Source organism: Schistocerca americana, chromosome 2 (genome assembly GCF_021461395.2).
Source record: "Schistocerca americana isolate TAMUIC-IGC-003095 chromosome 2, iqSchAmer2.1, whole genome shotgun sequence".
In the NCBI taxonomy this organism is placed as follows: domain Eukaryota; kingdom Metazoa; phylum Arthropoda; class Insecta; order Orthoptera; family Acrididae; genus Schistocerca; species Schistocerca americana.
In genome coordinates this window covers 980,139,840-980,428,197 of record NC_060120.1, presented here as the reverse complement: position 1 = coordinate 980,428,197, position 288,358 = coordinate 980,139,840, and the positions used below count along the sequence as shown (strand labels likewise).

General features: G+C 42.5%; 1 protein-coding gene across 1 annotated transcript; it reads right to left on the bottom strand.

Annotated features, from left to right (window-relative positions):
• Positions 1 to 133,576: 133,576 nt before the first annotated feature.
• On the bottom strand, positions 133,577 to 288,135 carry LOC124596454 (carbonic anhydrase 1-like). The gene is made up of 8 exons (XM_047135587.1): positions 288,084 to 288,135; positions 271,471 to 271,494; positions 233,369 to 233,404; positions 211,023 to 211,223; positions 180,161 to 180,299; positions 154,152 to 154,257; positions 149,213 to 149,440; positions 133,577 to 134,026 (listed from the first exon to the last, which is right to left on the bottom strand). The coding sequence occupies exons 1-8, from the start codon at positions 288,130 to 288,132 to the stop codon at positions 133,793 to 133,795; spliced, it is 1,017 nt and encodes a 338-aa protein (XP_046991543.1). The 5' UTR covers positions 288,133 to 288,135; the 3' UTR covers positions 133,577 to 133,792.
• Positions 288,136 to 288,358: the final 223 nt, after the last annotated feature.

Genomic DNA, 288,358 nt, shown 5'->3' with positions numbered 1-288,358 from the left:
TGAAAAGGAGAATGATAGATTAAGGAGGCAACCGCCAAAGACGTGGGCAGCCGTGGCCGCGCAAGCGCCCACTACGCGCCCACAAAGTACGACTAGAGACACTATTGATAAACTGACCAAAAGAACAGATACAGCTGTCTTCCTCAGGACACTGCCTGGGCAGGACACAAGCGTCAAGAAAATTCAGGAACTATTTACAAAAAATATACATCTACATCTACATTGATACTCCGCAAGCCACCCAACGGTGTGTGGCGGAGGGCACTTTACGTGCCACTGTCATTACCTCCCTTTCCTGTTCCAGTCGCGTATGGTTCGCGGGAAGAACGACTGTCTGAAAGCCTCCGTGCGCGCTCTAATCTCTCTAATTTTACATTCGTGATCTCCTCGGGAAGTATAAGTAGGGGGAAGCAATATATTCGATACCTCATCCAGAAACGCACCCTCTCGAAACCTGGCGAGCAAGCTACACCGCGATGCAGAGCGCCTCTCTTGCAGAGTCTGCCACTTGAGTTTATTAAACATCTCCGTAACGCTATCACGGTTACCAAATAACCCTGTGACGAAACGCGCCGCTCTTCTTTGGATCTTCTCTATCTCCTCCGTCAACCCGACCTGGTACGGATCCCACACTGATGAGCAATACTCAAGTATAGGTCGAACGAGTGTTTTGTAAGCCACCTCCTTTGTTGATGGACTACATTTTCTAAGCACTCTCCCAATGAATCTCAACCTGGTACCCGCCTTACCAACAATTAATTTTATATGATCATTCCACTTCAAATCGTTCCGTACGCATACTCCCATATATTTTACAGAAGTAACTGCTACCAGTGTTTGTTCCGCTATCATATAATCATACAATAAAGGATCCTTCTTTCTATGTATTCGCAATACATTACATTTGTCTATGTCAAGGGTCAATTGCCACTAACTGCACCAAGTGCCTATCCGCTGCAGATCTTCCTGTATTTCGCTACAATTTTCTAATGCAGCAACTTCTCTGTATACTACAGCATCATCCGCGAAAAGCCGAATGGAACTTCCGACACTATCTACTAAGTCACTTATATATATATTGTGAAAAGCAATGGTCCCATAACACTCCCCTGTGGCACGCCAGAGGTTACTTTAACGTCTGTAGACGTCTCTCCATTGATAACAACATGCTGTGTTCTGTTTGCTAAAACCTCTTCAATCCAGCCACACAGCTGGTCTGATATTCCGTAGGCTCTTACTTTGTTTATCAGGCGACAGTGCGGAACTGTATCGAACGCCTTCCGGAAGTCAAGAAAAATAGCATCTACCTGGGAGCCTGTATCTATTATTTTCTGGGTCTCATGAACAAATAAGGCGAGTTGGGCCTCACACGATCGCTGTTTCCGGAATCCATGTTGATTCCTACATAGTAGATTCTGGGTTTCCAGAAATGACATGATACGCGAGCAAACAACATGTTCTAAAATTCTACAAGAGATCGACGTAAGAGATATAGGTCTATAGTTTTGCGCATCTGCTCGACGACCCTTCTTGAAGACTGGGACTATCTGTGCTCTTTTCCAATCATTTGGAACCCTCCGTTCCTCTAGAGACTTGCGGTACACGGCTGTTAGAAGGGGGGCAAGTTCTTTCGCGTACTCTGTGTAGAATCGAATTGGTATCCCGTCAGGTCCAGTGGACTTTCCTCTATTGAGTGATTCCAGTTGCTTTTCTATTCCTTGGACATTTATTTCGATGTCAGCCATTTTTTCGTTTGTGCGAGGATTTAGAGAAGGAACTGCAGTGCGGTCTTCCTCTGTGAAACAGCTTTGGAAAAAGGTGTTTAGTATTTCAACTTTACGCGTGTCATCCTCTGTTTCAATGCCATCATCATCCCGTAGTGTCTGGATATGCTGTTTCGAGCCACTTACTGATTTAACGTAAGACCAGAACTTCCTAGGATTTTCTGTCAAGTCGGTACATAGAATTTTACTTTCGAATTCAATGAACGCTTCACGCATAGCCCTCCTTATGCTAACTTTGACATCGTTTAGCTTCTGTTTGTCTGAGAGGTTTTGGCTGCGTTTAAACTTGGAATGGAGCTCTCTTTACTTTCGCAGTAGTTTCCTAACTTTGTTGTTGTACCACGGTGGGTTTTTCCCGTCCCTCACAGTTTTACTCGGCACGTACCTGTCTAAAACGCATTTTACGATTGCCTTGAACTTTTTCCATAAACACTCAACATTGTCAGTGTCGGAACAGAAATTTTCGTTTTGATCTGTTAGGTAGTCTGAAATCTGCCTTCTATTACTCTTGCTAAACAGATAAACCTTCCTCCCTTTTTTTTATATTCCTATTAACTTCCATATTCAGGGATGCTGCAACGGCCTTATGATCACTGATTCCCTGTTCTGTACATACAGATTCGAAAAGTTCGGGTCTGTTTGTTATCAGTAGGTCCAATATGTTATCTCCACGAGTCGGTTCTCTGTTTAATTGCTCGAGGTAATTTTCGGATAGTGCACTCAGTATAATGTCACTCGATGCTCTGTCCCTACCACCCGTCCTAAACATCTGAGTGTCCCAGTCTATATCTGGTAAATTGAAATCTCCACCTAAGACTATAACATGCTGAGAAAATTTATGTGAAATGTATTCCAAATTTTCTCTCAGTTGTTCTGCCACTAATGCTGCTGAGTCGGGAGGTCGGTAAAAGGAGCCAATTATTAACCTAGTTCGGTTGTTTAGTGTAACCTCTACCCATAATAATTCACAGGAACTATCCACTTCTACTTCACTACAGGATAAACTACTACTAACAGCGATGAACACTCCACCACCGGTTGCATGCAATCTATCCTTTCTAAACACCGTCTGTACCTTTGTAAAAATTTCGGCAGAATTTATCTCTGGCTTAAGCCAGCTTTCTGTACCTATAACGATTTCAGTTTCGTTGCTTTCTATCAGCGCTTGAAGTTCCGGTACTTTACCAACGCAGCTTCGACAGTTGACAATTACAATACCGATTGCTGCTTGGTCCCCGCATGTCCTGACTTTGCCCCGCACCCGTTGAGGCTGTTGCCCTTTCTGTACTTGCCCAAGGCCATCTAACCTAAAAAACCGCCCAGCCCACGCCACACAACCCCTGCTACCCGTGTAGCCGCTTGTTGCGTGTAGTGGACTCCTGACCTATCCAGCGGAACCCGAAACCCCACCACCCTATGGCGCAAGTCGAGGAATCTGCAGCCCACACGGTCGCAGAACCGTCTCAGCCTCTGATTCAGACCCTCCACTCGGCTCTGTACCAAAGGTCCACAGTCAGTCCTGTCGACGATGCTGCAGATGGTGAGCTCTGCTTTCATCCCGCTAGCGAGACTGGCAGTCTTCACCAAATCAGATAGCCGCCGGAAGCCAGAGAGGATTTCCTCCGATCCATAGCGACACACATCATTGGTGCCGACATGAGCGACCACCTGCAGATGGGTGCACCCTGTACCCTTCATGGCATCCGGAAGGACCCTTTCCACATCTGGAATGACTCCCCCCGGTATGCACACGGAGTGCACATTGGTTTTCTTCCCCTCTCTTGCTGCCATTTCCCTAACGGGCCCCATTACGCGCCTGACGTTGGAGCTCCCAACTACCAGTAAGCCCACCCTCTGCGACTGCCCGGATCTTGCAGACTGAGGGGCAACCTCTGGAACAGGACAAGCAGCCATGTCAGGCCGAAGATCAGTATCAGCCTGAGACAGAGCCTGAAACCGGTTCGTCAGACAAACTGGAGAGGCTTTCCGTTCAGCCCTCCGGAATGTCTTTCGCCCCCTGCCACACCTTGAAACGACCTCCCACTCTACCACAGGTGAGGGATCAGCCTCAATGCGGGCAGTATCCCGGGCAACCACAGTCCTAGTCCGATCAGGGGATGCGTGGGACGAGCTGGCCGTCCCCGACAAACCCCCATCCCGACCCCCACAGTGATGCCCATTGGCAACAGCCTCAAGCTGTGTGACCGAAGCCAACACTGCCTGAAGCTGGGAGCGAAGGGATGCCAACTCAGCCTGCATCCGAACACAGCAGTTGCAGGCCCTATCCATGCTAAAAACTGTTTTGCAAAGAACGTCTGAACTAATCTACAGAGAGCGCAAACAAATCGACAAAATTTAAACGGTTATTAAAATACAAGATTGCCTAGTAAATGCAGTAATGCTGCTACTTGCGCACTGCTGACACTGCTCGGCGGCGGAAGGAGACTAAGCGAAATTACAGTATTCAGGTACTAAAACACGATGCTACACTCTCAAATACTATAATACGCCCGAAATTTATGAATTAAACAATGCAAGAACCAAAAACACGCAAAGAAATTAAGAATTAAACTATGTAACAAATGAGTGAGCTAGGAGTATACGACTTGCTGCTCAGCTGCTTATCCAACGGCGGCAGGGAGCACACTGACTGCGACCAAACGACACTGGCCGTTCAAAACAAAACAGTAGACAAACGACTACGCGAATTTACACTATTCAGGTACTAAAACGCGATGCTACAACTCTCAAATACTATAATACGCCCGAAATTTATGAATTAAACAATGCAAGTACCAAAAACACGCAAAGAAATTAAGAATTAAACTATGTAACAAATGAGTGAGCTAGGAGTATACGACTTGCTGCTGCAGCTGCTTATCCAACGGCGGCCGGGAGCACACTGACTGCGACCAACCGACACTGGCCGTTCAAAACAAAACAGTAGACAAACGACTACGCGAATTTACACTATTCAGGTACTAAAACGCGATGCTACAACTCTCAAATACTATAATACGCCCGAAATTTATGAATTACACAATGCAAGTACCAAAAACACGCAAAGAAATTAAGAATTAAACTATGTAACAAATTAGTGAGCTAGGGGTATACGACTTGCTGCTGCAGCTGCTTATCCAAAGGCGGCAGGGAGCACACTGTTAAAGACAAAATTAGAATTAAAAAGGTTAAACCGAGTAGAAATTCTGTTATAGTCGAAGTTGCCTCCGAGGAAGACAAAAACAAATTGTTGAACAACCAAAAACTGAACTCGGTGGTAAAATGTGAACCACCGAGAAAAATAAATCCTGTCATACCATATGACGTTCCCACAATCATGACGAATGAAGAACTCTTAGAGACAATTAGAAAACAAAACTTTGATGATATAAATGAGGAAGAATGTAAGAGCTGCTTTCAGCTAAAATTTAAGACTGGGCCACGGGGTCGTGATGTTGTTCATCACGTCGCCGAGGTGTCAGCGCCAATGTGGAAAAACATAACAACAATGGGCAGACTATATGTTGGCTTTTACGCCATAAATACAAGAGATTATGTCGTGGTACCTCGTTGCCACAACTGTGGTGACTTGGACCACATCTTAAGGCTCTGCACCAGGGAGCCGGCGTGCACTAGGTGCGGGGAAAAAGGTCATAGCCGAAAAGACTGCAAGGCGGCGGCAGTTTGTATACCATGCAAGAATCGCGGGAAGAAGTCTTGCGGAACCACAGGCAGGAATTGCCCGACATACAAAATGTTGGAGCAGAGATTAATCTCCAGAACTGACTATGGTTGAGCCCGGCATACCGAACAGGATGCCAAAGCGAAAGTCCCCGAGCAAAAGGAGGAGGGATGCTATGAGGGCAAACAGATTTAAGAATTTTTTGAGGTCACTTTCGGGCGCCTCTAAAATTGAAGTAAAAGACAAAGCCATACAGACTGAATTTCCAACAATGGACATTGGCATACAAACCAATCCCCCCTCACTGCTGAAACTCTCTCCTCTGCAAGCCGGGGAAGAAAGCCGGAACTACACCAACAACGGCAAGGGCATCCTGTGGCTGTGGCAACACCTAAAGACAATCATACAAATAAACAACCCATTCAAGAAAATACAGTGACAAGCTCATGCACGAGCCCCACTGTACAAAGCTCACCAATAGTCAAACTGCCACCAGTTGATCCGGTTAGGGTGTACCCCAACTTGGAGTACACCATGCAACTACCCAGACTAGAGCAGCCGGCTACCCTGACAACTGCCTTATGACATGTGGTCCGTGTAGGACATGAAGACGGAAGGAAGATAACCTTCTCGGTTATGGAGGCTGTTGACAGAATCCAGCTAAAATCAGTGAATCTCCCCACTGACTTCGGAGCCTTGCGAGATCTGCTTAAAAAAGTGTTCGAAAGACGAGGTGAAAAGTTTGATCTTGACGACATTTACACACAATCAGTAATAGCACATGGATGAATTGCTTTCGACTGCAGTAAGACCTGGCCACATGACCGAATACATACGTACTTCCCCTAATGAAAAAATGGTTCAAATGGCTCTGAGCACTATGGGACTCAACTGCTGAGGTCATTAGTCCCCTAGAACTTAGAACTAGTTAAACCTAACTAACCTAAGGACATCACAAACATCCATGCCCGAGGCAGGATTCGAACCTGCGACCGTAGCGGTCTTGCAGTTCCAGACTGCAGCGCCTTTAACCGCACGGCCACTTCGGCCGGCTTCCCCTAATGACAAAAATAACTATTGGAAGCTCAACACTCATAAAAGCAGACTCGTGATGCAGGAGCTCCGAAGGGAGGTGGAGGAGAGGAGACTTGATGTACTCTGTCTACAGGAGCCATACTCCCTGGCAGGAAAAATAGCTTTTGCTGCCGCGAGCTGGCAAATAGTCAGCAGAGGGGATGACCCGAAGGCGGCGATCATAATCATAAATAAACTCCTGAGAGTCACCACACTCTCACAGTTCACAACTAGCCACTGTAACGTCGTGGAGCTCCAAACCCCAATGAGAACCATAATCCTCATAAACATGTATTTTCAGTATGGGGACAACATAGAACACTACATAGATCACCTAGCGAGAGTTACCACGGCGTTGCAGGGAAGAAAAGTCGTAATAACAGCTGACATTAATGCCAAATCCCCCCTGTGGTACAGTGGCACAAGAGATGCTAACGGGGAAAAAGTCGAGGAACTTATAATGGCATCACAACTTGTGGTGGCAAACAGGCCTGGCAATCCTCCTACCTACGCTGCAGGAGGAGGACAGGGCACAAATATTGGTATCACCCTTGTAACTCCAAATACAGCTAACATTATTCAAAACTGGAGAGACACAGAGAATGCCACCACAAGCGACCACAATTTGATATCTTTCACCTTGGGAGAAAGAGAGTGCCGCTGGGCCACGGGGTGGGAGGTGCAACTAAATTACAGAAGAGCTGACTGGGAACGCCTAGCGAGGGAGAGTGACATTCCTCCATCACCAGAAAGTGACATGCATCTGGACATGGACGTAGACCAGAGAGCAGAGGAACTGGTGAATGCAGTGACAAGAGCGGTGAAGGCAGCCGTACCTACAAGGAGGAAGGCCATGGCGGCCTCTCCGTCACTATGGTCTGCTGAACTAGGAGAACTGCGTCAATCTGTCAGAAGGCTGAGGAGGCACTACCAGCGCAGTGTCGTCTGGCAGGAAAGACAAAGGTGGCAGATGCTATATAGAGAGGAAAAGCGGAAGTTCCAAAAGGAACTGCGCAAAGTTAGGATGAGAAGCTGGGAAAACTTTGTGCTCAACCAGCTAGTCACGGATCCATGGGGGCTTTCGTATAAGTTAGAGAGAGAAAAAATCCGCTCTCCTCTGGAGCTATCAACAGTCAGGTGCGGGGACAGGATGACGGAGTCCTGGCAGGAGACTGCGGGGGTCCTCCTCTGGTCCCTGTTGCCTGACGACAATGCGGATGGGGAGACATAGGGGCAGAAGCAACTCAGAGATGAAGTCCAAGAACTATACGTTAATGAGACGGCTGTCTACCCCTTCTCAGAGGATGAGGTGGCAACCCACATAAGATCATTGAAAAAAGGAAAAGCACCTGGGCCAGACGGCATTGTGGCGGAGGTGGTGCAGTTTCTGGCGCCTCAGCTGACTGCGCCACTAACACATCTATATAACGAATGCCTCAGACAGGGAAAATTCCCTAAGAGATGGAAAATGGCAAATGTAATAATTATAAAGAAAGGACCAGACAAGGACCCAGCAGAAGTGAAATCTTACAGGCCGATTTGCCTGCTGGATGTATTTGGTAAAATACTGGAGAAACTGCTGGCTGACAGATTGACAGCACACCGAGTGTTGTGTGGGGTGAGTGACAGGCAGTTCGGGTTCAGGCCGGGGCGGTCGGCATCTGATGCAATCGCCCTAGCGGCCGAGGTCTGTGGCTCGACCCCGCACAAATACGTAGTTGGCATCGTGGTTGATATCAGTGGCGCCTTCGACAACCTGTGGTGGCCTTCGCTCTTCTCCTGCTTGCGGGAGAAAGAGTGTCCAGGGCCGCTATACGGTTGCCTGAGGAGCTATTGCAAGGATCGGGAGGTCTGGTTATCATCATCTAGCGAAAGAGTTGGAAAGATAATTACCAAAGGATGTCCCCAAGGTTCCGTCTTAGGACCCCTCTTCTAGGACATCCATATGGAGCCTTTATTAGATAGATTACAACAAAGTGATGAGGTGCTAGAGGTTATAGCCTACGCGGATGACCTCCTCCTGTTGGTTGGTGGCCGTAGCCGCGAAGACATTGAACCGAAAATAGAGACAGCATTAGACAAACTCCAACAGTGGTGCCACACAACTAAAATGACGATATCGCCCAGTAAATCCACCTACCTGTAACCTCCCCACAAAAATTTTATAAGACAATATTATATAGAAATGGAGCCAAGAAGCAATATCGTCCCCACAGAAATATTTAAATAAAAAATATAATAATAAATGGGAGCCAAGTGTAACCTCCCGCAATGAAATCTACTGACAATGACAATTAAACAAAAATTAGCAATCTGACCCACGTATAAGTTCCTCACAAAAATGAAAGTCAATTCAGTGATAAGAAAATCTCAATGATAATGATAATTCAATTAAACCGAAATATCGGTCTTTGGCCCTGTGCAAAAAAATCAGAATTAATTTCTTACCTCAGTATAACTGCATGTCAAATTTCTGCTCTTATTGTTGGCCACGGCTTGGAGGAAATGCATTGCAAATAATATATATATATATATTTTTTAATTTAACTGAAACTTTACTTTAAAGGAAATGGAAGGAAATCGTTGGTTCAAATAAATGGTTTGTTTTTTGTAAAAAAAATTGCTTTGAAATCAAAATTATTATTGGGGCACTTGTTGAAAATTAATTACAATAAATAAACTTTACATTATCTGATGATTACCTTAATTAACAATATACCTCATTCAGCCTCTTGACCAGAATGCCATGTCGACGCTCGCCGACTCCTCACACACACAACTGCACTCGACTGCTACTACCGACATACTGCTGGCGCAACTGAACTGAGCTACTGCTATCGACAGACTGTACTGCATGACGACTACTAGTGTACTGCTCGCAACACTCGCGCGGTCAAGCGCAGACTAACCACGATAAAAGGCTCTCTGGTCAAAGATTTTATCATGCCTCACCATCGCTGCTACGTTACATACGTGTTTCATAACCCTCCACTGGGGGGGGGGGGGGCAAAAATTTGGCGGCGATGGTGAGTCATTAGGACTTGCCATCGCAAGAAATTTTTACAATTTACAGAATATTCAAATGTAGTACATAAATTAAATGTGGTGCACACGCACCGAGTACAAAATATATCAGACAAAGACAAAATGTGAGTACAAAACATAGTAGCAAATCAGAAAACTGTATATACAAATTATTTGACAGATAACAGAGCGCACACGCACTGAAAAAATTCTTTAGCATATTCAGAACAAATAAACAGAATGGCAGAAAATCATGTTGATAAGTGACATGAGTGTACTCGCACTGGAGTTGAGAACATATCAGCAAATGACGAAATGTATATACAATGAGTCACAAATGACATAAGTGCATACGCACTGAAGTATTGAACATACAGAATGAGTACAAATCATATTGAAAAATGAGGAAAGTGCACAGGCACTGAAGTTCAGTAGAAAACATATTAACACCTAACATAAGTGCACATGCACTGTAGTTCAAAACATATCATTAAAATAAAAATGTATATACAATATGAAAGACAAGAGTGCACATATACTGTACTTCAGAACAAATCGAAAAAATGTCTTTAGCATTTTCGCAATAAATAAACATAATGGCAAAAAATCACGTCGACAAGTGCCATAAGTGTACTCGCACTGGAGTTCAGCGAATCGAAAAAAATGTATAGCCATGAACATAAATGATGTTAGCAAAAAATGATTTTCATTATTAGGATAGGAAAGGGAAGGATTGCATCATGGTTGTAGCACTTTAGATTGCACACAGCTGTTCTGAAAGTCCATATCTTTCCACAGAAGTACAACACCAAGTGACACAATTTGAAGTTCTTTTCCCATCAGAATTTATCAGTGTAGCCAAGACACTGAACTGTCGTAGTAATGTTCCATGTTCTCATTTTGGCAGTACACTAGGTACACCAAACAGTGGGACCATAATAACGTCTTCATCGCTCACGATGGTGGACAGCATGTCGTGTCAACACCACGCTCTTACAAGGCACACCAACGTAGAATTAGTGCAAAACCAAATATAGTGCTCCATGATCACTAGGATAGACAGGACAAATGGACATTGCAGTAATTCAGGGTAGTTAGCTCATAAGGTGAAGGACATTAAGTCACATACCAGTCTTCATTAGTAGTTTGCGGCATTCATAGCCCAGTTATTGAACATTTCTGTACCATGTATGTAGTATTACAGAAAAATGTTCATTAATTGTTTTACATAGAATCAGTAGCCTTCTTTTCCTAGTTACAAAGCATTATTAAATAATCGCATTCTTTTCCAGTTACAAAGTATAGCATAGTTAATTAATCATTTGTCATTCCAATATAGTATTAATCATTAGCCTTATCCTAATTACAAAGCATTATTAAACAATCACATTCTTTTCCAGTTACAAAGCATAATTAATCATTTGTCATTTCAATATAGTAAGAATCATTAGCTTTTTCCTAATTACAAAGCATTATTAAACAATCACATTCTTTTCCAGTTACAAAGCATAATTAATCATTTGTCATTTCAATATAGTAAGAATCATTAGCCTTCTTCTAATTACAAAGCATTATTAAAAAATCGCATTCATTTCCAATTACAAAGCATAGCATACTTAATTAATCATTTGTCATTCCAATAGTAATAATCATTAGCTGGCATCATGGGTAATTGTATTACAATAAACAGTGGCAGTCCTTGGCCAGTTACAAAGCATATTTAGTATGACAGAATAATGTTCATCAGAAGTCTTAATTGAAAAGGAGAGTCAATTATTGGCCTAGCATTAACATAATACATTGAGTGATACAAATTATTGGCACTCATTGGTCATTTACCAAAATATGAAAACTCAACATTGAAAACAAGAGCTAATTAATGGCATAATTAATAACATAATTCATTGAGTGACATTAATTATTGGCACTCAGTGGCCAGCAAGTATTGAATAGAATAAAACATTGTTCATCATTCAGTATTATTCAGATCATTATGAAGTCATTATTAAAAATCAGTTAATTACAGTCATAGCATTAATAATTATGGCCATTATAAGTAGTCTCATTACAATAAAACATTGTTCCTCATTCAGTATAATTCAGATCATTATGAAGTCATCATTAAAAATCAGTTAATTACAGTCATAGCATTAATAATCACGGGCATTATAAGTAGTCTCATTACAATAAACAGTGGCAGTCCTTGGCCAGTTACAAAGCATTTTTTTATATATATATATTTTTTTGTCTCATTAAGAAGTCATTACTCAAGTGACATACTATTCAGAGCTAATTTTTTTTTTTGTTAGCAATGTATTGCGTTGGGATCGATAAATAATTGCTGAGGCATAACACTATTTGCTTTTGACCTATTGCTGCAAATGAGGATAGGTAACGTCATTCGTCATGAGTCAGCTGTAGCAAGGTTATGTAACAAGGCAGTATATGTGATCACATTTATAAATGATAGACACAAATGGGTAAAAAAATAAAAATGCAAGTACTAGAACAGGTATAATAGGTAACAGGTTTAGTAAGTATCATGAAAAGCTTCTCCTGGAAAAAATACAAAATGGATTATTGACCTGAAAGAAGAAACGCACACTATGCTGAAAAGTTGTGAACTTCGAATTAACAGGTAGTGAAATGTGTATAAAAATGTGTTCCATAGCTGTCCTTTCCAAAACTTTCCGTCATCCTACTATGCAATATAACACCAGCTGTCAAAACAAACTGCAACAAATACTTAAATAACTACATAGCATAAATACATAACTTCAACATTATCCTCATCTGTAAAGAAAAAAACTTCATTATCAATCACTTCATTATCCATATTATCATAACTTCATTATCATCACCTGTAAAGAAAAACTTCATTATTCATAATAGCATATTCTTCATCATTATTCATCAGCATTCATTATCATCTGCAAAAATCACTTCATTACTCATTATACAACTATTCCTTATCTCTAGCATATTTCATCACTAAAACTAAGATGTGTAGTTCTGTCTGACAGCCTGCATCAATCACCTTGTATTCTGAAAGAAAAAATTAGTTAAGACTGCTATTCTACGATGAGTATAGTATATTCTTGTTAATGCTTGTTAATCCTGATCCATTTACTCTTCCTCATAAAGTTATTGCATCTTCTATCGTTTATTCCGTAGGTGAAATTCCCATTTCTGTTGAATTTATTTCTTACACGCATCATTTCTTTCTGAAATTGATGAACAAAGATTAATGTCTTGCATTTAAATCATATACTCACTATATAATGACTGGTTTATGGTAACATAATTAACCATACAGCATAACATGACAGAAAACGTAATATGTCAAAGACATTGACAGTGTTCAGATGCAAAAATGTACACAGAATAATACAATGCAGCAGCAAAAAAAAAAAAAAAAAAAAAAAAAAAAAATGTAAAACAGTCAGGATGTTGAGATATCATAGGGCAAAAAAATGTCAAAGTCAACTGGTGTGTTATATCTTAACTATTTCACAGTGCATACAAACAAAACTGGAATACAATCATACACACAAAAAAAATGGAAAATGTGCACGGTCTGATGTGTAACGACAAGAAAAGCGACCTGCTAACCTTACCTTGCCGGGCACTTGCCAAGAAAAATACGATAATCATCAATAATTAGTCATGTGAATATAATTGCATAAGTGGTCATAAAAAATTAGTAAATGGCATCATAGTGTGTTGAATCATAAAGTGTCTTCATTCAATAAAGGGTTTAATATTTGACCAATGGTGGTTGCCTTTCGATTTTCTGTTTCTCAAAGTTTCGACGTGTACCACATTGGGATGAGGAATGCTGCGAATCCGATATGGACCTGCGTATAGAAGTTCAAATTTACTGCACTTACCTTTTAATTTACTGGTTAAATAGTGTGTACGTACTAATATTTTCTGTCCAACGTGAAAGTCGCGGCGTGTACAAACCTGTTTTTGCTGTCTTCTCCGGCGCTCTGCGGCACGTTTGATGTTGTTCAGCGCAATGTCAATTATTTCATGGTGTCTTAGTCGACGACATTTAGGGAAGTTTACTAATTCTTTAATTTTGTTTGGTGGTTCAACGTTTTTCAATATAATAGACGGATTCATTTGGAATGGAATTAATTACATCTTGGAATGAGAGTATGTGTGTATCCCAATCAATATGTCTTTTGTGGCAGTATATTCGGCACAGCTTACCAATTTCTTTCATTAACCGTTCACAAGGGTTCGAAGAAGCATGGTACTTGGATATATAAATCGGAGAAATGTTTCTAGCTCGTAACATGCGTGTCCATGTGCCAGAACGAAATTGTGATCCATTGTCAGAAATTACTTTCATCACATGCCCTACATGAAATAGAAAATGTTTTACAAATGCTTTCGAAACAGTTTTAGCAGTAGCTTTGCGTAACGGAGTGAAAGTAACAAATTTTGAAGTGAGCTCAACAGCGACAAATATGTAGCAAAAACCTCTGTTAGTTCTTGGAATCGGACCAAAAATGTCTACTGCGGCCATATGTCTTAATTTAACAGGTACAATGGGATATAAAGGAGGAATATGTGAAGTGGTGTTTGATTTAGCTTTCTGGCAAATTTTACAAGACGCTAAAACTCGTCGTATACGTTTCTCCATGTTGGTAAAATAACAGTTCTGTCTCAGTATAAGAAAACATTTTCTTGCTCCGTAATGTGCGTAACTTAAATGAGTGTACCAGATTAATTTGTTAACCAGTTCGTCAGGAATGCATAATAACCAATTGTTGCTGTCAGGATGAGAGCGGCGAAACACAATGTCATTGCGTACAGTGTAATGGTTTCTAATCGTAACATTATTCCTATCTTGCCAAAGGTGTTTAATTTCTTTCCACACATTGTCTTTATTTTGCTCTTGTGCTATGTCCTGTAATGACGATGAAATAAAGTTTTCAAATGCAACTTGCTGAATGTACATGACACTGAAATTTGTTTTGCAGAAGTTGGTTGCTACGTCTTGCTGATTGTTGCTGAGAGAACGCGAGAGTGCGTCTGCTATAACATTTTGCGTGCCGGGAATGTGAACAATCGTAAAATTAAATTCCTGTAAATAAAGTTTCCATCTGCTTAATCTGTCGTGAGTGAATTTAGCCGAAAGTAAAAATTGTATCGCTCTGTGGTCTGTGTAAACGGTGGTATGTCTGCCATAAAGAAAGTGCCGAAATCTCGTAAAAGCCCATACAACACATAATGTTTCAAGTTCTGTAACAGAATAATTTCGTTCAGCAGGTGACAGAATGCGACTTGCAAATGCGATGTTTTTAATTACTATTGAACCATCTTCTTCTATTTCCTGAAAAATGTGTACGCCTAAATCGGTATTGGAACTGTCGGTGGCAATGGAAAAATTTCTAGTAAGATCTGGGTGCCATAAAAGTGGTGCATTCAACAAAGCATGTTTCAGGTTCATGAATTCAGAATGAGCTTGCTTATCCCAGGACCAAATACTGTTTTTACCTGTTAATTGGCATAATCTGGGTGTGTCTAAAGCAGAGTGATGAATAAATTTACGAAAAAAGTTAATTAAGCCCAAAAAACTGCGTAATTGTTTTTTCGTCGTAGGAATAGTAATGTCACGTAGTGCTTGAAGTTTTTCCGGATCAGGCGCAATGCCTTCTGCTGAAATTACGTGTCCAAGAAATTTTATAGAAGTTTTGCCAAAGTGCGATTTACCAAGATTAACTGTGAGTCCTTGAGCATGAAAAGTTTGCAACAGTTGTTCAAGAATCAGATTGTGTTCAGACCAGTTAGCTTCTGCGATAAGAATGTCGTCTACATACGTCGTAATTCTGTCCTTAAGTTCTGTCGGAAGTATTGTGTTCAAACCGCGAATAAAGGCTGCAGAAGAAATAGTTAAGCCGAATGGTAATTTGCAAAATTGATAACAGTCGCCAAAACAGAGAAAAGCTGTATATTTTCTACAATTCGGATGAAGTTGAATTTGCCAAAATCCCGATTTCAAATCTAGTGTAGAATAAATAGCAGTACCATGAAATTTCTGTAAAAGTTCCTCTAAAGTCTGTGGTCGATCTGTTTCATTAATAATAATGTCATTAATGTGACGTGAATCAAGTACGAGGCGAAGTGAGCCATCTTTTTTTCTCAACAATATGTAGCGGGTTTATGTACGGACTAACTGCCGGTTCTATAATTCCTTGATCAAGCATATCCTGCAATTCTTTTTTTAACTTGTTCTCTGTGAATATATGGAATGGGATAATGCTTTGCTTTAAATGTGTCGTGCTGTTTGACTTGAAATTCATACATAAAACCGGACATAGTACCAGGAATGTTGTCAAAAACTGGAGCTTGCTGTAAAAGAATTTTGTGTAATTGCGTTCGTTCGTCGTCTGTAGTTGCACTGCTCTCTTTAACCTTATCAGAAATCAATTGCATTACGTCGTAGTCAGCTTCGTCTGGAGTATTATAGTTGTGTACGTACGTATCCGTGAACAATGTGGGATTACAGTCTATGTTACGTGTTGCGGAAATGACCTCTGTGCGGTTAATTGTTTGTTCTTCCGCAGATAAAGAGTGCTGAAATTCTAAAGCCAATTGTACATTTTCATCCTTTAACATTAAATAAGAATTTTGAAAATCGATAACTGCGTCGTGTTGTACCAGAAAATTCGTACCTAAAATTACGTCTGTTGTCAATAAAGGAACAATCCAAAAATTTGAGTGAAATGTGTGACCTGCGATACAAAATGATAAATGCGTCTGTAATTTGACGTCTACTCCTTTAGTCGACACTGCTCCCTTCACTTTTGTTTTGCCTAAAGGTAATGTCGGATAGGTATTCTCTTTGTTACACTCGTTGAAAGTCTCCTCATTTATTACTGATATAGGTGATCCGGAATCAATTACTGCTGAAAATTTCGATGAACCAATTTTAATTTCGATAACAGGATGTGAAATAGTTTTGTGAACAAATGGTCTTTCCTGCAAGAGAGTGTCTCTGATATCGTCAAAAGTAATTACATTTTCATGAATAACATTCTGTGTGTCTAAAGTAGTACTTGTATTATTGGAAGATGCGACCTGTACAGTATCTAGTCAGATTCTATCTGATGTGTTACTATTTTCAGCTGGATGTTGTGGCATTTCTACTATTTGAACTGTTCTATTACTTCTTCCAGACGTATTACGTTCTGGATGGTACCTACTGTCGGGTTCATTCATGAGAATATGTTCTTGTTGATTACTTTGTTGCTGGTAAGACCGACTGTTATTAAACGTATGTTGGTAATTATGCTCATTGTTTTTACGTCTGTCGTGAAAGTCATTCCTATACGGTGTATTGCGATAGGAATTGAAATACTGTCTTCTCTGTACGTAGTTGTTTCCTTGCTGCCGTGCGTTACTATTTGTTGGATCTGGTACTATACGTGCACGCGGCGAAACATTAAAGTTTGGTTGACCTTGTGCACTACATTGTTGGTTATATATGCTAACCGGCTGACTTTCACGCTGTTGCGGTGGAAAACGTCTATTGTTACCAAAATGTGGTTCCTGTTGCTGAAAATTTTGACGATATTGATAATCTGAATTTTGTCTGTGATTTAAGTTCTGGTAGTTGTCGTTCCTAAAGCGTCTGTTACTTTTCCTATTGAAATTACGTGTCTGATCATAATTGCTGTACTTTTGTTGACGTTGGTTATTATAAGAAAAATTTTTGTTTGCAAATGAATAATCAGATTGCTGTACTTCTAAAAGCTGCAACAGATCCCTGAATGCTGAAATGTTTTCTTTTTGCTGGCCCGTTAGAAGTGATACTCGTAATGACCGAGGTAATTTGGAAATGCATAATTCTATAAGTGCGGATTCACTGTACGGTTCACTTAGGTACTGGTTCTGTTGCACCATGTGCTCAAAAAATTGCGTCACACTGGGAAAATTGGAGTTCTCATAATTAGGTAAGCTAATTAACTGATCTTTAATTCCGCGCTGTGTCGTCTTCGACCAATACGCAGACAGAAAAGCATTCTGAAATTCCTCTACTGAGTAGCATTGCCTCGCTATCGGTCTCATACGAGTTGCCGGTTCGCCTTCCAAAAAGCTGCAAATAAATTCAAGTTTATGCGTAACAGGCCAAGTCGGTGGAAAAGCAAAGCTAAACTGTTGTATCCAATCCAGTGGGTGAATCTGCGTTCTATCGTTTTTAAAAACTTTAAACTTTCTCACTGACAGAAAATGTTTGTAATCAAAATTATCGTCTCTGAGTGATGGAACAGGTTCAGGATTGTAAGAGAATCTGTTGAACTGTGGTTGTTCGGAATCAAAGTCCCGTACTCTCTGTAGATTACCCAAATTATACGCGTTGCGCGAGTCTGACAGATGTTCGCAAAGTGGCGTCTGCTGTGATGTGTTATTAACTGAAATACTTTTCATCTCTGTTACTTCTTGTTGTAAACTCGACAATTTTCTACGCAACGTGTTATTAGACGAATCGATCTCATTAATTGTCTGCTGTAAATTTTGAAATTCAGGTGTTTGGTTAAATGAAATCGGTGCAGTATCGTCTGATTTATTATCATTATTACTTTCAATAGCATCAACACGACTGGCTAATTCATCATATTTTTCAGTCAGTATTTTTGCCTGATCATCGGTTTTAGAATCGGACGCATTAATCTGTTTTTGCAACTTACGCGTAGTTTCGCTCAGTTTTTTAACATCAGCTTTGATGACATCGCAAACTTGTGTTAGTTCTAATTGTTCGAATCTGTCTGTCACTGTTTGAATATTTACTGTGTGTGTATCTGTTTTTGATTTAAGATCAGAAATTTCATCACGTAATTCCGCATTCAACTGTTCTATGGTATTAATTTTGTCAGACACTGTAGTAATATTATTGTCTACATACGTCTTCGCTTTCGCGAACATTTTACGTTTGTATTCTTGTCTTTGTGCAGTGATTGTTTCCATGACTTGTCGTTTTACTTTGTTTTGATCTTGAATAAATTTGCGGAAACGCGTATCACTGTTTTGTATGTGAAGATTAAAGCGTTCGTCAATCTGAGTATTCTGTTGTTCGAATTTCGCGTCTATCTTTGCGTCCATTGTGCGCGAAAGTTCTACCGTCATTGCTTTAAACTCGTCGCGTAATTGTGTAGCTTTTTCAGAGCATTGTTTAGCGACTCCGCTAATTTCGTCTCTGAGTGTTTCTGTTGCAGCTGTTTGCAATTCCCTTAATTCCTGAGCAACAGACTTAATTTCTTCGCTACTTTTTTTTGAACAAGCCTCTATTTCCACGCGCAACTGTTCCTTAGTGTCGTGGCACTGCGCGGCAACGGCTCTAATTTGTTCACTAAGCTGTCTGGAATTGTTATCCAATTTTTCATTCTGTTGTTTGACCTGTTCACTAAGTTGTTTGAGATCTTTACTACTGTTGTCTTGTTTTTCCATAATTTGGTTAACTCGTTGCAGCAATAGTGTCATAATTTGATCCGAACCAAAATTAGCATTTCTATTCTCAGTGCTGTTTAATGGTGTACCTGCAATTGTCGCGCTTTGTGTGACCATTTGGTCATTCTGCAATTTACAAAAAGGATTATCAGTCGGATGTACACTGTCAGACACTATTTCGGAATTAAATAAATCCGTCGTACTTTGTGTATCCTGTTCATTTTCATTAGACAAATTTGTATGTTCATCACGTAAATTTAGTAAACCGGTTGTGTTAGGCTGGGCAGCGCTCATTACAATAGAGCGTCCCGCGTCATCGATTGTCGTCAAATCAACAGAGGACATAACCGAGTTCGTTCGCTCATCATTAAGACAAAAGTCATCATTAGTGGTTGGAATACACTGATTGTCAGTGAACGCAGGATTGTCATCATGACACTGCGTGTCACAAGTCCTATCGGTAAAGTTGTTTGAGCCGGTAATTTCGTTCGTAATACCTCGCGATACACTATTCACAGTCTTTCGCGGCATTTTTACAATAGTCACAAATATTCACAAAACAAATAAGCACAAATGCAAAAACAACACACAAATACAACAGAGCAACGAATTGCCGTTGACCTGTAGAAAGAAAGTCACAATATTAGTAAAAGCGTTGCGCCAAATTCTAATTATATCTAAGCAAATAAGAGCAGATATCTGACTGTTGTTCAAAAGATTCTCAACGAAATACGATCCTGGACTGGGTGTCGCCAAGTGTAACCTCTCCACAAAAATTTTAAAATGACAATATTATTTAGAAATGGAGCCAAGAAGCAATATCGCCCCACAGAAATATTTAAATAAAAAATATAATAATAAATGGGAGCCAAGTGTAACCTCCCGCAATGAAATCTACTGACAATGACAATTAAACAAAAATTAGCAATCTGACCCAAGTATAAGTTCCTCACAAAAAATGAAAGTCCATTCAGTGATAAGAAAATCTCAATGATAATGATAATTCAATTAAACCGAAATATCGGTCTTTGGCCCTGTGCAAAAAAATCAGAATTAATTTCTTACCTCAGTATAACTGCATGTCAAATTTCTGCTCTTATTGTTGGCCACGGCTTGGAGGAAATGCATTGCAAATAATATATTTTTTTTTAAATTTAACTGAAACTTTACTTTAAAGGAAATGGAAGGAAATCGTTGGTTCAAATAAATGGTTTTTTTTGTAAAAAAATTGCTTTGAAATCAAAATTATTATTGGGGCACTTGTTGAAAATTAATTACAATAAATAAACTTTACATTATCTGATGATTACCTTAATTAACAATATACCTCATTCAGCTTCTTGACCAGAATGCCATGTCGACGCTCGCCGACTCCTCACACACACAACTGCACTCGACTGCTACTACCGACATACTGCTGGACGCAACTGAACTGAGCTACTGCTATCGACAGACTGTACTGCATGACGACTACTAGCGTACTGCTCGCAACACTCGCGCGGTCAAGCGCAGACTAACCACGATAAAAGGCTCTCTGGTCAAAGATTTTATCATGCCTCACCATCGCTGCTACGTTACATACGTGTTTCATACCTATTACTAAAAGGACATCTTATTAGAAATCCGACTGTCAGAATAGATGGTTCACCAGTTCTCTCACGACCTGAGACACGCTACTTGGGAGTTATCATTGATGAGAGGTGGAGTTTCGGAAAACACATTGATACTGTCACCCAGAGAGCCCTTCAGATATTAAATAACCTTATTTCAATAGGCCACAAAAGATTCCATCTTCCTCCACACCTAATTAGACTATATCACAACAGTATTCTAACCTCAGTTGTGGGCTATGCCTCGGGGGTCCAGGCGCACAGGCTCACGAGGGTTGTGCCCGCCATGGCAGTGAGAAGGGTCCAGAGAAGCATGGTATTAAGAGCTGTAGGAGCCTATAGAACATCTCCAGGGGGGGCCCTATTAGTCATAATGGGGCTCTGCCCTCTGGACATAAAGATAAGAGAACAGGCGGCTTGGTATTGGGTCAAGAAGGGAAATTATGAGAAATTTGTGGATATTATGGGTATTAGGGTGGGGGATAAAAGAGAGATAAGGAAAAGAGGGGAGGAGCTCTGGCAGGAGACTTCGGAGGCAGAAGAGGCTGGACGAAGAACCTTCCAGCTTCTACCTGATGTGAGGGAACGACTCGGACTGAAGTATTTTGAGCCTACAAGAGGTCTGATCCACTTTCTCACTGGCCATGGACCCTACCCGACTTATTTATGTCGATTTGGGAAGAGGGCAACACCAGCGTGCGACTGTGGCGATACGGAGGGTACACCCGAGCATGTTGTTTACGAATGTCCCCTCTTCAATGATATCGCAAACACACTACGAGACAGACTACCCAACCGAGACACATACCAACTACTCAGACGAGAGGAGACCTTTCAGACTTTAAACACCTTGGCAAACGAGGTATCTCGAAAAGTTCTATTTGACTACTTAGGCGAGATACACTAAATAATGACAGTAACCACCGATTGCGTCTAAAAGCCCTATTCCCATGCCGCCTGTGCGTGGACTTGCCGACTACATCTAAGTTGGAATCCGCCGCGTGCAGGACTAGGGGGAGTAGGGAACAACCACCGATTGCGACACACCGAACATGACGTAGGTTAAGTTAGTTCGGGGTTAGCTCGAAGAGCAAGGCATATGAAAGTAGGTTTATATCCTCACTGGCACACATGTGACGCTGCAGGATACATACATAGATTAAATTAGTTATAGGAAGTAGGTATAAACAGTATATGTAGATAATAGATGCCCATTGTTATACTAATAAGCAGCTCACATACTAAAACTAAACTAGCTGCAAAATTTATATAAATGTATAACTGCTAGGATCCACTAGTGAATTAAGGAAGTGGGTTGATTGTATAATTATAATGGTTTGATAATAAAGATTTTTTTTTTTTTTTTTTTTTTTTTTTTTTACAGCGATACACTCTCGATACGCGAGGACAGCATCATAAATAGTCCGCCCAGGTACGGCACACGATTGATAAGGACTAACGACGGACTTCAACGCCTGCCGCAAACGGTGCGAAAAGCAGCGTGCTATGATTTTATAATCGGCGTTTAATAGAGTAATTGGCCGTAAAGTCACTGCACTTGGGGTGCCAGTTGTTTTCGGGATGAGGACGATTAGACCCTCTGAAAATTCTTCCGGCACATCGAGACCATTATGTATTTCATTAACCATGCCAACGAAAGTGTTAGTTAAAAGACCGGAAAACTTCACATAAAATTCCACGGGGATTCCGTCATTGCCAGGGGCTTTTCCCTTCGGGCTAGCCTTAACGGCGGCAGAAACAGCAGCAGCTGTAAAACGCTCATTTAAAAGAAGCCTATCCTGACGCGTTAAAATGGAAGGAATGTCGTTTAAAAACGTCTGCAAGGAGGCGTCATTCAAAGGTTGAAATTGAAAGAGGTGAGAGTAGTGATCGTAAATTTCTTCCTGAATCACCCGTCGATCTGAAGTCTTAAGACAGTCACGCGTAATCCAGTTCTTGAATAAAAGTTTTTCACGTCGCAGTCGGGCTCGTTGTAAATGGTACAATGAAAGTGGTTCCTTCAACGTGGGATCAAATGGCCTGCTACGGAAAACAGAGCCCTGTGCCTTCCGATGCAGATGGTTTAAAATCTTCGTCTTAATTTTCCGTAACGTGGGAAGGCGTTCAGGGCGGTCGGTAACCCGAGTAATTAAATCCTGTAAACAATCGCGATAGAAAGCGACCGTCATCTTTTCCCAATGGGCCTTGTCACGACAATAATTAATGAGCAAAGTACGAATAGCCGGTTTAGCGTAACGGAGCCACCAATCGACAGTAGAACGCGCCTGTGGGCGGCTGATGATGATGCCACAACAAATGCATCTGTTCGACAAGACTGACGTCATTCAAAACACTAACATTGAATTTCCAATGGGAGCGCGTACGTTCCGGGCGAACATACGGGACATTAAAAGCACACAAGTAGCCACAATGATCCGAAAAAGCGACAGGAGCAACTTCCGCCTGCAAGATTTGAGCAGTGAGGTCCTGCGAGATATAAATTCTGTCCAATCTACTATGCCCAGTGTGATAAAAATAAGTAAAACCCTTAGCAGTCGGACTAAAACGAAGCCACGTGTCCTCAAGTTTGTAAGTGTCAACTAAAGTTTGCAGTGCAAGACACTTATTCGCCGTCGGCTCCTGGTCGGCATCACGAAAAACACAATTAAAATCACCACCTAATATTATCCGTCGGTGGTTCCGATGGAAAAGCTGACATAAATCATGATTGAAAAAAGTACTCCTCAGTCGTTTATTGTCAGTTCCAGAGGGAGCGTACACGTTAACAAAAAAGATGTCACAGATAACACATGCCAGCCCTCGTCCATTTGGTAAGATTTCTAAGCTTTTATACTCTAACCCGGGCGTGATTAAAATAGCCGTACCAAAAGTCGCTTCCGGATCAATATTAAGAATAACATTATAGGCAGTAAGATGCGGGACAACGTCAGCTGTAAGTTCTTGGAGGAAAACCACATCGCAACGAGCCGATTGCAAAAATTGTAAGAGGGCGTTAATTTTACGGTCACTGCGGATTTTATTGACATTAAGTGTGAGGACGCGTAACTGGTGGAATGCACGCGTCAGGGTGGACTCTTTAAATTAAGCGTAACTAGAAGAATTGATCCTCCTCCACATCCTCAGACCACTGCATGGTGTCCGAAAGGGCAGGTGCGGTGGTCGGGACGGCCTGGGAAGCGGGGGCGGCGGGCACTGACACAGGTGGACCGTGTACGAAAGGCGCGTCGCGACGCTCGTGAACCAAAGTATCCGTCAGTCCCTCAATCGCCTGTTCGAAGGTGACGTCGACGCCCTCAGTGGGCGCCGTTTTCGAATGCTTCTTTGACCTCCTACGCTTCGGTTTTGGATCGGCAGGGGCGGACTGAGTGGAAACTTGGGACACCTCACTTTCGGCACTGCTAGCATCTGCCCCGCCGGCATTGGACAGGCCCGGCTGTGACGGCAATTTCCGCTTGTCTGTCGGTGGGGCGGGGACCGAAATCGGCTGCGGTGACTCGACCAACATTTCAGAAGTCTCCGCAACGTGCACGTCCGGAACACTGACAGCTGGCAAATCAGCAATACGGACCTCGCGGGGGGTGCGTTCGGCAGGTAAACTTTGTTCTGACACAACCGGGGGCACGACAACTATCGGCGGAGTCACATTATCGGACACAGGAGCCACAGCCGCAGGAGCGGCAGAAGCCTGTCGGTCGGTCGGGGCGACTGAGGGGGGTCCAACCAACGCGCCTGCATACGTAGTGTTGTCAACAGCTTCGCGCGGCAGCTGTGCCGGCCTGCGTAAAGTGCAGGTTTGTCGCAAATGATCTGTTTTGCCACACACGGAGCACGTCTGCGGCTGCCCACTATAGCTGAGGAAAGCTCGCGTGCCAGCAATGATCAGATACGACGGTATATGTTTCTTTAAATCTACACGTACTGTCCGAACACCACTCAAAACCCGGTACCTAAAACCTGCAGGCCACACATCATTCTCCACACTAAGAACGGTGCCAAATTCGCCAAGTTTACGAGCAATGGCCTCATTGGGGCATTCGAACGGAACATTATAAACTTTCACATTTCGAATGCCGAAGCCTGCCGGCAGAATCAAACCATCAGACAACGAACCGTCCACGTGCTTAAACTTCTTAACGCCACCACTTTCGGCAAGGAGCTTGTCTACAAAATCCGCGGTCGGAAGTTTCAAAAATACAGAGTTTTGAATGAAGTCAAGCTGGATGCCGACCAAATCAGTTTCGGGAATAGGCAATTCGGAAAAAACCCATTCGTGAACATCAAACGGCGACGGCCTAGCCGCGTTCCTATCAAAAATGCACTGTACTGAGTTATCACGGTTCATAATAATGCGGCAATAAACTTACAGTAATTAGTACATGAAGAGAACGCCGCGAGGCGCAGCACCAATCACGCGGCTGAGACACCGCCCGCAGCACACGAAGCTGTTGACAGGCACGAGCCTAACACACGTCCGGGCTGGCGCGCGGCCGACCGGCGTATGGCCTGTGCGGGGTGTGTCAGTGTCGTGCTGGAGGGCGCCACTGGTAGTGGTGTGAGCTTCCTCGCCTCGCCTCACACCAGGTGTTTGCGTAGTTTGCAGTGGATTCGCACCATTCCTATCCTTGTCCCGACTTTGCTCGACTGCTGCTCGCTGCCGCTCGTGCCGTGGCCCATATAACAGCGCAAGCACAAGAAACGTCTGCAAGAGATGAAGAGACGAGACGACTACAGAATAAATTTATGATTACATATCAAATTAGGAATTGTACACCGCTACAGAACAACAGGCGCTGACGTATTTCAGAACATATCTGCCGATTCGTACTGTTCGGTCGTTTTCAAAGACTTCCTGGCGAACTTGGTTAGCTCATTCTCCCTCAAACTGAGATATTTACTGCAATTTCGTACCTTGTGGTCATTACAGTAGTTTAAAATGCTTAAGGAAGTATCTTTGTCACTTCAGAAAGGTGGTTGGAAACAGGGCTGGCAAGGGTGGCGGGCCTCCCATCTCCCCTTATAGCCCGTCCTTCCTCTCACCAAAAAATGCCTTCTTCGGCGAGCTTCTAATGCTATAAGAACGGTGGTGGTGGCTCCTCCATCTACGATGAAGGAAATAAAAAATAAAAAATAATATATTCCGTGGCTAAATCAAAGCACTTGGTGTTGCAAAAATAATCCACAAAATGAGGTAAATAGAAGATAAACAAATGCCGCTTCTGCAATATCAGCACCATCCACCCGTATGCGGGACATCTTCCGAGAAAATAAAAATAAAACGTGCTCTATACGTAGGGGAAAAAAAAGGTGACACGCATCTGGCAGTGCACCAGCGATGAGGAATGATGTATGATGTCCTGCAGAATTGAATATAGACCAGAGAAAACAAAGAAACTCCAAACAACCGAAGCGCAAGAAAGATTCTTCTCAAAGGAAGTTCACTGGCCAATCCTCTTCTGCGATAACGCCAAGAATTCTCCATTAGCATGACTTCCACAAAATGTCCAAATAAACAAAATGTCTTCCATATAGTATCCCATGTATACCTGAAATCACTAGGTATGAATCTTGACGCCATGCACAAAACTTCAATAACAATCTAAAAATTGAAGACGGCCAATAACAATGATGTAAAAGGTAAAGATTGGCCGTTACATTACTGTAGACCCTTGAAGAAGTGAATGAAGCAGGCGCAGCAAGCTGAAGAGACAGTCACTGTGCCATCTGCCACAAAACACGTTCAACACTGTCTGCAACAGGTTGTCAATTAATACGTCCAAAAAACAAAAAAGAAAAGAAAAGAAACGTGCCTTCTGCACAGCGTCGCTTCGGAGAAATATACACCGGCGCAGCGTCGTGGAGAAACAGCACTCCAGCAAAGAATAGTTGCACCGTACATCCTCAATCAAGCAGTCGCATCCGGGGTCGTCCACACATTTAAAACCATGAGTAATAGCAGAGCTAAAAGTGAAGCGTCGAAGTCGGGAGAAACAGAACAGAACAGAACAGGAACAGAAGTGATTATATCACAATCGGAACACTGAGTTTGTGAAACGCAGTCCGAAGCGGGATTTCCAGAAATCTGGCATAGCGTTCACGACACTTCGGGTGCAATTGTTCACGCCGGTAAGCATCCCAGAGATAAGTACAGGGTGTTTCAAAAATGACCGGTATACTTGAAACGGCAATAAAAACTAAACGAGCAGCGATAGAAATACACCGTTTGTTGCAATATGCTTGGGACAACAGTACATTTTCAGGCGGACAAACTTTCGAAATTACAGTAGTTACAATTTTCAACAACAGATGGCGCTGCAAGTGATGTGAAAGATATAGAAGACAACGCAGTCTGTGGGTGCGCCATTCTGTACGTCGTCTTTCTGCTGTAAGCGTGTGCTGTTCACAACGTGCAAGTGTGCTGTAGGCAACATGGTTTATTCCTTAGAACAGAGGATTTTTCTGGTATTGGAATTCCACCGCCTAGAACACAGTGTTGTTGCAAAAAGACGAAGTTTTCAACGGAGGTTTAATGTAACCAAAGGACCGAAAAGCGATACAATAAAGGATCTGTTTGAAAAATTTCAACGGACTGGGAACGTGACGGATGAACGTGCTGGAAAGGTAGGGCGACCGCGTACGGCAACCACAGAGGGCAATGCGCAGCTAGTGCAGCAGGTGATCCAACAGCGGCCTCGGGTTTCCGTTCGCCGTGTTGCAGCTGCGGTCCAAATGACACCAACGTCCACGTATCGTCTCATGCGCCAGAGTTTACACCTCTATCTATACAAAATTCAAACGCGGCAACCCCTCAGCGCCGCTACCATTGCTGCACGAGAGGCATTCGCTAACGATATAGTGCACAGGATTGATGACGGCGATATGCATGTGGGCAGCATTTGGTTTACTGACGAAGCTTATTTTTACCTGGACAGCTTCGCCAATAAACAGAACTGGCGCATATGGGGAACCGAAAAGCCCCATGTTGCAGTCCCATCGTCCCTGCATCCTCAAAAAGTACTGGTCTGGGCCGCCATTTCTTCCAAAGGAATCATTGGCCCATTTTTCAGATCCGAAACGATTAGTGCATCACGCTATCTGGACATTCTTCGTGAATTTGTGGCGGTACAAACTGCCTTAGACGACACTGCGAACACCTCGTGGTTCATGCCATACGCGGCATGAACCTTGCTCGCCAGGTTTCGAGAGGGTGCGTTTCTGGATGAGGTATCGAATATATTGCTTCCCCCTACTTATACTTCCCGAGGAGATCACGAATGTAAAATTAGAGAGATTAGAGCGCGCACGGAGGCTTTCAGACAGTCGTTCTTCCCGCGAACCATACGCGACTGGAACAGGAAAGGGAGGTAATGACAGTGGCACGTAAAGTGCCCTCCGCCACACACCGTTGGGTGGCTTGCGGAGTATCAATGTAGATGTAGATGTAGATGTCATGCAAGATGGTGCCCGGCCACATCGCACGGCCGACGTCTTTAATTTCCTGAATGAATATTTCGATGATCGTGTGATTGCTTTGGGCTATCCGAAACATACAGGAGGCGGCGTGGATTGGCCTCCCTATTCGCCAGACATGAACCCCTGTGACTTCTTTCTGTGGGGACACTTGAAAGACCAGGTGTACCGCCAGAATCCAGAAACAATTGAACAGCTGAAGCAGTACATCTCATCTGCATGTGAAGCCATTCCGCCAGACACGTTGTCAAAGGTTTCGGGTAATTTCATTCAGAGACTACGCCATATTATTGCTACGCATGGTGGATATGTGGAAAATATCGTACTATAGAGTTTCCCAGACCGCAGCGCCATCTGTTGTTGAAAATTGTAACTACTGTAATTTCGAAAGTTTGTCTGCCTGAAAATGTACTGTTGTACCCAAGCATATTGCAACAAACGGTGTATTTATATCGCTGCTCGTTTAGTTTTTATTGCCGTTTCAAATATACCGGTCATTTTTGAAACACCCTGTAAGATATTTGAGTCGGTCCGTGAGATGAAGAGAAAAAATTCCATGGGCAAAATGCGCGGCAAGCCATGCATGTGCATTCCATTTCGTCGTTGGGTAAAGCCGCCAATCAGGAACTAGGAGGTACAAAGGCTGTATGTCCCGTGAAGGCATTCTGTTCATCAACACCAACATCTCCCTGGCAGTGTTACAAACCTCCGTAATCCGAGGACGATCAAAGCGATGCTCTATAGTGACATCCGCACCGCAGTCAGCACAACGGCTGTGGGGGACGAGATTGATGGCACGAAGCTTCGCGTTCGTGGCAATCGTACGATTGACTACCTTGTACCACGTAGACTTGACAGCCGGCGATAACAAGTTGTTGGAAACGTTCCGCCACACCGCCTGCCAATCACGTCGCGGCAGCCGCAGCTCCCATTTGTTCCTGGGCAGAGTGCCACGCAGTGCCGCAGCGATGGCGCCAACTGTGTCGCGATGCCAGTCGGCATTCACCAAATAGCTGCAGTGGAGATAATATTGGAGAACAAAATTCAGTCTATAAGGTATATCCAGGATAAAAACAGGAGCACGCAAGGAGGCAGGCCCATAAAATTCAAATAACGCCGACGTGGGGCTCGTAGCATCCTTTTCCATAGTACGGGCAGGTCGGTGTAACAACAGGGCGGCACATTTAGCGTGAAAATCGACCAAACCAATTCCGCCTTCGTCTGGAGGAAGCGTACAAGTCTGAGAGGCCACTTTAAAAATTTCACCCCGCCAAACCATCCAGTAAACGGCGTGTTTAACAGCGCGTTCCAATTGTGTAGGGACGGGCAGAACTTGCACCAAAAACCAGGCTTTCGCAAGAATCTGAGCATTTGGGACCGAGACCCGTTCCGTTAACGCTAAATTGCGTTTGGCATTTCCCTGCGTCATCGCCCGAATGGAGTACAACACTGCTCGCCAATTCAAGGCCTCCACCTGTTGAATGTTGGACGTCATTACAATTCCAAGAATTTTGTGTTGTTCCTCGATAGTATACCAGTTGCGCCGTAAATTCCTCATATTCGGAGTGAGCGGGATCAAAACAGATTTACTCGGGTTCACAACAGCCCCAGAAGCTTGTTCAAAGTTAGAAAGAGCATCAATATCTTCCTGTCTTTCGATAAACACGCCTATGCCATCGGCATATGCTTTGCAAATGAGTGAACCCGTGAAAATAGTCACCCCGTGACAAACGGTGGATATCTTCCGCAACAGGGGGTCCACTGCGATTGCAAAAAGACTCATAGAGAGTGGACATCCTTGCCGGACAGACCGACGAAGCTTGAATCCATCGCCGGGCAGTCCATTAAAGAGAATCCGAGAAGTAGCCGCTGTCACAAGATTGTGAATCACAGTACTGAATTTGTTACGAAGCCCCATCCGGATCATAACTTTCCGTAAATATTCGTGACTTATCCTGTCAAAGGCGTTTTTGAAGTCAATCGACAGTATTGCAGCCTTATTCCCACGTCGTGTCGTCGCATAGGCAATACAGTCACGATACGCTAGAAGGACATCATAAATATTGCGACCAGGGACAGCACAAGATTGATATGGACTGATAATAGACGGTAAGACAGATTTCAACCGGTTTTAAAAGCAACGGGCAACAATTTTGTAGTCAGCGTTTAAAACGGTTATCGGCCGCAAGGTAGCCGTGGTAGGGGTGGCCCTCGTTTTAGGAACGAGGACGATGAGCCCTTCTAAAAGCTCTTCCGGTACAGCAAGGCCATTATGAATCTCATTGGTCATTTTAACAATACTGTCTTTTAATAAATCTAAAAATTTGACATAAAATTCTACAGGGAGAGCGTCATGGCTGGGCGCCTTTCCTTCGGTCCCGCTGCAACCGCATCAGAAATGTCATCATCTGTAAAACGGGCATTTAAATGGTCTCGATCAGTTCTAGTTAAAACCTGAGGTACGTCTTGTAACAGTGACTGCAAGGCAACATTGTCCACTGGATGACATTGAAAAAGATTAAAAAAGTGTTCGTATATTTCGGCTCGAATGACCTTCGAACTTGTAGTCTTGAGGCCGCCAGTTGTAATCCAATCCTTAATACAAAGTTTATCACGACGGAGGCGATCCAGTTTCAGTTGATAGATGGAAAGAGGTTCTTGCAGCGTCGCATCATAAGGCCGGCTACGGACTATGGAACCTTGTGCTTTCCGGTACAGCTGATTTAAAATCTTGCTTTTAACCTTCCGTAAAGTTGGTAGTAAGTCCGGACGGTCGGGAACTCTGGAGACTAGGTCTTGTAAAACATCTCGATAAAAATCCAGCGTCACCTTATTCCAGTAGGCTTTGTCTAGACAATAATTAATAAGCAGGTTGCGGATAGCGGGCTTGGCGAAATGAAGCCACCAATCAATTTCGGAACGCGCCTGCGGACGAAACTGAAGAACCTGCTGCCAGAGTGACTGTACTTGATCAACAAGGAACACGTTATCCAACACACTGATATTCAACTTCCAATACGAACGCATGCGAGCGGGACGGACATACGGAAGATAAAGCGTGCAGAAATAGCCACAATGGTCTGAAGAAACAGTAGGAAAAATATCCGCCTGGAGAATTTGTGCAGAAAGTGCAGTCGAAATATAAACTCTGTCCAGCCGACAGCATCCAGTGTTGTAAAAATAAGTAAAACCTTTAACACCGGGACGAAAACTTGTCCACGTACCTATAAGATCATAAGTCGCAACCAGCGTTTGCAATTCAAAGCACTTATTTGCCCGTGGCTCCTGATCTTCCTCGCGAAGTACACAGTTAAAATCTCCACCGAGGACCAGTCTCCGGCGATTGCGATAAAAAAGGTGACACAGATCGTGGCTAAAAAAGGAACTCCTCAAACGCTTGCTGTCCGTGCCGGAAGGGACGTAAATGTTTACAAAGAAAATGTCGTGGATGACACACGCTATCCCCCTGCCATTCGGTAAAATATCCACTTCCGTAACATCAAAACCAGGCGCTGTTAAAATGGCCGTGCCACAGTTCGTCTCAGGATCAATGTTCACAATCACGTGATAAAATGAAAGATGGTCGATAAGTTCACCGGTAACCTCTTGAAGAAAGGCGACATCACATTTACAGTCTTGTAAGTACTGAAGGAAGGCAGCAACTTTACGAACACTACAAATCTTGTTGAGATTCACAGTTAAAATGCGCAACTGGTGGTGCGGACTCATCCGTGGAGGCCTCGATGAAGATTAATTAGAAAAAATGGTCTCTGTCCACATCCGCCGATCATTCCATGCCGTCGGAAGGTTTTTGCTCGACGTCGCTAGCGGTCCGGGTGGAGCGCGGCGGGGGGGGGGGGGGGGGCCTTCGAGGCAGCAGCGGACGCCGTCGCGGGGGCGGCGCGCGGTGACGGCGAATCGTGTCGCTCGTGGGCGAGACTTGACGTGAGATCGTGAACGGCCTGTTCAAATTCCGCATCCTGTGCAGCAGACGCTTCCGCTTTCGAACGGTGATTCCTGCGGCGCTTCGGTTTTTGTTCGACGGGAGCAGACTGAGTGGACGCCTGCGACGTCTCACTCTCTGCACTGCTAGCGCCACCTTCACCCGCATTCTGTGAACTCTGTTTCGTCGCCTTTTTCGTTTCTCTGCCGACGATCCGGAAGCAGAGATCGGATTCGGAGTGACAACGAAAGTGGCAGAATCGGTCGGTTGTACGACAGCTGACGTCAAGTCGGGCCTGAGAGCCGCAAGTGAAGTGGCCGTCGCCGGTAAACTTTGTGCCATGTTAGCTGGCGGAGCAGATGTATCCGTTAAATCGACCGTATCGGACCAACACCAACTCCAAGGAAGGGCTCGGCGCTTGTTCGTGACGTCACGTCAGCTAGGCACGGCGAACGCCAGGTCTGTTTCAGGCATGCTCATAATGGTGGTGTCTCCCTCTCTGACACAGGAAAATGTGAAACTATTGGCGGTAGTTGACCAACACACATTGTTCTGAGAGATTTCTGCAATCAATTAATTGGACAACACATTACTCTTTTTAACAAATAGTGCACTCCTGAACTTAAATTTCCACCTGTTTTAAGAACTGACATACAAAAACAACTTCATGGTCCAGCAGCAACAAAAAAATGGTTCAAATGGCTCTGACCACTATGGGACTTAACTGCTATGGTCATCAGTCCCCTAGACTTAGAACTTAGATCTACTTAAACCTAACCAACCTAAGGACTTCACACACATCCATGCCCGAGGCAGGATTCGAACCTGCAGGAAAACTTAAAGGGCACAGTAGAAACACACATGGAGGAAATTAGTTCATTATCAGAGAAAGTAGTTGAACTTTCGGATCAGCTAAATAATTTATATACAAAGGTAGATGATAATCAGAATGACACAAAACCGGTAGTCTTTAATGACACAGAAGAGTGCGAACAAATTAGGAAATTCAAACAAAATCAGAATCAAATTAATACGCAACACCAAAGAGAAATCCGGGAAGTACAAGATCAGCTGACTCAGGTAATACAAGAATTACGTATTTCAGAGGCCACTCGCGCTCCAATACGGGAAGAGGGGCATAGAAATACCGAACAGCCACAAAATAATAACTCAGGGCACTTCGGAAATTATAAAATAAATTGGCACGGTACACCGAATTTTGAGATGGAGCCGCCGAAACGACGTAACAATGACCGACATGCGACTCGCCGACATGATGATTTTGACTATAAGCTGTTCATTACTACACGTAAATTTAAAACATTTAAGAATTCTGGCAACGACATTCATCCACAAGCGTGGCTCCATCAGTTCTCTCATTGTTTTCCTCCCAACTGGTCATTAGAGCACACATTAGAATTTATGTGTGGCTACTTAGAGAATGAACCAGCTGTAAGAATGCGACCGGTCATTCACGATTGCCGCAGTGAAGGAGAATTTTACCATGCCTTCCTCTCAGCATATTGGTCTCAAGCTACACAAGACCGTGTAAAACATAGCATCATAATGATGAAACATTTCGATCAATCTGAATTTTCCAGTCTTGTGAAATATTTTGAAGACATGTTGCAGAAGAATCAGTACCTGCAAACCCATACAGCCCCTCAGAACTCATCCGCATTTGCTTAATCAAATTATCTGAACATTTACGACATATCATTTTGGCAGGACGTTGCAAAGACGACATTGAAGCTTTTCAGGGACTCTTACAAGAATTATAAATTGACACTGACAATCGCGGAACGCGAAAACAGGAGCACAAGAATTACAGGTCACATTCGTCGCAATTCCGCGATGAATGAAATAATAACTGGACACGACAAGGCTATTCTCACAACACAAATCGTGACCAAAACAGACACCACCTGTATGCCAACCGTTGGCAGAATAGTAGTTACAGAGAAAGATCGCATTTCTTTAGTAACGAATATGACAGAGGTAAACATAGAAACAGACAATATGGGAACCAAAATAAATATTATCAAGGGATACAGAATAACTTTAGACGCAATGGTCCAGCGCGCAGTTACGATTCAGGGAGAAATTCTCCACCACGTAACCAACAAGAAAGAAATTACGGGAACTACCGACATGACGACAGACAATATAATCGTAACGACAGACTTGAATTGCATCAGAACTGGCGAGATTCAAAGAGAGCAGGGCACTCTCGACAAGGTGAATTTGTAGAAATTAGGTCTCCTAATCCCAGTAACGACGCGCGCCAACTAAGAAACAGACAATGACTTGCACCACAGGCAGCCACGTGCGCCCGCTGGCTCAGGGAAAAATAACATAGACGCTAACCTTGAGAAAAATTCCAGTATTCTTTACCGACGTATATCACATGATAATTGCGTTGAAGTTGAAACTCTGCATAGTAGGAAGAGTAAAGGTTTACACCATATTTCACATGTAAAACCGTTTATTGAAAGGTAATCTGCTTTTTAACTTTGTCTTTGCCATAAAACTTTTCACTTCACATTTCTAGTATGCTTTGTCAGACTTAAGAAACTGTTAACATGCAACAATGTTTGAAGTTAAATATCCAGTCTAGAACCTAGGGAACATTTTTAAACAGAAATTACGAATGCATTGTTATAGTGAACAGACGACACAGTGTTGTATTTGTACATTCTTGCTTGTTAGTTGCTCGATTACGTAACGACTATCAGGCTTACATACTTAGGACATATACTGGTACTGCTAATGAGATTTTAATGCAACATTTTGGTTTACTTGAAAACACATTCTGGATTTAAGGTACTTTCAGTGAGATACCAGATGACATAGTGGTTAGTTTATGTGACAGCTACACGATTTTATCACGACGCTACTAATGAGTGACAATTTACAATGTTGCTTTTGCAGTGTTTCTGTTTTATATCTGCACAGTTTTCTGTTTTATTCTGGAAAGTAAAACATGTTTTAGTAGTAACTTTTGTGGTATAGCTACAATGAGACAGCCTTTTCCGTAGCACAACAATACGTTACAGCACAGTACTTTCTTTATCATGGCAATAAGCGTAATAACTAAGATATCTATACGCAAAGCATTTCACTTTTGTTTATCATGATCTGCAGAACTTAGCTTTCGGAGGACAATAACTATGACACTTCCACACAGATTATCTTACAGCAAGACGCACATTTAGCGCTACAGGACACGTATTTGAGTGATTAATTTTGTATTTAAATCATCTATTTTTAAAGATATTTGAAGTCCAATGATACAAAGGTTTTCCGTGTTACATTTCTTTCCATTGCTGTAATCTGTAACACCTGAGGGTATAATTACATTAATCCTCAGGGGGGTACACGTTTACTTTGTGTACCATGTGTTTGGCAAGCACAAGGAGCCCTAGCTAATATGGTATTTGGTTATACAACTTTACACATCGGTACCATATTTCTCTAACACACAAATTACACAGCTATCTGATCATTTAACTGAGAGATAAAATGTTTTTTTACTACATCAGTGACACATGCTTACGCAATTACACAGTTGGATAATTTCACACTTATGAAATTGTATTTTGTCTGTACTTTGTGAACTGTTCATATTTTTTTGGAACCATTGTGATACTATGAGAGCTTTGAATGATGTATTTGGTATGGGATCGTGATTTTAAAGTACGTTTGAGGCAGATGACACTATTGAAATGAGCAGAGAATTTTTTTTAGGTGTTGAAATTATTGGAGGAAGCTACGACGATTTTGAGAGTTGACTGAGGTGTTATGATGTTATTATTACAATGACTATGTGTATTATGCTGTTGCGGTATGTTTATGATCAGTAAGCTGATGCTATATGAGTTATTTGAGTATCTGTTATGATGAAATATTGAAGAAGTGTCGACGAATAAGGTAAGGAGTAATGAGTAGTGGTTAGGGACTCTGGTTTGTGAAAAAGGTTGTTGGAAACCAAGAATCGTACTTTAAGAGTTATGAAATGTATGTAAATGCGTGAATGTATTACAATGCCGACGAAAATTTTTGGACTCTGTTATATCAATAGGATTTTGTTTCTACAGATTTGTAACGCAAATTCTTGGCCTGTGAAATATTTTTATATGAGACTGTCACTGTAGCGAAAACTGCTGTCATAAATATTTTCGTAAGAAAGTTAAGTGACCACCTGCACGTAATGCGTCGTGGGCACCCAGCTGTGTCAGACGCCTGGAGAAAAAGCCATTAGTGTGTGCCTTTTCAGAGGCACAGGTAGAAAAAAAAGGGAGGCCATTATCCTCGCTATTGACATTCCTTTCTAGAAAGCATCGCAAATATGACACGCTCAAACTTGAAAACATATGATTATACTGTGGAGCTCTTAATTTACGATATTTACTAAAATGCCTAATGAAACGATGAGAAACATTTCACGGCTATTGTCTTGCTAGTTGAGAGAAATGCCATATGGCTTGCTTTATGTATTTATTTACTCATTTTGTTTAATATCTAGTTTCTAGCTGCACTGCAGCATTGGTTAAAATAAAATTTAATAGATGTACTAATATAAATATTTTATGCCTACAGATCCAGTAAATAATTTTATGATCTATTCAAAAAAAAAGAAGGAGCACAAAAAGACATTTCCCTTCACAGGAATTGCATACGGAATTTTCTTTTCAACTACTTGGTAATTTTTTTGGTAGAATAACTTCTTGTGGTGCACCACTTTAATTACATAGCCATTAAGATGTGAATATACATTTCCCTTGTCTGCACTGTTGTCTTTAATGTAATATTTTTTCTGCTTGAGCTATGTCATGTTTAGATATAAGTTATTTCAGTTGCTGCTGCTGTTTGCCAGGCATAGTGTTACTGAATTTGACTTTGTGTTACTCTGCTAAGCCAGTTTACTACTGATTTATTTTTCTTGTTTGCTGCTCATTGCCTTATATTAGTTGTAATATTGTTGCTTACTTTGCCAATTTGAATTTTTTGTCATTGCTGTTTGTGTTAATTTGTCATGTGGTGCTGCATTGCCTCGTCCCTTGGTATATTTATCTGAGCTCGGTAGATTTAAGTTAGCTTAAGATGGGGTAGGCTATATAAGAGAACGAGTTAGGATGAATTGGAAGAAATGCATTGAGAAGCTATAAGAAAATGGTTTGGCCAAAGAAGGATTTTGAAAGAGAATGAATAGAATACAGAAAGCAGGCTTAGATACGACTTTTTGGGAATAATGATGAACGAAGGGAGATCTCCATGCAAAATACTGCAGTAAAACAAACCCTGTCCTTTCCTTTTATGTTATTCCTCTATGTGTTTTTGTACCCTTGTGTATTTGTGTTCTTCCTGTCTTTATGCGTTTAGCTAATAAGATTTATGTTGTAGAATTTTTCAAATGCTATGTTATTTACTTTATAAAGATGTTTAGACATAATTTATTCTGTTTTGTTTTAATGCTCATGTGTGAAGTTGATGTTTCGAAAGTTATTCTGATCTTTTAGGTATGTACTTATGTCATAATTCGTGTAACACTGATGTACATGTTTATTTCCATTCTTTTGTAAAGCCTGTTTTACTACAAATGTTATCTGTATTGTTATGTTCTTGAATGATGTATTTTGTACCTTTGTAATTGTATTCTTATGTTGTAAATTTATAATTCTAATTGACACCAGTTCATCAAATTAAGTAACTAGTAAGTTACATTTCACTGCACATGTTTTTGTTGGTCATAGTATATGCACAATATGTGAAAAAAGAGGACTGTTAGTGTTTTGAAGCTTTTTAATAATTCAGCAAGGGACTGATTAACAGCATTGCTGGTTCTAAGGACAATTCCAAAAACTTTGTGAGTGCACAGGTGGTGGTTTATGGACTTGCTATATTGTCCGCAAGATTCTTCGATGGTGATTGTGCACCTGCACAGCCGCAACAGATGGCTGCTGGCCGTCTCTACAAGGACTACAGTGGGTTTGCATCTTTGATGGCCCACTAATACTATTATTTCTACAAGGACTACAGTGTGTCTGCATCTTTGATGGCCCACCAATACCATTATTTCTACAAGGACTGCAGTGGGTCTGCACCTCTGGTGGCCCACCAATACCACAATCTCTACAGGACTACAGTGGGTCTGCTCTGTGATGACCTACCTACCAATATTCTTCAAAATTTCGACTGACTCTGCTGCGGGTTTGCTCTGTTGTGGCCCATTACCTGTCTGCATGTCAAGAGTCAGCACTGTCTTTCCGTTGGAAGGACAACACTACTTCTTCAAGACTGCATGGAAATCCACTACTTCCGTGTGCATTTTCTTTTACTGCTCAGACTTTGATAAAAACACTGCTATTTTACTGTGATGAACGATCAGGACTGTCTTTATGGACTGTGAGAAAATTTCAGCTTTTGACCAACATTGTATCAATAAGGGTGTGCATTTGATTTCTTTGTTATTGTAATTATGAACAATTTTTTCAAATCTGTATTGGCCACTACCCAAAACAATTTGTAAAATTTTTTGTGAGGAGCATGGGGGCTATGTAAGTAGGCTGTCTAGATTTTTATGTTGGTTACAGCACGTAGCGCTCTGTATGAAAATCACTGGCTGTGCTGTGTGCAGTCTGTGGCTGGGTGGCATTGTTGTAATATTCACTATTGTAGTGTTGGGCAGCTGGATGTTAACAGCGCATAGCGTTGGGCAGTTGGAGGTGAGCCGCCAGCAGTGGTGGATGTGGGGAGAGAAATGGCGGAGTTTTGAAATTTGTAAGACTGGATGTCATGAACTGCTATGTATAATATGATTTTTCAACACTATTAAGGTTAATACATTGTTTGTTCTCTATTAAAATCTTTCATTTGCTACCTATGCCTATCAGTAGTTAGTGCCTTCCGTAGTTTGAATCTTTTATTTAGCTGGCAGTAGTGGCGCTCGCTGTATTGCAGTAGTTCGAGTAACGAAGATTTTTGTGAGGTAAGTGATTTGTGGAAGGTATAGGTTAATGTTAGTCAGGGCCACTCTTTTGTAGGGATTATTGAAAGTCAGATTGCGTTTCGCTAAAAATATTGTGTGTCAGTTTAAGGACAGTCATGTATAATTGTTCTAAGGGGACGTTTCACTAACTAACCTAAGGACATCACACACATCCATGCCCGAGGCAGGATTCGAACCTGCGACCGTAGCAGCAGCGCGGCTCCGGACTGGAGCGCCTAGAACCGCTCGGCCACCGCGGCCGGCTCCAGCGGCAACAGAATTCGTGCTTCTTTACCTTATTTGTAAATCTGAGTAAGTTACGTTTGTACTGGGTTGCTTTTACAAGAAATTGTGAACATATTGGTGCTCTTCTTTAGGTATCTTGGTTGACTATGGGGTGAGGAGCACTGAATGTTAATGAAATATCTTGCGATTGTACACGTTGGGGGAGGGGGTGGGAGACAGAAGAAGAGGCAAAAGAGAGGTACTTGTTTTATCAAATAAATTTTGTTTTATCTTATAAAGTTTCTCCTTTCAGTTGCAAGAGGGGAATATCTATCTTTTCTAATGTGCATGTTGAAAAAAGTTTAAGCTCAGCAGCATTTTCGATGTATGAAGCTATTTTGTTTCCTGTTTAGAATTCCTTTCGTTGAAAACGACTGGAATCTAATGACTGGCAAAAGTTGGACATTAACAGATGTAAATTAGTTCACATTTCCAGTGACGATGTCAAACGAAAATAAATAAATAAATAAATAAGAGAAACGAGTTAATCGTAAGGGGGTTGGGGTAAGTTTCAATAACAAAATGGATCAAGTAAATATAGTTACTTGAATGTAAAATTTCCGAAGCTTGCAACGGGGCAAAGCATATTGTAATATTGATCTACGTTTGTTTCGACAGGATTCAGTAATACAGAAGTGTGATCTTCATTTGTAGCTTTACGACAGTAAGATAGTCTTTCATCTAAATAAAACTGCAGAATCCAAAACAATACCAAACATTTTGTCCAAAAATAAGAGATTTATACTGATAAGCACGCCAAGGCCTTTCTGCCTGCAACAGATCTGGCGTTCGCCGTGCCTAGCTGACGTGACGTCACCAACAAGCGCCGAGGCCTTCCTTTGAGTCAGTGTTGATCGGTCACGGGAGTCGGTGCAGCGGTGACAGCAGGAGTTGGTCGTGGGTCGGCAGCGACGCCACTATCCGCGACCAACACGCCAGCATAGCTAGTCGGATCTACAGCCTCACGCGGGAGTTGTAACGGTCGACGCTGTCGACAATTTTGTTTCAAATGATCTGTGCCACCACAAACCGAGCACGTTTGCGTTTGTCCACTATAGCTAATAAAAGCACGGCTCCCCGCAATCGTGAGGTAAGAAGGTATGTGCCTTTTCAGATCAATCCGAGCAATCCTGACCCCACTAAGAACTTTGTAACGAAAACCATTCGGCCACACATCGTCGTCGACCCGAAGGACAATTCCGTATTCACTAAGCTTCCGTGCAATGGCCTCATTTGGGCATTCAAAAGGCACATTAAAAACTTTTACTAATCGTACACCAAAGCCTACCGGCAACAGTACCACATCCGACACAGAACCATCGACATGCTTATATTTCTTAATGCCACCACATTCGGCAAGAACCTTGTTCACATAGTCCGCATTCGGTAATTTCAAAAAGGCAGACCGAGCGAGGTGGCGCAGTGGTTAGCACACTGGGCTCGCATTCGGGAGGACGACGGTTCAATCCCGTGTCCGGCCATCCTGATTTAGGTTTTCCATGATTTCCCTAAATTGCTCCAGGCAAATGCTGGGATGGTTCCTTTGAAAGTGCACGGCCGAATTCCTCTTGATGGGCGATGCTCAAAGATTACATTTTGCTTACGGGTTTTGCTATGGTCAGATAAACCCAGAGCAATCGGAAATTAGTGCCTCAAAAACGATGGCGATATGCGCTGGGTTCGAATGCTACCAAGGGAAATATTTTTTTCGTTTTTTCTACTATTTTATTACTATTGATAATATACTTACATTCTTGCCATGTTGCCCACATGACCCCGCCCCCCAGCCTTTATTGCTCCTTCACCTTCATACTCCTCTGCCACCCCGTTTCCCAGACCTCCATCGTATCGTCCCCCCCCCCCCCCCCCGCACCCCCCCCCACCCACCAAATACACACAACTCCGCTTTCACTCTACACGCCCATGGGTGTGGTTGTGCCATGTCTTCCTCAGGATGGTAAGTACATTTTTGGTGCTTTGTGAAAGACAACTTCGTGGTTTAATGTCTGTTTTTACCTGGGACACGTCAGAAAAGTTGTTTTATCTTCATGTAATTTGTAAAGTTTATAAGCTTGAAAAATCGGAAGTGACAAAGATTTTTAGTCTGCAATTGTTTTGGTTCTTTTAAATCTAATAGTGTGTTCACACTTGATAAATTAAACTGGCCCTGGGACTATGACAGCTGGTAGTGAGTTACGATGTAAACCAACTGCCCAGTCGCGCCGTTCCTCACACCTTAAACTGGTTCTGGAACTAAATGTGATTGATAGTTACAATGAATCCATCTGTCCAGTAATGCCATTCCTCACACTTTAAACTGGAGCTGGTACAAGGTGTGACTGACAGCAAGGTACAGTGAATCCAATTGCCCAGTCATGATGTATCTCCACCTTAGCCTGGCCCTGAGGGAGGGTGTGATTGGTAGGGAGATACAGCGAAATGAGCTAGCAATTTGTGGTACAACTCACACCTTAAACTACTCCTTCGACAAAGAGTGACTGACAGTGAGGTACAGTATATCCATCTGCCCAGTCATAACCTTACACCTTAAAATGGTCCTGGGAAAAAATTGACTGGTAGTGAGGTACAATACAGCGAGTTCTTCTGTCATGCCATACCCCTTAGTTTAAACTAGTCCTGGGGCAAGCACTGAGTGGTGGTGAGGCACTGTGAAACCAACTATCACTTCATGGCATAAGTCATACCTTAAACTAGTCTAGGGACAACGAGTAACTGGTAATGAAGTACAATAAAGCAAACGTCCAGTTCTATCTACATCTACATGGTTACTCTGCAAATCACATTTAAGTGCCTGGCAGAGGTTTCACTGAACACCTTCACAATTCTCTATTATTCCAATCTCGTATAGAGAGCGGAAAGAATGAACACCTATATCTTTCCGTGCGAGCTCTGATTTCCCTTATTTTATCGTGCTGATCGTTCCTCCCTATGTAGGTCGGCGTCAACAAAATATTTTCGTATTCGGAGGAGAAAGTTGGTGATTGGAATTTCGTGAGAAGATTCCGTCTCAACGAAAAATGCCTTTCTTTTAATGATTTCCAGCCCAAATCGTGTATCATTTCTGTGACACTCTCTCCCGTATTTCACGATAATACAAAAAGTGCTGCCTTTCTTTGAACTTTTCCGATATACTCCGTCAGTCCTATCTGGTAAGGGTACCACACCGCGCAGCAGTAATCAAAAAGAGGACGGACAAGCGTATGTGTAGGCAGTCTCCTTAGTAGGTCTGTTACATTTTCTAAGGGTCCTGCGAATAAAACGCAGCCTCTGGTTAGCCTTCCCCAAAACATTTTCTATGTGTTCTTTGCAATTTAAGTTGTTCGTAATTGTAATACCTAGGTATTTCGTTGAATTTACGGCTTTTAGATTAGACTGATTTATCGTGTAACCGAAGTTTAACGAGTTCCTTTTACCAATCATTTGGATGACCTCGCACTTTTCGTTATTTAGGGTCAACTGCCACTTTTCGCACCATTCAGATATTTTTTCTAAATCGTTTTGTAGTTTGTTTTGATCTTTTGATGACTTTAGTAGTCGATAAACGACAGCGTCATCTGCAAACCACCGAAGACGGCTGCTCAGATTGTCTACCAAATCGTTTATATAGACAAGGAACAGCAAAGGGCCTATAACACTACCTTGGGGAACGCCTGAAATCACTCGATGAATTTCCGTCAATTACTGCGAACTGTGACCTCTCGGACAGGAAATCGCGAATCCACTCACGATATTCCATAAGAAAGCAATTTCACTACGAGCCGCTTGTGTGGTACAGTGTCAAAAGCCTTCCGGAAATCCAGGAATACGGAATCGATCTGAAATCCCTTGTCAATAGCACTCAGCACTTCATGTGAATAAAGAGCTAGTTGTGTTTCATAGGAACGGTCTTTTCTAAACCCATGTTGACTGTGTGTCAATAGACCATTTCCTTCGAGGTAATTCATAATGTTCGAACATAATATATGTTCTAAAATCCTGTTGCATATTGACGTTAATGATATGGGGCTGTAGTTTAGTGGATTACTCCTACTACCTTTCTTGAATATTGGTGCGACCTGTGCAACTTTTCAGTCTTTGGGCACGGATCTTTCGTCGAGCGAACGGTTGTATATGATTGTTAAGTATGGAGCTAATGCATCAGCATAATCCGAAAGGAACGTAATTGGTATACAGCCTGGACCAGAAGACGCTTTTATTAAGTGATTTGAGTTGCTTCACGAATCCGAGGATATTTGCTTCTACGTTACTCATGTCGGCAGCTGTTCACGATTAGAATTCTGGAATATTTACTTCGTCTTCTTTTGTGAAGGCATTTCGGAAGGCTGTGTTTAGAAACTCTGCTTTGGCAGCACTGTCTTCGATAGTATCTCCATTGTTATCGCGCAGAGAAGGCATTGATTGTTACGCCCTATCTCACACCTTAACATGATCCTGGGACAAGGTGTGACTGGTGGTGAGGTGTAATGAAACCAAATGTCGATCCATGCCATACTTCACACAGCAAAGGGGCACAATCACAAGGAGTGTCCGATTGTTAGGTACAGTACAACGAAACCAAGAGGCCAATCATGCCATAATTCACATTTTAAACTGGCTCTAGGACAAGGAGCAGCTGCTAGTGAGGCCCAATGAAATCAGATGAACAGCCATAACTCACACAAGTGACTGTTTTGGAATGAAGTTGGTGTAATGAATTTCTCAACAGCAAACTGTTAACTAACACATGTATTTACATTTTGGTGGGAGGAAAACGGCAGCGCTCGAGAACTACTAAGTAAAAATCATGGCACGCAAACTGCAACAGTGTCCATTTTATATTTTAATCAGAGAACAGAAGTAATCTTAAGAGATTGGCTACCTGCCTTTTCACTTTATGACTATGCAGGCGGGAAAAGTCTTTTAAATTTTTGAGTATTTACTATATTAAAGCCTAAGCTTTTATGTTGGTCATTTGTATGACCTGCATACTTGTTCAGTTCTGTGATATTCCCACTGTCCTGTTTTACGTCTTCCTTGAGTAAATTTCTCGTGTTGTGGCAGGTTTTTAAAAATTACAGCTCATAGCTTAGTGTAAGTGTTAGTTTTAGTTTCCATTTTTTTTTCTAAACGCAGTTATCTCCCAGCATTTTAACACAGTTACTGAACAGTTCGACGTCCTGCGCCCAAAGATAGCTACCCATTTCACGTTCATGCTTTTCGCATGTGCAGCTTCCTTTCCGTTTGTGTTGGTCTTACCTCTCTGTGATTACTGTACGATTGGTTTCAGAAGGATTAATGGAATGTAAATGTGAGATGTGTGGATTCACAGAAAAATTCGTTTGTTGAATGTTCATAATGGGACAGGCACTGATAATCATCACCATATTCTATGGTTTTGTAGACATCACAGCGTGTGTTAATCAGCAGTTCACAGATGGTTGCAAGTATTTACGTCGTTTAACGCAGTGAGAACGTTTACGGTGGAAAAGGAAGATAGCACCCGTGAAAAGAGACCAGCTAATTAATGTAGGGAGCTGATGCGGTGTTGGAATGAACTTACTCTTACTGTAACGACGCCAGTGCAGCGTTCAAGTGAGAATGTTTACGATGAAAAAGGAAGATATCACCCGTGAAAAGCGGCTGGCTAATTAATGTGGGGAGCTGATGAGGCGTTTTTAATGAACCAGCGCAGCGTTAACGATCGCGAAGACACAAAGCGTCAGTTATTCGTTAATATCACAGACGCCAAAGGAGATACTTACGTAAAATACTGAAACTGTTTCAGGGCGTTAACGGTCGTTAGGAGGCAATTACGTAAAATACTGAAACTGTTTCATCGATCTAACATAGCTGTATTTCTCGGCACCTGTGCATTCGTTCAGAGAAACTAAATGTTTTCTTTACTGATTCTGCGATTCCGAGTCCGCGACCACATTCATTCTAGATTCGATATATTAAGTTCTAATCAACCAGCTAAAGGTATTGTTGCTGGTAGCTCATAGTTCTTGTAATCTGCTGTGAAGCGCTGAATCTTTCATATATATATACCCAATGAAAAATATCGCAGTCTAAGTCAAATGACGATGATGATCGTGATAAGAATTTTTGTCAGTATCCTCACCACAAGAAATCCATCGGTTTTGCGGTATCATTTTAAAGAATTCATCAATATGGAGAAGTAAGAGGACATCATCGCCTAGCGAAAAAATAAGCAAAACCATCACGAAGGGGTGTCCCCAGGGCTCTGTTCTGGGGCCACTCTTTTGGGACGTTAATGTAGAGCCGTTATTGGAGAAACTACAACTCAACGAGGAAGTGCTAGACGTGATAGCCTACGCTGACGGCCTCCTCCTGTTGGTTGGCGGCCGTAGCCGAGAAGATCAAGAACCAAAAGTAGAAAGAGCGATAATAATACTCACTGGTGCCAAGAAGCCGAAATGAAGGTTGCACCGCATAAGTCAACATATCTTCTTCTAAAAGCCAGTCTGATCAGGGATGCCACAGTCCGAATAGGTGGAACACCAGTTCTCTGGCGCTTCGAAGCACGATACCTGAAATGGAGCTACACATCCCACATAGAAACCACAACACAACGAGCCCTAGAAGCTGTAAATAATCTTATCAACATAGGACATAAAAGATTTCACCTGCCACCCGCACTAATCAAGCTTTATCATAACATCATCTTGTCATCAATAGTAGGATATGCGTGTGGGGTTCGGCACACAGGCTCACGAGGGTGATATGCTAGCCATGGCTGTGAGAAAGGTGCAGCGAATCTGTTGGGGCATACAGAACAACTCGTGGGGGGGGGGGGGCTCTATTGGTGCTGATGGGATTATATCCACTAGATATAAAATTAAGAGAACAGGCAGTATGGTACTGGGTTTCCAAAGGAAAGATAGATAGGACTAGAGACATCTTGGGGGTGCAGGTAGGAGACAAGTTTGCTGCTACAAGAAGGGGGGAGGAGTTGTGGCAAAAATCTTGGGAAAACGAAGATACTGGCAGAAGGGTATTCTAACTGCTGCCTAACATCAATGAACGACTTGGGGTGACTTACTTCGAGCCAAGCAGAGGATTATTGCACTTTCTCACAGGACATGGGCCATACCCAACATATCTATGTCGGTTTGGAAAAAGAGCTACACCATCGTGTGGCTGTGGCGCTCAAGGCAGTACGCCTGAGCACATCATCTATGACTGCTTGTTATACGATGATGTGGCGCATGACTTAAGAACACAATTACCGAATAACGACACCTATACCCTAATACGACGTGCTGATACCTTTAATGTCCTTAACATTCTAGCAAAAGAGGTATCACAAAAGATCTTGAGGGAATTTATAAGGAACCAAAATGGATAACAGAAAACCCGAAATAGACTGAGATGCACCCGCCCATACCGCCGGGTGCGGAACTGGCCAATCGATTCACGACTGGAATAACTGCACTCTTACCTTAAGTACTAGAAGTTAGTAGTAGTAGCAGTAGTAGGTAGAACAGAACACTAACCACACTAACAAAGTAGGGACTGCAGCGATAAAACCTACTTGGCCAGCCCAGTGCCAGGGGCAGGCTCACTGGGTTTAGCTCGGTGAGCAGGCCACAACGGTAGATTTATACATAAACTGGCACAACTGTAACCGCTGCAGAGTAGATTAGATTAGCTTAGAAATAGAACAGATTAACCTTGCCCATAGATATGCCAGTGGTAGAAAATCTAATGTAATAATGCTGCAGAACTATGTTGTATCATATGTAGACCCACTAATTATTTAAGGTTGTGGGTTGTATGTATCTTCATATTGTATTGTATTGTGTTAATAAACAATTTTAAAAAAATATACAGAAAGTAAACTGCTGGCAGATGAAGTATACACTGTTTGTCTCCTGCTCCTCGCACCAGCCATCCCTACTGTGTTTTCGGATGCATGTGTGCCCTAGCGGCCAGTTACATTATTAACAAAAATCCGAGCATACAGGTAAGGTCCTCGTATATGTGGCTGGTTCGAAGACGTTTCGAGTAACAAAACCAGATTCGAGTGTAATATGAAGTGATTAATTAAAATTTGCGCCACAGCCAGGACTTGAACCCGGGTCTACTGCTTACTAGCAGACGTACTAAGCACTACAGCACCATAGCATTATGGGTACCACAGCTGCATGGTCTACCCTACTCCAACGCTCTGCCTTCAGTTTAATGCAGTGTTAGGCAGGGAATTACACAAGAGTAGTCATGTAGGTGTGGTGGTCACAAATTATAGTGGCGTAGTGGTTGGCGCATCTGCCTACTAAGCCAGTCTGGCTTTAGAAGCAGAGCAGTGCTGATGCGCGCTGTTTTTCCACCTGCGATGCACACAGTCTGAATTCTTTACCTTGTGGGCTTTGGTAGATATTCTAATGCGTTAATGCACAACCGATGTACGCTGGAAAAAATAGGTTCCATTTCGGCCACCAGGTGCAAATCTTGCGCAGTGACTGCAAGAAATGTTCCCATATACAATTTATTAGGAACGGGACTTAGATAGAAAAAGTCAAGCAAGTGAGAAAGACAAAAAAAGATTACGATTCATCGGGAGAACACTTAGAAGGTGCAACAGGTCTACTAAAGTGACTACTTACGCTACGCTTGTCCGCCCCATTCTGGAGTATTGCTGCGTGGTGTGGGGTCCGCATCAGGTGGGACAGACGGATAACTTCGATAAAGTAAAAAGAAGGGAAGCTCGTTTAGTATTATCGCGAAATAGGGGAGATAGTGACACAGACGTGATACGTGAATTGGAGTTAAATTGGAATTAAAACAAAGTCGTTTTCCCTTGGAACGGGATCTTCTCATGAAATTTCAATCACCAGTTTTATCTTCCGATTGTGAAAACATTCTGTTGGCACCCACCTACTTAGGGAGAAATGATCATCAGGATAAAATAAGAGAAAACAGGGCTTGCAAAGAAAAATTTAAGTGCTCGTTTTTCCCGCGCGTCGTTCCTGAGTGGAACGGTAGAGACGGCTAGAAGGTGGTTCATTGAACCCTTTGCCAGGCACTTTATTGTGAATAGCAGAGTAATCACGTAGACGTAGATGTAGACATGCTTTATACTAATTTTACATACTTTAATATTATGCTGACTTATTATACATTTTCGTAAGTCGAATATATTTTCGTTAAATACCTAGCAAGAAAGAAAAAAATCATTTTAAGTTTTGTTACTCTGATTCTCATACTATCGTGAGTCCCGTTACTGAAAGCTAAATTCCACAAGTTCGATGAGTACAACAATGACTTGTGTTAAACGCTTTCGTTTCTTTTTCTCATAGGTTACAGTGTGTAACGATCAGTTGCATTTAAGTTAACCACGGCACCGGTTGCGTCGTCGTTGTCATAAAAATTGAATACGTGGATTTTCCTTGACAGTGTTTTAATCACTAATGGTAAAATAATACTGTGCGAAACGTGTGGTAAACATATAGGATGTACAATGAAATGTCAAACTGAACAACATTTACGAAGCAATCTACATATCAGGAATAAGCAACGGATTTGTTCAAAGAAACAGGTTCTAGCTACACAGTTGCAAGGACAGCTTATATCATCCCGTAGTTAATTTTACGAAAAACTGAGATTTGTATTGGTTGCAGGGAACATAACCTGGAACAAACTTCAAATACCTGAATTTAGACATTTCTTACAGGAATACTGCAACCGCAACATTCCTCAGGAAGAAATACCTGGATTTGTGCTATGTTGACGTATCAGAAAAAAGTCAGTACTGACATTGGCAAATCACCTATATGAATTTCCGCTGTTGAGACGACAGATGCTATACGTCGTTTCATCGCTAATCTAGTTACAGGCAAGTATGACTCTGAGGTTGCAACTAAACTCTATTTAATTTACTGGAAATCTATGGAGGAAAAAATAGTTCAACAGTTGCTAGATTCATGAATGATGGGCTTAAGGTAGTGGAGCTAGATGCCGTAAAAGAATGGAGGGTTCTATTGACGCACGCAGATGCAGCTCCATAAATGATGAAAGCAATGAAATCTCTTAATGTATTTTTATCCAAACTTAGTGCATGTTACACGTACGGCTCATGCACTGCAACAAGACAGTTTTAAATCAGCTCCTAAGGAGGAAATACACTAATAACCATGAAACGTCCCCTTAGAAAAATTAGTGAATTACTGTGCTCGTAAATCCCTTACGTTATTTGATTTTCAAACAGCTGAGCAGAAGTGAACGTACTCAGACATTTCGCTCTTTACCTATTCTGATCAACACTAAACTGATACACAATATTTTTAGCGCAAAGCAATATGACTTTCAAAAATCCCTACAAAAGAATGGCCCTGACAACATTAACCTAAACCTTTCACAATCACTTACCTCACAAAATCTTCGTTACTCGAACTACTGCAATACAGCGAGCGCCACTACTGCCAGCTAAATAAAAGATTCAAAATTACTGAAGACACTAACTGCTGATAGGCATTGTTAGCAAATGAAAGATTTTGATAGAGAACAAACAATTTATTTACCTTAATAGTGTTCAAAAGTCATAATATATATAGCAGTTCATGACATCCATTCTTACAAATGTACTGTTTCTAATGGACACACGTCCAGATCATCCGCTCTCAAAAATCCGCCATCTCACTTCCCCACATCCACCACTGCTGCCGGCTCACCTCCAACTGCGCAACGCTACGCGCTGTTAACAGCCAACAGCCCAACACTACAATAGCAGACAACAATGCAAACTAGCCAAAGACTGCACACAGCACAGCCAGTGATTTTCATACAGAGCGCTACGTGGCGTTACCAATAAGAAAACCTAAACAGCCTACTTACACCCAGCAAAGATGAAGGTTTCCTTGAAATGTCCTTACCGTGGACAACGTTGCAAGCAGCAGCTACCTGATGTACTTCTGTTTCCGGAGCCAGTGCCAAAACGGTAGGAAACATGGACTGAAGCTGTGATATACTATGGTTAGCACTCTGAATTTGTGAAATCAGTAACAGACAACTTTTCTGCTGATCTTTCAGTGGCTGTGAGTGAATCTTGGTCAACATTCAACAGTTACTTACTACACAGTTCAGTTTCAACAGTCGCAAGTCACTTCAGATGGATTCCTGACAGTATCAAGGAACAGAGGCTTCAAGTATGCCACTCCAAGAGACTGCGGGAACGATGGAAGATGCAATTCGAAAGGTCAGCGTTGTGTTAGGCGAAGTAGGACTCGTAGTTTCCGTTTAATTGCAGTCTGTGGTGAGTAAGAACCCTGAATAGACAAATCTTGTTCTCTTGTCTCGCTTATTTAATGGTGAAAGTGTAGAACACCCTGAAAATAGTATTCCTGCCAGAGTCCCTTGTATGAATATACACTGCAGACTTCTTCCGAATTTGGTCGATCTTTCTCTGATTGAAAAATGTAATGTCAGACAGAACACTGTGCATGCCAACAGAACATTTAGAAAACTACATTATAATTAACTGTGTATCCCATTCCAGTGTATCTTAAGTGCTTGAATAGGAAACACTCGTACTTCAATACTTGTAGCAGAGGTGAACTGATTAGGAATTAACATGATTGACCAGCCTACGTATGAACTTAAATCTTCCAGAAAAAATGGATTTTATGTGTAATTGACTCATTACACGTTTATTTACTCATTTCACCAATGTTGGTTAGGTATTTATGTGCGTATTTCTTAAACTGATATTACATCAAATCTGGGCTCTGGTAGTTAGTGTTATTTTTAATTATTAGACTAGTTGGAGATCTTAATTGAATTCACTTTATGATCAAAATAGCGAAACAGGCAACCGTGGATCCCGCTACTGAGATTGGTGGGGTCGAATTGAACCCTGCCCTGGAAGAATTTCCTGCTTAGAGAATTCAGTCGACCGATCTGCTAATTGAACTTTTCACCGAATTACAGTTAATGTAGACAACATTGTCAGTTGAGTTGAACCATGTAAGTGAAACTTCGGAACCACAAGTAGCTATGTCCGAACTGCACGCTGAAATTTCAAAAAAAGAAGACGCTTTCTTATGGCATATTGATAATTTTTACTTTCGGACTGTTTAACTACAACTGAATGAAACATAATTTTCGTGCCATTCGCGTTTCTCCTTTTTTCTCTGGAAGGCATCTTCAGTGGCCTGGAATATGTACATATTTTTGCTATTTAGTTTACATTTTAGGTCAATATATCTATAGGTTACAAATAGTTGTAGAGGTTGGTTTTTATATGACATAGTAATATAGTAATATTTTAAGTTATATATACAGGATGCATGGACGTTTTTACGTGTTATGCATTGGTTCCATTTTTGGCGCTGTTCCTCTTCTTATAATTTCCATTTGTTTTTCTTTCACATTTCACAGCACTAGGAACTGAACACTTGTTTTGATGCAATGTTTTCGACTGTGTTGCCGACTGTCGGATGTTACTGCCAAAGATCGAATGTTATTGCCAATTTTCGAGTGTAATATTTGAGATATCTGTGATATGTTTGTGTATACCTGTGTGTGTGAAACGGTATTTGTTTTGGTGAATATATATAATATTTTTATTAAGTTTTGTGTGTGTGTATGTGTGATTGTGTGGCTGCATGTGTAAGAGGGATGATTTTTATCTGATCAAAATGGTTCAAATGGCTCTGAGTACTATGGGACTTAACTTCTGAGGTCATCAGTCCCCTAGAACTTAGAACATCTTAAACCTAAATAACCTAAGGACATCACACACATCCATGCCCGAGGCAGGATTCGAACCTGTGACCGTAGCTGTCACGCGGTTCCAGACTGAAGCGCCTAGAACCGCACGGCCACACCGGCCGGCTTTATGTGATCATTTCTCTTATTAAGTGCAGTAGTGAGTCTGTACTGATGTGTGTTTGATTTATTACATTCTTGCCCGCATGTTGTGGTCGTGCGGTAGCGTTCTCGCTTCCCACGCCCGGGTTCCCGGGTTCGATTCCCGGCGGGGTCAGGGATTTTCTCTGCCTCGTGATGGCTGGGTGTTGTGTGCTGTCCTTAGGTTAGTTAGGTTTAAGTAGTTCTAGGTTCTAGGGGACTTATGACCACAGCAGTTGAGTCCCATAGTGCTCAGAGCCATTTGAACCATTTTTTACATTCTTGTTTTCATAAATGGCTTTATGAATGTGGAAGTTTTCTTGTGTTTGTATAAGGTGTTTATCATGGTTGTTTGTTCTCGTTATTTTAATTTTTTTGTTCCATGTTTGTAGGATGATGGTTATGGTGTTACTTTTCAGATGTAGAATGGTTTTTTTTCGTACTTCCAACACCTGATGTTTTCTTTGCACGGTGTTTTAAAATTCCTGCATGTCATGCTTACGTATACTGCATCACAACTTTGATATTCAAGTGTATATATCCCTGATCCCTCGAATTTGCGCATCTTAGTAGTTGGTTGGCTTCAGTGTGATTGTAGGGTTTACACACTATTTGGAAGCCCTGTCTCTTTAGTATGTTAGCCACTCTGTGTGTTAACATACGTGCGTAAGACATAGTGGACTGTTTGCTTCCTTTCAGTGTGATTTGTATTGTGAGTGTTTTTTGAGTGTGTTTGTGAGTCTAACTTGTCCGTGAACTGAATCCAGTGAAATTCTGAGTTGTTTCTGCCATTAACTGTTCAGTACTGACTTGAAGAACCTTGGAGCTGTGAGAGATATTATATGCAGACAATGAACGTCAATGAAGCGTTCTGTGACGCGTTAGTGAACAACATTAAGTTATGGGAGTTGTGCATTAAATGTTACAATGAATAAAGTCTGAATACGCATGAACAGAGGGTTATTCCTGATTAAATGTGAATCATCACAGAAATTTCTGAATGTTCATTGAGGCATATTACCTTCAGGAGTGACTAATAGATGCGTCTGTCAGCTTATCAACGACAATGAAAGACTGTTGCACAAGGTATCCACATTTCACAGTGACGAGTGACTACGATGTCAGAGTTCTTTTCTACCACTCCTGGAGTTGAATTCAGAGTCATGCATCTTTGGAGCTACTGCTTCCAAATCTTGCCATTTGGGTCTGACATGAGCTGGGTGTGCTAACTCTATGCTTTTGCTGAAATTTCATGAGTAAATAGTAGTTATATACATATGTGCTCTTTCATGTTCAGAAGTCACTGCTAAAATCATAGCACCTTGATGCCTGATCCCAGCCTGTTCTATCTGAATATTAATTACATGACTGTCCCGTCCCGTCATCCACTTCTGTTTCAATCTCAAGGAGGACATCCCTCGTCATCACACCTAGAACTTGACTCTTCAGATCCCCAACTGACGTCACGGCGAAGACGTCAGTTTTATGTTTCATAACAAGGCAAGTTGTTTCGTGTATTAATGTAATTTATCCAGTTCAACGCAAGACCTTTGTAAACTATATATGCGAGTTCAGCACAAGCCTTTTTTGTAATTTAGTGAGGAAATGAATTTAATTTCATGCGTGTTAACATAAGATAATCTTATATTCCAGTCTGTCACTCAGCATTAATATGATTTGAAACGTTTCCTAAATATCGCACCAATTCACACAGGTTGAACAGGCCTTCTGTAAACTATATGGTAGAAGAATTGAGTGGTAGACTTTGCTTTGGGTTTCGCTTAGACCCCTTGCAAGAAAGGGAAAGTCATCCTTAATAAATAGGTCAAGACCACTCTAATATCTTCACAAGTAACTAAGGCAGTTAGTACTTATAATTTCCAACTTGTTGCCGGTAGTCAGCCATTACTACTTGATACCCATTGGGTTGCAATTACTATCCTAAGCAGCCAATTTAAATACCATTCACTAATCGCTACAAACGCAATCATACGCCTACACAAGTCATCATCTTTTACGGTTGCAAAAAGATGATCAGCAAATTTTCACACCCACGAGGGATCATATAGCATAACATAGCGTGTTTCTGTGTCAAGTTTAATTGTTTAAGATTCACGCATAAAAATGAGAAGTGAAAAACCTTTTCTTTGTTTAATGGACTCTATAAAATGTATCAAGAAAAGTTTTCTCTGACTGTGAGAGTGCACTAGACATGTGACCGTAGTACTTCTCCTTGGAAAGCAAATCTTGTAATGAATGTATTCAAGAATTTTGACTTTACTTTGTTTTGGAGACTTAATGAGTATAGATGTGAATATTTATTAGTAGCGATTTGTATAACTGTTGGCTGGCATTTGTGGTGGGACGCGAAATTGAAACGTCACCCATCCACCAGTGTCAGCCCAGTTTGCAGGTGAATAAAAGTTTAATTTAGTTTTTGTTGATGTATTTTTGTAATATTTGTAATGGTTGTGAATTGACTAAAGTTTGTATTTACTTTTTATGTTTCATGTACGGAGAGGGCGGCGTAAGGAACGGAGAGAGCATCTTCGCTGCCAGGACCAGAGAGAAAATTGCTGGTCACTATACGTCGCGGGTCGACAGCCAAAGAGCAACAGAAGATCCTGAAACCGAGTTGTTGCGTCGTGCTTCTAAAAATCGAAAAATAGGAATTTGTAATGTTTTGTACAACAATGATGTCATAGAAAGTTTCAGTTTGGTCCCTTTCATCCTTAAACCCACCACCACCACCACCATAGAAAGTTTAATCTTGTTGTAAATGTTCAGTTCTGTCTTGTCAAGGCTCAGGTTCACGTCTATATGTAGGAAGATAATAAACTAGTGGATGCTACAAAAGTTTAAATACGTGTTCCGAGAATTTATTTATGAAGAATTATGTTAAGTAATTTATTTGACAAGATCATTAATTTTTGACAGCGTTCATCGCGAGTTTGAGTCTTGAAAGTTTATTCAATGTGGCTGTAATGTCTATTAAAGCAGATAACCTGCATTAATATAATTTCTGAGGAGAAACAAACGACATTTAAATTGAAAAAGTTTACGCAAACCAACTGGAATGAATCCTCACCAGTTTGGATTTCGGAAAGGAAAAAGCATCGATGATGCAATAAACAGAGCTTTAGAAATTACACAAAACACAGATAAAACATACTCTTTGGCAAACATGATAGACATCGCAGGAGCATTTGACAACCTGTGGTGGCCAGCACTGTTTCTGAGGTTACGCCAGATGGAAGTACCCGCAGCCCTATACAACAGTCTATTAGACTACTGCAGAGACAGAATAGTGGAATGGAGTGTGGGCAACCGGAAGGTAATAAGGAAAATTACCAAGGGATGTCCGCAGGGATCGATCTGTGGACCCATCTTCTGGGACATAATTTTTGAACCTCTCCTGCAACTGCTGGATGAGGATATGAGGACAGACGGAGCTGTCGCCTATGCGGATGACCTACTGGTGGTTATCTCAGCAAATACAAGAGCCCAGCTAGAGGAGAAGGCGAGTGGCACACTGCAAACAATAACACAATGGTGCAACACAAACAAGCTCAAGATAGCGGGCAACAAAACAACATACACACTGCTGAAAGGACAACTCAGACGCAATCCATCAATTAAAGTACAGAACAACAACATAAAGAGAATGACGGTAACCCGCTGCTTGGGCGTATACATAGATGAGAAACTGAACTTCCATGAACACATCAGAATAACAACAGACAAGGCAGAAAAATTACTACATAAACTGGCAAGGATTAATTCAGGACAATACAGACTTCCTCTGTCAGTCACACGAACTTAGCACTGCGCACTCTTCGAATCAGTGCTAAGCTTTGCGGCCAGTACATGGGCGCACAGACTCAACCTCGCCACAAACAGAACAGCGGTTAGGCGAGGGCAGAGAAGCGTCCTTCTGCGACTATCCGGAGCCTTTGGCACTACATCAGTCGAAGCACTGTGTGTCGTGCTAGGAATCTTCCCGATAGATATCACAATCAAATATCGGGCCGCTCTGTACTGGTTAAAGATGGGTAGACTAGACCAGGTCAACATAATGACTGGTTCCCCGCTGAACAATAAAAAATGGAAAATCGACACATGGCAACAGGAATGGGGTACAAGCGATAAGGGACGGAGAGTCTATACATTTTTTCCGAACATAACGGTAAGGTTAAGAATGAAACATGCCGATCCTAGCCGCGGCATGGTGCATTTCTTGACTGGCCACGGACCTTATCCCACGCACTTAAATCGCGAGAGTCTTAGAGACACGTCAACGTGTACATGTGGAGGTATGGGAACTCCCGAACACACGATCCTATTCTGCGGGAAATACAGACAGCACAGGAACACACCAGGGATACAACACCTACAGACAGAGGAACACATATACGATGCGATCAGAACACATGAACTTTGGGACATATTGAACGCACTAACAGACAAAATTTCTGATGAATGCCACAAAGAGTACAGGAACGGAAGACCACACAGACAATAAACCCATATGCAGCACCCAGACGGACACCATAGTGTGGAAAAAGGTAAACTAAGACTCAATATAAAACAACTGACATGCAATAGACTTACATAAGTAGTCCTGCAACGAACAATAGATTAATGTATGAAATTAGGTATAAACAGTGTCGGCGCACCGTCGCAATTGCCATCAGCTACCACGGCACTCTAAACCTGTATATAAATAACCAGCTAGAATATAAATAGAGATATCAATTGCTATAAATAGAATAGAACTTCCTAGGCTAAGGTTAGGAGACTGAGGATCAGAGGCTTGAAGATAAATCCCAAGGCGCTCATCCTCAGTACCCTACGGTGGTGGGACTATCATCTCTTCCTTTCCTATCGTCTTTTCTCCTCTTCAGTCTAAACTATTCTTTGTATTTCCTTCTTCTAATCCAAAATTTAATTTTTGTTACATCGGTTTTGGGAAAGCTGCCAAAAAAAAAAAAAAAAAAAAAAAAAAAAAAAAAAAAAAAAAAAAAAAAAAGAACAGACCCGCCTCCACGTGGCGGGACACGGGCAACGGTGCGGCCGGATGCGGGAACTGGTGTGAGTTTCATCAACTACATCAGCACCCGTACACCGGACGTAGCGGCCAAGTGGTCAAAATAGATCCACCTTAAGCACTTAGGTGGTGGGTCGTAAAATCAGGGCGGCAAGTGAAAAACAAAAAAAACAAAAAACAAAAAAAAACAACTGGACTGAGTGACGTAATTCTGCGCATACGACTCAAATGATGTTGTTTTATTTACAGTTTCGTTCAAGAACCATTTAGAGGCAATTTAAAAAGAACTTAAATAATTTTGAAGTGTGTTGTAACTGACGTAGGTGACGAAGTCTGCACATGATCATATATCAAAAGAAAACCATTTATACGAAACTTACGTCGTTACGCTACACATTATGGCCTGTATTCACTTTAAGTTTTGACACAATTAAGAAACATAACTTTTTTTTTACTTATCTTTAAGTGACTGGTCTGAGATGCACACATTGAGCATTGTCATAGCAGTTTTGGACACTGATCTGTAGATGTTTCCCACCAAGTCCGCAAACACAGTCACTTCATTGGGAGAATTTATAACACATTGTTGTTTTGTAGAAATCTGCGTATCCAGATAGGTTATCCATGAGTTGCAGCTAATCAGCGAGATTTTTGCAGCCCAGCACAATGACTTCTTGGGAATTCTCTGAACTTCTGTGAGCTATTCACAAGTACTGAACCTAAGGCATTACCAGTTAATTAGATGAACGACAGCTAAATAACAGTAGAAGTAAGTAAATTTGTACTTGTCAGTGAAGAACTAAAATCATAATAATAGTAACATTATCCAAGTAAATCATTTTAATAATAAACTTACAATCAATTTCATAAATAGAACTCACGTCGGTGATGTGATATAATTTATATATTTTATGTCAAACTGTTTAAATAAGATCTTGGCAATGGTAAATATTACCCAGGTCCACAAATAAAGCTGTTAACTGGTTAGACTAACTGCACAATAACACAGCAACTTGAGATAACTACTGTTACCTGTGCTAAGGAACAAGTCATTAACAAAATAAATGAGAGTTTGTTTCAAAGCAATGAACAGCGCTCTGACATAACTAGTATTTTGTCAAGGCATTCAGAAGTCTTTCAACAGACACGTGATATAAAGCAACTTACACTGCTGGCCACCGTAAGTGCAACACCCTGAAGGAAGCATCCGAATCAACTGAAATTTACACCATGGGTTTGCAGCGATGAGATATGCAACTGGTTAGAATTTCAGCGCAGACGCACATCACGCGCGCCTGTGGCGCCACCTCATAGCGCCATTTAAGGCTTGGCGATTTCGACGAGTGTACGTTCGGCACGTGTGTTTACCTTGTGGTTGTTTCACAAGACGATCAGTTATGCCTCGTAGACAACAGCGAACATCGTTTGATCAAGTATCCGAGTTCGACAGAGGAAGGCTAGTGGCTGACCGAGATTGTGGATTATCATACAGAGAAATCGCTAGTCGTGTTGGACGAAACCAAACAACTGTAATGCGGATATGTGACCGTTGGATGCAGGAGGGTACGACGGACCGACGTGGTCGATCGCATTCACCTCGGTGCACCACTGCACGTGCTGATAGGCAAATTGTGCGCATGGCAGTGACGGATCGCTCAGTGACATCCCGAACCATAGCACAGCACATTGCGTCTGTAACGCTCATCCAGTGTCTGCGCGTACCATTCGACGCCGTTTACAGCAGAGTGGTCCGTCCGCAAGACGTCCATTGCTTCGTCTACCATTGACGCAGAACCACAGACGTCTCCGTCGCCAATGGTGTGATGACAGACGGATGTGGACGGCAGAATGGAATGACGTTGTCTTTACTGACGAGGCACGCTTCTGTCTGCAGCACCACGATGGTCGGATTCGAGTGTGGAGACACCGTGGAGAGAGGATGCAGGACAGCTGCATTATGCACCGCCACACTGGTCTTGCACCGGGTATTATGGTATGGGGCGGTACTGGATACTCTCGCACGCCTCTAGTACGCATTGCCGGTACTTTAAATAGCCGGCGCTACATATCCGAGGTGCTGGAGCCAGTTGTCCTTCCTTACCTTCAGGACTCGGCCACAGCCATATTTCAACAGGATAATGCGCGACCACACGTGGCACGCATTGTCCAAAGGTTCTTCGTCAATAACCAGATTGAAGTGCTTCCCTGGCCGGCTCGCTCTCCGGATCTTTCGCCGATAGAAAACATGTGGTCCATGGTTGCTCAACGAGTGACCCAGATTACATCCCCAGCTGCCACACCAGATGATCTTTGGCAACGTGTGGAAGCTGCTTGGGCTGCTGTACCCCAGGAACACATCCAACGTCTCTTTGACTCAATGCCGAGACGTGTGGCAGCGGTGATCTCCAACAATGGCGGCTACTCTGGCTACTGATTCTGGCAGGAACCACATGTCACAGACGTCTGTCGACGCAATCATTTGATACTTGGTCAACATGTTATCTACAAAATAAATTTTGTTGTGCTACCTCTTGTCTTTCTTGGTGTTGCATTTACGGTGGCCAGCAGTGTACATGTGTCAACACTTTTGAAATCTTCTGTCCCATTTCATAAGCGAGAAGATTTTTCATCACTAGGGAAATATAAAGGATGTTTGATTGGAATATAATTGGAGAATCTGAGTCCATACTCTAGCCTACTACCAGCAGTAGCAAAACGGAGATCGATCATTAAAGCCAAAGCTAGTAATAAAATCGTTGTACTTGTCCAGACCTAAGCAGAAACCATCAAGGAACAAATACAGAATTTTTAAATGTCTGACTAGTATAGACCCCAGTACCTTCTACTGGCGATTTCCTTTATCTGATGTGTCATGGAAACACAATTTTGTATCTATACTGGTAGAAGCTACCAGTTTAAGGTATTTGAGCCGTTTTGGCTCGTTCTATGTTTTTACAGCCCCTCCCAATGGCGAGATCTGTCACTGTATAGTCGCCAGGTGGCGCTTTGTCGGGTGTTAGTAGAGTGTTTGTTTGTAGTTCCTAGGGCTGCTTGTTGACCACATTCGCTGTCGGTCAGTCGCAGTCAGGGCGAGAGAGAGAGACAAGGGGTACCTGTGACGTATGGCGGGCTGTGCACGGGGCTTACAGGTGTACGATTATCTAAGTGGCCAGTCTTCGCTAAAGTCGTGTTGGTCGGCAATACTTGGTACAATGTCGACGCAGCCGATTTATCCTGCATTAAGGAGGCATAGTTGCTGATATGGGTGTTGGAATGCTGTTCACTTTCTAAAGCCGTCTGTTCTGCGCTTACTTGATTGCCGCATTTGATCCCGTGTTGAAATTTCTCCTGCTTTGCTGGATTGCCTCTAGTTCTCAATCACTCTGTTTCAAGAATGGAATTTACCCTTTGATGCCTCCGTTTGATATTATTTGGGTGCCACATTTGTGTGTTCCAAAACTGTTTTTAATTACAACTTTGTCAGTATGTTCTAGGCCGCCTCGTGTGTTAGTGACCACTGAGGTCGAAACTGAGTCTGATTTGTGTTTGAAGTTGTTGCTTCCCTGACTGTTGTAGCGACTATAAAATAGCCTACAACTGTGATAAATATGCACTAGTGACTCTTGGTTCTTTTGCATAATTGAGTTCTGTAACTCTGGTGAGATTTCGCCCTTTCAGGGAAATTAATATTTATTGTTTCAAATGTGATTACGATTGTTGTTTGAGTGTTAGCCCTCAAGATCTGCCTGTTACCTTCTAAGCAACCTAAGATCACGTTGAGCTTTTGTCTTGATGTGAGCATTGTCGTATGTTCCATGGTTATTATGTATGATTTATGTATTTTCTTGTTTTCTGTCGGCCTTCTGAGCTGTTCGTAGCGCTTGGCGGCACTGCTGCTGGGTGTTCTTTGTCACCCGCCGGTCCACCGGGCGTAGCCTGTCGGCGTCGGCTGTGTACGTTTGCGTGGGCCGCGCGCCGCTCCCGTCTTACCGTAGACTCTGAGACGTTACGAGCTCCTAGTTTGCTACTACACCATTTATAAGTTGAGTTTGGATCTCATAGCGATCGGGCGTTATTTACGCAGTAGTGCCCGTTATTCGTCCATCTCCTAGCCTGCAGTATCTGCACCTTTCGTGGTTCCCCTTACCTGAAGTTCGGTTTTCAGCGTAATAGTTTTAACATTGATGTAATGCTCAATTGTTAATTGGCATTCTATTTTTCCACGGCATTACCTTGAATATACCAAACAGCCTTCTCTCAGTGACCAAATAAGTTTTCAGAATTATGTGATTCATGCTGGCCATTTGGGTTTTCAGCGCAATAGTTTTAACATTGATGTAATGCTCAATTGTTAATTGGCATTTTATTTTTCCACGGCATTACCTTGAATATACCAAAAAGCCTTCTCTCAGTGACCAAATAAGTTTTCACAATTATGTGATTCATGCTGGCCATTTGGGTTTTCAGCGTAATACTTTTAACATTGATGTAATGCTCAATTGTTAATTGGCATTTTATTTTTCCACGGCATTACCTTGAATATACCAAAGAGCCTTCTCTCAGTGACCAAATAAGTTTTCAGAATTATGTGATTCATGCTGGCCAGTTGGGTTTTCAGCGTAATAGTTTCAACACTGATGTAATGCTCAATTGTTAATTGGCATTTTATTTTTCCACGGCATTACCTTGAATATACCAAAGACCCTTCTCTCAGTGACCAAATAAGTGTTCACAATTATGTGATTCATGCTGGCCATTACCTTGAATAAACCAAAGAACCTTCTCGCAGTGACCAAATAAGTTTTCACGATTATGTGATTCATGCTGGCCAGTTGGGTTTTCAGCGCAATAGTTTTAACATTGATGTAATGCTCAATTGTTAATTGGCATTTTATTTTTCCATGGCATTAACTTGAATATACCAAAGAGCCTTCTCTCAGTGACCAAATAAGTTTTCACAATTATGTGATTCATGCTGGCCAGTTGGGTTTTCAGCATAATAGTTTTAACACTGATGTAATGCTCAACTGGTAATTGGCATTTTATTTTTCCATGGCATTACCTTGAATATACCAAAGAGCCTTCTCTCAGTGACCAAATAAGTTTTCACAATCATGTGATTCATGCTGGCCATTTGGGTTTTCAGCGTAATAGTTTTAACATTGACGTAATGCTCCATTGTTAATAGGCATTTTATTTTTCCACGGCATTACCTTGAATATACCAAAGAGCCTTCTCTCAGTGACCAAATAAGTTTTCACAACTATGTGATTCATTCTGGGCAGTTGGGTTTTCAGCGTAATAGTTTTAACATTGATGTAATGCTCAATTGTTAATTGGCATTTTATTTTTCCACGGCATTACCTTGAGTATACCAAAGAGCCCTCCCTCAGTAACCAACTAAGTTTTCACAATTATGTGATTCATGCTGGCCAGTTGGGTTTTCAGCGTAATAGTTTTAACATTGATGTAATGCTCAATTGTTTATTGGCATTTTATTTTTCCACGGCATTACCTTGAATATACCAAAGAGCCTTCTCTCAGTGACCAAATAAGTTTTCAGAATTATGTGATTCATGCTGACCAGTTGGGTTTTCAGCGTAATAGTTTTAACATTGATGTAATGCTCAATTGTTAATTGGCATTTTATTTTTCCACGGCATTACCTTGAATATACCAAAGAGCCTTCTCTCAGTGACCAAATAAGTTTTCAGAATTATGTGATTCATACTGGCCAGTTGGGTTTTCAGCGTAATAGTTTTAACATTGATGTAATGCTCAATTGTTAATTGGCATTTTATTTTTCCACAGCATTACCTTGAATATACCAAAGAGCCTTCTCTCAGTGACCAAATAAGTTTTCAGAATTATGTGATTCATGCTGGCCAGTTGGGTTTTCAGTGTAATAGCTTTAACATTGATGTAATGCTCAATTGTTAATTGGCATTTTATTTTTCCACGGCGTTACCTTGAATATACCGAAGAGCCTTCTCTCAGTGACCAAATAAGTTTTCACAATTATGTGATTCATGCTGGCCAGTTGGGTTTTCAGTGTAATAGTTTTAACATTCATGTAATGCACAATTGTTAATTGGCATTTTATTTTTTCACAGCATTACCTTGAATATACCAAAGAGCATTCTCTCAGTGACCAAATAAGTTTTCAGAATTATGTGATTCATGCTGGCCAGTTGGGTTTTCAGTGTAATCGTTTTAACATTCATGTAATGCACAATTGTTAATTGGCATTTTATTTTTCCACGGCATTACCTTGAATATACCAAAGAGCATTCTCTCAGTGACCAAATAAGTTTTCACAATTATGTGATTCATGCTGGCCAGTTGGGTTTTCAGCGTAATAGTTGTAATATTGATGTAATGCTCAATTGTTAATTGTCATTTTATTTTTCCATGGCATTACCTTGAATATACCAAAGAGCCTTCTCTCAGTGACCAAATAAGTTTTCACAATCATGTGATTCATGCTGGCCATTTGGGTTTTCAGCGTAATAGTTTTAACATTGACGTAATGCTCAATTGTTAATAGGCATTTTATTTTTCCACGGCATTACCTTGAATATACCAAAGATCCTTCTCTCAGTGACCAAATAAGTTTTCACAATTATGTGATTCATTCTGGGCAGTTGGGTTTTCAGCGTAATAGTTTTAACATTGATGTAATGCTCAATTGTTAATTGGCATTTTATTTTTCCACGGCATTACCTTGAATATACCAAAGAGCCCTCCCTCAGTAACCAAATAAGTTTTCACAATTATGTGATTCATGCTGGCCAGTTGGGTTTTCAGCGTAATAGTTTTAACATTGATGTAATGCTCAATTGTTAATTGGCATTTTATGTTTCCACGGCATTACCTTGAATATACCAAAGAGCCTTCTCTCAGTGACCAAATAAGTTTTCACAATTATGTGATTCATGCTGGCCAGTTGGGTTTTCAGCATAATAGTTTTAACATTGATGTAATGCTCAATTGTTAATTGGCATTTTATTTTTCCACGGCATTACCTTGAATATACCAAAGAGCCTTCTCTCAGTGACCAAATAAGTTTTCAGAATTATGTGATTCATGCTGGCCAGTTGGGTTTTCAGTGTAATAGTTTTAACATTCATGTAATGCTCAATTGTTAATTGGCATTTTATTTTTCCACGGCATTACCTTGAATATACCGAAGAGCCTTCTCTCAGTGACCAAATAAGTTTTCAGAATTATGTGATTCATGCTGGCCATTGTTACAAGAAATTTTCTATCTATTTATTTAGTTCTGTTTATCTGTAAATCTGAGTTGCTCTGTATTTGTGATGGCTAGATTGAATAAGGGAATTAAGTAGAAATGTGTTTACGTTTTTGCCCTTCATTTTAAATATATTCGACTTTATACTGGGATCATAATTTCTAAATATGTTAACCCTGTTTGTGGAAGACCTATTAACAGAAGCACAAATGTGGCTGTATCACACTGATCTCATCAAGAGAAAATTACACAAATGTGTGGAGGAGGGCGAAACTGACATTCTGAAGTAGCAAAATTTGTCATAAAATGCTCATGTTCTTAGGACATCTGATCACACAGCATGGAATATTTCCAGAGAGTGCCAAAAGAAACGCACTCAAGATTTTCCAATTCCACGAACCAAGAAAAAATAAAAAACCTTCACAGTACTAGTCAATTTTATAAGAGATTTGTGCCAAACCAATTATTAAACAGTGAAGCACTGTTGAGTTTGTCACTTCCGGCTGGTGAAAACAATGCCTTCTGGACTTTTATGAAATCGAACAAGGTTTAGTAAACTTCAGCATGCTGTTTCATCTAGGCATGTCATTTAAATTTTGTCATGCAGATGATGCCTGTTCATTTGGTGCCAGTGATGGCGTGCTCAAAAGAGAGATATGGAATATGAATGTACAGTTGGCACTGTAGCGTTTCCAAGTGGCATATTGTCTGACTGCAAGAGAGGCTACTGAACTACCTTGTTACAAGCCCTCAGAATAGTGTGGGAATTCAATAAAATTCATTACTATGTTGCAGGGTATCAAACCAAACTGTGTTGTGACCAACAAGGGTTGATTTTTCTCTTTAGCTATAAACTATTACACGCTCACTTGGTCAGATGGTCATTGGCCCTTCAAGAGTATGATTTCGAGATTATCCAGGTAAAAGGTAAAATCAATGTGGTAGCCTATGCTCTGTCTCGAGTACTAGAAGGATTGCAGGATGTATTGGATTGTGATGAGAAATGTTCAGATTACCAAATTTTGAAAATGTAAGATGGGGCGTATTGTGGTGAGCAATTGAGCTATCTTCAGGCTTCCGAGTTTTGATAACGTAAGACGCGATATTTAGATTGTATTTTTTTGGCTTGTGCAGAAATATTGGTAAACTTCAAAACTAAAATCAGATGTAGAATAAAGTGAAATAACAGTTAATAGCGAACCCTTTTGGAAACCTTAGAAACATGTATGTGATTTGCGATGTATGATTGTGTTATTTTAGCGCCAAAAGCCTAAAAACTGGTGAGCGTACATTCCATCAGAAACAATAATATGGTACACAGATAACGTATGGGAGCACTTTGGCGTCATAACATATGCCAGTAAAATCAATTGTACCGCTACTTTCCGAACAGAGAATGTAAGTGCAGAGGGTCTTAAGGATATGTTTGCTCTGTTGAAAGGTGTAAGCATCCATTAAGGTTGTGAGGGCGAGTTAGACGCTGCCATACCTAACAATCCCTCAAAAATTGTTGCATTTTGAGCAATTCTAAGCTGTGAAGCGTGCTATAAGCTAGGTGTAGATTTTCATTCAGAGCTGAATAAATGTTTACAATTTCTCTGCTTCTCTTAATGTTGCTGTTAATTGCATCTCTTGTTAAGTTTGGTGCAACTAAGCGCAGTATAGATTCGAATGTAATAATGTGTACAGCAGTCTGTATTATCTAACTGTATACACAAAAACCACCTGTGCGCTAACGAACTAGGCAAGTGCGTAATTAAGACATTTGAGAAGCAGAGATGCCATGTCTTTTATGTGTATTTGTGAGTCATACAAGTTACACGTCTATCTCTGTTAACTGATTGAGGAATACGATAGTTATCCACCGATAAAGCAATTAAGCACAGACCTCAGGAAACAATTTCTGTCCATCTGCTGAATTAAAATGTAAAGAGTTATTTATGTTAGCATATTAGTTTTGCCAGATCGCATCTGAAGTCGTGTATGGTCTGGAATGGCGACCTTATGTATTGTGAGGATGCGATACTAATACGTTTGTGTTATATCTGTAAACTGGTAATACGAACATTCAACATTAATTGATTAGATTTCTCAGTGCGCACTGACATTACAGTGCGAGCAACGAACTATAAACTACAGCTGCACGTAATAAAAACTGCGAGTAACATTTAATTGCAAGTTTGATGCGGCTAGTCAAGATGAGAAGCCTTACTGTGTGTGACGAAAGCATAATCATTAATCAACACTAATTCCAATGTGTCATGAAGGACAAGTTTAATATTACACACGTAAAAACTAGCACAGGTGTGCTGCTACTGGACAACAGTCGATAGGGCTACAACTAGACTTGCCAGCAGCACTATTGATAGAAACTACGAGCATCAGGCACCTTCGAGATATACGAAATAGTTTATTAAGTCTGCAGTAAACTAACTACAAAGATGTTATGCGAGTGCACTTGTACTTGCTATGGTCAGCGGTTAATATAGACTAAATAAGGCACTGAGAGCACAAGTGGACTAACCCTGGGGAAGTTAATATGGAGGAAACATGCCTAATAATAAGGGATCACAAAGAATGTTTTTGGGTGATGCATTGCTGCCCTTTTAACGTGCATACGATGTAACTGTGGTTTTGTTAAACAATATTCTTACATAGATACAGTACAAACATTAATTATATAGTACAATATTAGCAGTTTTGTTGTGGATTAGTCCATTTTTGCTCCCAGTAGTTGAACATTCTCGATGACAGGTCCATTGTTGTTGTTGTCTTCAGTCCTGAGACTGGTTTGATGCAGCTCTCCATGCTACTCTATCCTGTGCAAGCTTCTTCATCTCCCAGTACCTAATGCAGCCTACATCCTTCTGAATCTGCTTAGTGTATTCATTTCTTGGTCTCCCTCTACGATTTTTACCCTCCACGCTGCCCTCCAACGCTAAATTTGTGATCCCCTGATGCCTCAGAACATGTCCTACCAACCGGTCCCTTCTTCTTGTCAAGTTGTGCCACAAACTCCTCTTGTCCCCAATTCTATTCAATACCTCTTCATTAGTTACGTGATCTACCCACCTAATCTTCAGCATTCTTCTGTAACACCACATTTCAAAAGCTTCTATTCTCTTCTTGTCCAAACTATTTATCGTTCATGTTTCACTTCCATACATGGCTACACTCCATACAAATACTTTTAGTACGCTGATATTCATGCTGTTCATTGCACAAGGTCCACCATAGATTGCATGTGATAATAGTATTCATTATTATTATACGCTGTACGGATAACATGTAACATTTTACATTGGTTTCTATAATTTTAAGCACTATGTTGCATTTCAAAATCATCCATGGAAATGTTTCTACAGCATTTGAAGAGACTTTTAAATTTTTGTAGAAATCACAATGAAGGGCGAGGGGGGGGGGGTTACACAGGGAAGCAAACTGAGCAAATCCTTCTTTTTTTCCTCTGTAATTAATTACATATCCATTACGATAAATCAGTTCGAGATTCCTGATGCATTTGGATGTTCGTTTGGCCACATGTATTTCCTGAAATGGCTGTTGGCTTTGGTTCGAGTATTTATACCATATTTTGAATCCGTTGGTTGCTTCAAACCGCAGCCACTGTATGTTCCACCATTGTACATTACAACTGCCAGAAGACATTTTTCGATTCGTGATGTTTCTTTCGAGTTATTTTGTTGAAAAGAAACATTCCACATTCATATCGACTAACTTGAACGAATTCTTTTTTTTTCCACTCACTACCACATAATTCCAGTGTGCAGGAAGGTTAACGTAAGGAAAATTCCTTTTTTGTTTCTGAACCAAGCCAAAACCAAAATCCTGATCACAGGACAGGTACGAGTGTCCGCTAACTAAAAATTTATGGAATATTTCCTTCACAGAGAACTCTGAGCTGCTTACATTGTATTGGCACAGTACAGCAACTATTATGTTTCTATTCTAGCCTCCACACTGATCAGAGTACGTAATTAGTTTTTCAGTCCTGAAAAAGTTGCGTATGAAATACAGCAAACAAGAACCAATTTCTTGTGGCACTCTCGACGCAATGTATTCATTCCACAGAAACGTGTATGCTTCATCATTGTGCATATTGTGGATGCCAAAGCAATATGTCCACAACTGGCGTTTGTAATAGCAAATTCCAGTTGAGATGACCTGTGTAGACAAAGTATCACTCTGTAAAACTTCCCATGCATACTCAGCTTTTTGCTGATGGAATTCACGTTCTGCAGTTATCTCCGTTCTCTCCTTATCATTATCGGCAGCTATTATTTTTACCTGCAAAGCATCGCATGTTCGACGAGAGACGCACGCTGGTGGATGAAATGACAAATTGCAGTTTCCGTAAAAATTTTGCGGAAAATACTATGAAAGACGGGCATTCGCTCCTCTGCACAGTACAGTGAATACATGATAGATAAATTTAAATCTGGTCCTGTTATTTTTGTGACACGCATAATGGCTTTCATAAGCCGGAAATGTTTCTATGAAACGTTTTACTACGTAAACTTTGTGGGGAGATGTTTCATTACCGGGTTCACCTTACCATTACGAAGACGGGCTGCTTTTCCCCTTTATTCTTGACTACCCTGTCTATTCTTCCACCAGATATGGCTAAATATTCTGAAAGAATCTTTTCACTCCTAGTTCAGGACCCATTTGAATTGAGCAAGTAATACAATTTTGTCTTCTCCCTGCGTGAATGTTGCTGAACTACGTAAGACCTTGCTTTATCAACAGCTTTAATCATGGTAAACAGGAAAGCTGACTACAGATCATGGCTGCCTAAATTATAAAACTCATTGAACACTTGTTCATCCCGTTCTTCGTTGATGTTTTTGTGGCACTCATATCGGCACGAACATTCGCTGATTGTCCGCAATTCCTTCCGAGGTACAAGGACACCCTTACGGATGGCACACTCTTGACTTAGACCTCTCCGTTCTTTCCTAACGTTACGAAGCCATTTATCCTCGTTACTAACACGCTTCTTTCCTGAGCTTCGTATCACGGCATCGTCGTTTGTCTCTGGCACGACCTCTGGAAAAGTTGTTGCTGCAGCCGTGCTCGCCTTCGTTTCTCCCGGCGCTTCCCCGTCGGACGCAAGCATCTCTATAATAAAAATATCCATGGCTCAACGTAATATTAACTACACGACAGTAATGGTCAACGTGGACCTTGGTACCCACAGACAGACTCGGCGGGCTGTAATACATTGTTGTACACATAACATTAAAAGTGATCATCACTCGATTACACAATATCGCAATAAATAAAGTATTGTTCGTATTTCATTGTGTTTTCGTATGGAAAACAGATTTTGTGAACAAAGTCACCGTTCGCGATACCTCTGGACGTTTTTGAATATGAACACGTTAGTGTGCATTCGACAATGTTATCCGAAAACAAAAGAAAGGAACACAACAACAACCAGTGCTGTTTTTTGTGGGGAACGCTGGGGGATGCGTACCCCTAAACTTTTTCGTCGACAAAGTAATTTTTTTTACGATGTTGAGAACTTGGAACAGTGCCAAAGATTTATTTCACGGACGTAAATTTTTTATTTCATTTTTTCGTGTTGGTGATTGCAATACGAACGTACCAGTGCAGTTTTTGGTGGGAAAAGCGATGCCATTGACTCTTTCAAGCATTTCGAAGCTGCGGCAACCGTTTTCGGCAACTGAATCGCTGGCAGCCAGTTCCACAAGCATGTAGTGCCCTCGCCCCCTAATTGTGGGCGATGGTAGTGCTAAACGGATATGCGTTCGTTCAAATGCCGAGCTACCGATAGATGTCTCTACGGTCCCGCTACCATGATCCTTCGCGATTTATTGCCGTCTTTGTTTTGTTATTCTTCATTCGTTTGTGTTTGCTGTTCCATTGTTGTCGGGTGGGCGAAGTTTTAGAGTGTGTCCCGTCTTTCGTTGCAACTTGTAAGTTAAGATGGAGGTGAGAGATGAGCACAAAACTAAGGGTTAATGGGTATCGCACGCTTCGTTTGAGGTGATTCAACTGAAGTGTTGGATACCACATTCTCTTGGATGTTTCTCGGTATCGCCTGCTTCATTTGAACAGCATTTCAACTGAAGAGTCCGATACCATATTTTTTTGTATTTCGTCATGTTGATGACGTTATGGCTAAAGGCAGATGGATGGTATCCCATGCTTCAGTTATAAGTAATTTTCGCTGCATTATATCCAATGTCGGCGTACCCTCAAATGTTTTTAGAAAAAAAGCCCTGACAACTAACCTTGCAGTTGCTCCTCCACGCTGTTCGCAGGGGCTTCCATGCTGAACAACCGACATGCACTTCCACGTGGTCACTGGTCCAATACGTTGTACGACGCTGAATACACAAGTCCTTCGTTCGCCGGCGTCACACGCAGTGACAGTGGACGGAGAGCACAGAGAACAAATGGACTATGACGCATAGTCCACTCCCCATCTCAATGGTGTCTATCGGCGGTTGAGTGCAACAGCAGTGTGTACGTTGCTAAATGAGACAAACCTTCAGATAAACGAACAGATCAACAGGCATTGCATAATAATCATATACTGTTATCACATCATGTTAATGCCCCAAAAGCACAAAAAGTGCGGGTTAGCCTGCTTCTGCTCTCAGTGCCCCAAATAAGTGTAGATTGTGTTACGAATGGACTGTGCGGCTGGTCCCGGCGGAGGTTCGAGTCCGCCCTCGGGCATGGGTGTGTGTGTTTGTCCTTAGGATAATTTAGGTTAAGTAGTGTGTAAGCTTAGGGACTGATGACCTTAGCAATTAAGTCCCATAGGATTTTACACACATTTGAACATTTTTTGTTACGAATCATGAGATGACAAACAGCGACGAGATTCTGCTTGCCATTGACAAGTTAATTGTATTGGAGGCTGCCTCTCCTTAACCTTTACCTTTACAGTTTTCGTTAGGTTACGACCTTTTTTTTCATGTGAGAGCATACCTCTACCTCCTGTGTATGAATTTATTACTGTTGTGTGCTTTTGACAGTTGTGCAATTTTTCATGTGTTCCTGCCATCTGACACTGGACTGCACTTCTGTGAGCTGTAGTTCTCATCATCTAGGGGGCCTTAAGATATACCAATGCACTGTACTCTTGGATGGAGCAATGAGTCGACTTTCCACTCACTACAAATTATGCCATTACAACGAATGATCTCAACCCAGTAACCATTATTAAGAAAGAAACTGCAACGAAAAGACCGTTTTGAAAATCGAACTTTTACGTTTTACGAAAGAAAAAAAATAGTAAGACAAAAATGTATGCCAAAGTCTTTTTATAACACGCTGTTCTCTTCTCAACAGATAATAAACTATTCTAAGTTATGAGTCATCTGGCCTATTATTTCTTTCTAAGCTGATTCAGCGCTCAGATAACTGTAAATAACCTTACGAAAAACATGTAGCCCAATGAGAAGCCTTATTTCTGTAAAATATGTCTTATCTGAACATTCTAACTTACTATAAAACAAGAATATCATAATCAAAAGTGTAGTGTGTAATATGATTAAAAGTCTTAAGGAGCTGAAGACTTCTCACGGCTTTCTCCTTCTTTCCGTGGGGCATAGATCGAATAGTGGGACAAAATAAAAAAGGTAATCCAGAGTCAATGATAAAATCCAACCTGACGAGTTGCAAAACCAACAGCAGCAATAATTAATGTTCTATACTATTTAAAAGACAAACAACACATAATTAATTTATATAATCACCACATGAAGACAAAGCCATCTTTATTGTTTGCTGTCATAACATTCTCACCACTATTCAGTATCTACGATAGTGATCGAAGCAGATGAAATGAATTAAAATTTGTGCTGTGGCCGGGATTCGAACCCGGATCTTCTTACATGCTTGCAAGCATTATCATAGATAATAAAAAGAGACTTAAATGTCTCAGGGAAACACTTAAGAACTATTAAATATGTATGTACATATGAGTAAATGAGAAAAAAATTTATACTCTCCAGTATTCCAATCGTCACCCGTTTTGCTAAGAAAAAGAAATAAATACAAAAATTATGTAAAATAAAATATAAGAAATGAAATTTGGTCCTCATACATCAAGAAAAAATATTAAAAACTGACTGATTATTGTAGCAAGTGAAATGAGAATGGCGACAGACCTGTTTACATAGTAAATAAAGTCTGTCCCCATTAGATACATTGTAGGATATTGTGTCTAGATTTTATAATTTGTGTTCTTTGCCCATGTCACATAAGAATCCAAAGTGGTATGTGTGAAAAGTTTAAAATCTTTGTTGCCCTTGTATTTTGCCTGCGGTGTTATAAATAATTTTATTCAAAGTGAACAGTCATTTTACTGTCCCCACTAGTCTTCTGTGGTTCGTTGGTTAAGCAGTTCTACAAAGTGCATCTATGCTCTCCAGATGAATAAATTATCATAGCTAGATTTCATAAATACTTCGAATGTTCACTTCTAATGATACATGAAACTTTGTTGTGAATAGTCATCACACAACAATATTATTAATAAACCTGAAAGGATTATTAGCGTCCAGGGGGTATTTAATGTGTGATGTTTTTATCTAGCAATCTTGTGTGCAATTAACTGAGATCCTCATTTCCTTTTGTCGAAATTTCGAACCTGCAACTTTGTGATCTGTTTCCAAGACAATTTCATTACAACTTTCAACTTGAATGACATGTTTTATTCCCAAATGCCATGAGATGGGAAAAGCAAACGTTCAATCAACTATTCTGCTGTTAAATACTTTGCACCATATAAAAAAGTATGCTGGATTTTTCGTTACAGAAAAGGCAGTAGGTCTTAAAAAGTTTCACTGCACATTCATTGAAATTGGAAAGACATGCACTGGGAAGTGGGAGATTCGATTAGATTAGATTAGATTAGATTAGATTAGATTAATACTAGTTCCATGGATCATGAATACGATATTTCGTAATGATGTGGAACGAGTTGAATTTTCTAATACATGACATAATTAGGTTAATTTAACAACATACTTAAGTTAATATAACAACTTTATTTTTTTTGTGTTTTTTTTCTTAATTTATATCTACAAATTCCTCTATGGAGTAGGAGGAGTTGTCATTCAGAAATTCTTTTAATTTCTTCTTAAATACTTGTTGGTTATCTGTCAGACTTTTGATACTATTTGGTAAGTGACCAAAGACTTTAGTGCCAGTATAATTCACCCCTTTCTGTGCCAAAGTTAGATTTAATCTTGAATAGTGAAGATCATCCTTTCTCCTAGTATTGTAGTTATGCACACTGCTATTACTTTTGAATTGGGTTTGGTTGTTAATAACAAATTTCATAAGAGATTATATATACTGAGAAGCTACTGTGAATATCCCTAGACCCTTAAATAAATGTCTGCAGGATGATCTTGGGTGGACTCCAGCTATTATTCTGATTACACGCTTTTGTGCAATAAATACTTTATTCCTCAGTGATGAATTCCCCCAAAATATGATGCCATATGACAGCAATGAGTGAAAATAGGCGTAGTAAGCTAATTTACTAAGATGTTTATCACCAAAATTTGCAATGACCCTTATTGCATTAGTAGCTGAACTCAAACGTTTCAGCAGATCATCAATGTGTTTCTTCCAATTTAATCTCTCATCAATGGACACACCTAAAAATTTGGAATATTCTACCTTAGCTATATGCTTCTGATTAAGGTCTATATTTATTAATGGCGTCATACCATTCACTGTAGGGAACTGTATGTACTGTGTCTTATCAAAATTCAGTGAGAGTCCGTTTACAAGGAACCACTTAGTAATTTTCTGAAAGACAGTATTGACAATTTCATCAGTTAATTCTTGTTTGTCAGGTGTGATTACTATACTTGTATCATCAGCAAAGAGAACTAACTTTGCCTCTTCATGAATATAGAATGGCAAGTCATTAATATATAGTAAGAACAACAAAGGACCCAAGACTGACCCTTGTGGAACCCCATTCTTGATAGTTCCCCAGTTTGAGGAATGTGATGATGTTTGCATGTTACGAGAACTACTTATTTCAACTTTCTGCACTCTTCCAGTTAGGTACGAATTAAACCATTTGTGCACTGTCCCACTCATGCCACAATACTTGAGCTTGTCTAGCAGAATTTCATGATTTACACAATCAAAAGCCTTTGAGAGATCACAAAAAATCCCAATGGGTGGTGTTCGGTTATTCAGATCATTCAAAATTTGACTGGTGAAAGCATATATGGCATTTTCTGTTGAAGAACCTTTCTGGAAACCAAACTGACATTTTGTTAGTACTTCATTTTTACAGATATGTGAAGCTACTCTTGAATACATTACTTTCTCAAAAATTTTGGATAAAGATGTTAGAAGGGAGATTGGACGGTAATTGTTGACATCAGCTCTATCCCCCTTTTTATGCAAAGGTATAACAATAGCATATTTCAGTCTATCAGGGAAAATGCCCTGTTCCAGAGAGCTATTACACAGGTGGCTGAGAATCTTACTTATCTGTTGAGAACAAGCTTTTAGTAGTTTGCTGGAAATGCCATCAATTACATGTGAGTTTTTGCTTTTAAGCAAGTTTATTATTTTCCTAATTTCAGAGGGAGAAGTGGGTGAGATTTCAATTGTATCAAATTGCATAGGTATGGCCTCTTCCATTAACAGCCTAGCATCTTCTAATGAACACCTGGATCCTACTATATCCACAACATTTAGAAAATGACTATTAAAAATATTTTCAACTTCTGACTTTTTGTTCGTAAAGTTTTCATTCAATTTGATGGTAATACTGTCTTCCTCTGCTCTTGGTTGACCTGTTTCTCTTTTAATAGTATTCCAAATTGTTTTAATTTTATTATCAGAGTTGCTGATTTCAGACATGATACACATACTCCTGGATTTTTTAATAACTTTTCTTAATATAACACAGAAGTTTTTATAATTTTTTATAGTTTCTGGGTCACTACTCTTTCTTGCTGTCAGATACATTTCCCTTTTCCGGTTACAAGATATTTTTATACCCTTAGTAAGCCATGGATTGTTACAAGGTTTCTTACGAGTATATTTAACTATTTTCTTGGGGAAGCAGTTTTCAAATGCATTTACAAAAATGTCATGAAATAAATTATATTTTAAATTGGCATCAGGTTCACGGTACACCTCATCCCAGTCTAACAGCTGTAGGCTTTCCCTGAAATTTGCAATTGTTAAATCATTGACTGAACGTACTACTTTGGAGGACTGTTTAGTATTGCTGAATGGAGGTATGTCATATATTGTAACTAGCTGTGCACCATGATCAGAAAGACCATTCTCAACAGGCTGAGCATTTATCTGGTTAAACTTATCTTGGTCTATAAAGAAGTTATCTATCAGTGAGCTGCTATCCTTTACCACCCGAGTAGGAAAATCAATAACGGGTGTCAAATTGAAAGAACCGAGTAATACTTCAAGGTCATTTTTCCTATTACCCTCTTTCAGAGAATTTACATTGAATTCCCCAGAAATAATAATTTGCTTCCCCCTGTCTGACAGATAGCACAACAAGGAGTCCAAATTTTTCAGAAATAGATGAAAATTTCCTGATGGGGACCTATATACAGTTACAATTATAAATGTGCCTTTATTTAATTTAAGGTCACAGGCACATGCTTCTATATGTTTCTCTACACAAAACTTTTTTGTTTCTATACTTTTTGCACAATGATAACTTTTGACATATATGGCAACTCCTCCTTTCTCCATATTTTCTCTCATTACATGTGCAGAGAGCTTATATCCACTTACATTTACCTTATCCATATCAGTAACAATGTGATGCTCAGACAGGCATAGTATATCTATTTCATTCTCAGCTTCTAAATCTTCTAAACACACCAGAAGCTCATCTACTTTATTCTTTAAACTCCCAATATTTTGATGAAATATACTTACATTATTTTTAATTATACTTTTATGAGAACCTTTCCTTATTCTAACATTTACAGTACTCTCCTGTCTCAGTTTCTCATTGTGCTTAGGCCTAGTTCCTATACCAGTGGTCACATGGTGTTCAGAGAGACAGATTATGTCAACTGGGTTGGGTGACTTTAATTCATCAATGCAATTACCTAGGACTGAGATACAACTTGGTGGAGATAAAATTTCTGGTGATTGGTGAAAATTTATAATTGATAGCTGTGATTGGTGATCAAATGTGCTAGAATTGTGCTGTTTAATTTCTTTCCTAAACTGAAGATTTGTTTCAATCCTGACCTCTTGTAGAACTTGACATCTTTCTGTCTTACCTATCCTAAAAAAGCTGCTGCTCCAACACCTGTAACCACTGGTATTTTACCATTCATGACAGTGCCTCCCCCCCTTAAATTTCCTGCTATTACCCCAGCCAGTTTCCCCTTCCCTTTCCTGTTGAGATGTAGGCCGTGCCTGGTATAGTCCCAATAGTCCCACCTATTGAGATAATCAACAGGAACCACACCAATATGAGTCCCCGCACCCGACCCAAGCAGCTGTTCCAACTCCAAATTAACTCTCCCAACAGAAGAGTTCAAATGAGGCCGGTCATGGCGTCTCAGGACAGATACAAATTCAACATTGGTGTGTCTCGATGCCGACGCAATCTTTACCAGGTCACACTCTATACTGTACCCAGGACCTCTGTCGATGCCGTTCCCTGGCCCTCACACAATAACCACGGTGTCTTCCCTGGTAAATCCTTTACAGAGTGAACCTAAATCCTCTGTCACCTGATCCAGACTAGCACTTGGTTTGAAAAAATTTGTGACCTGGTATTCTGGTCCTAATTCCTCCTGCAGAAGTTGGCCTACACCTCTGGCATGAGAACTCTCTAACAACAAAACTTTCTTCCTTTTCGATGACTTTCCTACATTATTTTTCAATTTCCCATTGAAAGTTTGTTGTGTCCTGTCTACACCTACCTCTGCTTGAGGATCATCAGTTTCTAACTGAAGCAACAGGTCAAACTTATTTTTGACACTCACCACAAAACTGTCAGACTTAGTTCTAGACCTGTTCCTTCTGCTACCTGTTGCCACTTCCCACCTCTCTTTGCCCTTCTCCCTCCTTAACCTGTCCAGATCTTCCCTAGCCTGATCTAGCTCAGCCTGAAGGGCAGCAATTTTCCCCTCCTGTTCCACTAAGTTCCTATCTCTGTTGAAAATCCTACATAACCACTGATGAGCCTGATCCACTTTCCCAACACTCACGCCACTGCAGTCCCCCCAGTGAAAAAAACTACTAGGAGAGGGAAACCTAGGCTTCTTTAAGGTCACAAGGAGTGGGTTTTAACAAGAAACTGTCTATATTTTGTTTACTTATGCGTAGTTTAAACATAGAGCCACAGATAAAGCCTCTCCAAACGTATTTATGTGCAAAAAATATATTGACTCTGAGTGCATAAAAATATTTTCTAGGTTGTATTGTCGCTTCTATAGATCTAGTGTAGGGAGGCCATTCTAAACGTCATAAAATGTATTTTTGTAGATATTTTAAGTATGTCTAAAATACATATTCACTCAAGAAAATCTTACTACAGTGGTCTTCAGAACTTTCGAAGAAATACTACTAAAATTAAAACCTATTGCATTTATGGTGTAGTTATTAAGTAAAATACCCAAATAAGTTGAGGTCTATCTTGCAATGTATCCTCAAATAAAATACTTTCTGGTGATCATTGCTAATTATCATATTAATGAAATTTACACACACACACACTAATAATTAAAGCAATTTCTACAAATCATAATAATTGCTTCTCTAAAACAATTATTCATGGAGTAGAAACTGGCTGTCGGTAAGTCTTTAGATTGACCTTAAACTGTACTATTTTGGTAGATAAATATTTTTATGGTTGCTGAAGAGTTATTGAACAACCAAGGACCGTTAATTATTTTGCACATTATTCTTATTCCTAGTAATAAATGACCTGATTTATCTTGTGGATAATGTGGTATATTATTTATATTAAATTTTATTAATGAGTATGTATACTGCATAGCAGTATTAAATCGAACCAGTGCTTAGAACAAGTTTTTTGGGGAGTATGCTTCAGTTTAGACCACACATTATCACTATTACTTCCTCCTTCGTTATTATTTTTTGAAGTACATGATTATTACACATGAAGCAATGTTGACTTAAAATAATTGATCTTAGTCTTTCACATAATATGGATTTTACTTCCACTTCATTCGTTGTATAGTCCCGTGGTTTCACACTATCACTTTCCAATACACTTTCTCTTTCATTTACATTCATTATGTATCCACATATGACATTATTAAAATTTAAACAATTATTTTAGCTGCAAAAAACTCCACAGCCACCTCAAATTGTCTGGCTTTTATTGGCTGTGTTAAAATTTCTTTTTTGCTGTTAGAAAGTGCAACATTATTTGAAAATAGATGTATAGCATAAACAATCAAAATGACATACTTCAATTAGTCTCCTAGCAATTGTCAACTTTATTAAGCAGCAGTGGAAGGAACCATTACTGTGAATCACACAGAGCTAAAAATATAGGGAAACTGCCACATTTTTTTAGTTAAAGACATAATGCCATGTTCACTATTAACACCAATGGAACAACATATGGCCTGAGAGCGTGAATATACAACTGCACTTTTAGCTGTTACATCAGTGCTGTTCAAGAAGCACTTCTTATCATACCTTTAACTATGTTTTTCCAACCCTCTATATTTCATCACTCTGATTGGATGAGTCGTTGGAAACTAATGCAACTATGTCTAGTTGTATGAGTTACATGATACAATCAGTTGAAAATCTTTCACAGCCAAACTATTCACAAATAAAAGCAAAATGTGGGATATTTTAATCTATCTATTAAAAACCAGTGTATTATCATTCAGGCAGTATAAACATATAACTGCACTATTATTTAAAGCTATTTGTTGAATCAGCTTCAGCAGCTGTAGTAGTATCATTCTCAATGCAAGGTTCTTAGCAAAAAATATTTTAAAGATTTCATTTTGATAATGACTAACATGTTCTGAATTCTAAATATTTTAAGGAACAGAATGAATATTATGTTTTATATTTCAAGTTCTAGCCTTTCCATATTAACAGATATATTTAATCATAGATATTCAATTTTATTATATACATTGCAAATTTGAGACATAAAAAAATATGTTCCTCCATCAATAAATACAAGGTATTATTATTCTGCTTGTGATATTTAATTTTCCTCAAATGTAAAGTTTATGTTTATAGCCAAGTATAAGCAAAGTCATGTGTTTTTTCGATTGCACACAATTTGTTTCTATCTGATATCTCCAACTGAGTGGCATCCTGAGGTAGTTGTAGACATTTGTTACTGTACACTGAAATCCAGCAGTATGGTGGCATACGTGACAACAGCTGCTACAAAGCCAGTAAACAGCCCACCATTCACAGTGAACAGTGAGCATGCACTGAAAGTGACAGGGTTGCCTTGTACCTGTTGTGACAGCTGACGCAGTTGCTGTGACACATCATCCAGGCCACCTGCTGCATGAGAGACCATTCTCATTTATTGCTCCAATTTTAGAGTTTAACGGTATGAATATGAAACAAATGTAATACAAATATTTTAAATGGGAAAACAACGTGAACCATCATTTTAGGATAGTACCTTACTTTCTAAAGTTCGTTTCAAGTCCTAAACTACACTACCAAGCGACAATATCTTTCGCATCCCTTTTGTGCTCTCTGTATGTTTTGCTAAAGAAAAGTGGGATTTGATAAGCCAGTCAAGATGTTATCTAAAATCAGCACCAGCAGAAGCATATGACAATCCTATAAAATTATACAAGATGGTATCTAAAATCAGCACCAACATGCATACAAAAAACTTTGACCTTCATCACACAGGGAATAAGTTAGATTCGAAACAGGATATATGAAATTGATAATTTGTATGTTGCAAGTTACAGAATAGAGCAGTGAGAATGAAGCATCATTTCACTTGTTGTTCATATATTTTGAGAAAGCTTTTAATTAATTATATATATATATATATATATATATATATATATATATATATGTGTGTGTGTGTGTGTGTGTGTGTGTGTGTGTGTGTGTGTGTGTCTGTGTCTGTGTCTGTGTGTAACAGAAACAGCAATGACTTGTAAAATGGTTTACAGAATGTGTGAGAACGAAAATAGTACCCTAAGCCAGGAGCAGTATTGTAACTGCTTTATGTCAGAATAAAGGTGACAGGTATACACCCACACACATAAGGTACACTCAGCAAGAAAATTGTTCTCAAACTATCTGCCCACTAAACCATGGCAAATGCTTTGTATCACATTACTTGAGTGCACTGTAGCTGTTATTATCTGGACCAAACTAGTGATGTGGTTTCTTATAATTTTTAAAGGGTCTAAGGGTTAAAGAATCAGTGTTCACTACACATCTCTGTATCAAAAGCCCTGAAGCATAAGATGTTCATAAAGCTCCCATTGTACTGCAAAAATGTTATAACATATTACTTCAATCATTTAATAAATTTACATAATTGTCAGTTGAGAACTCAAAAATTCCCAGTATATAATACATTAGAAACTTAAGAATGATGGCCAGAAGTTTAACTGACGTACCTATCATAAGAGCACAAATATGGGTTTGCCAACATAGATATTATAAAGATTGCAGTTTGTGGAGTTGATAAATGTTTAGAACCACATATGCCCATAACTGATTATTTAACAATTCTCTGTAACAATAAACTGCATTTGTAATAAATAAATGGAAGTGTTGACTGAGAATTAGAATTAAAATAATTTATATTTTGCAGTCACTGCAGCAACCAAAACATACTAGAATTATCTTTGAAGTAAAATTGAAATTGGTGATCATTTAGAATAACTGAACATCACCTTTGTGAGTGAACTGCAGCAAAGAATGTAGCATTGGAATCCTTCATGGAGAACGTGTGGACAACACTAACTCTCGTTGGCACAACAAGGCGAGATGCTACATCATTGCTAGCATTTCTCTCTCGTGCTTCTCAACATTGATTGCAGTTTTGTATTTTTATTTTAATTCGTGCTTTAACTAGACACTGAAGACTTGTACACTCTTTCTTCCAAAATCCAGTGTTTAATATTCGTTTCCTATTGCTTTGCAAATATTGAATGCAGAATATCTAGCAATTAACAAGTCGAATATGGACTCTTCCATTTATTATTGACATGATACTGCCCTTCCCATTCACCTACATCGTCATGATTAGCTTCGATCAGACTATACTCAAACCAACTGCTTGACTCACAAATGCAAGTAGGATAGAGTCAGATGCTTCCCAAGCACACGAGCGGTCCAGGTGTGACACCAGAGACCATCTCATTGTAATGTTTTATAATTAATCAGACTAATAAAAATGGTTTTGTTCAAATTGACACTGGCCCTGGAAGACTACCAACTTATAACTGTTATCTGTCTTGAATACACATGTGTACATTGTGAATGTTTTGTAAGTATTATGCACTTGGGAACTACCGATCTTTAAGCTTGTAAAATAGAGTTTATTGCAAACACATGACAGTTAAGGAAATATATTTTGTCCACAAACCTGTGTCATTCCATAAAAGTAGTTCATCAATGGGCCCTAGTATCCTCTTTGCCTCCAAATGTGTAGAATGACATGCAAAAATTAACGATACCAGAATAATTAGAGGAAAGATGAGTAAACCTACTGTTATTGCTATTCCTTCTGGTGTGCTATCATGTAAACCCACTAAAAGTATAATGAGATAGAACAAGAACTGAATAGTTAGCATGAGAGTCTGAATTACAGTTACAAGAATGGTTTCAGCATAGATTTCATTAATAAATGTTGCGAGCTTTGTTAGAGACTTGTGAAAAACCCTGTACTCCAGCATTCGCTTCTGTGATGGAGGTAACAGCCCCCGTCTGGCATTTGATTGCATGAATGCTGAAACAGAAGTAATAGCTCGTTCCTGTAAAACATTCAATATGTCTGGAGGGCTACCATGTGGAAAGTGGTCACAGAATCCCGCCAACATGTTTTCATTAAGCATTTTGAACCTCTGGCAGAGAATCAAAGTTCCCGTTACAAACTGGAGCAACAGCACTGTCGTGATGGAAATGTCTAGTGTGACAGCTAGAAGAAATCGAGCTGTACAAATAATTGAATACGATGTGTTCACGACAAAGAAAACGATTATGATAGTCAACAAAACATAGAGAAAACGGCCGATTGTCTTGTTACTCTGCTTTATGTCCCACTTCATCAAAGTATCGACATGGTGAATATCACTAATAAATTCAAGGAAACCTTTGTTCATTCGCATTCTACAAGTTAAGACGCATGCGATTGTCATGACAGTAGTGAGTGAGGAAGTCAGCAGGCCTGAGAGAATCCACCTGTAGGAAACAAAGCCGTCGTCATTTCTAAGTAGTTGAGCCAGGGCGAGGTAGCCAGCGTACAACACTAGCATTAACACAGCTAATGTGTAGATCCGAGAGCAGGCTCTAAGCAGGGGGTGACAGGGGAGAGAGATCGGCACTCCAGAAATGGTTGAAACGATCAACAAAGGCCGAAGCACTGTATCCAGGCCTGAACAACGTACACTTTGCTGAGGTGGTGCCATCTGTGGGCATGTGGAGCTGCGAACTGAGGTCATGAGCGGAGTTTCCATACTCACAAACTGACTAATTGAACTAATACTCACCTCCAGTGTGCAATTAAGAAAATAAATTTCGCTGCTCGCTTAATGTAAGACTCGGCCATAAAGGTAAAAGCAGTCCCTGCAGATACATTTTCTACAGGGCCCTAAACGATTCTCTACGACTGATGTTATCGGATAATTGCTGTTCTTACCAATTTGATTACCTCGAGTGTTTAGTTCCCTTGTCCTTTTTTTTCTCGAGCTATCGATACACGCTTTCACTTATATTGCAGCGCCTGTTAATAATGGACTAGAGTGCTCTGTAAAATATGTATTTTGGGTGAAAGGAAAGCGATTCATTACGCTGTTCCCTGTGCTCAGAAGTCACATCCAGAATGTTGTTGAGAATATTAAAACCAATCGGTCTGTCGCTAGAAGCAGAGTGATATCAAGTTGCTAGGTAATTACCATCGGTATCCCATGCCACCACAGCCCTTTTCAAACAGTTTTGCCCACTTTACAGAACAACCTTCAATTATACTTCGAAAAATAGGGAAGCATTTCGGCTTCATCTTGTCAAGTGTATGCACTGGCTTATCCCAGGCATACAGCATGTTTAGATCCATACATCCTTCTTTCACATAAGAAATCTTAAATTATCATATGTTGATTGATAATTCAAATTTCTTACTCTTTTCGGTCCTATCTACAATTTTACACCATTTTTTTATGTTTATTTTCCTTTTCCTCCCAAATGGCTTTTATATATCAGGATTAAACTAAATTATTCTCAATTTCAGAAAAAAGACTCTCAAAATATACAGAATATTCACGATGATCATTCTTAACTGAAATTTTGACGTTATAGCATGTAAAAATGACGTTACGATGTTTAATTATCAAACCAAATTGACGATCTGTATTGCAAATGCATCATAAATTCACCAATTATTATCCAAATAACCAACTCAGCATTGTATGCAACCTCACACTAAAGAAGTCTGGTAATAAATATGTTAGTAGATCTTGATGTACTACCCAAACCTGCTTGTATTTTATAATCCATTATGGTAACACACACCTCCAATTTGTTGTACTGAAACCATAATTACCGGGGGTTAAGTGAGAGTTACACAAAAGTTTAAAAATGACTAATGGTTCAAATTCAATCAGTGTAAAACTATTCCAATTATTTAGAGAGAATTACTTGCACTTTTGATTCGAGAAACCACAGTTTCTTGCCATTATCACTAACCAATCTTACAGCAGAATGATTGGAGAGTAAGTTTTAAAGTGTCACTAGAACCATTTTAGTTATCAGTAAACACTTCCGGGCTAAGTTGCCGTGGTCGATCTGTAGAACTTCTTCTCCCTGACGTTTCGTTCTCAACTACGGAGAACATCTTCCGAGGTGAAAGCCTACGTGGGATGACCAGTTTAGTTAATTCATCAGCTTTTATTTCTAAATGTAATACCTTTTTAGATACATTTCTCATGATGTGTAATTGCTGTTAATGGAGAGTGTAAAATATTCTATTTATGTAACATCAAAGAAATCTGTCATTTGTTTTAAACAAAATATCTGGACTATAGATGACACCACACATATAAAGATTCATGATAAGTACTTCTAAGAGAATGTTTGTACAGGCAGCTCAGTCAGAAAAATAGTAACTACAGAGACATCAGTGCTAGTTCTTTTAAGTGCATAGACTCAGTAACATTAGAAGTATGTGATTAAGAAGTTGTTCCACTTGCAAAGCTGTCACTGTCAGCGAATCTTGTGTGCATAACTTGCATAATGTATTCTTTTTAGACAGAATGACATATATTATTGATAGATCCTCTCTTTGAGCAATCTACTTGCGAACATATAAGAATCTCTGCAAACAAAATAACAAATGTGAAGCATACTTGTCAATATCGTTGCTAGAAAGTTTTGACATGCATAATAAAATATTTTAATGAAAAGATATTACCAACTGAAGTTTTGTGAGATTCATTATGGCAACACACATTGAAAACAAACTTACTAACATACTGAGCATAATATTAGCTAAAGACAAATAAATGAATTCTCAGAATTTATCACTAACCTAAAATCACAAGGCATCAAAAGTTTGTCTCCTCCTGTTACTATTTTATCATCTCCTACCTTAGGGGTTGAATTTCCAAAAACAGTCACCTGCATATGTTTTACTTTTAATAGACAAGCAAATACAAATTTTCATTGATATAGTTCCAAAAAGGCTTGCACAGTGAAATATTTCCATAAAAACGTTCACCTCCCATGTAATCCTCAGATGCGTTGAATATCCACAAGCGATGAAACACGTATTTTTTTATTTCTAACTGAGAACCTAAATTTAAATATCGTAGATTTACCTTTACAAATTCTTCCATAATAAAATATTTTCCTTAAAAATCTCATCCCCTATTTCACCCCCTAAGGGATTCAGTTTCCAAAAACAGTGAAACACATACTTTTTTAGTTTGTAAGCGAGAAGTCAAGTACCATTGTTCACAGATGTAGCTTTAAAAATACTTCAGTAGTTATTTAATAAAGATAGATCCTCAAAGCAAGTTTTCACCTATTGTTTCATCCCCGTAGGGTTAAATTTCCAAAAACGCTGAAACATGTATTTCTTACAGAGACAACAAATACCGATTTTCGTAGGTCTAGCTTCAACATTGCCTTAATAGCGACGTTTTTCAAAAAAATACTTCATCCCCTATTTCACCCCTTCAGGATTGGATATTCAAAAAAATCCCATCTTAAACCATGCTTCCAGTATCAGATCTACACCTTTTTCAAACCATAAGTTTCTGTCCTTAGTGGTTTGGGCTGGGCAACGATGAGTCAGAGCATCAGTCAGGACATTGCCTCTTATATATATAGATTAATTATTAACCTACTTCTACTTTCCTAGCTGTTGTTATTATTCAGTACTGCCTCTACTTTTACGATATGAATTATAAACTAATCGGCTAAATTTTCCGATTTTTCTGCACTGAATACGCATTCCGGCCTACATATCCAAAATGTTAATGTTCATTACAATTTTGGTTTGGTCATGTGATAGGTCTCTGCGAGAACTATCCATTGACACATCGTATATGAAAATCAGTATAGTTGTCACCGAGCTACACTTTTTTAACGTTTTTACAGTTTATAAGTTATTTAACACAGAATATGTTAAAAAAATTCATCGCGTAGGGGGCGTACTTACACTCTCTTACTCGCTATAATTTTCCCTTTATTTCTGTGGTACTAGCTTTCCAGTATCTTACCAGGTTTACATTTTAGTAGAACACATCTGACTGTTCAGTGTTTAACAAGATCCCTTAGTGTTTCACGGCGGCCCTTTCCGCCATTTTTCTCCCAAGCGGCTTTCGAACACAGTAAATACGGGCCGTGTGCTTTCAGAGTGAGTTAGTCGTCTGCTAGCATCAGAATTTATCGTACACGGTGCCAATTCCAAGAGCAGTGCTCAAAGGGCACCCACATCCAGGAGACGAACTACCGAGCTGTTGCCACTGTGGGCAGCTACCCTCTGCCACCACGTGGCCTCCTACCATCCCCTCTTATCTGTCAGACGTGACCTTCCCCGCCGTCAACTGTCACACATGGTATAAAAAACTATGCGCTCTCAGCCGCGACCGCTCCCCAAGTTTATAACGTACCTCCTGGGAGTTCTGTACGGTCACAACGTCCATTAACGCGTATAACTTCTAGTTATTCCTAGTTTTGGGATCTAGGAACTTTCTCTAGGGCATCTCTGAATAGTTTAGGGGGTATGGCATCTCCTTGACTGCAACTCATTCCTGTTTTGAATTTCCCATTATTCTGATAAATATCTCGATACAGAATCATTTACATCAATAGCAAAATTTTTAATCAGTCAATAATAAAGTTGAATTAAGAGAGTACTATCACATTGTAGCAAAAATTCTTGTTATGGTGAATTATTAATCAAATTTAATTTTATGTTCATTTTAAATTATTGTGCTGAACTCATTATTGGATGAGTATGCCGATACGATTGTAATCGTATCTGCGTAAATTTATTTGAGCCTTATTTTGGATGCTGACTAGCACACAGTTCATCAGCGTTGCTACCAAAAACGTCATTTTCTTATTTATCTTTTCTTGTCTTATGTGGAGTTTTAATATTGGCACTAAAACTGTAATTACATTAGGGCTGTTGGATCTTCATTAAAATTACAGTCAGTAGAATTTTCTTCATGGATTTTCTATTAGTACAACTGTAGCGCTTGAAGAGTCCCATCATTCCACAAATAATTTGATACAAAGAGATGGATACCAGTCGTATTTTATGTTCAGTATAAAAGATTTTTGTAGACACTTCATGTGGCCTAGACAGCAATATAATATTTGAATTTACCAGGACGTTTCTTGTCATATGCCACAAGTATTTTAGACGAATTTAGTAATAAAATTCCTGCTTAGAGTTGCAAACCAAATTTCTATATGTACCATCATACCATGTAGGTTCATCTACATCTAGATGATTACTCTTCAATTCACAGTTAAGCGCCTGGCAGAGGGAGTTTTTTTTAGCATATATGGGACTCTCCCTCGTGAGTCAAACAGATATGTGATCATTCGTCCTACTCTTGTTTGAATTCTTTCAGTATCATATGTTAGTACTATTTGGTAGTGGTTGACACACTTATGTTTTCAGTATCAAATGTTAGTACTGTTTGATAGTGGTTCACAACCTTATGTTTTGTAAGAAATCTCCTTTGCAGACTCACAGCACAGTCGTATATCCTATAAATGGTCCAACTTCTGTCATCTAATATACCTAAGGCTGAGCCAAAGTGATCATTCCATTTCATACTTGAAGGTCTCTCGGGTATGCAGCCGGGTTGACTGGTCGTTGTTGAACGAATTTTCGACGGCGTAACGTGCCATCATCATCAGGTTACTCCTGTTGACTGACGTCCTAGGCCGGCGGGTGGTGTGGTATATATATCTGTCGCCTCTCCCCTCCACTGACTCCGCGTATGGACCGAGGGATGTGCAGGCCGCGGTGGTGGGGGTAGCTTGCGCTGACGAGATGACTGATGGGCGTCAGTACGCATACCGTCTTCGGCGGGTGTGGTGCCCCGTTTCCACTGCTCCTGCAGAACTTTTATTGCTGGATTCCATGCTTGGATGAGTTGAAATCCGTTGTACTTGTTAATAAGGTTCTCGTGCAGCCGGATTTCAATTGCTTCCTTGTATACGCAGTCCCAAAAGCGGGATGTGTTGTGCAGGACTTCTGTGTTCTCGTATTCCATAAGATGATTTGTCTCGAGGCAATGTTCTGCGATTGCAAATTTTGTAGGTTGTTGGAGATCGGTGTGGCGTTTGTGTTCAGTACATCTTTCCTCGATGGTGTGAATGGTTTGCCCCACATATGCTTTCCCACACTCGCACGGTATGAAATAAACTCTAGATTTCCGGAGTCCTAAATCGTCCTTCACTGTCCCTACAAGGGACTTGATCTTTGGCGGCGGGCGGTAGACGCATTTGATGTTATGACGTCCTAGAATCCTGCCTATTTTTCCAGATACGTTGCCCGCATATGATATGTAGGCTGTCGCTTTCGGTGGATCATCATCAGGTGTCGGCTGTGGTGTGGTCTTCTGCTTGAAGGTGCGTCGAATTTGGCGGTCACTATAGCCGTTCTTCTGGAACACATCCTTGAGGTGGTCTAGTTCCGGTTTTAATCTTTCTTCGTCGGAGATCACACGGGCTCTGTGAACCAACGTATTTAGTACTCCTTCTCTTTGTGACGGGTGATGACAGCTGGAGGCGTGAAGGTACAGATCCGTGTGGGTTGTCTTCCGGTAGACGCTGTGTCCCAGTGTTCCATCAGGCTTTTTCCGTACCAGAACATCCAAGAATGGTAGCTGCCCGTTTTTCTCCACCCCCATGGTGAACTGAATTTGGGGGTGGATAGAGTTCAGATTTTGTAAGAACAGTTGGAGCATCTCTTCCCCGTGAGGCCAATGGACGAAAGTTTCGTCAACATATCTGTAGAAGACTGTTGGTTTTAGTGGTGCTGATTCTAACGCTTTCTCCTCAAATTCTTCCATGTACATGTTGGCCACCACAGGTGACAGAGGGCTACCCATAGGTACGCCGTCTGTCTGTTCGTAGTAATGTCCGTCAAAAAGAAAATATGTTGACGTGAGCACAAAGTTAAATACTTTCGTGAATGTTGGCCCAAATTTCATCTCAATAAAATGGCTCTGAGCACTATGGGACTTAACATCTATGGTCATCTGTCCCCTAGAACTTAGAACTACTTAAACCTAACTAACCTAAGGACATCACACAACACCCAATCATCACGATATTCTCAAGCTGGGGTAGCTCCGTTGGTAGAGCACCTGCCCCGAAAGGCAAAGGTTCCGATTTGCTTGGGTAGCTCCGTTGGTAGAGCACCTGCCCCGAAAGGTAAAGGTCCCGAGTTCGAGTCTCGGTCCGGCACACAGTTTTAATCTGCCAGGAAGTTTCACTTTACTGTATTCCCCACACGTTAACACTGACGATGCAGCATAAAAGTTACACTGTGTTTGCACACTGAAGACTCCTGCCAAGGCATATCCAAGGGATTAATATCTCCCTCAGGTCTCTAGTAGCTTGTAAATGATGCAGTGTTGCCACTTTACTGTGGTCTCGCACCCCCACACTGACGTGCGTCACAGAAGTTGCTTCACGATTACAGGCTACAGTCTCACTGCCGACCTATCGCCAAGACACTAATGCTGTCTGCAAATCTCTAGTAGCTAGTAACAGATGCACCGCTGCGACATTACTGTAGTCGAAGCACCTGCAGACTTCGACGCGTAGCAGAAATTGCTTCGCGACTGTATACTACATGCTCCCTGCAGAAGTATCTGCATGAAATTAATACCACCCCCAGGTCTCTAGTAGCTTATATCTGATGCAATGCTGTCACTTTACTGAAGTCCGTGCACCCTCACACAGATGATGCCACACAGAAATTGGTTCACGATTGCGTACTACTGGCTCCCTTCTGACATATCTCCAAGAGACCAATATTGCCTTCGTATCTCTAGTACCATGTGACTAATGAACCACTGCCACTTTACTGTAGTCCCTGCACCCACACACGGACGGTGTAACACAGAAATTGCTTCGCGATTGCATACTACAGACTCCCTACCGACGTATCTCCAAGACACTAATACCACCCTCAGGTGTCTTGTATCTTGAAACTGATGCATCACTAACACTTCATTGTAGTCCCCTTACCCAAAATTTGATTATGCGACATAGAAATTTCTAAGCGAATACAGACTACAGGCACCCCCGTTGATCTATCTCCAAGAAAGTAATACTGCCCGCAGGTCTCTAGTAGGTTTCAGCTCATGCACCGATGCAACTTTACTGTGTTACCCACACCATCACTCAGACGATGCCACACAGAAATTGCTTTGCGTTTGCATACTTCAGACTCCCAGCTGATGTATCGCCAAGAGACTGCTACCGCTCTCAGGTCTCTAGTAGCATGTAACTGATGCATCGCTGCTACTTTACTATAAGTCCCGCACCATCACAATGACGATGACACAAAGAAATTTTTTGCGTTTCCATGTGACAGGCTTCCTGCCAACATTCCTTTAAGAGACAGGTCTGTATTAGCTAATGAAGTAATAAATAACTACCATTTTACTAGAGCCCATTACCATCACACTGACGATGCAACACAGAAATTGCTCCGCGATTGCTTACTAAAGGCTCCCTGCAACAGCTCTACAAGAGCATAATCCCACCATCAGGTCTCTAGTAGCTTGTAACCAATCCACCGCTGCCACTTCACAGTAGTCACGACAATCTCACTGTGACGATGTGACACAGAAATTTCTTCACTATTGCAAACTACAGGTTCCTTGCTGACGTGTCTCCAAGAGAGTAATACCACACCCAGGTCTCCAGGAGTTTGATGCACCGCTGCCACTTTACTGTGGTCGCCGCACCCGCACACTGATGATGCCACACAGAAATAGAAATTGCACGCCACAGGCTTCCTGCCGACGTATCTATAATAGTTCAAATGGTTCAAATGGCTCTGAGCACTATGGGTCTTAACTTCTGAGGTCATCAGTCCCCTAGAATTTAGAACTACTTAAACCTAACTAACCTTAGGACATCACACACATCTCTGCCCGAGGCAGGATTCGAACCTGCGACCGTAGCGGTGCGCGGTTCCAGACTGTAGCGCCTAGAACCGCTCGTTCACCCCGACCGGGTCTCTACTAGCTTGTATATGATGCCCCACTACCCTTTAGTGTAGTCTCCCCAACCTCACACCAACGATGAGATACTGAATTTGCTCCGCGATTGCATACTACTGGTTACCTGCCAACGTATCTCCAAGACACTAATGCTAACCTCAGGCCTCTAGTAGCATTTAACTGATGAACCGCTGCCACTTTACAGTAGTGCCCGCGCCCTTACAATGACGATGCAACACAGAAACTGCTTTGCAATTGCATACTAAATTCTCCCTGGCGACGATAGCCAAGCGGCTACTACTGCTTTCAGGTCTCTAAAGTGCGCGTCATATATGTTGGCGGCCGAGTTTAGGTTCGTTCTGCGCATCTGACGTCACAAAACACAGTCAGCCAATGAACAGAGAACGACGTTGCCACATCTCGACTGCAGTGCAGAGCATGGACGAGTGTCTTCAGTTTTAGAAACGTTCAGTCATAAATAAAGTAATAGAACAAAAGCAATGTCTTGATAGCAGACATTCTTTTGTAGAAACTTTGGAAAAAGCATTCTTTATACCAATTGCTTCATATTCTCTTAATTAATTAAACCAAACAAGCAATAAGACTCCTAACTCAGGCGAGAGCAAGGAAAGGTGTTTGTATCACTCTCACGAACCGCTTTTTCGCAATAAAGAACAGCGGTAATTGTTTATTTCCTATTGTACTTCGACGAAGCGTGAGTAATTCATAGTCATAACAACAGTGTTTGTCAGTATTTTGCGTGACGTGTTATAGTCCTCATGGCGTTATGTACTCACTCATTGCAGAATGTACTCAGACGAGGTGCGTTAGCATAATGGTTAAGGTGTTTGGCTGCTACGTGAAAGGTTAAGAGTTCAAACCTTGTGCGGTGCTTAATACTTTCATTATTTAAAAACAATATCGAAGTGCCTTACTTCACGAATTATATTCGTTAGAATGCAATTTTTTGAAATTTCTAGTGCTTTGTGTCTTCATTAACCCTTTCGCTGCTGCAGACACGTGCTCGCCGCATTCCGCGCTGTGCGCGATTTTGTCATCACTACACTGCCCGCCTGTGCAGACACATGGTGTTCCCACTGCTTTGACACACTTATCATTCGATTTCACAAAAACTATTTGGCCCAAAAATTTGATTTTTACACGTCTTCTTGACTGATACCTTCCCTCCCATAAATTACTTAATTTTGTTTCGATGTTCAACGCAGTTATTATGCAGCATTAAATATAGTAAACCATTGCACGACATTTTGAAGAGTTTGCAGAGGTAGAAGTCCATAGCGTATACTTTCCGTATGGTCGATTTTAGTTGCCACAATGTTGAGAATACTGTATAACAATATCTCATTTAATTTAAGCACGACATTGGTGTCGTATGTAATATTGAGAAATATTCCGTCTTTCGCGACTGTAATAAAAGTATTATTTACACCGGACGCGTTTGGCCTTATTTTAAAGCACTTCAGTCAAGGAAAGGTATGGCACATACACAATGGTACTCATCTTCTCTTTCTTGTTTTTGTTCCACAGTCGCAGTTTTACCAATGGTACTGAAATACGAGGGCAGTTCAATAAGTAATGCAACACATTTTTTTTTCTCGGCCAATTTTGGTTGAAAAAACCGGAAATTTCTTGTGGAATGTTTTCAAACATTCCCGCTTCGTCTCGTATAGTTTCATTGACTTCTGACAGGTGGCAGCGCTGTACGGAGCTGTTAAAATGGCGTCTGTAACGGATGTGCGTTGCAAACAATGGGCAGTGATCGACTTTCTTTTGGCGGAAAACCAGGGCATCTCAGATATTCATAGGCGCTTGCAGAATGTCTACGGTGATCTGGCAGTGGACAAAAGCACGGTGAGTCGTTGGGCAAAGCGTGTGTCATCATCGCCGCAAGGTCAAGCAAGACTGTCTGATCTCCCGCGTGCGGGCCGGCCGTGCACAGCTGTGACTCCTGCAATGGCGGAGCGTGCGAACACACTCGTTCGAGATGATCGACGGATCACCATCAAACAGCTCAGTGCTCAACTTGACATCTCTGTTGGTAGTGCTGTCACAATTGTTTGTTCCCGCTGGGTCCCTCGTTGTGTAACCGAACACCATAAAGAGCAAAGGAGAACCATCTGTGCGGAATTGCTTGATCGTCATGTGACTGAGGGTGACAATTTCTTGTCAAAGATTGTTACAGGCGATGAAACATGGGTTCATCACTTCGAACCTGAAACAAAACGGCAATCAATGGAGTGGCGACACACCCACTCCCCTACCAAGAAAAAGTTTAAATCCATACCCTCAGCCGGTAAAGTCATGGTTACAGTCTTCTGGGACGCTGAAGGGATTATTCTGTTCGATGTCCTTCCCCATGGTCAAACGATCAACTCTGAAGTGTATTGTGCTACTCTTCAGAAATTGAAGAAACGACTTCAGCGTGTTCGTAGGCACAAAAATCTGAACGAACTTCTCCTTCTTCATGACAACTCAAGACCTCACACAAGTCTTCGCACCCGAGAGGAGCTCACAAAACTTCAGTGGACTGTTCTTCCTCATGCACCCTACAGCCCCGATCTCGCACCGTCGGATTTCCATATGTTTGGCCCAATGAAGGACGCAATCCGTCGGAGGCACTACGCGGATGATGAAGAAGTTATTGATGCAGTACGACGTTGGCTCCGACATCGACCAGTGGAATGGTACCGTGCAGGCATACAGGCCCTCATTTCAAGGTGGCGTAAGGCCGTAGCATTGAATGGAGATTACGTTGAAAAATAGTGTTGTGTAGCTAAAAGATTGGGGAATAACCTGGTGTATTTCAATGCTGAATAAAACAACCCCTGTTTCAGAAAAAAAAAGTGTTGCATTACTTATTGAACTGCCCTCGTATATTCCTCTTCTGCAACTGTAATAAGGGACTTATTTAGACCAGACGCGTTTCTCTCTTTTGAAGCATCTTCAGTGGACAGTATTTTGTCTCCTCCATTGCCAAGTCACCTTTCGTAGTTTTGTGCTGCGGTAACACAATATTCAACGTCTGTGTTGGCAGATCAGTGTTTTAGCAAATAAATGATGTTTGTGTGTGCCACACACAAAAATTATGTTTGACATTGCTCAGAGCACTTCACTGATAGACGGTATATTCAAGTCCTAATGTTTTTGTAAGTCCACAGTTTTGTTTAATGTATTCTGTCTACTTCCTTTTGATTAATTGAAGTGCTTTAAAATAAAGCCAAACGTGCTCAGTGTAAATAAAACTTTTGTTACAGTCGCGAAAGACGGAATACTTCTCAATATTACATACGACACCTATGTGGTACTTAAATGAGCTATTGTTATACAGTAAATTTTATATGAAATTTAGGTATCTTGTCCACATTTCATTCTCAACGTTGTGCCAACCAAAATCGACCACATGGAAAGTATACTCTATGGACTTTTACCTCTGCAAACTCTTCAAAATTTCGTGCAATGGTTTACTATATTTAATACTGCATAATAACTGCGTTGAACATTGAAATCAAATTAAGTCATTTATGGGGGGAAGGTGCAGTCAAGAAGATGTGTAAAAATCAAATTTTCCAGCCAAATAGTTTTTGTGAAATCGAATGATAAGTGTGTCAAAGCAGTCGGAACACGAAGTGTCGGCACAGGCGAGCAGTGCAGTGACAAAATCGCGCACAGCGCGGAATGCAGGGAGCACGTATCTGTAGCAGCGAAAGGGTTAATGCGGCCGTGGTGGCTTTACTTCATGAACTGCGCGCTCCCCCCTAAACGTAAGCTTTCGAACTATGCTATACTATGGCGCTGCTTCTATTGGCGCGTGCGTCGTGTGCAACTGGCAACGCAGCAATCTCCCGCGTCTGGGCGGGCATGCGCGAGCCGCCAAGATAAAAGAATTGAACTATAGTAACTGATGTACCGCAGACACTTTATTCTAGTCCCTGCACCCTCACACTAATGATGCGACACAGAAATTGCTTCACGATTGCATGCTCCCTGTCGGTGTACCTCCACGCGACTAGTACCACCATCATCTCTCTAGTACCTTGTGAGTGGTGTACTGCTGGCACATTACTGTAGTCTCGCACACTCACTCTGACGATGACACACAGAAATTGTTTAGCGATTGCAAGCTACAGGCTCCCTGCCTATGTATGTTTAATGGACTAATACCGTCTACACGTCTCTAGTAGCTTGTATTTGATGCACCGCTTCCACTTTACTGTAGTCACCGCACAGTCACACTGGCAAGGTGACAGAGAAATTGCTTCACGATTGCGTATTCCACGCTCCCTCCCTACGTATCACCAAGAGATTAATACTGCCCTCAGGTCTCTAGTAGCTTATAACTGATGCAACGTTGACACTTTACTTTAGTCCCCGCACTGCCGTGTCACACAGAAAATGCTTCATGGTTGCATATTACAGGCTTCTTACCGACGTATCTACAGGGTGTTACAAAAAGGTACGGCCAAACTTTCAGGAAACATTCCTCACACACAAATAAAGAAAAGATGTTATGTGGACATGTGTCCGGAAACGCTTAATTTCCATGTTAGAGCTCATTTTAGTTTCGTCAGTATGTACACCTACGCTCAATGGAGCACGTTATCATGATTTCATACGGGATACTCTACCTGTGCTGCTAGAACATGTGCCTTTACAAGTACGACACAACACGTGGTTCATGCACGATGGAGCTCCTGCACATTTCAGTCGAGGTGTTCGTACGCTTCTCAACAACAGATTCGGTGACCGATGGATTGGTAGAGGCGGACCAATTCCATGGCCTCCACGCTCTCCTGACCTCAATCTTCTTGACTTTCATTTATGGGGGCATTTGAAAGCTCTTGTCTACGCAACCCCGGTACCAAATGTACAGACTCTTCGTGCTCGTATTGTGGACGGCTGTGATACAATACGCCATTCTCCAGGGCTGCATCAGCGCATCAGGGATTCCATGCGACGGAGGGCGGATGCATGCATCCTCGCTAACGGAGGACATTTTGAACATTTCCTGTAACAAAGTGTTTGAAGTCACGCTGGTACGTTCTGTTGCTGTATGTTTCCATTCCATGATTAATGTGATTTGAAGAGAAGTAATAAAATAATCTCTAACATGGAAAGTAAGCGTTTCCGGACACATGTCCACATAACATATTTTCTTTCTTTGTGTGTGAGGAATGTTTCCTGAAAGTTTGGCCGTACCTTTTTGTAAAACCCTGTATATGAGACTAATGCAGCCCTCTCGTCTCTAGAAGCTTGTATTTATGCACCACTTAAAATTTACTGTACTCCCCGCAAACTCACACTGACGATGCGACACAAAAGTTACTTTGTGTTTGCATACTGCGGACTCCCAGCCGACGTATCTCCAAGAGAATAATATCGCCCTCAGGTCTCTAGTTACTTATAGCTGATCAACAGCTGCAACTTTACACAGAAATTGCTTCGCGATTGCATGCTATAGGCATTCTGCCGACGTACCTTTAAGAGACTAATGCCACCGTCATGTATCTAGCAGCTTGTATTTGATGCACCACTGACACTTTACTGTAGTTCCCGCACCCTCACACTGACGATACAAAAGAGAAATTGCTTCGCGATTGTGTATTACAGGCTCCCTGCCGATTTATCTCCAACAGACCAATAGCACCCTCAGGTGCCGAGCTGATGGTCAGATGCCTCATTACTGTAGTTCCCGTACCCTCACTCTGACGATGCGACGTAGAAATTGCGTCGCAATTTCGTACTCCAGGCCCCCTGCCAATGTATCTCCAAGAGACTAACACCACCCTCAGGTCACTAGTAGATTGTAACTAATGCTACTCTCCACTACTTTACTGTAGTCCTCACACCATCACCCTGACGAGGCGACACAGAAGTTGCTTCACGATTGCATACTACATTCTCTCTGCCTATGTATCTCCAAGAGACTAATACTTTTTTTTTTGGTCGTCAGTCTACTGACTGGTTTGATGCGGCCCGCCACGAATTCCTTTCCTGTGCTAACCTCTTCATCTCAGAGTAGCACTTGCAACCTACGTCCTCAATTATTTGCTTGACGTATTCCAATCTATGTCTTCCTCTACAGTTTGTTCCCTCTACAGCTCCCTCTAGTACCATGGAGGTCATTCCCTCATGTCTTAGCAGATGTCCTATCATCCTGTCCCTTCTCCTTATCAGTGTTTTCCACATATTCCTTTCCTCTCCGATTCTGCGTAGAACCTCCTCATTCCTGACCGAGCGATGTGGCGCAGTGGTTAGACACTGGACTCGCATTCGGAAGGACAACGGTTCAATCCCGCGTCCGGCCATCCTGATTTAGGTTTTCCGTGATTTCCCTAAATCACTCCAGGCAAATGCCGGGATGGTTCCTCTGAAAGGGCACGGCCGACTTCCTTCCCCATCCTTCCCTAATTCGATGAGACCGATGACCACGCTGTCTGGTCTCCTTCCCCAAACAACCAACCAATCAATCCTCATTCCTTACCTTATCAGTCCACCTAATTTTCAACATTCGTCTATAGCACCACATCTCAAATGCTTCGATTCTCTTCTGTTCCGGTTCTCCCACAGTCCATGTTTCACTACCATACAATGCTGTACTCCAGACGCACATCCTCAGAAATTTCTTCCTCAAATTAAGGCCGGTATTTGATATTAGTAGACTTCTCTTGGCCAGAAATGCCTTTTTTGCCATAGCGAGTCTGCTTTTGATGTCCTCCTTGCTCCGTCCGTCATTGGTTATTTTACTGCCTAGGTAGCAGAATTCCTTAACTTCATTGACTTCGTCACCATAAATCCTGATGTTAAGTTTCTCGCTGTTCCCATTTCTACTACTCATTACCTTCGTCTTTCTCCGATTTACTCTCAAACCATGCTGTGTACTCATTAGACTGTTCATTCCGTTCAGCAGATCATTTAATTCTTCTTCACTTTCACTCAGGATAGCAATGTCATCAGCGAATCGTATCGTTGATATCCTTTCACCTTGTATTTTAATTCCACTCCTGAACCTTTCTTTTATTTCCATCATTGCTTCCTCGATGTACAGATTGAAGAGTAGGGGCGAAAGGCTACAGCCTTGTCTTACACGCTTCTTAATACGAGCACTTCGTTCTTAATCGTCCACTCTTATTATTCCCTCTTGGCTGTTGTACATATTGTATATGACCCGTCTCTCCCTATAGCTTACCCCAACTTTTTTCAGAATCTCGAACAGCTTGCACCATTTTATATTGTCGAACGCTTTTTCCAGGTCGACAAATCCTATGAAAGTGTCTTGATTTTTCTTTAGCCTTGCTTCCATTATTAGCCGTAACATCAGAATTGCCTCTCTCGTCCCTTTACTTTTCCGAAAGCCAAACTGATCGTCACCTAGCGCATTCTCAATTTTCTTTTCCATTCTTCTGTATATTATTCTTGTAAGCAGCCTCGACGCATGAGCTGTTAAACTGATTGTGCGATAATCCTCGCACTTGTCAGCTCTTGCCGTCTTCGGAATTGCGTGGATGATGCTTTTCCGAAAGTCAGATGGTATGTCGCCAGACTCATATATTCTACACACCAACGTGAATAGTCGTTTTGTTGCCACTTCCCCCAATGATTTTAGAAATTCTGATGGAATGTTATCTATCCCTTCTTCCTTATTTGAGCGTAAGTCCTCCAAAGCTCTTTTAAATTCCGATTCTAATACTGGATCCCCTATCTCTTCTAAATCGACTCCTGTTTCTTCTTCTATCACACCAGACAAATCTTCACCCTCATAGAGACTTTCAATGTATTCTTTCCACCTATCTGCTCTCTCCTCTGCATTTAACTGTGGAATTCCCGTTGCACTCTTAATGTTACCACCGTTGCTTTTAATGTCACCAAAGGTTGTTTTGACTTTCCTGTATGCTGAGTCTGTCCTTCCGACAATCATATCTTTTTCGATGTCTTCACATTTTTCCTGCAGCCATTTCGTCTTAGCTTCCCTGCACTTCCTATTTATTTCATTCCTCAGCGACTTGTATTTCTATATTCCTGATTTTGCCGGAACATGTTTGTACTTCCTCTTTTCATCAATCAGCTGAAGTATTTCTTCTGTTACCCATGGTTTCTTGGCAGCTACCTTCTTTGTACCTATGTTTTCCTTCCCAGCTTCTGTGATGGCCCTTTTTAGAGATGTCCATTCCTCTTCAACTGTACTGCCTACTGCGCTATTCCTTATTGCTGTATCTGTAGCGTTAGAGAACTTCAAACGTATCTCGTCATTCCTTAGTACTTCCGTATCCCACTTCTTTGCGTATTGATTCTTCCTGACTAATGTCTTGAACTTCAGCCTACTCTTCATCACTACTTTTGTGGCGGCGTTCGTAGCGACAAGCAATTCGCTGTAGAAACAGCTTACGAAGTCACCGCCACACTTTTAATAGCGGGCCGACCGGTCCGCTGGAACAGTGAACAGAAAGATGAAAACCCATACACTCTGATTAAATAAAAGTCGGTACTTATCTTTATTAACGAAGATACAGAAACACAGTAGTGAACTCCGTGTCTACAGAAATCTGTCTAGTTCGAGTCGGAGCGGCTAGGTCAGCGTCGGCTGACGACAAACAACAACTCTGCTGCGATGAACACACAACTGACTAGCAAGTACACAATTCGGTGGCGAGTATACAACTGAGCGGCGAAAACAGAACTGTCCTAACGCTCGCGACTCCAGCGCTTAAGAAACCAGAAGCCAGCAGTGGCGCGCGCAGACTTGCGGCGATTTCCTGTCTCGCTGGTGCTGCTTATGCGGACGGCGTCCGGACTTTGATGCTGCCAACCTTTTGGCAGCGGGCTCGGGTGGCATTCCTGGCTAGGATATAACACTCCTCCCCCCCCCCCCCCAAATCGCCGCACCGTTGTTGAATAATGACGTGGCGAGCGTCGACGGCGGGGGAGGGGTCTGGCCGCAGGCGTAGCAGAAGAGACCAGGGCGGAGACTGTTGTCGGTGGCAGTCCCCGGTCCGCACCCCAGCATTGGCTGCGCGGGGCCTCGGGAAACACCGACTGAAAACCGAGGTCAGGGTGCACGCCTGTGACCACGGGCGCAGCTTCTGGTACTGGACGCGACGGGGCGTCGGGACCCACGAAGAGAGGCAGCGTCTCCTGACGCTGCAGCGACGGCTGCTGAGTGGGCGCCGGACAAGGCGCTGCGGGGTCAGACTCCTTGGGGGTGCCCAAGGAAAGCGGCTGCAGGACAGGCTGCACAGCCACCGCTTGGGAAGGCGGCCCGGCTGAGGGGTCGACGTCCATCAACTCCGAAGGCGGTGGCGACTGAAGAGGGACCGCAGGCGCCGGAGCGACCACCTGGGGCGCTCCCGGATGAAGCTGCGCGGGAGGCGTCAACGGGACGGGCTGTCGGCGTGGTAGCGGCGACGGCTGCTGCTGCTGCCCTGGGGGCGGCAGCGAAGTCGGAAGGCGCGGCTGGAACCCGCCGCGGACCAAATCTGTGGACAAAGAACGAGCGGCAGAATCAGGGCGGCCAGCGCGGCGCAACTGGTTCTGATGCCTCCTGTGCACCCCAGTAGCACCTTGAACAGTACAAAAACCGCGACCCCGGACACTTATCACGGTACCACGTTCCCAACGACGGCGACCGTGATAAACTCTGAAAAAAACGGTGTCATTGCGCTGAAAACGCGTGCGATGCTCAGAAGCGGCGGGTCGATCCGGGGGGTGCAACAACCGTAGTAGGGTGCGATGACGACGGCCGTGGAGAAGCTCCGCAGGCGAAGGGCCGTCGCGTGGCGTGGTCCGGTACGACGACAGGAACGTGATGAGGGCCTGCTGACGAGAGTGCGTAGCACGAAGGCGGTCCATATGATCCTTGAATGTACGTACAAAACGTTCCGCTGCACCATTCGATTGAGGGGGGAACGGCGGAGTAAGAACATGGCGAATGCCATTGGCAGAACAAAAACTTTCAAATTCAGCAGAGGTAAATTGTGGACCATTGTCAGACACTAAAACTTCTGGAAGACCCTCAATACAAAAATTGAAATCAACGCCTGTATAGTTTGTGCAGACGTTGTAGACTGCATGGGCACAACAAACGGAAAATTACTAAATGCATCTATCACGATGAGCCAACGAGAATACCAATATGGACCAGCGAAATCAATATGTACCCGCTGCCAGGGACCGGCAGGGCGTGCCCACTCAAAATAGCGTTGAGGCGGAGCAGCTTGGTGTTCGGCACACGTCGAACAATCTGTAGACATCTGCGTAATCTGCTTATCAATGCCGATCCATGTACAACGACGGCGGGCAAGCTGCTTGGTGCGGATCACTCCCCAATGACCTTGATGCAACAAGTCGAGGACCTTGGATTGGAGCACTTAGGGAACCACTACACGAAGCTGGTCATTCTCGGTGCGTAACAGCAAAACTCCGTGCGAAACAGACTACAGATGACGTTGCGGATAATAGCGACGAACCACAGGATCCGATATGTCCTTTGCCTTGGACGGCCAACCACGTTGAACAAAACGTAATAGTAAACTCAGATGAGGATCCGTAGCTGTCTCACGTGCCACCTGACGATAATCAATCGGAAAATCCCGGAGGGATTGATGCTCATCGGCGTCAATCTGATGGCAAGAGTCGTCAGAGGAATCGAAGACATCATCCACAGCAATCGGCAATCTAGAAAGCGCGTCAGCGTTTGCATGCTGAGCTGAAGGGCGATACAGTATCTCATACTGGTATTGTGATAACAAAAGAGCCCAACGCTGTAGTCTCTGAGCTGTCCGCTGAGGAACTGGTTTAGACGGATGAAACAGTGACGTCAGGGGCTTGTGATCTGTTACTAAATAGAATGGTCTACCATAGAGGTAGTGATGGAATTTTGTGACACCGAACACAATAGCCAACGCTTCCTTGTCCAATGGGCTATAATTACACTGAGCTTTGTTTAGCAATTTAGATGCGAACGCAATAGGACGTTCGGTGTTACCGACTCGGTGAGACAACACAGCACCGAGGCCGAAAGAAGAGGCATCACAAGCTAACACCAGAGGCTTGTTAGGGTCGTAATGGACCAGACAACGATCATTCAATAAAGCCTCTTTAAGCTGCTGAAAGGCTGATTGGCAATCAGCTGACCACACAAACGGAACATTCTTACGGCGGAGACGATGCAACGGTGCAGCAATCTGTGATGCATTAGGTATAAACCTAATATAATATGTCAATTTGCCAAGAACTGCTTGCAATTCATGCAGATTGCGAGGGGGGCGGGCAAATCACGAATAGCTGCTAAACGTGACTGGGAGGGATGAATGCCTTGAGCATTAATAACATGTCCCAGATACTCCATCTCCGTAAGGAAAAATGAACATTTATCGATGTTGCAACGTAGGCCTGCCTGAGACAACACTGTAAACAAACACTCCAAATTGCGGAAATGTTCAGCAGGCGTCCGACCGGACACAACAATATCGTCTAAATAGTTGCAACACGATGGCACATTAGCCAGAAGTTGTGACAAAAAACGCTGAAAAACAGCTTGAGCTGACGCACAACCAAAAGGCAAACGCAGAAAACGGAACAACCCCAACGACGTGTTTATGACAAAATACTGTTGTGATTGCTCGTCGAGGGGCAATTGCAAATATGCTTCACGGAGATCAATTTTGGAAAAGAAACGAGCTTCCCCTAACTTATCCATCAGCTCGTCCGGTCTAGGCAAAGGAAAAGAATCAATGACAGTCTGAGGATTAACTGTCGACTTAAAATCAGCACACAAACGTAACTTGCCAGACGGTTTCTTTATAATAACTAAGGGAGAAGCCCACTGGCTCGCTGACACGGGTTGAATAACACCGTTGTTTTGCCAACGACGAAGTTCATCTGCTACAGGTGCCCGGAGGGCGTGAGGCACTGGACGAGCACGAAAAAATCGAGGCTGAGCATTATCTTTTAACGTAATATGAGCGGCAAAGTTCGCAGCACAACCTAGTTCGTCTTTAAATATGTCACTGTATTGTTTACACAGATCGGTTATGCTGTCTTGAGGAACAACAACAGAATTAATTTGCAACACATTGTCTTGGATAGACAGGCCAAACAAGTCAAAACAGTCTAATCCGAAAATGTTTACACTGTCTGTAGCGCGGAGCATTGTGAATGAAACTGTTTTTGTATTGCCACGGAATGTGGCTGGCACGCTATATACACCTAACACAGGAATTTGTTCTCCACTATAAGTAGCCAAAGAATGTTTTGCCGCTGAAAGTTTAGGGCGGCCGATAGCCGCATACGTAGCACTATTAATGAGAGTCACAGACGCACCAGTGTCTAATTGAAAATTGAAGGTCTTATCCTGGATGCGTAGCTTCACAAACAGTTTATTACACTGCCTCTGGATCGGTGCAGTGGAGGCGGAAGACACAAAATCAGCGCGTTTAGCGCGTGTTCGCTGCTTACGACAACTCGTGGGTTGGGCGGGTGGAACAACAACTCCCGCTTCACTTGCAGTCTGTACATTACGTTTTACAGCGTTTGAATTACGCTTGGGTCGCATAGCAGAGGGCTGGGTGGGTGGCTTATTGCGAACAAGGTCATTACCCACACGAACCGTGGAAGAGTCTTTAAACGCGACCTTCTGGGCGGGCTGGCTTTGAAGAACATGAATATCCATGGGCTGGGCAGCACTAGAATTGTTCTTGCGTTTACGCAAACAAACAGTCTGGATGTGTCCTTTCCTTTGACAAAAGTGACAAACCGCGTTTCTTAACGGGCAACGTTCACGAGGATGAGCAAGAACACACTTAGGGCAAGACTTAACTCTATCATTTTGCACACGCGGCTGACGAATGTGTTTAACATGACGCGGCCGGCTAGTGTTTACAGTCTGACTCTGCCGGTGGGGCCGCGGGCGTGACATAACTTGCTTAGCACAGGCAATTTGAGAAATACATGGCTGATCTAACGCACACTCAGCATAGTCAAAAGTATTTTGGGCTTCAATGATGTTCATCACAGTCTCTAATGACGGGTCAGGCAACTTTAAGATAGCAGCACGAATACGAGAATCTGCAATGTTTTGAGTAATAGCGTCTCGTAACATGACATCACTGTAGGAAGCTCCACACACACAATTAAATCGGCACTGACGGGTGAGGCCCCGTAAATCTGTTAACCACTGTTTATTAGATTGATGTGGCAGTTTCTTTAATCTGAAGAACTTGAATCTGGCTGCTGCCACATGAACTAGCGACTCGAAATACTCAGCAAGCTTGTTAACAACAACGTCATAGTCTAAAGCTTCTGGCTGGGATTCCGGGAACAACTTACAAAGTAGTCGATAGACTTCCACGCCTGCAGTGGAAATTAAATAAAGCTCCCGCTCAGTACCTGTGAGTTTGTAGACTGTCATGTGCGCCTGCAACTGCGCGAAATATTCTCGCCATTCTTCTCGTGATGCATCAAAAGCACGGAAAGGTGGTGCTGCCTGTGCTTGTTCCTTTAGTGTTGGAGGATTAGCCGCTTGTTTGGCGATCGCTTCCACCAGACTTTGTATTTGCTGACTCTGTAACAAGATCAACTGTTGTAATTCGGCAGACATAGTGAACACAAATTAAACCAGCCCCAAAATTTTATCTCTATAATAAGTATAACAAGAAACAAGTTGAACCAGCCCTGCACACGAGTTCGGAAGTCCTCGTCGCCAGTTTTGTGGCGGCGTTCGTAGCGACAAGCAATTCGCTGTAGAAACGGCTTACGAAGTCACCGCCACACTTTTAATAGCGGGCCGACCGGTCCGCTGGAACAGTGAACAGAAAGATGAAAACCCATACACTCTGATTAAATAAAAGTCGGTACTTATCTTTATTAACGAAGATACAGAAACACAGTAGTGAACTCCGTGTCTACAGAGATCTGTCTAGTTCGAGTCGGAGCGGCTAGGTCAGCGTCGGCTGACGACAAACAACAACTCTGCTGCGATGAACACACAACTGACTAGCAAGTACACAATTCGGTGGCGAGTATACAACTGAGCGGCGAAAACAGAACTGTCCTAGCGCTCGCGACTCCAGCGCTTAAGAAACCAGAAGCCAGCGGTGGCGCGCGCAGACTTGCGGCGATTTCCTGTCTCGCTGGTGCTGCTTATGCGGACGGCGTCCAGACTTTGATGCTGCCAACCTTTTGGCAGCGGGCTCGGTTGGCATTACTGGCTAGGATATAACAACTACTATACTACAGGATTATATTTTTTGTATACATGCGAAAAATCCACAAGCTTGGGTAGCTCCGTTGGTAGAGCACTTGCTCCGAAAGGCAAAGGTCCCTAGTTCGAGTCTCGGTCGGGCACACAGTTTTAATCTGCCAGGAAGTTTCATACAAAATCTTGTTCGTATTCGAATTCAATGTTTTATCAAAATAAATTTGAAAGCATCTTATGATTAACCCTCAGAGATATACGATTTTACTTATGTAGATGGTTTAGCGTGGAGGCTCAGATAAGGACATCATTAGAACTCGGCGACTTAGCCCTCCATGACAGTTGTATGGAGGTCAAAATTTTCTGTGTTTCTGTCTTTCCTCAAACAGCTGAACAGAACTGTAGGATCTGATAAACACGTGTTTAGAGTCATACAAATGCTGCGAATGTAGATGTGGAGAAGGGTAACTACTTACGTTAGATTTATTTACCCACACTTACTAACGTTCCTGATAGCTACCAGATTTTTCAGTCTTTTTATTTAAAAATATGTTTAACAATTACTGTTAACTGATGCAGATTTCAGTTCATCCCACAAGTCTTAATGTTGGCTTTAATAATTTCATATTTAATTTAATTTGTTACAGTCTTAAAGTCATCATATTTATTATTTCCACCAGACTTCCTGGTGTATTACATCTTTCAGCTTTACGCTTTCAGTGTGACTCCGTGTCTTATAATGCTGTCTACGCACCTTCCTTTAGACCAGTGGTAGTCAAGCTGGTGCCTATCGCCCACCTGTTGGCGTCGCTGCATTCATTGTGGGCGGCACGTGGTGTGGATTTTAAAAACATGTGCAATACGTATTTATAAAATATTAATGTTAAGCATTTGGTAAGTAACTATTATTATATGATTTAAAATGCTGTAATTCAGCGTGATAAATTTCATAGTTGTAGCCTACTTTATAAATCACTATAAATGTAGAAGCAGCCGACAGTTAGTAAGTATAGCTGCTAACAGATATACAAAAGTGTCCGGTAGCTAAAAATGTCTGACTTCTCCTGTTTTAGACAACTGCCTCCGTATTAGCGTATCTATTCCAGACCATTAAAGTAGGAGATGGTCATAATTAAAATGCAGGTACTCAGAGACGCGCAGCTGCCAGTTTACTGTGGTCTCTCACCTTCACACTGACGATGCGACACAGAAATTGCTTTGCGAATGAATACTACAGGTTCCCTGCAAATGTATCTCCAAAAGACTAATTGCACCCACAGGTCACTAGCAGACTGAAACTGATTCTCTGCTTCCACTTTACTGTAGTACCCCGCATCCTCACACGGACGATGCGACACAGAAATTACTCCGCACATACATACTACAGGCTCTCTACGGTCGTACCTCCAAGAGACTAATACCACCCTCCAGTCTCTAGTAGCTTGTAACTGATGCATCGCTGCTACTTTACTATATGCACCGTAACCCCACGCTGACGAAGCAACACAGAAATTGCATTGTGATTGCATACTAAAGGCCCCCTGCAGATGTATCTCCACGAGACTAATGCTTACCTCAGGTCTCTAGAAGCTTGTGACTAGTTGAAACGTCCCCTTAGAAAAATTTGTGAATGACTGTGTTGATAAACTTCTTACATTATTTGCTTTTCAAACAGCTGAGCAAAACTGAACGTACTCAGAGATCACTCACTTAACTTACTCTGATCAACACTAAACTGACACACAATATTTTTAGCGCAACGCAATCTGACTTTTAATAATCCCTAAAAAACAATGGCCCTGAGTAACAATAACCTTGCCTTTCATGAATCACTTACCTCGCAAAAATCTTCGTTACTCAAACTACTGCAATACAGCGAGCGCCAATACTGTCAACTAAATAAAAGAGCCTAACTACTGAAGTCACTAACTACTTATAGGCATAGTTAGCAAATGAAAGATTTTGATAAAGAACAAACAATGTATTTACCTTAATAGTGTTCAAAAGTCATTATACATATATACAGTGTTATTACAAATGATTGAAGCGATTTCACAGCTCTACAATAACTTTATTAGTTGAGATATTTTCAAAATGCTTTGCACACACATACAAAAACTCAAAAAGTTTTTTTAGGCATTCACAAATGTTCGATATGTGCCCCTTTAGTGATTTGGCAGACATCAAGCCGATAATCAAGTTCCTCCCACACTCGGCGCAGAATGTCCCCATCAATGAGTTCGAAAGCATCGCTGATGCGAGCTCGCAGTTCTGACACATTTCTTGGTAGAGGAGGTTTAAACACTGAATCTTTCACATAACCCCACAGAAAGAAATCGCATGGGGTTAAGTCGGGAGAGCGTGGAGGCCATGACATGAATTGCTGATCATGATCTCCACCACGACCGATCCATCGGTTTTCCAATCTCCTGTTTAAGAAATGCCGAACATCATGATGGAAGTGCGGTGGAGCACCATCCTGTTGAAAGATGAAGTCGGCGCTGTCGGTCTCCAGTTGTGGCACGAGCCAATTTTCCGCGGGCTACGCGTGAATCTTGCCCGCACGCGTTCAACCGTTTCTTCGTTCACTGCAGGCCGACCCGTTGATTTCCCCTTACAGAGGCATCCAGAAGCTTTAAACTGCGCATACCATCGCCGAATGGAGTTAGCAGTTCGTGGATCTTTGTTGAACTTCGTCCTGAAGTGTCGTTGCACTGTTATGACTGACTGATGTGAGTGCATTTCAAGCACGACATACGCTTTCTCGGCTCCTGTCGCCATTTTGTCTCACTGCGCTCTCGAGCGCTCTGACGGCAGAAACCTGAAGTGCGGCTTCAGCCGAACAAAACTTATGAGTTTTCCTACGTATCTGTAATGTGTTGTGACCATATGTCAATGAATGGAGCTACTGTGAATTTATGAAATCGCTTCAATCATTTGTAATAGCCCTGTATATATATATATAGCGCCGAGAACTGGAACAAAATGGAGCGAAGAAAGAAAAGCTGAATTCTCGCAAAGAATGAAGACCTGGTGGGCAAACAATAAGAATAAGAAGCCCCAGAAGTGACCCATCTTTACTTAGCGTCTTCCATGTTGGGAGCTTTACAACTAATATATATATATATATATATATATAAGTTCATGACATCCAGTCTTACAAATGTACTGTCTCTGATGGACACACCTCCAGATCATCCGTTCTCAAAACTCCGCCATCTCTCTCCCCACATCTAGCACTGCTGGCGGCTCACCTCCAACTGCGCAATGCTACGCGCTGTTAACAGCCAACTGCCCAACACTACAATAGCGACTATTTCAACAATGCTAACCAGCCACAGACTGCACACAGCACAGCCAGTGATTTTCATACAGAGCGCTAGGTGACGTTACCAACATTAAAACCTAAACAGCCTAGTTACAGCTTGTAACTGATCCACCGCTTCCACTTCACTGTAGTCACAACAACCTCACTGTGACACAGAAATTGCTTCACTATTGCAAACTACAGGCTCCCTGCTGACGTATCTCCAAAAGAGTAATACAGCCCTCAGGCCTCTAGTAGCTTGTAACTGATGCACCGCTACAACTTTACTGTAGTCGCTGCACCCGAACCCTGACGATGTGACACAGAAATTGCGTCGCGACTGTATACTACATGCTACCCGCTTACGTATCTCCATGAGATTAATACCGCCCTCAGGTCTCTAGTAGCTTATAACTTATGTAATGTTGTCAATTTACTGTAGTCCCTGCACCCTCACATGATGATGTCACACACAAATTGCTTCGCTATTGCTTGCTACAAGCTTGCTGCCGATGTATCTTTAAACGACTAATACCGCCCTCAGATATCTAGTGGCTTCTATTGATGCACCAATGAAACATTACTGTAGTCCCCGCAATCCCTACAACGACGATGCGACACAGAAATTGCTTCATGATTGCGTACTACGGGCTTCCTTCTGACGTATGTCCAAGAGATTAATACTGTCTTTAAGTCTCTTGTAGCTTGTGACTAATGAACCACTGCCACCTTTCAGTAGTCGCCGCACCATCCCACTGACTGCAGCATGGTTTGGTAGATCCATGCGTGCTGACCACAGTAAAGTGTCAATGGTGCCTCAAATACAAGCTACTAGATACCTAAGGGCTGTATAAGTCTTTTAAAGATACGTCGGCACGAAACCTGTAGGATGAAATCGCGAAGCATTTTCTGTGTGGCATCATGAGTGTGAGGGTGCGGGGACTACTGTAAAGTGGCATCGTAGAATCAGTTATAAGCTACTAGAGACTTGAGGGCGGAACTACTCCTTTGGAGATACAGCGACAGTGAGCCTGTAGTTTGCAATCGTGAAGCAATTTCTGTGTCGCATCGTCAGCGTGATGGTTCGGTGACTGTAGTAAGGTGGCACCTGTTGTGGACTGGCAAGACAGCCAATCCACTATGACAGGTAGCCGAAAGGCACGCGTTTAAGCTCACGCAGGATGGCGTGAGGTATGTTTTACAGCGTCAATAGTAACTGGTAATGGCGCCTTGCTAGGTCGTAGGAAATGACGTAGCTGAAGGCTATGCTAACTATCGTCTCGGCAAATGAGAGCGTATTTTGTCAGTGAACCATCGCTAGCAAAGTCGGCTGTACAACTGGGGCGAATGCTAGGACGTCTCTCTAGACCTGCCGTGTGGCGGCGCTCGGTCTGCAATCACTGATAGTGACGACACGCGGGTCCGACTTATACTAGCGGACCGCGGCCGATTTAAAGGCTACCACCTAGGAAGGTGTCTGGCGGTGACACCACAGCACCTGTGCGTCAGTTACTGCTAACTAGAGACCTGAGGGTGGTGTTAGTCTCTTGGAGAGACGTTGGCAGGGAACCTGTTGTATTCAGTCTCGAAGCAATTTCTGTGTCGCATCGTCAGTGTGAGGGTGCAGCTGAAGCAAAGTGTCAACAGTGCATCAAATACAAGCTACCAGAGACCTGAGGGCGGAATTAGTCTGTTGAGGGAGGTAGGACGTCAAATGGGCCGACTTGGAGCAGGAGAGGCACCACAGGACATTTTAATTTCCAGTGTCTATACTTTTACAAATAAATTCATAAATCTTTGTCAGCATGACCGGGAAAGATTCAGAATTCTCACACATAACAGTGAAAGTTCGAAAACATAACGAAGTAATTTTTTTTTACATGTGAAATTTCATCATTTTTTTCATTTACTAATGGCAGCATTTGTTGCTATAGGTACACTTTTCTTCATAAGTAAGAGAGATGGTTCGATGAAATTTGCACAGCATATAAACAATACTTAAAGGTGTATGAAACTCTAGAATTTTCCAGATCTATTAAAAACTGTGGTGAAAATTGAGGTAATTAACTACAAAATTTGTGCTTTTTCTAAACATGAAGTTTAAAATACAACAGGTCATTCGTTTTTTCATAAATTAAATAAATTCTAGAGTTTCATACGCCTGTAAGTATGGTATGTATGCTGTGCAAAATTCATCGAAGAATCTCTCTAACTTATGAAGAAAAGTGTACCTATACCAACAAATGCAGCCATTAGTAAGTGAAAAAATGATGACATTTCACACGTAAAAAAAATTATTTTGTTATGTTTTCGAACTTCCACTGCAATTAGTATGAATCCTGAATCCTTCCTGGTGATGCTGACAAAGTTTATTGAATTTATTTGTAAAAGTATAGACACTGGAATTTAAAATGTCCTGTGATGCCTCTCATGCTCGAAGTCGCCCCGTTTGACGTCCTACCCCCGTTATAGGCATGTCGGCAGGAAATCTGTCTCATGCAGAGACGCAACTTCAAAGTTCGATGCTGTACTTTAAGGAAATGGTCAAGAGAAACCAGTTGTTGCACGCATGGATCTACCAAACCATGCTGCCAAACCGAACTCAAAAAGACATTATGTTAGCCGGTCGAAGTATGGAAGATGCAGGCGCATTCTTATACATTCTCCTCGAACTTGGCTACGATCGCGAAACCAGTGTCAGACAATCGGTGTGCTCTGTAAAAACGCACCACGAGTCGCCACAATGTGGGCTTCCGAATTCGAACTGGCGAGGGATGCACCCTGCCCGCAAAAACGGTAACTGTTGGAACAGATACTATCACCGTGGTTCATGAGCGCAGCATTATCGTGCAGACGATATGCGAGATCACAGAGGACGTAAAGATCAAAGACGAGAGGGTGCAGAAACCGTTTAAATACGTGGCACAGATCAGCGAAAGAGGAAACACAAGCATCCAAAGACACTCCTTAGGGACTAACCATCTATGGTAACTTCGTAACTTGTAACGCCGGAAATGCATATCCTCCTATTTGCATCTATTGTACCATAATTTTTTCCTTATTTTGTTACCTGAAGATATAACATTTCTGTGTCTTTATATATTGTGATTGTTTTACTATTTGTATATATATATATTTATGCATTTATGTCGATGTGTAATTGACTTGTTTTGTAAATATTATTTGTATTTTACGCTGGGTCTTGCCTAGGGAAAACTATGCTATCGAACCATTACATCGATAGGTCGTTTGGAGAACCAAAGTGTTTAGGATCTTTGGTAGTGTTAACTCTGCCGCGTGGAGCGCGGGCAGAGCAGAGGGAGTCTGGCTGGAGTAGCGAGTGGAGCAGGTGTGTTGTGTGAAGCTCCCGCGAGTTGCCGCGCTTTCGGGGTTTGGCAGCATGTAATTGCGCTCGACTTGCGATGATAGTTTCTGACATGGTGTCGCGGACGGGAAGCATTAGCTGGCGCACATCGAGAGCCCGTTTCGTCTGGTGACCGTGTCGAGAAGAAGGCGCGCCAACATCCAGCTTCTGCAACAGCGACGGCCGACAATGAGTGACTGTCGCCACCTCCTCGATCGACGGCTTCAAACCTTCAATCAACCAACAAGGAAGACTGGAAGCACGTAAAGTTTTAGAACTGTATGGCAGTCCTCAGCTTTTCAAACTTTTAAAATTGTTGCATCACAAAATTACAGCTACTTAGCATGAACCTTTGTTGCTCATTGTCCCAATTGCATTACCAAGCAGGGTCCCTTCCTTTTCCGGAATGAACCCGAGTGTCGTTCAAATTCAGACGCCAGCATTAAAATACAATCATTCCATTTCACTACTTTAATTTCAAAGTTCAGTTAAAGTATTCATAGCTGGCTACAATACTTAGATTACACAAGCACAAATTAAGAGTGCTAGTTTTGTTACCATATTTTAACTTACCTGTGACTGCAGCTCAGCTTGGTACGTACTAAATTTTACTATTTTTAATTGTTCAGAATCATTTAATTCAAGTTCAAAGTTAAATCTCTTATTTCTAAATTGCGTAGATTCAAGTAGCTTTTGATATGATTGTTGAGGTAGTCCAAGACTAACCGTATTTTACTGAATTCCGATGTGCTTCAGAAAGAAAGCTCACTACTAACTTCAGTCACTAAATTAACTTTCGATTTTCCGGTTTTATTAATTCTTTTACTAAATTAAGTGTAGCGAAATTTATTACTTCTGACAAACTTTCAGTTTTCACACTACACTTGTCAACGTTCAGTTGCCACGCTTCCAGTGCCAATTATATGTGTAATAATCTTTCTTTTTCAGTTACTATAGTAATTGTCCTTAGGACTGGCGACCGTAATTTCCCCCAAATCTCAAATATCTAATAACCGCTAGTTGATTGTTAACGTAACGGCCGCACATTTACTTTCTTTATTAACTTTACCCCTATTTCAAAATTAATTTCCACCAGTTTCATTAGCATTTTTCCTTTCATTTAGATGTAACCCTTTCCTCCCTCTTTACCGACAAATTAACCTCGGTGACGATTGCTTTTCCCAAATTTCCATTAGGTACACGCGGTTTAATTTTTCACTGTCATTAAGGTCGATAAGTGAGGGGGAGGTTACAAACTACGCAAACGACACAATGAGGCGAGCCCCTGCACATCAGCCACTGACTAGCTTGCTAGCTGAGCCTCTGCCATGAGAACTGGCAATCGCAGGGAAGCCATACACGACTCACAAACAAACCCCCAGCACATATCACACTGCCAGTTCCTTTGTGGATCATCGAGCTGACAAACCTAAAACGACATGGCTATGTTACAGGAGCAGCAGCAGCAGCAGCTGGCCCAGGAGACATCGTCGGCCCAGCAGTAGCAGCGCTCACCTCCTCGACAGGACTGATCATTCCATGACAATCTGGCATTGCTTCCACGGTACTGATGCATGATACCCAGCCGCTAACATAATCTTACCTTGTACGATCTGTCGCATATAGCAAGAGACCGCTACTGCCCTTACTACACAACCTGACACGGTCGCAGAGGTTTTTTTCCCTTGGCACTTTTTTCCTTCTGCCCTTCAAACCGCTCTTCTTTCAAGCTTGATTCTGCCGAGCTTTTTCGACCACGTCTATCACCCAGATGCGCCCCTATTAATGGGTAACCCTACCCAGACGTACGGATAACATCGCAGTTCCTTGCTCCTGCGATCTCCTCGATTCTAAACACTAACAATGCAGAGGTGACAGTAGACCTTTTGAGTTGGCCACCATGCTTGTGCGAGCGCGGAGGGGCTCACACCCAGCGAAAAAAGCCAAGAGGAAATGATGAGGAAAGGAATATGAGGTGAGTTCAGCTGCAGGCCGAAGTTCCGACTTCGCCATTAGACGAAATGCAACCCCAGGAACCTTTATTATGTACCGATAACTTATGGTGAGTGTAACTTTGGGAATTAACTAGGGGTATTTTGTGTGTCGTGAGTACGACAGGCGAGATTATGACTTTTGAACAACTGGAGTGTGAACGTGAAATTGGATGCAGAATGGCTTGCCTAGGATGAAAAATGAGGGGTTATAAAATAACCGCAAGAGGCAATGAGAAGAAGCGAGTTTGTGGACGATAAAGTGTTACTGAAAACGAGAAGGAGGTCACTCTAACAGCAAATTTATTATAAATCATAAATTATTTTATATACGTATATCGTGTACTGTAAAGAGTAAGGAAAATCATTCATAATACAGTTGTTGAGACTGAGATCCCAGGAATCGCAACTCGAAAGGTCGGCGACACATTTCACACCTCGAGAGATTAGTTTAATAGATAGCAACCCCTTCCATAATCACGGGTGGCTGTGCAAGAAACATTGAGAGAGGATAAATTGTTTGTGGCCGAACTTCCGGTGATGCTTAAATAACTGCCGCAGTGTTGAAAAATTACAGTAATGACTGCATTCGATGGGACGTTGGGCAAATTTGTTCCATAAGGAAGGTTTTTTTGTTATAGTTTATATCTGATGGCGTTAGCGAGAGACACTGAGCGATTATTACCGATAGCCATGGAGTGGGAGGTTATGATGTTTTGCCAGATAGGATGGAGCGCCGCACTTATGAGGATTTTTTGTAACTGTGGTTAAATACGCCAGTAGCGTGAGCGCTGGGCGACTGTGTAGGGTAGATTAGTTCGATAACGCGCCATGTCACGTTCTCTGCGATTTTCCAGGGTTTACTGGCAGTTTTAAACATACTGTCATTGGACATATTCCCTGAGATGTCGCTCAGCCTAAACAACCTTTACTCTTTTGCCCATGCTGGTTGCAGCGCACTTAAGTCAAAATCGTAGTGTAGCAAGCTGACAACCAAGTGACCTTTCCCTCTAGCCATTTTTATGAGCAGCTAACACCTTTTCGCCGAAATGTCGTCGAAATAAAGGTAACGAAGCCTGCTTCCTCATGCTTTCATTACGAGCACCTCTATTGCCCAAAGTGTAGGTCTTTCATTGCTTGTCACATACCACTGTCGAAGTTATTCAACTGGTATTTTGCACTAAATCTTGACCTAAGTGAAAGAGAATTTGAAACAGAACCGTCAGAATGTAAGACTGTACTGTATGGAGAATCAATAGTGACAGTTAACAAGGAGAGGTAGGTGTAGGATCGACTTCTTGGAACCACCTATAATGTTCCCCATAATGTTAAGGGGAACAGTATCAGGACTTTCTACAACAAATAACTGTGTTTTTACACAAAAAATGACCATTTTAACGTAATTCAAAGGGGAAGGAAGCTCCACACTACAAACTGCTTTGCCTTGCCTTTTTCTGAGGAGAGGAAAGAATATCTGGCGCAGTCCGTGAAGGGCCAGGAAACGCTTCATTACTCATCAAGAGATGTATTAACGTGTGACACAACATAACCAAACACGGCATAACAATGAGTTTGCAATGGCTCCATGTAGTAAGCTCTGCATTAGATCACTGAGGTCGCCAGTGGCCAGACACAAAATACGAGGAGGCTGAAGTCAACCGACCTCTCCTGATGCAGAACTAGAGAGCTGCCCTTCATTTTTCTGTGAAAAGACTTTTTTCTTACACTCTGGGAATATCACTGATTTCTTTTATTAATTGTAACTGTAAAGGCATAGCTCTAGCGAGCTCACATAAACATTTTTTTCTTTTATAGGAGCCTATGCAAATATTTTTTTTATTTTTTTGTTTCATTCATTATGATTAGCAATAAATCATTATTTAAAGCTATTACAAGAACATAAATATTTCACTGCATCCTTAACTATAGACACGAAAATAACATGTAAGCCTATACAGGATGTTAGTTGCACAGGCACAGATAGTGCGGTAATTGGTACCTTAATATGCACCCACATCAGTATGTCAGTTGTTTTTTTCTCTGCATCTACCATTCTTCCTGCAAACAAACCACACAACCTCCTAGCTGATGTTTTCTGCACAGTTGTAACTGTGCCTTGAACTGTACTGCGCCTGTCAGTATAGATTATCCGTTTTACGTCAGTGTGTCCATACTTCAACACTTGACCTCCTGCCCAGTGGAAGGTAGTACCCAACCTACAAATTTACTACTGATAATAGCTATAATAAGTAATCTGCAAATGAAGTAAATACTGATGTAATGTTTTTCACTACACTGTTCTCGGCCATCAAGCGAAATATCTGCACTTATGCCCAAAATCCCTTTAAGTGCATCTAATAGAGTGAACTGCAGAAGGAAAGTGACTGGAGTGAACTGTGAACTGCACTCTGTGTTCTGTGCGTGGATGAACTAAGACAGTTTTCACATGTGCAATGGATGCAAATTGGGATGGGGAGTGGGGGGGGGGGGGGGGGGGAGGGGGGGGGAGCGCTGGTGAAACAATGCGTGAGCACGACATCTGGTTTACACATTTAGAGGACTGTGCTTTGATCTGAGTAAGCGTTGAACTGCGTCGTCCTGTCAGTCATTTAACTGAGACTGTTTTCTTTTATGGATGCCACGTAGTAGAACACTCTAGAAGAATATACACCAGTATCTGAAGACATTTTAGACGTAGAATCGCCAAATGCCAGCGTCGAGCTTCATCGTCACCACATTGTCTGGGAATCCTGTAACGAGGTTAGCTTCTGCCAATGTGGGTATTTTTGAAAAAAAACTGTGCGATCAGTCTTTCAGCTGCAAAAGTAATCTAGTACCTGTTTTCTTTGTAAAATATAATGTTGTTCCATTCTTAAGACTGTAACTAGTCTATCTATGGCAGCACTGTACTCGTAACATTACAACATACAGGGTGTTCGGAAATTTCCGTTCCTAACTTCCAAGACTTTGAGACTGGAGTGATTTGCTAATATAATGAATTGGAACCCACGCCCGGAAAGGTACCGTTTCCAAGTTACAACCATTTGAAAACATGTTGGTAACGCTATCACTTTTACAAGTAATTGGTTAGGCGTGACCCAGTTCATCACTTGTTTTACATTTCCACCCATTAATAGCAAAAGAAATCGCTCGTGTACTCGACAAGTGCTCTTCAGAGTGATTCAGTACGGCGTCTTCCAGCTCGGGTGAGCAGCGTCTTCTTGGAGCACAACAGTCACGCCTGGTGATGGTGAAGGAATACATTCTCGAAACCGTTGCGTAATTGTGGCGAAAAGCGTATGAGAGGCACTCGAACGTTGTGGAGAATCGTCTTGGTAAACGCGACAAGCAGGTCTTCCGTTAACGTGAGCTTCGGCATTCAGAAGGATCTTCTCGGTGTACTCAACCACGTTGCTCTAGTACTCAAAGACTCATGAATGAGGCTCGGTCAGGGAGGTAGAATAGACGTCAAATGAGATCAGCCGATCCGACGTAACCGCCGCCCTCTATGACTACCCTCCTGCATAGCTACCTAGCAAACACGTTTTCAAACGGCTGTAGAACGGAAATGATGCTGTCCTGCCAGGTTCCTGTTAAGTATATTATGTATTTATTTCTCTCTACAGCTCCTAGACGTTTGTAACAGGAATTTCCGAACACCTTGTATAAACGTACACTTGGATGGGTGACCATCCGGTCTGCCGAGCTACTTGATTGAGAAGTTGCGACTCCGGTTTCGTAAACTGAAATATGGCCGGGAGAGCGGTGTGCTGACCACATGCCTCTCCATATCCGCATCCAGTGACGCCTTTGGGCTGAGGATGACATGGCGGCCGGTCGGTACGGTTGGGCTTTCATGGTCTGTTCGGGCGTCGTTTAGTTTTTTTTATATAAGTGTTCAGTTTTCTCTACTTGCATACATACAATTTGTCTATTATTTAGAAAGTTAACAGACACAGTTTCCCGACAAATTAAATTTATCTGCCAAATTTCGCAGATACTGGTTTCTCACGAAATAAATAAACGTTGCAAACGTTCAGATCTGCAACCTGCCAATGCAAAGCGTGTGATCGAAAGTACACGTTAACAGCTTATTCATATCAATTCCGTATTACACAATATTGGTAGTGCCATCTTATTGTTGTTAACAGATTGTGGGACTTTCTTACGAATGTAATACAAATATGTTCTGCAATATTCGACATTATGTACATTTCCGTCTGATTAGAAAACGAAGTGTGCAATAAATATTTGGCTATTTGTTTCAGAGTGTGTGGTTAGGCATGAATCTAAAAGGGCAACTTATATTGCTGCGAGTGAAATGAACAGCAATACAGTTCAGATTATTCCTTGTCACAAGCTTTTCACTGCTTATTTCCGTGTATGTGGCGATTTCCGAGTGTGTGGTTAGGCTGGAACGTAAGAGGACAGCTTAAATTGCTGCGAGCGAAACGAGGTGCAATACCATGCATGTTCTTCATTGTAACAAATATTTTGCTGTTTATTTTCTTACGTACACAAAGATCATGAAGAGACGTGTTTCATATGTTACATACTATGACATTTCCGGCTGATATATTTTTGCCGCTAACGACGTGTGCGCGCGACCCTATCATAAGCGTGCTTTGTTCTGATTGGCCAAGAACCAGAACCTGCGCGGTATTCGAATTTGACAGTTCGTGTGCACATGTTTTAGGCTGGTTTGCTTACAGTATTACGGGAGTTGCATAGTTTGGATGTCAGTGTGTTTTGAGTGACTGCGTGCATTTCTGGGTGCACACTACTTATTATTCAACAATATTGGTGCTGTATGCTTCTAGTATTATATTTAATATCACAAAATGATGCTTATTGTATTTTATTCCGCCAGGTTTCCGCATGTTTGAGTAAAGCTACAGGACGAGTATATGAGTACAATTTTATTTTCAGTTGCACAGTAAACGTAATTTCATTCTTTTCGCAGAGAATCCCACGCGTCGTGGAATTAATCACTGTTAACTAGCACACTCAAGTTCATTTAGTTCAACATTATGTTCCCAGTCGATTATCGGTCATTTACATTGTTTCAATTTAGGTCGGTCATTCCCATTATCTTATACAGTGAATATAGTGTGTGACAGAAAAACGTTAATTGTGTCAGATAAATTTAGCATGTTGCAAAAGACAGATGTAGAAATAAAATGAGTGTAATGAACTCTATTTATAATCCTGTAACTGACGCAGGTACTCTTTTTATACGTAGTTAATTGCAAATGCTTCAGACAAGTGCTAAATTTTCATAAGTAATAACTGTAACCAACGTGAATTGAGGTCCCATTGTGAGTCTTTTACAAATCGCCTGTGATTTTATAGCTCTGTTGATAAACGTCAGACTATTAATGTCGGGGTCTGCGTTTCGATCCATAGTTGGAATGGGAATTTCTTTTGTTACTTACAGTTTCTTTAACAGTCTGTCAATGATATTTGTTTACGAAAAATACTTATTTGTAACGTGATTTGGAGTCCTTGTTTAACTACAAGTCCTCTTATACTGAATTGGTAAATTCGAAGGTCAGGCGAAGGTAAAGGCATGTAATCTGCGACAGGAAGATTCCAAGTACAGTGTTGTTCAAACTTTTTTCTGTTGGTGAATTATTTGGCGAATATTTTATATATCGTCTCACGTTTTAAATAATGATAGTATTTACCAATGCACCTAAGAAGAAAAGGATTGCGACACGTTTCGAAAAGAACAACAGCTTTTGAATGCGTAGTTTCTTTATTGCATATGTGCGCATACTTGAAGAGTGTTTGGGTACAGCAATCTTGCAGGAAGTTCCACAAAATGCAAGCGAAGAAAATAAATGAAGATTCCAATTAATTCCAGAAGTGTTGCTAAAATGTGACGCTTCGTAATGCTACCAAATTATTGTGGCGTGATTAGTTCTTAAGCTGCAGAATTTTCTAATTGATTATTCTTAGTATGTCACGTCAGCAGTAGAAATTGTTTTCTTGATTGATTAGCAAAATAGTTCTAATGGCTCTGAACACTATGAGACCTAACTTCTGAGGTTATCAGTCCCCTAGAACTTAGAACTACGTAAACCTAACTAATCTAAGGACATCACACACATCCATGCCCGAGGCAGGGTTCGAACCTGCGACGGTAGCGGTCGCGCGGTTCCAGACTGGAACGCCTAGAACCGCTCGGCCACAGCGGCCGACGATTGATTAGCGTTACGGAAACTGGTCGATCGAAAAATTTCATCATACAGTGTGGGCTTTCACGGCCGGTATTGTCTTCACTTAAAATTTCGGAGCTGATAGACCGTGGCCGACGTGTAAAATTCTCCCCTGACGTTTCGTCTCCGACTGAGGGAGACATCCTCCGAGGTAAACAACGTCTCCCGCAGTCGCAGACGAAACGTCATGGGAGAGTTTTATACATCGACCACGGCCTATCTGCCCGGAAGTTTTAAGCAAAAAAATTCAGTGCTGTTTCTGGAGATTCTCTATAGACGTCTTGTAACCCTTATATCGATTAGAAGTAGGCTTATACGCATTATGTAACTGTGTATTTGCAATTATGGATTGTGTAATCTGTGTTAGTTAAAGTCACTGATTTGTGAGAGGAAATTTAGATTTTTGTAATGCATATATGAAACAAGTAAAATGATTTGTTAAAAAAATAAATTTTTATAATATGTATATGTTTATGAGTAAGACAATGTTTACTGGAAACTGCTTCGTGCCTAGAGCACTTGCAGTTGTAACATATATAAAATACGTAGGGAAGTCCCTCCGCAACTGAAGTGGTTTGGCGCGATGTAAAAGGTGGTTTTGGCGGTCGAACTGGGTGGCTCCTTGGTGTGAACAGTACGCAGTATGTGGCTAGCCGTGGCATGGTACGCTTCGACGGTGCTGAGAGAGGCAATTGGAAGAAGCTGCATTGCAATGTATTTTTGCCTCAGATGAGGATCTGGCTATTACTTGGTTTTCTCGACCAATGGGAATGGCTCTAATATGTTGAAATTCCTACGCCAAGAAGAGACTTTATAGAGGATTCGAACACCAAGAGCCGTGTGTACAGTTAGCCGCCATGTGGCTTGCTAGCAAAACTTCGCCACTGCTTTACTAACTTCATACATGCAGCTATGTATATGGGCATGGACCAGTTAATTTATTTGTGGTTTTAATAATAATCGAAATGTTAGAAATCTGTGTCCGGAACCATATTTTCTATCCTGATCACGAACCTATGCAGGGTCCTCACCTAAGTGCTACTAAAACCGAGTATCCTGTTTTAAATGAACAATTCTTGTATTCAAGTGTGATTTTATTGTTTATCGAATGTAAAAGGAGTAGAAAAAGTTAAAATTAAAACCACCAAAGTGAAGTTAGATAGGATTGTGCTAAAGTAGTCTTAGTTTATTGCAAAGTATAGTTTTGAGGAATACAGTGCCAGATTGCGTAAATGTTACTGTCTAAAATACCTGCTTCATAAGTGGTAAAAAAGACAAATAAGCTCATTTTAAAAATAGTCGTGTTTTGATTTCTATCATGAATGATTCCTTTTTCGAAGCTAATTGAGCTCACTGTTGAATTTTTTGTCTTTAAAAGTAATTCGTGAACTACTCCAAGTGAAGAGAAGGATTAGCTTTGTTAGAATTAGTCCTTTTTACTGAAATAATCATAGAGTTTGACTAGTGACACTATACTAGTTCATGAATCCCCATCATATTCTCCACATTTAGAAAGATAATCGGACTATTACTGCTGCTAAGGAAAACTGATATATGTACAGGAATACAAACAGTTTATTTATGATATTATTTGTCTTTATTTGTGTTTTTACATGTCAGTTAAGATAGAAGCCACTTATGCAAATTTAGCCCTGCACTTCGTGCAGTAACATGGTTTGAGGAAAGATCTTGAGAGTAGCTGTTACTAGTATGAGGTCGGTACAAATTTGCTTTCTATAATTACTAATGTGTGCGCTATTGATAACTGGTGCTACACTCAGCTCAGAGTGCCCTGTGTCAGTTTTTCATTCACGTAGGGTTTTTTACCACTTTCATTAATTTCAACGGTTCAAGTCAGTTTAGTTTTTTCTGTTACTTTCACCATATTCAAAATTGTAGTCCGATACCTTTACCCATTAGACACACGCACGGTTACAAATTCAAAGTCCTCTCAGAGGGTGACATTAGCTTGTTTCACAGTACGCTTGTGCATTATACGTGGCAAGTTAGCGTTATAGTCTGCAGTTCATGTTTCCGAATCTCTTCAAATTCTTACACACTGTGCTAGATTGCCTCGCAAAACATTGCGCGACTCTTCTTTCAAAAGGTGACTGTCGCACCCTCTCGTTTACACAAAACAGAACGTTGTGCGCCCAGGCACGAAAAGTGTAAGTAAGCCGTCAATTTCGGCGAGAGAACGACGTGAGTGTGCGATGTGGTACTGTACCTCCAGATGCTGTTCCTGCGTTCGCCTTCATGGCCCGAGTGATTACTTGACTGCTGATATGACGATAATAATCTACATGTTGGTAACCCCAAACCCAAACCACCACAAAAGAGATAATAGCTGCTGGTAAAGGCTCACATTCATTTCGTCCCGTATATCCCCACTTTATGCCCAATTACGGTGGACTTGTTCTTTGGAGTTCCACTTAAGAGAGTAGTATTTGCACAAATTTGTTCATTGTCTTCTGACAAGGGAACCTCCCCATAGCACCCCCTTAGATTTAGTTATAAGTTGGCGCAGTGGATAGGCCTTGAAAAACTGAACACACATCAATCGAGAAAACAGGAAGAAGTTGTGTGGAACTATAAAAAAATGAGCAAAATATATAAACTGAGAAGTCCATGTGCAAGGTAAGCAACATCAAGGATAACATAACCAGAGGAGCGTCGTGGTCCCGTTGTTAGTATGAGTACCTGCGGAACGAGAGGTACCTGGTTCAAGTCTTCCCTCGAGTGAAAAGTTTAAATTTTTATTTTCAGTTTATGTGACAAACTATTATGTTTTCATCAGTGTTTTGGGAGTGATTATCACATCCACAAGAAAACCTAAATCGGGCAAGGTAGAAGAATCTTTTTACCCATTCGCCAAGTGTACAAGTTGGGTGGGTCGACAACAAATTCCTGTCATGTGACACACATGCCGTCACCAGTGTCGTATAGCATATGTCAGACGTGTTTTTCTGTGGAGGAATCGGTTGACCTATGACCTTGCAATCATATGTTTTCGGTTCCTATTGGACAGGCATGTCCTTTCGTCTACTAATCGCACGGTTTTGCGGTGCGGTCGCAAAACACAGACACTAAACTTATTACAGTGAACAGAGAAGTCAATGAACGAACGGACAAATCATAACTTTGCGAAAATAAAGAACGAAAAATTTTCAATCTAGGGAATACTTGAACCAAGGACCTTTCGCTCCTAAGCTGCTCACGCTAACCACAAGACCACGGCGCCACCGTGGCTACGACCTCATTGATGTTGCCTATCTTACACATGGAGTACTCTGCTTGTATATTTTGCTTATTTTTTCATAGTTCCACACAACTTCTCCCTGTTTTTTTGATTGATGTGTGTTCAGTTTTTCAAGGCCTATCCACTGTGCCAGCTTATAACTAAATCTGAGGGGGGTGCAATGGGGAGGTTCCCTTGTGAGCAGCAAGTACTGGAGATTACACTAACAAGGGGAGGCCGCCAATTGTGAAATTCAGATTCGATTCATACTGCGCATAATAAAAGCTCATGGCCAGAGGTGTAATGTGGCAAAGCACCGAGATGCACTTCTCAGCCGTTGTCGAGAAAATCGACAGTTAAAAGGAACCGTTGCGGTGAAATAACCTCTACGATTTATAAATTTCTACAGCGTTGTGGCGGAGTGGTAAGCGCTCGGGTTCGTAATCCGAAGGTCGCCGGGTCGAATCTCGCGCCATGCAACTTTTTTTATTATTACTTTTTTGTAATTCATATATATATATATATATATATATATATATATATATATATATATATATATATATATACTATTAATGAATTGCTTATGCATACTGGTGAAGGCGGATCGCTCTCCAATTGTACCGCCTCCATTTTTCCGCTTGTTTAACAGGGTGTACCAAAGCTCTCACGTCCGCACTGATTTTCGACGATGTTGTAAGTTGCGCTAGGGACCGCATCTACCTTCTTTCGAAGTTAGCAGGCAACTACGCTGTTATGCGGCGGCCCGTTTCGGCCCATTCAACATCTGTCCTTCAAGTGTAACGAGCGAGTAACGGAGTTTATATTTCATACCTGGCACAGCAAATTTGTGTTCGTGGGGTTTCTATTCTAATTGGAACGTTTGACTTACGCTATACGTATTCGTTTCGGAATATCGCTCCTACGTCTTTCGTTAACTATACGTGGTTAACATTATCAAGACAATTAATAACAATTGTGAAATACAACTTTGTTTGCGGAAAACATAATGATGTTCGAAGTCGCCAGTTTTTCCACGACAAACGACTTTCATCAACTTAGTACATGCATAACTGTTGCAACTGATTGCCAAGAATTATATATATATATATATATATATATATATATATATATATATATATGTGTGTGTGTGTGTGTGTGTGTGTGTGTGTGTGTATACACACATTTGAATTACAAAAAACAAATACTTAAAAAAAAAAAAAGTCGCATGTCGCGAGATTCGATCCGGCGACCTTCGGATTACGAACCCGAGCGCTTACCACTGCGCCACGACGCTGTAGAAAATTAGTAATCGTAGAGAGTATTTCACGGTAACGGTTTATTTTAAGAGTCGATTTTCTCGACGACGGCTGAGAAGTGCATCTTGGTGCATTGCCACATTACACCTCTGGCCATGAGCTTTTATTATGCGCAGTATGAATCGAATCTGAATTTCACAATTGGCGGCCTCTCCTTGTAAGTGAAATTACAGAATTGGGGATGTTTGAGCCATTCCCAAACACCAAATTACATCTACCTCGACGGGAAACGGGCTTGCGCAGCACTTGGGGGATGAGATAAACCGTTATTTACGAGTAATAGGACGGAGCCTTCCAGTAGTAACCAAGTAATACGCTCCAGGAACGCTAATTATTTAATAGGTTGCATCTAAGCTGTGAGATGCCTGAAGCAAATGAAATTCTCCTAGTTCCCATTATTGCAGCAATTGTTTCTAAATGATTTGTGTAATTAAGGGTAATTCTAATGTTTCAATGTTTCCTCACACTGAAAAATTCGAAGAGCATAAAATGGGAGAACAGATCAGCTCATTAGTGCGTTCAACGCACTCGGCACTGTAAACATGCCACGGGCTCCGCGAGGAAAAGGCATCATAGCTTGCCGAAGCGGAACGACTCAACACTCCGCAATGTCTACCCCTCTTTATTGCTTCCGAAAGAATGAATACGTTGCACGTGCGCGAGCAACGCCCTGTCTGCAAGAAGCTATCTGCGTGCAAGAGGCTGCGGGACGGATCTATGGGACTAGATTTTTACAGTGACAAGGCATGACTGATACTGAGTTATTTTAAATTATAGAAACATTAACGGCAAAAAGAAAAACATTGTAAAAAAGCTCAATACTATTTACGTAACTACCCAGGGACTGGCTGAATGGTACAAATTGGCTTTTCTTTTTACGCATCTTACAGGGTTAAAAATGTAATAGGCTCCAACGTCTAAAGTAACACTTGATTAACAGGTACGATTTAGTGACAGTATTATTCTAATATTTACGTTGAGAGATCAGTTAACTGTCACAATTAAAGCGTCGTGTGAGCACAGGACAAACCAGAGCGGTCAAGGGTACTTGGAAAACGCACAAGGGGACTACAAGAGACAAGAGGATTGTGGGTATCCAAACCACTGCAGTGTAGGCGTGTGACTCAGGACTGCTGCATGAAGAGATTGAGAGATTCCAGACGTCATGTGGCAGCCACATCGCTCTTAACTGCTCAAGGCGACAACCCACACAGGCACTGCCGAGAAAAGGAAGATAGCGGTATTACGCGATCTCAGCCCCTCTCTGCGCATGCGCAATCCAAGCCCGGGAATTACATACAAATCAGGCCCACTGTTGTCGAAGTTTTAACGTCGGCCACAGAACTCTGCTAGAGACTGCCCAGGGCAACTTTAACTCGTACAAGAGCGAGGGGACGTTCACAGCATCGGAAACTCCCTCATTTTGTGAGAAACCAGCCGAGGAAGGAAATCTTTACATGTAGATGTGGACGGCGAGGTACATGATCGGCAAGATGCGGATTGAGATGGCTGCACCATATAAGTGGTAACTGACTCAGTGCCCACCGCGTTCTATTTAGCGACGAAGCGTCATTCACCACGTAAACCGGCATAATATTCACTATTGGGCAACGGAAAATCCACGATGGCTGCGACAAGTGGAACATCAGCGAGCTTGGCGGGTTGATGTATGGTGCGGCATAATGGGAGGAAGGATAATTGGCCCCCATTTTATTGATGGCAAATCTAGATGTGAAATGTTTACTGATTACCTACGTAATGTTCTACCGATGTTCCTACAGGATGTTTCACTGCATGACAGAATGGCGACGTACTTCCAGCATGATGGATGTCCGGTATTGAATAGCGTATTTCATGACAGGTGGATTGGTCGTCGAAGCACCATACCATGGCCCGCACGTTCACCGCATCTGACGTCCCCGGATTTCTTTCTGTGGGGAAAGTTGAAGGATATTTGCTATCGTGATCCACCGACAACGCCTGACAACATGCGTCACCGGATTGTCAATGCATGTGCGAACTTTTACGGAAGGCGAACTACTCGCTGTTGAGAGGAATGTCGTTACACGTATTGCCAAATGCATTGAAGTTGACGGACATCATTTTGAGCATTTATTGCATTAATGTGGTATTTACAGGTAATCACGCAGTAACAGCATGCGTTCTCAGAAATTATAAGTTCACAAAGGTACATGTATCACATTGGAACAACCGAAATAAAATGTTCAAACTACCTACGTTCTGTATTTTAATTTAAAAAACCTACCTGTTACCAACTGTTCGTCTAAAATTGTGAGCCGTATGTTTGTGACTATTACAGCGCCATCTGTCACAAAGCGAAAAAAGTGTTCCAACTAAAATATTCATATTTCTTTACGTACTACATTAATATCTAATAAAATATGGGAGTTCCTATTTTTAAAAAACCCAGTTGATATCCGTTTGACCTATGGCAGCGCCATCTAGCGGGCCAACCATAGCGCCATCTGGTTTCCCCCTTCAAGCTATACAAGTTTCGTTCTTTGTAGTTTTTTCGTTTGACCCTTATTTCGTGAGATATTTGGCCCGGTCCCGATCAATGGACCACCCTGTAGACACGAATTAATTTACACAAGATGTATTGGCGCTATTTTAATGAACTGTCGCAAAACATAAATTACAGTTGTTCACTGAATATGTAATGATTCAGTTTTCATTAATACTGCGTTCAAGATACAAAAAGAAATTTAGGTTGTGTTCATGTAGACCCCAGTGGCACTCAACGCAAAAATCATGAATAAATTTTGATGTGGATAGAAGCTGAAGCAATGAATTAAAATTTGAGCCACACCCGGGATTTGTACTCAGGTCTCCTGCTTGCTAGGCAAAAGTGCTAACCACGACATCACCGGAGCGTTGTGGCTTCCACAGTTACACAGGCTACCATAGTGCAATGCCGTCACTGACACAAACTTTGGCCCATTTCCTCCTCCTTAAATCGGCAGTATTGTTGAGGCTCTTTCTCACAGGAATAGCGCCCCTGCCATGGCACAAATTTTAATCCATTGCTTCAGCTTCTGGCCTTATCAAAAATACGAGGCGTGTTTTTTAAGTAAGTACTGTTTTGAAATTAAAAAAAGACGTGCGAAGGTATCTCAATAATTTTATTTTTACATGAAAGCCTGTACCTTAATCTACTTTTATACATAATTTCCGTCAATATTGAGGCACTTGTCATAACGTTGTACCAGTTTTTGAATACCCTCCTCATAGAAGTCTTCCGCCTGACTTGTTAACCAATGCATCACCACTGTTTTGACTTCGTCATCGTCTTGAAGACGCTGACCGCCCAGGTGTTTCTTCAAGTGCAGGAACAGATGGTAGTCACTCGGCGCAAGATCGGGGCTGTACGGAGGATGATCTGGAGTTTCCCATCGAGAAGATGTGGTGAGATCTTTGGTCTGATTCGCCACATGTGGACAGGCATTGTCTCGCAGGAAAACGATGCCCTTGCTCAACTTCCATGGACTGTTGCTTTGATTCTGGCGTGACGTAGGCCACCCATGTAGCATCGCCCGTAACAATTTGGCTTAAGAAATCATCACCGTCGTTGTGGTACCGCTCAAGGAAAGTCAATGCACTGTCTAAACGTTTGGATTTGTGCACATCCGTCAGAAGTTTCGGTGCGCAACGTGCGCACAATTTTCGGTAATTCAAGTGCTCAGTTACAATGCCACACAAAACACTACGCGAAACATTAGGAAAGTCATCGGTCAAGGAGCAAATCGTAAAGCGTCTGTTTCCTCTCACCTTATTGTCCACTTCCTGCACCAAACTTTCGTTAACGACCGAAGGACACCCACTCCGTTGTTCATCATGGACATTTGTGCGGCCATCTTTAAATGCTCTCACCCACTTTCTTACCATTCCATCACTCATAATGTTTTCTCCGTAAACTGCACAGATCTCACGTTGAATATCGATCGCTTTTAGGCCTGTAGCACTAAGAAATCTTATAACAGTCCGTGCATCAAAGTCGGCGGGACTCACGATTATCGGAGGCATCTTGAACACTCAGTACACAACGTAAACAAGGAAGAATCAGACTGTAATGGCCTCAGTGCGTAGATTACGGTACAGGATTTCATGTAAAAATAAAATTATTGAGATATCTTAGCACGTCTTTTTTTTTAAATTTCAAAACGGTACTTACTTAAAAAAACACGCCTCGTAAATTTGAGACTCACATATCTCCAAAAAAATGTAATTCCAACAAGTTTTAATGTGCTACAACCATATAGGTGGGAAGGAAATCGTCGGATGCACTTCACTCAGAGATAGAAAGTCATATATTTTGGAGAAAAATAGCTTTGAAAACAAGGGAGATTTTATTTTCCAATGTGCTTTTGGCTCATATTCACTCCAGTGGTATTAGGATCGGTATAACAACGGCTGATGTAAGAAAGTCGAACAGTCGGTACAAAAATAAGCAGGAAGTAATATTTTCATTGTTTCTGGTGCTTCGTATACCATCTGTTCACCGTAATATTCACAGTCTGTTTTCGTAAGTGCTACGTTTAAGAACCAAAAGAAATCTTGAGAGATTGCAAGGCAATCTCACTTCTTATTCGGTGTAGGGAATACGATCTACTGCGATTTGACTTCATACATTATGATGAAATGGGGGGCCGTGCTTTCACCCTGTATTAGCAAAAGACACTGCAAACGCGTGGGAAAGAGGCCGCGAAGCTGAATTTTTTTCCGTTTCCTGCCAATTAACTTAAAAGTCTCTGATTGGCCAAATCGGTTTGCAGTGCAAAGACCATTCTCTGAGCTTAGAATGCCGGGCTCCAGCTCGTGATTGGCTTGTGTGAAAGTGGGGGAAGTCAACAAAAGAGAAATGTCCTTTTGGAACCGAGCTGAGGAGGAAACGGGGAGAAAGGAAGAAAGATCTCTCTTGTACAAGTCTCTTGCACTGGCGCTTCGCTAGTAAAGAACTGCAGGTCTCTACCTAAACGGTGAGACTTGTGTCCTTTGCTAGTGTGCGACTTACAGCCTGTGCCAGTCACCTTTAGAACCGTGAGAGGTACTGCTTATATCATCACGGTCACAACGAGTGATGCATGGGTGTACTTATTTGCCTTGAGTCGGCCGTCTAAACATTTGACGTATTCCGACACGCACAGTCGTGGCACGGAGTCAAATTGGTTTGGCAGATCAGCAAACGGGTCCACCTGCACACTGGAATCCTTCGGGATTTCAGAGTCTCATAGGGAAGTACCTGCGTTCTGAATTAACAGAACGCGAGACCGAGTACTTGCATTTAAGAACAGATTGCCGCCGTCCATGGCTTCAGTCGCCGAACGCATCGTAGTGTGCCGCCTTGACCAACAGGATGGTAAAGTATTCGCTGCTGCGACGTAGGGCTATAACATCTATTGCTCAGCACTCTGTTCTTTCGAACCATATTTTTCTTTTATTTTTTATGTGGTAGAATATAGATGCTTGGTGGTGGCGTCGTTTGATGGCACAACCTGGATTCACGTATGAAGTGAGATAGAGCGAATAGTGTTCTGGTTAGTGTGGTGTGTCGATCCCCAGCAGATCACTTTGTCCACCATAGATCCCATGTTAGTAAGACGTCTGCTAAATAAAAAAAAATTGTATGATTTTTCTTTAATAATTTTGTTGCCTTGTCATGTTTAAGACCATTGTGAATTAGATTACAACTTCTCCTTGAGTTCTGATTAACAGTTCCTTCACATTTTTTTTATGGCAGTCTAGATCTGGAACATAAGGAGTAGCTTTTTCACTTGGTTGTCATTGCGTGGATCCTTATTTCATTTACAATACCCATCTTTCACGCTTAAGCTAGGTTCATACTGACCACAGTGATACTCACAAGGGGAAGCCACGACGTTTGGAACGCGGATTTACTTCAAACTTCGTACACTCGCAGTACTCCATTAGGACAACAAAATGTGTAAGCAGTAGCGCGTACTTCTCAAGCGTTATTGAGAAAATCGCAAGATAATCTCGGTCGTCAAGTATATACCTGTGCGTGGCCGTTTTTGCCATGAAGCGGCGACAGCCGAGTGGGTAGCGTTCAAGCCCCGTAATCGCTGGATCGAATCCCGTTCGTCAGTTCTTTTTATTTCTCACACAGTCATTTTCTTTACTATTTATAATACAATTGATATAATTGGAAAAATAAGTGTAATCGGATGAACTATTATTATTAAATTTACAATGTTATTTGACAGTCCATAAATTTTTATTATCACAAATAATATAATATTTATAAATATCGACTAGTAAACGACCAAACGCATAAAGTGATATTGAAAATGTATGCTAGTCCGTGTCTTCAAGATTGTTCGTATTTAATCGACAAAGAACGAGGAACTGCTTCCCGTCAAGACGCTATTAAAATACACTCGATACTACATGATCAATTCTCAGCGCCGATATTTGAGGAAATGCTGCGTTGCGCATGGTTTGCTTCCAAATTATCGGCTGAAAGACAGATTTTTGAAAATCTTAACGAGGTCTGTCTTTCCACGGAGAACCTCAAAAGACGTTGCGTATGCGGAAACAGCTTTTATTCAGTGCAGCTGGTGCCGTTTAACTTTATGTTTTCCATGTTTTTACGAAAAATACCATCCTGCAACTTGTAATGTCGAAAGCGACGATTAATTGTACATCTTTCGAAAGCCGTCTTTGTCGGTCAAAACATGGAGGTAACAAGTAGTTTCGGGCCCCTTCCAGGTATATGGGATTTCTCAAATCACGGACAAGCATACATGTTCAGTGTCACTTTATGCGTTTGGTCTTTTACTAGTCGATATTTATGAATATTATATTATTTGTGATAATAAAAATTTGTAGACTGTTAAATAACATTGTAAATTTAATAGAAGTTCATTCGATTACACGTATTTTTCCCATTATATCAATTGTAATGTAAATAGTAAAGAAAATGACTGTGTTAGAAATAAAAGAAAACTGACGAACGGGACTCGATCCAGCGATTACGTAGCTTATGCCGTCAAAAGAACGTTTAATACAAAGGATGCTTCTTCTACATCAAGAAAAGAAACGCTGTTGTCACTGCAGTGGAAATTTCAAGGGGCATTGCTTCTGCACCAAAGGAAACGTTTCATTCCTGTCGATGACTCTTTGCTGTAAAGCTTTTATTTTCATCTTTTTTTCTTTTTTTTGTTTTTTTAACTGTTTTAATGTACAAAAAAAGTTTTTTGTAATTGTTTGTTTCCACTATTCTTTGCGTGAGATATCTCGGCTTATTGACGGCATTCAACGATCGTCTTCTCGAGGGTTGCCTATTACGGTATACCCCTAGCATATGCTTCGTCTCGTTCCATTTTCCCCATTTGTATGTTATCTCCTATGTCAGCAATTGTCTTCTCTTAGCACTGAGTGCCCAGTTGCCGGATGCCACACACTGGTTGTGATGTGGAGTATATGGAATTGAAGGGAAAAAAAATACATAACACACTGCCATCAACGTTATGAACAGTCGGACGCAGTGCCTACATCTACTTCGTCGTCCCTTGTTCGTTTTTTTTTTTTTTTTTCATCGTCTTTGTCGTTCATAGCGTCGTTATTCTCAAGGCTGGTATACAGTTCGCGAACTTTTGTCTGTATTTGTCATCCTTCGTCAGCAGTTGTGCTTGTGTGGCTAGATATACTGTGTAGCCCTGGTAAGATGGCGTATCTTCGGCTTGAATTAGGTAATGCAGAATATGGCCTGTCAGCCATGTCAATGTATTTTTCTTCGTGATGGGATAGTAAGTGCCATGAGGTTGCAACACCGATGTGATGGAGACTGTCTGTCTAGCTGTCCTGCAGATAGAGGCAAGGTTCATTCTGCACCATTGCCAGACCAATTTATTTTCTCCGCAGACACATCTGTGTTGTAAGTTGTCTATGAGGGCACACTCCCCACATCTGTCAGTTGCCGACAATAGTATTCTGTGTAATTTTTGTTTCGTAGGCATGGTCTCATTAACTACTTTATACCACGTTGATCTGATATTTGTTCCGAGCACTTTATTGTGGATGTTCTTCCAGATTTGATCCCAATCCCGTAGGGGATCTTTCGTTTCCATGCGGTTTACTCTTTCACCAGTATTCATTATCCGCTATAGTTGGGCGGTTCTAAGGTCCTGTAGTGGTGCGCTCAGTTTCGCTCGCTTCGAGCCGCACTCGGCTGCCGCCGCTTCCTGGTAAAAACGGCCACGCACAGGTATATATTTGACGACCGAAATTATCTTGCGATTTTCTCAATAACGCTTGAGAAGTACGCGCTACTGCTTACACATTTTGCTGTCCTAATGGAGTACTACGAGTGTACGAAATCAGAAGTAAATCCGCGTTCCAAACGTCGTGGCCTCCCCTTGTCAGTGCAAAAACCATGAAAAAATTTTAATAGGTTGCAAATATAAAAACTAAGCAACATCATTGGGTGCAACTCACTCAGAAAGTCATATATTTTGAAAATAATAGTATTGAAAACAAAGGAGGCATACATTTTCAACGTGCTTATGGGGCCATATTGACCCCAGTGCTTCTAGGAAGGTCAAACATAGCATTAGCAAGGTCGTCAAGCAGAACAGCAGAGTGGGTCGGTGAGCCGGGCCTGTGGTGCTGGTCGAGGCCAGGTACTCCAGCAGCAGATCCTGGAGGCAGTCGGCTAGTGTTTGCTGCGCCGCGCTGCTCCGTGGGTCCTGGAGGCGCCGTGGCGGCCCGACTGGGTTGTCGCGCGACGCCCACCGGCGTGTTGCCGCCCCGTCCCTGAGCGTGAGTCGCACGGTCCGTGGGTGCAACTGGGATGAAGCACGAGGCCGCGGTCCAGCTTCCTGCGCAGCTGGCGGAAGTTGTTCACCATGGGGCCGTTTGTGGTCTGTAGTTTCCGGAACTCTGCCAACTGCGGACAAGTAAGACTCTGGTTCTCACCACACTCACTGAGACTAAACCCCGAAAAAATACAGTTTCATACTTCGTTTTTTATTTGCATGCAGCTACGAGGTAGTTATAATTAAAGTGCTATCATTACAGACGAATGGAAAAACTGGTAGCAACCGACCTCGGGGAAGATCAGTTTGGATTCCGTAGAAATGTTGGAACACGTGAGGCAATACTGACAGTACAACTAATCTTGTTGTTGTTGTTGTGGTCTTCAGTCCTGAGACTGGTTTGATGTAGTTCTCCATGCTACTCTATCCTGTGCAAGCTTCTTCATCTCCCAGTACCTACTGCAACCTACATCCTTCTGAATCTGTTTAGTGTATTCATATCCTGGTCTCCCTCTACGATTTTTACCCTCCACGCTGCCCTCCAATACTAAATTGGTGCTCCGTTGATGCCTCAAAACATGTCCTACCAACCGATCCCTTCTTCTACTCAAGTTGTGCCACAAATTTCTCTTATCCCCAATCCTGTTCAATACCTCCTCATTAGTTATGTGATCCACCCATCTAGTCTTCAGCATTCTTCTGTGGCACATTTCGAAAGCTTCTGTTCTCTTCTTGTCTAAACTATTTATCGCCCACGTTTCGCTACCATACATTGCTACACTTCATACAAACACTTTCAGAAACTACTTCCTGACACTTAAATATATACTCGATGTTAACAAACTTCCCTTCTTCAGAAACGCTTTCCTTGCCATTGCCAATCTACATTTTATATCCTCTCTCCTTCGACCATCGTCAGTTATTTTGTTCCCCAAACAGCAAAACTCCTTTAAGTGTCTCATTTCCTAATCTAATTCTCTCAGCATCACCCGACTTAATTCGACAACATTCCATTATCCTCGTTTTGCTTTTGTTGATGTTCATCTTATATCCTCCTTTCAAGACACTATCCATTCCGTTGAACTGATCTTCCAAGTCCTTTGCTGTCTCTGACAGAATTACAATGTCATCGGCGAACCTCAAAGTTCTTATTTCTTCTCCATGGATTTAATACCTACTCAAAAATTTTCTTTTGTTTCCGTCATTGCTTGCTCAATATACAGATTGAATAACATCGGGGAGAGGCTACACGACTTATCTTAGAAAGTAGATTGAGAAAAAGCAAACCTACGTTTCTAGCATTCGTAGACTTAGAGAAAGAGTTTGACAATGTTGACTGGAATACTCTCTTTCAAATACTGAGGATGTCAGGGGTAAAATACAGGGAGCGAAAGGCTATTTACAATTTCTATAGAAACCAGATGGCAGTTATAAGAGTCGAGGGACATGAAAGGGAAGCAGTGGTTGGCAAGGGTGTGAGACAGGGTTGTAGCCTCTCCGCGATGTTATTCAATCTGTATATTGAGCAACCAGTGAAGGAAACAAAAGCAAAATTTGGAGTACGAATTACAATCCATGGAGAAGACATAAAAACTTTGAGATTCGCCGATGACATTGTAATTCTGTCAGAGACAGCAAAGGACTTGGAAGAGCAGTTGAACGGAATGGACGGTGTCTTGAAAGGAGGGTATAAGATGAACATCAACAAAAGCAAAACGAGGATAATGGAATGTAGTCAAATTACATCGGGTGATGCTGCGGGAATTAGATTAGTAAATGAGAAGCTGAAAGTAATAAATGAGTTTTGCTATTTGGGGAGCAAAATAACTAATAATAGTCGAAGTAGAGAGGATATAAAATGTAGAGTGGCAATGGCAAGGAAAGCGTTTCTGAAGAAGAGAAATTTGTTGACATCGAGTATATATATAAGTGCCAGGAAGTCGTTCTGAAAGTATTTGTATGGAGTGTAGCCATGTATGGAACTGAAACATGGACGATAAATAGTTTAGACAAGAAGAGAATAGAAGCTTTCGAAATGTGGCGCTACAGAAGAACGCTGAAGATTAGATGGGTAGATCTCATAACTAGTGAGGAGGTATTGAAGAGAATTGGGGGGAAGAGAAATTTGTGGCAGAACTTGACTAGAAGAAGGGATCGGTTGGTAGGACATGTTCTGAGGCATCAAGGGATCACCAATTTAGTATTGGAGGGCAGCGTGGGGGGTAAAAATCGTAGAGGGAGACCAAGAGATGAATACACTAAGTAGATTCAGAAGGATGTAGGTTGCAGTAGGTACTGGGAGATGAAGAAGCTTGCACAGGGTAGAGTAGCATGGAGAGCTGCGTCAAACCAGTGTCAGGACTGAAGACCACAACAACAACAACAACAACCCACAGAGGTTCCGTGTGGGCTGTAATTACCATATGGCAGTGGAACACAATACACTTTATGATGTATTGATGTGGAACCGATTTATGCTGGAAAAAATTAGCTCCAGTTTTGGCCACCAGGTGAACATCTGGCTCTGCGAATTCAGGAAAGACATATAGAAATGTTGCTGTATTAAATGGGTTACGAGCCGGGCATGGCTAGAAAAGCTAACAAGTGAGAAAGGCATAACGCCTATTTTGTTATTAACTGCTGCTTGCACAATTTCTTCAATTTGAGCACCAGAGACGTTGATGAGATACTGAATCTGTAAAACAAGATGCTCAACAGTTGCTCACAGAAGTTCCAGGTCCTTTTAGATGTTCCCGGGCCAAAAGTCACCTGGATTCTGTAACACCCCAATTATAGAATCCATATTAACACCATTTTGTTGCAAAAAGATATAGAAAAATCAGTCATCCTGACATTGATGACAGCTACTGACAACAAAATTTACAGTCTTGACAGTTTGGTTAGCAAGAATGTTATGTAAATACTAATGCTTATCATAAATAAAGGACTGAATGATAGAATACCATATGATACGAAAGAGAAACTTTAAAGAAAGAACTCAAAAAATTATTATTTGCGAAGGTTAAAACCCAGACTATAAATGGACCAAAGATAACATTTATCCTTGAAGAGAGTTGTAGCTGCATCGAGCTCGCTGTGACTACAATGTAACTCTGCAATGGAGATGTTAACTTCACTTCTCTCTTGTACTCTTGCAATAGTAGTACGCATGTTAAGCGCTACTAGATTCTTCTAAAACCGATCTGAAGTTTAAAACTTTTACGGTTGGAAGTATTAGTCAGAAGTCGAACTGAAGTAAAATCATCTTTTCTGTTTAGACAGATAATGGGATAGTTGATATGTGTGACAGAAAAATAACTCGTGTGATTGCTGATTTGTGATGGGACTTAGCCTTCGTGATACTTAATAGTCATGAACATCAAAGGACACAGAAAGAGACAGATTGCCGACATAAACTCAATTATTAGACTTGAGTAGGCAACAGATAAACGCAATCACGAAGAACTTACAATTGCGCCGTGTTGTCAGAAGCTATCGTCAAAGTCGGAATTTCTCAGTGTAGGAACAAATAATTACGAAGAACAATAAACTTTAATTCAACTTTAATTCTTCGCGCCGCATACATCATGTAGTGGACATTTAAAGTGTATTTGTGGAATTAACTGATTCTTCGGATAACATAAAAGCGAAAAGCGATTTAGTGACAATTTAACTGTAAACAGCAATAAGTTTACACCAAAATACGACACATTCTGAACACTGTTCAAGGGTATGCTATCGCTGGAATTACGTCGTGTAGTTGTTGAATATGCGACGTAGCGACGCCTTGACGACGGAATAATAATGAACAATTCAATATCCTCACAAAAATCGTGATGTGACATCGGCTTGGGTGATGGATTGATGATTCAAGCCATTATGTTTTCAACGTTTGAATACCCATTTTAAAACCGGGCGTAAGAACTACAGTCAGCAAGTTCGCGTAAACTGAAAAGTCTGTCGCGAACACCCAAAGGACCTTTGGTTATCATTTCAGATCAAGGGCGTCATCCTGTTATCGAGTGGTGCACTGCTATATTTACACGTGGAGACGATCGATGGATATCGAACACAATTGCTTAAATTACAAGAAAGGACGGCGCAGACATTCCGGCGTGGTGCTCCATCGAGACGTTGATATCGGGTCTGAGAGACAGTATCTGAAAAACAACGGAACTGTGCGAGGAGTTTTTTTTTTTTAAGAGTTACAGATTGGCGTTGTCGTCATCGACGGACGCCTTTCCATGTCATCTCGACTGGGACAACCATCACCATCGAGCCGAGACAAACCGAGACGTCACAATTCACATCAGGTGAACTTGTAGGCCAGGCAGCTGGTAAACCTGTGGAGGTAACACGATCGTGGAAAGTTACATTAAATAGACCGTTCACTGGGTGAGCGACGTGATGTGTTGCACGAAAACGCCGGTTTCCTCACAGATGCACCCTTGGCATGCAGCACAGGTAGGTTTTGATAAGCTGCAGACATCATTGTACACCTGACGAGCCCTCTGCGGGTATTCTCTTCAAAACCAAACAGATCGAGAATAAAGGTGCTTGTGATTCCACACCACACAGTCACATACGACAGTGGCTCTTCGTTCACAACACGCAAATTAACGCTACCCACGTTCGGCGGTTCTGTGTATCAACTGCGCCCTCCAGTGTAAAATGTGGCTCACAACTCCATTGAGTATTGTCCGCTCAAATGTCATCAGCTTCGGTCTGTACCAGAAACCAAAGGGCAAATTCAGAACGTTGCTGCAGAACATGAAGTTCCAGCTGCAGCACTTCTTGGATCTTGGATGGGTATTTGTATAAAATAGACAGTGAAACTTTCCATATTATTGACCTGGAGAGCGACAATTCTCGTGACACTGAGCAAGCACATTCACTACATGGAGCATGTGCAATAGCAACATCATGAATAACTTCCATCCGGATAGGAGGCTTTCCTCTTCCAGGTGCCACCACCCACGTTTTCCAATTTCATTGTCGTCTTCTTTAAGCCATTGGATGTCATCCAATGGCATTTTGCCTCTCCTTAGACCTTTCAGTCGACAACACCCCCTCAGTGCAAAACTGTAATTGAATCAGTTATTTTGAAAAGGGCACGAGTCACATTTCTTGCCCTATTGAGTTATGCTTGGATTCGGTATCTATAGAGATAGCTACAACATTTCGTATGAAAATAGCATCATTCCAATGCTTAACATAGGCAGAGAAAGGCAATGAGTCTGTTGAATGTTTTGAAAAGGGCACTAGTCCTGCACAGATGCCCCTTTCAAAACAACTACGGTGCTGCTATCTGGTGACCATTTCAGTAAACTCTTCAAGCAGCTAGTTGATTGTAGTTTTATAGTTGATTTGCGTGCAAACATGGACAGTGATACTAATGAATCACGTCGAAAATGCAAAAATGGCCAACGAAACGCAGAAGAATACAAACAAAATAAGATTAAAAGGTGTAAAGTAAAGGGAAATGAACACGTAAGTTAGTCTGGGGAAGTCGTTGCAGCCAAATCTACAGGACCCGATCGCAGGTAAGTTTCTAACCTAACTTTTATGTTGGTTACATCTTATTAAAAACATAAACTAATATAAAATAAGCTTTCAACATAATTACCAGCAGAACAATTAAAATCACATTTGCATAGGGCAAACATTCACTTCATCTTCACTAAAACCTATAAAATAAATATATCAAAATTTTAATGTAGGCTTATTGTGTTTACTGGGATCAATCAGTCAATTTTAACGTAATTATTAATCTTCAGTCACATAGCATAAATACAGTCTCACCTTTATTTAAGCTCAAATAAATTAAAAATCTGCCGTACTAAATTTACATTTCCACGGGATAACACAGTTAGCCTAAATACCCATTACAAAGCACTAAAGTCAAAAGTAGTAACTTTTGTTTGATTTCAAAAGCAGTATGAAGTGCTTTACAAAATTCAGTGACCTAGACAAGAAAACAATTTTGAAAAATATTCATGAATTTGAAACTAAAACGGAGCAAGATATTTTCCTACAAGGCCAGCTGATTTTATCTGATGTTCCTCGCCGTAGACCACGGAAGGATATTCCACACACCAGACGCCAGACGCCACAATGTTTTGACTTGCTGGTTGCAGGGAAACCTCCAAAAGAAGATAGACGAAACCCAGAAGACTCTAGAAACAAAGCTGTAGCAGGAGCAGTTTGTGAAAAAATAAATGAGCACATTTCCTCTTTCCCAGTAAAGGTAACACATTACGCAAATCTAAATATCAAGTATTTGAATGCCAAGCTAACAGTAACAATCATGCATGCACTCTTTTGCAAAAATTATCCAGACATTAAAGTTATTTAATTTGAAGTATTAGAAGGAGAACTTCGGCTATGCATTTGGAAGGCCACAAAAAGACGTGTGTGCTACTTGTGAGGAGCTCGGTCAAAAGCTTAAAATAAAATTTCTAAATGATAACGCTAAGCGTGTTGCAACCGAGGAGCTGTTGGTACATAAGCGTAGATCACAAAAGTTCTACAATAAAATAAGGCAGTAACAGCAAATTGTTATGAACGAGATGACATCGCGTATATTGATTACATGGAGAATTTGCCCTTGCTGCACATTCCAGAGCAAGAGGTATTTTACATGAGACACCTACGGATGTACTTGTTTTGCATCCATGATAGGAAAAAGGGAGCCTCAGTACATCATTTATATCACGAGGGCTTGGGCAGAAAAGGACCCAATGAGGTGTACTCACTTCTTAATCATTACATATGTAATAACATACCTGACAACGCAAAGGAGCTTCATTTATTTTCAGATTCCTGTGGTGGTCAAAGCCGAAACCACACAGTCACACGCTTTATCATGAGTCTGGTTGCAACAGGAAGATTCGACTAAATTGTACCATATTAAACTTCCTGGCAGATTAAAACTATATGTCGGACCGAGAGCCGAACTCGGGACCTTTGCCTGTCGCGGGAAAGTGCTCTACCAACTGAGCTACCCAAGCACGACTCACGCACCGTCCTCACAACTTTACTTCTGCCAGTACCTCGTCTCCTACCTTCCAAACTTTACAGAAGCTCTCCTGCGAACCTTGCAGAACTAGCACTCCTGAAATAAAGGATATTGCGGAGATATGGCTTAGTCACAGCCTGGGGGATGTTTCCAGAATGAGATTTTCACTCTGCAGAGTGTGCGCTGACATGAAACTTCCTCGCAGATTAAAACTGTGTGCCGGACCGAGACTCGAACTCGGGAGCTTTGACTTTCGCAGGCAAGTGCTCTACCAACTGAGCTACCCAAGCACGACTCACGAAGGTTGGAAGGTAGGAGACGAGGTACTGGCAGAAGTACAGCTGTGAGGACGGGGCGTGACTCGTGCTTGGGTAGCTCAGTTGGTAGAGCACTTGCCCGCGACAGGCAAAGATGCCGAGTTCGGGTCTCGGTCCGGCACACAGTTTTAATCTGCCAGGAAGTTTCGTATCAGCGCACACTCCGCTGCGGAGTGAAAATCTCATTCCTGTACAATATTATCCTACACGGGGGCACTTTTTCCTGTGACCGTGACTTTCGGGTAGTTAAAAGATATCTAAAGCGGATTGATCGTGCCTACAGGGTATGCAATGAAACTAGCTGCATCAAGTTCAAAATGTAAATTTACCAGTGTACTGCATGAAAAATCGTTCACTATTGGTTATAAAGTTTGGTGGGAAAACTTTTACAAAAAAACAACCAAGTTGACAGAATCTTTGGGAAATAGGGTGCCAAAAAATGACAAAATTGATTTTAATATATCAAAGTATTTCATGTCGCAGTGTGAAAATTATAATCGAGGTGTGTCAAAAACTTAACTGCCAATCCCAGTAGTTCTCCCGGTATTTCGCTACCATTTTGAAATGCTGTGACTTCTCAATGCACAACTGCATCGTCTGAGAACAACCTCCCGGAGATTCCAGCGTTATACATTAGGTCGTCTATACAGGCAAACATTAATAAAGCCGACAAGCTGCAGGAGCCGAATTCTGACGGGAAACGGAGGGAAAAAGGTCCTATGAACATGTGTTCGGAAATATATCGTTGCCACGATAGATGGCGCTGACGAAGGAAAGTTCCTTTCACCGTGTGCTGTGCGTTCCTTGTGTGTTGCCTTCTGTGGTGTGATTGACGCAGCGTATTTAATGTATGGAGCAGAATGGCCCGATTTTCATGTCGGCAGCAAGCAAAGATTGTGTACGACCAAGCAGATGGAGCGATCTAAGGCGCTGCAGTCATGGACTGTGCGGCTGATCCCGGCGGAGGTTCGAGTCCTCCCTTGTGCATGGGTGTGTGTATTTGTCCTTAGTACACTTTAGGTTAAGTAGTGTGTAAGCTTAGGGACTGATGACCTTAGCAGTTAAGTCGCGCCGGCCGAAGTGGCCGTGCGGTTAAAGGCGCTGCAGTCTGGAACCGCAAGACCGCTACGGTCGCAGGTTCGAATCCTGCCTCGGGCATGGATGTTTGTAATGTCCTTAGGTTAGTTAGGTTTAACTAGTTCTAAGTTCCAGGGGACTAATGACCTCAGCAGTTGAGTCCCATAGTGCTCAGAGCCATTTGAACCATTTTTGAACCAACCACATGGCACAACATTTCAAGCCCTTTTTGGACTTTTGTGTGATCATGGCTCCTTTCAGCAAGACGAACGTACAGGGCGGCGGCGGACTGTGCGTACATCAGACTCTGAGGAGCGCGTCCTACAGAACCCTAGTATAACTTCTAGTCAGATGGTCAGCCCATATGGTGTAAGCCAAAACCCGGGTCTGTGTATCCTGCATGACAGCCGCTGCTATCCCCATCACCTGCAACGAGTGCAAGGATTATCAGAAATGGATTTCCCTCTACAGGAACGATTTTGTCGGTGGTTTTTGCATCAGACGATCACAATTATGGGATGTCTGTTATCAGTCCTCTCTACCAACGAAGCAACTTCACCAGAACTGACATCATCAACCGAGCGAGGTGGCGCAGTGGTTAGCACACTGTACTCGCATTTGGGAGGACTACAGTTCAAATCCGGCCATCCTGATTTAGCTATTACAGCCCTACTTCTTCTTCTTTCACTTCCAGTCCCGGACGTTAGCTTAGCAACCGCACGATGCTGCACAACGGCCGGTCCAGCCGCGTGGCTGGGAATTCCTTGGTGACGCTGTATGCCGAGAGCACCAAAGATGGCTGACTTCGTGAAACCATAATGGCAGGCATTTCGCAGTTCATAAAGAAATTAATAATAGCCAGAGGAATCATGATACCTCAAAAACAAACATGTACATTACTATTATTTGCACGACGATTCTGATGGAGTAATCAGATTTTCAATATCTTTATTAGTATAAACTTTAGTACCTGACGGTAAATTATACAAGTAACACCCAGCAACTAATTTCCAAAATTTAAACGCTTAATCCGATTTTGTCGATCGCCATGTCTTTGGCACGGACTTCAATGCGAGATGCCTTTAATAGGTTCCACTACGAAACATTGTCTCGAAATTTGGTAGAAAATCCGAAGAAATTCTGGTCGTATGTACACAAGTGGCATGACGCTGCCAGTACCTTCGCTGCGCAGTGCCGATGGTACTGTTACCGACGACTGTGCCGCTAAAGCGAAGTTATTGAACGCCGTTTTCCGAAATTCCTTCACCAGGGAAGACGAATGGAATATTCCAGAATTTGAAACACGAACAGCTGCTTGCATGAGTTTCTTAGAAGTAGATACCTTAGGGGTTGCGAAGAAACTCAGATCGCTTGATACGGGCAAGTCTTCAGGTCCAGATTGTATACCGATTAGGTTCCTTTCAGATTACGCTGATACAGTAGCTCCCAACTTAGCAATCATATACAACCGCTCGCTCACCGATAGATCTGTACCTACAGATTGGAAAATTGCGCAGGTCGCACCAGTGTTTAAGAAGGGAAGCAGGAGTAATCCATCGAACTACAGACCTATATCATTGACGTCGGTTTGCAGTAGGGTTTTGGAGCATATACTGTATTCAAACATTATGAATCACCTCGAAGGGAACGATCTATTTATACGTAATCAGCATGGTTTCAGAAAAAGTCGTTCTTGTGCAACGCAGCTAGCTCTTTATTCGCACGAAGTAATGGCCGCTATCGACAGGGGATCTCAAGTTGATTCCGTATTTCTAGATTTCCGGAAAGCTTTTGACACCGTTCCTCACAACCGACTTCTAATCAAGCTGCGGGCTTATGGGGTATCGTCTCAGTTGTGCGACTGGATTCGTGATTTCCTGTCAGGAAGGTCGCAGTTCGTAGTAACAGACGGCAAATCATAGAGTAAAACTGAAGTGATATCAGGTGTTCCCCAGGGAAGCGTCCTGGGACCTCTGCTGTTCCTGATCTATATAAATGACCTGGGTGACAATCTGAGCAGTTCTCTTAGGTTGTTCGCAGATGATGCTGTAATTTACCTTCTAGTAAGGTCATCCGAAGACCAGTATCAGTTGCAAAGCGATTTAGAAAAGATTGCTGTATGGTGTGGCAGGTGGCAGTTGACGCTAAACAACGAAAAGTGTGAGGTGATCCACATGAGTTCCAAAAGAAATCCGTTGGAATTCGATTACTCGATAAATAGTACAATTCTCAAGGCTGTCAATTCAATTAAGTACCTGGGTGTTAAAATTACGAACAACTTCAGTTGGAAAGACCACATAGATAATATTGTGGAGAAGGTGAGCCAAAGGTTGCGTTTCATTGGCAGGACACGTAGAAGATGCAACAAGTCCACTAAAGAGACAGCTTACACTACACTCGTTCGTCCTCTGTTAGAATATTGCTGCGCGGTGTGGGATCCTTACCAGGTGGGATTGACGGAGGACATCGAAAGGGTGCAAAAAAGGGCAGCTCGTTTTTTATTATCACGTAATAGGGGAGAGAGCGTGGCAGATATGATACGCGAGTTGGGATGGAAGTCATTAAAGCAAAGACGTTTTTCGTCGCGGCGAGATCTATTTACGAAATTTCAGTCACCAACTTTCTTTTCCAAATGCGAAAATATTTTGTTGAACCCAACCTACATAGGTAGGAATGATTATCAAAATAGAATAAGAGAAATCGTAGCTCGAACAGAAAGGTTTAGGTGTTCGCTTTTCCCGCGCGCTGTTCGGGAGTGGAATGGTAGAGATATAGTATGATTGTGGTTCGATGAACCTTCTGCCAAGCACTTAAATGTGATTTGCAGAGTAATCATGTAGATGTAGATGTAGAAAGCTATTAGTGTAAACCTAAATTGGTATGAATTACAGGCATGTAACTTAAATAGTACATGAGTTGTTGGAGGACAAAGTGGCCGATTACTATCGATCGCGTCAGGCCATAAGTACTCCACAGTTACACGAAAAAACGGTAGGAGCATGCTTATAAATATTTTGATTCATCTGTGTCTTTGTTAATATCCGATATATGTTATTCATGAAGAAACTGGTCAATTATTTACTGCGTTTTAGAAATCACAGAAGCATTAGGCTCCTGGCCTAGCTTTTGCTTCTTTTCTTTTGATATATGTTTATTTAATTGTTTATGTATTTAATAATGTGTGTTAGAGCGTGTTTATGGCCCAGCCGTAGGAATATTTATTTAATTTCAGTTATTTAAATGTAACTCGAGTATTTCGGATGTGCTTAAATATGTGCGTGGGTGCGTTGGCGCGAGCGCTCTAGCCAGTCACAGCGCTCGTGAATGGGGAGACTGGATGGGAGCATCGTTTCCTGAGAGGACACGAGGTAGTTGAGGAGAGTGCGGCAGTTCTGGACGGTGCGGCACAGGACACGCGAAACGTCGGGACGGGACGGCGCGACAGACGCACAGTCGCGGGAAAGACTTGGACGGTGGAGCAGTTTGCGCGTGGTCGCGAAAGATAGAAATACTTCGGAGTGCCGACTTGTGCACTCGTGAGATTGCCGTGGCTTCTGCAGTGAAGACGTAATGTGCGTTTAGAAGTGAACATCTCGCGAGCTATGTTGTCGTTAATTACGTGCAGTAGGAATCTATTGTTTCCCTGTTATTCAACTTTTATTTAATTGCTGGACCATCGACACCAAGTTTTGCAGAAACATACCGCATTCTCAAAAGCAATTCTACTATTGTACTCATCATTTAAAGTCGTTAAGATAGAGCCTGCGCCGGCCGTGGTGGCCGTGCGGTTCTAGGCGCTGCAGTCCGGAACAGCGGGACTGCTACGGTCGCAGGTTCGAATCCTGCTTCGGGCATGGATGTGTGTGATGTCCTTAGGTTAGTTAGGTTTAAGTAGTTCTAAGTTCTAGGGGACTGATGACCTAAGATGTTAAGTCCCATAGTGTTCAGAGCCATTTGAACCATTTTTGATAGAGCCTGCAGATTTTATTTAATTGTAATCTTTCATTTATAAATTTCTATATTAATTCGCAATTGCCGAGTGATAATAACCTTCGACTATTCGATTCATCTGAGTATTCTTATCGTATACTGTAGACTCAGCAGTATTTGGTCTGTAATGCGGCAACTACGTATCCCAGCCCCTAGACAACGAAACCAGCCAAAACTTTTAATGTCGCAACTCTGAGTCGGAGGGTGCGTAGTTATGGAAAGTCCGCAAGACTATCCTCAGGGAATGGTTGAGGCGTCTCATCAGCAACAGTTCAACATCAATGTGTGGGCAGGGACTCTTGGCGACCACATACTTGGAGCGTTTATTATTCCACAATGCCTCGACGACTGAATGTACCAAGACTTCCTGCGAAATACTCTGCCTGTTCTGCTTGACAATATACCTTTCGGAGTACTGCAGGCTGTGTGGTATCTGCGTGATGGATCACCAACCCACTTGCGCGCTACAGTTTGCCGACAGCTCAACAACACCTACACCGGACGTTGAATAAGACGCGAGAGGCCCTTAGCATGGCCTGCTAGATCACCGGGCTTTTTACCTAAGGGGGCATCTGGAAAGCGTTGTGTACGCTGAACCAGTTCCTGATGTGCAGACCATTCAAAAACATGTTCACGACGCCTGTGATGCTATTCGGAGAGAGGCCAGAACGTGCGAGACAGTAAGGCAATTCACGATGCGACACGTGAACGCGTGTATTGCACCCCGTGGAGGTCGCTTTGAAAATTTTGTTGTGACATGGATGCGATGCAGCTCTCCACTTTGTTCCAGCATGACTTGCTGTCATTGCATGCACACTGTCCATTTCCAAACACATGTTCATAGGAACTTTTTTCCTCCATTTCCAGTCAGGAATCCATCCCTTCAATTTGTCGATTTCATTAATGTTCACCAGGTAGATACAGTGAACAGTAGTAGTCCTGTAAAACATACAGCATGTATACCTAAAATGATTTTTTAAGTCATAAGAATTCTCTCCATTAACAAAGACAAACTGTGTTCTGCACTACTGGCCACTAAAACTGCTGCTCCACGAAGCTGACGTGCTACAGACGCGAAATTTAACCGACAGGAAGAAGATGCTGTCATAAGCAAATGATTAGCTTTTCAGAGCATTCACACAAGGTTGGCGCCGGTGGCGACACCTACAACGTGTTGACATCAGGAAAGTTTCCAACCGATTTCTCATACACAAACAGCAGTTGACCGGCGTTGCCTCGTGAAACGTTGTTGTGATACCTCGTGTATGGAGGAGAAATGCGTACCATCACGTTTCCCACTTTGATAAAGGTCGGATTGTAGCCCATCGCGATTGCAGTTTATCGTATCGCGACATTGCTGCTCGCGTTGGTCGAGATCCAATCACTGTTAGCAAAATATGGAATCGGTGGGTTCAGGAGGGTAATACGGAACGCCGTGCTGGATTCCAACGGCCTCGTATCACTAGCAGTCGAGATGACAGGTATCTTATCCGCATGGCTGTAACGGATCGTGCAGCTAAGTCTCGATCCCTGAGTCAACAGATGGGGACGTTTGCAAGACAACAACCACCTGCACGAACAGGTCGAGGACGTTTGCAGCAGCATGGACTACCAGCTCGGAGACCATCGCTGCCCTTACCCTTGACGCTGCATCACAGACAGGAGCGCCTGCGATGGTGTACTCAACGACGAACCTGGGTGCACGAATGGCAAAACGTCAGTTTTTCGGATGAATCCAGGTTCTGTTTACAGCATCATGATTGTCGCATCCGTGTTTGGCGACATCGCGGTGAACGCAAATTGGAAGCGTGTATTCGTCATCGCCATACTGGCGTATCACCCGGCGTGATGGTATGAGGTGCCATTGGTTACAGGTCTCGGTCACCTCTTGTTCGCGTTGACGGCACTTTGAACAGTGGACGTTACATTTCAGATGTGTTACGACCCGTGGTTCTACCCTTCGTTCGATCCCTGCGAAACCCTACATTTCAGCAGGATAATGCACGATCGCATGTTGCAGGTCCTGTGCGGGCCTTTCTGGATACAGAAAATGTTCGACTGCTGCCCTGTCCAGCTCAATCTCCGGATATCTCACCAGCTGAAAACGTCTGGTCAATGGTGGCCGAGCAACTGGCTCGACACAATACGCCAGTCACTACTCTTGATGAATTGTGGTATCGTGTTGAAGCTGCATGGGGAGCTGTACCTGTACACGCCATCCAAGCTCTGTTTGACTCAATGCCCAGGCGTATCAAGGCCGTTATTACGGCCAGAGGTGGTTGTTCTGGTTACTGATTTCTCAGGATCTATGCACCTAAACTGGGTGAAAATTTAATCACATGTCAGTTCTAGTATAATCTATTTGTCCAATGAATACCCGTTTATCATCTGCATTTCTTCTTGATGTAGCAATTTTAATGGCCAGTAGTGTATTTACTACGCACAACCCAATGTAGTCCGCAAGTACAGAGTGTAATGTGTATAATTTATTGTAATGAGTATAGAGGTAGATATTTTACATGTTGTAGGTTAATTGTACACGCATCAGTGTGATGGTTGTTTTTCTTTCTGCGCCAAACAATCTTCCCACAAACACGTCACAAATTTTGCAACCTGATGTTGTCTGCATGGTCGTACTGCACCTGACAGTATAGGCCAACCTTTTTGCGTCCATGCGTCCACACTTCAACATCTGAACCGCTGCCCTGGGGAAAATAGGGATTAATGGCTTGCTCTTGCCACATGTACTTGAAGGTACTAACCAACCTAAAACCATATGCCTTGAAATAGCTTTAATTTTTAGTCTGCAAATGACCTATACACTGGTTTAATGTTGTTCAGTACCCTTTCCCCAATCAGCAACACAAGTATTTGTACTTACACCTGTATAAGTAGTAAGGGACAAACAGTGTTACCTGCGATTTGGAGACGCCTTCTTGAAAGAAATAAACGAGCCACTCAACTGGCTCGCTGCAGGGTGGCGTGGTTAAGCTGCCGTTGTAGGCGTAGTAGTCGTCGACGGCGTCGGAGAAGAGGTTGTTGTAGATTATCGGCTCCTCTGGGGAAGCCGTCTCACCAGGCTGGCGGACACTGGCCAGTGCTGCTACTATGGGCGCCAGAGACGGATTATCCTCTTCGGCAAGCTGCAAAAACACGACACAAAAGCGGTATACAACAGCATAAGGGCCACCAGATCAGCGGGTGGGCTTTAGGGGGAATTCCACAGTGCTGACCATTAAATCTCCAACGCCATAAATAGCATGCAACAAATGTCTAACTGGCGTGAAGAGTTGCTATATGCTTGGATATGCACATTCAGAGACTATGGCTGGGTGCTCAGCATATTCCTCCAATGATCGTAAGACCCATAACTGGTGATGTAAACAGTAAAAAATTGGCCACACCCATGAAATCATGTGAAATTAACTAACTTAGTCGTGCAATGGGCACTCCCGAAATTGGGGTGGTCCCAGCGAACATTCATCATAGTTCCATAGCTCACACAGATATACACTGATAGGTCACACAGATGTACATTGAGCTGATAAAAGTGATGGGATAGCTCTATGTACGTATATAGATGACGATAGTATCGCATACACGAGGTATAAAACTGCTGTACATTGAAAGAGCTGTCATTTGAACTCAAGCGATTCGCGTTAAAAGGATTCCGACGTGATTATAGTCGCATGACGGAAATTAACAGCCTTTGAATGCGGAATGGTAGTTCGAGCTAGACACATGGAACAATTCAATCCGAAAATCATTAGGGAATTGAATACTCCGAGATTCACAGTGTCAAGAGTGTGCCGAGGCTACCAGATATCAAGCATTCCTCTCACCATGGACAACACAGTGGCCGGCGGTCTTCACTTAATGACCGAGAGCAGCGGCTTTGGCATAGAGTTGTCGGCGCTAACAAACAAGCAACACCGCGTGTGAAATAACCGCAGAAATTAATGTGGGACGTGCGACGAACATACGACAGTGCGGCGAAATCTGGCATTAATGGACTATGGCAGCAGACGACCGAAGTGAGTGTCTTTGCTAACATCACGACGTCGCCTGGAGGTCCTCTCCTGCGCTCGTGACCATATCGGTTGGACCCCAGACGACTGGAAAACCGTGTGCTGGTCAGATGAGTCCCCCTTGCTGTTGCTCTAAGAGCTGTTGACAAGGTTCGGGCGTGGGGCAAACGCCACCAATCTGTGGACACAAGTTTTCACAAGGCACTGTGCAAGCTGGTGGTGGGTCCATAATATTGTGGGCAGTGTTTACATGGAACGAACCGATCACTGACAGGAAATAGTTATTTTCGGTTGGAGGCTGAAATCTGGTTACGCACGACAGAGCGGATCAGGTTGTGGAAAAGGGCCAAGATCAGTCACTGTCAGTTATACAAGAACACACAACTTTATTCCGTGAAAACAAATGCACAGTTTTCTCTTTAAGACAACAAGGGCCAACTCACGGCTGAGGGCCCAAGTGACTTCTCAAAAATACACTCCTGGAAATGGAAAAAAGAACACATTGACACCGGTGTGTCAGACCCACCATACTTGCTCCGGACACTGCGAGAGGGCTGTACAAGCAATGATCACACGCACGGCACAGCGGACACACCAGGAACCGCGGTGTTGGCCGTCGAATGGCGCTAGCTGCGCAGCATTTGTGCACCGTCGCCGTCAGTGTCAGCCAGTTTGCCGTGGCATACGGAGCTCCATCGCAGTCTTTAACACTGGTAGCATGCCGCGACAGCGTGGATGTGAACCGTATGTGCAGTTGACGGACTTTGAGTGAGGGCGTATAGTGGGCATGCGGGAGGCCGGGTGGACGTACCGCCGAATTGCTCAACACGTGGGGCGTGAGGTCTCCACAGTACATCGATGTTGTCGCCAGTGGTCGGCGGAAGGTGCACGTGCCCGTCGATCTGGGACCGGACCGCAGCGACGCACGGATGCACGCCAAGACCGCAGGATCCTACGCAGTGCCGTAGGGGACCGCACCGCCACTTCCCAGCAAATTAGGGACACTGTTGCTCCTGGGGTATCGGCGAGGACCATTCGCAACCGTCTCCATGAAGCTGGGCTACGGTCCCGCACACCGTTAGGCCGTCTTCCGCTCACGCCCCAACATCGTGCAGCCCGCCTCCAGTGGTGTCGCGACAGGCGTGAATGGAGGGACGAATGGAGACGTGTCGTCTTCAGCGATGAGAGTCGCTTCTGCCTTGGTGCCAATGATGGTCGTATGCGTGTTTGACGCCGTGCAGGTGAGCGCCACAATCAGGACTGCATACGACCGAGGCACACAGGGCCAACACCCTGCATCATGGTGTGGGGAGCGATCTCCTACACTGGCCGTACACCACTGGTGATCGTCGAGGGGACACTGAATAGTGCACGGTACATCCAAACCGTCATCGAACCCATCGTTCTACCATTCCTAGACCGGCAAGGGAACTTGCTGTTCCAACAGGACAATGCACGTCCGCATGTACCCCGTGCCACCCAACGTGCTCTAGAAGGTGTAAGTCAACTACCCTGGCCAGCAAGATCTCCGGATCTGTCCCCCATTGAGCATGTTTGGGACTGGATGAAGCGTCGTCTCACGCGGTCTGCACGTCCAGCACGAACGCTGGTCCAACTGAGGCGCCAGGTGGAAATGGCATGGCAAGCCGTTCCACAGGACTACATCCAGCATCTCTACGATCGTCTCCATGGGAGAATAGCAGCCTGCATTGCTGCGAAAGGTGGATATACACTGTACTAGTGCCGACATTGTGCATGCTCTGTTGCCTGTGTCTATGTGCCTGTAATTCTGTCAGTGTGATCATGTGATGTATCTGACCCCAGGAATGTGTCAATAAAGTTTCCCCTTCCTGGGACAATGAATTCACGGTGTTCTTATTTCAATTTCCAGGAGTGTACGAGGGCTGTCCAGAAAGTAAGTTACGATCGGTTGCGAAATGGAAACGACTGTGAAAATCCGATAAAGCTTTGCAAAGATGTGTTGGGCAGTGTCTCTAGTATGACTCTAGGTAGAATTATGTCGCTCATTTCATCCCTGAGCTCTTAGCGAGCGCGTAAAGATGTTATAGAAAATAGTGTCTCCCGCCAAGTACGAGGGCCTGGTGAGAATTTTCCCCTGAAGCTGTGCAACCAACATTACATAACTGTCGCGCGGTTTCTTCTTCAAGACAATTCTCAGCCTCATTCTGCAGGGGCAATGAAGATGTTCCTGCATCGTTTCAATTGGAAATGTTTGGTTACCCACAATACAGCCCGTAATTGTCTCCCACTGAGTTTCATCTCTGCTCAAACAAACCGCTGGCTATGAAGACAACGAGCTTTAGGCCAGCGTAGAGAATTGGCGGAAAGCACTGGCGGCTGCCTTCTATGATGAGGGTATTGGAAAGTTGGTACAACGCTACGACCAATGTCTGAGTCAGAACGGCGACTACGTAGAGAAGTAGCTGAAAGGTGTAGCTAACTGTTACAAATGAAACATTTCTGATTTTCACTGTGATTTTCATTTCGTGATCAATCGTAACTTACTTTCTGGACACCCCTCGTAAGTTTAAATAATTCCTTTTAAAACCCATGATTTAGAGAAACGGCTGAAGTCCTTACTTAAGTAAAATTAAAATATCTTCTCGGCTAAAGGCCGAAATAATATTTCAGATCACCAAAGGAAATTCTTTAAAAGGCATATTAAGGAAAATTCAAATTAATTCCTCGGCTGATAGCCCAATAATATTTCAACATAACAAAAGGGAACCTTTAAAGATAAGCATTTACACAGCACTACAGAACACCATCTGAAGAAAACTTTAAATATCTTGACAGCTGAAGGCCCAAACAATTATTCGAAAAATGAAAGACAAGCCTAAGATAAGCATTTACACAGTACGGTGAAAGGCCATTTTAAGAATTCAAGATAATTAAAGAGCAACCTTACAGACAAGGATTTACATAATATTCTTCTCGGGTATGCAGCCGGATCATAACGTCTTCATGATGGACCGCGGAAATATTGTGTCATGAAGACGTTATGATCCGGCTGCATATCCGATAAGAATATTATCAATTATTACGCCGTGAAAGCCTTCGTAGTCACAAGGATTTACATATTAAAGCCACAGATTCTGAATTGCCGATAAAGAAACACGACCTGCGGGGACATCATTATGCTTCCGACTAAGACGTTGAGAGAACTGTGCGACTGTGGTTGCGGAAATAGAGTGTTGCCTTCTTTCGTGACGGCTTCAGGAAACTTGTTCATCGTCGGCAGAAATGCATCCAAATGGCTGGTGATTATGTAGAAAAGTGAATATTGGTAATTAAAGATTACATCCTAAGGATTATTTCTGAGTTTTATTTATTAAAATATTCCCATCCAAACCCAATTAACGAAGTTGGAGCCATTACTTTTCATTCAACCCTCATATGATTTATTTAACTGATTTTTCGGTAATATTGATGCCAGCAAGCACCTGCCTTTTCTAGTATTAGGATTATCACATTCTTCTTGAAATCTAAGGGTATTTCGCCTCTCATATATCCTGCATACTAGGTCGGACAGTTTTGTCATGTTTGGATCTTCCAAAGATAATGATAATTTTAATGGAATGTTGTCCCCTAAGTACACCTTGTTTCGACTTCTTTAAGTTCTTCAACGCACTTTTAAATTTATCTCACAGTATCACATCACCGTCCCATATTCATCTACCTCCTCCACAACTTGTCCTCAATAATCTTTCCGTTGCAGCTCTCCTATATATTCCTTTCACTTTTAAGTCTTCCTTACTTTCCTTACAGTTGGTTTGTTATCTGAGCTATTGCTGGTGATACTCACTTTCATTACTCTGCCAATTTTCATGACTCCCCAGTAACGTCCCGCTGCTTCCTCGTAGTTTGAGTACTCCTCGCTGATCAGCGCCCATTGAGCTTCCATTGCGTGTCTGAAAATTGAAATGTGCGTTTACATATAATACAGGGTTATTACAAATGATTGAAGCGATTTCACAGCTCTACAATAACTATATTATTTGAGATATTTTCACAATGCTTTGCACACACATACAAAAACTCAAAAAGTTTTTTTAGGCATTCACAAATGTTCGATATGTGCCCCTTTAGTGATTCGGCAGACATCAAGCCGATAATCAAGTTCCTCCCACACTCGGCGCAGCATGTCCCCATGAATGAGTTCGAAAGCATCGTTGATGCGAGCTCGCAGTTCTGGCACGTTTCTTGGTAGAGTAGGTTTAAACACTGAATCTTTCACATAACCCCACAGAAAGAAATCGCATGGGGTTAAGTCTGGAGAGCGTGGAGGCCATGACATGAATTGCTGATCATGATCTCCACCACGACCGATCCATCGGTTTTCCAATCTCCTGTTAAAGAAATGCCGAACATCATGATGGAAGTGCGGTGGAGCACCATCCTGTTGAAAGATCAAGTCGGTCTCCAGTTGTGGCATGAGCCAATTTTCCAGCATGTCCAGATACACGTGTCCTGTAACGTTTTTTCCGCAGAAGAAAAAGGGGCCGTAAACTTTAAACCGTGAGATTGCACAAAACACGTCAACTTTTGGTGAATTGAGAATTTGCTGCACGAATGCGTGAGAATTCTCTACCGCCCATATACGCACATTGTGTCTGTTCACTTCACCATTAAGAAAAACATGTTGCTTCATCACCGAAAACAAGTTTCGCACTGAACGCATCCTCATCCATGAGCTGTTGCAACCGCGCCGAAAATTCAAAGCGTTTGACTTTGTCATCGGGTGTCAGGGCTTGTAGCAATTGTAAACGGTAAGGTTTCTGCTTTATCCTTTTCCGTAAGATTTTCAAACCGTCGGCTGTGGTACGTTTAGCTCCCTGCTTGCTTTATTCGTCGACTTCCGCGGGCTACGCGTGAAACTTGCCCGCACGCGTTCAACCGTTTCTTCGCTCACTGCAGGCCGACCCGTTGATTTCCCCTTACAGAGGCACCCAGAAGCTTTAAACTGCGCATACCATCGCCGAATGGAGTTAGCAGTTGGTGGATCTTTGTTGAACTTCGTCCTGAAGTGTCGTTGCACTGTTATGACTGACTGATGTGAGTGCATTTCAAGCACGACATACGCTTTCTCGGCTCCTGTCGCCATTTTGTCTCACTGCGCTCTCGAGCGCTCTGGCGGCAGAAACCTGAAGTGCGGCTTCAGCCGAACAAAGCTTTATGAGTTTTTCTACGTATCTGTAGTGTGTCGTGACCATATGTCAATGAATGGAGCTACAGTGAATTTATGAAATCGCTTCAATCATTTGTAATAGCCCTGTATGTGGAGCTCATTGGCAACAGAATTAGTACAAGACTAAGCAAAGAGAGTACAATATATCTTACAGAACACCATAACGTACAACTATTCAAAAATGTTCAAATGTGTGTGAAATCTTATGGGACTTAACTGCTAAGGTCATCAGTCCCTAAGCTTACACACTACGTAACCTAAATTATCCTAAGGACAAACATACACACCCATTCCCGAGGGAGGACTCTACCTTCCGCAGGGACCAGCCGCACAGTCCATGACTGTAGCGCCTAAGACCGCTCTTCTCGTACAACTATTAGGTTGCCGTATAACTTCGTAGCTCGACTGTCATTTTTTATCTGTAGTTCGCTGTTGCTATTTGAGTTTACATATTGTTATTTTGTTATTTCGAGGTACTGAGTGGAACTTTGGACGCTAGAAAATGGAGTGCCAAGTGCAGAAACCAGAACATTTCCGACATACTCTTGTGATAGAGTTCATTAGAGGGGTGACAGCAGCGGAAGCATCCAGAAACATTTTCTCCCTGTATCGGGATAATGTTATTGGACATAGCATGACAACAAAATTGTATTTTCCATTTTCAGGAGGATTGTTACGACATTAGTAACTGTCCGACCTTCGTGATTTGATGAAGACCGTTTAAACGCTTTAATCCACAATGACCTACATCTGTGTACTCGACAGCTGTCAAGTGTGCTGAACTGTGATCATTCCACAATCGTGTGACATTTGCATGCAATGGAGAGGTTCAAAAATCGGCTGTATGGGTACTGCATGCTCTGAACCAAAATCACAAAAATCTGTGGGTGATAATGCATCTCTGTTTCGTCCTCGCCATCAATTGGCTCGTGAACAACACCGACCATTTCTATCCTGTGTCGCTGCTGGTAGGGATAAGTGGTGTCTTTACGCTAACACAAGGAAAAGAAAGCCATCGTTGAGCCCAAACAAAGCATCGACTCCACGTACAAGGGCCTGCGCAGCCACAACGGATAATGTTACGCACCTGGTCCAACAGCGACGGAATGGTATGCTAGAATAACTTCCCCAAGGTGTTACGATCTCCGCTGACGTTTACTGTCCACAACTGAGACGTCTTGCATACGCATTCCAATAATAACGACCAGGAAGACTGCGTGTACTCTACGGTAACATTCTGCTCCCGTGGGAAGTCATACCGCACCCGCCTTCTTTACCTAATCTTGCGCCATCAGATTTTCAGCTTTTCCGCTCTCTGTCGAGCAACCTTCAAGAAACTTCCTTTCCGGATGAAAATGCACTTCGAACATGACTCGAGGAGTTCTTCGCCTCAAAACCACGTGGTTTCCAGTCACAGAGTCTACAAGCAACCCCAGCGTTGGTAGAGAGTTGTAGATAGTGAAGGAGAATATATTATTGATGACTAAAGTCTCTGTTACGTGTACTTGTTGTGTTGATTAAACTTGTGAAAAAACGCTACAAATCTATGCACCAACCTAATATAATAAACACTTCAACAAAAAATTTGCGTCATTCCTTTATTTTCAAATTCATGCAACATAGAACAAGAATTGGTGCTGAGGCATCTGTATATATTCATTTCTAAAGCGTTCACATCATCATACATACAAAACAAAATCGTCCGTTTGTAACGGGACATCCTCCACTAGCATTACCTCAACGCTAGTTGTCGATAGCAGAATTATTTTTCGAAGTTTTGACAGATCAATATTATCTCAGTTGCTTTTCTGAAAACCTTCATATAATTTTATAAACAGTATGTTATATTTCAAGCTAAAATTTATTAAAATTAATTACTTTATAAAATATTTTAGTCTCGATGTTATAATCGATAAGTACTAGTTCTGAATGTACAGGGTAAATAACTTTTTTAGAAACATTTGAAGGTACGAATCATTGGCACATTTAAAATTCCTATTCTTTATTACACATTACTGTACTGGTTACTATGTTTATTACTGGTTTCATTTATGAAATAATAATACTCGAAAGTAATGATGTAACATGAACTAGTAGAAATACATTTGTTAAGAAAAATTGTAAACCCTTTGGGATACGGTTTTTTCCACAGAGTGTGACTGTCGTAAACATCCCACTGATGTGATCGGACGTATGTTTGTATTTTGTGCGAACAATGTAATTTCGGCTTTGTTAATGTGAAAAATCAAAAGACTGTGCGATATACTAAAATGCGATAAAATAAATTTACGCAAAAACAAAAATTCGGTAACAATAATCTTCAAATTTACTTAGATCAATACAACCATGAGGACCTAAAATATGACATTTTCAGTTTCAAGAATCAGACCCCGTAGACAAGAAGAACTGGAGCCAACTCTACATGACAAGCCAAGTAAACTAGAAAGTTTATTGTAACTCCTCTCAAATCTTCATAAAAGACTAATGTGGACAATAGATGGAATTAGGAAAGAGGGAGGAGATTACACAGTTCTTGTAATGTGTTGTTCACAGTACTCCCGAGCAACGTCAGTGCGCGGTGGAAGATCACCTTGCTCGGACGCCGTCTTAAATCCGTCGTGGCATAAAATCGACGAGATCATTAAGCTGACCCTGGTACAAAATATCCCACTGTTCAAAGACGATTCCGTGTAAATCGTGCGAAGTACGTGCTCATCATCGACGTCCAAAAACAGCTCGTTTTAATTGACCCCACACATGTGCGACTGGGTTCATGTCAGGAGAATACAGAGTTCACTCCATTCTGGCGATCCTGTTATGCTGAAGGAACAAATTCAGGAGAATAGTACAATGAGAACGCGAGATATCATATGAAGATTGTCGTCAAAATGTTGGCAGCATGGGTCCATTATTGGTTGTTGAATCTTGTTCCCATACCGTACAGCAGTGTTATTGCCCTCGAACATCACAGGAGATGTACGGTGGCCCCGTGTAATGCCACCCCGAAACATCACTACATAACCACCTTGCTGCACTTGTCGAAGACAGTGTTGGAGGCGTTCGATATTACCTGGTTGTCTCCTAACATTTTGGCAGCGGTTATAAACATACAAGCAGAGCCGAGTTTTTTCAATACTGGGTTGGGCATTCTGTATGATTCCTTGCACATCCGTAACGGGTTCCAGGGTGTTGTTATGTACACTCCTGGAAATTGAAATAAGAACACCGTGAATTCATTGTCCCAGGAAGGGGAAACTTTATTGACACATTCCTGGGGTCAGATACATCACATGATCACACTGACAGAACCACAGGCACATAGACACAGGCAACAGAGCATGCACAATGTCGGCACTAGTGCAGTGTATATCCACCTTTCGCAGCAATGCAGGCTGCTATTCTCCCATGGAGACGATCGTAGAGATGCTGGATGTAGTCCTGTGGAACGGCTTGCCGTGCCATTTCCACCTGGCGCCTCAGTTGGACCAGCGTTCGTACTGGACGTGCAGACCGCGTGAGACGACGCTTCATCCAGTCCCAAACATGCTCAATGGGGGACAGATCCGGAGATCTTGCTGGCCAGGGTAGTTGACTTACACCTTCTAGAGCACGTTGGGTGGCACGGGATACATGCGGACGTGCATTGTCCTGTTGGAACAGCAAGTTCCCTTGCCGGTCTAGGAATGGTAGAACGATGGGTTCTATGACGGTTTGGATGTACCGTGCACTATTCAGTGTCCCCTCGACAATCACCAGTGGTGTACGGCCAGTGTAGGAGATCGCTCCCCACACCATGATGCCGGGTGTTGGCCCTGTGTGCCTCGGTCGTATGCAGTCCTGATTGTGGCGCTCACCTGCACGGCGCCAAACACGCATACGACCATCATTGGCACCAAGGCAGAAGCGACTCTCATCGCTGAAGACGACACGTCTCCATTCGTCCCTCCATTCACGCCTGTCGCGACACCACTGGAGGCGGGCTGCACGATGTTGGGGCGTGAGCGGAAGACGGCCTAACGGTGTGCGGGACCGTAGCCCAGCTTCATGGAGACGGTTGCGAATGGTCCTCGCCGATACCCCAGGAGCAACAGTGTCCCTAATTTGCTGGGAAGTGGCAGTGCGGTCCCCTACGGCACTACGTAGGATCCTACGGTCTTGGCGTGCATCCGTGCGTCGCTGCGGTCCGGTCCCAGGTCGACGGGCACGTGCACCTTCCGCCGACCACTGGCGACAACATCGATGTACTGTGGAGACCTCACGCCCCACGTGTTGAGCAATTCGGCGGTACGTCCACCCGGCCTCCCGCATGCCCACTATACGTCCTCGCTCAAAGTCCGTCAACTGCACATACGGTTCACGTCCACGCTGTCGCGGCATGCTACCAATGTTAAACACTGCCATGGAGCTCCGTATGCCACGGCAAACTGGTTGACACTGATGGCGGCGGTGCACAAATGCTGCGCAGCTAGCGCCATTCGACGGCCAACACCGCGGTTCCTGGTGTGTCCGCTGTGCCGTGCGTGTGATCATTGCTTGTACAGCCCTCTCGCAGTGTCCGGAGCAAGTATGGTGGGTCTGACACACCGGTGTCAATGTGTTCTTTTTTCCATTTCCAGGAGTGTATTTCAGTTATGTTTATCCGCAAGCTGCAATATCTTTCGTATTATTAGTAGTCATAAAGCTTTTATTATTACAGAGAAATTAATTTCTTTTGTAATTAAGTTCTTATTCTTGCAGGCACACATCCACAGTCCTGGTACAGTTAAAATCAGCCCGCCACAGTGCGGTGTCACACCGGTAGAGAAGCCCGTCTAGAATTTATCAGAGGGTTGAGCGCTTTTGTTTTGGCTTCTCTAGTGACGTGAAACGGTACTGTGGCTTCTGGATTTCAGTGCCTACTAGAGTTGCAAGATCCCTTAACTTATCTTATCTTCTGAGTGTATCTTATTCGATACACTCTGAAGAATGACCACGTCAGCTATTCTCTGTTGATCCATCGTGGACAGGGGACATCGGCTGTTTAAGTAACTGTCAATATCAATGTAATTCTCCAACAGCCGTAACTGAGATGTTATTTCATTTTATTTTGAAGGCTACCAGTTTCGGCATTCCACATGCCATCTTCAGGCCCCATATGCATGTCTCCAAATAAGCTATGATGTCATATAGTGCCATAAATCTCAATTGTTTCACTAGTGCTTTATTCGAAGACTTGATAGCATGTTACTATCAAGTGTTCGAATGAAGCACTAGTGAAAGCATATAAATTAACGACATCCAGGGATTTATGGCACTATATGACATTATCGTTTATTGGGAGAGATTGTGTATGGGGCCTGAAGATGGCATTATTGAATGCCGAAATTGGTAGCCATCAAAATAAAATAAAATAACATCTCAGCTACACGGCTCTTGGATAATTTCATTGATATTGACATTCACTTCAGCTATTTGACGTTATTAAAACAGCCAGTAGAAGTCAGGAGCAACAACTAATAAGTACAGTAGAAAGGCAAAGGTCCCGAGTTCGAGTCTCGGTCGGGCACACAGTTTTAATCTGCCAGGAAGTTTCATATCAGCGCACACTCTGCTGCAGAGTGAAAATCTCATTCTGGAAACATCCCCCAGGCTGTGGCTAAACCATGTCTCCGCTATATCCTTTCTTTCAGGAGTGCTAGTTCTGCAGATTCGCAGGAGAGCTGCTGTAAAGTTTGGAAGGTAGGAGACGAGGTACTGGCAGAAGTAAAGCTGTGAGTAGCGGGCGTGAGTCGTGCTTCGGTAGCTCAGTTGGTAGAGCACTTGCCCGCGAAAGGCAAAGGTCCCGAGTTCGAGTCTCGGTCGGGCACACAGTTTTAATCTGCCAGGAAGTTTCATATCAGCGCACACTCCGCTGCAGAGTGAAAATCTCATTCAACTAATAAGTACATTGTCCACTTACACAACATGACCACCTGTCAAAAGCCTGAAAACCTTTTTCATGCAGATCGTCCGGAGTTCGTGGTCTATTTATTTATTTATTTATTTATTTATTGTTCCGTGGGACCACATTTAGGAGAAGTCTCCATGGTCATGGAACGAGTCAATACATGAAATTATAACACGATTGTAGAAACAGATAAAATGAAATATAAGAAACATATTCAGGCGACAAGTCGTTAGTTTAAATAAAGAAAATCAAAAATGTACACTGGAATTTGCTTAATTTTGTATCTCTTCCAGGAGCTCCTCGACAGAATAGAAGGAGTGAACCATGAGGAAACTCTTCAGTTTAGACTTAAAAGTGTTTGGGCTACTGCTAAGATTTTTGAGTTCTTGTGGTAGCTTATTGAAAATGGATGCAGCAGAATACTGCACTCCTTTCTGCACAAGAGTCAAGGAAGTGCATTCCACATGCAGATTTGATTTCTGCCGAGTATTAACTGAGTGAAAGCTGCTAACTCTTGAGAATAAGCTAATATTGCTAACAACAAACGACATTAAAGAAAATACATACTGTGAGGGCAATGTCAAAATTCCCAGACTATTGAATAGGGGTCGACAAGAGGTTTTCGAACTTACACCATACATAGCTCGAACAGCCCGTTTTTGAGCCAAAAATACCCTTTTTGAATCAGAAGAACTACCCCAAAAATAATACCATATGACATAAGCGTATGAAAATATGCGAAGTATACTACTTTTCGTGTTGAAATGTCACTTATTTCAGATACTGTTCTAATGGTAAATAAAGCGGCATTTAGTTTCTGAACAAGATCCTGAACATGGGCTTTCCACAACAGCTTACTATCTATCTGTACGCCTAGGAACTTGAACTGTTCCGTCTCGCTTATAACATGCCCATCCTGTCTGATTAAAATGTCAGTTCTTGTTGAATTGTGGGTTAGAAACTGTAAAAACTGAGTCTTACTGTGATTTAGCATCAAATTATTTTCCACAAGCCACGAACTTATATCATGAACTACATTATTTGATAATGTTTCAATATTACACACAAGATCCTTCACTACCAAGGTGGTGTCATCAGCAAACAGAAATATTTTTGAATCACCTGTAATACTAGAAGGCATATCATTTACATAAATAAGGAACAGCAGTGGCCCCAGCACCGACCCTTGGGGAACGCCCCATTTAACAGTGCCCCATTGGGACTGAACATCATTACCACTCTCAATATTGCGGAGGATTACCTTCTGCTTTCTGTTCTTAAAGTAGGAGGCGAACCAATTGTAAGCTACTCCCCTTACTCCATAATGTTCCAACTTCTGCAGTAATATTTTGTGGTCAACACAGTCAAAAGCCTTCGTTAAATCAAAGAAAACACCTAACGTTCGCAACCTTTTATTTAATCCGTCCAAAACCTCACAGAGAAAAGAGACTGTAGCATTTTCAGTTGTTAAACCGTTTCTAAAACCAAACTGTACATTTGACAGCAAATTATGTGAATTTAAATGCTGCAGTAACCTTGTATATACAACCCTCTCAATAACTTTAGCAAACACTGATCGCATAGAAATAGGTCTATAATTGTCAACATTATCCCTGTCTCCCTTTTTATAAAGTGGCTTCACTACCGAGTACTTTAATCGGTCAGGAAACCGACCACTCCTAAAGGAAAAGTTACAGATATGGCTAAGTACTGAGCTAACATACGTGGAACAATACTTCAGTATTCTGCTAGATACCCCGTCATATCCATGAGAGTTCTTGGTCTTTAGTGATTTAATTATTAACTCAATCTCCCTCTTGTCAGTATCATGGAGGAGCATTTCAGGTAACAGTCTCGGAACACTTTTTTCTAAGAGCGCTATATGATTCCCTGTTGGGACTAGGTTTCTATTTAGTTCACCTGCTATATTCAGAAAGTGATTATTAAGTACTGTACATATATGCGACTTATCAGTAACACGGACATCCCCACTACGCACTGATTCTATATTCTCGACCTGTCTCTGCAGACCAGCCACTTCCTTTACGACTGACCATATGGTTTTAATTTTATCCTGAGACTTAGCTATTCTATCTGCATACCACATACTTTTTGCCTTCCTAATAACTTTTTTAAGCACCTTACAATACTGTTTGTAATGGGCTGCTGCATTTAGATTTTGACTGATTCTAACGTTTTGATATAATTGCCACTTTGTTCTACAAGATATTCTTATCCCTTTAGTCAGCCACCCAGGCTGCCTGTTTGTGCTAGTACCCTGTTTTGAACGTTCTAACGGAAAGCAACTTTCAAAGAGCACGAGAAAAGTCTTGAGGAAAGCATTATATTTATCGTCTACTGTATCAGCACTATAAACATCTTGCCACTCTTGTTCCTTGATAAGGTTTACAAAAGTCTGTACAGCAACTGGATCAGCTTTCCTAAAACGTTGGTAACTATATTTAACATGTGTTGCAGCACAAAAAACTTTTAGACTTAAAATTTGTGCATCATGATCTGAAAGGCCATTCACCTTTTTGCTAACAGAATGCCCTTCTAATAATGACGAATGAACAAAAATATTGTCTATGGTTGTTCTACTGTTCCCTTGCACTCTCGTTGGAAAGAATACGGTTTGCATAAGATTATATGAATTAAGGAGGTCTACCAGCATCCTTTTCCTTGCACAATCACTTATACAATTAATATTGAAGTCACCACATATAACTAACTTTTTGTATTTCTTATAAAGTGAACCAAGAACCTCCTCTAGCTTTAGCAAAAATGTTGTGAAATCGGAGTCTGGGGATCTATAAATAACAACAGTAAGAAGTTTAGCTCCACTATATTTAACCACACCTGCACAACATTCAAACACCTTTTCAGTGTCTAGCGTGATACCTCTAGATCATGGGGTCCCGGATTCGAGTCCCACCCGGGTCGGGGATTTTCGCCGCCCGGGGACAGGGCGTTTGTGTTGTCCACACCATCTCATCATCATTCGGGAAGTGGCGAGATTGAAACTGGAAAGATTGGGCACTGATGAGCACGATGTTGAGCGCCTCACAAACCGACATCATCATCATCAGCCCAGATGGCTGTGACACGTACAGGAAGAGAGTCATTGAGGTTCTGGAAGGGATGTGCAGCCATGTCCAACTCCACTGACGTGGTCAACTGCGCTAGTTTTGTTGCTGGAGGATCCGTAACGCGCACAGCACCGTCGAGGTGGTCCCACAGATTCCAGTTTCGCTTTAAATTCGAGGAATTTGGTGACCAGGGGAATACGATAAACTCATCCTGGTGCTCTACGAACCACGCATGTTCACTACGAGCGGTATGACACGTTGCATTGCGCTGCTCGTAGATGCAATCGTGCCGAGGAAGAATAGACTGCATGTGGAGGTGGTCATGGTCGCCAGGGATAGACGCATTCTTGTGTTATCCAGTGTGCCTTCCACAACGACTAGATCACTCAGTGAAAACTACGAAAACATTTCCCATACTGCAACGCTCCTTCCTCCGGTTTCGACCCTTATGACGATTGTTGCACGGTGTTTGCTTTCAGACAGCCGTCTGTCCGATGAAGCATAAGACATGATTTATCTGAAAAGGACAGCAGTCCCCTCTCAGTGGACGTCCAGTTCCGATATTAGCGAGCAAATTCCAGCCTTCGTCGCCGATGAAGAGCAGTCAGCATGGGTGCATTAAATAAGAGCCGGCTGGTGTGGCTGAGCGGTTCTAGGAACTCCAGTCTGGAACCGCGCGACCGCTACGGTCGCAGGTTCGAATCCTGCCTCGGGCATGGATATGTCTGGCGTCCTTAGGTTAGTTAGGTTTAAGTAGTTCTAAGTTCTAGGGGACTGATGACATCAGATGTTAAGTCCCATAGTGCTACATCTACATCTACATACATACTCCGCAATCCACCATACGGTGCGTGGCGGAGGGTACCTCATACCACAACTACCATCTTCTCTCCCTGTTCCACCAAACAGAACGAGGCAAAAATGACTGCCTGAATGCCTCTGTACGAGCTCTAATCTCTCTTATCTTATCTTTGTGGTCTTTCCGCGAAATGTTAGTTGGCGCCGGTAAAATTGTACTGCAGTCAGCCTCAAATGCTGGTTCTCTAAATTTCCTCAGTAGCGATTCACGAAAAGAACGCCTCCTTTCCTCTAGAGACTCCCACCCGAGTTCCTGAAGCATTTCCGTAACACTTGCGTGATGATCAAACCTACCAGTAACAAATCTAGCAGCCCGCCTCTGAATTGCTTCTATGTCCTCCCTCAATCCGACCTGATAGGGATCCCAAACGCTCAAGCAGTACTCAAGAATAGGTCGTATCAGTGTTTTATAAGCGGTCTCCTTTACAGATGAACCACATCTTCCCAAAATTCTACCAGTAAACCGAAGACGACTATCAACCTTCCCACAACTGCCATTACATCCTTGTCCCACTTCATATTGCTCTGCAGTGTTACGCCCAAATATTTCATCGACGTGACTGTGTCAAGCACTACACTACTGATGGAGCATGGAGCTGTCAATTATAAATTTTCACCAATCACCAGAAATTTTATCTCCACCAAGTGGTATCTCAGTCCTAGGTAATTGCACTGATGAATTAGTCACCCAACCCAGTTGACATAATCTGCCTCTCTGAACACCATGTGACCACTGGTATAGGAACTAGGCCTAAGCATAATGAGAAACTCAGACAGGAGAGTACTGCAAATGTTAGAATAAGGAAAGGTTCTCATAAAAGTATAATTAAAAATAATGTAAGTATATTTCATCAAAATATTGGGAGTTTAAAGAATAAAATAGATGAGCTTCTGGTTTGTTTAGAAGATTTAGAAGCTGAGGATGAAATAGATATACTATGCCTGTCTGAGCATCACATTGTTACTGATATGGATAAGGTAAATGTAAGTGGATATAAGCTCTCTGCACATGTAATGAGAGAAAATATGGAGAAAGGAGGAGTTGCCATACATGTCAAAAGTTATCATTGTGCAATAAGTATAGAAACAAAAAAGTTTTAACATATAGAAGCATGTGCCTGTGAGCTTAAATTAAATAAAGGCAAATTTATAATTGTAACTGTATACAGGTCCCCATCAGGATATTTTCATCTATTTCTGAAAAATTTGGACTCCTTGTTGTGCTATCTGTCAGACAGGGGGAAGCAAATCATTATTTCTGGGGAATTCAATGTAAATTCTCTGAAAGAGGGTAATAGGAAAAATGACCTTGAAGTATTACTCAGTTCTTTCAATTTAACACCCGTTATTGATTTTCCTACTCGGGTGGTAAAGGATAGCAGCTCACTGATAGATAACTTCTTTATAGACTAAGATAAGTTTAACCAGATAAATGCTCAGCCTGTTGAGAATGGTCTTTCTGATCATGGTGCACAGCTAGTTACAATATATGACATAGCTCCATTCAGCAATACTAAACAGTCCTCCAAAGTAGTACGTTCAGTCAACAATTTAACAATTGCAAATTTCAGGGAAAGCCTACAGCTGTTAGACTGGGATGAGGTGTACTGTGAACCTGATGCCAATTTAAAATATAATTTATTTCATGACATTTTTGTAAATGCATTTGAAAACTGCTTCCCCAAGAAAATAGTTAAATATACTCGTAAGAAACCTTGTAACAAACCATGGCTTACTAAGGGTATAAAAATATCTTGTAACCGGAAAAGGGAAATGTATCTGACAGCAAGAAAGAGTAGTGGCCCAGAAACTATCAAAAATTATAAAAACTACTGTGTTAAATTAAGAAAAGTTATTAAAAAATCCAGGAGTGTGTGTATCATGTCTGAAATCAGCAACTCTGATAATAAAATTAAAACAATTTGGAATATTATAAAAAGAGAAACAGGTCAACCAAGAGCAGAAGAAGACAGTATTACCATCAAATTGAATGAAAACTTTATGAACAAAAAGTCAGAAGATGAAAATATTTTTAATAATCATTTTCTAAATGTTGTGGATGTAGTAGGATCCAGGTGTTCATTGGAAGATGCTAGGCTGTTAATGGAAGAGGCCATACCCATGCAATGTGATACAATTGAAATCTCACCCACTTCTCCCTCTGAAATTAGGAAAATAATAAACTTGCTTAAAAGCAAAAACTCACATGGAATTGATGGCATTTCCAGCAAAATACTAAAAGCTTGTTCTCAACAGATAAGTAAGATTCTCAGCCACCTGTGTAATAGCTCTCTGGAACAGGGCGTTTTCCCTGATAGACTGAAATATGCTATTGTTATACCTATGCATAAAAAGGGGGATAGATCTGATGTCAGCAATTACCGTCCAATCTTCCTTCTAACAGCTTTATCCAAAATTTTTGAGAAAGTAATGTATTCAAGAGTAGCTTCACATATCTGTAAAAATGAAGCACTAACAAAATGTCAGTTTGGTTTCCAGAAAGGTTTTTCAACAGAAAATGCCATATATGCTTTCACCAGTCAAATTTTGAATGATCTGAATAACCGAACACCACCCATTGGGATTTTTTGTGATCTCTCAAAGGCTTTTGATTGTGTCAACCATGATATTCTGCTACACAAGCTCAAGTATTGTGGCATGAGTGGGACAGTGCACAAATGATTTAATTCGTACCTAACTGGAAGAGTGCAGAAAGTTGAAATAAGTAGTTCTCATAACATGCAAAGATCAGCACATTCCTCAAACTGGGGAACTATCAAGAATGGGGTTCCACAAGGGTCAGTCTTGGGTCCTTTGTTGTTCTTAATGTATATTAATGACTTGCCATTCTGTATTCATGAAGAGTCAAAGTTAGTTCTCTTTGCTGATGATACAAGTATAGTAATCACACCTGACAAACAAGAATTAACTGATGAAATTGTCAATACTGTCTTTCAGAAAATTACTAAGTGGTTCCTTGTAAACGGACTCTCACTGAATTTTGATAAGACACAGTACATACAGTTCCCTACAGTGAATGGTATGACGCCATTAATAAATATAGACCTTAATCAGAAGCATATAGCTAAGGTAGAATATTCCAAATTTTTAGGTGTGTCCATTGATGAGAGATTAAATTGGAAGAAACACATTGATGATCTGCTGAAACGTTTGAGTTCAGCTACTTATGCAATAAGGGTCATTGCAAATGCTGGTGATAAACATCTTAGTAAATTAGCTTACTACGCCTATTTTCACTCATTGCTGTCATATGGCATCATATTTTGGGGGAATTCATCACTGAGGAATAAAGTATTTATTGCACAAAAGCGTGTAATCAGAATAATAGCTGGAGTCCACCCAAGATCATCCTGCAGACAATTATTTAAGGATATAGGGATACTCACAGTAGCTTCTCAGTATATATACTCTCTTATGAAATTTTTTATTAGCAACCAAACCCAATTCAAAAGTAATAGCAGTGTGCATAACTACAATACTAGGAGAAAGGATGATCTTCACTATTCAAGATTAAATCTAACTCTGGCACAGAAAGGGGTGAATTATACTGGCACTAAAGTCTTTGGTCACTTACCAAATAGTATCAAAAGTCTGACAGATAACCAACAAGTATTTAAGAAGAAATTAAAAGAATTTCTGAATGACAACTCCTTCTACTCCTTAGAGGAATTTTTAGATATAAATTAAGAAAAAAAAGAAAAAAAACAAAAAAAAATAATAAAAAAATAAAAAAACACAAAAAAATAAAAAGTTATTATATTAACTTAAGTATGTTGTTAAATTAACTTAATTATGTCATCTACTGGAAAATTTGACTCGTTCCACATCACTACGAAATATCGTATTCATGATCCATGGAACTAGTATTATTCTAATCTAATCTAATCTAAACATTACAGGATTCTTTTTCCTATTCATCTGCATTAATTTACATTTATCTATATTTGGAGTTAGCTGCCAATCTTTACACCAATCACAAATCCGGTCCAAGTCATCTTGTATCAGAGCCATTTGAACCATTTTTTGAACCATTAAATAGGCGCCTTCTGTGAAGGCCCATACGCAGCAACATTCGCTAAAGAGTAAATGAGGAGACGTTGTTGGTAGCCCCTTGGTTCATATGGGCCGTCTGTTGCTAAACAGTTGCACGTCTGTTCCTGCAGCTGTCTCTCACATGTGCCATCTATTGCCCATGGTGCCCCACAACTGCCTCGACGCCAGTTTTGGATACCGTCATTCTGTCGTTATATTAGTATGGATTCCGTTTTCGTTCCATAGACCCAAAAATGAGATGATTCTCGTAGGTATGGAACATGTCAGAAAGTACGAGGGTTGTTAGGAAAGTAAGGAACGATCGGTTGCAAAATGGAAACCACAGTGAACCTTCCAGGTGCTTCTGTACATAGTCGCCGCTCCGACTTAGACATTTGTCGGAGCCTTACATCAAATTTCCAACACCATCGACAAAGAAGGCAGCCACCTGTGCTTTCCAATAATTCTCTACGCTGGTCTATAGCGCGTAGCCTGCGCCTAAACGTTGTCTTCGTATCCAGCGTTTCATGTGAACAGAGATGATACTAAGGACGAGCCAATTAGGGCTGTGCTGTGGGTGATCGAACACTTCCCATCGAAAAGGCTGCAGGAGCGTCTTCACTGCCCCTGCAGAGTGCAGCTGAGAATTTCCATGAAGAAGGAAGTGCGTGGCAGTTGTGTTAGGTGGGCTACACTCATTAAGGCGGAGCGTCTCAGCGGGTCCTCCTACTTGGTGGAAGTCATTGTTGTTCTAGGCATCTTAACTCGCTCTCAGAGCGCTCACAACTGAAAAGAGCGTCTTGATGCGATCGATGGGCATACTAAAGGCACTGCCCAAAACATCTGTGAAAAGCCTCGTCGGATTTTCACAGCAGTTTCCATTTCGCAACCGATCGTTCCTCACTTTCCGAATAGCCCTCGTATAACATATAAAAAACATAAAACATTTGAATATAATACTCACTACCCTGATCATTTGTCAAAAGGTTGTCAAAATAGGTGAATATATTACAGTAAACTGTTACTGCCAATATTTACAGAATTGATACACTGTCAGAATGCACTTTTAATAAGTTTATCATACACAAAATACCCAATGTGAGCAACTGCTGTCAAAACTTAAATCTAACAGACAATTTTACTTACGCTGGGCTAACAGTTTATGTTAAGACATTCGTCTATAGCGTAGATGGAATTGCCTATCCAAAAGTCTTTCAAATTCTGTTTAAACCGTGCTTCATCTGAAATTAAGTACTTAATGGTTGTTAGCAATTTATTGAAAATGTGTGTTCCTGAACACTGGCCCCCTTTTTGGGCCAAGATAAGTGATTTTATGTTGAAATGTGTGTGAAATCTTATGGCACTTAACTGCTAAGGTCATCAGTCCCTAAGCTTACACACAACCTAAATTATCCTAAGGACAAACACACACACCCGTACTCGAGGGAGGACTCGAACCTCCGCCGGGATCAGCCGCACAGTCCATGACTGCAGCCCCCAAGACCGCTCGGCTAATCCCGCGAGGCTTAGTGATTTTATGTAAATTGTTCATAGTATTTGTCGATCTGGAAAAAACATTCGACAATGTAAAATGTTGCAATATGTTCGAAATTCTGAGAAAAATAAGGCTAAGCTATAGATAGAGACAGGTTCTACAAAACATGTACAGGAGCCAAGAGATAAAAATAAGAGTCGACGACCAAGAACGAAGTGCTCGGATTATAAAGGCGGTAAGACAGGGATGTAGTCCTTCTCCCCTACCGTTCAATCTGTACATCGAAGAAGCAATGATGGGAATAAAAGAAAGGCTTAAGAGAGGAATTAAAATTCAAGATGAAAGGATATCAGTGGTGCGATTCGCTGATGATATTGCCATCCTGAGTGAAAATGAAGAAAAATCGAATTAACAACCTAAGTAGTACAGAATATGGAATGAGAGTAAATCGAAGAAAAACAAAAGTACTGAGAAGTAGTCGAAATGAGCACAGTGAGAAACTTAACATCAGGATTGATTGTCACGACGTAGATTAAGTCAAGGAATTCTACTACTAAGGCAGTAAAATAACCAACGACGGATAGCCTAGACATGTCTACTAGGCCGTTATTTGAGGAAGAAATTTTAGAGAATGTACGTTTGGAGCAGAGCATTTTATGATTGTGAAACATGGACAGTGGGAAAAACGGAACAGAAGAAAATCGAAGATTTTGAGATGTGGTGCTACAAAAGAAGGTAGAAAGTCAGGTGCACGGATAAGATAAGGGTTGGAGAGGTTCTCCGCAGAATCTGGGAAAGAAAGAACGTATGGGGAAAAATTGACAATAACAAGGTACAAGATGATAGGGCATATGTTAAAGCACCAGGGAATAATGTCCATAGATCTGGAGGGAGCTGTAGAGGAAGACAGAGATTTGAACACAGCGAAGAATATTTGAGGACAAAGGGTGCAAGTGCGGCTTGGAGATGAAGAGGTTGGCACAAGATAGGAATTCATGGCCGGCCGCGTCAAACCAGTCAGAAGACAAGGACTCAAAATAAAAAAGTCGGCTGGACAGACATTGTGTGTCATAAGTGAGTCATCTGGAATATATAAATGAACTTCCGCTTGTAATTTCAGACGATGCAATGAAGAAGCAGCTAATTAAATAGTCGAGAAATTGTTAGAGACTATCGTATTATAACTGAATTTTCACAACATTCGATACGTACAGTTCAGTACTTCTCATGGAACTTCAGCAAGCGGTGCAAACATGTCTGCCAAACACTGAAAAAGAGCATGAAGTAAGCGGTGTATTTTTGAAACTACAGATCAATCGAAGTCTGAAGCAGAAAAATGGCTCTCCAGTCTGTAGGCGCGCTCACGTATCATCGGCGCACTTGAACTTCTTTCGGTGGCACTGTCAGCAACAGAGAAGAACGCCCAAGAGGGGATCCAGTAGCCACAGAGGAGTAACAGCGACTACTGTGATGTACTCAAGACAGAAAAGTACAAGCCTAAATAAAAACATTTTCTTTATTTAGTTATGTCAACATTGTAACTGTGGATGACGTGCAGGGGTTGGAACGACATACGCGTAAATACACTACTGGCCATTAAAATTACTACACCACGAAGATGACTTGCTACAGACGCAAAATTTAACCGACAGGAAGAAGATGCTGTGATATGCGAATGATTAGCTTTTCAGAGCATTCACACAAGGTTGCCGCCGGTGGCGACACCTACAACGTGTTGACATGAGGAAAGTTTCCAACCAATTGACCGGCGTTGCCTGGTGAAACGTTGTTGTGATGCGTCGTGTAAGGAGGAGAAACGCGTACCATCACGTTTCCGACTTTGATAAAGGGCAGATTGTAGCCTATCGCGATTGCGGTTTATCGTATCGCGACATTGCTGCTCGCGTTGGTCGAGATCCAATGACTGTTAGCAGAGGGAATCGGTGGGTTCAAGAGGGTAATACGGAACGCCGTGCTGGATCCCAACGGCCTCGTATCACCCGCAGTCGAGTTGACAGGCATCTTATCCGCATGGTTGTAACGGATCGTTCAGCCACGTCTCGATCCCGGAGTCAACAGATGGGGACGTTTGCAAGACAACAACCATTTGCACGAACAGGTCGAGGACGTTTGCAGCAGCACGGACTATCAGCTCGGAGACCATGGCTGCGGTTACCCTTGACGCTGTATCACAAACAGGAGCGCCTGCGATGGTGTACTCAACGACGAACCTGGGTTCACGAATGGCAGAACGTCATTTTTTTGTATGAATCCAGGTTCTCTTTACAGCATCATGATGGTCGCGTCCGTGTTTAGCGACATCGCGGTGAACGCACATTGGAAGCGCGTATTTGTCATCGGCATACTGGCGTATCACCCGTCGTGATGGTATGGGGTGCCGCCATTGGTAACACCTCTTGGTCACCTCTTGTTCGCATTGACTTCAATTTGAACAGTGGACATTACATTTCAGATGTGTTACGACCCGTGGGTCTACCCTTCATTCGAGCCCTGCAAAACCCTGCATTTCAGCAGGATAATGCACGATCGCATGTTACAGGTCCTGTACGGGCCTTTCTGGATACAGAAAATGTTCGACTGCTGCCCTGGTCAGTACATTCTCCAGATCTCTCACCAATTGAAAACGTCTGGTCAATGGTGGCCAAGCAACTGGCTCGTCACAATACGCCAATCACTACTTTTGATGAACTGTGGTATCGTGTTGAAGCTGCATGGGCAGCTGTACCTGTACACGCCATCCAAGCTCTGTTTGACTCAATGCCCAGGCGTATCAAGGCCGTTATTACGGCCAGAGGTGGTTGTTCTGGGTACTGATTCCTCAGGATCTATACACGCAAACTGCGTGAAAATGTAATCACATGTCAGTTCTAGTATAATATATTTGTCCAATGGGTACCCATTTCTTCTTGGTGTAGCGATTTTAATGGCCAGTGGTGTATATTGTTTAAACAAGAACGACTTCTAATACAAGTATTGTGCATGCTACTACTGAAATGAGTTAGCTAAACGTGATATACGCTTCGTTTAGTTAAGTTAAAACCTCAACAGTGATAGTGTTTTTGTGGTGTCACCGCCAGACACCACACTTGCTAGGTGGTAGCGTTTAAATCGGCCGCGGTCCGCTAGTATACGTCGGACCAGCGTGTCACCACTGTCAGTGATTGCAGACCGAGCGCCGCCACACGGCAGGTCTAGAGAGACTTCCTGGCACTCGCTCCAGTTGTACAGACGACTTTGCTAGCGATGCTACACTGACAACTACGCTCTCATTTGCCGAGACGATAGTTAGCATAGCCTTCAGCTACATCATTTGCTACGACCTAGCAAGGCGCCATAGCATTTGATATTTATCGTGTGAAGCATGTACAGTCAAGAGAGATGTTCACCAATTGTGGATTAAAGTTAAGTATTCTACCAGTTACCTCCTTTTTTGCTAGACTCAACTCCTATAACTGTTCCAGGCCTCACGCCAGCCTGTGTGAGCTTAAACGCGTGCCTTTCCACTTCCTCCAAACCCCGTGAATTGGCTCCCGCCAATTCACAACAAATGGCGACGAGTGTGAAAACGGTCTTCTTCTTTATACTTGCTTAAATTACTTGTGTCATGGCTTCGCCACAATCTCCAGATGTACTGTCCGAATTTTAGCGCTTGCAGAATCAGCATACGCAGGCCTTATTGGATGCCCTTGGACAGCTCATCCAGGGTCAACGTGCGATGCAAAACGATGCGGCCGCCACCGCTCCACCGCTACCGCAGCCACAACACGCTGTTGCACCACCTTTTCGTCCTTTTGATGCGGCACTGGAAAGCTGGATGTAGTGGTCACGCCAATTTGGATTCCATCTCGCCGCCTACAGAATTCAAGGTATTGAGCAGCAGCCTTTTTTGCTTTCTTGTGTAGGTGTATCCACCTGCCGAGTGATAGTGAAATTATTTCCCCGACACGACGTATCAACTCAGTCCTACAACGAAATTTTGTCTGCATTAGATGCATTTTTCAAAGAATCAGTCAATGTAGTTGCAAGAAAGTATACCTTCTTTCGTACAAAACGTACGGCCGGTCAAACTAATCGGGAGTGGGTTGCAACTTTGCAAGGCCTTACTAGGGATTGTGCTTTTGATTGTGAATGTGGACTCCCTTATTCAGATACTATGGTATGTGATGCCATTGCACAGAACGTTTCTGATGTTCGTATAAGGGAACAGATTTAGAAACTAGTCAATCCCTCCCTTCAACAAGTGATGGACATATTGGATAGGCAAGACACACTTGACTTTGCTCAGGAATCATTTGCACCTTCGCCAGCCGTGTGTCACGTTAACCGGCCCGGCGGGCGCGCTGCACGGAACAGTAAACAGCCCTCGCGCCCATCCGCGCAGCTGCCGCCAAGCTCTCCGCTACGTGTGCCGCGCAAGCAAGCAAATGAAGTGCTAAAATCATACCCGCGGTGTGCTACTAGACATTCGCGTGAGAATTGCCCGTCACGCCAAGCTATTTGCTTTTTCTGTAATAAAAAAGGACATGTTCAGAGTGTTTGCCAGAAAAAGCTTAGATCGGACACTCACAACCATTCCAGGCCCTTTGCTTCACGCTGGAATCGGAATCGAACCAAGAATACTCAGTCTCGTGAACCTCCACCCATAGAAATTCATGTAGTTCAATCCACTCCGCCCAGTGCCACTCTCTCTAACAGTGACAGTGTTTGTCCCACAACTAGTGTGTGTCGACGTCGACGAAAATCCCATCAAGTCGCAAGTGATTCTGTACCAGTGTCAGTTCACGTTGCACGAGACAGTCGCTCTTGTTGTCAGCAGGACAATAAACTTTTTGTAGACTTGGACATTAATGGCAACGTGATCCCGTTCCAGCTCGATACCGGAGCTGCAGTTTCATTGATCAATAACGACACGTACAAACAACTGAGCACACCTCCGTTGCATGCCGCAAATGTTAAGTTAAATAGTTATTCAGGACAAGCTATCCCTGTGTTAGGACAGTGCAGCCTTCTTGCAACATACAAGGGACAAACAAAACTTGTGTCATTTTACGTACTTCGTTCTTCTTCTGCAGTGAACTTGTTTGGTTTAGATTTATTTTAGTTGTTTAACTTGTCTATAGTAAATCAGGTCCTCTCAGTGAACCAGACTGTGCCTTCAGACAGTGTTTCTCGTCTTTTTGACGAGTTTGCAGACTTTTTGCACCGGGCCTTGGTTGCGCTAAGAACTATAAAGCACATTTGGAACTGAAAGTAAACGCGCAACCGAAATTTTTCAGAGCGCGCAATGTTCCCCACGCATTGCGTGACGAGGTTGCAAGAACATTACACGATTTGGAATCACAAGGTGTGGTTGAACGTGTGCAGGCTTCTCTCTGGGCATCACCCTTAGTAATTTTGCCAAAACCTTCCGGACAATTGAGATTTTGCGTGGACTTCAAGGCAACAGTGAATCCACAACTAGTGATTGCAACTTATCCTTTACCCCGCCCGGAAGATCTTTTTGACAAACTGTGCCCGTGTAAATATTTTTCGAAGTTGGACCTAGCAGATGCGTACTTGCAAATACCGGTGGACGACGAATCCCAGCGCGTCTTGGTGGTTAACACGCATCTTGGTTTGTATCGATTCAAAAGACTGCCATTCGGGTGTGCATCCGCCCCTGCTTTGTTTCAGCAATATCTGCAAACTGTTTGTGCGTCGGTCCCTACTGCAGCAAACTATCTGGACGATATTGTGATCTCCGGAAAGACGGAAGAAGAACATTTAGCCAATCTCAGAACATTATTTCAGGTCTTGCGACAAAATGGTCTTCGCTTGCGGAAGGACAAATGTGTGTTTTTTGCTCGTGACTTACCCTATCTGGGACGTGTAATCAATGCCCAAGGCATACATCCCAGTCCCGAGCACCTCCGTGCCATTCAAGACTTGCCTTCGCCGCAGAATTTGAAGCAGCTACAGAGTGTGCTGGGAAAAATCAATTACTATAAGAGATATGTGCGCCACGCCTCTTCCATTTCAGCTCCGCTTCATTGCTTACGCCGTAAAGGTGTTCCGTTCGTCTGGACGACGGAATGCGAACGCGCCTTTCGCCAGTTGAAATCGGCGTTGCTTTCCACTACTTGCCTTACGCCATTCGATCCCCAGAAACCCCTTTTGTTGATGGTAGATGCATCGGATTTCGGGATCGGTGCTGTGCTTGCGCACAAAGATGGATCGCATGATCGCCCTATTGCCTTTGCGTCCAAATTGCTCTCGTCTGCGCAAAGACAATATTCACAGATAGAGAAAGAAGCTTTGGCTCTCGTATTTGGTGTTACTAAGTTTCATGATTTCTTGTATGGTCGTCACTTTACCATCATCACAGACCACAAACCTTTTACATCGCTTTTTCATCCGCACAAGCCTGTACCACCACGTACAGCGCAGAAATTCATTCGCTGGTCTCTTTTCCTCTCGCAGTACCGCTACGATATCTTGTATCGGTCCACTGCTAAGCACGGAAACGCCGATGCGTTGTCCCATTTGCCTGTTGCTGAGGATAGAGCATTCGATTCCTCCGAACTTGCTTGCATGTTCATTGATGCGGAAACCGATGACGTGGTCGAATCGTTTCCGATTGATTTTCGTCGTGTGGCTACAGCCACTGCTGCTGACCCTGTCCTTGCTCCCGTTTTGCGTTTTGTTGCTACGCAAGGGCCCTTGTCCAAGTCATGGATCGAGGATCCGTTGGTTCGCCGATTTTTTGCTCACAAGGAGAGACTTTTTGTTCGACGTGGTGTTTTGCTGTTGCGTTCTGATAATGATCAGTCCAGGGTCGTGGTCCCACGTTCGTTACAGTCCTCTGTCTTACGGCTTCTCCACCAAAGACATTGGGGTATAGTGCGAACGAAACAACTTGCTCGTCAGCACTGTACTTGGTTCGGAATCGATGCTGCGATTACGAATATGTGCTCTTCTTGCACCACCGCGGAAATTCTTTGCATGGTCGAAAGCCACTTCCCCTTGGCAATGCTTACACATCGATTTTGCTGGTCCATTCTGGAATGCTCGATGGTTGGTTGTCGTAGATTCATTCAGTAATTTTCCTTTTGTTGTCAGAATGTCTGCCACGACGTCATCTGCCACCATCCAAGCGTTATCCGCTATCTTTTCTATTGAAGGTCTTCCACAGACTATTGTTTCCGACAATGGCCCACAATTCATGTCCGCAGAATTTCAGTCATTCTGCAGGGCCAATGGTATTCAACATCTCACGTCCGCGCCGTTTTCGCCGCAGTTAAACGGTGCCGCTGAACGATTGGTACGGACTTTCAAGTCACAGATGTTGAAGTTGAAAGAGTCGCACTCTCGGGAGGACGCGTTATTGCTCTTTTTGTCTTCGTATCGCTCTCAGCCCCGAGGTGGTCGCTCACCGGCTGAGTTGCTCCACGGTCGTCCTCATCGAACCTTGATGTCTTTGCTGCATCCGCCGCATCAGGGTCCTGTGCAGCGGCAGACACCTGCTTTTGCCCCAGGCGACGTTGTATACTATCGCAACTATCGAGGTTCACGGCGTTGGCTCGCAGGGCGCATTGTTCGCTGCCTCGGCCGCGCTATGTATCTGGTTTTGGGGGCCTCTGGTGAGGTGCGTCGGCATCTCGATCAGCTGCGCCTCTGTCGTCGCACGGGTTCTGCCGCTCCCCGTCTGCTTTCAGCGACGGTACCGTCCGGTCAACGCCCTTGGGACCCATCTACTGGCTCGCCGCATCCCCAGGTGTTACCGACGCTGTCTTCCATTTTGCCCCATGGCGACGCGCCACCGCCGCCGCCTGTTCTCCCGCCGGCGACGCCCGCAGTGGACCCTTCGCTGCAACCGCCAAGCGCCTCCCTGGGTCACGCGCCGCCGATCGCTTCCCGTGACCAGCTGTCCTCCGACATGGAACTCTTGCCCGCTCCGGACCAGATGGCGTCTTCGCCCGTCGGGTACGCCGACGCGATGGAGGTCGACCCTTCGGTCCCTCCTGTCTCTTTACGGGCGCATACACCGGATGTTTGCGTGCACCCTGGACTAGGTTTTCAGGCGTTTCCTAGATCCCCTCGGGCCGAATGGCAGGGTGCGGGTGGCACAGCCTCGCCTGTTGTTAGGCTCCACACCTCGTCGCATACGTCGACATGGGGTCCTCCCCACGGCGGGCGGAAGCCTTAAAACACAACCGTACGCCGATTTGCGGGGGAGGAATGTGGTGTCACCGCCAGACACCACACTTTCTAGGTGGTAGCGTTTAAATCGGCCGCGGTCCGCTAGCATACGTCGGACCTGCGTGTCGCCACTGTCAGTGATTGCAGACCGAGCGCCGCCACACGGCAGGTCTAGAGAGACTTCCTAGCACTCGCTCCAGTTGTACAGACGACTTTGCTAGCGATGCTGCACTGACAACTACGCTCTCATTTGCCGAGACGATAGTTAGCATAGCCTTCAGCTACGTCATTTGCTACGACCTAGCAAGGCGCCATAGCATTTGATATTTATCTTGTGAAGCATGTACAGTCAAGAGAGATTTTCACCAATTGTGGATTAAAGTTAAGTATTCTACTAGTTACCTCCTTTTTTACTAGACTCAACTCCTATAACTGTTCCAGACCTCACGCCAGCCTGCGTGAGCTTAAACGCGTGCCTTTCGGCTTCCTCCAAACCCCGTGAATTGGCTCCTGCCAATTCACAACAGTTTTTTCGCCCGTTTCTTGCTTACCACGCAGATGCATCGCCCGTATGCAGGTTTCACTGTAACTTGCCTGATTTATTTGTGTACACCTCAAATAACTGAAACTGGAGACCGCAAACGGCGAACAATAGAGCACAGAAGGCGTTGAAAATGAATTCTACTGGCAAGACAATGTTTTTAGAACGGCCAGTATCAAAGACGATTGGCAGCCGCTGGGAGCAGGGCAGCAAGTAGAAGAGCCAGTTGCCCTCTCCGCGCTCCACTCCTCTCAGCTGCCTACTGTACTTGACCAGTAGGGTTTTTTATCTCATTTTGTTCTCTATTGTTCGTTGAATTTGTTCGGGGCGGACGTCCGATGACACCCGTTTAAGTTCTTTGTTGATCCGTTCACTCAGTTTCTTTTTTATTACAGAGGGTAGCTAACCCTCCGACCGAACACACTGAGCTACCGTACCGGCGGCGGGAGCGGAAACTTTACCCACCTCCCATAGCCATAGGCATGTTCGCTACCCTCGTCGTTGGTTGCACCCCAGGTGAAGCTGAGGTGATCCAGGTAGTAGCGATCCTGCAGTCTTCCACCCTCCAGATAGAGCTTCTCGCCGCCAATAAGTTGCACCTTCACTGTGGACACAAGACAGAACACACCGAGGTCAGTGTCGGGGAGTTTATAACCATCTATAGAAGAGATAATCTTTCAAACGGATGTTAATATCTTGTGACACTTGTGAGGTTATTGCCTGGCATCAGACACAGTAAAACAGTAGTTAACAAATAACGCAATGTATATTTATTGAAACTTCCTAGCAGATTAAAACTGTGTGCTGTACCGAGGCTAAAACTTTTGCCTCTGATTGTACTGTTCGTTATTTAATTACGACCGAGGTTTCAGCCTTTTATGCCATTTTCAAGTGATTGACTTTACGTCTTTAACAAATATTGCAGGATATCAAGCTCAAAATTTGGCATAAATTAAGAAAAATATTGGCCCCCCAGATAATGCCAGACGTAAAGCCACCATCTTGCAAAAAGATCAGTAAATATAATCGGAGCTGGTCACATTTAGTAAAAAAGTTTTACACTGATATTTCTCCTTGATTTCACTATCATTACGACCCGAGGACATATGTTCATATTTTTTATACCAAAGTAAACCAGCTTTTACTAAATATGACGTGCTTTGACTATTGGCAACGGCCTTGCCGCAGTGGTTACACCTGTTCCCGTGAGATCACTCAAGTTAAGCACTGTCGGGCGTGGTCGGCACACAGATGGGTGACGACCCAGGCCGCCATGCGCTGTTGCCATTTTTCGGGGTGCACTCAGCCTCGTGATCCCAATTGAGGAGCTACTCGACCGAATGGTAGCGGCTTCGGTCAAGAATACCATCTTACGACCGAGAGAGCGGCGTGCTGACCCCACGCCCCTCTTATCCGCATGCTCCACTGAGGATGACACGCCGGTCGGATGGTCTCGGTAGGCGACTCGTGGCCTGAAGACAGAGTGCTCCCACTATTATTTAGTGATCTCTTTACAAGACGGTGACTTTACAAAAAAAATGGCTCTGAGCACTATGGGGCTTAACTGCTACGGTCATCAGTCCCCTAGAACTTAGAACTACTTAAACCTAACTAACCTAAGGACAGCACACAACACCCAGCCATCACGAGGCAGAGAAAATCCCTGACCCCGCCGGGAATCGAACCCGGGAACCCGGGCGTGGGAAGCGAGAACGCTACCGCACGACCACGAGATGCGGGCGGTGACTTTACATCTCGCATTTCGTGGGGAAACAACATTTTTCTTATGGGCCATTGTGAGCTTGATGTTCTGTAATATATGTTAATGACATAAACTCAATGGCTCGAAAATGGTATATATGGGCGAAACCTGGGTCGGAATTAAATAAACAACAATACAGTTAAATAGTGGTATGTTCATTAAAAAATTATTGTATGACTGTTGCTCAGCAACATCAAAGACTTTTGACTCTGACCTTGCCTTTTGCAGGCAAGTGCTCTACCAACTGAGCTACTCAATAACGACTTACAACCCGCCCTCATTGCTTCACCCGCCAGTAGGGGAGACCGGCGCAATGTGGTCACCTTAAGGAATAAAGTACGACAATGGACACATCGTTCAGAGACATTCTCTCTAACTTCATCAGTGAACTATTGTTGTTGTTTGATGCTGTGGTATTCAAACCAAAGACTCGTTTGATGCAACTCTCCTTGCTACTCTACCCTGTGCAAGCCGTTTCTTCTCGAATGACTACCACAACCTACGTCCTTCTAAATCCGCTTAGTGCATTCATCTCTTGGTCTCTACTCATCTCTCAGTCTCACTCTAAGATTTTTACTCACCAATACTAAACTGGTGATCCGTTGATGCCTCAGAACGTGTCCTACCAACGGATCCCTTCTTCTAGTCGTGCCATCTATCCATCTAATCTTCAGCAGTCTTCTGTAGCACCACATTTCAATAGCTTCTATTCTCTTCTCGTCTAAACTGTTTAATCGTCCTTCTTTCATTTATCACTCCAAACAAATGCTTTCAGAAAAGACTTCCTGACACTTAAATCTGTACTCGATGTTAAATGTCTCTTCTTCAGAAACGCTTCCCTTGCCATCGCCAGTCTACATTTTATATCCTCTGTACTTCGGCTATCATCACTTACTTTGCTGCCCAAATAGCAAAACTCATCTGCTACTTTAACTGTCTCATTTCCTAATCTCATTGCCTCAACATCACCCGACTTAATTCGACTACATTCCATTATCCTCGTTTTGCTTTTGTTGATGTTCATAGATGTTCAAATCATTGTTTACCAGTTTTATAAAGTTACACACGTTCGTGTTAAAAACAATAATTTTAACGACAAACTGCCCGTTGGCTTCTGTCTCGGGTTCTTCGGCCGACGTTCATCTAATGATTTTTCTGACGTTTCGCCAGCACGAGTGGCTGGCATTGTCAAAGCTTCACCCTCCATTGCCGGTGGTGAACTGGAGCCGAGCTCGCGGCCGCAGACTATATGTACCTGGCGCGCCAACGTCGGAGGGCTTCTCCGCGGTCATTTCCGGTGCGGTTCTCCTCTTGCTACCTGCGACGGTCGTTCGCTGCAGTACGGGAAGCCAGGATCCGTTTACCTAAGGCTTTGTATTTCTACAGCTTCTCTGAACAAGCGCATTTGATAGTGCTTCTCTACAGCGAGAATTTTATTATGTGGTCGGTCTCATTCAGTGCGTGCTCTGCCACGGCCGATTTCTCCACCTGCCCCAACGTATGTTGCGCAAACATGGCGTAAAGACGATTTTCAAACCGACAAGGAAGATCAAAGAGTGTCTTAGATCGGCGAAGGAGAAAAGAGACCCACTTGCAATGTCGGGAATATACCGTATACCATGCACATGCGGAAAAGTTTATGTCGGAATGACTGGACGATCCATTAACACCAGGATCAAAGAGCATAAGCGACATTGCAAGTTGGGGCAGATGGAGAAATCGGCCGTGGCAGAGCACGCACTGAATGAGGCCGACCACATAATAAAATTCGCCGACACGGAAGTTCTGGCTGTAGAGAAGCACTATCACACGCGCTTGTTCAGAGAAGCTGTAGAAATACAAAAACACGCGAACAGTTTGAACAAGAAAGAGGAAAGCCTTAAGGTAAACGGATCCTGGCTTCCCGTACTGCAGCGAAGGACCGTCGCAGGTAGCAAGAGGAGAACCACACCGGAAATGACCGCGGAGAAGCCCTCGGACGTTGGCGCGCCAGGTACATATAGTCAGCGGCCGCGAGCTCGGCTCCAGTTCACCACCGGCAATGGAGGGTGAAGCTTTGACAATGCCAGCCACTCGTGCTGGCGAAATGTCAGAAAAATCATTAGATGAACGTCGGCCGAAGAACCCGAGACAGAAGCCAACGGGCAGTTTGTCAACAAGTGGCCACGAAAGCCTTAACAATTTTGTAATAATTTGAATGTCTGCACACTGACCACTTTGCCCCATAAAACTGGGTAATGTTATCCCTTGCTGAAAAAAATACAAACAATATTAAATAATCGCTTATGCACTTAAAGGAAACCATAATTCAATGTAGTAATTAATTTTAATACAAGTATAGACTATATATATCTATTAGAATTTACTAAATGAAATTAAAGCATTGTCACATTCAAATTTGAAAATAACTTATTGAAAATGTTGTGTGGCGAGGGCCTCGCGTCGGGTAGACCTTTCGCCGGGTGGGAGTCTTTCGAGTTGACGCCACCTCGGCGACTTGCGTGTCGATGGGGAAGAAATGACGAAGATAAGGACAACACAACACCCAGTTCCTGAGCGGAGAAAATCGCCGACCCAGCCGGGAATCGAACCCGGGCCGTTAGGTATGACATTCCGTCGTTCTGACCACTCAGCTACCAGGGGCAGACAATAACTTGTTGAAATTAAATGTAACATTTTCACACAATAGCTTATCAGGGAAACGCAATAATGGTTGCATGAGTTTTCACTGTCACCCCCTTCATTTTCATCCTCGCTGCTTGTATTCCCCCGAAGGGAAAAAACGCCTCTTTGTGTTGATCTCCTTTTGCTTATCTGAAGCAATAAGTTCCTCCGCGCCCTATTTGTCGTGTTCTGCATAATCGTCTTCTTTCAGTTTTCCTTTTCTTTTGCTGCTTTCGGATTCTTCTCTTAGGCCAGCTGTTGCTTGTATCAACTGCTTGCTAAGACGGCAGCCGAGCCCCTGTTCCTCTTCTGCGAACGAGCTTGAACAGACCTGGGTGGCGGGCTGATGTCTTCGGGAGTAACCACAAAAGACGAACAAGGTTGCAATGACGTTGGCACTGGAATATGTGGTGCATTATTACAGGATGTAGATGGAAATGGTTTCTATTTTCAGGGTTTCTGAGTTGGAAAACACAGGCCTATCTTCAGGAATAAGAGGTCTGTCAGTAGCCAAAGAGGCAACAAAATACGTTTCTTCAGAAGCATCAGAGTTAAAAGGACAAATGCCACGTTAATGGCTGTTATAGGCGCTGCAATAGATGTCGCTTCATGCGATCTCAGTGTCCGTTCTGGGTGACTGACTCTTGCGTCCATAGACCCAGTCTCCTCCAACAAGACGTGATTCTTTGTTGAAAGGATATTTGATTTTGTTATTCTCAGCCAGTTGAAAAGAAAGGCTTCTGACATTTCTATTGTAAAGAACTTTCTTCCCATTTAAAATATATTCTTTTAGTTCCTTCTCCTGTCCAGTGGTGAAAACAAGTCGTTTTGAACCAAGTACTTTATTGTCATAGGCTGCACCCTGAGTTAGGTTGTTGACTCGCCTCAGCAATGTCATCCTGGGAATACTAAATATTTTACTTGCTTTCTTGGAGCATATTTTGCCACCTCTCATTGCTTTAATGACCTGACAAACTTTTTTTTTTACTTCAGCATTATTGTGAAGTCTTGCGAGGTCGATTTCTAGGCATTTAAGAGCTATCTGTAAGAAAAAACACGAGCCATGCGTTTGAATATGTTTGGAGCAAAGCGGTCCCCTTGAAGAAAAGCGGACTCTCTTGTCCCAGACACTCTCAGGCTAGAAAAAGATGCCTACAAGATGTCTAACACATTTTAAAATGTCGAAACATAGAGATGACTTAAATTAAAGGTGCAGCTAACCAATATACTAACTACAAACAATACTTCCTCCAAGTAAATCGCATTTAATGGTACAATTAAAATGAGCTTACCTTACTACAGATCTTCACAGAATCCATTTTTTTCCTTTAGCTTTAAAGAACCACAACTAATCACCTCACCAGAGATTCACTTGGAGCATAAGCAGGACATAGTACAAGATTCCACAGGGAAATAGCACCACCAATTGGCGAGACATCATGAGGGTACCGCGCTACATCAGGGGATCACTATCAACGAGTCTCTCCTGCATAACCTCCTGCCTTCCGAAGTTCAAGGCAAAGGTCCCGACTTCGACTCTCGGTCCGCCACATATTTTAATCTGTCAGGAAGTTTCGTATTAGAGCACACTCCGCCGTGGAGGGAAAGTTTAGTTCTGGAAAACATCCCCCGGTCTGTGTCTAAGCATCTTTCTGGAGTGCTAGTCTTGCCAGATTCGCAGGAGAACTTTTGTGAAGTGTGGAAGGTAGGATCTTGGCGGAAGTAAAACTGCGAGGGCTGGTCGTGAGCCATGGTTGAGTAGCTCAGTCGGTAGAGCACTTCTCTGCCAAATGATAAGATTCTACGTTCCAGTCCCGCTTTGGGACATCAGTTTCAATCCGCCGAAAAGTTTCATATCAACGCACACTCAGTGGCAGAATGAAAATTTCATTATCTTTATTTATTACTTCAAGCTCACATCATACCACTCTGTGATAATTAATCTTATACCTATTACACCTGTAAGTAAATATACTCTAAGACAAAGAATAAAGACGCACTATGAAGAAATTATCCAAACGGGACGGAAACAGGTATATACGAGGGTAATCCTAAAAGTAAAGTCTCCTATTTTTTTTTAGAAGTACATAGACCTGTTTATTTCTACAATGGTTTACATCAGTTTACAGCTTGAACATTTAGCTGTTTTTCGACATAATCACCATAATGCAGTTTTGTAGACGCTGTGGCAGTTTTTGTATGCCCATGTCATACCAGCTCGCCGCCATGCTGTTCAGAGAGTTATGAACCTCTTCTTTCACCTCGTCGGCCAAACCTCATGAACCAACGAGCCGAGATCATCCAGAGTGATCCGCCGATCTTCAAGCATGCTTTGCTCGACCTTCAACACTGTCTCCTCAGAAATTGACGGTCTCCCGCTTCTTTGTTCGTCGTGAATTTCGGTCCGACAAGCTGCAAACTCTCTACACCACTTACGAACATTTTTTACATCCATGCACGACTCACCGTACACTTCCGTCAATTGGCGATGGATGTCAATCGGTTCAGTGCCCTTTGCGTTCAAAAACCGAATGACTGCGCGCAATTCGCATTTGGCGGTAACATCCAATGGGAGCTCCATTCTCAACGGCTGCCAAGCCAAGATTGAGCGCCTCAGCGCGGAGTGCGCATGTTTACACTCAGCGCGTGAAGCACTCTTCATAACAGTGTGACCAACTCCCACACAAACAGAGTTCTGCGCTTATAAATAGAGACCTAACTTTTGGGCTAACCGTCGTATGATGTACATGTAAAGACAAAAAAAAAAAAAAAGATTATAATTTTAAAAAAAATTGGCTGATTAACTCATGAGAAAGAACTTCACAAATTGAGCAAGTCAATGATGCTCCAAACGTTCTCGATTGGGAAAGATTTGGCGACTTTTCTGGCCAAGGTAGGGTTTTCCAAGCACATAGACAAACACTAGAAAATCTCGCTGTGTGCAGACGGGCATTCTATTACTGAAATGTAAGCCAAGGACGGTGTGCCAGAATATCGTCGACGTACTGCTATGCTGTAAGGGTGCCACGGTTGACAACTATAATGGTACTGCTATGAAAAGAAATGGCACTCATGATTGTCAGGCTGTATGGTTGGCGACAGTCACTTTCGTATTCCACCGCTGTCCAGGGCTCTCCAGATCCGTCTTCGGCCTGAATTCTCATTGACTTGAGTATAATTGTCTTCAGTGATGAGTCCCGCTTTGAGAAAGCTCCAATGACCAGCGAAGACATGTCTGGAGACGCCTCTGACAGCGGTGGGATACTACCCTCACTGTCACCCGTCATATGACCCAACAAGAAGGAATGATGGTCTAGGGTGCCATTACATTTCCTAGCGGGACCTCTTTAGTTGTCAACTGCGGTACCATTACAGCACAGCGGTACATCGACGGTATTCTACGCTCCGTTTTGTTTCCGTTCATGGCAAGCCATCTGGGCTTACTTTTCAACAAGATAATGCCCGTCTGCACACGGCGAGAGTTTCCACTAATTGTCTTCGTCTTTTCCAAACTCTTCCTTGGCCTACATGATCTCGGGATCTCTCCCCAATTGAGAACATTTGGAGCATTATGGGTAGGGTCCTGAACCACCTCGGAATTTCGACACTGTAACGCGCCAATTGGACACAATTTGGCTCGAGATCCCTGAGGACGACATCCGAAACCTCTGTCAATCAATGCAAAAGCCAGCCCTCGTCCACACTGTCCCACTCTTCAATGGTGACTCTCAGTAAGTCGTTCAAAGTACGTGGTTGTTGTCGACTTCCAAAAAAACATATTTTCAATCGATCCCACACATGTTGGATTGGGTTCATCTCCGAGGAAAAGACAGGCCACTCCATTCTTGGGATCCTAGCATGGTGAAGGAACGTGTTCACGTGATCAGCGTGATGAGGATGCTACTTATCATCCATCAAGATGAAATTTTCATTAAATTGTTGGCGCTATGGTCCCACTATTAACTCCAGAATCGTGTCCCTGTAAAATGGGACAATGAGATAGCCCTCAACAAGCAAGGGAGGTATACTATAGCCCCATGTAATGCCAATCCAGAAAATCACACCACTACAATGTTGTTGCACATGTGGGACACATCGCTGGAGGATTTCGATATTTCCTGGTTGTCTCCAAACACGTTGTCTGCTATTATCAGGGTAGAAAACAATATCATCTATTAACATCGCCCGACATGCGTCCTGGGGTGTTCATTCTGCATGATTTCTCACCAATCCGTAATGGAGTCCATGGGGTAGTGAAGTATGACGGGGGGATCGCCATCGGGATGGAGATTCGCATCACAGAATGAAATGAAATGAGCGTGTGGCATCGTTGGCGGGGAGGCCACATCCGGGGACGTTCGGATGCCAAGTGCAAGTCTTATTTCAGTCGACGCCACATTGGGCGACTTGCACGCCGGCGATGAGGATGAAATGATGATGAGGACAACACAACATCCAGTCTCCGAGCAGAGAAAATCTCCAACGCGACCGGCAATCGAATCTGGTCGCATTTGCGAACGCGTTACCAACCAGATAAGCAGGCGGACCGCATCACAGAATTGTCTCCTAACAGTGAGATGAGATAAAAACTTCCTGCAGCCGCTTCGAACGCTGAGTTCAATTCTGGGGCATTCAGGCCTCGGTTTCTTTGACTCAAAAGTCGAAGATTTCGATTATCCTGTGAAACCGTCGAACTTGGCCGACCTGTGCAGTGTACGTCCTCAACACTACCTGTCAACTGGAAATGATTCCATTTTTGCACCACATCAATGTGACTCTGATGCACACACTGAGCAGGTACCCTGTTTGACGAGCCTTCTGTGCATAATGCAATGATGTAGACCGAATCACTGGTCGCGACTGTCCGTGGTATGATGGATTTTCACTTTACTGTTCCACAGATGCCCCCCTACAAGAGCTTTACTTCCTATTGAAATCCTGCGAGCGGCGTTCTACAACGCTTTTGTTGATGGGTGTAGATTGGTTATCAGTCATGCGTATAAGACCCTATTTTTCAAGATAATCTCCGTTCAATGCGATAGCCTTACGCCACCTTACTGCATGGCTGCTCGGTACCACTCTATACGTCAGAGCCAATCAAAAACCTCCCCATCATCTACTTACTGCTTCCAGCCAAGTGCATCATTCACTGGACCAAACAGATGGCCCTTCATTGCTGTTTATGGCATTCTGTTTGGAACCTAGCAACCACACGCCTTTGCGTAGCCCAACTGGTGAACGAGTGTGTCAGCACTTACTGCTTGTTGTTTGATTGTCATCCATCATCCGTCGATCACCTCGAATGAGAGTGTCTGCACGTTCCAAGACTGTTAGACTTACAGCTGCGTGTGGCCGACCAGCGTGTGGAAGATCGGACAGGTTTGCGCGACCCTGTTGCGATGATAGCAGACATCTCGTTCAATGACTCACTGTACTTTTGTTCACTGTTAGTTCTCCGCAGATATTCTGCAAGCGTCTATGAATATCTGCGATGCTCTGGTCCTTTGCCAAGGAGGAGAGGTATCGATGTAGGTCGGTGAGGCCTGGCACGAAGTCGGCGTTCCTTAACATCCCCAAGGTCTTCTATAGGATTCAGGTCAGGACTCCGTGCAGGACAGTCCTTTACAGGGTTGTTATTGTCGTGTAACCACTCCGGCACAGGCCGTGCATTATGAACAGGTGCTCGATCGTGTTGAATGATGCAATCCCCGTCACCGAATTTCTCTTCAACAGTGGGAAGCAAGAAGGTTCTTAAAACATCAATGTAGGCCTGTGCTGTGATAGTGCCACGCAAAACAACAAGGGGTGCAAGTCCCCTCCACGAAAAACACGGCCACACCATAGTACCACCGCCTCCGAATTTTACTGTTGGCACTACACAGGCTGGCAGATGACGTTCACCGGGCATTCACCATACCAACACCCTGCTATCAGATCGCCACTTTGTGTACCGTGATTCGTCACTCTATACAACGTTTTTCCACTGTTAAAACCTCCAATGTTTACGTTCCTTACACCAATCCATGTGTCTTTTGGCATTTATCGGTGTGATGTGTGGCTTATGAGCTGCCGCTGGAGCATGAAATCCAAGTTTCCTCACCTACCGCCTAAGTGTCAAAATACTTGCAGTGGATCCTGACGCAGTTTGGAATTCCTGTGTGATGGTCTGGATACATGTCTGCCTATTACATATTAGACCCTCTTCAACTGTTGGCGGTCTCTGTAAGTCAACAGACGAGGTCGGCCTGTACGCTTTTGTGCTGTACGTGTCCCTTGGACGTTGCCACTTCACCGTCACATCGTAAACAGTGGACCTAGGGATGTTTAGGACTGTGGAAATCTCACGTACAGACGTATGAAACAAGTGACGCCCAATCACCTGACCACGTTCGAAGTCCCTGAGTTCCGCGGGGCGTCCCATTCTGCTCTCTCATGATGTCTAATGGCTACTGAGTCTCTGATATGGAGTACCTGGCGGTAGGTGGCAGCATAAGACACCTAATATGAAAAACGTATGTTTTTAATGGTGTCCGGATACTTTTGATGATGTTTTGAATGTTTTTCTTTCCAACTCCTGTGATTGCAATTTTTAGAGACTTCCATTCCTCTTCAAATGTACTGCCATTCCTTACTGCTATATCTATAGCCGTTCAGTACTTCAAGCGTACCTCGTCATTCGTTAGTACTTCTGTATCCCACTTCTTTGCTTCTTGATTCTTAATGGCTAATCTCTTAAAGTTTGACCTACTCTTCATCACTACTGCATTGTGATCTGAGCCTATATTTATTCCTGGGTATACCTTACAATCCAGTATCTGTTTTCGGAATCTCTGTCTGACCATGACGTAATCTAAGTGAAATCTTTCCGCACCATCTGGCCTTTTCCAAGTATACCTCTTCCTCTTGTGGTTCTTGAACAGAGCGTTTGCTATTCCTAGCTGAAATTTATTAGAGAACTCAATTAGTCTTTCCCCTCTCTCACTCCTTGTCAGAAGCCCACATTCTCCTGTAACTATTTCTTCTGCTCCTTCCCCTACAACTGAATTCCAGTCCCAAACGACTATTAGATTTTCATCTCTCTTTACTTGCTGTTTTACCCTTTCATTATCTTCATATACTTTCTCTGTCTCTTCTTCTTTAGCTTGCGACGTCGGCATGTATATCTGAACTATTGTTATCGGTGTTGGTTTACTGTCGTTCTGATAAGAACAACTCTATCGTGAACTGTTCACAGTAACATGCTCTCTGCCCTACCTTCCTATTCATAACGAATCCTACTCCCGTTATACCATTTTCTGCTGCTGTTCATATTACCCTATACTCATCTGACCAGAGATCCTTGTCTTCTTTCCATTTCACTTCCCTGACCAATATTATATCTAGATTAAGCCTTTGCATTGCCCTTTTCAGATTTTCTAGCTTCCCTACGAAGTTGAAGCTTCTGACATTCCATGCTCCGTGTAGTATAACGATATCCTTTCGTTTGTTATTCAGTCTTTTTATCACGGTCCCTCCCTCGTGGCAGTCCTCCCCGGAGATATGGATGGGGGACTATTCCGGTACCTTTCGCCAAAGGAGAAATGTCAACGTAACCGATTCTAGGGAAGAGAGTTTCTTCGTTTTGACGTTGAAGCTGGTGTTGTGACAGGGGGAGGGGGAGGGGGAGAGGGGAAGGGGCCGAAGATGTTAGTATCGTCGTCTGGTAACGTCGGAATCTGCCCTAGCCACGATTAAGCTTGTCACAGTAGTCAATTTTGTGATTTTCTGTCATCGTAATATCTTATTGTTTTCGGGACACAGTGCGAAGAATCGAGGAGGACTTGGATGGTTTTACTACCAGTGTTCTTCAACAAAGGAGGTAAAATCTTTGAAACCAAAAACTGTTATGGACTGACAATACCTTGACAAACAGAAAACCTCCACGGTGCTTAAATAAGAACATACAATAATACCCCGATATACGCTGCTCCTCTGACGCAAATCCGGAGTTACACAATTCGCCTGTTCGAGCACCACACACCTTTATTCCCCCACTCTGCTCACGCAGCATTCGGCTTACATGTTCGGATGTGTTTCTTGCGGAATCGTTGTACCCAAGGAGCTGGCTTGATTGATATATTCTAATTACGTCATCCAAATGAAGCATAACCAAATCTTTTATATCAGACAAGAAAAGAAAATCACTATCTTTAAAACGTAAAGTTAATACTATCGAAAATTTGTTAATTGGCAAAGCAGTTTGATCCACCGGAATCAACACCCAGACACTCATAGATGGTAAACAAAAAATTCTCGAAGCTGTGAAAAATATTGAGTCTTTGAATTGAAGTATAATTAGTATAGGTCACTGTTTTATCTCACACATGGAAGCAAAGTTAAAATTACGGTGTGATAATCAAGCAAGAGTGAAAAATTGTACTGGGATCAGAACACGTTGTGTTGTCAGGCTAAGCTAGTTTTTAAGAGTCTGAAAGAACAAGTCGAGGAGACGCAAAAGAAAAAAATGTTTAAAGCTGGTAACGGTTTTGTTCAAAAGTCGTTGCAATTGGCTTAGCATCGCTGAAGCAAGAAGCGATAAAGAGACTTAGTCCCTGTATCCAGAGAAACCCAAGACAATGATAGAAGAAGCGGCCTACATCAGCCAAATCAAATTTATCGTTGATGAAACTGGTCTGTTCTGGAAGAAGATGCCTACAGAAGGTTTCATCATACGTGAAGAGAAGAAGTTTCCAGGTTTTAAAGCTGCCAAATATAGATTGACAGTGATGCTTGATGTGAATGCAGCTTGTGATTGTAAATTAAGACCTTACTTAGTTCATTCCTCAGGAAATCGAAGAGCTTTAAAAATTACATATGAAGCTGTGTTGCCCGGCGCTGAAGCTTAGGTGACAACATCCCTTTTTGAGGTCTGGTTTGGTCATCACTTCGCACCTGCAGCTAAACGTTATTGCCTGCTAAAACAAATCCCATTTAAAGCGATGCTATTAATCGACGACGAGCCAGGTCATCGACCCCTCTTACTCTAATTAATTTCGAGCTACATGTGAAAGTTGTATTTTTGCCACCGAATACAAAACGCTTGCTTCAACCGATGGACCAGGGAATCAATAAAACATTTGAAGCTTGTTATCAATCTAACGTAACTAGCGAGGTATTTGTTTGCGTAGGCAGTTTCACTGCTGCTCATTTATCTTAACGTTGGGGGGGGGGGGGGCACTAAAATGAACAAACCTAATTTCGATTGAGGATAAATTAAGAATTGAGGAATACATACCAGTCAAGAAACAGAGCGGACATCCAGCAGAGGGAAAGTTTTCGTGTATTTATGAGTCCGGTTCAAACAAATCTGTAGGTGTCTCGCAAAGCAAATTGTGTAAATAGTTCACAAACACTCATCCTGGAACTTCGAGTATGTTACGACATGCCGGCCGAAGTGGCCGTGCGGTTAAAGGCGCTGCAGTCTGGAACCGCAAGACCGCTACGGTCGCAGGTTCGAATCCTGCCTCGGGCATGGGTGTTTGTGATGTCCTTAGGTTAGTTAGGTTTAACTAGTTCTAAGTTCTAGGGGACTAATGACCTCAGCAGTTGAGTCCCATAGTGCTCAGAGCCATTTGAACCATTTTTGTTACGACATGTTTGCAAATTTGACCAGCAGTTTCCTCACTCCATAAATATTCGACGATCTACACGAAGCTATGAGGCGTTTGGAAGGAAAACCATAAGCCGTTCAGAGAGGTTTAAAGTTACCCTACTTGTCCACATAAAATACGCACATATAACATGGTTTGAAACGAAAACGTAGTTTATGAAGCGACGTAGGAAAGAGAAATATAAAGCACAGCGTTTCTGATGTCATCGTAAGGGTTCTGGGAATTCCACGTGCAATATTTTTGTGCACGTGAAATCCGATCTAAGGTGTAAAGTTAGTTTCACGTACGTGAACTATCAAAATTTTGGTGATAAAAAGGTATGGTCGAGTGATGTGGATAGCTCTTTGGCTAGGGACCATTTGTATATCCCATCAAAGGATCGTCTTAGTGTCATTATGTTCTTGTTTTTTTTTTTTTCAGATGAGTGACAAGCCCTGCTTGTACAGGGGAAAGAAGGAAATCAGCGGAAAAATGCTCCTATTGGAGCACAAAAAACGCGAATATGCTGCTCTTTAAAAGACTCTAACTGAAAAGTGGAGTACAGGCTGCCTCATTCTACCTGCGTCAGCACCTTCAAAAATTTCGCAAAAATATTAGCTTCCAAACATATTCGCGCTTTTTTATGCTGAAAGAGACGGAGACAGTGGCAGCGGGCAAAAGACGGAGAAGCAGTAAATACTGGAAGATAGTTTACAGTGGTTGTGGTATAGAAAGAACTAAGGAGACAGCGGCGGTGTGAGAGAAAGAGAGGGACACTGTGGCAGTGGAACATAGCAGACAGTGAGAAAACAGTTCTAGGAAACAAATGAAGGAGACCCTGCCAATGGGAGAGGAATAAAGAAATGGAGAAAGTCGGAGTGGATGAGATTCAGTGATAAGAGGTACAGGGTGTATGACAAGGACAACGAGGAAGAGAGAGAGATAGTGACAGTGAGAAGAGACAGCAACAGTGGGAAGGAAGCAATGAGATTGTAGTTGTAAGAGAGAACAAGAGGGAGAAGTGACAGAGGGGGCAGAATGAAAGTGATTGACTGTGAGACAGGAGACAGTGACATTTGGAGAGACACAAAGAGATAATGACAACGATTTGGGCCAAATGGCTGCGTGAGAATGGGCAACTAGGAGTGGATGGGCATGAGACTTACAGCAAAGGACTAGTGGGTGTGAGCGAGTTACAGTTAGGGCAGCGTCTGAGAATTTGAGGTGAAATGCGTGTTAAAAACATTGCGAATATTTTCGAATGCCAATATTTTAGCAAAAGTTTTTATATGTGATGAAGAAGATAGAATGAGGCTGCTAGTACTCCACTTTTTAGCGAAAGTCCTTTAACAAAAAGGAGCATATTCGCCTTTTTTGCGCTACGTAGGAGCTTTTTTCCACTGGTTTGCACACATTTTAACGAACAAATAAATACGATAAGTTGAAATACTTAGACAACCCTTTCGCTGTTTTTTCACTACATGGCACTGTGCAAAAGTTCCTGTACAACGTCTCTCAAGGTATCTTTTATGAGTTTTGCTTTGCACGGTAAAAAAAACTCTGCTATCATTGATAGTTCCTTAATTCTGATATTGTATTCCGACATTTAGCATCACAGGTTTTGTAATAACAAAAAAAATCCTCACTTTCGCCGTCAAGATTTGGGCTAAGCGACGTGATGTCGGCCCGTTCCGTTGCGTACAGTTCCGTTCACGTCCGGTGTCAATCAAGCTTTATTGCCCCAAGGTGAAAGTCCCTCCCGGCGTTGTAGTGCGAGGTAAATGTGGTAACGTGATTAGATAGTCAGAGACCTGCGATGTTGACAAATCATCGATGCAGATTACGATTTCATCATCAACATCTAAAAAATCGAAGACCGACATTAATCGATCAGAAAACAACGATGTTAACTGACGAATTATACGGTAGAGTAAAAATCAATGTACGGAAACCTTTATTAATCAGTAAATACAACAATAATCAACCTTAGATAAACGCGGGCTGAAAAAATGACATTTTTGAGAGAAGTTTCCCCTTTAGTCTACTACTTTGTTCACAAAGTGAATAAATTCATTTTGACAACAGTCTCTCAGAAACTGACGCTGTGGCTACATAGCTCAAATACTTGACTGCACTTTTTTGTAGCTTTGGATAGGTAGTATTAGAGCTGCATGCTACCAAAACTACAGTTAGGTAGTTCTGGTACAGTACATAAACGACATAGTAAATGGTAATATTGCGGGTAGTATTGGTACGGGAAGAAATATAAATGAATGTATGAGAGAAAAACTGGAAGCCACCGACTTCACTTTGTTTTTTGTTTGTTTGTTTGTTTGTGTGTTTTGCACATTATTAGAACTGCACGCCGTTCAGTGTTAGTCCACTGTTTATTTTATATACTTGCAGAATACTTGCAACATCTAAATGCATTTTATAAGTAATAAAAATTAGAATATCACGTAACTTCTGCGCTTTTATGTAACAAATTCAATTGTGAATACTTCTGATGTAAGTACAGTTTACATGGACAAACATAAAAAAATCTGTGTAATTAATGTTCTTATTCTGTACTCAATGGAACGTTCTTTTATCATGATCAAAGACAAGAATTTCCTGTTAATGTTGAGAAGTACGGAAGTTGTTTGTGACTAACAGAAAAATGTTTAATATAAGCTCAACGACGTATTGAAGCGACATTTGATACTCTTTGTTTTGTATTTTTTATTATACCTTTTTATGAAGATATTGCATTTCCTAGTACCGCATGACATATATGTATCGCTTTTCTGTTTTTTGTTACAATATATCCCTTTTTTCATGTTAAAAAATCAACAATAGTTCAGACAAAACCTGCTTTAAATACTGACAGATTCAATTTGGCTGTAAATAGTGTTCATACTTAAGTATCAGACAGAAGGATAACTATGTAGAACAAAAATGTTCAGTAAGTTACGCAGCCCATTATACGTCCTCACTCAGTTTTTAAGCGGTTCATGGCTTTCAGTTTCTAGGCGAACCTAGTAAGACACTGATCGCATAAGCAAACAAAGCGATCGACATGAGTAAACTCCCGACAGGTATGCAACACACCTAACGTATAGGTGACGCAGTTACCATCTTAACTGACCATGGCTACCAGGTAAATTACCGTAGTTTACAATTACTTACGATAGTCTACCCTAGGCTGCAGTAGTTCTACAACTCTAGATAGTAGCGATAATAGAATTCTATATTCCTAATGGATCTTCTTTAAGTTTTAGATAGCGATCTTACAGGTAATAATTAAAGTGCCATGTTAGATCCGTTTCCCTTCTAGTTTGGAAATTATTTTTTTCTTGAGCTCTTTAATAAAGTTCATCCCGTAAATCAAACTTACTTTCTCTGTTCTCTTGTAACGTATCATCGTGTTTCCCATCCTCACTGACGTTTGGCAAATGCAGAAACGACTGTTCTTTGCAAGTCCTTAATAGTTTTGATTACCTTCAAACATGCTAAATCACCTTGGAAGTGTATTGTACCTTCTCGACTTTGCATATCGAGCAAAGTTGGTAGTACAAATTAGATTCTCTGTCTGTACTGGTTGAATGCCAAATATTTTATAATCAACAACATAGTTATTGGGGTTACTTTATTGTTTGCAGCGTACTTTTCTACGTCAGTTTCAGGGTAGCCACTTTTGTAGGTTGTAGGATGACACAAACACCTCCCACATCTACAGTATCTTCAACTCTTAGCGTGCGTGGTGGGCTAGCGTGGCATGAACGTTGTTATTAATCACTGGAGGCAGCTGCAAAAATGTTTCAGTCATAAAGAACGTTGAATTCCATCTAATGATAACTTCTTGAATTAGTTTGAGGTCTGATGCTTCTCTTAACTCAATACCTCCTACTATACTTCGTTAACATTACAATATTTTATACAGCAGTAATTAACTCAGACAGTTTGTCAATCCTTCCAAAAGATTTTTTTCCTAGCAAATGAGAACGTAGACAAAACATAACATATAACTCATTTCTACCAAATGTCATTTCTATTCCTTAAACAGTATTTCTCTTGCATCAGTCACCACTATCAGTATTTTGCAGGTGTTTATTTCGCAATCGTTGCAAGTTTGTAGTAACATGCGCAAAATATATTCACCTGTGGATGACAGAACTCATAGATACCAAGAGTAACCTTTCCCATTATATACCCATCAAAAATAAATATCCAAAATGTTACGTTTTCCTTTTTTGAATAGCTGTTGTGTGGTTTGCTGCTCTCTGATCTCTTTCTAAACATCCCTGTGGCGTTTCCTATCTATCCATTTGGTGCTAGGCAGCCTTCTCCATAGCCTCATTTCCATGGCTTCTAACGCCTTTCCGTCATGCGGCAAAGACTAAGAGACCGTACTGTAATTTTCTATACTAACGACTTGTTTCAAACGATTAGTTGTTCTAATTTTTTTGTGATTTGCGTGCTACAATTGCATTTAGGTGCCTGAATAAAAGAATTATAAGGTTCATTTCTTTCTATAATTGATTAGTAAAAGGTGTCCTCGTTTTTAATTTGTTGTTATAAATCTTATTTCTTTACTATTACCTTAAAGTTTAAACTTATTCGTAATTGTTAGAAAGTATATTCTGCAACCGTTTCTGACCAGCTTTTATTAAGACAATATTTTTTTCAAATCTTACGCAGTGAATGGGAATTCCATTCATTTTAACTCCAGCGTCTTTTCCTTTAAATATCCTTTCACCTTTCTTGACGAAAATGTTAGATAAATTAAGTGAAAATGAGCATCCTTATCTAAACTGTTACTAATTTTGGCTTCTCTTTGCTGTCAATTAATATGGTACTTGCACTTCAGTTTTTGTGTATGTTTAATATTGTTCAGCTAATCTTTTTCACCCAAAAGCCTGAAAAGTACCAACTAATGTTGCGAACTACCTTTCCTAGATCGATAAAGGCTATATAGGTAACCATATTTAATTGCAGCCTTCTCTCTAGAAGCTCTTGAGTGCTGTGAAGAATTCTCTAGGCTCTTATTTTTGGTCTAAAGCGTAATTCACCCTGTTCAAGTTTTAGTTCTGTATTTTGTTGTAAAATCTATAACAAAGCACTGATCAGTCTGGATTTAATCGGCACCAAAAAACTACGCATGGAAAGTTCGTCAGCACGTGAGTCTGTCTGTAGGTAATGCTGCAACTGCTCAGCAAAAATGCCTCTGAGCACTATGCGACTTAACTTCTGAGGTCATCAGTCGCCTAGAACTTAGAACTAAGTAACCTAACTAACCTGTACATCACACACATCCATGCCCGAGGCAGGATTCGAACCTGCGACCGTAGCGGTCGCTCGGCTCCAGACTGTAGCGCCTAGAACCGCACGGGCACTTCGGCCGGCAACCGCTCAGCGGCTGATGATTTTCCCTGTCGCTGTAACCGCATTTGCGGGGTTTATGTTCGTTGCATCTTTCTTTAATAGAGCGGGAAGTTTAGCTAATATAAGATTTATTGTGCAGTCTCAGAAACACTTCACTAGCTGAGATCCTGATTGTATTTAACAGACTCCGGGAGAGTACATACGCGTCAAATGGCGTAAAAGCGTATTTAATTTGGTACTTCTTACGGATACTGCCAGTCATCTACGAATCACTGCCTTAGTAAGGGGAATTTCCGACAAACTGGTTTCTTCTGGTCGCTCCTTGTATTTTACGAGGGACTGGTGAATATACACTCCTGGAAATTGAAATAAGAACACCGTGAATTCATTGTCCCAGGAAGGGGAAACTTTATTGACACATTCCTGGGGTCAGATACATCACATGATCACACTGACAGAACCACAGGCACATAGACACAGGCAACAGAGCATGCACAATGTCGGCACTAGTACAGTGTATATCCACCTTTCGCAGCAATGCAGGCTGCTATTCTCCCATGGAGACGATCGTAGAGATGCTGGATGTAGTCCTGTGGAACGGCTTGCCATGCCATTTCCACCTGGCGCCTCAGTTGGACCAGCGTTCGTGCTGGACGTGCAGACCGCGTGAGACGACGCTTCATCCAGTCCCAAACATGCTCAATGGGGGACAGATCCGGAGATCTTGCTGGCCAGGGTAGTTGACTTACACCTTCTAGAGCACGTGGGGTGGCACGGGATACATGCGGACGTACATTGTCCTGTTGGAACAGCAAGTTCCCTTGCCGGTCTAGGAATGGTAGAACGATGGGTTCGATGACGGTTTGGATGTACCGTGCACTATTCAGTGTCCCCTCGACGATCACCAGTGGTGTACGGCCAGTGTAGGAGATCGCTTCCCACACCATGATGCCGGGTGTTGGCCCTGTGTGCCTCGGTCGTATGCAGTCCTGATTGTGGCGCTCACCTGCACGGCGCCAAACACGCATACGACCATCATTGGCACCAAGGCAGAAGCGACTCTCATCGCTGAAGACGACACGTCTCCATTCGTCCCTCCATTCACGCCTGTCGCGACACTACTGGAGCCGGGCTGCACGATGTTGGGGCGTGAGCGGAAGACGGCCTAACGGTGTGCGGGACCGTAGCCCAGCTTCATGGAGACGGTTGCGAATGGTCCTCGCCGATACCCCAGGAGCAACAGTGTCCCTAATTTGCTGGGAAGTGGCGGTGCGGTCCCCTACGGCACTGCGTAGGATCCTACGGTCTTGGCGTGCATCCGTGCGTCGCTGCGGTCCGGTCCCAGGTCGACGGGCACGTGCACCTTCCGCCGACCACTGGCGACAACATCGATGTACTGTGGAGACCTCTCGCCCCACGTGTTGAGCAATTCGGCGGTACGTCCACCCGGCCTCCCGCATGCCCACTATACGCCCTCGCTCAAAGTCCGTCAACTGCACATACGGTTCACGTCCACGCTGTCGCGGCATGCTACCAGTGTTAAAGACTGCGATGGAGCTCCGTATGCCACGGCAAACTGGCTGACACTGACGGCGGCGGTGCACAAATGCTGCGCAGCTAGCGCCATTCGACGGCCAACACCGCGGTTCCTGGTGTGTCCGCTGTGCCGTGCGTGTGATCATTGCTTGTACAGCCCTCTCGCAGTGTCCGGAGCAAGTATGGTGGGTCTGACACACCGGTGTCAATGTGTTCTTTTTTCCATTTCCAGGAGTGTACACCAAATACTCGTATATCGTTCTCAGTAATATTGTAATACTTGAAAAAACATGGCAACGGGACCCTCTTTATGTTTATTTCATGTAACATGCTATAAAAAAAGACCTCTTAGACGTAAAGTACATACTGCCGGACAACTGTGTCTACCTGCACTGCTGTAAATTATATCATATGAGATACGTTCGCTGAACTAAGCGTTTCATTATAAATACTTTGGTAACCACCTGTACATCGCAAAATAAATATTCCTCTTAATGAAACGTCGTTTCATGCTGAAGGTAAGCGCGTAGTGACAGCGTTATCAGCTACGTGCAATACATGCTGTGGACTTATTTGACATTGCAGTGCAATTTATCACACACTTAAATAAAATAAACAATTTACTAACAATGAAGTGGTAACCTTTCAAATCACAAAAGTTTTGTCTTGCAAAACAATAAATTTGTCCTTTATTTAAGCATGCGTTCAAACTGTTGACCATGAACTGAAAGGCACTTTTGCAATCGCCGTACTAAAGAACGATGTACAGATGTAATTAGACTGGATGGTATGGTTTAGAATGCATGACGATCCGACGACACACATGGTCTGGCGTAATTGGGGCTTCGTCATAGACTGCATCTTTGAGTGCCCCCCAAAGAAATAAATCGAGAGCAGTCGAATCGGGGGACCTCGCTGGCCATTTGACAACAGAATTTCGTCCTATCCAACGTCCAGGAAGGTTCTCGTTCAGTATATGCGTTGTAACACGGAACGAGTGAGCTGGAAAACCTTCGTGTTGCAGTCACATACACTGTCGAATATCCAGTGGTACCTCTTCTGGATGAACCGGCAGAATATTCGTCAGAAAGCGTGCGTACGAATGTCCATTTAGAACGCCTGAGAGGAAACAAGGACCCACAATGTATGTTCCTATGACGCTGCACCACACGTTTAAGCTACACTGCCGTTTATGCTGCACCTGAAGAAGCCAGTAAGGATTTTCGGCTGCCCAGTAGTGCATGAAAATTTTAAGGTGTACACTGGACTGAGACAAGGGGATGCCATCTCACCTATTCTATTTAATATTATCTTAGAGAAGATTGATAGAGAATTCACCAAAACTAATCCACAAGGGATCCAACTGCAGGGACAGAACATTATTAGACTTGCTTATGCAGATGATGTAGCCTTAATAAGCACTTCAAAAGCGGAATTAATCAGGATGATGCAAAATTATTACAAAATAGCTGAGAAAGCTGGACTTCATGTGAATGAAGAAAAGACAGAATATCTAGTCATAAGTAAAAAACTCCAAAAGAATACACCACTGACCGTAAATGGTCTGACTTTCAAGGCAGTTGACCACTTCAAGTACTTAGGGAGTCTTTTTAGCAGAGACAATAGAGCAGAAATAGAAATAGACGCCCGTCTAGCAGCAGCTAATAGAACTTTTTACAGCTGTATCAAAATTTTCAGGATGAGATCACTTAGTACTGAATTCAAAATCCGTTTTTATCAGTCAACTATTGTACCAGTAGCATTATATGGATGTGAAGGTATTACATTCAGAAAAAAAGATGAAGAAAAACTGTTGATATTTGAAAGAAAAATACTAAGAAAAATATTTGGACCAATCTTCGATGAAAATGTCATGGAGTGGAGGATAAGGAAAAATGAAGAACTACGGGAGCTGTACAAACATAGTACCATTGTGGAAATGTTAAAGAAGAGAAGACTGAACTGGGCTGGTCATGTAGCAAGGATGCCGGAGAACAGACTACCCAAAATAGCATCCACTAAGAAATTAGAAGGAAAGAGAAGAAGAGGAAGACCTCGAATTAGGTGGATGGAGAATATCCGGGAAGATGCAGCTAGGATGGGCATCAACTCTGATTGGACAACAATTTCCCTGGATAGAAATAATTGGAAGAGGCTCGTAGAGCAGGTGTATGGTCGATAAGGCCTTAACCACGTGTAAAGTAAAGTAAAGTAAGTAGTGCATGTTATGCAAATTTGCATCAGCATCGTTAGTGAAAGTTGCTTCATCGGTAGAGAACACATTGGAAAAACAGAGGATCTTCTTTTAGTTTGTGAAGAACAAACCGACAAAATACCGTACGACGTTCGAAATGATGATCGTGGAGTGCCTGATGTAGTGACAGATGACAGGGACGGAAATTCTGTCGATGCAGGATGCGAATGACACTCGTATGGATGATTCCACATTCCTTGGCAATATGTCTCTTACCATAGTGCGGCTTCTTCGTGTTCTCTCTCAGCTGCAGTCTTCTTTCTTGTCCTCTTTTTGACGTTCAAGCAGCCTGTCCGCACTAGCGTCTTAATAATTCGAGTAACTGCCTGGCGCGTTGGACATTGGCAATCCGGATAGACAGCCCTACACCGCTGTACTGTTTTTATGGCATTTCCTTTACTTTCACATATAAAGGTTGTACAACCAACTTCTGCAAGCAACGCATGGTGAAGTAAAAATGGGTGGCCTGCAGTGCAGACAAGGAAACAGGGACATGTGTTGACATTCTGCCGTAGCGTAGCACGAGAGATCTGCTTGGCGTTGTTTGCAGCGCGAATGCCGATTCCGGCCTCCGTACTTTCAAATTTTAGGACATTTCTCGAATTTTTATCACTGTTTTCAAAGTCAACATTAACAAACGGTATAGCACTGTAATTGTCTTCTCAAGAGCTATCGAATGCAGTTATAATAGGTATATGGTTCCATTTAAAAAAACGTTCTTGCTTCAATATGTCGGTTGATACTAGAGCTAAAAACATTAACCAAAAAAAAAAACGCGCGCCCCTCGACGCTCTAACGTATACCGAAAACAGCGTTTCGATATGTGTAACCGTTCACGAAATAAAAGGGGTGTTACTCTTACGTAATTCACCTTGTAAACGTCATACACACTTATAAGTTTACAAATAACAAACTGCAAGTAACATTTCCTCACAGCCAATGAACAGCAAGCTTTTCGAAAACTGTTACAATAACCTAGCAAACAAACGTTGAAAATAATTAACATAATAGCTCTGCCAAAAAAATGTTATACTTAAATGATTGCTGTAAGATATACAAAATATTAAAAAATTCTCCAAATATCAATATAATTATTTTAGATCAAACACTTCCGTTCAGTAAAAGTAATGTTCACAGAGATATCCTTATTAGTTGCAGACTGCAAAGTGTATCAAACTATCAACCGTACTAAAGACAACAGTCGAGTTACATGAACGTAAGTATGTGCAATTAGGGTATACAATTCGTTAAAATGTTATGAATGTCATCATCATCTACGTAAGGGGCTGGGCCTTTTGGTGCACTCCGTCTCCTTCAAACTTTGTCAAACCATCTCTTCATTGATCTTCCTAAAATTTATCTGCCTCATGGTTTACATTTTTTTAGTGATGATTTGAACTGACATATGGTTAATTTGTTCTTTAAATCTTCTCTGATATCGTTTTATTGTGTCAGTTATGTTTGGCATATTCAGTTCAGCCCATATGTCATCATTTCTCTTTTCTCTATTAAACTATATCCAGCCACATATATAAGAAAGTTCGTTTCGCATGCTTCTACTCTTCCTCGTGTGTCTTCTTAAGGGTCTATTTTTCACATCCATTGAGCAGTGCACGCATAGCCATAATCTTACGTATCTTCGATAATATCTCTGGACTTTGTATGCCAGCCTTTTGCGTATAATGCTACAGAATTAGCTAAAGAGGACATAGTATATCAATGTATGTTCTGGTCCACTTTGTCGAAATTTGTGACTTCAGTTGAGTGCCATATTCCTCCTTATCTATGGTGTCATCATCACGTAACATGTCAAGTGTCCTCTCAACGAAGTCATCCGCTCCCCTCCTCTCCTCTACCCCCTCCCCCCTGCTATCCTATACCCTCTTCTCCAATAAGAGACCAGTATTTCACACACCATTATAATGGAAAGGCCAGTCACGGTGTAGTTGCGGAGAGTGCATATTAAATCAAAAAACGGCTTCTCGTAGATCACCGTTATTATGACTAACAAAATAAAGACAGCGGGCAGCAGACATAGTGTGTTCCCTTTTGATTTAACCCAAACTTAGATACAGAGAATATAACATATAAACAGTAATAATGAGCATGTTAGTACACTGCTTTCACTGACGACCAAGTTGCGATAGCTTGACTGTCAGTCTTTTAAACAAAATACAGGGTTATTAGAAATGATTGAAGCGATTTCACAGCTCTACAATAGCTTTATTATTTGAGATATTTTCACAATGCTTTGCACACACATACAAAAACTCAAAAAGTTTTTTTAGGCATTCACAAATGTTCGATATGTGCCCCTTTAGTGATTCGGCAGACATCAAACCCATAATCAAGTTCCTCCCACACTCGGCGCAGCATGTCCCCATAAATGAGTTCGAAAGCATCGTTGATGCGAGCTCGCAGTTCTGGCACGTTTCTTGGTAGAGTAGGTTTAAACACTGAATCTTTCACATAACCCCACAGAAAGAAATCGCATGGGGTTAAGTCGGGAGAGCGTGAAGCCCATGACATGAATTGCTGATCATGATCTCCACCACGACCGATCCATCGGTTTTCCAATCTCCTGTTTAAGAAATGCCGAACATCATGATGGAAGTGCGGTGGAGCACCATCCTGTTGAAAGATCAAGTCGGCGCTGTCGGTCTCCAGTTGTGACATGAGCCAATTTTCCAGCATGTCCAGATACACGTGTCCTGTAACGTTTTTTTTCGCAGAAGAAAAAGGGGCCGTAAACTTTAAACCGTGAGATTGCACAAAACACGTTAACTTTTGGTGAATTGCGAATTTGCTGCGCGAATGCGTGAGGACTCTCTACCGCCCAGATTCGCACATTGTGTCTGTTCACTTCACCATTAAGAAAAAATGTTGCTTCATCACTAAAAACAAGTTTCGCACTGAACGCATCCTCTTCCATGAGCTGTTGCAACTGCGCCGAAAATTCAAAGCGTTTCACTTTGTCATCGGGTGTCAGGGCTTGTAGCAATTGTAAACGGTAAGGTTTCTGCTTTAGCCTCTTCCGTAAGATTTTCCAAACCGTCGGCTGTGGTACGTTTAGCTCCCTGCTTGCTTTATTCGTCGACTTCCGCGGGCTACGCGTGAAACTTGCCCGCACGCGTTCAACCGTTTCTTCGCTCACTGCAGGCCGACCCGTTGATTTCCCCTTACAGGGGCACCCAGAAGCTTTAAACTGCGCATACCATCGCCGAATGGAGTTAGCAGTTGGTGGATCTTTGTTGAACTTCGTCCTGAAGTGTCGTTGCACTGTTATGACTGACTGATGTGAGTGCATTTCAAGCACGACATACGCTTCCTCGGCTCCTGTCGCCATTTTGTCTCACTGCGCTCTCGAGCGATCTGGCGGCAGAAACCTGAAGTGCGGCTTCAGCCAAACAAAACTTTATGAGTTTTTCTACGTATCTGTAGTGTGTCGTGACCATATGTCAATGAATGGAGCTACAGTGAATTTATGAAATCGCTTCAATCATTTGTAATAGCCCTGTACATCACTTATTCTGCGTATGAGGAATCCGTTATATGTTGGTAGGTTTGGGGACGTATGTTGCATTAGATGTCTACGCACAGGCCATACAATTCACATACACAAAGGGCCGCTGATCTCGATAGCAATCCAGATGGGTTCCACAGGATTTACGTCAGTCGAATTTGGTCGCAGAGACAGCGATGTGAGTTCACTATAATGCTCCTCAAATCGCTGTAGCACGGTTCTAGCACCGAGACAAGGGTAATTACACCGCTAAAAGATGACATCGCCGTCGGGGCCACATCAAGCATAAAGGGATGCAGGTGGTTTGCAGCTGTTAGCGTGTCTTCGATAACTACCACACGTCCCATGAAAACGCAGGAGAATGTCTCCCATAGCACAACACTGCTCCCGCCAGCCTACATCCATGGCGCGCTGAACGTTTCGAGCCGCCGTTCACCTCGATGACTGCGTTTGTGGAGCCGACCATCGACCGAGCGTTGCAAAATTGTGATTCATCCGCAGAGCCGACACGTTTCCATTGATCGACGGTCGAATCCCGATGGTCCCGTGCTCACTGTAATCGTAATTGACGTTGTCGTTGCATCAACATGTGAACACGTAGCGGTGGTCTGCTGCGGAGCTCCATGTTCGACAATGTATGATGAACAGTGTTCTCCGACTCACTTGTGCGTGCACCAAAATTGGTCTCTTTCGGCAGAGATGCCACAGATCACCATCTATCCTACTTAACAGAGCTTTTCCAAAGCTGTTTCACAGAGGAAGTCCGCACGGCAGTTCCTTCTCTAAATCCTCGCACAAACGAAAAAATGGCTGACATCGAAATAAGTGTCCAAGGAATAGAAAAGCAACTGGAATCACTGAACAGAGGAAAGTCCACTGGACCTGACGGGATACCAATTCGATTCTACACGGAGTACGCGAAAGAACTTGCCCCCCTTCTAACAGCCGTGTACCGCAAGTCTCTAGAGGAACGGAGGGTTCCAAATGATTGGAAAAGAGCACAGGTAGTCCCAGTCTTCAAGAAGGGTCGTCGAGCAGATGCGCAAAACTATAGACCTATATCTCTGACGTCGATCTGTTGTAGAATTTTAGAACATGTTTTTTGCTCGAGTATCATGCCGTTTTTGGAAACCCAGAATCTACTATGTAGGAATCTACATGGATTCCGGAAACAGCGATCGTGTGAGACCCAACTCGCTTTATTTGTTCATGAGACCCAGAAAATATTAGATACAGGCTCCCAGGTAGATGCTATTTTTCTTTACTTCCGGAAGGCGTTCGATACAGTTCCGCACTGTCGCCTGATAAACAAAGTAAGAGCCTACGGAATATCAGACCAGCTGTGTGGCTGGATTGAAGAGGTTTTAGCAAACAGAACACAGCATGTTGTTATCAATGGAGAGACGTCTACAGACGTTAAAGTAACCTCTGGCGTGCCACAGGGGAGTGTTATGGGACCATTGCTTTTCACAATATATATAAATGACCTAGTAGATAGTGTCGGAAGTTCCATGCTGCTTTTCGCGGATGATGCTGTAGTATACAGAGAAGTTGCAGCATTAGAAAATTGTAGCGAAATGCAGGAAGATCTGCAGCGGATAGGCATTTGGTGCAGGTAGTGGCAACTGTCCCTTAACGTAAACAAATGTAATGTATTGCGAATACATAGAAAGAAGGATCCTTTATTGTATGATTATATGATAGCGGAACAAACACTGGTAGCAGTTACTTCTGTAAAATATCTGGGAGTATGCGTGCGGAACGATTTGAAGTGGAATGATCATATAAAATTAATGGTTGGTAAGGCGGGTACCAGGTTGAGATTCATTGGGAGAGTGCTTAGAAAATGTAGTCCATCAACAAAGGAGGTGGCTTACGAAACACTCGTTCGACCTATACTTGAGTATTGCTCATCAGTGTGGGATCCGTACCAGATCGGGTTGACGGAGGAGATAGAGAAGATCCAAAGAAGAGCGGCGCGTTTCGTCACAGGGTTATTTGGTAACCGTGATAGTGTTACGGAGATGTTTAGCAAACTCAAGTGGCAGACTCTGCAAGAGAGGCGCTCTGCATCGCGGTGTAGCTCGCTGTCCAGGTTTCCAGAGGGTGCGTTTCTGGATGCGGTATCGAATATATTGCTTCCCCCTACTTATACCTCCCGAGGAGATCACGAATGTAAAATTAGAGAGATTCGAGCGCGCACGGAGGCTTTCAGACAGTCGTTCTTCCCGCGAACCATACGCGACTGGAACAGAAAAGGGAGGTAATGACAGTGGCACGTAAAGTGCCCTCCGCCACACACCGTTGGGTGACTTGCGGAGTATAAATGTAGATGTAGATGTAGAAATAAGCCTCCGAGCCCCACGTTCTGTGAAGAGTCGTGGACGTCCAACCATTTAGCGCCTGGTGATAGTTTCACTGTTGTTCTACCTCTTTCCGTAGATGCTCACGACAGCAGCACATGAACATTCGTGCAGCTTTGCCTTTTTCGAGATACTCGCTCACAGGCCCCGCGTAATTATAATCTGCCCTTAGTCAAAGTCGTCCATCTCAGTGTATTTCCCCATTTGCAGCCCATATCTTCGCTACGGCGATCGCCGGTCCTTGTCTGCTCCGCTCACATACTTTTGTTACCGCGTCACGTGCCCACAGGGCCACCAGGCGGCATCCAACGTCGTGATGGCCAGTGGTCATATTGTTTTGGCTGTTACCTGCTATTCAACAGAAAATAAAATGAACACACTGACGGTCGTTAATTTTGATCAAAAGATGAAATGGGAGATATGAAATTGCGTGAAGAGTTTGACAGAGCACTGAAAGATCTGAGTCGAAAAAAACTCCGGGAGTAGACAACATTCCATTAGAACTACTGACAGCCTTGGGAGAGCCAGTCATGACAAAACTCTACCACCTGACGAGCAAGATGTATGAGACAGGCGAAATACCCTCAGACTTCAAGGAGAAATCCAATCCCAAAGAAAGCAGATATGAAAATTACCGAACTATCAGTTTAATAAGTCACAGCTGCAAAATATTAACGCAGATTCGTTACAGACGAATGGAAAAACTGGTAGACGCCGACATCGGGGAAGATCAGTTTGGATTCCGTAGAAAACTGGAACAAGTGAGGCAATACTGACCTTACAACTTATCTTAGAAAATAGATTAAGGAAAGGCAAACCTACGTTCCTAGCATTTGTAGACTTAGAGAAAGCTTTTGACAATGTTGACTGGAATACTCTCTTTCAAAATCTTAAGTTGGCAGGGATAAAATACAGGAAGCGAAAGGCTATTTACAACTTGCACAGAAAGCAGATGGCAGTTATAAGAGTCGAGGGGCACGAAAGGGAAGCAGTGGTTGGGAAGGGAGTGAGACATGGTTGTAGCCTCTCCCCGATGTTATTCAATCTGTATATTGAGCAAGCAGTGAAGGAAACAAAAGAAAAATTCGGAGTAGGTATTAAAATCCATGGAGAAGAAATAAAAACTTTGAGGTTCGCCGATGACATTGTAATTCTGTCAGAGACAGCAAAGGACTTGGAAGAGCAGTTGAACGGAATGGACAGTGTCTTGAAAGGAGGATATAAGATGAACATCAACAAAATCAAAACGAGGATAATGGAATGTAGTCGAATTAAGTCAGGTGATGCTGAGGGAATTAGATTAGGAAATGAGACACTTAAAGTAGTAAAGGAGTTTTGCTGTTTGGGGAGCAAAATAACTGATGATAGTCGAAGTAGAGAAGATATAAAATGCAGACTGGCAATGGCAAGGAAAGCGTTTCTGAAGAAGAGAAATTTGTTAACACCGAGTATAGATTTAAGTGTCAGGAAATTGTTTCTGAAAGTATTTGTATGGAGTGTAGCCATGTATGGAAGTGAAACATGGACGATAAATAGTTTGGACAAGAAGAGAATAGAAGCTTTCGAAATGTGGTGCTACAGAAGAATGCTGAAGATTAGATGTGTAGATCACATAACTAGTGATGAGGTATTGAATAGAATTGGGGAAGAGAGGCGTTTGTGGCACAACTTGACAAGAAGAAGTGATCGGTTGGTAGAACATGTTCTGAGGCTTCAAGGAATCACCAATTTAGTATTGGTGGGCAGCGTGGAGGGTAAAAATCGTAGAGGGAGACCAAGAGGTGAATACACTAAACAGATTCAGAAGGATGTGGGTTGCAGTAGGTTCTGGGAGATGAAGAAGCTTGCACAGGATAGAGTGGCATGGAGAGCTGCATCAAACCAGTCTCAGGACTGAACACCAACACAACAACATGTATGGATGAAAAAAAAGGAAGATTACAGGTACGTTTGCTCAGTACAGAATGATTTTCCAAAACTAAATATGTTCAGTTGAATACATAATTATTTGGAAAGGGTTAGACTGAAATTTTCAGTAAGTACCCGTACAGCCCGTTTTCTATTGCGCGGCCATGCATTGGTACGGCGATATCCTCAGGCAAAAATATAGTTCATACAGCGTAATTTAATTTTTTGCTTTCTGACAGCTGTCTCAACACCAAACATCCACGGAATGCTGGACAGGAGGGTGGAATTGGTTCATTGGCCTTGCGAATGAATCTGAATACTCACCAGTGTGGTTGTTGTTGGTGATGTTGAAGCGGAACGGTGTGTTGCGTTCGTCGTAGAAAGTCCCGGTGAGAGGAGGTATATCAGCTGTCACCGCCCTGTTGAGATAAGGATCATTAACCCATCCGCCCTTGGTCCCGATCGCTATGGGGCTTTGGGTATATCCTTCGTCACACATAAACCAACAACTCCACTCGCGCTCCTCTGTGGACAAAGACAAGACGTGCATACGTGCGTATTAGTCCACAAATAAAGGACAAGAACGTTAATGGTTCAAATGGCTCTGAGCACTATGGGACTTAACATCTGAGGTCATCAGTCCCCTGGACTTAGAACCACTTAAACCTAACTAACCTACGGACATCACTCACATCCATGCCCGACGCAGCATTCGAACCTGCGACCGTAGCGGTCGCGCGGTTCCAGAATGAAGCGCCTAGAACCGCTCGGCACCAACGGCCGGCCAAGGACGTTAATGAAAGAGCTTCAACATAGCACCCTCACTTTTACGATTCACTTGTAGTGCGTTTTATTATCAGAACACTTGGAAGATGCAACAGATCTACTAAAGAGACTGCTACACTATGCTTGTCCATCTTGCTTTGGAGTACTGCCGCGCGGTGTGGGATCATTGCCAGACAGGATTAATCAAGAACGTCGAGAAAGTTCAAAGAAGGGCATCATGTTTTGTATTATCAAGAGCTGTAGGAAAGAGTGTCACGGAAATGATGCAAGATTTGGGGCGGACATTATTAAAACGAAGGCGTTTCTCGTTGCGGAGGGATCTTCCCACGGGATTTCAGTAACCAATTTTCTTCTACGATTGTGAAAATATTTTATTGACGCTGACCTACATAAGGAGGAACGACCATCATAGTAAAATAAGGGGAATCAGAGCTCTCATGGAAAGATGTAAGTGTTCGTTTTCTCCGCGCGCTATTCGAATTGTGGAGATGATTTGATGAAACCACTGCCAGACACTTAAGTGTGGTTTGCAGAGTATCCTTGTAGATGTAGATGTAGCTAGCTGCAAAACACAAGGGATTTTCATATAACTGTGTGTTGAAAAACTATTATGCTATTAAATGAAATGATAAAATCGTCAATGGGACTTAGCGATCTCATTACTGTTAGTAATGTAAAAAATTTTCTTTCGTAATCACATGGTATTTTTATGAACGTACTAGCGAACCCGGCAATGCTACGTAATTGCTAAACATGTATGGGAACTGCAGCTATCCGAAATTTCTTGCCCCCCCTCCCTCTCTCAACCAGTCTTTTCATCCCCTCTCTCCGTACATGTCCTCCCCCCCATCTTTCTGTGCATAACTTTATGCCCCCCCGCTCTTTCTGTCAATGTCCACCTTCCTCCACGGTGTAAAAATCAGAAGTAAACCTGCCAAAACCTTTTCGAAATTTATGGTAACAGCTGTTCCCTTTCTGCATTACCTATAAGTTTATATATAAAAAAAGTATATAGCCTATCTCCATACCAATATTCATTAGAGTATCATGTCAAAACTGGAAGTAAATCGGTCAAGAATATTTCGAGATTTTCCGTAACAACATTTTCCCCTTCATACGTTACAACTATCAAACAAATTTTTTGTGTTATGAATACATGTGACAGCAACACTGTCAGACTTAACGCAATTGTGTTTTTATTCTCTTTTTTCATACCAAGAACACCATCAGCATCCGCAATTACGAACAGAAAGAGAAAATCAACCATATCGGTCAACCAGGTCTCAAGTGGTGATCTTTCACAATTGATTTTGATTCTCGGCTTTGATTTTGATTCCAAACATCGTCTTTCATACAAACCTTGTCCGACAATTCCGAACGCAATAAAGACAAAACTTAACCAAATTTGACGAACCGTTCGTAACTGATATTTCATACATGCGGCAGTCGTTAATTTCCGATTTTTCTGTTGAATTTTCCAAAACTTTTCTCTCATACAAATCACTAACGAATACAATAAAAACAGGAACAAATCCGTCAAACCGTTCTCAGCTGACGATCTTTCATACATGCGGCAACAGATTTTTATAAACATAAATTAAAAAAGTTTTGCATTACACCGGTTCCCAGAACTATAGAAGACAGACGTTGACTGTGGATATTGTATTACAAAGTCCCTTTGACTGTTCAGAGATGTCACTAAACACGCCCAAAGATGTAAATAATCATGCATGAGCAGCGCCTATTAGACGGAGGGTGTTCGACAGCCAGTCAGTTCCAGTCATCCTACCAGGAAGGAGGTACACGACTGGTGTTGTTTGTAGTTCTTACCTTGCGCCACGAAGGGCTCTCAACGAGGGAAGTGTCCAGGTGTCTCGGAGTGAACCAAAGCGATGTTGTTCGGACATCAGGAGATGCAGAGAGACAGGAACTGTAGATGACATGCTTCGCCCAGGCCACCAAGTGCTATTACTGTAGTGGATGACCGCTACATAGGGATTATGGCTCGGAGGAACCCTGACAGCAACGCCACCATGTTGAATAATGCTTTTCGTGCAGCCACAGGACGTCGTGTTACTACTCAGACTGTGCGCAATAGGCTGCATGATACGAAACTTCACTCCCGATCTCCATGGCGAGGTCCATCTTTGCAAACACGACACCATGCAGCGCGGTACAGATGGGCCCAACAACTCGTCGAATGGACCGCTCAGGGCTGCCATCACGTACTCTTCACCGATGAGTGTCTCATATGCCTTCAACCGGACAACCATAGGAGACGTGTTTGGAGGCAACCCGGTCAGGCTGAACGCCTTAGACACACTGTCCAGGGAGTGTAGCAAGGTGGAGGTTCCCTGCTGTTTTGGGGTGGCGTTATGTGGGGTCGACGTACGCCGCTGGTGGTCATGGAAGGCGCTGTAACGACTGTACGAAACGTGAATTCCATCTTCCGACCGATAGTGCAACCATATCGGCAGCATATTGGCGAGGTATTCGTCTTCATGGACGAAAATTCGCGCCCCCATCGTGCACGTCTTGTGACTGACTTCCCTCAGGATAACGTCATCGCTCAGCTATAGTGACCAGCATGTTCTCCAAACCCTATCGAACATACGTGGGATGGATTGAAAAGGACTGTTTATGGACGACGTGACCCACCAACCACACTGAGGGCTCTGTGCCGAATCGCCGGTGAGGAGTGGGACAATCTGGAGCACCAGCGCCTTGATGAACTTGTGGATAGTATGCCACGACGAATACAGGCATGCATCAATTCAAGAGGACGTGCTACTGAGCATTAGAGATACCGTTGTGTGCAGCAATCTGGAGCACCACCTCTGAAGGTCACGCTGTATGGTGGTACAACATGCAATGTGTCCGGACCGTTCGCCGGGTAGTTACGTTATTTAAGGAAACAGGAAGTGTTCAGACACATATGAAACGTCAACCACGACCTGCAACAAATGATGATGCCCAAGTAGGTGTTTTAGCTGCTGTCGCGGCTAATCCGCACATCAGTAGCAGACAAATTGCGCGAGAATTGGGAATCTCAAAAACGTCGGCGTTGAGAATGCTACATCAACATCGATTGCACCCGTACCATATTTCTATGCACCAGGAATTGCATGGCGACGACTTTGAACGTCGTGTACAGTTCTGCCACTGGGCACAAGAGAAATTACGGGACGATACCAGATTTTTTTGCACGCGATTTAGCGACGAAGCGTCATTCACCACGTAAACCGGCATAATATGCACTATTGGGCAAAGGAAAATCCACAATGGCTGCGACAAGTGGAACATCAGCGACCTTGGCCGTTTAATGTATGGTGCGGCATTATGGGAGGAAGGATAATTGGCCCCCATTTTATCGATGGCAATCTAAATGTTGCAATTTATGCTGATTTCCTACGTAATGTTCTACCGATGGTACAACAAGATGTTTCACTGCATGGCAGAATGGCGATTTACTTCCAGCATGATGGATGTCCGGCACATAGCTCGCGTGCGGTGGAAGCGGTATTGAATAGCATATTTCATGACAGGTGGATTGGTCGTCAAAGCGCCATACCATAGCCCGCACGTTCACCGGATCTGACGTCCCCGGATTTCTTTCTGTGGGGAAAGTTGAAGGATAATTGCTATCGTGATCCACCGACAACGCCTGACAACATGCGTCAGCGCATTGTCAATGCATGTGCGAACATTACGGAAGGCGAACTACTCGCTGTTGAGAGTAATGTCGTTACACGTATTGCCAAATGCGTTGAGGTTGACGGACATCATTTTGAGCATTTATTGCATTAATGTGGTATTTACAGGTAATCACGCTGTAACAGCATGCGTTCTCAGAAATGATAAGTTCACAAAGGTACATGTATCACATTGTAACAACCGAAATAAAATGTTTAAACGTACCTACGTTCTGTATTTTAATTTAAAAAACCTACCTGTTACCAACTGTTGGTCTAAAATTGTGAGCCATGTGTTTGTGACTGTTACAGTGCCATCTATCGCAAAGCGAAAAAAGTGGTCCAACTAAAACATTCATATTTCTTTACGTACTACACGAATATGTAATTAAAAGTGGGGGTTCTTTTTTTTAAAAAAAAACGCAGTTGATATCCATTTGAGCTATGGCAGCACCATCTAGCGGGTCAACCATAGCGCCATCTGGTTTCCCCCTTCAAGCTAGACAAGTTTCGATCTTTGTAGTTTTTCCGTTTGACGCTTATTTCGTGAGACATTTGGCACGGTCACGATCAATGTACCACCCTGTGTAGATGACCGCCTTCAGTGCCGTATGAAACGTCGTCATGTCTGGAAAGAGGGCCCAAACAGAGAGAAGGTAGGTGAGGGGTGAGAATGCCGTGAAATAAACGAAGAGTTTCAATGAAGTATTAAACACAAGTGAACAACTAACATTCCGAAAATGTACATCACACTGCTTATATAAAATGCTTGTCTACAAGTAGCACCTTTATGTGGTCTGCAGTGTTAGACTTCACACTGACATTCTATTGCTCAGGTTTATTGCTTTGTTATTCTCACGATTAGTCGTAATCGAGGCAACTACGAGCAGCAGACGTGAAAGTGGAGGAAAGGAAGGTGTTGTATCTGATGGTTTATCTGTAACGGATATGAATATTACTGAAGATACTCCCTCAAGGATTCATTCTGGTGGTGTACGCGGAACAGCAACACACGTAAGGAGAGAACAAGGGGGTCAGATATTTTCCCCTAGAGGTGGGTGTGACAAGTGCGCCGGGAGAATCAGTACTCGACAGTACTTCCTTGGAATGTCAGTTATCCGAACTGTCATGCTTTGTAATTAACACTCAGGGTTGGAATTTCTTGTCTCAAATAATCTCAGTACCGGCTAACCCTGCCTCTCATCCATCGAGTGCTCACAGTAATGCTGCAGAACATGCGATGAAATGTCATTTTGGCACAAACGCGGGTAATGAGTTCAAACTAATAAAGCACCAGTGGAAAGTGTTGAGCAACCGAAGGAAAGTATTAACCACCGGAGCGAAGACATGCAGGCGATGTAACGCAATCGGGATGAGAACAATAAAAGGCCTCAAAATAGTCACACGAAGCTCAGGGGAGATTTAGCAGACAGCTGAGAATTGAGACAACGCTAGGAAGATAGTGCAAAGGAATGTCGAGAGACGGTGAGACGAAGATCAGAAAGAATCGAGAATGTGAAGGATGAACTTACCGCTCACTTTCAAAGCCAGATCCGACAGCTCATACAAGTGTTGAAGAGTGGTTCCAATTTTAATAAAATTCGTGACAAGACTGACCCAAGGAAACGGGAAATTTCGAAATAACGTCATTTCCATGAATAAATTCATAAAACTAGTAATTTATTAACGAAAGTGAATGTATTCAGTATGCCATTATTCAGTATGTCTTTACAATCAAAATGTCCAAAAGTGTCTCTTTAGTTTTTAAAGATGACATCGGAAAGATGTGCTCCCATTCGGCGTTCACACTCTAACAGCCTGTTATGAAAACTCTGGAACGCGCGGTGTAGCAAATCTTGGGGAATGGCAGTGATTTCGTTTTCAATGTTCTCCTTCAGTTCATGGATTGTTGCAGGACGTGTACGGTACACCTTGCCTTTAAGATGTCCCCACAGGAAGAAGTCGCACACACTAAGATCAGGGGATCTCGCAGGCCATGCAATGTCACCGTTACGTGAAATAATGCGTCTTCCAAACAATTGCCGAACTGCTGCCCTCGATTGTCGATCAGTGTGTGACGTGGCTCCGTCCTGCTGAAACCCCATGTTTTCGACGTTAAGATGAAGCTCGTACAGTCTCGGTGTAAAGAATGATTGAAGCATTTCAACATATCGAGCGGATGTTACTGTCACTGCACTACCATCCTCACGTTCAAAAAAATAAGGGCCGATAACACCATGACATGATACAGCACACCATATTGTGACCTTGGCGCTATGTAGTGGTCGCTGGTGAAACTCACAAAGATTGTCCTGTGCCCAATAACGAAAATTATGTTTGTTCACGATCCGTTCAGGTGGAAATGGGCTTCGTCTGATATCCATAAGTTACCAAGGAAATTCGCGTCCTCGTTGATTTTAGCCAATATCTGGCTACTAAACTCCATACGTGACGCTGGGTCTGGTTCATGTAAGTGTTGCACAATCTGCAACTTACAGGGACGGAAGTCTAATTCGTGCAGCATTCTTTGTAAGCTTCGTCGCTTAATCCCTAGCGAAGATGCATGCTGTCGAACGGAGCAGCGAGGACTTCTCTCGATTGCAGCTCTAGCAGCTGCAATGTTCTCTGGGGTACGTGCCGTTGGAATGCCACATGGAGGTTTCTTTTTCAAGGCAGATCCTGTTTCTTCAAAATTACGCACCCACGTTGTAATCGCATGCGCAGATGGGACACGTCCGTGACGTCCAAGCTGGAAATGCTGTCGAAATGTTCTCTGTGCGGCAGTCGCACTATCACCATTTTTGTAAAACGCTCTCACAGCTACTGCACGTTCCGCACCAGTCCAATTCTCCATGATTACTAAATGGCAATGCGTTCACATCAATTGTGCAAAGTTTCGAACATCTGCCGGCGCTACAGTGCTGCCAACTGTAACGTTCAACATTTCCCGTTCCCCTGAGCCACCATATATATACAGGGTGAGTCACCTAACGTTACCGCTGGATATATTTCGCAAACCACATCAAATACTGACGAATCGATTCCACAGACCGAACGTGAGGAGAATGGCTAGTGTAATTGGTTAATACAAACCATAAAAAATGCACGAAATTATGTTTTTTAACACAAACCTACGTTTTTTTAAATGGAACCCCGTTAGTTTTGTTAGCACATATGAACATATAAACAAATACGAATTCAGTGCCGTTTGTTGCATTGTAAAATGTTAATTACATCCGGAGATATTGTAACCTAAAGTTGACGCTTGAGTACCACTCCTCCGCTGTTCGATCGTGTGTATCGTAGAGCACCGAATAACGTAGGGATCCAAAGGGAACGGTGATGGACCTTAGGTACAGAAGAGACTGGAACAGCACATTACGTCCACGTGCTAACACCTTTTTATTGATCTTTTTCACTGACGCACATGTACATTACCACGAGGGGTGAGGTACACGTACACACGTGGTTTCCGTTTTCAATTACGGAGTGGACTAGAGTATGTCCCGACATGTCAGGCCAATAGATGTTCAATGTGGTGGCCATCATTTGCTGCACACAATTGCAATCTCTGGCGTAATGAATGTCGTACAAGCCGCAGTACATCTGGTGTAATGTCGCCGCAGGCTGCCACAATACGTTGTTTCATGTCCTCTGGGGTTGTAGGCACATCACTGTACACATTCTCCTGTAACGTACCCCACAGAAACAAGTCCAGAGGTTTAAGATCAGGAGAACGGGCTGGCCAATTTATGCGTCGTCCACGTCCTATAAACGCCCGTCGAACGTGTACCTCACCCCTCATGGTAATGTACATGTGCGTCAGTGAAAAAGACCAATAAAAAGGTGTTAGCATGTGGACGTAATGTACTGTTCCAGTCTCTTCTGTACCTAAGGTGCATCACCGTTTCCTTTGGATCCCTACGTAACTCGGTGCTCTACGATACACACGATCGAACAGCGGAGGAGTGGTACTCAAGCGTCAACTTTAGGTTACAATATCTCCGGATGTGATTAACATTTTACAATGCAACAAACGGCACTGATTACGTATTTGTTTATACGTTCAGATGTGCTAACAAAACTAACGGGGTTCCATTTGAAAAAACGTAGGTTTGTGTTAAAAAACATAATTTCGTGCATTTTTTATGGTTTGTATTAACCAATTACACTAGCCACTCTCCTCACGTTCGGTCTGTGGAATCGATTCGTCAGTATTTGATGTGGTTTGCGAAATATATCCAGCGGTAACGTTAGGTGACTCACCCTGTAGAGAGAGAGAGAGAGAGAGAGGGGGGGGGGGGGGGAGAGCAAACTCTGAAGAGGGAGGAGGTTGATACGAAGAAAAGAGAGTACACTCGAGCTTCACATGTCTGAAGAAGAGACAAGACAAACGTAAGGAGGGACTTTCTGAACAAATAAGTCAGAATACGTTAGCTGGTATCAGGGTAGCATATTTGACTAACATTCAAAACGTCACGGATCGTGCGTTCGAACCCACCCACCTCTTAAATTTCAACTATATATCATCAGCAATTGCAGCCGAAGATTTCGGGCCTTGCTCAGCAAAAGTGACAGGATACAAATTTCAGAATATCTCAGCAGTTAGCATCAAATATTCGGTGATGAGGACGAAGATGCGGAGAAAAAATGGAACAAGTTAAAAGGCATCGTTCAATATGCTCTAAACAAGTTTGATCCAGGTAAGGTTTTAAGGGATGGGAAAGACCCACCATGGTTTAATAGCCGTGTTAGAAAAGCGCTACGTAAACGATCTCAGATTCAAGAGAAGTAAAACTCTAGCTCACCAACAAAAGCTGAAAGAAGCGAAAATGAGCGTAAGGAGAGCAATGAGAGAAGCATTCAGTGATTTTGAAAGTAAGACGTTGTCAACCGATCTCAGTAAAAACCGTTAAGAGATTCTAGCCGTATGTAAAATCATTAAGCGAGTCACAATCGTCTATTCGTTCTCTTAGCGACCACACGGGCACCGAAACGTAAGATAACAGAATGTCGAAATGCTGAATTCGGCCTTCTGAAGTTGTTTCACCGCGGAGATCATAACACTGTCGCTCATTTCAATCGTCGTACGAACGTCGAAATGGCAGATATTGAGATAACAGATCGCGAAATTAAAATGCAGCCACAATCGCTTGGTAGTGCAATGGCTTCATGACCAGATGAGATATCTATAAGATTCTGTAAAGGTTATGCGAAAGAACTTGCTCCCCATCTAGCAGTAATTTATCGTAGATGGCTTGAGCAACGAAAGGTACCTAACGACTGGAAAAAAGCGCAGGTCATTTCTGTTTTAAAAAGGCCATAAGACAGATCCACACAATTATACACCTATACCGTTGACGTTAATCTGTTGTAGAATTATGGAACATGTTTTATGTTAAAAAATTGTGACTTTTTGGGAAATGTACATCTCCTCTATAAAAATCGACATGGATTTCGCAAACAGAGATCCTTCGAATCTCAACTCGCTCTGTTCCTCCATGAGAATCACAGCGCAGTGGACAACGGCGCTCAAGTTGATGCCGTCGACACCGCCTAGCATTACCGTTTAGTGAAAAAATACTAGCTTACGGAGTACCGGAGCAGACTTGCGATTGGATTAAAGACTTTCTTGCAGATAGAACTCAACACGTCGCTCTTAACGGAACAAAATACACAGGTGTAAGAGTAATATCCGGAGCACGACAGGGAAGTGTGGTAGGACCGTTGCTGTTTACAATAGATATAAATGATCTAGTAGAAAGCGTCGGATACTCTTTAAGGGTATTCGCAGATGATGCAGTTGTCTATACCGAAGTAGCAACGCCAGAAGATAGTAAGAATTTGCAGGACGACGTGCAGAGAATTGATGAATGGTGCAGGCTCTGGCAGTTAAACGCGAACGAAAATAAATGTAACATTTTGCGCATACGTAGGAAAAGAAATCCACTGCTGTACAGCTACACTATTAATGACAAACAGTTGGAGACAGCGTCTGCCGCAAAATATCTAGGCGTAACTACCTAGAGCGACCTTAAGTGGAATGACCGCATAACACAGATAGTGCGAAAAGCAGATACCGGACTCTGATTCATCGGAAGAATCTGAAGGAAATGAAACTCGTCCACGAAAGGAGTGGCTTATAAGGCGTTTGTTCGCCCGATTCTTGAGCATTGTTCGTCTATCTTGGATCCCTATCGAGTAGGACTGATAGAGAAGATAGAGAAGATCCAATGAAGAGCGGCGCGTTTCGTCACTGGGATCGTTTAGCTGGCGAGAGAGCGTTACGGAGATACTAAACAAACTCTGCTGGCAGACGTTACAAGAGAAGCGTTGTCCATCACGGAGAGATTTACTATCGAAATTTCGGGACAGAAATTTTCATGAGCAGTCGGACTATATATTACTTCCCTCCACTTGACCACGAGGAGAAAATTCGAGAAATAAGAGCCAATACAGATGCTAACCGACTAATCGCGAGTTGAACAGGGTTGGAGGGATCAGATAGTGGTACCGAAAGTACCCTCAGCCACACACCATTAGGAGGCTTGCGGAGTATGATGTAGATGTAGATGAAGAAGTCACACTCGTTCCGTCAACGGCATTGTCAGAGAGGGTGGAGGTGCGGACATAGGCTTAAAGCACTCCCCTGCGCTCAGGGTGAGAAATTGCCCCAGACAGCCGAAGTGTTTAGGAGTTATCAACGGTATGAGGATGCAGAAGGCAATGGAAATCAAATGGTATCCGCATAACACCTGGTCTCTAACTGAAAAAGTGTCATGATCTCTCCATTGGCCAAAAAGTCTGGGTTAGTCACCACTTCGGATCTCCGGGATGCGACTGCGAAGGTCTAAGTGACCATGAGAAAAAGATGGAGTAAGCAACGAAGGGATGACATTCTAAGAGTCAGAACGTGAAATGTCAGAAGTTTTAACGTAATGGGAAAGCTAGAAAATCCGAAAAGGTAAATGCTAAGGCTCGATTGGGATGTGGTGGGGGTCAGTTAAATGAGATGGAAAGAAGACGAGGAGCTCACGTCAGGCAAATACAGGGTAATATCAACAGCATCAGAAAATGGTATAAGGCTTAACATTAGGATTCACTATGAATAAGAAAGTAGGGCAGAGAGTGTGTTACTGTGAACAGTTCAGTGATAGGGTTGTTGTCATCAGAACTGACAGCAAACCAACACCGACAACAGTAGTTCAGTATACATGCCGACGTCGCAAGCAGACGATGAAGAATATGAGGATATTGGACGGGTAATTCAGTACGTATATATTGTAATCTAATAGTCTTGGGGTATTGGAGTGCGATTGTAGGAGGAGAAGTAGAAGAAAGAGTTACTTGAGCGTATGGACTTGGTAGCAGGAATGAGACAGGAGAAAGGCTAACTGAGTTCTGCAATATATTTCAGCTAATAACATCGAATAATCTGTTCAAGAATCGCAAGAGGAAGAGGCATACTTGGAAAAGGGCGGGAGACATGGGAAGCTTGCAGATGGATTACATTATGGTCAGGCAGAGAGATTCCGAAATCAGATATTGGATTATAAGGCATACCCAGGAGCAGACAAGGAACCAGAACACAATTTACTAATGATGAAGAGTAGGCTGAAGTTTAAAGGAATCGTGTGGAAGAATTTGCGTGGAAGGAAGAGAGATACTGCAGTGCTGGGGAAAGATGATATGGGCTTGAAGTTCTCTGAGGATGAAGTTCTCTGAGGATGTGGGTACTGCGATAGTGAATGTCACGGTAGACAGTTCAACTGATTTTATGTGGAGATCTCTAAAAACGGAAATCACGGATGTTATACTGTAAGACATAGGTACAAGGAAGGTAATTATGAAGAAATCTTAGGTATTAGAAGACATACTTTAATTGATCGACGAAAGGAGGAAGTGCAAAAATGTTCAGAGAAAGACAGGAATACAGCAATGTAAATCCCTTAGGAATGAAATAAATAGCAAATGCAGGGCAGCCAAGGCGAAACGGGTGCATGAAAGATGTGAAGAAATGGAAAAAGAAATGATCGTCGGAAGACCTGACTCAACATACAGAAATGCCAAAAGAACCTCCTGTGAAATTAAAAGCAAGGGTGGTAGCATTAAGAGTGTGGTGGAATTTGCATTGTTAAACGCAGAGCGAGTTAAGAGCAGATAGGTGGAAAAAGTACATTGAAGGTCTCAGTGAGGGAGATGAACTGTCTGTGATGTGTTGGAGGAAGAAACTTGAGTCGGTTAGGAAGACAGGGGATATCTAGAAGACCTTAGATCAAAGACAGCAGAAAGTACAGATAACAGTCCAACGGCATTTCTAAAATCACTGGGGAAAACCAAAGGACTATTCAAGTTGCTGTGTAGATTCGATGACACTGGCGACATACCATCAGACTTTCGGAGAAATATCTTCCTGAACAGTCTACTGAGCCACTCATTATCACAGTATCTATAGCCTCAGAAAATTATAAGCGTCTCTCTTCATTCCTTAGTACTTCCGTATCCCGCTTCTTTGCCCATTGATTTTTCCTGATCAGCCTGCTCTTCATGATCACCAAAATGTGATCTGACAACCCAGCATCTGGTTTCGGTACCTCTGTCTGACAATGACGTAATCTAACTGAAATCTTCCCGTACCTTCTCCTCTTCTGATTCTTGAACAGAGTATTCGCTAGCAGCATCTGAAATTTATTGCAGAACTCAATTAGTCTTCCTTCTCTCTTATTTTTAGTACCAAGCTCATTTTCTGCCCTAACCCTTTCTTCTACTATTCCTCTACAACTGCATTCCAATACTCCATGACTATTAAATGTTCCGCCTTTACGTACTGAATTACCTGTTCAATATCCTTATATATTTTCTCTATGTCTTCTTCCTGTGATGTCGGAACTTAACGCTGAACTGTTGTTGTCGGTGTTGGTTTGCTGTCGTTTCTGTTGAGAACAGCCGTATCACAGAACAGTTCACAGCAACTCACTCTCTATGGCACGTTCCTATTCATAACGAATCCTTTTCCCATTATACCATTTTCTGCCACTGTTGATATTACCCTACACTCTTCTGACCAGAAATCCTTATCTTATTTCCATTCCACTTCACTGACCGCCACTATATTTAGACTGAGTGTTAATATTTTCCTTTTCAGACTTTCTAGCTCGCCTATCACGTTCAAACTTATGACATCTCGCGCTCCGACTCGTAGGACGTTCTCTTTTCATTGGTTATTTAATATTTTTCTCGTAGTCATCTAGTTCCCTCCCAGAGATCCGAATGGGCGACTACTCCGGATTCTCTTGCCATGACACTTCCTCAATTACAGGCCACATGTCCTGTGGATACACGTCATGTACCTTTAACGCGGTGATTTCCATAGCCTTTTCCATCATTATTTCATTGAGCAGAGCTGATTCTTCCTCCTTTTAGAGGCAAGGGCGAGGCAGTTCTCTGAATCTCTGTCCGCTCTTCTGCCCTCTTTGGCAAGGCTGTTGGCAGAATGAGTATGATTTCTTATGCTGAAAGACTTTAGCCGCCACTGCTGATGATTTTTATTCAAAATTTAAGTACTAGCGTGGTTGAACCCGATACCGAGGACATTTTGATTAGTAACCAATGATGCTGCCACTATAACGTGATATCGCTAACCTCCACCCAAGAAATCACAGTAACGAACCAAGTCGGCGAAAATTACGGCCGCAGCTGGGCACATGAAACATGTCGTAATCTCTGGGACTATCCCACAATAGATCCGAATTCAGAACTGGGAACAGGGGCTGGAATTGTCGAAATCAAGATGGTATAATAGCGAGTGTAGTGTGCGTAGGTTCAGACAGATCCGACACGAACAGAGAAGATGTGTGCCACTGAGGTTAGGTACACAGATCCTAGAAGTAAAAATGGTACAGACATTCCCCTGTAGAAATGATAAACAACACCAGCTGAACTTGATTTGACAAATAGGGGAGAAGGGAGCGGACTTTTTTTTTTAGCGATAACTTCGTGAAGATACAAGAGACGTTGTTTTGGAGAAGAATGAAGCCAGCAAAACTTTTGTGGATCACCTTGTGAGTATTACTACCAACGATAAAGTAATTCCGTTGGACATTCTCATTATTGCAAATGCTGATTCAGTGATCAGTGACACTGCATTTCGTAGATATGAACAAGAGATAGCATGAGCAGTCCTCCCATTACAGAGAACGAATATGAAAGGAACGATTATGGGGAAGAGTGCTGTATTTCATGTACTAAGAGCATACATTAGCAGTGAATTTTTTCATCCTCCCTCTACTTATCATGGATATAATTTTAGGAACAGATTTTTTTGAGTGCACACGAAATAGTGTTGAATTTCTGTGGTGCAGAAATAGAGCTGAAGGTAAACAGCTTCTCTCTGTGGTTAAAATTAAAGATTAGGTTTTGAGAAAAGATATTGATCACAGACAATCCTTTGATGTATTGCAAACAGTTCAGGATAAGGTTGGTAATGTTGAAAATTGAAGGTAAAGTGTTGCATGGTGTTAGACCATGTTATTTTCCTCTTCAATATCGTCGTACACAACCGACGTTTCGATCCCTCTGCTGTGATCCTCGTTAGCTGAACACCAGCTAACTGGGAACACCAGACGATCATGAAGAAGATCCCAGCAGAGAAGTCAAAAAGTTGATTTGGTAAGAAGATATTGACGAAGAAGATGACGTGGCCTAACACCCTGCAAGATTTTACCTTCAGTGACAATGGCCACTAAAGAGAGACAGCACTTCAGAAATGGTAATTTGAGTTTGTTAGCTGCAAGCGCAGGTCCAGTAGTTATTGCTATGCAAAGTTTTCATTGTGTCGAATAATATCTGTGTGTTGATAGTCAGGGAATACTATCAGTCACGTCTTCATTATTCTAATTAGCTTTCCACCATTATATTTAGTTAAATAGTATTGCATTAGGAACTCAAGAAAACAAACTTTATCACATAAATATTTTGTGGAAGAGGAAATAGTGGTGTATTATAATGTGGAGGAAGATAATCCTGAGTGTTCATATTAGTTTGAGTTTACTTTTGTGTCATTAAAACGGCTGAATATAACTTCAAAGTACTTAGTTTCCTCATTTATAAATATTTCGCAAAGCATATCCCTCCAATTCAAAGAAAAATTTATTTGGTAAAAATGCACTGTCACGCCTTGCTCTTTTGTGTGGACAGTAATTAATAATTTTGTAAAGAAGATCAAAAAATCATTTGCTTAAACAGCAATTTAAAATCAATAAAAATAAGAAGGCAAACTGTTGCGCAGTTGTTTATTTCGGCCCATCATTCTTGCAGCGCAGCCAGACCAGAGACAAGCTACCCGCTGGAAGGTAAGAATTTGTTGTAGGGCCTAAGTGAACATTTTGATAGAATATTAGGAACAGTTTTTAATCAGTGAAATTTCGTGTAAATTTTTTGTAACAGGGCACATTTAAATTCCGTAACAGTTCGTCATTCAGAGTATACTTTTGATTCATTCTTTTAACTTACAGACAGTCAGATGCATTTAAGATTAGTTAAAATCACGGCCCAAAAACGAAATATTCGTAAATAAGTTCATGTTCAAAAGTAGGGTAGCTACGCCGATTTTAGATTAGAACCTGTAATTGGACTTTAGAAGTCAGACAGTTTCCAGATTTGGTTACACACACTTCCCATATACAACAATCAACATACATCAATTTTCAGAATTACAGCAGCTGAAGGGAGTGTTCCGCAAAAATGAGTAGAACGAACCAAAGTTTAGTAGGGAGAAGATACTGCAAACCGGGAACAACATATACATCTACATCAACACGGATATTCTGCAAATCACATTTAAGTGTCTGGCAGAGGGTTCATCGAACCACCTTTAGAATAATTCTCTATTATTCCACTCTCGAACACCGCGCGGAAAAAAACCAACACCTATATCTTTCCGTGGGAGCTCTAATTTCCCTTATTTAATTACAATGATCGTTTGTCCCTAAGTAGGTGGGCGTCAATAAAATATTTTCGCATTCGGAGGAGGAAGTTGGTGACTGAAATTTCGTGAGAAGATACCGCTGCAACGAAAAACGCCTTTGTTTTTTGTTCATCCCAAATCCTGTATCATTCCCGTGACGCTCTTTCCCCTATTTCGCGACAATACAAAACTTGCTGGTCTTCTCTGAACATTTCTCGACTTTATTAATCCTATCTGGTAAGGATCCCAGATTGCGCAGCAGTACTCCGAAAGAGGACGGACAGGCGCAGTGTGGGCGGTAGATCTGTTGCATTTTCTAAGTGTTCTGCCAATAAAACACAGTCTTTGGTTAGCCTTCACGCAACATTTTCTATGCGTTCTTTCCAATTTCAATTGTTCGTAACTGTAATTCCTAGATATTTAGCTGAATTTACGGCCTCTACATTAGACTGATTTATCGTGTAACCGAAGCTTAATGGTTTCGTTTTAGCACTCATGTGGAAGACCTTACACTTTTCATTATTTAGGGCCAACTGCCAGTTTTCGAACTATTTAGATATCTTTTCTAAATCTTTTTCCAATTTGTTTTATTAGACGATAAACGAGAGCATCATCTGCAAAAGCCTAAGATGGCTGCTCAGATTGTCTCCTAAATCGTTCATATAGATAAGGAACAGCGGACGTCCTATAACACTACCTTGGGGAACGACAGAAATCACTTCTATGAGGGGAAGAAGACAAGAGAGTCTTACCTGGGACCGCTCTCAGTGCAAATTTCAAGGCTGTTTGAAACATCCATCATAAAAACCGTCTTATCATCCCCCCCCCCCCCCCCCCCCCGCCAAGGTCGAAAGAGTGCCTTGTCTCTGGGAAAGAGCCATTAAAATTGAACGTACATAGGATACATAGCATATCTTGTGAATGTGGGCTCCAGTACACCTGGCGAACACAGTGCTGTATTACGAAACACTGCGAGTAGCACGTCAGGCATGAGACAGTGGGACACACGGGGAATTCAGCGATACTAGAGCGCAGAATTGATATCACACTTTTGGCTTTAATAACACCAAGGTGCTACGCTGAACAACTGACTACTGGAATTTTGTCGTAAAGGAATCAATAGAAATAAGGATTTACGAGGATCTTTCCAGGAGGACCGAAGCGTACCAATTTAGCACTGCATGGAATCTCATTTTGGCGGCGATCGACGAGAATGCGCCCAACAGACAGTTAGGTCTTTGCAGCATGTAAGACGCATCTGTCATAGTGAGATCGAAACGACACAGACTTTAGTACTATCCGCATCACGTCGGTGCACCTCTACCCAAGCAAGCAATGAAAAGTTCGTACTGGAAGGCCAGTCGAAAAGCACAGTGTTTGACCCGCGTGCGGGTTTACGTTTTAAACTGAGTTACATGAACTCTATATTCTCGGTTTGTTCCTGCCTATTTCAAAATCGCAGCAAATTCAGCATCACTAACTTAACTTATAACGATGTGGACGAACAAACGAGTAATATAGCTTCAGTGAGCGGAACAGGAAATCGCACATATTCGCAGAAAAACGTCTAAATATTTATGACAACAAAGAATCTAATGTCCTTTAAGCTGTACTCCTAGGCTCCTGCATAACCACACCCTTGGAAACCGCAACATATTGGGAAATAAATAGCAAATATTTATAATGAGAGAAGAATAGAGAAAGTACGCTAGAATGAACTCCTCTCCCCCTAAAGCAGGTCAACTGGTCTCTTGGCTCGGCGTTCTCCTGGACTTCCGTAGGACCAAGTGTATATAATACACTATTGGCCATTAAAATTGCTACACAAAGAAGAAATGCAGATGATAAACTGGTATTCATTGGACAAATATATTGTACTAGAACTGACATATGATTACGTGTTCAAGCAATTTGGGCGCATAGATCCTGAGAAATCAATACCCAGAACAACCACCTCTGGACGTAATAACGGCCTTGATACGCTTGGGCATTGAGTCAAACAGAGCTTGGATGGCGAACACAGGTACAGATGACCATGCAGCTTCAACACGGTACCACAGTTCATCAAGAGTAGTGACTGGCGTACTGTGACGAGCCAGTTGCTCGGCCACCATTGACCAGACGTGTTCAATTGGTGAGAGATCTGGAGAATGTGCTGGCCAGGACAGCAGTCCAACATTTTCTTGATCCAGAAAGGCCCGTACAGGACCTGCAACATGCGCTCGTGCATTATCCGGTTGAAATGTAGGGTTTCGCAGGGATCGAATGAAGGGTAGAGTCAATGGTCGTAACACATCTGAAATTGAACGTCCACTGTTCAAAGTGCCGTCAATACGAACAAGTGGTGACCGAGACGAGTAAGCAATGGCACCCTATACCATCACCCCGGGTAATACGCCAGTATGGCGATGACGAATACACGCTTCCAATGTGCGTTCACCGCGATGTCGCCAAACACGGATGTGAACATCATGATGCTGTAAACAGAACCTGGATTCATCCGAAAAAATGACGTTTTGCCATTCGTGCACCCAGGTTCGTCGTGGAGTACACCATCGCAGGCGCTCCAGTCTGTGATGCAGCGTGAAGGGTAACAGCAGCGATGGTCTCCGAGCTGATAGTCCTTGCTGCTGCAAACGTCGTCGGACTGTTCTTTTGTCTTGCAAACTTCCCCATCTGTTGACACAGGTATCGAGACGTGGCTGCACGATCCGTTACAGCCATGCGGATAAGATGCCTGTCATCTCGACTGCTAGTGATACGAGGCCGTTAGGATTCAGCATGGCGTTCCGTATTACCCTCCTGAACCCACCGATTCCATATTTTGCTAACAGTCATTGGATCTCGACCAACGCGAGCAGCAATGTCGCGATCGATAAACCGCAATCGCGATAGGCTTCAATCCGACCTTTATCAAAGTCGGAAACTGATGATACGCATTTCTCCTCCTTACACGAGGCATCACAACAACGTTTCACCAGGCAACGCCCGTCAACTGCTGTTTGTGTATGATCAATCGGTTGGAAACTTTCCTCATGTCAGCTCGTTGTAGGTGTCGCCACCGGCGCCAACCTTGTGTGAATGCTCTGAAAAGCTAATCATTTGCATATCACAGCATCTTCTTCCTGTCGGTTAAATTTCGCGTCTGTATTACGTCATCATCGTAGTGTGGCAATTTTAATGGCCAGTAGTGTAGTTTAGGCTTTCACCACTCTCTAACGAGGTGTACAAGTCGGTCACTTCCCTTCCTCACTTATCATTTCAGCATTACAAATTTTACTTATGGAAAAAATTCTTTCATTGTTCTACGGTTTTCTTTCTTTCTCTTGGATATTACCAGACAAGTGTTTCAACATATATGTTCGTTCCTGAATAGTTAGGTTTACGTTTAATGGCTGTCTTGAAACTGTTTGACTTAGATATTTGGTTAAAAAGTGATTCTGTTACAAAATGTAAGCCTTAGTCACGTAAACTGGGCCTCCTGTAGCTGTTTAAACTGGGCCCTTTACTTTTTCACATTTGAAGTCGTCCCATAGCCAACGGCCTTGCCGCAGTGGTAACACCGGTTCCGCCAGATCACCGAAGTTAAACACTGTCGGCTTGGCTGGCACTTACACGAGTCACTGTCCGTGTCTGCCGAGTGCTGTTGCCAAGCGGGGTGTACTCAACCCTTGTGAAGCCAGTTGAGGAGCTACTCGATTGAGAAGTAGCGGCATCGGTCACGAAAACTGGTAACGGCCGGGAGAGCGGTGTGCTGAGCACAGGCAACTCCGTACCCGCATCCGGTGACGCCCAGGGACTGGGGATGGTCGGTCGGTACCGTTAGGCCTTCAAGGTCTGGTCGGGATGTGTTTATTTGTTTTATTTTAAGCCTTTACGATTAGTACACACTCTTATTCTCTCGGGATTCTCGTACTAATTGCCATAGAGTAACAGGGAAGGTTGATAGAAGAAAGTGGAGTCAAAAATCACTAGAGCTACTGACGTAGTTCAAAACCGGGCGAGTTGGAAGAAAGCCAGTGGACAGCTTAACGTTCCAAAAACAAGTCTTACGAGGATGACCAACAAGAAGGACAGACCACCTAAGGAAGCAGCAAAAAAAGAGATAGACCTACATTTTGGGGTAAAAATCGTAAGAGAAGCTGGTGTAGTATCGTCTTGGTATGGAAGCTTCTTTCACGCTTAGTAGTAATGACTTGTGAAGAATGATTATACAACTGGCAGAGAGAAATAACATTGAGCACCCTTTCAAAGGCGAAATTGCTGTGAAAATTTGGGGTAGTTATCAAACTACCAAACGACACAATACCAAACTGTCAGAAATAAATCCCACAAGAACATCCTATAGCAGGGCTCTTGGGTTCTGAAAAGACAAAAGAGAGAAATTCTATAATTTTCTGAATATGACTTCTTTGAAACTCGGTTACTTTTTCTCCTATTTAATACCTTTTTCTAATTTTGCTCAGTGTTATTTTGACTATTTATACATATAATTCGATTCTGGCAGCTATTTTTTGGAATTTTCTAAGAGTAAAGTTATTGAAAATAGCTTTTTCGTAATAAATTTTCGTTTATTTCCTTTTTCTGAAATATAAATGCCGGCCGGAGTGACAGAGCGGTTCTAGGCGCTACAGTCTGAAACAGCGCGACCGCTACGGTCGCTGGTTCGAATCCTGCCTCGGGCATGGATGTGTGTGATGTCCTTAGGTTAGTTAGGTTTAAGTAGTTCTAATTCTAGGGGACTGATGACCTCAGAAGTTAAGTCCCATAGTGTTCAGAGCCATTTGAACCATTTTTTGAAATATAAATGGTGCATAACAATATCAAGTAAATATTACATGGTTCAAAATATAATTTTTACTATTTTCTATTCTTTAAATAAAAAAACTGGGTGGAGCGTGGTCCTGTTTTAGGCAATCTCTTCTCTAAATGTTCAATCGCAGCGATTTAAACTGTAGTCATGTCCCTGCCAATGGAAATCGCGACATAAACAGAAAAAACCGTGAAATGTTTGTGACAAACAAGAATAGAAATATCATTGCTGGTCTCAGAATCCGTCACAAAATCGACAATTTAAAAAAAAAAAAATGTTAACGCACAACACGTCGCGGACTTGTGACCTCTGACACAGTAATACGATGTCTCTAACTACACGACCGAACTAAACAGAGAGCCAAACTCAACATTATCACCGAGCGAGGTGGCGCAGTGGTTAGCACACTGGACTCGCGTTCGGGAGGACGACGGTTCAATCCCGTCTCCGGGCATCCTGATTTAGGTTTTCCGTGATTTCCCTAAATCGTTTCAGGCAAATGCCGGGATGGTTTCTTTGAAAGGGCACGGCCGATTTCCTTCCCAATCGTTCCCTAACCCGAGCTAGCGCTCCGTCTCTAATGACCTCGTTGTCGACGGGACGTTAAACACTACCCACCACCACCACCACCATCTTAACGTTATCATTCATGTTAATATCTCCTGATAACTTTTTCGGTCGGCGCGTCGTTAACTGTTATTAGTTATAAGAAATCCCACCAAGTGTGACGTGTTTGTAATAAATTTTCCATGCGTCATAAACAACGTTAGGAAGGAAACGAATATAAACATAGCGCTTTCCGACTGGCCTTCAGATTCTGACTTTTCATTGGTCGCTTTGTTAGAGCTGGGAAGACGTGGTGGGGATAGCGCTCAAGCCTGTGTCGTTTCCGTTCTCGCCTCCGGAATGCCCAGTCAGAGATACGAGCGCATTCTCCGGCGCAACCGGCACCCCACTCCCCGCCCTCTGGCCGGACAAAGGTCACAGCGAGAGAAGGCGGCGCAGTTTCTCGCCGCTTCGCCAGATGATCGTGAGTATGACACTCTTCAAAACTTCGCGCATTTTAAAATTCATACAATGAAGGCTTTCATGACCGGATCTTTCGGCTGCCGAGAATTCTTCCGGGTTGTATGGCTATGGTTCATGGAACTCAACTACCCCTTACGTTTCGTTCAAAGCTACGTTGGACATCTTCGGAGGTGCTCCTGGTTGTGCTGAGTGTTGCCGACTCAGCACAACCGGGAGCAACTCCAAAGATGTCCAACGTAGCCTTGGACGAAACGTCAGGGATTGAAGAGTTCCATGGACCACGACCATACAACCCCGAAGAATTCTCGGCAGCATTTTAAAATTGCTACCTAGCTGGTAAACCGAGAGCTTTCCATCAGTAGTACGCACCAGTGTTGATACTTACGCTCCACTCCATATCCCCAGGTAGCAGGACACCGTTCTGAAACAGAAAAGAAGTTCTGTTGTAATTCCACGTACAACAATTACGTCTAACACGCTATAAAATATTCCAAAGTATTAGATCTACCATATAGAGCAAGGTAGTAACCTCAAGTTTGTTATTGCTTCGATACTGTTAGAGACCTCTCCCTGCCTTTCACGCAGGTTGCTTTGCCTGTCAGAGATACAGCTACACTCTCACGTTTTACGATGTATTCAAAGAGAGGACACAGTTTCTTTTCCTTTGGACGATTCTTCACTATGGTGTCCAGGAGACTCTATATCAGTGGTTGTCAAACTTTTTTGCTCAAGAGCCAGTACTGACATTTTGGAAGGGCACTTGGAGCCGCATATGTATCAGTGACTGAATACCATGTATGACTTTTTCAATTTAGCAATCATTGTTATTGTTAAATTTTTGATTATTGCTCAAAATCTTTGTCTTCAAATCCGGGTGTTTACTATAACAAACTCCTTAAAAAGTAAAAATTGAATTGTTGTTGTTGTGGTCTTCAGTCCTGTGACTGGTTTGATGCAGCTCTCCATGCTACTCTATCCTGTGCAAGCCTATTCATCTCCCAGTACCTACTGCAGCCTACATCCTTCTGAATCTGTTTAGTATATTCATCTCTTGGTCTTCCTCTGCGAATTTTACCCTCCATGCTGCCCTCCAATACTAAATTGGTGATCCTTCGATGTCTCAGAACATGTCCTTCCAACCGATCCCTACTTCTAGTCAAGTTGCGCAACAACCTCCACTTCTCCCCAATTCTATTCAATACCTCCTCGTTAGTTATGTGATCTACCCATCTAATCTTCAGCATTCTTCTGTGGCACCACATTTCGAAAGCTTCTATTCTCTTCTTGTCTAAACTATTTAACGTCCATGTTTCACTTCCATATATGACTACACTCCATACAAATACTTTCAGAAACGACTTCCTAACACTTAAATCAATACTCGATGTTTCTTCTTCAGAAACGCTTTCCTTGCCACTGCCAGTCTACATTTTATATCCTCTCTACTTCGACCATCATCAGTTATTTTGCTCCCCAAATAGCAAAACTCCATTACCACTTTAAGTGTCTCATTTCCTAATCTAATTCCCGCAGTATCACCCGACTTAATTCGACTACATACCATTATCCTTGTTTTGCCTTTGTTGATGTTCATCTTACACCCTCCTTTCAAGACAGTGTCCATTCCGTTCAGCTGCTCTTCCAAGTCCTTTGCTGTCTCTGACAGAATTGCAATGTCATCGGCGAACCTCAAAGTTTTTATTTCTTCTCCATGGATTTTAATTCCTACTCCGAACTTTCCTTTCGTTTCCTTTACTGCTTGCTCAATATACAGATTGAGTAGCATCTGGGAGAGGCTACAACCCTGTCTCACTCCCTTACCAACCATTGCTTCCCTTTCATGTCCCTCGACTCATAATAACTGCCATCTGCTTTCTGTACAAATTGTAAATAGCCTTTCGCTCCCTGTATTTTACCCCTGTCACCTTCAGAATTTGAAAGAGAGTATTCCAGTTAACATTGTCCAAAGATTTCTCTAAGTACAAATGCTAGAAACGTAGGTTTGCCTTTCCTTAATCTTTCTTCTAAGATAAGTCGTAGGGTCAGTATTGCCTCACGTGTTCCAACATTTCTACGGAATACAAACTGATCTTCCCCGAGGTCGGCTTCTACCGGTTTTTCCATTCATCTGTAAAGAATTCGCGTTAGTATTTTGCAGCTGTGAGTTATTAAACTGATAGTTCGGTATTTTTCACATCTGTCAACACCTGCTTTCTTTGGGATTGGAATTATTATATTCTTCTTGAAGTCTGAGGGAATTTCGGCTGTCTCATACATCTTGCTCACCAGATGGTAGAGTTTTGTCAGGACTGGCTCTCCCAAGGCTGTCAGTAGTTCCAATGGAATGTTGTCGACTCCCGGGGCCTTGTTTCGACTCAGGTCTTTCAGTGCTCTGTCGAACTCTTCACGCAGCATCATATCTGACATATCATCTTCATCTACCTCCTCTTCCATTTCCATAATATTGTCCTCAAGAACATCGCCCCTGTATAGACCCTCTATATACTCCTTCCACCTTTCTGCTTTCCCTTCTTTACTTAGAAATAGGTTTCCATCTGAGCTCTTGATATTCATGCAAGTGGTTCTCTTTTCTCCAAAGGTCTCTTTAATTTTCCTGTAGGCAGTATCTATCTTACCCCTAGTGAGATAAGCCTCTACATCCTTACATTTGTCCTCTAGCCATCCCTGCTTAGCCATTTTGCACTTCCTGTTGATCTCAATTTTGAGACGTTTGTATTCCTTTTTGCTTGCTTCACTTGCTGCATTTTTGTATTTTCTCCTTTCATCAATGAAATTCAGTATCTCTTCTGTTACCCAAGGATTTCTACTAGCCCCCGTATTTTTACCTACTTGATCCTCTGCTGCTTTCACTATTTCATTCCTCAAAGCTACCTATTCTTCTTCTACTGTATTTATTTCCTCCATTCCTGTCAATTGTTCCGTCATGCTCTCCCTGAAACTCTGTACAATCTCTGGTTCTTTCAGTTTATCCAGGTCCCACCTCCTTAAATTCCCACCTTTTTGCAGTTTCTTCAGTTTTAATCTACAGTTCATAACCAATAGATTGTGGTCAGAGTCCACATCTGCCCCTGGAAATGTCTTACAATTTAAAATCTGGTTCCTAAACCTCTGTCTTACCATTGTATAATCTGTCTGGAACCTTTTAGTATCTCCAGGGTTCTTCCATGTATACAACCTTCTTTCATGATTCTTGAACCAAGTGTTAGCTATGATTAAGTTGTGTTCTGTGCAAAATTCTACGAGGCGGCCTCCTCTTTCATTTCTTACCCCCAATCCATATTCACCTACTACGTTTCCTTCTCTTTCTTTTCCTACTGTCGAATTCCAGTCACCCATGACTATTAAATTTTCATCTCCCTTCACTATCTGAATAATTTCTTTTATCTCCTCATACATTTCATCAACTTCTTCATCATCGCCTGAGCTAGTTGACATATAAACTTGTACTACTGTAGTAGGCGAGGGCTTCGTGTCTATCTTGGCCACAATAATGCGTTCACTATGCTGTTTGTAGTAGCTTACCCGCACTCCTATTTTTTTCTTCATTATTAAACCCACTCCTGCATTACCCCTATTTGATTTTGTATTTATAACCCTGTATTCACCTGACCAAAAGTCTTGTTCCTCCTGCCACCGAACTTCACTAATTCCCACTACACCGAACTTCACTAATTCCCACTATATCTAACTTTAACCTGTCCATTTCCCTTTTTAAATTTTCTACCCTACCTGCCAGATTAAGGGATCTGACATTCCACGCTCCGATCCGTAGAATGCCAGTTTTCTTTCTCCTGATAACGATGTCCTCTTGAGTAGTCCCCGCCCGGAGATCCGAATGGGGGACCATTTTACCTCCGGAATATTTTACCCAAGAGGACGCCACCATCATTTAACCATACAGTAAAGCTGCATGCCCTCGGGAAAAATTACGGCTGTAGTCTCCCCTTGCTTTCAGCCGTTCGCAGTACCAAGACAGCAAGGCCGTTTTGGTTAGTGTTACAGGGCCCGATCAGTCAATCATCCAGACTGTTGCCCCTGCAACTACTGAAAAGGCTGCTGCCCCTCTTCAGGAACCACACGTTTGCCTGGCCTCTCAACAGATAACCTTCCGTTTTGGTTGCACCTACGGTACGGCTGTCTGTATCGCTGAGGCACGCAAGCCTCCCCACCAACGCCAAGGTCCATGGTTCATGGGGGGGATTGAGTATGAACTGAAAATTGAGTATGAACTGAAAATGACAGAAAAAAATTCAAACTGAATGTATTGGTCTTTCAGGTGTACTACACTTGAGGTTGCATTGAGTAGACATGTGTGAAAAACAAGAAAACACTAATTTCATACAAGGTATTATGTATTTGAAAAATACAGTTACAACAGAGTATTCCATCAGTATACAGTTAGTTTTAATTTTCAGTTTTTAATCAGATGAGTTCAATCTCACCTTTGAATCCATTACTTTTGAAATATTACGTTCCAAACTTGAAACTTTCACGGTCTGTGAAAACACTGGCAATAAAATAACAATGGCCGATTGTCGTCTGAAATGCGAGTTTCTGTGTAAAGGGACTGTCAGTTGTCAGCTGGAAAGAGGCATCGCGCGCAGTCTAACGACAAGCAGCAGAACTATTTGCCTCTATATATTTCCTGTTTTGCGCTGGAGTGTGCTAGTGTCAGTTAGCTCTAGGAAGACGCTAGACGCAGTAGTTAGTGTTCGCTAAAGCTCTGCTCATGCAGTAAGCGGCCAGAACAAAAAAGACTGTTATCATACGAAATATATTTAATATATTTTTTTTAATTCTAATAGCATCCTGCGGACCCCTCTGGCATAGCTTTTTCTGCGGGCAATACACGAACAATAGACATACACTACACTTAGATTATACAGATACAGACATAGATATATACACAGCAATAAGAGACGAAGAACAATGGGCACAATTAAACGCACTGACAAACAGTGTTCCAAAAACAACGCATGAAGAGTATATGCGGACACGACATCACAGACATGCCTATGTGCAGCGTAACAGAAATCTCCAGAGGATGGACAGCGATACCCACAGTGACAGCGAAAATAGTGAAAATGAGGAGGAACAGAAGGAGGAAGCTGAGATGTGACAGTAAATAAGCAAATTGCTGGCAATCTAGCCAAGAAAACACCAAATGCTGTACAAGGATGCGCACCTAATGTAGTTAATACATAGGATTACTTCCCCCCATGAACCATGGACCTTGCCGTTGGTGGGGAGGCTTGCGTGTCTCAGCGATACAGATGGCCGTACCGTAGGTGCAACCACAACGGAGGGGTATCTGTTGAGAGGCCAGACAAACGTGTGGTTCCTGAAGAGGGGCAGCAGCCTTTTCAGTAGTTGCAGGGGCAACAATCTGGATAATTGACTGATCTGGCCTTGTAACATTAACCAAAACGGCCTTGCTGTGCTGGTACTGCGAACGGCTGAAAGCAAGGGGAAACTACAGCCGTAATTTTTCCCGAGGGCATGCAGCTTTACTGTATGATTAAATGATGATGGCGTCCTCTTGGGTAAAATATTCCGGAGATAAAATAGTCCGCCATTCGGATCTCCGGGCGGGGACTACTGAAGAGGACGTCGTTATCAGGAGAAAGAAAATTGGCGTTCTACGGATCGGAGCGTGGAATGTCAGATCCCTTAATCAGGCAGGTAGGTTAGAAAATTTAAAAAGGGAAATGGATAGGTTAAAGTAAGATATAGTGGGAATTAGTGAAGTTCGGTGGCAGGAGGAACAAGACTTTTGGTCAGGTGATTACAGGGTTATAAATACAAAATCAAATAGGGGTAATGCAGGAGTAGGTTTAATAATGAATAAAAAAATAGGAGTGCGGGTTAGCTACTACAAACAGCATAGTGAACGCATTATTGTGGCCAAGATAGACACAAAGCCCATGCCTACTACAGTAGTACAAGTTTATATGCCAACTAGCTCTGCAGATGATGAAGAAATTGATTAAATGTATGACGAGATAAAAGAAATTATTCAGGTAGTGAAGGGAGATGAAAATTTAATAGTCATGGGTGACTGGAATTCGTCAGTAGGAAAACGGAGAGAAGGAAACATAGTAGGTGAATATGGATTGGGGGGAACAAATGAAAGAGGAAGTCGCCTTGTAGAATTTTGCACAGAGCATAACTTAATCATAGCTAACACTTGGTTCAAGAATCATGAAAGAAGGTTGTATACCTGGAAGAATCCTGGAGATACTAAAAGGTATCAGATATATTACATAATGGTAAGACAGAGATTTAGGAACCAGGTTTTAAATTGTAAGACATTTCCAGGGGCAGATGTGGATTCTGACTACAATCTATTGGTTATGAACTGCAGATTGAAACTGAAGAAACTGCAAAAAGGCGGGAATTTAAGGAGATGGGACCTGGATAAACTGAAAGAACCAGAGGTTGTAGAGAGTTTCAGGGAGAGCATAAGGGAACAATTGACAGGAATGGGGGAAAGAAATACAGTAGAAGAAGAATGGGTAGCTTTGAGGGATGAAGTAGTGAAGGCTGCAGAGGATCAAATAGGTAAAATGACGAGGGCTAGTAGAAATCCTTGGATAACAGAAGAAATATAGGATTTAATTGACAATAGGAGAAAATATAAAAATGCAGTAAATGAAGCAGGCAAAAAGGAATACAAACGTCTCAAAAATGAGATCGACAGGAATTGCAAAATGGCTAAGCAGGGATGGCTAGAGGACAAATGTAAGGATGTAGAGGCTTATCTCACTAGGGGTAAGATAGATACTGCCTACAGGAAAATTAAAGAGACCTTTGGAGAGAAGAGAACCACTTGTATGAATATCAAGATCTCAGATGGCAAACCAGTTCTAAGCAAAGAAGGGAAGGCAGAAAGGTGGAAGGAGTATATAGAGGGTTTATACAAGGGCGATGTACTTGAGGACAATATTATGGAAATGGAAGAGGATGTAGATGAAGAAGAAATGGGAGATAACATACTGCGTGAAGAGTTTGACAGAGCGCTGAAAGACCTGAGTCGAAACAAGGCCCCGGGAGTAGACAACATTCCATTAGAACTACTGATGGCCTTGGGAGAGCCAGTCATGACAAAACTCTACCATCTGGTGAGCAAGATGTATGAGACAGGCGAAATACCCACAGACTTCAAGAAGAATATAATAATTCCAATCCCAAAGAAAGCAGGTGTTGACAGATGTGAAAATTACCGAACTATCAGTTTAATAAGTCACAGCTGCAAAGTACTAACGCGAATTCTTTACAGACGAATGGAAAAACTGGCAGAAGCGGACCTCGGGGAAGATCAGTTTGGATTCCGTAGAAATGATGGAACACGTGAGGCAATACTAACCTTACGACTTATCTTAGAAGAAAGATTAAGATAAGGCAAACCTACGTTTCTAGCATTTGTAGACTTAGAGAAAGCTTTTGACAACGTTAACTGGAATACTCTCTTTCAAATTCTGAAGGTGGCAGGGGTAAAATACAGGGAGCGAAAGGCCATTTATAATTTGTACAGAAACCAGATGGCAGTTATAAGAGTCGAGGGGCATGAAAGGGAAGCAGTGGTTGGGAAAGGAGTGAGACAGGGTTGTAGCCTCTCTCCGATGTTATTCAATCTGTGTATTGAGCAAGCAGTAAAAGAAACAAAAGAAAAATTCGGAGTAGGTATTAAAATTCATGGAGAAGAAGTAAAAACTTTGAGGTTCGCCGATGACATTGTAATTCTGTCAGAGACAGCAAAGGACTTGGAAGAGCAGTTGAACGGAATGGACAGTGTCTTGAAAGGAGGATATAAGATGAACTTCAACAAAAGCAAAACGAGGGTAATGGAATGTAGTCAAATTAAATCGGGTGATGCTGAGGGGATTAGATTAGGAAATGAGACACTTAAAGTAGTAAAGGCGTTTTGCTATTTAGGGAGTAAAATAACTGATGATGGTCGAAGTAGAGAGGATATAAAATGTAGACTGGCAATGGCAAGGAAATCGTTTCTGAAGAAGAGAAATTTGTTAACATCGAGTATAGATTTAAGTGTCAGGAAGTCGTTTCTGAAAGTATTTGTATGGAGTGTAGCCATGTATGGAAGTGAAACATGGACGATAACCAGTTTGGACAAGAAGAGAATAGAAGCTTTCGAAATGTGGTGCTACAGAAGAATGCTGAAGATAAGGTGGATAGATCACGTAACTAATGAGGAGGTATTGAATAGGATTGGGGAGAAGAGAAGTTTGTGGCACAACTTGACTAGAAGAAGGGATCGGTTGGTAGGACATGTTTTGAGGCATCAAGGGATCACAAATTTAGCATTGGAGGGCAGCGTGGAGGGTAAAAATCGTAGAGGGAGACCAAGAGATCAATACACAAAGCAGATTCAGAAGGATGTAGGTTGCACTAGGTACTGGGAGATGAAGAAGCTTGCACAGGATAGAGTAGCATGGAGAGCTGCATCAAACCAGTCTCAGGACTGAAGACCACAACAACAACAACATAGGATTAGTAACAAATAGGATAAGAAACATTATTTCTCTACTAATAACCATTTGTGTGTGTGTGTGTGTGTGTGTGTGTGTGACTGGCGGTCAACGGCTCGATGAAACCATTCCGAGGTATTCACCGTCAATCACACTCGGTGATGGTACTAACATATCTCTAATCTATCCTATCTTCTTTTTATATTCTTCTTAAAAACAACAAAATTTTATTTATATTTCAACCTCAAATTATTGTTATTTTGAATCATTCTTTGTAAATGTTGTAGATAAAACAAAAGGAAAGAAAACTGTAAAAAGATGAAAAACGAAAATTGTAAGATGTACGACCTATTTTAAACATTAGGTAACAGGTCTATAATTTGGCAATAAATAAATAAAAAATAGCTTGCGGACCCCAGGCGGTCCGCGGATCACCTGTTGGGAACCACTGCACTGTGCAGTATGAGACACCATGACAAATGTTTGCTAAATGTGTTGAATGTCATTTTTCTTCTAGTCATAGTGTTGCATTACGACACCTTAATTTCTCGAGCACAGGCATTTAAGCCAGCCTTAATTTTATTTCATATTCCTTGCAACAAATATATGTCGCATTCTAAGATGACACTGTCTACACTGCATATTCGCGAATCTCTGCTACTTCCGTGTCAAAATTTATACCACAGCAGCTGATCGGTACAAATTGCACATGCCCATGAGTTTTCCCTACTGGAACACAAATAATAAAATGTTCCTCCTCCCGCATCTTCTAACCATGCAGTAGGCAGGCAACCTAACCCTCTTGTCCTTGTGGCAAGCGGTCAACTTTACTTGGCTCACGACCGTATTCATCAACGTCAGTTAAAATTAAGCACATGTCAAAATATTACTGTCTCTGTATTTTTGTTTGTTACTGACAAGGTAACCTCCCCATCGCACCCCCCTCAGATTTAGTTATAAGTTGGCACGGGGATAGGCCTTGAAAAACTGAACACGGATCAATCGAGAAAACAGGAAGAAGTGTGGAACTATGAAAAAAATAGGCAAAACATACAAACTGAGTAGTCCATGCGCAAGGTAAGCAACATCAAGGAGAGTGATGGCTTACGAGCGCCGTGGTCCCGTGGTTAGCGTGAGCGGCTATGAAACGACAGGTCCTTGGTTCAAATCTTCTATCGACTGAAAATTTAAATGTTTTATTTTCAGATAATTATCAAAGTTCAGGCACTCACACATAATCAACTTCGCTCTCCAAAATTCCAGGACATGTTCAGATTTGCTTGGACATATACAGCATTTGACGGTCTACGCACGGAAACATTTGAAAACGTAAAAAAAAAACATATGTTTTGACAGAGCACAGGGAAAACTGTGCGACTCTGAAACCGTTGCACTCATTTGATGCAGTTTATGTGACAAACTCTTATGTTCTCATCACTTTTTTTGGAGTGATTATCACATCCACAAGAAAACCTAAATCGGGCAAGGTAGAAGAATCTTTTTACCCATTCGCCAAGCGTGCAAGTTAGGTGGGTCGACAACATATTCCTGTCATGTGACGCACATGCCGTCACCGGTGTCGCAAAGAATATATCAGACGTGTTTTCCTGTGGAGGAATCGGTTGACCTATGACCTTGCGATCAAATGTTTTCGGTTCCTATTGGAGAGGCACGTCTTTTCGTCTACTAATCGCACGGTTTTGCGGTGCGGTCGCAAAACACAGACACCAAACTTATTACAGTGAACAGAGACGTCAATGAATGAACGGGCAGATCGTAACTCTGCGAAAATAAAATTTTCGGTCGAGGGAGGAGTCGAACCAAGGACCTTTCGTTCCACAGTTGCTCACTCTAACCACGAGACCACGGCGCTCATCAGCTTTCATTGTCCTTTATGTTGCCTATCTTGCACATGGACTACTCAGTTTATATATTTTGTTTATTTTTTCATAGTTCCACACAACTTCTTCCTGTTTTCTCGATTGATCTGTGTTCAGTTTTTCAAGGCCTATCCACTGTGTCAATTTATAACTAAATCTGAGGGGGATGCGATGGGGAGGTTCCCTTGTGAGCAGGAAAATCGCACTCTTAAGAATCTCTCAACGTTAGCTCACTTTTTGAATTTGGCAGTTAGTTGCTTCACTCATGTTCAGGAAAAACAGAACACCTTGAACGACCAGAGGTAGGACGTTCATATTCGCAAGACGGCTACATTACTGTGTTCTGCAGAAATGATTAGCATTTCAGTCACCTCGGTTCAGCATGTGTCCTATTACTTAGAAGGCACAGGGTTCGCCATGGATGCTGATAACTTGTTCCACGCGTGATGGCATCTGTGCGTACAAGGAGCGAGTGGCATCCTGTGGTACAGCCATCCACGCTGCATTCACCTGGTTCCAAAAATCATCTATGGTGGTTGGCGTTGGGAACAGCGCTGCATCTGACCTTTCACTATATCCCACACATTTTGGATTGGCGACAAGTCTGATGATCTGACGGGCCAGGGCAAAAGGGTGACATCCTTTGACACCAAGAAGGCACGTGTTCGTGCAGCTATGGGTGGTCGTGCATTGTATTGCTGAAAAATGGCGTCTAGGATGTTGTGCAGAAAGCGTATGGCTCCAGCTCGCAGTATGTCATTCTGGCCGCAGTGCCCCGGACGAGCACCAACTGTGATTTGTCGTTGCACCCGATAGCACCCCACACCATAGGCCTTGAGTTGGCGCTGAATGTCTTGTGCGAATACAGTATCTGTGAAGTCGCTCCCCTTTCCTGCGGCGAACCAAAATGCGGCCATCATTTTCAAACAAACAGAACCTAAATTCGTTCGAAAACTCCTTCTACATCTACATCTACATGATTACTCTGCAATTCACATTTAAGTGCTTGGCAAAGGGTTCATCGAACCACAGTCATACGATCTCTCTACCATTCCACTCCCGAACAGCGCGTGGGAAAAACGAACTCCTAAACCTTTCTGTTCGAGCTCTGATTTCTCATATTTTATTTTGATGATCATTCCTACCTATGTAGGTTGGGCTCAACAAAATATTTTCGGATGCGGAAGAGAAAGTTGGTGACTGAAATTTCGTAAATAGATCTCGCCGCGACGAAAAACGTCTTTGCTTTAATGACTTCCATCCCAACTCGCGTATCATATCTGCCACACTCTCTCCCCTGTTACGCGATAATACAAAACGAGCTGCCCTTTTTTGCACGATGTCCTCCGTCAATCCCACCTGGTAAGATACCATACCGCGCAGCAATATTCTAACAGAGGACGAACGAGTGTAGTGTAAGCTGTCTCTTTAGTGGACTTGTTGCACCTTCTAAGTGTCCTGCCAATGAAACGCAACCTTTGGCTCGCCTTCCCCACAATATTATCTATGTGGTCTTTCCAACTGAAGTATTTCGTAATTTTAACACCCATGTACTTAGTTGAATTGACAGCCTTGAGAATTGTACTATTTATCGAGTAATCGAATTCCAACGGATTTCTTTTGGAACTCATGTGGATCACCTCACACTTTTCGTTATTTACCGTCAACTGCCACCTGCCACACCATACAGCAATCTTTTCTAAATCGCTTTGCAATTGATACTGGTCTTCGGATGACCTTACTAGACGGTAAATTGCAGCATCATCTGCGAACAACCTAAGAGAACTGTGGTGTCACCGCCAGACACCACACTTGCTAGGTGGTAGCCTTTAAATCGGCCGCGGTCCGTTAGTATACGTCGGACCCGCGTGTCGCCACTATCAGTGATTGCAGACCGAGCGCCGCCACACGACAGGTCTAGAGAGACTTCCTAGCACTAGCCCAGTTAGACAGCCGACTTTGCTAGCGATGGTTCACTGACAAATTACGCTCTCATTTGCCGAGACGATAGTTAGCATAGCCTTCAGCTACGTCATTTGCTACGACCTAGCAAGGCACCATTACCAGTTACTATTGATGCTGTAAAACATGTACCGTCAAGAGCGATGTTCACCAATTATGAATTAAAGTTAAGTATTCCAGTAGTTACGTACGTTCTTTGCTACTATAAATTCCTTGTCCTGTTCCAGACCTCACGCTAGCCTGCGTGAGCTTAAACGCGTGCCTTTCGGCTTCCTCCTAGTGGATTGGCTGTATTGCCAGTCCACAACAAGAACCGCTCAGATTGTCACCCAGGTCATTTATATAGATCAGGAACAGCAGAGGTCCCAGGACGCTTCCCTGGGGAACACCTGATATCACTTCAGTTTTACTCGATGATTTGCCGTCTATTACTACGAACTGCGGCCTTCCTGAGAGGAAATCACAAATCCAGTCGCACAACTGAGACGATACCCCATAGGCCCGCAGCTTGATTCGAAGTCGCTTGTGAGGAACGGTGTCAAAAGCTTTCCGGAAATCTAGAAATACGGAATCAACTTGAGATCCCCCATCGATAGCAGTCGTTACTTCGTGCGAATAAAGAGCTAGCTGCGTTGCACAAGAACGACGTTTTCTGAAACCATGCTGATTACGTATCAATAGATAATGCAATTCTTGTCCCCAGTGATGTCGTCCCATACACTTACTGCTGTCTAGCATGTTTCTACACATCGTTAAAGGTAGGCGGGGAAGTGGACGGCGAGCATGTACCCCACGCTGTAATAAACGGTGACTGACTGTCACGCCTGATAGCGTACGATGTGTACACTGTTGTGCCAGAGCCGAGGAGGACGCAGATCTGTTTTGTAATGCCATACGGATGCGGTGCCAATCTTCTCGCGGGATGATCTCGGTGACGCGACCTGACCCATCTCGTCGTATTCTGTGGTCTTCCGTGGACCATTCTGCACACACTCGTTGCAACGCCGAAATACTTCCTTCTATACGAGTAGCAATTTTCTGGATAGATGCATCACTTTCTCTCATTACACTAATGCGCCCTCTTGCAAACACACGCCTGGGAGGCATCCTTCACCTCTGCTCAAATAAAGCGACAACGCGAGCCGCAGGCGCATTTTACCGTTAGGTGGTGTTGCGCCTCGATATCGATGCTGACCTTAAACTCGAGGGCCGACTTGGTTCAGAAGCTTATCATTTTTGCAGAACGTGCTGATGTACTATATTTCACGTCTCTTTACGTATAGCATTGATGGTCGTTGCCTTGATCAAGTCCCGGGCAGGTGAGAAAGTGTATTTCAGTTAGTAGTGGCTACGTATGCTGGGTTTCTGTCCAGATCCAGAACAAAAAATTTCGTCATGTCATTTATAGTTCAATCATGTGGGCAAATAATTCTTCATGAATAATTAATACAATCACGTTTCTGATTATACTCCATTAATAATGCGGTTTCTATAGAGCGTTTGCCGCTATTTATCGCTTTTTCTTTAACTAGTTCCTTTAATGACCAGTTTATGCAAAAACCATTCGTCACTGGGACATTTACCAGGCGAGCGAAAATCTTATACAGAGGAAAAATACTTCGAACTGTCATAGACTTTTATTAGTCCAGACATTGTCTCAGAATATCTTGTTCATGCAAACATTTACTTTGTTTAAGGATTGGTACATAGTTTATGTGCCATAGTTAGTTGTTTCAGATTGTAATGAAAATCATTGTAACCTGTACAAGCGTTAGGGACTAACTTATCTCTAATTACGTGCTCTTCTAGTTTTTGCAGTATCATGGTGTGATGTTACATCGCACTGATTGCCTTAAAGAACAGTATTGTCTAGTGGTCTCTCGTGGTATCCATTTTGTATCGTCGAACGACTGTACCGCAAAGACAGCTAATTTATGTTGGTTGCATGCAAATCAGACGGATCACAATTCAGGTCGTTCGGATACTTTTGCGCATGATACTACATGTCCTGTGAATATGAATATCCTATCTCTAGTCATTCAATGTGTTCTGTTTTCTGTTAACATGAATGTAGATCCATATTATAATGGACTATCAAGAAGATTCTGTTCGAAACCCACACTAACGCCATGAATACATATCGATGCTTATGTACCCGTATCGGAGCCGCCCTGGGTTGCGTATACGCTGTAGCAGCGCCCTCAAAGGGAAACTTTTTGATTGCCACGTATGTAAGTTCCGTCTGATAAGTACGGTGAATCATTTCAGAAAACTACGAGAACGAGAGTTAAATATAGCCAAACTGAATTTCAGAGAAACAACCGTTAGCTCGAACACACGTCTCGCGCCGACTGTAAAACTATTAAAAATTATCAGTAAACGCTTCTTGTGTAATCGCTCGAACAGCGTAGTCGCACATTGCTGGACATCCGCAGCGTAGGCGTGCTCAGCCTTCTCGCTTAACACAGTTTTTCTGTTGTTTAACCCTTGTACTCTAGATTTGGCGCCGACAGACTTCTCTAGGCGCTCAGTCCGGAACCGCGCGACTGCTACGGTCGTAGGTTCGAATCCTGCCTCGGGCATGGCTGTGTGTGATGTCCTTAGGTTAGTTATGTTTAAGTAGTTCTAAGTTCTAGGGGACTGATGACCACAGATATTAAGTCCCATAGCGCTCAGAGCCATTTGAACCATTTGACAGACTGCTTTTCGCTTCCCCGGTTGAAATTGGCTATGAAAGGCTTACGATTCGCAGTCGTTGCCCGTAACCACTGTGTTTCGATCAGTTGCACGAGAAGCGTTCACTAACAGTTTCGGACGCCTTAGCAGCCATTTTTAGAAGTGTGATGTAGCTGACGGTGACTACTTTGAAGGCCAGTAAAGGTATTTTGCTTGTAACAGTTGTATCCTTTATTTTCTGAAATCAATTCCCGAAGTTTTCAGTTGCATCTTATAAAATACAGCTGAGAACCGTGTGCCCCACGAACAATTTGCTCGGGCCGCAGTTTGACGACTGACGACCACTACCGTAGATTGTGAGGCCCTTGGCAGATGGGACATGCCGAACGCTAACTTGTTGCTTTACAATGTGATTCTGATGTGATGGCCTTGATCTAGATTATGATCAATCTCTGAAGCTTTGTTGTTGATGAAGAAAGTGACCATGTTGTCGATTTTGAAGGAAGTGATGTTGGTGAGGCTTGATTACTAGTTCAAGGTGACATTGGAGTAATAAGATTTTAAGGAAGCAAGCGGAAATGGGGTGTATTTATAGAGCTGGCTGAAAAATGTGAACTGAAGCAGAGAGTTATTGGGGATAAGGTCCGCCTGTTATGCAGACAACCGTTCTTTCATCTAAACCCAATCATGTTTCATCACTTTTGTCACATAGTCACTGGGTATTCTGTATTCAAATGTGTAAAATCTGAGCAGGTTTCGAGCAATAATTATTCCACGAAAATTCAGTCTAACAACAGTTCTGGTCTGTTATTACCTTAGCTTTTATTGGTTTGTTTAGGACCTTCCGTACATCATCAGATATTGATAGCTTATCTGTAGCTAAATCATATTAATGTGAAACGTGGTTAGCGGGTTAACACAAAACTCCACATCTGCACCTTGCTGCACTCGCTGGACAGTGTGTCTAAGGCGTTCACCCTGACTCGGTTGCCTCCAAACACGTCTCCGACGACTGTCTGGTTGAAGGCATATGCGACACTCATCGGTGAAGAGAACGTGATACCAATCCTGAGCGGTCCATTCGGCGTGTTGTTGGGCCCATCTGTACCACGCTGCATGGTGTCGTGTTTGCAAAGATGGACCTCGCCATGGATGTCGGGAGTGAAGTTGCGCATCATGCAGCCTATTGTGCACAGTTTGAGTCGTTAACACGACGTCCTGTTGCTGCACGAAGAGCATTTTTCAACATGGAGGTGTTGCTGTCAGCGTTCCTCCGAGCCATAATCCTTAGGTGGCGGTCATCCACTGCAGGAGGAGCCCTTGAGCAGTCTGAGCGAGGCATTTCGTCTACAGTTCCTGTCTCTCTGTATCTCCTTGTCCGAACAACATCGCTTTGGTTCACTTCCAGACGCCTTGATACTTCCCTTGTTGAGAACCCTTCCTGGCACAAAATAACAATGCAGACGCGATCGAACCGCGGTATTGTCCGTCTGGCATGGTTGAACTACAGACAACACGAGCCGTGTACCTCCTTCCTAGTGGAATGATTGGAACTGATCGGCTGTCAGACCCCCCTCCGTCTAATAGGCGCTGCTCATGCAGGGTTGTTTACTTCTCTGGACGGGTTTAGTGATATCTCTGAACAGTCAAAGGGATTCTGTCTGTCAGACAATATACACAGTCAACGTCTATCTTCAGGAGTCCTGGGAACCGGGGTGGTGCAAAACTTTTTTTGACGTGTATACATGATCGCTAGCAGAGGTGCTGACGAGAACCTTCTACTGTTGCCTTCTGTATGAAGAATTTTCCTTTTATTGGTAGCTACTTCTGAATTTTAGTATTTTTAAATCAGTTTCTATTTTTGATGGCTGGTGGTTGTGGGCTATTAGGTGAGCAGCGAATGTGCTATAGGAGCTGTCACTTTTTAGAACTGAGGCGTTCTGAGCATCTTGTTTTAAAGTTACTGCATGTTTGCCTTATGTGCGCTCGTAAGTTCATATTTGCCTGATTTGTTGAATTTATCTGTGAGTGCCTCCTGTGTTGTCCACTTTTCCTGTGTTGTTTTGTCTGGCTTCCCTCTTTCTTTAATATGTTGCACATTCTGTGAACTTTTTTGTTATTGCCCCTTTTTTGAGTGTGGGTTCTTGCTTGTCTTAATCTGTGTGGTGTATTCTTGTGTGTTGTTGTGCAATGCCTTGTGTATATTAGGCCTGTTCGTTACTTTCACATTTACGTATTTTTTGGTTTAGTTTCTCATATCTGTATCCTAAACATTTTCGACCGCGGTTTGTTTCAGTGTGTTTAGCTGCCATGTGTAGCTCAGTTTGCTTATGGGTGTTTTTTTTTGTCTGTGGAGCATGAAACTGAAGCTCGTAAATCATGGCTTGATTGACTTTGAATGGCGTAGCTTGTGGTTGCCAGTTTCCTGAATCCAGTGAAGTCATGAGAGTTGTTTATTCTTTGTTTGACGAGATTCAGTAAATTTAGTACATTTTTTGTTGCTGTTTCTAATGTGAAGAGAATTTTTGGCTGGTAACTGTTTATTCCATTGTGTATTTTGCAGCTGTTTAATGTGTGTATGTGATTCCTCAGACAGGTTTTTTGTCAGCGATTCAATATAACCCGTACATAAAATCGTATTTTTTTATTTTACTACATGTATGAAGATCTCGTTCTTTATGGTGTTCATGATTATGTTGTATAAGAGGCCACTATCGGTTATCCTATTAGCATTCCTCTGTGTTGGGAATAAAATTCTTTGTTGAACACCAAGAAATTTTCTGCTGGTATGCTCCTGAGAATAGTTGCTGTTTCATCAGTGTGTATGTCTCGTATGTTGCCTTGTTTTGTTCCTTGTGTGGTGATGCTGACTGTTTCATCCATTGGTATTCCAGTGTACATTGATGTAACATCGAATGATCTAACGTTTGCTGCAACTGGAATGTCAATGTATTTGATTCTGTCTATTAATTCCTAAGATTTTTCGGGGTTCCTTTGATCGTTCAAAAATTTGAATTTACTTTAGTAAAATGTTTGTGTGTTCAGCTGGATGATGAGATATAACATTTCTCAAGTTAATGGCTGGTCTTAATGGAATATTTATTTGTGCACTTTTGATAAGCAATTTAGTGTGAGTCCTTTTGATTTTTCTGTGTCATTCATTTTATCTGGCGTTTTGTGAATGTGTTTTGAATGTTGTACAGTGTTTGCTGAATGTTTCTCTGCTATCTTGCTGTTGCATCATTGGTCAATTTGATGATATTGTTATCCTCCCGAAAATCTTCTGTTTCATCTATGTACCCCTTCGCATTCATGATGACCATTATGTTGCCTTCGTTACTAAGAGACTGTGTTGTTCTCACTTTTTTTAGGTTCGAGTATATGATTTCTTCAGCCGCTCTGTTATAAGAGATTATCGTGGATATGTGTGTGTGTTGACTTTTTGTGTTGTTTCCACAGCTACCAATTCCCTTGTCAAGTGTGTGTCACGGTTTGGTGGGCTGAGTTTTTCTTATTTCTTTATAAATTTTCAGATTCTGTTACGAGATCTTCTGTTGTTCCACGCTATACATGAGTGTTAATGTTGTATTTTTGTCTTTTATGAAGGAGGTACTTTCTTGTTTGGTGAGATGTATGTCAGTTAGTTGGATGATTCTGTCATGGAAATTATGTGTATGATCTTGCCACCAGCTGTCCCGGGTTCGACTTCCGGTTGGGTTGGGAATTTTCCCCACTCTGAAGTGGGTGTGTTTGTTCTCATCATCATTTCATTATCATCGACATGCAAGTAGCTAAAATAATGTCAAATAAAGACTTGCACTAGGTGAGTGAACTACCCTGAAGGGGACTCCTTGTCAGATATGCTATACACACATTTTAATTTGCGTATGATTCTGGTGACTCTTTGCAGTGTGTTCTTTATGATTCTGTCGAGTTTTTACTTTGTTCCTCCTGTTTATCGTGTACTACTTTTGAATGTATGGCTATCTTTTGTTTGTTATTTTCTCAATCTGACCTAATATGGCGAATTTTTTGGCCAGTTGTAGACGTGTTCCGTAAAGTTCTGTAGTGAGCTAGGGGTTTTTCGCATACAGTTCCCTAATTTCTTATTTAACCACAAAACCTCCGCCTTTCTTTTAGCTTTTCTTGCTGCAGATGACATGCTATTCACAGAGACTTTTATACAGGATGTTTGGGGAGGACAGGTCAATATTTTAAACACTGATACCATAACTAATTCTGAACAAAAAATGTTATATGAACGTAGGTCCGCAAACGCTTCGTTAGGGAAGTATAGTTATTTAAAGGAACTTTAATTCTACAAAATTGATGTGCACAATGTGAACGTATTCGCAATACAGCGTGATTTTCTTGCAAACAATGCACGGGTGCATGCCATGTTTACGCTATGCAACCTACCACGTATTAGGGTCATGTGACGTACGTAGTACAATCACTCGTTGTTTGCGCAGTCGTGTAGTGTAGGCCGCAAGGTGTAGTATACCGGCGACGGATCGGTTAGCTGTGTAGTGTATGGTGTTAACTGTGTTCGTACGTGCGCTGCTAACAATGCCACACGTCTACAGTAATGAGGAATACGCAGATATGGTGTATGTTTATGGCTTCAGCGACGGTAGCGCTACCGCTGCAAGAGAAGAATACCACAGGCGCTTTCCACTCGACGATTACCTGATCGTAGGTTGTTTACCAAAGTGTTTATCACTTTGCGTGCAACAGGCTCTCTTCCAAGTAGACGTTTATCGTCCGAGCGTCCACGTCAACAAACTTTGCAAGAAAAGGAAGAAAGTAGCGCAACTGTTGACCGAAGTCCCAGTACGAATATACGAAGAATCTCCCTGCGTATGAATGTCCCACAGACACGTGTACGGGAAACATTACATGCGGCAGACCTGTATCCATTCACATACAACGTGTCCAAAATCTCCACGTTGGTACAATACCCAACGACTTCAATTCTGTTACTGGGTAATTGGGAATAGTCATTTGCTTCCAGAAATACTATTCACCGACGAAGCCCAGTTTTCACGACATGGAATACACAACACAGGCAACAATCATCGTGGTCACGGGAAAATACACACGCTTCAGTGGATAGCAATTTCCAAGTTCGTTTTGCCATAAATGTTTGGTGCGGCATGATCGGTAACCTTTTGATAGGTCCATTTATTATCAATCAGCGATTGACGGGAGAGAGGTACCTGCATTTTTTCGAAAATTCATTTGTGAAACTATTCGAAGACGTTCCTTTAGCCAAGCGAACTGGAATGTACTTTCAACTCCACCTTACATGTGAGGGACCATCTCAACCGCACCTACCCTAATCGGTGGATCGTCCGTGGCAGTGCTATTAACTGGCCTCCAAGACCACCTGACCTTAGACCTTTAGATTTCTGTTTATAGGGTTCGATGAACGATGAAATCAGAGGTGAACAAAGTGAAGGTAAATACACGAGATGAACTGCTTCGTTGGACGGTGCTAAATAGATTAGGAACCAACCACAGGCAACTGAACAAGCAACAAAATATGTTATCGCTAGAGCGCAAAAGTGTATTGACGTTCATGGTGGGATATTCGAACCTGCTCTGTGAACTGTACGATAAGTATTAAAGCCGTTTGTAAAAGATGTGGTACGTCTTTTTCAACTGAATACATGTAACATGCATGCTGTAATGCGTTATGTACTAAAGGCAAAATAAATAAACGTTATGTAAAAATGTGTAACATAACTGTACTTCTCTGTAACATTGTTTTCAAGAAAATCACGTTGTATTGCGTATAGCTTCACGTTGTGCACATCAGTTTTGCAGAATTAAAGTTCCTTTCAATACCCACATGTCTCTAACAAAGCATTTGCGGACCTATGTTCATAAAACATTTATTGTTCAGAATTACACTACTGGCCATTAAAATTGCTACACCAAGAAGACATGCAGATGATAAACGGGTATTCATTGGACAAATATATTAGACTAGAACTTACATGTGATTACATTTTTACGCAATTTGGGTGCATAGATCCTGAGAAATCAGTACCCAGAACAACCACCTATGGTCGTAATAACGGCCTTGACACGCCTGGGCATTGAGTCAACCAAAGCTTGGATGGCGTGTACAAGTACAGCTGCCTACAGCTTCAACACGATACCACAGTTCATCAACAGCCAGTTGCGACGAGCCAGTTACTTGGCCACCATTGACCAGACGTTTTCAGTTGGTGAGAGATCTGCTGGCCAGGGCAGCAGTCGAACATTTTCTGTATCCATAAAGGCCCGTGCAGGACCTGCCACATGCGGTCGTGCATTATCCTGCTGAAATGTAGGGTTTCGCAGGGATCGAATGAAGGGTAGAACCACGGGTCGTAACACATCTGAAATGTAGCGTCCACTGTTCAAAGTGCTGTCAATGCGAACAAGAGGTGATCGAGACGTGTAACCAATGGCACCCCATACCATCACGCCGGGTGATACGCCAGTATGGCGATGACCCATACACGCTTCCAATGTGCGTTCACCGCGATGTCGCCAAATACGGATGCGACCATCATGATGCTGTAAACAGAACCTGGATTCATCCGAAAAAATGACGTTTTGCCATTCGTGCACCCAGGTTCGTCGTTGAGTACACCATCGCAGGCACTCCTGTTTGTGACGCAGCGTCAAGGGTAACCGCAGCCATGGTCTCCGAGCTGACAGTCCATGCCGCTGCAAACGTCGTCGAACTGTTCGTGCAAACGCCCCCATCTGTTGACTCAGGGATCGAGACTTGGCTGCACGATCCGTTACAGCCATGCGGATAAGATGCCTGTCATCTCGACTGCTAGTGATACGAGGCCGTTGGGATCCAGCACGGCGTTCCGTATTACCCTCCTGAACCCACCGATTCCATATTCTGCTAACAGTCATTGGATCTCGGCCAGCGCGAGCATCAATGTCGCGAAACGATAAACCGCAATCGCGATAGGGTACAATCCGATCTTTATCAAAGTCGGAAACGTGATATTACGCATTTCTCCTCCTTACAGGAGGCATCACAACATCGTTTCACTAGACAACGTCGGTCAACTGCTGTTTGTGTATGAGAAATCGGTTGGAAACTTTCCTCATGTCAGCACGTTGTGTGAATGCTCTGAAAAGCTAATCATTTGCATATCACAGCATCTTCTTCCTGTCGGTTAAATTTCGCATCTGTAGCGCATCTTCGTGGTATAGCAATTTTAATGGCCAGTAGTGTACTTATACTAGCACTGTGTAAAATATTGACGTCTGCTCCCCGAACACCCTGTATACTCTGGGATTACATCATATTGTGCTAGACAGCTTTTATTAAACAGTATACTGAGGATTAACGTGTTCCTGCATTTATTATACAGCTTGCTGGGGAATGCCTGGCCAAGTATGTGCATCCTCTGTCGAGTTTAACGCCCTCTCGAACATTATTTCAGCTAAGGCGCGAAGCCCCGTGCATTACAGTAATATCAGATGCACGCCCGGTGTCGGATTGGGGAATGTGTAGTGAAAATTCAATGGTAAAAATATCTGTCGCTAAAAGTTTCAGTAGGTATAAAACTTCGTCGTTCTAATATATTAAGGAATTCGCTACCTTATCAGTTTCACAGCCGCAAACATGATTAATAAAATTTTCTGCCTAACACGTTCCACAGAGTCCTTAATAATTGAATCTCAGAAGTATTTTGTCTTCAGCGAGGGGCAGAATTTCCTCTGGAGATATAATGCTCCGCTATGGCTGACTTCCTGGATAGCGAAAGGCGAGTGTGCTGATCATGTTCCACACAGTGTACGTATGGTTTGACCATTGAGGGATCTGCCGCAGTGAGATGGTATTCTGTAGATTCCAGCCATACAAAAACTCAGATCGTCATTTACGTAGCCCAAACGAGCACATGTGTTTGTCTGTTTTTTGACTTTACACATCTGTTAAAAAGTCCCGAATGTAGTCGCAAAGTTGATCCGATATTTTTTTTCCAACAAGCGGTAGTACTAAAATGTATGAAATGCCTTCCCAAAGTAAAGGAACATGGCATCAAGTTGGGCTTCATGCTCTGCGGCTCTCAGCATTTTTAAAGGAAACATTCCGGTATTTGCCTTAGCTATTCAAAGTCACTGTGGAAGATGTACATCGCGAGATTCCAACCACCGCTCTCCCACCTACACTCCTGGAAATTGAAATAAGAACACCGTGAATTCATTGTCCCAGGAAGGGGAAACTTTATTGACGCATTCCTGGGGTCAGATACATCACATGATCACACTGACAGAACCACAGGCACATAGACACAGGCAACAGAGCATGCACAATGTCGGCACTAGTACAGTGTATATCCACCTTTCGCAGCAATGCAGGCTGCTATTCTCCCATGGAGACGATTGTAGAGATGCTGGATGTAGTCCTGTGGAACGGCTTGCCATGCCATTTCCACCTGGCGCCTCAGTTGGACCAGCGTTCGTGCTGGACGTGCAGACCGCGTGAGACGACGCTTCATCCAGTCCCAAACATGCTCAATGGGGGACAGATCCGGAGATCTTGCTGGCCAGGGTAGTTGACTTACACCTTCTAGAGCACGTTGGGTGGCACGGGATACATGCGGACGTGCATTGTCCTGTTGGAACAGCAAGTTCCCTTGCCGGTCTAGGAATGGTAGAACGATGGGTTCGATGACGGTTTGGAGGTACCGTGCACTATTCAGTGTCCCCTCGACGATCACCAGTGGTGTACGGCCAGTGTAGGAGACCGCTCCCCACACCATGATGACGGGTGTTGGCCCTGTGTGCCTCGGTCGTATGCAGTCCTGATTGTGGCGCTCACCTGCACGGCGCCAAACACGCATACGACCATCATTGGCACCAAGGCAGAAGCGACTCTCATCGCTGAAGACGACACGTCTCCATTCGTCCCTCCATTCACGCCTGTCGCGACACCACTGGAGGCGGGCTGCACGATGTTGGGGCGTGAGCGGAAGACGGCCTAACGGTGTGTGGGACCGTAGCCCAGCTTCATGGAGACGGTTGCGAATGGTCCTCGCCCATACCCCAGGAGCAACAGTGTCCCTAATTTGCTGGGAAGTGGCGGTGCGGTCCCCTACGGCACTGCGTAGGATCCTACGGTCTTGGCGTGCATCCGTGCGTCGCTGCGGTCCGGTCCCAGGTCGACGGGCACGTGCACCTTCCGCCGACCACTGGCGACAACATCGATGTACTGTGGAGACCTCACGCCCCACGTGTTGAGCAATTCGGCGGTACGTCCACCCGGCCTCCCGCATGCCCACTATACGCCCTCGCTCAAAGTCCGTCAACTGCACATACGGTTCACGTCCACGCTGTCGCGGCATGCTACCAGTGTTAAAGACTGCGATGGAGCTCCGTATGCCACGGCAAACTGGCTGACACTGACGGCGGCGGCGCACAAATGCTGCGCAGCTAGCGCCATTCGACGGCCAACACCGCGGTTCCTGGTGTGTCCGCTGTGCCGTGCGTGTGATCATTGCTTGTACAGCCCTCTCGCAGTGTCCGGAGCAAGTATAGTGGGTCTGACACACCGGTGTCAATGTGTTCTTTTTTCCATTTCCAGGAGTGTATATGATTTCTATGTCTGAACGACTGAGCTAACTAGATATATCACATTGTGTTACAACTTGCGAGAGGGGACGTCAGTGCAGAGGCAAGCTGTCTCGCATGCTGTGTGGATATGAGATTGATCTCTCAGGTTACATCGACATGACTGTTTAACGCTGGACTTACGGTGTTCAGCCGAGTTGTTGGTGCCATTTTTCTGCGCAATATTTCGACTACCGACCCAGAGGATGACGTCTGGATCGATTTTCGAAATATTGCGCAGAAAATTGGAATGGATGAACACTCGTTAGCACAACGTTAATACGAGACTGATATTTTCATGCAGTGATAACGTGTCCATTTTTTAAAATGAGCTATAGCCATGCCTGTTTCAGAGAAGGAAATAAAGGTGTCATGTACTAAGAAGTTTAATCTACATTTACAATCTCAAAATGTAAAATTATATGTGAAGCGAAGGCCACTGTTATTCGCATATTCTTACTGGTGTTTTGCAGATATTGTGAATTAGGCGCAACATCCTGTGCTCCACACGTATTCTTGTCAGACTAGATTGATGAGCTCCGCCACGATTTCCTCTCCTGTGTCCAAAAATTCATACCAGAGTCGGTTTTGCACCAAACATCCTCAGTTACTGGTCGTATATAGGGTGTTTAAAACAGTGTCTCTGATCTTGACAGCATATAGTACGAGGGAAACTGGAAAATGAAGTCCTAGCACTCACAAAGCAAAGACTTGTTGAGATATGAACCATTATGTCCAACAGTAGTCCAGTATGTTGACACTACAAGATTTGCTTTATGTCGTCCCCACTGTCTTATATATCTTTCCGCCTTCTTTCTTCAAGTGCCACGAACGTGTAAACACAGCTGCCTGCCCTCGGATTTGGTCACATATTGGATATAGGGGGGCCGCCACGTTAGCTCCGCGTGTTCCGTCAGAGGGATAGCTGCCATCAGAAACAAAAAAGCTGAGTAAATGGATCAACGATGAACTTGAAAGCGAATGTCATGGGACGTCCGCCCCGAACAAATGCAACGAACAATAACGAACAAAATGAGATCAAAGAAAGAAGGGGTAGCGTCTTCCATTAGTAATCAAATGTGTTCGGTTCCGAGTTCTAATCCCGCCGCCGCTTCAATTTTGTTTAATAACCCGCATTGGTGGCCGAAGGCTTCCGCCGTAAGAAGTCAGCCTCATTCTGCCAACGGCCTTGTCAAAGAGAGTGGAGGAGCAGACAGAGGTTCAGGGCACTCTCCTGTCCTAGGGGTGGGAAAGTGCGCCTAATGGCGGAAGAATCAGTAATAATCAATGGCATGAGGATGCGGAAAGCAATGGAAACCACTGCATTAAAGACACATAATGTGTATCCACAGAAAATGTGGCCTCTAATTGAAAAAAGTCTCCTCCTAGTCCCTCCATTGGGAAAAGATTCCAGACTGGTCTCCATTCTGATCTCCGAGAGATGACTGCCAAGGAGGAGGTGATAATGAGAATTAGATTCAATAACCAACGTTCTGAGAGCCCGGGCGTGGAATGTTAGAAGTTTGCATGCGGTAGGGAAGCTATAAAATCTGAAAAGGGAAATGTAAAGTCTCAGTCTCGATACAGTACGGGGGTGGGGTCTCTGAAATAGAACCGAATGAAGACAAGGATTTCTGGTCAGATGAGTGTAGGGTTATACTAACAACAGCAGAAAATGGTATAATGGGAGTAGGACTCGTTATGAAAAGGAAGGTAGGGAAAAGAGTGTGTTGTTGTGAACAGTTCCGTGAGGGAGCTGTTCTCATCAGAATCGACAGCAAATCAACACCAGCAACAGTAGTTCAGGTGTACATGCCGGCGTCACAAGCAGAAGACGATTATTAACGTATATGAGGATAATGAACTTGTAGTAGGGAGATGAACATCTAATGGTCATGGGGGACTGGAATTGTAGGGGAAAGAGTAGAAGAAAAAGTTATGCGAGAGTATAGACTTTGTACTAGTAATGAGACAGGAGAAAGGCTAATTGAGTTATGCTATAAACTTCAGCTACTAAGAGCGACCAGTCTGTTCAAGAATCACAAGAGGTAGAGGTATACTTGGAAAAGGCCGCGAGAGTTGGAAAGATTCAGCTAGATGATATCATGGTCAGGCAGAGATTCCGAAATCAGACAGGGATTGCACCCAGGATCCGATACAGATTCAGATCGCAACTTCGTAGTGATGAGGTATCTTAGATGCTACGATAAGGAATTTTTCAGTGGGCAGTTCAGTTGAAGAGCAGTGAACATCTTTAAAAGGGGCAGTCACATAAGATATAAAGAAAAACATAGGTACCAGGAAGGTAGCTGCGAAAAAAACAATAGTAACATAAGAAACACTTCAGCTGATAGACGAATGAAGGAAGTACAAAAATGTTCATGGAAATTCAGGAACACAGAAATACAAGTCACTTAGGAATGAAATAAAAATTGAAAGCAAGGATGGTAATATTAAAGTGCTACGGGAACTCCACTGATAAATGCAGAGGAGAAAGCGAGATATGTGGAAAGAGTACATCGAAGGCCCCTATTAGAGTGGAGGGGGGGAGGGGGGGGGGAAGACTTGCCTGATCTTGCCTGATGACGTGTTAGAAGTAGAAACAGTCGACAGGGAAGAGATAGGGGACCCAGTATTAGAAACAGAATTTAAGAACTCTTTGGAGGACTTAGGATAAAATAAGACAGAAGTAATAGATAACATTTCATCAGAATTTCTAAAATCACTGCGGGAAGTGGCAACAAAACGACTATTCACACTGATGTGTAGAAAGTATGAGACTGGTGATATGAATTTCGGAAAACAAACATTCAAACAGTTCGAAGACTGCAAGAACCGACAAGTGCGAGAATTATTGTACAATCAGCTTAACAGCTCATGTATCCAAGCCGCTGACAACACTCATATACAGAAGAATGGAAAATAAAAATGAGGATGTATTAAATGATGACCAGTTTGGCTTTAGCCAAGGTAAAGGCAGCAGAGAGACAGTTCTAACGCTGCATTTGATAATGGAAGCAAGACTAAAGAAAAATCAAGAGACGTTCACAGGATTTGTCGACTTGTAAAAAGCGTTCGACAATGTAGAATGGGGCAAGATGTTCGAAATTACGAGAAAAAAATAGGGGTAAGCTATAAGGAAAGACGGGTAATATACAATATGTACAAGAGCCAAGAGGGAATAACAAGAGTGGACGACCAAAAACGAAGTACAGGGATTAAAAAGGGTGTAAGACAGCGATGTAGTTTTTGGCCCGTACTGTTCAAACTGTACATCGAACAAGCAATGATGGACATAAAAGAAAGATTCAGGAGTGGAATTAAATTCAATGTGGAACGATACCAATGATACGATTCGCCGATGACTGTGCTATCCTGAGTGAAAGTAAAGAAGAATTGAATGATCTACTGAATGGAATGAACTCTCTAACGAGTACAGAATATCGACTGAGAGCAAATCAAAGAAAGATAGAAGTAATGACAAGAAGTAGAAATGAGAACAGCGAGAAGTTGAATATCAGGTTTGATGGTCACAAAGTAGATGAGTTAAGTAATTGTGCTACCTAGGCAGCAAAAAAACCCAGGACGAACGGAGCTAGGAGGACACAAAAGTAGTCGAGCACTGGCAAAAATGGCATTCCTGGGCAAGAAAAATCTACTACTAATAAACACAGGCCTTAATTGGAGGAAGAAATTTCTGCGAATGTTCGTTTGAAGCACAGTGAAAAATGAGAATACTGGAAAAGAAGAGAATCGAATCATTTGAGACGTGGTGCTCTAGAAGAATTTTGAAAATTAGGTGGACTGACGACGAGGTTCTTTTGCAAAGTCGGCGAGGAAAGGAATATATGGAAAACACTGACATGAAGAAGGGACACTATGGTAGGACATCTCTTAAGACATCAGGGAATGACTTCCATGGTGCTAGAGGGGGCTGTAGAGGACAAAAGCTGTAGAGGAAAACTTGAATACATCGAGCATATAATTGAGGACGTAGGTTCTGAGATGAATAGGTTGTTACAGGAGAGGAATTCGTGGTGGCGGGACGCGTATGAGGCGCAGACAATGGTTTCATGCCCTCGTGCATAAGCCACATCTGTTGTTCTTCTGCGTGGGTAGCATTCTACATTAATAAAATCAGTTAATTTTTCGGGTAAAGTGGCCTTATGTGTTTGTCATTCAGAATTCCTCCTCACACAATGATAACAAAACAAACGTGATGAACTGAGTCCATGATAGCTCGAGGCTCTGCATCTTGGCGCACGTGATTATTATAGTAGAAAAATGTCATATTACTGCCTTGATCTGCTAGTAAAATACTTTATTTACATAAACAATCTCAGTCGTCTGCCCAGTATTAGGTTCCTGCATACCACATAAATCAACACACAATTAATATTGCAGGCTTAAACAGTGACGAATCTGGTAATTGGCCCAAATGTTAACAACGACACTCACGTAATGAAATGTCACATATTCACATTTAATTATTCACAGCATCATGTTAGGCGAAATATAAAATGATTATCATGAGATGATAAAGCCATGAACTATACACAATATTTTGTTTTTTGTCACCGCTCTTCTGACTGTAACACGCACAAACTGCTATTTGATGCTTAACATAGAACACCTGTCATGACCGTCACGTGTGCTTTATGCAAAAGACGAGACAAAGCTCCTTAATTGTAAGATACTGGTCACTATCGATATAGTTCTCTGTGACCATTTTTGCCTCTGCCAATAAAAATGGAGTCGCCTGTATGCGGTATAAACCTGTTCACAGTAGTGAACGAGTAAACTACCCAGCAGGGTTTTTGTAGATTGATGATGTAATTTATATTGCGATGCGATAACAAGGTAAGTCTTTAAAAATGTGATTACCTTTTTACGATAAGTGGTTTTCATAGTGATTCACGTCACTATGTTACGGGAAACATTTATTTTCAGTACAAAATTCATGGTTTTATCACCTGACGATAATGATTTTATAATTCGCCTAAATTGTGGTGTCACCGCCAGACACCACACTTGCTAGGTGGTAGTTTTAAATCGGCCGCGGTCCATTAGTACATGTCGGACCCGCGTGTCGCCACTGTGTGATCGCAGACCGAGCGCCACCACAAGGCAGGTCTCGAGATACGGACTAGCACTCGCCCCAGTTGTACGGACGACGTAGCTAGCGACTAGACTGACGAAGCCTCGCTCATTTGCAGAGCAGATAGTTCGAATAGCCTTCAGCTAAGTCCATGGCTACGACCTAGCAAGGCGCCATTAGTAACATTGCATGTATCTAAAGAGTCTCACTTGTATCGCCACAATCTCCAGATGTACCAAAAAGGATGGACTAAAGTTAAGTAGTCCAGAAGCTACGTACTTTTCTTTATAGCATTCATTACGTATCCTGTTTCAGACCTCACGCCATCCTGCTTTAGCTTAGCGCGTGCCTTTCGGCTTCCTCTCATTGTGTCTAGGCTGTCTTGTCTAGACACAACATAAATGATGCTGTGAATACTTCTGTGCGAGTATACGACATTGCATTACGTGAATGGTGCTGTTAACATTTAAGTCAGTTAACGTATTCATGACAGTTCAAGCCTGTAAAGTTACCTATGTATTACTCGGAAGAGCCAAAGACACAGGTACAACTGCATAATATACACTCCTGGAAATTGAAATAAGAACACCATGAATTCATTGTCCCAGGAAGGGGAAACTTTATTGACACATTCCTGGGGTCAGATACACCACATGATCACACTGACAGAACCACAGGCACACAGACACAGGCAACAGAGCATGCACAATGTTGGCACTAGTACAGTGTATATCCACCTTTCGGAGCAATGCAGGCTGCTATTCTCCCATGGAGACGATCGTAGAGATGCTGGATGTAGTCCTGTGGAACGGCTTGCCATGCCATTTCCACCTGGCGCCTCAGTTGGACCAGCGTTCGTGCTGGACGTGCAGACCGCGTGAGACGACGCTTCATCCAGTCCCAAACATGCTCAATGGGGGACAGATCCGGAGATCTTGCTGGCCAGGGTAGTTGACTTACACCTTCTAGAGCACGTTGGGTGGCACGGGATACATGCGGAGGTGCATTGTCCTGTTGGAACAGCAAGTTCCCTTGCCGGTCTAGGAATGGTAGAACGATGGGTTCGATGACGGTTTGGATGTACCGTGCACTATTCAGTGTCCCCTCGACGATCACCAGTGGTGTACGGCCAGTGTAGGAGATCGCTCCCCGCACCATGATGCAGGGTGTTGGCCCTGTGTGCCTCGGTCGTATGCAGTCCTGATTGTGGCGCTCACCTGCACGGCCCCAAACACGCATACGACCATCATTGGCACCAAGGCAGAAGCGACTCTCATCGCTGAAGACGACGCGTCTCCATTCGTCCCTCCATTCACGCCTGTCACGACACCACTGGAGGCGGGCTGCACGATGTTGGGGCGTGAGCGGAAGACGGCCTAACGGTGTGCGGGACCATAGCCCAGCTTCATGGAGACGGTTGCGAATGGTCCTCGCCGATACCCCAGGAGCAACAGTGTCCCTAATTTGCTGGGAAGTGGCGGTGCGGTCCCCTACGGCACTGCATAGGATCCTACGGTCTTGGCGTGCATCCGTGCGTCGCTGCGGTCCGGTCCCAGGTCGACGGGCACGTGCACTTTCCGCCGACCACTGGCGACAACATCGATGTACTGTGGACACCTCACGCCCCACGTGTTGAGCAATTCGGCGGTACGTCCACCCGGCCTCCCGCATGCCCACTATACGCCCTCGCTCAAAGTCCGTCAACTGCACATACGGTTCACGTCCACGCTGTCGCGGCATGCTACCAGTGTTAAAGACTGCGATGGAGCTCCGTATGCCACGGCAAACTGGCTGACACTGACGGCGGCGGTGCACAAATGCTGCGCAGCTAGCGCCATTCGACGGCCAACACCGCGGTTCCTGGTGTGTCCGCTGTGCCGTGCGTGTGATCATTGCTTGTACAGCCCTCTCGCAGTGTCCGGAGCAAGTATGGTGGGTCTGACACACCGGTGTCAATGTGTTCTTTTTTCCATTTCCAGGAGTGTATTATAGTGCCCCCGCGAGCACGCAGAAGTGACGCAATACGACGTGGCATGGACACCATTAATGTCTGGAGTAGTGCTGGAGCGAAATGACACCATGAATCCTGAAGGGCTGTCCGTAAATCTGTAAGAGTACGAGGGGATGAAGGTCTCCTTTGAACAGCACGTTACAAGGCATCCCAGATATATTCAATAATGTTCATGTCTGGGGAGTATGGTGGCCAGAGGAAGTGTTTAAACTCAGAAGAGTGTTCCTGGAGTCACTCCGTAGCCAGTCTGGAAGTGTAGGATGTCGCATTGTTCTGCTGGAATTGCCCACGGCCGTCGCAATGCACAATGGACATGAATGGATGCAGGTAATCAGATAGGATGCTTGCGTACGTGCCACCTGTCAGAGTCGTATCTAGACATATCAGGGGTCCCATATCACTCCAACTGCACCGGCCCCACACCATTACAGAGCCTCCAGCGGCTTAAACAAATATCTTCTGTCATGTAGGGTCCATAGATTCATGAGGTTGTCCGCTCGATACAATTTGAAACGAGACTCGTCCGACCAGGCAACATGTTTCCAGTCATCACCAGTCCAATGTCTGTGTTGATGCGCCCAGGCGAGGAGTAAAGCTTTGTGTCGTTCAATCATAAAGGATGATTCTTAGGCTACGAAAGACCATGTCGATGATGTTTCGTTGAATGGTTCGCACACTGACACTTGTTGATGGGCCACCATTGAAATCTGTAGCAATTTGCGGAAGGGTTGCATTTCTGTCACTCTGGACGATTCTCTTCAGTCGTCGTTGGTCCCGTTCTTGCAGGATCTTTTTCCGGCCTCAGCGTTGTCGGAGATTTGATGTTTTACCGGATTCCTGATATTCACGAAACACTCGTGAAATGGTCGTACGGGAAAATCGCCACTTCATCGCTACCTGGGAGTTGCTGTGTCCCATCGCTCGTGCGCCGACTATAACAACACGTTAAAACTCACTTAAATCTTGATAACCTGCCAGTGTAGCAGCAGTAACCAATCCAACAACTGCTCCAGACAAATGTTGAATGCTATAGGTGAAGCTGACCGCAGCGCCGTATTCCGCCTATTTGTATATCTCTTTATTTGAATACGCATGCCCATACCAGTTTCTTTGGCGCTTGAGTGTATTTTATTTGGTATGTAGAAACTAGGGCTGTTTATAACGATATTTCTTTCCTCGATATATCGATGTCAAAATGGCAGTATCAAGTAGCGATATTTTTAATTTATATTAATTTTTTTCGCTATTTTCAGTAAATATTTGAAATTGTTTTTTTCTAAATGGTAGTAGAATATAATTTTACTTTTCTATGTGAAGGAGTCTAGAGGGACTCGCCACTTTCTGAGCTTTCTTCGGATCCAGTCATTGTCTTTGATTGTGTGAAAGAAGTATAAGTGGCACAAAAGAAGAAGTGCGATTCCAGTGGAGGTGGTGAAATGAAGAAATAGCACACTACTTGCGTTAAAAAACAATTTTGAAGTAATTAGTGTGGTATTTCTTCACATCGGCACTCTTCACAAACAGTTGCCGAAAATGATGAACAAAAATCGGTCTTTGCGGAGGGTGGAGACGTGTGAGGGGAAATTCTGACGTAATCGGCGCTCGGCGCTACCAACAGAAACTGCAACGTTTAACTTCACCACGCAGTTTTGACACTGCAGCTGCTAGGCCGCTGGCGTGGCAGAAACGAAAAAACAAGGAAGTCTACATAAAGTGTTCCGGACAAATCCGATATGTGTCGAAACCCATCGGACACCTTTTATTGTGACACATACATGCAGTTACCACTGCCACAAAAGTGATTATCATCAAATGTGAGCTGCCTGTGGTGGCCGAGCGGTTCTAGGCGCTACAGTCTGGAACCGAGCGACCGCTAAGGTTGCAGGTTCGAATCCTGCCTCGGGCATGGATGTGTGTGATGCCCTTAGGTTAGTTAGGTTTAAGTAGTTCTAAGTTCTAGGGGACTGATGACCTCAGATGTTAAGTCCTATAGTGCTCAGAGCCATTTGAATCATTTTTTGAGCCAGTTTCAATCCCCTGGCTGGTTCTGTTTAGAGCACAAACTTCTCCTCTTTCCTTGTCTGTCTTCATTCTTTCCTCTATACTCTGTACTAATTTTCTCCTCCCTTCTTCACACATACATCCCCTCCAACGATCCATCTCTATCTCCGTCTTCCTCTAGGCCTCTTGCCTCTACTGTTATCTCACTTGCCTGTCTCTGTATCCTTCCAACTCCCATTCTTTTGACGTGCTCATACCACCTTAATAATTTCTTTTCTATGCTGTCTGGTATGCGCTTATCTTGTCTCACCATCTCCTTCCGTACTCTATCATCTATAAGATTACTCTGCTGTTCACAGTTAAGTTCCTCGCAGAGGGTCATCGAACCATTTTTAAGCTACGACTCTACCGTTGCACTCTCGAACAACGCATGGTAAAACGTGCTCCGTGCGAGCGCTGAATGTTGTGGGACCCTTGATACATATAGGTAAGACTCTGACAGGTGACACGTACGTAAGCATCCTCTCTGATTACCTGCATCCATTCACGTCCATTGTGCCTTCCGACGGTCTTCGGCAGTTCCAGTAGGACAGTGCGACTCCCCAGAATTGCCACAGAGTGGCTCAAGGAATAGTCTTCTGCGTTTAAACACTTCCGGTGGCTACCAAACTCCCCAGATATGATCATTATTGACCATATCTGGAGTGCCTTGCAACGTGCTCTTCAGAGATCACACCCCCCTCGTACTCTTGCGGATTCATGGTTTCAATTCCCTCCAGCACTACTTCAGACATTAGTCGTGTTGCGGCACATCTGCATGCTCGCGGGGGCCCTACACGATATTACGCAGGTGCACCTGTTTGTTTGGCTCTTGAGAGTAGCTTCAAATATTTCCCATCATGAACACTCTATTTGTGCTATCAATGACAGCCTTTCTGCGTTACACACTGCTCAAAAATAGGTAGGATCCAACTTCAAGCTATCTGCAGAAATGGCAATGATTTTTCCATGATGTTGAGCTTCACACACAAGTTTTATGCTTGTGTCGTATATATCCTTCGCAATACTACTGAGATGCAGTAACTACCGCCTCATATTACTCACGTCAACATTGCTATAACAGTAAATCTTCAGGAAAATTTTATAAATTTTATGTCACCTCTTCTTCATCAGTGAATGCCTCTGTGACATTGATCTGTTTTATACACATCTTGATGTCAGATGCCATTTTCAACGCTCCCCGTTGGTTCTATACGGTGTGATCAAGCGTCAGGACATCTATTAGAGGACATTAATATTGATGTTTCCAATCTTCGGCTTTATGACATCTTGATTGTTGCTGGGGACACTTTCAATGAGGTGTCTAAATGTCTGCGCCAATTCTTCCTCAAGAGCTGAAACGATGGAAACTTTGGACGTTGGCGTCTGGAGGAAGTCAACGATGTAAATCATACCAAAGGTGTTCTTTGGCTTCAGGTCGCGACTCTGGGCAGGCCAGACAATTTCGGGAATGTCATTGTCCCCAAACCATGGTCTCACAGACGATCGTTTATAGCAGGTTGTATTGTCATGCTGTTACAACCACCATCTCCGAACTATTTTTCTACCGTGTGCAATACAGGAGGATGTAAAATGTGTTCACATCTTCAGCATTTAATGTTTTCTTACGGCAATAAGTGGACCACAACCCAACCACGAGATGCACTCCCATACAATAAAACCACCTCCTCTGTGCGTCACGATTGGCACTACAGACGACTGCAGGCTATTTAATCCAGACATTGGCCAAAGCTATCGCCTCACTTAACACTGACGACAGAAATATATGGCTTATGAGGAGTTTCTCGACCACCGCATCCCATTTTTTTAACTCCCTACACACTCACTGTGCCAGATGGACAGCTTGTAGCACTTTGAAACTCATGAGTTCTTCCCTCCGTTAATTTTGTGCCACTTCTTAAGTAAAAGAACGGAGTACGTTGCCCTCAATGGCAAGAGGTTATCGTCAGGTGTGCCCTAGGACCGCCATTATTTTTTATGTAAAGGAATGATATACGGTGAGTTTCTGCCTGCGGTTGTTTGCTGATGATGCTGTAGTGTACGGGAAGATGTCACCGTTGAGTGATTTGTGGGAGGATACAAGACGTCTTGGACAGAATTTCTACCTGGAGTGATGAAATGCAGCTTGTTCTAAATGTAAGTATAAGTTAATGCAGATATGTAGGAAACAAGAATTAATAATGTTCGAATACAGCATTCGTAGTGTGCTGCTTGACACAGTTATGTCCATTAAATGTCTAGGTGTAATATTGCAAGGCCATATGAAATAAAACGAGCTTGTACGGGTTGTAGTAGGAATGGCGAACGGTCGACTTTGGTTTATTCGGAGAATTTTAGGAAAGCTTGGTTCTTCTGTTAAGGAGACCACATATCGGACACTAGTGCAACCCATTCTTGAATGCTGCTCGAGTGTTTGCGATCGAAAGCAGTTCGCACTGAAAGAAGACATCGAGCCAGTTCAGAGGAGTGCTGATAGATGCTGATAGATTCGGTACAAGTATTACGGAGATGCTCCGGGAAGTCAACGACCTTTTCGAAGAACTATATTTTGAAAATTCAGAGAACCGGCATTGAAGCTGACTGCAGAATTATTCTACACTGAAGCGCCAAAGAAACTGGTATAGTCATGCGTACTGAAATACAGAGACATGTAAACAGGCAGAATACGGTGCTGCGGTCGGCAACACCTATATGAGACAACAAGCGTCTGGCGCAGTTGTTAGATCGGTCACTGCTGCTACAATGGCAGGTTATCATGATTTAAGTGAGTTTGGTGTTATAGTCGACGCACGAGCGATGGGACACAGCATCTCCGAGGTAGCGATGAAGTGAGGATTTTCCCGTACTACCATTTCACGAGTGTACAGTGAATATCGAGAATCCTGTAAAACAACAAATCTTCCACATCGCTGCAGCCGGCAAAAGATCCTGCAAGAACGGGACCAACTACTACTGAAGATAATCGTTCAACGTGACAGAAGTGAAACCCTTCTTCAAATTGCTGCAAATTTTAATTCTAGGCCATCAACAAGTGTCAGCGTGCGAACCATTCAACGAAACATCATCGATAAGGCATTTCGGAGCCGCAGGTCCTCTCGTGTAAGCATGATGACTTCACGACATAAAGCTTTACGCCTCGCTTGCACCCGTCAGGGCCGACGTAGGCTGTTGACTGGAAACTTGTTGCCTGGTCGGATGAATTTTATTTCAAATTGCATCGTGTGTATGGACGTGTACGGATACGGAGACAACCTCATGAATCCATGGACGCTGCATGTCACCAGGGGGCTGTTCAAGCTGATGGAGACTCAGTAATGGTGTCGGGGTGTGCAGTTGGAGTGGTATGGGAACCCTCATAAGTCTAGATACGACTCTGACAGGCGACACTCTGCTGGTGATACTCAGCAGCAATCCACTCTGTAGCAATTCTGGACCCCACCCGTCTTGAACTGCTGCACAGTGGATTGCTACGGAGTGACTTCAGGAACACTCTTCTGAGCTTAAACACTTCCGATGACCACCAAACTCCCCAGACGTGAACATTATTGAGCATATCTGGGATGCCTTGCAACCTGCTGTTCAGAGGAGAGCTCCACCCCCTCGTACTCTTACGAATCTATGGACAGCCCTGGAGGATGGTGTCAGTTCCCTTAGCACTGTTTCAGACATTAATCGACTTCATGCCACGTCGTGCTGCCGCACTTCTGCATGCTCGCGGGGGCCCTACACGATATTAGCCAGCTGTACCAGTTTCATTGGCTCTTCAGTGTCTATTTGACGTGAGAACCATGCAGATAAGATAAGATAAATTAGGGCTCTTACGGAGTCATAGATAGTCGTTTTTGCCTCTCTGTGTTTGCGATTGGAACAGGAAAGTCAATACAATGAGAACATTAGTTTCGAAATTACATTCTTGCATGGAAAAAAGGCCAGGAGAGAATGTATTACACCAGATTTAGGGACTGGTTCCTCAGGAAAGTTTTAACACTGGCGGAGTTTCGCTGAAGTTCAGGCATTTGTTGTTGATCTCCATCAACTTACAACTTTAAGGTGAGAAGCTAAGGGGGTAACGTCCCGTAGACGACATGGTCGATGGACCAGGAGATGCAGGAGATGTAATTGAGGAGGGAAATCGGCCATGTCCTCTCGAAAGAATATTCCGACCTTACAGCTGGCTGTCCGGAAGTGGAAACCGCAGTCCTTCCTAATACCTCGCTGGCTCGCTGGGTCATCACCTCCAAGTCAAATTGGACTGCCTCCCTATCCTGGATGCAGTTATGTAAGAAGTGAAATGTGTTGTCTTCAGTCATGTGCCACTGTGGCCTCTATTTTAGTTCTCCAGTTTTCTCTTGTATCAAGCACGAATTTTTCTTGTTTCAGATAACACGATACGTCTGAGTTATTGTTCTGCTGGAATACATCTCACAATGTACAGACAAATAAGATTCTCTCTTTCTACAACATCATCGCTGATGACCAGTTCCAAAGCAAAACAAATCTTAAGACAATAGTCTCTTGGAATGTAGTGTGGTAAATATGGAGGCAACGTGTCTGTAAACTTGAATTTAATGTAGCTGTGGAGGTATTTTATTAATGAGTAGCTTGCACACTGTTCTGTGATTACGCTTTAATAATGAAACTAACGTTGATACTTACGAGCCTCGGATCCCCACCAGACACCTGAAACAGATAAGAAAACTTTGTTGTAATTCCACGTAGCGCAACTATATATCCAACACCCTATAAAATATTCTAAAGTATTAGTTCTAGCGTGTGCTGAACATGTAAAGACACGTTTACTAATGCTTCATTGCTGTTATATACCTCTCCTGACATTAAATTCATTTGGTTCTAAGTTATTAATGATCTATCCACACTGTGACGTTTTTTGAGACATTAAAAAATGACTCTCTTTCTTCCTTTGGTTACTTCTTTCTCTTGTGACCAGGAGAATAAAAATTGTCTGGGTCTTGGAAGGAGGCACATGCCCTCCACTGACTGGATGCGGTAAAAGGTAATGCTTGTGTTGCGTTATGTGATGATGAGTTTTTGAAACTTTGTAGTTAATACAGAATATGATGATGACGATATTGATGTTGAAGATAATTATGTTAATGAAGCTTGATTATCAGCTCAAGTTTACACTGAAGAAGTAGGATTGTAAAGAGGGAGATGAAAGTCGGGTGGGATTATGGAGTTGGTTCAGGAATGTGAACTGAACGCGAGTTTGTTACGGAGAGCATTGTGAGATTGCAGGAAAGTGAAGGATATTGCTGCCCTTTCATAGGGTACAACAAAGACAGTATTCTACGATAGTGTCTAACCATAAGAGAAGGAAGTGGGAGTGGTTCTGGAACTGTGACACTGGGATCTGCATGGAATATGGCTGGTAGGCCAACATCAATTTGAAAGAATGTGAGGGGTGCTCAAAACGGTGAACGATGAATATTTTGGAGGATGGCATTAACGAATACCTTCGGGGAAAGTAGTGGCGTGTAAGAAGTTGTTTGGATGGAATGATATATTGATAGGCAGATTGGATGATGGTTCCTGCAGAAGCGCTGGAAAGTGTGCTCCCCTTTCATTTACAGGAGCAGATGGATTGGTACAGGTCATAGGTCTTTCACGTATATGGGAATGTACGCTCCCGGTAGCTGAGTGGTCAGCGTGGCAGACTGTCAATACTAAGGGCCCGGGTTCGATTCCCGGCTGGGTCGGAGGTTTTCTCCGCTCACGGACTGAGTGTTGTGTTGTCCTACTCATCATCATTTCATCCCCATCGACGCGCAGGTCGCCGAAGTGGCGTCAACCAGAAGGACCTGCACCAGGCGAACGGTCTACCCGACGGGAGGCCCTAGCCACACGTTGTTTTGTTTGTTATTTATGGGAATAGCAGGTTTAAGCTTGTTATTGTAGCTTTATAATCTTCATTGCAACAGGATCAGCAGCTGTGATGAATTTTTGAAATGATTTTGCGATTCCTTCAGCTGACATTTTATTTATTTGATATATGATTTTAGTGAACATAACTTGAAAATATGTGTAGTCATTACGTAGATTTACTCCACAAATCAGTCCCTTGTAGCAGTAGTATGCATGGCATTTGGAATGGGAGGTTCTACACGCTCTTTGTGATGATAAATGAGGGAGCTACTGACGATGAGATGCATCATGCTGATTGTGCTTCGACTTGAAGTTACATAAGGGAAACTACATATTTCGCTAATTGAAACTTTTCTGCTTGATATGTTAACCAACTACTTCGGCGGTAATGGTGTTGGCGTTGCTGTGCTGCTGAGGATGTATGTGTAGGAGCTGGTGAGCCTCTCCGCAGATAGTCTATCTGACGATCGGATCTTAAAACAGTTGAATGCCATACGACTGCGTGAAGGAAAGATGAGGTGCAGTATAGGAAGGCAACTCATAGTAGGGTCGGAGTTGATCGAGTGAAATCTCGATGAACATTACGAGGAACTGGGTAATGGAAAAGGACCTGAAAAACAATTGAAATGGGACTAATTCTGAGGGAATATATTGGAGTATGTGGTAACTCTTAAAGGTGAAGATGTTTTAAGGAATTATTGCAGTGCTGATAGTGAGATGTGAGAAACAGTTTGGGTAGAGTTTTGTGTCAGCGAAACGAACGTACATTCATGTCAGAGGTGAATCATTTGCTGGGGAACAGTTTGTCAGTTGTTTTTCATCTGAATCTGCAGGAGGTCGTTTGAACTTGGTCACATCGTGGGTGGTTCTGCTTTGAATGTGCAATTATCAGTATCCTCCTTACTACCATGGTACATAACTGTTAATAATCTGTTAAAAATTGTAGTCCCTATCGTACCAGAATGTTTGCTCAGTTGTGTATGGCACATAAGTTCCACCACTGTTCGCTGCAGTCGTGTGCGAAATTCAAAGGTGGCTTTACGGGAAGTTTAAAAATTATCAGGGAAGTTCAAAATTAAAGATGGAGTTGGTGGGTATTTTAAAACTGTAACATGGCAGAGAATTCAAAATAAATTTTAAAAATCGAAGACAGTGGGACTAGCACAGTTGCACTTTGTACCCTACCTCTTCCTCCCTCTCCTCTCGATACGATTGCAGAGTAGTATTAAAATGAAGCATAGGAAAGACAAGTTCATTTAAAATGGGAAACATATTTGTCTCTGAGTTAGGTAAGAGCACACACACACACACAAAGGTGAGCATGTGCATGTACATGCTCCATAAGGTACAACCTTCTCCTCCTCTCCACTCTTCCCATTAAACCCCAGTACTTTATCCACCATTTAAATGAAAGAGCCAATTACAATGTAGTCACACCTGGACTATTCTCAAAAGTATCCGAAAGACCCGAATTATTTATCAAAAAATAAGTCACATACTTCACCAAGAAGTATCTGAATTGGGTAAAATGAGAAAAAAATTGTCAACTGTGTTTCATTAATTCCTTTAAAAAATCGTTAATGGACTGGCCCACCAGTTACATCGCTAAATTTCACATAAACCTATATATGGTTTCTTATGGAATGTTAGAGAAAGTATTTACCATACTCTCCAGAAATAGTCAAAAACCTACACTTGCTTATCCAGTGTAATAAATTGATTAGTAATATATAGTTGTCAAGAATGAGTTTTTCTTTAAATGCTACTTTAAACTGCAAGAAAGCAAAATAATAATAACTGCTCCATTTATGCTCCTGTTGCTTTTCTTCATCAACAGATGGCTCCACTGGTAAAATATCAGAGTTCGATAGATGCACCCTAATGTCAGATACGACAGAAATTCACATTAATTGTTTACCGTATGTATTATACTCGTCAATTGTGAAAATATTCTTTGCAAATCTGCAAAAATGCACCACCAATGCAAGGAAGTGCAAAGCTGACATGACACTGGAGACAAAAACATGATAGCGAACTCAAAAGTACTGCTTTGCTGCTCTCACCCCTAAACACATCTGGTATTCTCAAAAGGCAGGTAAACTTCTCACGGAATACAACGGTGAGTATAGAACATACTCTCCATAAACGGGTAGAAACCAGAATCTGCTTATGCAATATAATATGACAAGCACAAAACATACACTTCATAAATAACTAAAAATCAACGGTTGCCTCTGTAATGTGATTAACTAATTACTAATAAGCATTGTTGGAAATGAGTTTTACTTTATGCAGTATTCCTCAAAACTTCAAAAACTCAACATAAGATCAACAACTTGTTTAAGTTACGGTTCCTAATAGTCACCAATAGGTGACAATATCCATAGTTTCATCTGAGCACCAAACTTGGATGAAAAGACAGAACAGCATCAAATTAAATATTTTCCACGTGTATTATGCTTGTGAAGAGTCACAGTGTTCTTTCTAAGTCTAAAAATGCAATGTTTACGTCAAGTATCACATTGTTATTTTTCATATGCACTTTAAACCGTCAAATTAGGGTCTAAAACATGATTTTTAAATCTAAAGTAAGCAATCCAGTGCTAGATGTGTGCTTAAATGGTTACGAAAAACATGATATGTCTAACAGATCGATACAGTAAAAATAACCTGACCAGGCTGTAAGGTGACAGCTTAAATGAATGTTAATTTCGCACCTTGCATGAGAGTTTATACATCATAACAAGTTGATGGATATGTCACCTGACATACTTCGGCAATAGTGAGCAGATTTTCCTATCAAAATGTACAGCATGTAAAGCAAAGGGATGACACTCGATTCGACTGTATTAACACACCGAACACAAATCCTGCATGTCAATGAACAAAAAGTGAAAAAAGCTACTGGAAGAAACATTTTAGTTTGGGGCAGATGGTAGTTGCGCTGTCACGGCCCACAACAAAAGGCTTCTAACAGGGGTTTTGTAACCCACAGCAAGAGAGATAACAAACGCGCCAGGCGATACATCGAGGGCGGCAGGTAGCGGTCCAGCACTGCCTGCGACGGAGAAATTATTTGTAAACTGCGTTGGGAAATTTCCAGATGAATACAAACAGGCCAAAGACGCAACTGATCAGATGAAAGGCCCGTGGTACTCTCGTGATGCACGCATGTAACTTTTATGCGTCAGAAGACGACACAAAATGTTCGATCGGCTAAAATAAACTCAGAAGGAGTAAAAGAGGCCCTTTGCGATTGGCAAGTGTACTTTCCACAAGATGAAAGGAACACTCCCATTGGTACGAAAAAGTTGTAGCGTGAAGCACGAAGGGACACAGATGGGGGACGGTTTGCTACGAAGGACACAATACCGAAAACTTCATGGACTCTCCTCTGAACCAGTGTCAAATGTAGAAAAGGGCTCATCACGCTCTGTATGACGCCAAAAGAGGAATTTTGTGTGAACACTGCGTCCACTTTGGCTGACATTTAGCTAGAAATTAGCTGAAGAGTCGTTGAGCTCCGAGAGCGGAGAAACGAAACAGCCACGTAGTTAATTGTACTTGCGAGATTTGAGAGGGCATTGAAGCTTACACGCTGCTCCATCTATGAACGTGTATATCACCATAGTTTGCAGGCTAGGGATGAGTGCATTGTTTCTCGCCTGGCGAGAAACATAGGACAGTTTCAGCTGATAAAATCAGTAAAGATTTTGATTTGCTTTTTATAGGATTTTCAGAGGGCGAGAGCAGCCATGCAGCCGACAGTACGTTGCAGCTAAAACGTAAATGTCGCTTGCAGAGGAGTAAGCTTGTTGGTTCACCAGCTTGCGTCCAATGCGAACTCGAGCAACCTTGAGTAATCTTTTGCTCATCTTGTCACAAAAACTAACCGTCTTCTGTAGACTTGATCGTCGTCCTAAATAGTACTGAACTTAGAACCAGAACTGGATGATTTGTCATAATATTGATCAATTCAGACAGTGCTTCACTCTCTAGAAGTAAGAAAAATCTCGTAAAGAACATTTTATTTAAATTTTATATTGTTATGTACAGTATTATTTCTGCTAATCAGGGCGTAACACATTATCTTGACAACTGTCATGAAAGTGTCATGTCGCAATCTATGTAAACCCGTCTGCTTCTTTGACAACAATACAGATATTAAACAAATTTTGTACAGCTAAACAACGATGTGCTCTTCATAGAATAAGGGTCCACTCCTAAACCCAGTAATTTATTCAAGTGACGCTAAGGCACTCGCCAGGTGTTTTTGCTGATGTCTGGCGAATGTGAAAAGGAATGGAGTCTCAGTAGGTTTATAACCGCAGAAAATACGTGTTTTTGTATTACGCTAAACAGAGTAGCACTTAAACAAATACGCAGTCTGTTTTACTGGAAGAATGCAATTAATTAGGTCTACTCTTGTTGTAAGTCACAAGACACCCTCAGTTTAAATATACTAGAAAAATGTGATCGTGACATTGGTAGACAGTTATTGCCTTCACTGCGAATGACTCAAGACTACTACAGGTTATGTGCAATAACAACTTTTGACGAATGTTGTAATCTTTACAATCAGGTCTATTATATCACGGCTCTCTAAACGCTTATAGACTGTATTTCTCATAATCAACTATTAAATAATACGAACATCTAATAAAAACAGGCAGTGTGAAAAAAACACACATACACACACAACAAACAAACTGACCAAACACGATATTGTGATGGAAGGAAGAAAGTGTTTTGACAAGATTATAGCGATGTAGCCCCTAAACCACACATTTTTTCGTAATAGAGGACGAGAACTTATCTTATTTTTACACACATACTTGAACACATACGATAAAATGGTTCAGATGTCTCCAAAGAAGATCGTGCAATAAGAAACAGCCGGTATATATATAAAGTAAATTCGTTGAAAAAATGATTTCTCATTAGCGAGTACACACACACACACACACACACACACACACATATACACACACACACGCTCTCACACAAATCTGCATTATCATAACATGCAGATTAGTTCAGACCACTACAAATATTCAACTACAATTGTATTACTTGTCGATATGTGTACTACTGCAAGCACAAAGCACTTGCAAACTAAGTGTCTGCTCGTCCAAACTGTCTATGTTACTGATTAAAATGCACACAGCTTGCATACTGACACTACTTTTAAAACTGTTAAGGTGAGTAGCATTTCTTAACGATACTATTTGCACAGTTCTACTACACTTTTCTAGCTCCATGGAACTTCAAGTTAAACACTTCTGCTTCTGCATCTAAATTGTCTGTGTAGCTTACTAAGACAAAAACAGCTCGCTTATTGGTACTACTTAAATAAGTTACAGATTAGCAACTCACCGAAAAGTTCGATATCTGTACTATTCACAAGGTTCATCTAGAGAACTCCTGCAGGTATAACTTCCAGCTTTAAGTACACCAAGAATTACCATCACGGCTCTCACGCGTTTTGTACGATTTTATACACAATTATAAGGAGAGTTGGGTGGTGGTGGTGGTGGTTAGTGTTTAACGTCCCGTCGACAACGAGGTCGTTAGAGACGGAGCGCAAGCTCGGGTTAGGGAAGGATTGGGAAGGAAATCGGCCGTGCCCTTTCAAAGGAACCATCCCGGCATTTGCCTGAAGCGATTTAGGGAAATCACCCAAGGAGAGTTGGGCTACAGAGTTGTGCAGCAACTGTTGTTATAGGGCCGGTCGGTGTGGCCGAGCGGTTCTAGGCGCTTCAGTCTTGAACCACGAGACCGCTATGGTCTCAGGTTCGAATCCTGCCTCGAGCATGGATGTGTGTGATGTCCTTGTGTTAGTTAGGTTTAAGTAGTTCAAAGTCTAGGGGACATGACCTCAGATGTTAAATGTCATAGTGTTCAGCGCCATATGAACCATTTTTGTTGTTATAGGAAATCTGGATAGGAGCAGAAATGATTAGTAAACAAGTAATACAACAAACAGAAGATACAGTAACTTTCATTTTTCCAAAAATATGAAAAATCATAATAAATGATGCAACAAGAAATAGTCCAGCTCACTGAATAGAAACAACGATGATGTAGCAGCCGCGAATAGGTGGCGTCCATGTGGTGTCCCACCGCGAAACGACTCCAAGCCCTAGTGAGGCGTCCTATATTGCAGTGGCAGAGGTCACTCGAAGTACAGAGCTGCTGGAGGTGTGGCTAAGGGGGCACGCACGATTGTGTCCACCAGAATCCACATGGCTATTATCGGCGTCAGACAGAAATTTTTACTCCGTCGCTGTGACGCCCATTGGGTGGTACTGATACATGATACCACATCAAGTCTAAGATCCATCTCTAAAACTGAAACGGCGATACTCCTACTATACTTTCCAAGTACAATGGAACTTGAAATTAATTTTTTTCACCTCTAAATTGTTTGTATCACTTGTTAAAGTATACACAGATTGCCTACTGAAAACATTACATACATTTAGAACACTACTGCAGATATAACTTACCGCCTAAAGTAAACTCTGAGAATTAGAGAAGTGAAAAATGCCAACACCACTAAAAGCTGTTCACTGTATATCTCGGAATTCATTTAGCGTAGCAATATGATGAGAATGCCTACCACCAGCACAGTACAAAATATTGTCATCTTCTACTGATACACTCTGGAAAATTATGCTTCCTCTGTAACATATATTACAATGCTGTTGCATCATTAAAGTAACCACTGCAGAGAGAGGGAGTTTAGTGGGAAGTGTAAATCAGAGAGGTATTGATGAGAATGTAGAAAATATTGTATGTATTTCTTAGATGTCATGTGTGCACTTGTGTGACGAAAATTTATAATGCGGCAGTACAGTAGACAGACAGATATGGAAATATCTAACCATCATAACTGTGTACACTACTGGGTGAAGAATGAAGGTCAATGGACAATGATGGTCAGAGGAGAACTACACTGCAGCCTTTAAGGGGAGAGAATGATAGTCAGTGGTCAATGATGATCAGTGGTTAATGGTGGTCAGTTGAGAATGACGATTACTGGTCAATGGCGATCAGTGATAGTTAATGAATGGGTGATGTTCAGTGGTCAGTGATGATAAACAGGGGTCAATGATGACCCCCAGACTGGTCACTGGAGAATGATGATTAGTGGCAAATTATTATCACTGATCAATGAAGATGATCTGTGGTCACTGATGATGATCATTGCTCAATGATGATCAGTGATTAATGATTATCAGTTTAATGATGATAAGTTATCAATGATGATCAGTGATCAATGGTGATCAGTGATCAATGATTGTGATCAAAGAATGTTGTACCAGGCATACCTACTATTTGTTCACAACGTTCTCAATTAAGTTTGGGTCTTTTGAAGCCGACTTGGCAGCTGTCTTCTGTATTTAAGAGACATAGTGTGAGCTTTCTTGCTAGTTTTTGCTTAAGATTGTTTGAAGCCACAGAACAATTCACAATTAATTGGTTGTTTCTCAGCTTCTGCAAACATACTACTGATTACACGACACGAATGTAAATTCTAGTTTGTACCCGATAGTTATTGAATGAAACCATTCGTTTGGGGTAATGGTATTCAAGCCATCATTGGCCTAACAGCGTTAGTTTTTGATCAGAAAATACAGGAGAACTGAACAAGCTAAATGGACTGCAAAAGACAATGATCTAGCACCATCATTGACTACACACCATCATTCTCCACCGAAAAAACCGGCAATAATAATTGACCATTGATCATCATCATTAATCACTGATAATCATTGTCCACTGACCATCACTGACCATATTGTCCACTCACTCTAATTCTCTCCACCTAATAATACGCACAGTAATGATTGTCGGATGTGTCTATACCTGCCTCATCTACCGTACTGCCTCATCATTAATTTTCATCACACATGTGTGCATCATACATCAAAAAATTATGTATAATATTTCTGCATCTATAAACAGGAAATACAGTTTTTCACTGTGTAACGTCAGAAGATGAAAACGTTTCGTACTGTGCTAGTGGCAGACATTCTGATCACATTGCTATGCTAAATACAATCCAGTACATACAGTGAACCGCTTTTTTGCGATGTTTTCAGTGTTTAAATTGCTAATTCTCAGTGTACTTTACGGTGTAAGTTATATCTGAGGCACTATTCTAGACGAATGAAAAGTTTTCAGTAAACAATACTTTACTCTGTTATACAAACAATTTAGGTGTGGAAATAGTTAATTTGAACGTCCGTTGTGCTTGAAAAGTGTGGTAAGAATATTGCCCTTTCAGTTTTGCAGACAAGTTTTATACATGAGACTAACGTTTGTACTTCCCAGTGTACTTTAAGCTGTAAGTTACATTTGCGGCAGTGCCTCTGATGAATTTAATGTGTGGTACAGATATCGAACTTGTTGTCGAGTTGCCAACCTATAACTTATTTAAATAATGCTAATAAACGAGCTGTGTGCGTCTTAATAAATTACACAGGCAGTTTACAACTACAAATATTTAATATGAATTTCCATGAAGCTTGGAAAGTATGGTGCAACTAACCTATATATTTTGAGAAATAATACAAATTTAGTTATCCTGGAACTTTCTCGTGGTCTGTAATGAACCTGCATATTACGATAACCATGCAGTAGTGTGTGTGTGTGTGTGTGTGTGTGTGTGTGTGTGTGTGTGTGTGTGTTTCGGCACTCAATAAATGATAAATAATTTTATCAAAGAGATTGCTTTCGAGATATAGAAATTTACTTTGTGCACCATTTTTTTTGGAGACGTTTCAACTCTGTCATCGTCTTTGGTTGCGGTATGTGGCCAAACATAAGAGAAATAACGGGGGGTAACACCTTAGAACGCTAACCAAACACCAATACTGTGAGCTGGGATAATGGTGCGAGTGACTCTCGCAGACAGTATTAAAAGAACAGAACGTATTTTTTTCCTTCTCTATTCTCACGGTGGTGAAATCATGTTAGTGGGAAGAAAACATCTCGTAATTGGTTGCTGGGCAGTGGCATAGGTCTTACGTCACATTTTCTGATCGGAAAAACACGCTAAATAAGTGGATTGATCTAGGCGTTAATACAGAGCGGAAGGAAGCAGGAAGAGATATCTTACGAAATTTATGCTATTGGCAGATTTTAGTGGTAAAAACTGGACAGAAGTTGAATGAGGTGTGCAAAAGCCGGAAATGGCATGGTCCAATGACGCGTATGACAGTTGGGACCACGTTTAGAGATTCATTACTGAGAGCTAGGAATTGTGTGGTCCGTGTATGCAGAGATGAATAGCAGGAGTATTATTCAGATGGAAATACTGATTAGGCGAAATTTACAGTTGCTCCGAAAGATCAGGCATCACCACAACACATATCTGACGGCAGTGACGAAGGGCCAGCGTGCGATCTAACAATAAGAATCAAGGGCAGACGACGCAGCTCCTAGTAAGAAGACAATGTGCGAGCGCCATACGAAGGATATATAGGCACAATGATCTGTTCGTTCAATGCAAAGTGGTAGCTTCTTAATGGTCCTTCTGTCCCAACAGTAACGTCAATTCCATTCACTGTCAATTCAACGCTATGCAACCATTTCTTACCTCCACACAAATTCACGTGTCTTTGAACGATAGGTTGCAGAACATCTTCCTTAATACGCTTATTTGTCGCCAACAAGTAATCATGAGTATTTAGTAATTGATATGCAATTGTGAAAGAAAACTGTTATTCCTTGCAAATCATAACGTTGCTAGTGCAATAAATTCTAGATATTTTAATTGATAAAACTGATTTCATAGCTATTGAATCCTCTGTCATAGTCAAAAGCTAGAGAAGAGTTAGAGACCACACTCAGGATACGCTGATTAGGGTCCATTGTACCATACCGTCTCGTCAAATATCCATTGCACAACTTTATTAATTGACAGTGTATCCTCGGGAGAGATGTGTTACGGGGTCAGACCTATCAAATGCAACTCTTGAAACCAGTCTAAGGTTGAAGTTCGTTTATCAATGGATGGGATCTAGCAATGGCATGGATTATATTGTTCTAGGGTATAAAGATGCACTATCATTGTCCTTCCTAAACTGGTGCTTGAGAAATTTTAAAACGTGGGAATATTTAATTTTAGATGTATTGTGACCTACACTACAGTACATGTAATTAATTACATTTTTCTAGTAAATCAGACTGCCTATTTGTTTGTGTGCGTCCCTGCTTAGCGTAGTATTTTAGCTACCATACATTTTCTGCTGTTATAAGCTAGGTCGTGTTAATTTAATGGCATCAATCTGCTAGATCTAAACTGTAATGCCAGCTTCTAGTTTATCATGTTATTTGTAACAAGTGTCACATACATGAAAAAGATTTAATATGTGGCCCTGTTTGTCGTAAACCAAGCGTGGTATTCTGATCAAACTATGAATGTCTCCACCTATTGGTGATGACAAATAATATCATCTTACACCAGTGTTTGATTCTGTTTCAGCTTTTAGAAGTTCTAAGGATCATTATTTAAAGTAAAATACATTTTCGATAACTACGTATTACAGATTCGTTAATTATATTGCAGAAGCAAATATTGATCTCAATAATTTATGGAGTGTATTTTTGTACTTGTTCTTATATTATACTGCATGATAAGATGTTAGTTTCTGTTTACCGAGCGTATGTTTCATACTCATTTTATAAGAAGTTTATATGACTGTTTAGTGGGCCACATGTGTTTAGGCATGAACATAGCATTGTAGTACTTATTTTAAGTATTCAGTCATGTTTTTGGCACCAGTTTGGCATAAACACTGCACTTTTGCGTTTCTGATGCATTTTTGCAAAACTGGAAAGAATATTTTCACATTTCACAAACATCATAGATACAGTAAGTAATTAATGTGAGATTCTGTTGTATCTTACGCTATGGTGCACCTATCGAACTTTGATCATTTTACCGATACAGCCATCTATTGATGAGGACAAGCAACAGGATCATGACAGCAGCACTTGTTTCTATTTTGCATTCTTGTAGTTTAGTAGAATACAGCTTACAGTATAAGTCATGTTTGAAAATTATGTATCAGTAATTCATCTATTACGTTGGATAAGCCAATGTTGTTTTGTAACCCTTTATGGAGGTTAAGTTATATACTCACTCTAAGATCCCACGGCAAATCATATATAGCTTTCAATGAAATTTACTGTTGCAACTGGAGAGCCAAACAGTAAACGATTATTTGAGTTAGTAATAAAAATATAGTTGACAATTTTTTTGTCTTTTTATGCAATTCAGATACTTTTTGAACTGTGTGACGTTTTTTTTGATACAGAATTCAGAGCTTTTGGATACTTCTGAACAAAGCCCAGATGGGCTTATATTGCAATTGGCTGTTTCATTTTAAATGTGGTCAGAATACTAGGCTCTGACTGAAGGAAAGGAGAGGGAGGTGATACACTACACAGTGTGTGTGTGTGTGTGTGTGTGTCTGTGTGAGAGAGAGAGAGAGAGAGAGAGAGAGAGAGAGAGGGATGAGGGAGAGGGTGTGACTGTGCACACGTGCTTACCTAAATCAGAGATAAGTTTCTTTTCCATTTTACATCAACTTGTTACTTTTTTGCACCATTTGAAAACCACAATGCGATTGGCTCAAGAGGACAAAAGGGAGGGGGAATGGGAGAAGCAAGACTTTGTTCCCAACTTGAATTTTTTAAATTTATTTCGAATTTTTCTGCCAGATAAAAGCTTTAAATTTCCTACCAACACCATACTAAAATTTATAAAATTATTTGTCACCATCCACCTGTACTACAAACCGTTTTCTGTGATAATTTACAGGAAAAATAAATAAGGAATACACAAAAATGTCGAGTGTATTCTCTCGGTACTAGTGAAATTATCCAGCTCGTTACTGAAATGCAGAATCAAGGTCCCCACAAACTTATTTAAAATTGATCTTAAAATAATATGGTTCCTGCTGTAACTCCGTAAGACGTATAAAAACAAGTGTCAATTGTTCTGGATGTTCTCGTATTATCGTCATGGTCTGACAATAAGATTTCCACAAAACAGGTCACAGAAATAAAATTTAATGGGAGAGCAACAAATTGTGAATATTAACGGTTACTGTAAAACTGAATTTATAATGTTACAGTGAATACAAGTGATTTTTATTGCAGGGTGTTATTTTGACAATATAGACGTATCAGTAGTGTATTATGCGGAAAATTTAGTGTAAAGTTTGTAAGGAAACCACAAGCCGTTACTTAGCGTAATTGCCCACATATAAGTGACGGTATCGATAGTCGAAGTCGAAGTGCCGACAGCGGAATGTCGCCATGTTAGTCATGACTTCAGCGGCTGAATGTGTCTCTTTCACCGCGAACAGACCCTCAACAATTGCCGTAATTTGAACGATGAGTGACTATAAAATGAGAGTAGTGTGAATGTTAAACGACTGAATACTGCGTTGGTGTTCACGTCTACCGCGCCGGTAAAATTGGATGGCAACGTATTTTTGAACTGCACTGTTGGGTGTCCATCGCAGATGATCACGTAATGGTGGTCAGTGAAGAGGATGATATCTGCTCTATGCTAAGAAAAGTATTAGAAGAGTGTGATAAGTGGGGACTGAAAGTGAAGTTTCAAAAGAATGAAGATTTATGAAACCAAGAAAATGTAGGGAAAGTAATAGCAGAGGGGCAGCACATCGAGGCAGATAAAAAATATAAATATTTGGGTAGCGTCCTATAGGAAGACGGAGCAAGTAATTGGGAAATACAAGAACGAGCAGCCCATGAAAAACCACCAATTCAGAACCTAAACCCTCAGGTAAGGATCTTCTAACATACCTGGTAAGTAAGTAAGATGTTGTTGTTGTGGTCTTCAGTCCAGAGACTGGTTTGATGCAGCTCTCCATGCTACTCTGTCCTGTGCAAGCTTCTTCATCTCCCAGTATCTACTGCAACCTACATCCTTCTGAATCTGCTTAGTGTATTCATCTCTTGGTCTCCCTCTACGATTTTTACCCTCCACGCTGCCCTCCAATACTAAATTGGTGATCCCTTGATGCCTCAGAACATGTCCTACCAACCGATCCCTTCTTCTGGTCAAGTTGTGCCACAAACTCCTCCCCAATCCTATTCAATACCTCCTCATTAGTTATGTGATCTACCCACCTAATCTTCAGCATTCTTCTGTAGCACCACATTTCTATTCTCTTCTTGTCCAAACTATGTATCGACCATGTTTCACTTCCATACTTGGCGACACTCCATGCAAATACTTTCATAAACGACTTCCTGACACTTAAATCTATTCTCGATGTTAACAAATTTCTCTTCTTCAGAAACCCTTTCCTTGCCATTGCTAGTCTACATTTTATAGCCTCCCTACTTCGACCATCATCAGCTATTTTGCTCCCCAAATAGCAAAACTCCTTTACTACTTAGTAAAATGCTATATAATAGTATTGCAGAACTTATAACGACCTGTGGATGCAATGCTGGGAAAAAATAAGAACAAATTGAGGTTTGTAGAAATGTACAATTTCAGAAGATCGTATAGACTATCTCAGCGAGACCACGTAAGAAATACAACGGTTAGGGAAATAACACTGTGTGTGTGTGTGTGTGAGAGAGAGAGAGAGAGAGAGAGAGAGAGAGAGAGAGAGAGAGAGTGTGTGTGTGTGTGTGTGTGTGCGTGCGCGTTTGAAGCTTATGGGCGCTTAACGGCGAGGTTGTCAGTGCCTTACGTTCGTTAAAACAAACGAATGTGGATAAAATCGCCAAACCTGTTGTACACAGTGAGGAGAAAATCTATAAAATGGCACTCATTGACTCCCGCCTCACTTTCGTTGAGCCACACAATTACTGTGTCATTTGCCTTCAGACAACTAAGAAAGGGTGGAAGGTCCTACACCTCGGATTAAAACATAAGGAAAATAGTAGAAGAGCTAAAAGAAAGACACATGGAAATGAAACTGGCTGACCAATTACAAAAAACGTAGGTGAGCCAGTCACTGTGTTAACACAATGAAAACGTCTTCCTAAAATTTTAGGCACATCACAATACCTTATAAGTCGCACAACGTTCGTTTGAAAGTCACTTAAAATAGAGGGCAGATCTGCCAGCAAATCTGCTGGTGTTCTCTCGTCCGAAAATAAAATACAGTCTAGTAAAATGTGGCGCACAGTGATCTGCAAGCGCAAACACCTCATACTGGAGGGTCCTCTCGCCGGAGCAAGAGCCATGCGTCGGAGGATTGTGCCCTATGAGAAGACGAGTGAGTAGGACCTCATCCCGTCTCCGTTGCTCAAAGGAAGTACGACGGGTCCGCATAGTGGGCTATACGAGGCGCACTCATCTTCCCATCAACACATGACTCTGTACCTCAACAGATAGGTGATAGCACGCAGGGGGAAGGCACAGTGAAATAACTGAGAATCACGTCACGCCTCCTTGGCTGCTACATCCGCCCTTTCATTCCCTGCAATACGCAGATGCCCTGGCACCCAGCAGAAAGACACCTCCTTGCCCAGGCGTTGTAATTGGAGGAGGGCGTTCTGAAGTCTCGAGGCACTCGGATCTTTGAAGACGATGAGGGAAAACATCAGAGCAACCAACAACAGATTCCCCCTGTTTCGACCCATCCGTAAAGACTGCTGTGGAATTGTGGTACTCACATAAAATGTCATAAAATAATGTCTTAAAAACATTTGCAGCAGTGCAATCACTCCTGTACTGTATCAAATCTAAAATTACTAGACCGAATAAAACATCACAGATAGAATAAACGGAAGGCAACTAGCCTGGTATGGACATGGATTGCGTATGACAGATGACAGAGTGCCAAAGAAGATCTTGATACACTATCCTCAAGGAAGAAGAAGAAGATCGAAGGTTGCCTGCTTAGATGGAGTAAAAGAAATCATGAGAAATGGAAGAGGACTCGCGGGGAGATACACACTGATGGCGAGAGACATGTGGGAAGTGACGACAGCTGTAGGAACCCCACAGGAGAGAGAGTTTGTCATCTGGCGTGTGACAAATAGTATCTCATTGTGGCCCGCGTAGAGATTAACCGTCATCAGTTTGTGAGACGAAGGGATGACTGCAGAGTATTTATGTATCGAAAGAACACATTTGTCTATGCTAAAATTCAACGGTGTGTTGGACTACAATGGAACCTCAGTTCGCTTCAATGTTAGTATGGTGCCCTGGAATACCTTTGCAACATCTCCCTTCCCAAGTCTATTGCACTTGACTGTGTACCGCGGTCTCGAACTAGCTTTAAGCTGCTTTCTTTATTTCAATTAACAGTCCGGAAAATGTGTAGACAGTGTTACAAGACGCTCCAATTATTGCAAGAAAATACGTGTATAAGTACCTGAGCAGATCAACACAACAACGGCGAAGGTCTTCCTCACGGGCGCCATCCTGCAGCTCATTGCCTGGGACACAGCGGCTGAAGCGCTATATATACAGCTAGCTTCCCCACCACCGATACACTTTGTTGCACGTCGGCGGTTAAAACATGATGGACAACCAGCCTATCATGTTCTTTTATGATCGGTAAGCGATAGTTAAACACGCGACAGCAGTGTATTGATAAGAGCGACAACTTTCTCATAAACACTGTGGAAAATTCTCTTACACGGGATA

Excerpts from the sequence above, each read along its gene's own strand:
- LOC124596454 (XM_047135587.1), bottom strand. The coding sequence starts at position 288,132 with ATGGCGCCCGTGAGGAAGACCTTCGCCGTTGTTGTGTTGATCTGCTCA. Across the intron at positions 271,495-288,083 it reads TGTTGTGTTGATCTGCTCAG|GTGTCTGGTGGGGATCCGAG; the intron begins GTACTTATACAC and ends TATCTGTTTCAG. Across the intron at positions 211,224-233,368 it reads CTGGGGATATGGAGTGGAGC|AGGAGCGCGAGTGGAGTTGT; the intron begins GTAAGTATCAAC and ends CTTTGTCCACAG.